The sequence below is a fragment of the Chionomys nivalis genome, chromosome 19, assembly GCF_950005125.1.
Source record: "Chionomys nivalis chromosome 19, mChiNiv1.1, whole genome shotgun sequence".
In the NCBI taxonomy this organism is placed as follows: domain Eukaryota; kingdom Metazoa; phylum Chordata; class Mammalia; order Rodentia; family Cricetidae; genus Chionomys; species Chionomys nivalis.
The window spans coordinates 8,772,746-9,061,103 of NC_080104.1; the positions used below are offsets into that span (position 1 = coordinate 8,772,746).

The 288,358-nt window shown below is 47.6% G+C and overlaps 1 protein-coding gene across 1 annotated transcript; it reads right to left on the minus strand.

The window, feature by feature from the left end:
- Positions 1 to 57,712: 57,712 nt before the first annotated feature.
- Positions 57,713 to 233,494, minus strand: Lrfn2 (leucine rich repeat and fibronectin type III domain containing 2). The gene is made up of 3 exons (XM_057751134.1): positions 232,976 to 233,494; positions 84,235 to 85,652; positions 57,713 to 59,040 (listed from the first exon to the last, which is right to left on the minus strand). The coding sequence occupies exons 2-3, from the start codon at positions 85,626 to 85,628 to the stop codon at positions 58,074 to 58,076; spliced, it is 2,361 nt and encodes a 786-aa protein (XP_057607117.1). The 5' UTR covers positions 85,629 to 85,652; positions 232,976 to 233,494; the 3' UTR covers positions 57,713 to 58,073.
- Positions 233,495 to 288,358: the final 54,864 nt, after the last annotated feature.

A 288,358-nucleotide genomic window follows, 5' to 3' on the forward strand; every position in this document is an offset into this window, starting at 1 on the left:
CGCTAGAGTGGGTGTATTGTGTAAAACCTAATCCTCCACAGTGGGAGGGTCCAGAAGACAGGCCTTCAATAGCCCTAGAAGACACAAAATGATGAGAGGGGCACCAGCACATTTGAGGAGTTTCGTTGCCACACTGTTTCTTGAGCTGGATCTTACGATTGGAGACGCTGCTGCTCAGTGGAATGAATTAAAGGCAGTGGGTTTAATTGGCCTCCAAGATAGCAAGGACCAAGAAAGGCAAAGTGATCGTAATTATCTTAATGGGCAGCGCAGAGAAGTAATGCCCGTAATGGCCCTAACCCATAGTGGTTAGCACAGCAAAGTGAATTTTATGGCAGCATAGCTTATATGGACGTTCAGTGCTGGCTAATCAATCACGGTGTTTCAAATTTTTGTTTCATCTGTGTAAGTGGAAAAATTCTCAAACACATGAAAGAAAGGCCCTGGTTTCAGGTAGTATTCTGAGAATCACAGTGGTCATGGCCCACCAAAGCCTGCAGAGTCACGGACACCAGGAATTACTAGAGAACGATAAAAAATAAATGACTCCTCTTATGAGCTTGATGAAAGCTGAATCACAGATTTGCACGCACAAGAGATAAGTACAGAGTTGGCGCAGGCTACATGACTGGAAGGATTGGGAACAGATCCTTCAAAATCCTGTCAAAGTCTGGCAAATAAAACCAGCGGTTACGGGTCCTTGGCATGTCATCACCATGACAAAAGTTGTCGGGCGGAGAGTAATGGTAGGCTAGGGTTAAGTGTGGTTGGGACATCAACCCTCCATCTTCCCTTCCCATCATTTTAGGGCCTTCCCGTTCTTCCCTGTTCCTCGCAAAGAGAGCCCTGATGGCACCCACCACTTTGCCTCCCCACAGCACCAGCTGCGGCCAATCCCTCTTCTGAATTTAGAAAGCATTGGGACTGAAAAGTCAGCGGATGGTGTTGGAGCAACCTGAGAGTTAAAGCTTAGACTTAAAGCAAAGGAAAAAAAGATGTTTGTAAGAAAAAGGTGCAGTTAGAGCCTGCTGGGCCAGAAGGGAGAGGGGGAGCCCTTGCTCTCTGCCTTACCTCCTTGCCTGCTTTGCCTAGGTCAGAGGTGGGGCAGGGCAGGAGGGGACTTGAGGAGCTGCAGTGGGCTCAAAGCAGAGGTCTGAGCATATCACATGTGCTCTCAAGGTGGCCCGGAATGCATCCACCCTGTTTAGGTCAGCAGAACAAGCGCTTAGACCCCTGGCTTTAAGACAGGCAGATGGGGTTCAAGTCTCAGTCATTCTGCTCCATCCTGAGGAGACATGTTCCTTTCTTGGACAGTTCTTCATCTGTAACGCAGGCATGATAGGACGTTAGGGTGATGATAACTCCTGAGAGGGACTGATCTGGATAGGGCCACAGCCCTCATCAGCCAAACATACCTCTGCCAATAGTCAAGGGCCAAAACAGCCCAGCTCACACCTGGTTCCATTGCTCTGAATCGCCTCAGTCTCTTTCTTAAATAAATAAATATATTTATACGTGTGTGTATGCATGCATATGTACCTGAATGTACAGTTGTCCTATAGGTGCCTGTGTGGGGGTCAACATCAAGAGTGTCCCTATATTCTACATTACCTTATTTTCCTTTACCTTTCTAAGACGGGGTCCTACTGAATCTGGAGCTTGATGTCCCCACCAGCCTGGCTGGCCAGCGTGCTCTGAGGATCAGATTCAGTTCCTTCAAACCTAAGATGACAGATGCTCGACCACACCCAGCATTTGTGTAGGTGTTGCAGAGTTGAACTCAGGTCCTCATGCTTACACAGCAAGCACCCTAGCCACTGAGCCATCTCTCTGGCCACCAACACTTCTTAACATTGCTATTCTAACTCATGGGTGTCTGACTAGGTAGCCTCAGCTCCTCCTTGCTTTGTATGCAGATATTGGTGGGCCTGCATTCCAGGACCAGGCATGGGACCTCCTCTGACCAGGCATGAGACCTCTCTGAGCCTTCTTGGTTGGAGTTGGTGGGTGGCCACAGCTTCTGGCCTTCAAGGTGAAGAGTGTGGACTGGTAGAGATGGTCTTGTGAATTCTAGACAGTCAAGGGCAGTTTCCCCATGAAGTATCCCATCTTGGCAGTCTCAATGTGTTTCCACAGCTCATGTTCCCTCCTTGAATGGCTGACCCTCCTTACCATTTCCTCCCACCTTCTGCAGGACCTCAGCCCGAGGCTTCTGAGCAAGGACCGTGAGTAACCTTCACAGGGAGGTGTGATGCCCACCAGGCCCTCCTTCGACATCTATGTTGGGTCACTGAGGCCTGGTTGGAGGTCAGTCTCAGAGAATTGGGGGCTCTCTGATTCTGCACACACCTTAAGCTCATGGTTCAAAAATCACATTGGGCTCAGCATCTTTCTTAAGCTCTGAGTCCAGTATGGTACCCACCTGTCTAATATGGCAATCAGCATTTCTGTCTCAGTCAGAAGGGACAAGAGCAACGGGGTTCTTCTGTGATCAGGGGACTAAACACATGGGTGCTGGAGACCAGTGCTAGGCTTTGAGCTTCAGCCATATCTCCGTAGCTGTGAGCCTGAGGCTAGGTGGCAGCAGCTGTCCCCACTAGTCCTCCTTGCAGCACCCATCTGTCATACGCCAGTAAGTGGGTGGCAAGGCCGTGGGTATACCAGTTGCTGTATTACCACCCCAGCTGAAACCTTCCCCCATACGATTCCTTCATAAAAGCATATCTCCCCACCATCTTCCTGTGCTCCCAGAATGCCTCTGGGTGGTAAAAACAATCACAGCCTGAAACCCAAGCAGCGATGGACTCTGGGAAGTACTAATTTCTCCTTTAAGCTCTGTGGCTGTGTGTATATGGGGTATGGAAACAGACACAGGCACAGGCACAGCCAGACCAGCCCTACCAGGCCCGTGCTCTCAGCCCAGGGCAAGTCCCTCTGGGCCTCACTGCTCAGGTCCATGGCCTCTGCTACCTGGGCCGCAGGACCATCTGCCTTCAGCCAGAGCGGGAGAATATGCCTGCCCCAGCACTGACCCTCCAGTCGCTCACTCAGCTGAGGTTCTCCCAGCCCAAAGGCAGCTCTGCCCGTTTTCCAAAGCTCCTTGACATGAGCCTGCTCTGAAGACAAAAGGCTGTCCCTGGAGAGGCTTGGCCCTGGAGTGCTGCTGACTTGAAAAGCCTTTAGCTGATGTGGGGGTGATCCCACAGAACCTTGTTCCCAGGCACGGTCTTTGAATTAGTTATGTAACCAAGGATGACCTTAAATTTCTGATCCTCCTGCCTCCACCTCTCAATACTTAAAGGTATGCCTCACTAAGCCTGGTTCCCACAGTACTGGGGATTGTTTCCAGGGCCTAATGTATGCTAGGCAGACACTCTGTAGACGAGGCCACTTTTTCAGACTGAGTGCTGAGGTTTTCTAAATGTCTTGTACACAAAATGGACATGCTGCATACATGCATGCACACATACTCACACACATGCACACACATACACACTCACTCACACTTGCACAGACACAGATATTCTTCACCCAGAGAGGGATTCCAGAGGAACTTGACACATCACACAGCTTTATTAAGTCAACCCAAAGTCATTGGCCTACTCTGTCACTCAGGAAGGGAGGGCAGAGGCAGAGAAAGGTGCTGGGGGAGGGGGTGAAGCTGACTGATGCAGAAGGCAGCCAGGCCAAGGTCTGCTCCTACCAGAGACATACAGCTCTGGAGGTCACAGAGCCCAGAGGAACTGAGAAAGTCTGCTTCAGGTGGCTCGGGGGAGACAGAGACAGGTGGGAGACAGAGAAGTACAGGAGCCGGCACTTGACCTCCACAGAAGGAAAAGCTACCTTCTGAGCTGACTGGACTTTAGAGTCGGGATCCCAGCAGTACCGTGCGGTTTCCTTCTCTACGGGACACCTTCTAGGGCAGTGGAATGCACAGCCACGTCAATGACCTTGAAGCTGTGCTTCATCCACAGCGGCAGCAGAGTGAGGGCCTGACTGTCACTAAGGGATATTTATATCTTGCCTGCCAGGTCCCACTACCTGGCAGTCACCTAGAAACTAGGCCACAGGAGCCATGGAAGAGGCAATCCCACCCCCTGCCCTGCACCAGTCAGAGCCTGGTCCAGAGCAGTCTCTGCAATACACCCAGACGTATGCATCTCCCTGTGTCTGCTGCATCTTAGGCCACAGATGCTCATGAGAATCCCAGTGTGTGTGGGATGTTATTCCAGGAATGAACATCCAAGGCCCTCCTCTGCCTGGTGCAGGCTCCATGGCTCTCCATGTGACCAAGTGATAGCATGTGACCTTCCTTTGTCTCAGTTTCGTTATCTGTGCAGTGTGGTTAGTGATAAAGAATCCATGTCTAAAAGGCTCAGGGCAGTGTCTGAAATATAATAGACGTGGGTGGCAGCTTGGACAACAAGGGAAAATGGCTAATGACAAAGAGCCAGAGCCAGGGTGTTCAAATCCTGCTGTAGGATCCTCTGCCCATTTTTTAACCTCTCTGGACCTCAGAGTCACCTCTCACAGCTGAGGAGTGTGAGTGCCCACACTGTGGGGTTGGTGTGGGGATTGAAGAGAGTGATGACCAGGAACGGCACCTGACACGTAGTAGATGTCTGTGCTGTGTTAGCTTTATTGATGGTTCTAAAAGACCCTCCCGGCCAGGCTGACTGTCTTCACACCAGCCTTCCCTTCCAACCCTCTTTCTTCTTTCCTTCTTGTGAGGCCCTCTTCTCCTGTGCAGTCTTTCCTGATCATTTTGGGGTCACTGCCCCCTTCTCCATAAACCCTTAGTCTTGAGGATAAGGAAATGAAGGCCGGACCTAGACCAAACCTCTGCCTGCCTTGCCAGGGTGAAGCAGCCAGGTCACTAGTTTCCTGGGTCAGCCGTGGCCTTACAGTGTTCATCTCTTTCTCCAAGCAGAGCTCTAGAATTCAGCAATGTGGGAGTGGGTACACTTAGCCATCAACAGGTGTGCAATATGCTCACAGACACACATACACACACATAAGAACAAATGCACATATGTGAATACACACATACATCCGCATGTACACATACACACAAATGAGCATACATGCACACATGCATGTGCACACATGTCTACACACATACATAGAATATGGCAGCATACATGAACATGCATGCGTTCAAGCACACACACATGTATGTGAGTCACATAAATATACACGACACACAATTCATGCAAACACATATGCATATATTCATACCAATGTATATAAGAATTCACACACAGGTACACATGACTATTTGTATATACAAACAGACACATGCATATATACCTACATATATACATATATATATGTTTCTATTTACATTTATACATAGATGCAGACACACACATGAACATGCACACATATAGTTGCACATACACACACACACACACACATATATATATACAAACTTACATATAGATGGAGACACAAATACACACATGTACACATACAGTTGCACACATACACACCACACACATTGTCTTAGTATTCTGTTGGTGGGAAGAGACACCATGACCACAGCAGCTCTTTTAGAAGACAATAGTTAACTGGGGCTGGCTTACAGTTTCAGAGGTTGAGTCCATTATCATCATGGAAGGGAGCATGAAGTAGCTGAGAGTTCTATATCCAGATCTGTAGGTCTGGATATAGAAAAGAGAGTGGTGATGCTGGGCTTGGCTTTTGAGGCCTCAAAACCCACCCCCAGTACAAGCTTCCTCCAACAAGGTCCTATCTGCTCCAACAAGGCCACACCTCCTAACTCTTCTTAAGCAGTGCCACTCCTTGATGATATATGACCCTAAGGGGGCCGTTCTTATTAAAGCCACCACCTATGTCATCTAAACAGCAGAGTTAGTCCTCAGAAACAACACTAAAACCACACTCATTACAACCTACACTCAGTGCATCAAGTTCATATACTTCCCAGGTTTTCAGTTTCCTGAGAGAACCAGACCAGCATCCTGCAAGGGAGGGGGAGCTTTCCTGAGCCAAGCCAGGCTCTGTTTGAGGAATGAACCTGAGACTTTCCCCTCCTAGACAAGGACTGTCAGGACGGGTCTCATGTGGGCACAAGACTCACTGTGGGACTCAAGAGAGAGCTGACCAGTTGAAGCCACACAGCTGCTTCCCGCTGTGGAAGGGCTCCTGGGCCACCGTTTCTCCATTGAGCCGACAGACAGCAGGTCAACCTTTCTGTCTGCAGACACTGTTAACACCTGGTGTACTTCCTATCTCTGAACCCAGGATCTCACGACTCCAGGGGCCACCTGTTCCTATGTTGGCCTCTCCCCATACCCCGCAGACATCAAGTCGCTGCCACTCTCTCGGGGACACTGGGGATAGTGGGACATCTCTGATCTCACTGAGCATATCTGATTTTTGCCTAAGCTGGGGGAGGGGTGAGCAAACAGGGAAGGCCAGGGCTCCATCGGCTGGTGTGGGCTCCTTTACATTTGTGACCTTTCCTGGAGGAAGGAAGACCACCAAGACTGAGTGTTGGGACCACATATGGATGGGGTGTGTGACCGTGTTTTTGAGTGTGAGGTGTCCCCAAGGATAAGGTAAGAAATGTTGGCCCTAGATGGTAGCAGTGCTGTTTGGGGAGGGGGAGAAAGCTTAGGAGGCAGGGTCTTGCTGGAGGAGGAAGGCCCCTTTCTGACTTTGTCCACCGAGCAGATTTGTTTTACCACACGGTCCCACCATCTTGCTCTGCCTCACCTCAGGTCCACAGGCATGTAACCAGCCATGCATGGACCCAAATCCCTGAAGCCATGAGCTCAAACCAATCCTCCCTCCTTTAAAACTGCTTCAGGCCTCTGTCACAGTGATGTGAAAGTGACATGGACAGGAAGAGGCCCCTTCTGTAGCCCTGGGAAACCCCTGAGCTCCTGCCTGATAAATAACCGTACCAGTCTTTAAAACTGGTACCTGACAGATCACCCCACGTTTTCTTCTGATGTCATCCCTCATGACACTGTCCCAAAGGGAAGCATGCCTCTTGGCGGGATCCCAGGCCAGCAACAGCTAGAGGTGGTAACCTTGTAATTAAACACACTGCCAAGCTGGTTTGTGGGCTCACGTATGAGGTCCATGCCACGGAGATAAAGACAGCGATATCGGAGGTGAGAGTCGAGAGATGCTCACCACAGCCTCTGGACTGCGCACGCTTCTGCACCACCCAGGATGTAGGCAAGCGGTTTGTGGAGTCTGAGAACGGCCACAAAACTCATCCTCCTGCCCTTTCGAAGGGGCATCAGCGGGCTGTGTATCTCCCATCCAGGTCTTCCTAGCTGGATACCACCCTGGCCTGCTCAGAGTTGTCTACCAATGTCCCAGAACCTCCTCATAGTGGCTGCTCTGTGAACAACCTGGCCTGATACGTACTGTGGGCCCATGAACCCAGCAAAAGTGTTGATGGGACAGTAGAACCAGGTCCTCGATTCCTCTGGTGTTCAGTATCTCTGAGAGGTGGTGGAGTCTGGACCTCTCCTGCAGCAGCATCTTCGATGAGGTTCTTTGGCTCACCCTATCCCTCCAGCCTCTTTTCCAGATTCTTTGACTACTCCTCCTCAGTAAAGCCCAGTAGAACACTAGCTGAGACCAAATGGTTAGAATGCAGAGTTTCATGTTCCAAACCCGCATGCTTGAGAGAGGGTTCCTGGGGTCCTGTGGGTGTCTCTGTGTGTTGAGAGCCTGGCTTCCTGCCAGAGCCAGAGCCCTACTTCCTCTCAGGGGAGAAGGTATGCTTGTCACTTTCCTGGGAATGAGAGGGTTGACGCTAATGGGGAGCCGGCACCTCCCACACACCACGGAAGGATCCTATCTCCCATGGGGGTGTGACAGCCAACACATGACTCATGTGTGTCCCCATGATTCTCAGAGGGCCTCCAGATCCCATCCAGAGCCTTGGCTTGTTAAGCAACCCAGATGGTAATTAACAGTATGCTGTAATAATTTCCTGGCCTTAATTATTTGGGGACAAGGCCAGGGAGCATTAATAAATGATGAAAAATAATCTTCACAGAAGTTTCTTGGCTGGCCTCTCTGTGGTAGCTTGAAGGCCTGGGAGGAGAGGGACCCATGTCTATGTAGGGTTCAGAGGTGTGGGAGGTAAGGAAAGAAAACACTGCCCTGGGAGGGGATGTGTATTTTCCAGGGAATTCTAGCCAGTTCTTCAACAGACAACTCTTAGGACAAAGTCCTTCTCCTCCAGGCAAGCAGAAAACAAACAGTGATGGTTCTCAGAGTTCACTGATAAATAATTGATTGACGAGTACAGTCTCTAAAGTTGTTCCCAGGGAATTCCCGCCATTCTCTCGGCTTCCAGGAGAGTTCCTTCCCTTCTCACAGCACCCTCCTACCTGCCCCCACTTCTGGTGACAATCCAAATGGCAGGTAGAGTCTCCATTTGTCCCAAGTGGTTAAGCTTCTTCTGGGTCCCCTGGAGGTGGCCCCAAGGCAACATCCCTGGGGGTGACAGTGAGACCATGAGGAACTTGCTCAGATAGAGACCTGAAACACCCTCACGCGGCTCTGAACTGTGTCTTCCCAGTCAAACAACAGAATAAAGCCTGGGAGAGAGGGAGGGAGGGAGGGAGGGAGGGAGGGAGGGAGGGAGGGAGGGAGGGAGGGAGGGAGGGAGGGAGATAAGACATGTTTGTGATGAATTTTATAGTGCACACAGAGAGACAGGGATTCCATATCAACACACACACACACACACACGGATTTACAAAAAATTCTCTTTAATAAATCAAGTGTAGAAAAAATAAAATTTGACCTATCAAAAAAAGTGATCTCTGTAAACTCCCAGCAGCCTGAGCACTGTAGTGGGTGTCGATGCACATGTGTGTGCATGTGTGTAATCATGTGTGTGCATGTGTGTGTATGTGCATATGCATGTGTGTATACATGTATGTGCATGTGTGCCTGTGTGTGTGCGCGTACGCGCGTGTGCGCGCGCGTGCGCGTAACACCCAGAGGCTCCTGGGAAGCCCTCATGGGGCAGAGGTTGAGTGTGTGGCCAGCTTTAGAGTCCTTCCTATGGCAGGAGCGTGGAGAACTCTCCTTGGCCTAAGATCCCTGTTTAATAAATAAAAAAAAAAAAAATCCCGGTTTCCATGAGGCAATTTCTGAGTTCCTGTGCTGGATGTCAGAGCCCGGGTCTGAATCATCATGCCAGCCCAGGTATACATAAGACTCTTTCATTTCTAGAAGGTACCAACATTTCCCACAGTCTGTGTCTGGCCTCTTCCCTCGACTCAGGAAGCCTTGAATGGAATGCAGGATGCTGAAGCTACAATTCTCCTGACCAGAGAGCATCATGAACACTCTGGCCTGGCTGCCACACCCCATGCAGACCTTGTCCTATCAAGGAAATTAAAGGCAACCTCTTCGGAGCACCATTGTGAGAGGAATGTGAGCAGGGACAGCAGGGCAGCCAGCACAGTAAATAACCAGACAGCAAAGTGGGCATCCGAACACTATTCTGACTTCCTTTCCTCGTGGGGACTCTGGAGGTGTGTCCCCTAGGCAAGAGTATGGTGGGTTAACGCATTACAGTGTGTGTGTGTGTGTGTGTGTGTGTGTGTCTGTCTGTCTGTGTAGGTCAGAGGACAACTTGCAGACATAGATTCTCTCCTACTACCCTATGGGTTTCAGGTATCAAACTCAAGTTGTCAGACTTGGCCACAAGTGCCTTTTACCCACTGAGCCATCTTGCCAGCCTACAGTGACCACTTTTATTGTTTTATTAATCAATAATGCTCAGGAGTGATATTAGGGTATAAACCTGATAGATCCACAGAGCGATGGAAAAACGATCAGCTGACCCTCCTCTCCACCTTCCCAGGTCCAAAATGCCCCAGAATCTTTTTCAAGCCCCTGCATATTCTTCCTGGTGTCTCTATCCTCATCTGGGTTCACAAAACACTCTATGGTTTATTCCAGCCACTGTGGACTCCGCCCCCTAAATCAAGGCTTCACTCGATTGGCAACTGCAGAGCAACAGTGTGAACAAATCTCCTGCTACTCCAGCCACAGGTGGGATTTATGTGGTAGGTTTACATGTGCATATGCTTACATGTGTATACGTGCGTGCGTGCGTGCGTGCGTGCGTGTGTGTGTGTGTGTGTGTGTGTGTGAGGACCTGAAGCCCATGTTGACTGTCTTTTGGCTTATTCTTCACTTACTTTTTGAGTCTGGGCTTTCAGTGGAACTCAAGCCTCACTGCTTGGGCTATTCTAGCTAGCCAACTTGTCCTAGCTGTCCCTTCTCAGCCTTCCAGGGGCTGGAACTACAGGGAGGGAGTCAGCCTCCCTGGAACTAGGGGGTTCGGGAGTCTAAACTCTGGTCATCACACTTGCATGGCCAGCACCTTACTTTCTAAGCAGACTCCCCGGCCCCAGATGTGTCTTATGATTTCACTGGTTCATGTACACCAGGACACCTGCCTTCCTCACCCCAGTGTCCTGTAAAACTCTCATCATGTTCCCAGGTTGGCATGAATCTCCTTTTCCACAAAAAGCACCCATGCATACAGAGTGCTTTCCCTTCACACAGCTATTCTTGGTGAGTTCCTTGTCTGTCTCCACAGCTGGGCCCCTGTGGACTAGGCTGCAATACAACCCGGAGACAGACATCTCTCGACCCTGATTTTCATTCTTTCCCGCACACCTTCCGAAGTGATAGGGCTGGCTTGTGCTCCGCTGAGGTATCTGAGATGATCAAATACACAGAAGCAGAGGGTGGCATGGTGACTGCCAGGAGACAGGGGACTGTAGGCAGAGGGCACAGCGGGGGACATGGGGGACAGGTGGATGGCTGTTGGAGGCGTGAAACTAAGCTCTCCTCTATCAGTTGAGAACCCTTAAAAGTGTTAAGTGGGTTAACACAATATGTGTGTGTGTGAGAGAGAGAGAGACAGACAGACAGACAGACAGACAGACAGACAGAGTCTCATCACACCCCTGTGGCTGTGCCAGGGTGATGAATTCACTGCCCGGCTTGGGAACAGCTGAATGGATTGTGCCTGCTATGCATAGTGCAGCTGTCTGGATGGCTGTGTCTGCTGCCCCGTCTTTATTTAGATTGTCTCCTCGTTAGGTTGTGTGTGTGTGCACACACACCACGTGCCTGTGCACGTGCACACAAGCACACATGTACATGGGGAAGCCTGACACTGATGTTGGATGTCTTTCTTGATCCTCTCCACTGATTCATTGCCGCAGGCTCTCTCACTTGAACTCAGAACCAAGGCCAGAGGTTGAATCAGACGAGAGACATCTGCCCTTACATAGTTGAACGGGAGAAAAGCTTCACTGTTTATCAGCTTCCAGGAGTATCCACCCACCGCACCACCTGGCCCTGCCCTGCTCTGGGCCCACTTTGCTGTCTTCTTGCAGGTCTCTGCTTGCAGGACCCCGGCCCCTTTGTTCCTGCTCAGAGAAGGAGTTGGTGTACCCTCAAGAAAAGCCCAGCTTCCTTCTTACCAAGATGAGGTTTTCAGGATTGCTTGGAGAGAAGAGCAGCCCACTCCCATGTTTTCCTTCCTTTCCTAGTTCTGCTTGCATCCACAAAGAGAAAAAGACTCTCACCTGGCCTGGGCTCATACCTCACCCAAATATCCCGGCACAGTGCAGTTTACTGTGAGGCTGATAGAAAACACTGCTTCGCCCAGGATCCATGGGGCCGGCCCATCCACGCTGTTGGAGACACTGCTTCCTCTTTAGTGGGATGAGTGGACAGGGGTCTTTAACTGAGTGTTTATACACTTTTCCTTACAGGTTAAGGATATGCTTGGGGTGAAGGCTTGGGTCTACTTTTTGCATTTTGTCCTGTTGTAGGATATTCATGCAGTATAAAATTGTATTGTTATGATTGGTGTAATAAAAAGCTGGACGGCAATAGTTAGACAGGAGTTAAAGGTGGGATTTCTGGGCAGAGAAAGGAAGAGGAGGAGGGATCTAGGTGTGCGGGAGATACCAGGAGACACGGAGAGGAAACAGGAGGTGCAAGACACAAGAGAGGTAACGCCGTGTGATAGAACATAGATAAATGGGTTATCTATAGATAGAACACAGATAAATGGGTTAATTTAAGTTATAAGAGCCCAAGCCCAAGCTAAGGTCAAGCTCTCATAATTAATAGGAAGTCTCAGTGTCGTTATTTGTGAGCTGGCGGCCCTAAGACAGATCCAAGTACACTGTCCCAACCAGAGAGACTGAATTTGAACAGGGAGAATTAAGGGGAAAGGAGGCCTCCCCGCTGCCCCTCCGATGGTGATGGCCTCCAGTCCCCAGGCACAGAGCTGTGGCAAACTCAATTATCTTCCTATCTTTGCATATTTGTGTTTTGTGGAGAAGGAGTGGCACCTTCACCCCTGGTGGCATCTTGGGCAAGGCTAGAGAGAGACAAGGCTATTCATTGGTGTGACTTCTTCATATGTCAGGAATGGCAGAATGGGCCGGCGACAGCTAGGAGACATATGGCAGGGCCACAGCTCAGTTACCCATGAGCGGGAGTGTGGTCTGCTGGAAATCAGGCTCTGACTTGGTTAACTCGACAGAGATCCTGGATTCGTGAGACCATTTAGTTCATCCTAGGATGAGAAGTCTAGTTCCTTCTGGGTGTGCCTGGGGTACACCACTGCTAATTGTCCCCTTTGGAAATTTTCCAGTCACACCATGATGTGCTCTTGGGTCACAGAGGGGAAGAGAGAAACAGCAGAGAGTTTGCTCGGAAGTGGGTAAAGAGGGAATCAGGGAGGGGCTGCTTAGAGGTCGGGGCGGGGAGCCCCCTGAGTCCATGGATGAACTCTGAAAGTCAACATATTCAACATTACCCCTCGGCAAAAGTCCTGAATGCTGAACTTTGGTATCAGAGGAGCCTGGGAGACTGGCCTTTGAGTTACTTACTGGGCCAGCGATTCTAAATCCAGTATACCCGACATTGTCATGGCTGTCCTATAACTAATGACAATGTGCTCTATGTCACATGCAATTGATACAAACGATACTGTCCACAGCTCCATGCTCTGGTCCTATGTGCCCCTTGTGGGCCTACCAGGCACTTCTCAGCGTACACACCCACAACCCCGCAGACACATTCTTTTACTGCTGATGTGTACGTTAGAACCCAAAGCCATGGAATAAACCTCGATACCCCTCAGTCAGCTCCCCAGATTTGAACTGAGGAAGGAGGCTCTTCTCCCTATCTATGTCATTTGTCAACACAACTGCATCCCTCACAGGCCAGAGCAGGACTTAATCAACCCCCTGAGCCCGCCTCTCTTCAGCAACAGCAGTGAGTCAGCTTAAAAGGTCCTTGCCCCTTGCTGTGGAATCCTCCCTTCCTTTGTAAGGCCTTGGTAGTTTTCTTTCTCTTCCTCCTCTTTCATTTTGCATTTTAAAAAATCACTAATGCTATAGCTAGGTCCCTTCTGTGTCCTTGGAACATTCTGGAAGGCCCAGACTCAGAGTGATTCATCTGTTCCCCTCTCTTAAGATGAACCCCAACTAAACTGAATTCTGGCTTAGCCTTACCTGGATCAAAGGCAGTGTGACTGACACACAAAACATAGAAGCATAGCAGCAGGAATTGTGTGTGTGTGTGCGTGCGTGTGTGTGTTTGTGCGTGTGTGTGTTGTTTGTGCTTGTGTGTTTGTGTACATCTGTATGCATGTGGGTGGGTATAGGTGGGCCCACTATTCACACTGCACTTTGAAGAATCCCACAAAAACACTAAACTGGAAGCCATAATCTATATTCAAAGGATCTGTGCAAACCCGCACAGGCCCTGGGCATGCTGCTTCAGTCTCTGTGGGTTCATAGGCGCTTTGATCGTGTTGATTTAGAGGGCCTTGTGTCCTCCATCCCCTCTGGCTCTTACACACTTTCTGCCTTCTCTTCCCCAGGGTTTCCTGAGCCCTGAGGGGATGGATTTGATAGAGACAACCTATTTAGAGCAGAGTGCTCCGTGGTCTCTCACTCTGCCTGTCAGTCTGTGGTCTCTGTATTTGTTCCCATCTGCTGCAGGAGGAAGCGCCTCTGATGACGGCTGGGCAGCAAGATATTGATCTATGGGCAGAGCGGAATGCCATGCCGTTAGGAGTCATTTCATTGCTACATATTTCATTCTTTCTTTTTATTTTCCTTTCTTTTTTTAAGGACAGCATTATTTGGTTTTATAGAACTCTGGGCTACCTAATTCAGTCTCAGGTTCTTGGACACCAAAGCAGTGTCTGGTATGACTTTTATCTCATGGAGCAAGCCTTAAGTCAGGTCAGGTATTGGTTGGTTACTCCTACAAGCTTTCCGTCACCATTGTCCTAGCATATCCTTTAGAAAGGACATTATTATAGACCAAAGGGTTTGTGGCTGGCTTAAGTTCCTTTCTCTTTTTGGTAGTATTCAGAGTGCCTTCCTGTACCAAAGATGCTAGGGATATAGGTTCTCTGTAGGTACCAGCTCAACTTCTCCATGTTCACTGAGTTCTCTGTTGTCTTCAGCAATGGGACCTTGCTGTCAATTTGTGGAGAGGAAACTATTGACTTGGCACAGCCTGGGTTGTTTGGGGGTTCCCATGGACCCCTTAGGCCAAAAATCCAATTTAATACAAACCAATCCTAGTACTGGAAGCTTCATTTGGTGATTTGTTGGCAAGAGATGGCCTGTTGGAGCTCATTTTATTTGGCAATTTCACTTAGATCACCTTAGCATATGTTTGAATTTTAGGAAGTTTCGACTGTATTTAGTTTCTGTACTACCTCTTAAATGGCCCTTAATTTTGGATGTCTCTCCCCATACTCCCTTCCTCATCTCCCTTCCCTCCTCACACTTGATCCTCCCATTCCAGTCCCTTCACAATCCATAATTATCTATTCTATTTCCATTTCCACAGGAGATGTATCTGTTCCCTTACTTTATACCTACCCTCTGTGGTTGTACAGACTGTAGCTTGGTTATCATTGACTTATCAGCTAATATCCACATATTAACAAACACATGCCATATTTGTCTTCCTGGCTCTGGGTTACCTCATTCAGGGTGATCTTTTCTAGTTCCATCCATTTACATGCAAATTTAATGATTTTACATTTTTTAAATGGCTGAGTAATACTCCACCTTGTAAATGTACCACATTTCCTTTATTTATTCATCTTTCAAAGGACATCTAGGTTGTTTTTAATTTTTGGTTAATATGAATAGAGCAGCAATGAACATGGTAGGATAGAGTATCCTTTGGGTAACGCTCAAGAGTGGTATAGTTGGGTCTGAGGTACATCAACCCCATCCTCCGAAGAAACCAGTTATTTCTATAATAACTGTACAAGTTTGAACCTCCACCATCAATGGAGGAATGTTTCCCTTACTCCATATTCTCACCAGCATGAGCTGTCACTTGTCTTTTATTGATCTTAACCATTCTGACAGGTGTAAGATGGAATCTCAAAGTCATTTTGATTTGCATTTCCTAATAATTAAGGACATTGAACATTTTGAAGTATTTCTCATCTATTTGAGTTCCCTCTTTTGAGAATTCTATTTAGGTCTGTACCCCAGTTTTTATTTTATATTATTTATTTATTTATTTTTATATTTGTTTATTATGTATACAATATTCTGTCTGTGTGTGTTTGCAGACCAGAAGAGGGCAGCAGACCTCGTTACAGATGGTTGTGAGCCACCATGTGGTTGTCAGGAATTGAACTCATGACCTTTGGAAGAGTAGGCAATGCTCTTAACCACTGAGCCATCTCTCCAGCCCTGTGCCCCAGTTTTAATTGAATTATATGTTCTCTTGATATCTAGTTTTTGAGTTCTTTGTATATTTTGGATACTAGCCCTTTATTGGATGTGTAGTTGGTGAATTTTTTTTCCCAATCTGTAGGCTGTTGCTTTGTCTGAAGTACGATGTCCCTTGCCTTGCCAAAGCTCCTTAATGAGTTCCCATCTATTAACTGCTGATCTTAGTGTCTGTGCTAGTGGTGTTCTGTTCATGAAGTCTTTTCCTGAGCCAACAAATTTAAGCCATTTGTTTCTTTTACTTTCTGTTCTATCAGGTTCAGTGTAGCTGGCCTCATGTTGAGGTCTTTGATCCATTTGGAGCTGGGTTTTGTGTAGAGTGATAAGTCTGGATCTATTTACAATTGTCTACATGCAGCTGTCCAGTTGATCAGCACCATTTGTTGAAGATACTGTCTTTTTTCCAGCAAGTATTCTTGACTTTTTATTAAAATCAAAGATTAGATGTCCATATGTGTGTGAATTTATATCTGGGTCTTCAATTTTATTACGTTGACTAACAAGTCTGTTTTTGTGCTAATACCATGATATTTTTATTACTCTAGGTTTGTAGTACAACTTGAAATTGGGAATGGTAGGACCTCCAGCAATTCTTTTGTGGTTCAGGTTTATTTTAGCTATCCTGGGGATTTTGTGTTTCCATGTGAAGCTGAGAATTGTTCTTTCAAGATCTTTGAAGAATTGTATTGGACTTTTGATGGGAATTGAATTTAATATGCAGATCTCTTTTGGTAGGATGACCATGTTGCTACTTACTATGTTAATTCTGCTGATTGCTAAGCATGGGGGATTTTCCATCTTCTGATATCTTCTTCAATTTATTTCTTCAAAGACTTGAAGTTTTTCTCATACAAGTCTTTCACTTGCTTGGTTAATTACCCTGAAATATTTCATATTATTTGAGGCTATTGTGAAAGGTGTTGTTTCTCAATCTGTTAGACATATGGGTATATTAGGACCTTTTTCTTTGACTTCTTTTCCAGTTTATATCCCCCTTGATCTCCATCAGTTTTCTTATTGCTTGCTCTAAGACTTCAAGTACTATATTGAATAGGTACGGAGAGAGTGGACAACCTTGTCTTGTTACTGATTTTAATGGAGTTGCTTTGAGTTTCTCTCTATTTGATTTGATGTTGTTTTACATGAACTGCCTTTCTTATGGTGAGGTATGTCCCTTGTATCCCTCAAACTCTCAAGAACTTTTATCATGAAGGGGTGTTGGATTTTTGTCGAAGTCCTCTTCTGCATCTACTGAGATGATCATGTGGTTTTTTTCTTCAGTTTGTTTATATGGTGAGTTACATTTACTGATTTTCAAATATTGAACCATTCCTGTATTTCTGACTTGATCGTGGTGGGTGATCTTTTTAATGGGTTCTTGGATTTAGTTTGTGAGTATTTCATTGAGAGTTTTGCATCTATGTCCATAAAAGAAATCAGTTTGTAATTGTATTTCTTTGCAGGATCTTTGGGTGGTTTGGGTATCAGGGTAATTTGCCTCATAAAATGACTTGGGAAATGTTCCTTCTGTTTATATTTTGTGAAATAACTTGAGGAATATTGACATTAATTCTTCGTTGAAAACCTGGTAGAATTCTGCACTAAAACCATCTGGCCCTGGACTTTTTTGGTAGGGAGACATATAATGACTGCTTCTATTTTACCAGGAGTTATTGGTCTGTTTTAGTTACTTATCTAATTTTGATTTATTTGGTAAAATGATAAATAGAAAATTATTAATTTCTTCTGTATTTTCAAGTTTGGTAGAGTTTAGATTATTAAAACTTGTCCTTTTGGTTCTCTGGATTTCCTTAGTGTCTCTGATGTCCCCATTTTAATTTCTAAATTTGTTAATTTTGATCTTCTTTCTCAGCCTTTTAGTTAATTTAGATATGGGCTTGTCAATCTTATTGATGTTCTTAAAGAACTAACTATTTCATTGATTCTCTGTATTTTTATTTCTATTTATTGATTTCAATCCCGTTTGATTATTTCTTCCTGTCTGCTCCTTCTTCAGTGTGACTGCTTCCTTTAGTTCTAAAGCTTTCAGGTGCTCTGTTCAGTTACTAGTATGAGATTTTTCCATTTTTTAATGACATAACCTAGTGCTATGAACTTGCATATTAGAACCACCTTCACTGTGTCCCATCAGTGTAGGTATATTGTGTGTCCATTTTTATTCAGTTCTAGAAAGTCTTTAATCCTTTTCTTTTTTTCTATTTTGACCCATTTTTTCATTCAGTAGTGAGTTGTTCAGTTTCCATGGGTTTTGTAAGCTTGCTATTGTTTATGTTATTGATATCTAGCTTTAATCCATGGTGGTCATGGATTATTATTTTAATTTTCTTATATCTGCTGAGACTAGCTTTGTGTCTGAGTTTGTGGTCAATTTTTAAGAAAGTTCTATGAGGTGCTGAGAAGACGGTATATTCTTCTATGTTTTTGGTAAAATGTTCTATAAATATATGTTGTGTCAATTTAGCTCATAATGTCAGTTGGCACCAGTACTTCTCTATTGGGCTTTTGTCTGGATGATCTGTCTATCTGGAAGAGTCAAATATTGAAGACTCTGTCAGTGTATGGGGGTCCATGCGTAGTTTAAGCTGTAGTTGTGTTTCTTTTATGAACTTGGGTCTCTTGTGTTTAGTGCATAGATGTTAAGAATTGCAATGTTCTCTTTATGGCTATTTCCTTTGGTGAGTATGTAGTGTCTTTTCCTATCCCTCTTCTGATGAGTTCTGGTTTGAAGTCTATTTTGTTAGATATTAAAATGCCTACACCAGCTTCCTTTGTAGGTCCATTTGCTTGGAATATCTTTTTCATCCTTTTTACCCTGAGGCAATGTCTGTTTTGATGTTAAGGTATGTTTCTTGGTTGTATCAGAAGGATGGATCCTGTTTTCACATCCATTCTGTTAATTTATGCCTTTTTATGATAGAGGAAGGTCATTGGTTAATTAATAAAGAAACTGCTTGGCCCTCATAGGTTAGAACATAGGTGAGTGGAGTAAACAGAACAGAATGCTGGGAGGAAGAGGAAGTGAGCTCAAATGCAGGGCAGCTCCTCTCAGAGCCAGACGCGATGCAGCCAGCTGCCAGGTCAGACATGCTGAATCTTTCCCAGTAAGCGCATCTAGTGGTGCTACTCAGATTATTAGAAATGGGCTAAATTAATACATGCAAATTAGCCTAGAAGAGGCTAGATATAATGGACCAAGCAGTGTTTATATGAATACAGTTTGTGTGTTGTTATTTCGGGGCATAAGCTAGCCAGGCGGCCGGGAGCTGGGTGGAAGGAACGCAGCCTGCAGCTCCTTTAACATTTTTATTAGAGAGTTGATGTCATTGATGTTGAGCAATATCAATGATTAGTGGGCTCTAGTGGCTGCTAGTGACTGTTTTCAGGCTTGCATCTAGGCATCTTGTTTTGGGAAGATGTAGTTCTAATTACTGCTATCTCATCCTGCCTTTGTTGGGTGGTGTTTTGTTTCTTGGTTTCTGTTGCCCTCTCAGGTTCGTAAGAGAGCGTGGGGGCTGTATGTTGCCTTGTAAGACATTCTTCTGGGATCCTGATAGGTGTGGCCACTGTGTTTCTAATACTGGGATCTGACATTTAGGAATGGGGATGGCCTAGGAAAGGGGTTAATGGAGGGGGTTAAAAGAAGGAAGAAAAACTTTGTGTTTCACCAGGATCCCTGGGAATGGAGGCAGAGAGTGAGGAGCAGTCATAACAGGTGGTCCACCGCAGAGCTGGGACGAGACTGGAGTATTACACTTAGAGGAGCAGTGAAGACCTGAAGTGAGCTACCTGTTGTGCTGGCTGACGTGGCCTGCAGAGTCCAGGGCTTTCCTGCTGGAGTTGAGGCCTGGGATAAAGCAATGAATGCCCAAGGAGCCTTGGAAGGAAAAATCTGTGTGATGAACTGGAGACAAGGGCAAGAGGGGTGAGAGAGTCTAGGAGGTGGTCTGTGGCAGAGCTAGGGATGTTACTGGGGGTAGAATTTGGGGGAGGGAAGGGATAAGCAAAGATCTGCGGGTAGCCTGTTTCCTTGGCCAGTCTCTTTCTTTCTTTTTCTCTTTCTTTCTTCCTTTCTTTTTTCTTTTTCTTTTGTTTTTTCTTTTCTTTCCTTTTTGAGACAGAGTCTCTCAAGGAATCTGAAGCTCATTGATTGAGTGGTTCTCAACCTTCCTAATGCTGCGACCCTTTAATACAGTTCCTCATGCTGTAGTGACCCCAACCATAAAATTATTTCATTGCTAATTCATAAGTGTGATTTTAATACAGTTATAAATCTTAATAAAATCTGATATGCAGGGTATTTGATATTTGACCCTTGTGGGGTTCAAGACCCACAGGTTGAGAACTAAGGGTCTAGATTGTCTGACCAGGGCATCCCTGGAATCCTTCTGTCTCTGCCTCCCAGCATTGGAGTTACAGGCAAATGACACCATGCAGGCTTTCTATGTAGGATGTGGGGGTGTGGGGTGCTCTTCTGTATGCTGTGAATATGTTTTTATTATCATTAGTTAATAAAGAATCTGATTTGGCCAATAGCCAGGCAGAATAGAGCCAGGTGGGAAATCCAAGGAAAGATAGAGGGAAGAAGAAGACAGAGTCTGGGAGATGTCAGTAGTCATCAGGGAAGCAAGATGTGAGGCAAACGCCTTGTGGCAAGATATGGAATAATATAAATAGCTTAACTAAAGTTGTAAGAGTTAGTTAATCATATGCCTGAGCTAATAGGCCAAACAGTTTGCAGTTAATGTTAAGCCTGGTGAGCAGGAGAGAACCTCCAGTTACAATCTGGGGATTTGAACTGTGTCACCATGCAGGCTTTCCATGTGGGGGCTGAGGATTTGAACTGACACTGGCTTTCTGTGTAGGCCCTGGGGATTTGAACTGTGACACTGTGCATACTTTCCATGTGGGGGCTGAGGATTTGAACTGTGGTCCTTGTGTTTGTGTGACAAATACATTGTGTATTGAGCCATCTCCCTCTAAACAGAAAAAGGAAAAAAAGATGCCCTGTTTATTTTTCCATGGTCCTATAATCGCCAGAAGAGCACAGTTACTGATTCATTTAACAAGTATCTATTTAACAACTATGTCTTAAGCTAGACATTACAATAAAAAAGGACAACACCACTGTCAGACATAGCAGGCAGAACACAAACAAATAATTAAGCACCTAATGTGTGGGTGATAGGTACGACTGAGAAAATAAGATATAAAGATGGGAATGGTTTTATCAAGGTGAATAGGCAGAGCCTCTCTGAGAAAGGGGGAATTTTTCAGGCACCAGAGGAAGAGGCATTTCGAGGTAGATAATTGTCATGGCCTTTGTGATGGTCAGATTTAACTGTCAACCTGCCACAATCTAGAGTCACCTGGGGAGGAACTTTCAGTGAGAAACCGGCTTGACCTATGGGGCTATGTGTCAGGGATTATGTGAAAGCGAGCCCAGCCCTTGCATGCAGACATTGATCCACTGTTCTCTTCTCTTGACCGTGAAGGTGATGAAACCAGTTCCCTCAAGCTCTGGCTGCTGTTGACTTCCCTGCTATGCTGGTTTGTGACCTTGTGGGCTAAAATAAATCCTGTCTTCCTCAAGTTGCTTTTCCAGGGAGAACCGGCAACTGGAAACCACAGTGACAGGAGAGAAACTAAGACAGCATTGGAGGGAGTAGAGAGCATGGCGGCCCGCTCTGACCAGCGGGGAGTTTGGGGACAGGAGAAACACAGCAGAGGATGGAGACTATGCTTGGTAGGGGTGATGGCACATCACTGTGGCCATGGAGGCCATGATTAGGGGGCTTTGGCTTTGAAATGGGGCATCAGGATGGAATCTGAAACAGAACGATAGAATTTGACTTGCCACTCAATGGGGTAATCTCTTATTGAAAGTAGACTTGAGAAAGTTAACAGGAGGTGAAAAAATAGTAGAGAAGTCACCTAGACGGCCATGGAAAGAACTCAGGGGACGAGAGAGGCTCAATGGAAGATGCTACAAGGATTGGGTTGCTGATAGAGTTTGACACGTGTAAGAAGGTATCTGGGTGTTGCCATGGAGACAATCTAGCATGCTGGCCAATGGACTTTCCTACCCAGTGCCTCCTACAGCATGACAGCTCTAACTAGCTTCTGCATGAATGACCCCTGAGCAGAGCACTCTTTCTCTGACACCAGTTTCCTCTGCCCCAAGCCTTCTTTGCGATGGTCACTCATTCCATGTCCCCGTCTCTTTCCCATGGCTCACTAACCAGTGCAGCCTCCCACAGGATGGCCCTCTAGACCCCTGATACACACGCTCCCAAGATTCCCCCTGAGCCAAGCCTCTCCCACATCATGTCTGTGCTTCCTCTCTGGGATAGCTTCAGTCTCTTTTGAGGGAACACTATCTCCTGGGCATGATGCGACCATTGCTCCCTCGAAACAGAAGCAGTGGTGATTATCCAAAGGTGACCTGCGCAAGCTCAGGCTCATTAGCTTCCACCATGGAGGCCTTGCCTCTCTCCAAGAATTAATAGAGAGTGGTTAGTAGAGGGGAGGGCTCACTAGGTCCCTCCCCCTCCTCAACACGAATAAGCAGTTAATGGTTGTTTTAGAGAGGAACTCACAAGGCCATGCACCTCCCCAAGGATACATAGAGAATCCACAGCTATTGGAGCCACAGAGAGAATTTTCTCCTCAGTGATATAAAAGTCAATGGTCCATCAAGCTACCTTCCCACAGAATCCTTCCTGTGTCTGATGTTGGGTCCCAGTCTAGTTTTGCTTCCGTTGCTATGAGAAAATACCCCAAAACAGCAACCTAGGGGAGAATGTGTTGATTTGACCCACAATTCCAGGCTATCATGGAGGTAAAGAAAAAACAGGAACTCATGCAGGTGGCCAGATCACATCCAAAGACAAGAGAGAGAAATGCATGGCTCCTGGCTTGCTGGCTTCACTTACTACTCAGCCAGCTTTGCTACTCTCCACATCACAGGGCACAGCTCACCAGTTACTGCTGCCCACACTCAAGCCAAGTCTTCTATGTCAGCCAATCAAGACAAGGCCCCTCAGATATGCACACAATCCAGCCTGATCTAGACAGTGGCTCACGGAGATGTTCTTCCCAGATGAGTCTAGGTTGTGGCGAGTTGACAGATAAACTCCTAACCAGCACAGTGCCCTATGGAATGAGCAGAGGCTCCTTCACGTCTCAGGAACAGTGTTCCTCAATCCTGCACTGGAGACACCAGGAGGAAGCTGCTCTGGGCCTTGTCTGGCAACAGACTCACCGCCCTTGAGCTCCTTCAGAAAGTCACCCATAGACGCCACTCACTGTCGTGTTCTGACCAGAAATTTGAATTTGTTAAATGAACACTGTCTATCCTGAGAGGATATTCCACAAGAGAGGAAACAGACAGCTGAATTAGTTAGCTTATCTCCGAGAAAGCCAAAGCTCCAGGAGAGTCCTCAACATTCCTGTCCCTGTTCCCTTGTCAACATCTACACCTATTCTCATTGCCTGCCTGCTTTGGAGAGGGAGCACCTGTATTCTGTGTAAAAGCCCCTCCTCCACTGCACTCCATCACCTCTTTTTACATAGTTAAGAGACTGTAGCTCCTGAACATTAGAGGGGACTGTGGGTAAGGTTAGCACTGGAGGGGACTGTGGATAAGGTTAGCACTGGAGGGGACTGTGGGTAAGGTTAGCATTGGAGGGAAGTGTGGGTAAGGCTAGCACTGGAGGGGACTGTGGGTAAGGTTAGCATTGGAGGGGACTGTGGATAAGGTTAGCACTGGAGGGGACTGTGGGTAAGGTTAGCACTGGAGGGGACTGTGGGTAAGGTTAGCATTGGAGGGGACTGTGGGTAAGGTTAACCCTGGAGAGAACTGAAGGATAAAGTTAGCATTTTTTTTTTTAATTAATGGAAACAAGAATTAGCTCAGCAGTGAAAAGAGCATGCTGCTCCTGCAGGGGACCCAACTTTGGTTCCTAGCACCTACAAATGGCAGCTCACAACCACTTGTAACTCCAGCTTCAGGGAACCCAACAGCCTCTGTTGACCTCTGGGGCCAATGCACTCATGTGAACATGTCTACACACAGACAGATGCTTGTACATACAATCAAAATTATTTTTTTTTAAATTAAGGCGTGAATCCTTTATAAAGATACTAAGAAAACCTACATTACTATAAGGCCACGGTATCTTGATAAACTGATTGATAAGAATCAATTCTGAGTCACTTCCTATGAGACTACTAGATGCTAAAGACAGAGAAATGGCATGCAAGTCCCAAACCCAAGACCCCATACTATTGCCCTACAAGGGACAGAAAGGACACTGGAGTCAGGTGTGCCCTGCAAAGCTAGGTGAGGAGACAGCATTCTTTGCAAACAACCAAAGGAAAACAAATAAATCATAAGCCAAGGACTTCATATGCAGCAAAGCTATTGTTCTATTATCAAGGCTGTAAAAAGACAACTTTTACATCCAAGGAGCTGGGAAGCTTAGTTCACATGATTCCTTCTTGAATAATCTGTTCAAGGATGACTGGGGGGGGGGGACTTTGACAGAAGAATGATGTGAATACACAATTTTTTTCTCTGATGCTCTATGATTCAAACAGGGACCAAGGGCCAGGATGGGAAAGAAATTATAAATGTCATATGTCCCAGTGGAGGAATGCAGCTTAAATTCAGAACCTGAAGATCACAGAAACTCAGAACCGTAGCCGTCTCACCCAGGGTCGGCTTCCATCCGAGTGTGTTTTTCTAATGACCTCCATATTTATTTCTATTTTAAAATACCTATTTGTTTTAATTTTATGTGTGTGAGTGTTTTGCCTATATGTCTGTCTGTATATCACAAATGTCCCCGATGCCCACAGAGGCCAAAAGAGAGTGCTGTGTCCTGTGGTGATATTTTGTTTGTGATCTAACAAGTAAAAGTTACCTGAAGATCAGAGTACTGAACTAGTTACTAGTTAGCCATAGAGGCCAGCCGGTGGTGGAACACCTTTAATCCCAGCACTCAGCAGGCAGAGGCAGACGAATCTCTCCAAGTTCAAGGCCACCCTGGGCTATGAGACTGATACACTCTCAAGGAGAAACAGCCAAGCAGTGGGGCTCACACCTTTAATCCCAGTACTTGGGAGTCATTTGCCTTTAATTCCAATACTAGGGAGGTGGAGACAGGAAGAGATAGGGCTGGGCAGAGGGAGGAATATAAGTCAGGAGGAAACAGGTGTTCAGGCATTGAATCTGAGGACTTGTAGAGACAGGATACCCCATTCAGTCTGAGGATTTCGTAAAGGTAAGAATAGTGGCTGGCTGCTCTGCTTCTTTATGTGACTTCAGGTTTTCATTAAGATCAATTTAGGATCCATGCTACAGTGTCCTCTGGAACTAGAGTTACCGATGACTGTGGCTACCATGCGATGCTGGGAACCCAACCTGGGTCCTCTGGAAGAACAACAAGTGCTTTGAACCACCGAGCCACTTCTCTTTGATTTTTAAGACAGGTCTTTCACTGAACCTGGACTCACCATTTTGTTTATGCTAGCAAGCCAGTATTCTTGACTCTGTTCTCCACCAATGTTGGCCTCCATATGTGCACAAGCACATAAGGCAAGGACACACATGCACACATAATGGACAGACATGAACACATATCATACATAGACGCATACACACAAACACATATCACACACACACGAACACATATACCACAGCTAAACACACACACACACACAAACACATATACCACAGTTATGCACAGATTTTTGGAACTGAGAAGAAACAAAAATGAAGATAGCACATTGGAGGTAATATGCAGGTACTAAAGTATACTGACTCGGAATTAAGGGGCCACTGAGTGGGAAGAGGGAATAAACATATTTGAACAAGAGTCAACACTGGGGTAGTGACTAAAGCAGGAATGTACACTTTTGCAAATATCAAAGAAATCCTTTTTAAAAGAGCAAAGAACACATTCCGTATAGAGTAAGAAACACACTAAGCATAACATGGAATAGTTACACGATAAATTGACATAAGGCATTGGCAGGCAATATGTTAGTCAGATCAGCAAATATGAACAAGCTTAAGTTGTCCCGAAAAAGAAATTATTCTCAGGATATCTGATAAAGCAATAGGGCTCTAGTCAATGGCATACACAGTAGAGACATTTAAGATGAGGTTACTAAGAATCTTTTATCTGGGGCAGTAAGATGGTTCAGCGGGTAAAGGGGCTCGCTGCCCAGCATGATGACCTGAGTTCAGTCTCCGGGACTTGCATAGAGGAAGGAGAGAACTGGCTCTCACGTCTCTGTGCTCTGACCACCACTCACACGCCATGGCATCCATGCATGTGTGGAAAAATGAATGAATAAACATAATAAAAAGGTTTTAAGTTCCTTTATTTGAGAAAAAAGAGGACAGGAAAGATTATAGCAGCTAAGTGTGGACAATACTAAATGCTGGGCAGCAGCGGCAGTGATGCCAGAGAGTGCAGGACTTAGGATAGATGCTTTGACAAAATAAAGGGCGGATTACAAGGCAATAACATATATATATCGGTCATAAATAGCCTTTTGCAGATTCTGCCTGGGAAGAAGAAGTGAATAAGAAAAATACTGAGAAGAAAGCTTTGCACACGAGTGAGGAGCAGCCACGGAGAGAGCATTCGTCGACACGGTGATCAGCCCTGCATGTTTTCATAAAGAATACACGTTCTCCTCAAGCAGACGTGGAGCTCCACTGAACTTGCGTTGGAACAGGAAGGTGACACAGGTAAGTTCCACGGGAGGAATGTCAGCAACAGAATGTTCTGTCCACAGTGTAGGAAAGTTAGACACCAAAGGCTTAGAGCCTTTCTCGGGAGCTGACGAGACAGCTCAGGTGGTAAAGACACTTGCTGTCAGGCCCTATGACCTGAGTTTAATCCCTGGGACCTACATGGTGGAAGGGTAGAACCAAGTCCTGCAAACTGTCCTCTGACCTCCATCCATGCACCTTACATGTATGTGTACACAGATATGTGTGCAATAGACAGAGAGGCAGGCGAGTACACAATAGACAGATGAATAATTAAAAATATTTCCCAAAGAAGAAGGCGAGGGGAGTGAGTGATGCTACTCTCACACCTAAAACAGAAACCTTTGCGCACAGTCTAAGAAGTAGTGATTTAAAAGATACTGGACATAAAAACAGAAGGATAAACAATCCCAAAGAAGCAGGGATCAGATGATTTCTACAGTTTTGCCATCTTTCTGTCTTGAGGGGATTCCCAGGCCTTAGAGAAGATGACGGAAACTGGGCAGAAGTCAGTGGCCTCGAACTGAGAGTCGGGGATGATTGGAGCTGGCAGGATACTGTCCAACGTCCCTCTTAGCAATGACTTAAAGAACCACCCCACACTGTGAAGAGAAAGATGCGCCGAGGGGTGGGTCAGGCGAAAGGATTGCTGTGCAAGCAGGAAGACATGAGTTTGGATTCCAGCATTCATGTGAGAAGCTGGGCCTGGTGGAACTCTGTTATCTCAGCACCAGGGAGATGGAGAAGGTGGATCTCCAGGGCTCACCAGATAGCCAGTTTAGCATAATTGGTAAGGTCCTAGTGAGAGCATCTGTCTCAGAAATGTGGTAGATAGTGGGTGGGTGGAGCAGTAACTTTCAGTTAAGAGCACCTACTGCTCTTGCAACACTCACATGGTAGCTCACTTGCACCTGCAACTCCAGTTCCTCTTCTGACCTTCATGAGCTCTGGCATGCACGTGATACACATACGTATATTAAACTAAACACACATATATGTGAAATAAATATTTAAAAATGAGGCACACAACTCCTGAACAATTATATAGGAGGTTGACCTCTGTACTCTACACACAAACACATACATGTGCAAGTGTACTCTCATGCACACATATACATAAATACACACATACACACACACAGACACACACACAGACACACACACAGAATCCTTTTGAATTAGGAAAATGGTGCAACATTTTCCTAATTCACAAAAGGCTAAGTATCTGCCCCAAATGACTGGACTGGAAAAATCTCAAAAGTTGTGTAGAACTACATGGAGTGTTTAGAAGGATCTTACTTCAAAACACTCCAGACTAAATCCTGCTCCGCTTCCATCCAACAAATCTGCATAGCAGGACATGAAAGGATTAACTGTCTCCCAGTGACTTGACAACCTTCCAGAGTGAACCTCAAGTGTATTTATATCAAGTGTATAAATACCCAACACCCAACATGCTAAAATGCATGGTGTCTGGCATCCAATGGAAAAGTACCAGGCATGCAAAGAAGCGAGAAAACACAGCCTATAATGAGGAGAAAATCAATTAACACCAACCAGAGCTGGACCCACACATTACAGTCAGCAGACAAGGACATGGAAGGAGTTATATTTATAACTCAAGCTTAAGAGAGCTGATACCAAGACATATAAGATTCATATATGATCCAAGCTGAATGTCAAGAGAAGAAAGCTACAGTGGTTTGTGTGAAAATGCACTGGGTGTTATTAATAGTGGGAGGAATGTAATGATGAGTAAATTTAAAGACTGTGAAAGCATCAGTCTAAAATGACGCTCAGAGGGGATCACTAATGGCGAACACTGTGAAAGATGAAATGAGCCGTTAGAAAGAAGGCTTAGTGGATAAGAGCACATACTGCTCTTCCAGAATCACAGTTCCCGGGAACCATGTGGTGTCACAGCTGCCTGTGAGGCTGGCTCCAGGGGCTCTGGGGCACTCTGATGGTCTCTGTGGGCACTGTCCTCGTGCACATACACGCAGACACATGCACAGATATAATTAAAAATAAATAAGCCTTACAAAAATAAGAGTGGGCGGATCATTACATATGTGGAAAAAAACAAGGAAAATGTTTTGAACAATTTTATAATAATTAATTTGATGATTTATATAGAATGGTTGAAATATACACATTCTGAAATCCTACACAAGGGCAGATAATCTAAGTAGTCCTGTTTCTGTGAATGAAATGTAAGCGTGATGAGAAACCTCCAGTAAATTAAATCTGCAGACCCACAAACCACAGTGAAATCTGTTCAATATTCAAGGAAGAAATAGTGTCAACTCAGCACCAACTTTTTCACAAAGTTCAAAGAAGAGAGTGGACCTCCCCCAGCACTTTATGATGCGGGCATACTTCTGCTGTCGCACCCAGGTAGAGCCTGGATGGGAACTCAGGGGGTAGAAGCACTTTCCATGCAACTGGAGACCTGCATCTCATCCCCAGAACATCCACTGAAAGACAGGCATGGCAGTGACATGCTGTAATCCCCGTGCTCTACCAAGAGATGGAAGTGGAGATGGGAGACTCACCCGGAAGTTGTGGGCCAGCTAGCCCAGAGATTCAGCACAGTGGCAGAAACAACGAAGAGATCGTGCCTCAAAACAAGGTGGTAAGGGAAAGAAGGCTGCTAAAAATTGCCCTTCACCCTTCTACATGTGCACTGTAACGATTGTGCCTGCATGCGTGTGTGCGCCCGTGCACACACACACTCAATTCATTAAAAAAAAACAGACAAAAGTAAAGATAAAAAACCAATAACCTTTGTAATGTTTGTGCAAAAGTTCTTAAATTTTTATAACTCAAATACAACAAAATGTGAAAAGAAAATATTTATTATATTTCACAGATGGGATTTACTCCTGGGAATTTAAGGGTTAGCATTTTGCAAATCATCTCAATATAAGCTACCATGCTAAGAAACAAGCCACGTGTTTGGGCTGGAGACATGATGGGGAGTTAGAGCACCTGCTGTTCTTGCAGAGAACACAGGTTCTATTCCCAACACGTACATGTAGCTCACAACCATCTGAAGCTGCAGTTCCAGGGGACTGGACACCTACTTCTGGCCTCCACAGATACCGGGGTGCATGTAGTACACATGTATACATGTGGACAAGACTGTACTACACACAATTTTTAAAAGTAAAGAGGGGAAAATAGAATCAAATGACTGCATTAAGGCATGTCGTCCAGTTGGTAGAGTGCTTGCCCAGCATTCACAAGGCCTTGGGTTTGCTGTCTAGCACCCCACAAACTGGGCATGGTGGTACATGCCAGCAATCCTAGTATTCAGGGTGGAGAGACAGAAGGATCAGAAGCCCAAGATTATTCCTTATCATATAGAAAGTTGGAAGTAAACTTTCGATATATGTGATACTCAGTATCAAAAACAAAACAAAGCAAAACCCATGTGATCACATCTGTAGACTCAGCAGTGTCTGAAGGGTGGAACTCAGCGGACTAGGAATGGAAGGATGCTTTCCGACCTAACAAATTCTTTTGAAAACTCTACAGTGCACACTGTATTTTGTACTCCTCCTCTACAAGAAGAACTAAGGAGACCTGCACCTGCCCTTTTATGAACCATTTCCTGCAGGTCCCAGATGAAGCAACGGAACACGGAATGAAGCGACAAGCATCCAGACTGGGAGAAGGAAAAGCTGTCTTCTCCATTGTGGTAATTTGTGTAGAACACACTAGAAAAGTGTGACTAGATTTTATCTGTTTTGTGTAATGAAACACCAGCTATGAACATACCTGGAAAGAAGAAATCCTGACTGAGGGGTTGCCTCTATCAGACTGGCCTGTGGGTCTGTCTATGGGGCATTTTGATTGCTGATTGATACAGGAGAGCCTAGCTCACTGTGGGCAGTGCCATCCCTGGGCAGCTGTTGAGCAAAGCAATGCACCATCCAGGGTTCTCTGTGCTCTTGCCTCTGCTTCTGCTTGAGTTCCTGCCCTGGCTTCCCTCAGTGATGGACTGTGATCCAGATGTGTAAACTGAGCAACCCCTTTTCTCCTCAACTTGTTTTTCGTCCACTTTAGTAGAGCAGCAGGAAGTAGAGTTGAACACCAGCCCACAGGGACCAACCATCTTTCTCTATGTAATTAATGAATGGTAGGAAACCGAAATGAAATAAAAGTCATTTATAATTTTCATCAGAAACATGATGAACTATTTGGGAATAAATCTTACACAAACCACTGAAGGAATTTAGCATGGACACAGAGAAGTGGAAATGTTCCACAGTCATAAGTAAAAGTATCACAACTATAATGACGCATCTCACACAAACACACACACACATGCACACGCACACACACACACATTTTCAAATGGATGAATTCATTTGAAGTGTTGGGAAGTGGTTTGGAAGAAATGTTGCATTATAATCCTGCTGCTGATACAAAATGTACAATTACTTTAACAAACAGCTTCTCCAGCTCCTTACACTTAGACATGTCCCGATTCTACTACACAATCATTCAAACCATGAGCACTTATCAGAAGAATAAAAGCAGGTGTCTATACAGATGTACCACATGTTCCTAGCATTTTTATCTGAATTAGCCAGAGACTAGAAACAGTCAAGTGTGGTGATGCATTCCTAAAATTCTCAGCATTTCAGTTCTAATACAGGAGGATGTGCGAAGCTTAGACTAGCCTGGGTTACAAAACATGACTGTGTCTTGAAAAAGCAAAGCAAACACCACCACTAAAGAAAAACCTGTAAGTCACAAATGTCATCAGGTAGACAATCAGTAAGTTGTTGGGCCTCCAAACGATGACAGATTTCGCTCAGAAATAAAAATAAATGAAGGATAAAACATGAGTGAATCTCAAATTAATTTCTCTGTGTCAAAGAAATTACGCACAAAAAGGATATATGCTGTGGGATTCCATCATGTTAAAGTCTAAGGAACGAAAGCTGACCGGCCATGACGAAGCAGGTGGGCATCCCCTTAGTGATGTGGATCCAAGAGGTCCTGAAAGGATCCATTCTCATGCCTGGTCAGTGTATTCACTGTCTTGATTGTGGTGCCATTATCATTGGTGTTCATAAAAGTCAACACTTGTCAAATTGTGCATCTTAAACACATACAGTTTGTTGCTTACTGATTATATTTTAATGAGATTATTAATAAAAGACTTCCATATAATTATTTTTGAGACAAGGTCTTCTGTGTTATTCAGATGCCCTCAACTTGCCATCCTCCTACTTCAGCCTCTGAATAATAAGATTACCATCAAGTGCTATGGTATCTGACTTCAAATCTACCTATCTACCTGTTTATACACTCTCTCTGAGAGAGACAGACAGACAGACAGAGAGACAGAGAGATAGAGAGGCTGAGATTCATTGAGTTTAGTTTGCTTGGCCTGAAATTCTGTGTTCTAGATCAAACTCTGACTTGCAGCAACCTTCCTGCCTCTGCCTTCTGAGTGCTGAGATTATAGGCATTGTGCCACCATGCCTGGATTCCAAAATAGTTTTAATAATGCTGTTCCAACGGGGATTTTAAAGCATCTTGTCATTAAACAACTATGGAAAGATAATTAAAATGTAAAGGGAATTAGAGGATTTTGATAAACTCAGATAATGAAACCACTAACTATTTTATTTATAAAACACATTTAAAGTTATAATTAGAAAACAATTCACGGCTCCAAACACTATGCCTACAAACACTGAAGAATCAAAATAGCTTACTTCAAAAATATATAATGCTTCTCCCAAAAATACAATAAAGGAAATCATTAATCTAAATAGATGAATGGTTGAGATGGAGATCAGGAAAGCAGTCAATCAAAAAATCCAGGTTTACGACCTGGAGAGATGACTCAGTATTTCAGCCGACATGAGTTCAGTTCCATGCTGGGCAGTCCACAACTGCCTCTAACTCCAGCTCCAGGGGATTCAATGCTCTCTTCTTTCTCCTACAGGTACTGCACTGAACTGTGCACACCTACACACAGGTGCACACATACACATAAATAAAAATTAATACAATAAAATTGGTTTAGAAATACACATTTAAACATAACATAAATAAAGTAAGGGTTCATATAATAGTGTTGGTGTGCATGTGTGCATGTGTGTGTAGTTATTGGCAAGGCAGAAACAGCTACTAATCTAGGAAGAGCCTACTTTGCACACATTTATCCAAATACATGAGCTGAAAATAGTGAGGGGTGGAAGTTCACTGACTATAAGTTTGTATATGTTTTGACATTTCGAATCATGTTAGCCTTTTACATATTCAAAGGATAAAGTAGAGCAACCCGAGAGAACGAATGTAAATATCATCCTTAAGTACTCTTCAAAAAAAGTACTGATTAATTAAAAAAAAAAAAACAAAAGTGAATGCTAGCTCAAAATATCTTAATAAAAGGATAAAAAATATTAGTAGAGAATAAACACATGGTATAGCCCCCATTAAGTACTTGAGTCACAAACCAAACTGCTTAGGTGCTGTTTCTGTCAAGACTGGGTTAAATGAAGCTCAGTAGGTCATGGCAGGTGCTGTGGGAGTCCCCTCTGAATGCTGTGAATATGTTTCATTGCCATTGGTTAATAAAGAAGATGCTTTGGCCTATGGCAGGGCAGAATATAGCCAGGTGGGAAATCCGAACAGAGATATAGAGAAAGAGTAAGCAGAGCCAAGGAGACAGCATGTAGCTGCCAAAGGAGACAGATGCCAGAACCTTGCTGGCAGGCCAAAGCCTCATGGTTAATAGAAATGGGTTAATTTAAGGTGTAAGAGCTAGCAGGAATACAAGTAAGTTATTTTTTGGCCAAACAGTGCTGCAATTAATAAAGCTTTTGTGTGAATATTCAGGTCTAGGCAGATGGGAAACAAATGTGCAGTCTCCAAATACAGACAGGTGCTATGCAAGCCTGGGGATCTGGGTTCAAATCTTCAGTGCCCATATTAAAACTCAACATGACCACATGCACACCTGCAATTCTAGTGCTGCAGGGAGTAGAAACAAGAGAACGGCTGAGGCCTGTGGGCTCTTAGCCCAGCTCCACGTTCCGTGAGAGATCCTGTCTCAGAGGAATAGGGTAGAAAGTGACAGAATAGGAGAAATGGTGTTCTCCTACGGCTTCGGCACTCATCACTTCTCTACTGCTGAGATGAAACAGCCTCAGAAAAGCTAGCTAGGAGGGAGAGGACTTGTTTTGGCTTATAGTTAGATCACACAGGGGAAGGCACAGTGGCAGAAACATGAGTCCTGATCACATTTGATTCACACACAGGAGAGAGAGAGACGTGGGGATGGCAGCAGGCTACAAGAACTCAAAATCCAACCCCCAGCGACGTATTTGCTCCATTAAGCCTCCACCTCTTAAAAGTGCTATAACCTTTACAGTTATCACTAGTGAGTGGGAACCAAGTATTCAGACAAAGATGTCTGTCTATAGGAGATTTTCCTTATTCAAAGCACAACTGTTTCAGTGTGTGCACCCAAGAACACACACACACACACAATACATTTATGCACACACACAATCAGTCAATAAATAAACCTTTTTTAAAAGTGCGTTACGTGATTGTCACCTACAAGAGACATTAGATCAATCCAGACTGTGGGAGATCATAAAGGATAACAGGTTTGGAGTATTCTAAGATGCCGATGGCGTGCAGAACACAGAAAATGCCAACGGCAAGCAGAACTCAGGAAGAGTGCGAAGACTGCTCCAGACTGAAGAGGAATGATATTAGAAAACAGAGTTGTTATAAAGGGCGCTAGCGGGATAATAGATGAAATTAAAACATAAACAACTGATTAGATAGGAGAATTACACAATGTTTGCTCTCCTGTTTGACAGCTGCCCTGTGCGTATGTGATAGAATGTCTTCAGAAATAATTAGGAGGGACTGAACAATCATGACAAGTTGCATCTCAGTATCAAACAAAGGAGGGGGATTTGGCAGACTATTGCCTGTAAGAAGGCTTGAGCAAATATACTTGGAAGTTCAAGCATTGTTTATGAAGTTGTTTAAGAATAATTGGGCAACTATGGCAAAACAAATCTTAAAAATTTACACCCCCCCACACACAATAGTCCTAGTGTTCAAAATGTATGTATTCTGGTTTGAATGTGACCCCCTGCCCTGCCCAGCCATCATGGGGCTCACTTGTTTGAGCACTTGGCCCCCAGCTGATACTGCTGTTCTGAAAGGTACAGTTTTGCCAGTGGGCCCAGTGGCTGTTCCTCCTATCAATCCATCTTCTACATTTCTACATGACATTTTTATAAAATAATGTTTTCTTCATCATTTTTTATAGTAAATTTATTTTTTTTTTATTTTGTGCACATTGGTGTTTTGCCTGTACTTATATGTCTGTGTGATGGTGTCCAGTCCCTTTGGTCCCAAAGCCTCACTTCCTGTGCCCCTCTCTGCCTCGCTACTGCTGACAGTTTGAGAAATTAGCGCACTGGTTCACTTCCTGCACCGCATCTTCTCCACCATGGTGTGGGGGTAGGGGATGGCTCTCTTCCCTTGCACTATGTACCCAAATAATCCTGCCCTTCCTTAAGTTGCTTCTTGTCACAGGTAGATGGCGGTGCTGAGAAAAAAGTAAATGTATTGCCCTAGTTTTTATAGCCCGCAATGCTTCCCAGTCCCTGTGCTTAATTATTAATCTTTCTCTGGAAAATCTTCAGTTATTGCGGACAGGAATCTTTGCTATTTCACAATCAAATAGTCATTAATTTCTAGGCCCAACGAGACAAAAATGCTTTTTGAAATTTTTATTTCATTTTTATTTATGTGGATGTATGTGCTTTTGTGTGTGGGCGTGCACACGGGAGTGCAGGTACCCAGGAGGTCAGAGATGGCTGATCCTTGGATACTAACCTTACAGATGGTTGGGAGGCACCTGATACAGGTGCTGGGAAACAATCTGAGGTCCTCTATATGCTCTTAATTGTGGGGTCATCTCTTCAGCCCCATAAACAGTCTTGAGAGAGTGAATGAATGAATGAATGAATAATGAATGAGTAGGTTGCAGAGTCAAACCTCCTGTGTCCAGGTCCTTGGTCTTCTTTCTTTGGGCAAGTGTCTAAAGTTCTGTGGAACTCAGCTCCTAAAGAATACTTATTTCTATCAGTCCCAGTCCAGCTGGCCTTGGTGAGCTCCCATTAGATCAGCCCCCTCTCGGTCCTGACTTCCTCGCTCATGTTCTCCCTCCTTCTGCTCCTCATTTGGACCTTGGCAGCTCAGTCCAGTGCTCCAATGTGGGTCTCTATCTCTATCTCCATTCATCGCCAGATGAAGGTTCTATGGTGATATGCAAGATATTCAACAGTGTGGCTATAGGATAGAACCAGTTCAGGTGCCCTCTCTTCAGCTGCCCAAGGAACAAGCTGTGAACATCTCTCTGGACACCGGGGAACCCATCTAGAGTCAAGGCCAGCTGGACTGGGACTGATGGAGCATGTGATCAAACCGGACTCTCTGAATGTGGCTGACAATGAGGGCTGACCGAAAAGCCAAGGACAATGGCACTGGGTTTTGATTCTACTGCATGTACTGGCTTTGTGGGAGCCTAGTTTGTTTGGATGCTCACCTTCCTAGACCTGGATGGAGGGGGGAGGACCTTGGACTTTCTATAGGGCAGGGAACCCTGACTGTTCTTTGGATTGGAGTAGGAGGGAGAGGGGGAGTGGGGGAAGGGGAGGGAAATGGGAGGAAGGGAAAATTTTTAATAAAAATAAAAAATATAAAAAATAAAAAAGAATATTATTTCTAGCCAGGCAGTGGTGGCACACGCCTTTAATCCCAGCACTCGTGAGGTAGAGGCAGGTGGATCTTTGTGAGTTCAAGGCCAGCCTGGTCTACAAGAGCAAGTTTCAGGACAGGCTCCAAAGCTACAGAACAAAACAAAAACAAAACCAAAAACCCTTATTTCTTGGCTTATGTTTTGTTGATGGTGGTAGTAATGCATGTTTCTTTGTGTGTGTGTGTGTGTTTGTGTGTTTCTTTTCTTCGTGTTTTCTGGTGTGAAATTATTTATTGCTTGTATTTTTGTGGTGTAGTTAGCTTCCTGGAGTTGGAGTTTTTCTTTTAGAACCTTCTGTAGGACTGGATTTGTGGATAGATGTTTAAATTTCACTTTGTCGTGAAATATCTTGTTTTCTCCATCTATGGTGGTTGACAGTTTTGCTGGGTATAGTAGTCGGGGCTATCATCTGTGGTCTCTTAGAGTCTTCAAGACATCAGTCCATTTTGGGGTTAGATAAAAACCTGGTGCAAGGAAATCTCTCAGGAAGACAGAGCCTGAACTTGTCATCTCCTGTGCCCAGATTGATGCCTAGCCCAGTTGTCATCAGAGAGGCACCATCCAGCAGCTGATGGAAACAGATGCAGACCCACAGCCAAACATTAGGTGGAATTTGGGGAATCCTGCAAAAGAGGAGGAGAAAGGACTGCAGTAGCCAGAGGGGTCAAGGACACCATGTGAAACCTCACAGAATCAAACTAATCTTGGCTCTTAGGGACTCACAGTGACTGATCTGACAGCCAAGGAGCCTGCACAGGACTGACCTAGGCCCTCTCCATATATGTTACAGTTGTATGGCATGGTCCTCTTGTAGTCTCCTAACAGCAGGAACAGGGGCTGTCTCCAACTTTTTTACTGACTTTTGGGACCCTACTCCTCACAAGGGGTAACCCTGCCCAGCCTTAATACATGGGGAGGTGCTTAGTCTTAAGGCAACTTGATATGTCATGTCTTGTTGATCCTCGTGGGAGACCGCCCTTTCCTGAACAGAAACAGAGTGGACTGAAGGGTGGGACCAGAGGGGGGATTGGGGAGGGACTTGAGGAGGAGGAACACAGCTGGGATGTAAAATAAACAGGCAAACAAATAAATACATTTACTTATTTTTTTCTTTGGTTTTTTGAGACAGGGTTTCTCTGTGGTTTTGGAGCCTGTCCTGGAACTAGCTCTTGTAGACCAGGCTGGTCTCCATCTCACAGAGATCCGCTTTAGGCCGGGCGGTGGTGGTGCACGCCTTTAATCCCAGCACTCGGGAGGCAGAGGCAGGCGGATCTCTGTGAGATGGAGATCAGCCTGGTCTACAAGAGCTAGTTCCAGGACAGGCTCCAAAACCACAGAGAAACCCTGTCTCGAAAAACCAAAAAAAAAAAAAAAAAAAAAAAAAAAAAAGAGAGAGAGAGAGAGAGAGAGAGAGAGAGAGAGAGTACTTATTTCAGGGACTGGAGAGCAGACTCAGCAGTTAGGACCAAGTGCTGTGCTTCTGTGACTCTGTATCAGTTGGGTGTCGCAGAGCACTAAACTGCTCACTGCACTTGTGGGTCTCATTAGAGAATGGGGGAGGGGCGATGAGTTCCAAATTGAGACATTATAAAACTCAAAAGAACCAGTTTCAACAGTAAATTATGAGAAATGCAAAGAAATAAAGTATGAGTCATAAATTGGGCAAAAGGGGATGAAAAGAAATCATTCCTAGAGGATTCCAGATACTGAGAGCTTAGATTGACTGTTTTCAATATACCCCGAATTATAAACAAATCCCTGAATATAACATTAAAGGAAACCATGAGGCTGGAGAAATAGTATATATACAAGCTTGGAAATACACACACCCACACATGTGTGCAATGACACACACACGATGAAGATGTAGAACTTATTAAAAAAGAATCGATTAGAAGTTCTGTAGTTGAAATGCATCTTGCAAATTTCACTCAAGAAATGTGGATGAATAAAGAGAAAATAACTGACTGTGAAGATAAAGTCAACTGAGATTCCATAGACTGAAAAAGAGAAGAAGAATAATGAGGAAAACTGAACAGAGCTGAAGAGACCCTTGAAGCATGTCTGGACACATGCACACGGAAAACCCCAGAAGAAAGACATGAATGAATACTCAGAGGAACAATAAATAAATAACAAACTCAAACATACTCTTGCCAAGATTTATCATGTTCAAATGTTTGAAGTACAAAGACAGTTTTGAGAGTAGCAAGGCAGAAGACTGTTGTTGTGTACAAGATTAAGACTCAATTTTTCACCAGGAACTAAACAAACAAGAGCACAGTGGATTCAGATACTGAAGGTGCTAAATTGGGGGCAGATGTTAACCAAAAATTCTATATCTTGTAAAACTGTCCTTAAAATATGAGGCAAAAATGGAGATATTGAAAGAATTTGCCATAGGTAATTCTCTATGAGAAACACTAACAGGAACCCTCCAATTTGATGTGAAAGCACAAGATGATAACAGAAATCCTCATGAAGAAAGCAAACACAAGCCAAGTTAGCAAAATGATGGATACAAGTACCACTTTTCTCTGTAACTCCCTTTTTTGACGGATTAGAGAGAACTTCATAAAGTTAATTATGAATCTATCCTGATTGGTGCACAATGTATAGAAATTGTTTTGTGGCGCTGTCATGGAGAGACGGAGTGCTATGGACCATGGTTTGTGATACTTTGAAGCTCATCATGTTGGTATGAATTAAGATGCCACTTGCATTCTTCAGGGCAAACCATAAGAAAATAGCATTAAAATGCACTTCGAGGAAGTATTCAAAATGACATATTAGAAAATATACATTAAAGACAAATAAGGAAGACAAGTAGAAACTAAGAAAAATACGGCAAAAAATAAAGAACAAAGTGACTGTTTCTTCATTATGAAGAGATTAAGCCAGGTCTACTATGGAATATTCAACATATTCTAAAATTCAACAACAAAAACACAATCTATTTTTTTTTTTTTTTTGGTTTTTCAGGACAGGTTTTCTCTGTAGCTTTGAAACCTGTCCTGAAACTAACTCTTGTAGACCAGGCTGGCCTCGAACTCACAGAGATCCGCCTGTCTCTGTCTCTCGAGTACTGGGATTAAAGGCATGCACCACCACTGCCCGGCTACAATCTATTTTTTAATGGACAAAATACACAAATAGCCATTTCCCCTGCAGAAAAAGGAAAAAAAAAAAAAGAAAAAGAAAGATAATCGTTGATGTCTCTAATAAACACATGAAAAAAATGTTCAAAGTCTTTAATCATCAAAGAGGCACAAATCAAAACCATTACAAGAGGCCATTTCACACACATTAGGATAGCTATAATTAAAAAGAAAAAAGAAAGAAAAGTCAACAGGGATTTGGGAACGCTGGAAGATTTAGATGGGCCTGTGATGGATGTCAAAATGGGATAGCAAGTATGGAAAGCATTTGCACAGGTCTTTAAACTAAAGATGGAGCTACCACGCCCAGGTTTGTGTCTGTAGTGACGTGAACGAGAACATCTCCTGTAAGTTCAGGCATCTGGATGCTGGGTACTGTTTGTGGAGGTCTAGGAAGTATGTATGTGCGATCTTGCTGGAGGAAGCTTGCTGGAGTAGACTTTGACTGTTAAAAGCTCGAGCAACTTCCACTTCAGTTTCTCTGCTTCATGCTTGCGGGGTGAAGGCCTGAGTTCTCAGCTTCCTACTCCTGCCTCCGTCCTTGCTGCTTGGCTGCCTACTGCCTGCTACCATGTTCTCTCTGCCACGATGGACATCACTCTAGAATTGTAAGGCCAAATAGACCCTTTCTTCTCTAAGTTGCCTTGGTCATGGTGTTTATTACAGCACAGAATTCTAACCGATACAGTATTCAAAAGAACGGAAACTACATCCAAACAAAAATATCTCTACATAAACCCCTAGCAATGTCAATAAGATGAACAGCTCAGGGGCTCATGAAGTGATACACAGATAAACATAGATTGCCTAGTGTTTCTAGAGGTGAAGAAGGGACGAATCCTTGTACATACACTGGAGCAAAGAAGCCAACAGCACAAGGTTACCTGGTCACCTCCACAAAAAGAAAACAAGGGATTTCAAACAGAAAACCATTTAGAAGTTACCAGAAGCTGAGTGGAAAGGAGACTGAACACTTGATGTGAATACGGTTTCATCTGAGGATAATGGAAAATTCTGCAATCAGTGTTGAGGATAGAACAATCTGTGGATGTTAAAAAGCCTCTGATTTCATATGTGTGTGTGTGTATGTATGTATATATTGCTATCTGCATTTTATTTTATTTTTAAAGAAATAAAAGGGCTCCAATGCAATGGTGCATGTGAACACTTGTGGACACAACCTTTCCTAAACCAGAAATGAGCACTAATATTAGCTTGTGAGTGTCCTCCAACGGCCATTTTGAAAACTTCTCCTTGGGCAAAGACACACCTCTACTCAGCAGCCACCTTCCATTGGCTGGATTCTTAATGCTGAGCCTCTAGAAGAGATGTCTTGCAGGCACTACGTCAGGTGCAGGAAGAAGAGGGTCTGCTGTGCAGGAGATGACTGGCACATCTGTCTAGTGAAAGGCCTGTGGTTAGCATCGGTCCGTGCCAGCTCAGGGAGAGCCTGTCTTGCATCAGTGTCCTCAACTTGGCAGTGACCTCAGGAAGCATGCATTTTGTTTTCTGGGTAGAGCGGAAGTGGGGCCCCTGGGATCACTAGTGCCCACGACAGACAGAGACTTTCAAGGGGTCTGTGCCTTCTGAAGCCAATCCAGACAGCCGTACATTTTGGAAGGCTTCTTCTCCTTTTGTGGTCCCACATGTCAGTTTTCTTGTGGTCAGATGTTTGTTTCCCAGGCCCCAGGATGGAAGTCTCTGGAACATTCTACAAGTCCAGAGTGGACAGGGAGTAACAGACCTCTGATTGGAGGAACCTCTCTGATGGGCGTGGCCAAGGGCTTGACTAACGGCCAGAGGAAAGCAGTTGGCAGTTATTTTGCTGGAGTCTTTTCTCGGGGATGAAGGCGTGCTGGCCTCTAGCTGATCAGCTGGTTGGCGAGGACTCTACAGGAAGACATGGACCATTGTGAAGATGGAAGAATGCCCACAAGGTCCAGGTTGAGACCCGGAAGCCCTACCAGGAAGTAACTCAGTCTATGGAGTTGTGCTTACCCCACATGTTGGGGCAACCCCCTGGCAGATCTCCACCATGCCCCTTTGCCTTTGGAGTTCTTCTATCCTACCCAGAATCCTCCTCCTGTTTGTGGAGAGCTGTGACCAGATGCCCTTGGGACCAACAGACTTTATTGAAGACTCTCAAGACCTGTATCTCGAATGTGGGCAAGTGCTTTCCTCCTCCCTCTTCAGCCCCCTTAACTCTGCTCCCTTCTTTCTGAAATGGCTGGGTGGGTGGGGCGGGCAGAAGAGCTGCTGAGTTCTCCGAGGGCTTCCCTGGAAGCCTGAGTGTGCAGGGGTAGTGATGTTTGTGGGACACACACTTCCGGTTTATCGTTTGCTTTTCCTACGCTTTTCCATGTGTGGGCTCATGGACTTTTCTTTCCCAGGTCAGCGCTCACCACCAGTCCAGCTATAACAAAGAGCATGGAGGTGGTCCTCAGACCTGCAGTGCGACTTTCTAGGAGCTGAGAGGCCTACCTCAAGGGATCACTCACCTCCACTCTGTTCTGAGTTGATGTTGTCCCAGAGAGCCCCAGCTAACCAAAAGAAGATCTGCTAGGATGATCATAACTTTGGTTCCTCCCATTCACCTGCTTTGCTCTTTCTGAGTTCTCTGCCTTAGACAGCAAGGTAGAAGAAAGCACAGCCCTGGGAGGGTGGAGCCTTTGGGAGGACTGACAAGCTAGCTCTCCCCAGTCCCTAGCAGGAAGTGGGGGGTAGTGGGAATACCGTCCCTGGCCCTTTGGCCAGAGTTCAGCTTTGCCACAGAGGTTTTTCCACTTACCATCAACGTTGAAACTTGCCTCTTCGCTTTGTCACATTCTCCCTGTTTTGTGCATTATTTGTTCCTCCAAGATGCTCTCCCTGTGAAGGCCTGCGGGATGCAGGGAGCCTGGCCAGCCACCCAGGCCCTTCTCAGGGGCCTCATGCCTCAGAATGGAGGAGGAGACAAACTTAATAAAGGCTTTGGAAAATGCTTTTCTATTCTGACTTGGTTGCTGAACTCACCAAGAAGGGTTTCATTTCTATTCCTACACTAACTGGGTCAAGGGGTGTCCCTGGCTCTTCAAGTCTCTTTGAATGAGCCTTGTGTTCAGTAAGGATGCAATCCTGGCCGGCTTGCTGGACATCTGGCCTGGTTTTCTCTACACATCTAATTTGTGGTAGGAAAGACCCAATGAAGCATTTTTCCCACCAGAATGTCAGATGGTTGGGGAGGATGTGGGAGGATGGAAGCAGTGATTCATGTGGAAGTCCCTGTGATCTTACAAGATATATATATATATATATATATATATATATATATATATATATATATATATGTTCTAGTGAAGATGGAGCTAGTGTCCAAGTCCTCTGAATCTTTACTTGATAGAGAGTATGGCATGATTGGACTGGGGAGATAGCTCACCCCAACATACAAGCCTGAGGACCCGAGTTCAGATCCCCAGGACCCATATAAAAAGCTGGGCCCAGGAGCCTAAGAAGGTGGTTCAGTGTGTAAAGCACATGAGAAGTCAATGTGAGGACCAGAGTTCACATCCCTGGATGTCATATAAAGATGTATGGAAACAAGAAAATCCCTGGAAGCTCATGGGCCAGTAGGTCTGGGGATATGTAGCAGCAATGGGAGCCTGTCTCCATGGGGAAGGTAAGGACCATCAAGGGATGTTGTCCTTGGACTTCCATACATGCAGTGGCACACACATGCCCACACACCACACACTGGACACAGATTATAAGATGGTTGCATGTATTGGTAACCCAAGCACTAGGCTGATGGAGGCAGGAGGATGGCTGGCACTCACTAGGCAGCTAACCTTGCTAAATTGGTAAGCTCTAGTTTCAGCGACAGGCCTGTTTCAATAAAGTGGGACAATATTTAACATAGGGAAGAAGAAAGACACCTACCGTTGACTTCTGCCTTCTACACATGTGTACACACATGATCATGTCTTCATATGCATACATAAGAACACGTGTGCATGTTACAAGGGCATGAAACACCCCAAGAGCCTCTGAACTGCTTAGTGGCTTCCCTCTTTCCCCTTTTATGTCATGGAAACTAGAACTGATTTCAGAGATGACAAGCCATCCCTAGCCTTCTCAGCAGGGGCCTTGGTGGCTTTCTTCCCCAGTGCTGACCCTGAGAGAGCCTGGCACCTTGCTTCTCTATCAACTCTGGAGCTTTTAAGGAACATGAGTGGTGGAGCCTGCCCACATTGTACGCACACAGAGCAGAGTGTGAGAGACATTCTAATGTGTTCTTTTCTTTGCAGAAATTGTGGTTTAAAACATGGAATCCCATTGGGAAAAACATGTTACAGTTAAGATAATGCCAGCTGACAGGGACATCGATGGGCAGACCAGCATTTGGAGACTTTTGATCTTTTCTAGCCCTGAGAGCCTAGCCTAATACACATATAATGATCATTAATGTCCTGTAATTTATAAGTGTTATCATTGATCCATTACATTCATCGTCTCAAGTTGGTGACACCTCAAATCCAACTGCTTGTTTGTGCTCCACATAGAGATCTATGATCTACAGTACAGTGGTCCTTTGAGATACCTAGGGACAACAGACACTGCACATGTGGGGATTCCAGATACATAGGGACCACAGCCATTGCACATGTGGGGATTCCAGATACATAGGGACCACAGCCATTGTACATGTGTGGATTCTAGAAACTGGGGAAGACTGGAGTTCTTTGAAGAAGGATGTGTATGAGTTGTCCTGCCTGGAGAGAAAAACCATATATCCTCTGCAGGGTCTTCTATCTTGTGCTTCTTCTTAATCTAGTCCTCGCACTCTGTGCATGTGTGCACACAAGCATATGTGTTTGTACGTGTGTGGGCATGTGTGTGCATGTGCATGCATGTGTGTGTGTGTGTGTGTGTGCATGCATGTGTGTGTGTGAATGTGGGCCTGTGTGAGGACAGTACTCACGAAGTTCAGACAAGGGCTTTGTAAGTGGCTGTAAGATGCACAATGTGGGTACTGAGAACTGAACTCTGACCCCTCTGCTCTTAACTGCTGAACTACCCCTCCAGCACTCCTCTAAAACACAGTGGCTCGGAAGGTAGCTAGAGCTTTCAGGGAGAGTTTGAAGGAATTCCCCACTCTGCTGCCAAGCATAGCTTCTGAGACCCCGGACTTACACAGCTGTTGCACAATGGGCTTCTACATGGCTTCATGTTTTCACATCAGGTTCACTGCCCACATGACTCTGGAGGTTCACTGAAATCCTGACATCCTTGGCTGTGTCTTAGGTGACTCTGATTCCCAGCCTCCTTGGTTACTAGCACAAGCTGAGTAACCAATGTGTGTCTTCTCAGATGTAAAATGAATCCTCTGTGCCCATGTCATGGGGAAGATGAACGTTTTGAGGAATAAATAACACATTAAAACAAGACGTCAACTTCACAAAATTTGGAATTGCCCAGGAGACACACCCAGAGGTGTGTCTGTGAAGGTGTTTCCAGAAAGGTCTAAGGTGGGGAGGGAAGACCCACCCTGAATGTGGGTGGTAACATTGCCTGGGCTGGATCTCTGAACTGGATGAAAAGGCCAAAGCACGTTAAGCACTGGTTATTCTCTCTCTGCGCTTTGACTGGGGGGCAGCAGCTTCAGCGCGTCCAGATCCCGTGATGGGGCTGGCCCTTCCCGTCCTTAAGCTGCTTTTCCTGGGATTTTGTCACAGTAATGAGAAACTAGGACACATGAGGTGATCACTGGGTTTGGTGAGTCCTGACTCTCCCTTCCTGGCTGCCAAAGCTCAATCCAGACCCCACATTCCCTAAACAGCCCCACCCTTCTGTATAGCAACCTTCCTCCCCAAATACTGGGGAGAGCACTCTGGAGGGTTCTGAAAGGCTGGAGCTCACCATGGCAGCCATCTCTACCAAATTCTCTGCACTTAGTCTCCACCCATTCTGCACAGAGACCTGAAGGCACAAATGGTTTTCATGCATGGGCTCTGCCTCAGGGGATCCAAGACTCAAGTAAAGCTGTAGAGAACCATTCTCCCTCCCCTGGGGCTTTGTCCATAGGTGTAACTCAGTGGTGTTTTCTGATGGAGGAAGGTCATTGGCTAATAAAGAAACTGCTTTGGCCCATTTGATAGGCCAGCCTTTAGGTGGGTGGAGTAAACAGAACAGAATGCTGGGAGGAAGAGGAAGTGAGCTCAGATGCAGGGCAGCTCCTCTCAGAGCCAGACGCGATGAAGCAAGCTGCCAGGTCAGACATGCTGAATCTTTCCTGGTAAGACTGATGCTACACAGATTATTAGAGATGGGTTGATTGGGATATGAGAATTAGCCAGTAAGGGCTAGAGCTAATGGGCCAAGCAGTGTTTAAAAGAATACAGTTTGTGTGTTATTATTTCGGGTATAAAGCTAACCGTGCGGGAGCCGGGCTGTGGGAAGAGGCCCACAGCTCCCACTACAGTTTTCCTAGAAAGTCTCTGTGTGGTGGGGGAGGAAAGTCTGCCTTCCCGTGGGAGGAGTCAGCAGAGCCTCCAAGCAGACAGGACAAACACATCCTGAGAAAGACTCCTGGGTGGACCTTCCGTGCCTCCAGACCCCTCTACAGAGAAGCCCACAGGATCACCAAACAAGACTACTCCTCCAGCTCTACGCCCCTTCCCTTTTGTCTGATTGTGAACATGGGTGTGCTAGGCCTGGATCCTGAACCTGACTATGACCCCTGCTTCAGTCCTTCTCCTGACCTGGGCCCCTTCTTTTCTGCTCAGCCCATGATGGACAGTGATCTCGGCTGCTCACTACAGCCATATTGGCTCCGGAGCATGAAGGGAGCCTTGTGTCTGGGGAGAATTTGGCACACCATCCAGTTTAGCCCCATCTCAACTCCTCAGGGTCCATGGCCCTTTATTTGTCCTTTTGGGTCCACCTCTCCAGCCTGTGGGGATGATGCCTTCTCCAGCTCCTGGATATCCTCTCGGCCTCATCTTTATCCTCTCCCTCCCCTCACTAAGACATCAGATCCTCTGGATCTAGAGTTACAGGTGGTTCTGGGGCACCTGCCATGGTTGCTGGGAACTAACCCCAGGGAAGAACAGCAAATACACTTAACGGACTAGCCATCTCTCTGGCCCCGGGCACTGTGGAAAGCAGTAAGGTTCAAGCTGGAGTTGGGGACAAGGAATAGAAGGAGTGATACGGAAGAATGTCCTAGAATGCAACGAGTCTGGTTCGATTTTCATACCTCTGCATAGCAATGTCTCTAGCCAAGTTTCTTCCCCATAAGGCTGAATGCGGACAGTGAGGGAACATGGCTGGCCTCCCTGATAACAGGTGCTTTGCCAGAGGCTCATTTCTTTATTTTGAGGTAGAAAGCAAAAGTGCTATCCCCCCTCCTGTTTCCAAACGTTGTTCCAAATTCCCATTTTTCTTATGATCAGGAAGGATGGAAGACTCTACACTTGGAGGTTAAAACTCTAGCAAGGTTTAGTCCCCGTGTCCTTTACAGATCAAGAGGTCAAAGGTCATGGCTGGACATGGACACCAAACTTTGCAGGAGTCTTCAGAAGTGAGAATCTCAACAGGGCTCTTAAAAGTGTGGAGACTTGGCAAGGTGGTAGTGGTGCATGCCTTTAATCCCAGCACTCGGGAGGCAGAGACAGGCAGGTCTCTGTGAGTTCGAGGTCAGCCTGGTCTACAGAGTGAGTTTCAGGACAGTCAAAGACACACAGAGAAACCAGACTTGAAACAAACAAACAAACCAAAGTGTGGAGACCTTGGGGTGGGGACACAGATCGCTGAGTAAAGCACTTTTTCATGAGTGTGAAAACTGGAGTTCGGATCGCTAGGACTGGATGCAACAGGTGCATTTCAACCCAGGGCTACTCTTGGAAGATGTGAGCAGAGACAGTAGAACGCTAGACCTGCTGGTCTGGCACAGGCAGAGGTGAGCCACAAGAAACCTGCTTCAAACAAGGTGGAAGGCAAGGACCAATCCTTGAAGCTGCCCTCTGACCTTCACATGAGCACCATGAGATGTACACACACACGCACACACACACACACACACACACACACACAGTTTTTAAATGTGAAACCTCTATAACAGTTGTGTCCTCTGCATTGCTTCTGTTGAGGTCCCCTCACCCCTCTCTGGACCTTGGGCATTTTGGTTCGAGGAGGCCATAGGCAGGGAAAGCTGGCTAATGAGCTGACTGGACCCCAGAGGCCGCACTACTTCAAATAAAGGCCTCTATGCCACTGTCAAGCTCCTGAGCAGGGCCGGGCTCTCACAGGGAGTCTTCTCTGGTTGAAGCTCCCATCCTAGAAAATTCATTCAAGAAGATACAAGAAGGAAAGCCAGGGGAAGGCTGATGGGCACGTCTCTGTCCTCCAGAGCCCTAGTTGTTCCATGTTGGCTTTTACATTGCGCCAGCACTGGGGGTAAAGAGTGAGAACTGGAGCCCCCATAGTCCTTCCATGACAGCAGTGAGGGCTGCAGTTTCTCTGGCCCCTCTAGATGCTCTCGGGACTGTGACTCTAAGAACATAAAGGGGTCTGGAGAAATTATCCCATCCTCTCTACTCCTTCTCTGGTGTGGGAGGCCCTTCTGTCTATGTGTTGCTTTTATTGGTCAATGAATATAGAACTGTTTTAAGCCTATAGCAGAGAACAAAAGAACTAAGTGGGGAAAGTTAGGCTGTATGCTAGGAGAAAGAAGGAGGAGTCAGAGAGAAGCCATGTAGCCTCCTGGCGACAGAAACTGGGAACTTTACCTGGTAAGCTACAGCTATGTGGTGATAAACAGATTAATGGAGATAGGTTAAATTAATATGTAAGAGTTAGCCAATAAAAAGCTAGAGCTAATGGGCCAAGCAGTGATTTAATTAATATAGTTTCTGTGTGATTATTTTGAGTCTAAGCTAGCCAGGCAGCCGGGAACCAACAAGTAACCTTTCTCCAACACTTCTCTGCCTCTTTCCTTGTCTCAGCATCCTGGGAGACCAGTGGTGATTTTGCAAGGGTCCAGCAGTCTCTAAAACTTCCCTTCCCAGGCCCTGGTTCTCCTCTCTTTCTCTTTCTCTCTCTCTCTATCTCTTTACCTTTTCCCCTTCTTTCTTTCTCTCTTTCTTCCTTTTTGCTTGGCCCTCTCTCTCTCTCTCTCTCTCTCTCTCTCTCTCTCTCTCTCTCTCTCTCTCTCTCTCTCTCTCTCTTCTCACATAGCTCAGGCTGGCCTTGAACTCACTACGTAGTCATGGATGACCTTGGCATCCTGAACCTCCTCTTTCCACCTCCCTAGTGATGGCATTGCAGGCAGGCCTCACCATTCCTGTGCTATGGATAAAGCCTAGGTCCCAGGTATGTTCCTGAGCTACAACCCCAGTCCTGTCTACCTGTTTTCCAATAGTATTTAGAAGTCACTGGAATCTGCCTTCTGGCTGGGCTCTGGCTTTCCCTCAGGTGGGATGCAGGCTTTACCTGGAGGGCTCAGCTTGAGCATGGAATGTGGCGCCAAGGCCCCTCCCTGCCCTGGGCTAGGCCTAACATTCATCATACACAGCTTTGCTGCTAATAAGACTAATAAGAATATTCATGGATATTGAGCAGGGAACTCTAATACTTAGAGAGGGAGGCTGGGGAGGATGACTTCTTTTGCCAACCCTGAGACTCTGACATACTTGAAATGACTATGCTATAATTACAATACTGATTTCAATCTTGCGTGTCATTAATATTAATGGTTGCTGTCATTCTCCCTTTCCTGACTTGGTGAGAGCTATGTGAGGCCATATAGGTACAGGGTGCTCCACAGTGGACTTACTGAACTCAATACTGAGAGTTTCCAGAAAAGGAAACCGAGTCCAAGAAACAGGATCCCCACTGGGTTCTGCTGCTGAGCAGCCCCTTGCCTAGGAGCAGCCGTCTCTGTCTGGGGCTACTCAAGACCCTCCAGGTCTTTGCAGCTATCCTTCTTTCTGTCACCGCCACCTTCCACACCTGTGGTATCTAGAGCTGCCTCCTCCAGCTTGTTTGTCCTGGTATGAGCATCTAATCACACCATGACCATGCTTGACTCAAAGCCAACCATTTCCTCATTCCTGGTCTTAATTCCCCTTCGGTAGGATGTGTCAAGATTTTAGGACTTAAAATGTGATGCAGGGTGCTGAAGTCCTTGGTTAAGAATGTGTGTTGATAAAAAAAAAAAAAAAAAAAAAAAAAAAAAAAAGAATGTGTGTTGATCTTCTGATTGGTTCCCAGAACCCATAGTGGGTGTGACTCACAACTTCCTGTCACAGCAGCTCCTGAGGGATCTGAAGCTCACCTGTGGCTCCTAAAGGACCCATACACACATAGCATGCACACAGAAACAAAAATATCAAACATCTTTTTAGAACACATTCTTCCAATGAGAGGGTCCATCTTGGACTGTGGGGTTCTTATTTGCCTCCACACTGGGCCTTGTACTAGTGCTCAGATCTTCAGAAGCAGGCTGAATGAGTCCCTCTGAGCTTCTTCATGTCTCTCTTTCTCTGCAGAGCCCAGTCTCCTGGAACACAAGGGTCCCACACCTTGTGACATGAGGCACAGGTGACATTGTGTTTCTGATCCCCCTGAAGTTCTGTTGTCTACTTCAGAGCAAATCCGGTCACCCAGTGTTTGAGTTGATTGCTAGGGGGCTGAGTGGAGGCAAGTTTGGCTGTTCCTGCCTTCTCCCGAAGGTTGTGCTGAACTGAGGTAACTCATCTAAAGCTCCTCGGAAGCCCGTGGCCTACAGGAAAGTCTTGATAAATGTCAGCTGTAATTATCAGCTTAACTTTGCAGTTTGATATGAACATATCAGCTTTTATCTGCCTATAAAAGGTTTAAGGAACTTCCGATAGCTGGTCTGAGTAGGTAAACAACCAGACTATCTTTGATGGAGACGCAAACGGTGTCCTAAAGTGCTTCCCATCTTCCCCCGGAATAGCTGATGAGGCAAACATGTCAGAGGACGGGGTTGGAGTGAGACTTCAGGGATTAAGGTGTGTGTGTGTGTGTGTTTGTGTGTGTGTGTGTGTGAGAGAGAGAGACAGAGACAGAGACAGACAGAGAGACAGAGAGAGATAGACAGAGAGACAGAGAGAGATAGACAGAGACAGAGAAATACAGAACGTAGCACGCGCATGTGTGCGAATGGATGGGTACCCACAGAAGGGCATGTGGAGGGCAGAGGAAGATGCTGGGTGGCCTGCTCTATCATTCTTCTTGTTCCTTTGAAACAAGATCCCTCACTGAATCTGGAGTTTGGTGTTTTTCAGCTGAGCTGGAAGGCCAGTGAGTTCTAGTGAACCCTTCTGTCTCCCAACCACTCCGCTAGGGTTACAGACCTTCACCACCATGCTTGACTTTACACGGGTGCTAAGGATTAGAACTCAGAGCCTTCAGCTGCCATGGTAAACAGTCTTATCCACTGAGCTGTCTCTCTTCTGGCAGCATTCCTTCTCGAATAGCGAGATGTGTGGAATCCCTGCCAGGGGGAACAGGTGTGGGGGTCTGAAGCCTCCTAGAACAAGAAAGCCATGCTTCCCTGAGGCATCAGGCAGGCTAGCTAACACAGGGAACCATGGACTGGAATGGGCTGGCGGAAAGGAAACATCTTGGAAGTTGTCTGTGGCATTCAAAGAAAACTAACCATTGCAAAATCTATACATGTTAATAGTCACTATGATGTGCTCCAGAGAACGTAAATAGACAGATTACAGAGGAAGTAAAAAGTCAGACAGGGTGTGTTCTCCTCTATTCTCCAGATGGACAGCCTGAATGGAGAGTCAGTGGGCTGGACGACTAAGGACCAGATAGGCAAAGGGAATTCTATGGAGATGGTGGCAGCCCAGATTCCCTGCCGTCATCAGGAGAGTCAGCATGTCACTGTGGGATCCACTGGTGGCTCCAAGATCAGGTGTTGCGATCCTCCTACTCTAGTGCCAGATGTCACCAGTGTGAGATGGTAGACAAGAAGGCTGGCTCTGATCAGTCAATAGCACATCTGGCTGGTGATTAAAGGAACTGTAACATCAACAATCTCATCAAAAACAGAAGCAAAAGCAAAGAAGAGCCTATAGCTTGGCTCCACTTCCCCTGAGACATGATCAGGAGAGAGTTGCCAGATGTCACATAGATTGAGGATGGAGACAATGACATCAAGGTATCAGGTGATGTACCATGGCAATGATGAGGACTCAGAAACACAGCTGTTATGGTTAATACTGAAGGTTGATTTGATGGGGTATAGAATCACCTAGGCAATATGTCAGTAACAAGAAACTGCACTAACATGGAGGCAGAGGCTGAGCCTCTCTTGGGTCTGGGGGAACATGGTGTTTTCTTCAGTGGGATGCTGCCCAGAAGGAACCCCAAGAGCTTTGTTGTACAAGTCACCTGGTGAGGAAACAGAGAGGCACCCTAAGGGCTGGAAGCTGAGAGTCTACAATGTGAAGCTTTGATATTTTTAAACTGTGAAGGGACATTGTTCCTGCAGATGTCAGGAAACATCTGGGATGGGTCTGGTTCTGTTCTGCAGAGACTGGGGAAGCTCAGGTGTTTACCTGTGAAATGCTGTCTTCTCACAACAAACTCTTGCCTCTGCCAGGTGTGTGGGATAGAAAGTCTGGGTGTGGAATCTAGGTGTGATATTTCAAGCATGTTCAGGTTTTACTGCTGCCTGCCTGCCATCTTTCTTTGGAATAAGCCAGTTTGTACCTCCAGCTGCAGCTTGTAGAATTCTCAAGGGATCAGGAAGAAGACAGAGGGGGCCCACTCAGACCTACAGATGCCCTGAGACTTGAACAGAAAGCGCATAGAGATGGATCTTACTGTGGAAAACTCCGTACCCCAGACTTTCGATGTAAGAATGGGGAGCCTGACATCTTGACATTTTCAACTACTTAACTAAAAATGACATCCTTTGAGAAAAACGTGTCTCTTGGAATTTCAATATTTACAATGGGGAAATGAGAAACATTCCCTTTTGGGGAAACCCAAGGATGTATCAATACCAGGAAAGTGAAGAAGTGGGGTTAGTCCTTTGCCAAAAAGTTTGGCAATCGGCTGGGGTTATGCTATTTCAGCCATATCACATCTAGCAAAGATGCCTGACCAAAAGGCTAGCCATGGGACTTCCTGAAAGTTCCCCCAGGGGAGAAGGGGTGATGGCAGGAAAAGCTGGGCAGCACAGTCTAGTTTATAGATATCTCCTGGCCAGTGAAAGGCAGGTGCTGTGTGTACAGGAAGGTCCGTGTGGTAGCTTGAACAAAAGTGGCCCCCATCTTACTACTTCCCAGTGTCTCTGTTGACTTCCTGTTGCCTGCAAGATGTAGGACTCTTAGCTGCTACTCCAGTACCACATCTGCCTCCATACTCCCTGCCATGATGCTAATGGACTAAGCCTCTGAAACTGTAAGTGAGCCTCACCAATGAAATGTTTTACTTTGTAAGAGTTACCATGGTCATGATGGCTCCTGACAGCAGTAGAAACTCGACTAAGACAGAAAGCCCAAAGTGAGGTCAGCACGAACATTGAACTGTGACTTTGAGCCTAGAGTCAATGCCTCAGAGTCTGTCAGAACTGAGACCAAATCAAGGACTCCAAAAAGAAGTTGTTGTGTTGTTGTTCAATGTCGCCTGTACCTGGCTGGAAGGAGGAGAACTCTATGGGGTGGGAGGCAGGGATGTGTGATGAAAAGAGCTCAGGCTTTGCAGTCAGACTTCTCACGTGACCTTCGACAGATTCCTTAACCCCTCTAAGCACTGAGGGCTACATTATGCTCTCGTCTACCGTGAGAACATAGAGATGACATAGTGAGACATTAGGGTGACACGTGAGGCGCTGAACCTGGAAATTGTAGGATCCCACAGGAATTCAGCAGACATTTCTCTCGTCCTCCAGAAGTTGCGCCTCTAAGCCCTCTATATGTCTAGAATGACACTGCCCAATATGCCCGTCTGAACTAGCCACAACTAGGACTCAGGTCCTTTAAAAGTGGCCAGTCCAAAATGAGATTGAAAGTACAAGCAAAATATACACACCAGATTATATATGTGTGTGTGTGTACAGTATAGTATCTTCCCTAATTTTATAGTGACTGCTTGCTGTAAGAGCGTTTTAGATATATAGATTTGAATAAAGCATCTTAGTAATATTAATTTTACCTGTTCATACTTAGTTTATTGTGGCTACAAGAAAATCCAGAATTATAGCGGGCCTCCTGTTTTGTTCTGTTGGGTGGCCCTGCTCTAGACAGTGCATGAAGACAGGCTCAGGCTGTGTGCTCGGGATACATGCATTTTCCACCTTGCATTTGGTTACCAGCAAGGCATTAAAAATGTGTGTGTGTCTGTCTGTCTGTCTGTGTGAGTGTCTGCCACCAGTGTGTGAGTGTCCACGGAGGCCAGAAGAAGCGTGTTGGATTTCCCCGGAGCTGGAGTTGTAGGTGGTTGTGAGCTGCCTGCTATGGGTGCTGGGAAACAAGCTTACAAGAACAGCAAATACACTTAATTGCTAAGTCACCCCTCCAGCTCCCACTCCTTATTTTAAAGCTGGGTCTCACATAGCTCAGACTGGCTTACAATTCACTGTGTAGACAAGGTTCACTTGAACTCCTGGCCACCTTGCCCCTACTATTAGTGCTAATGAATACAGACTGGCTTTTGATAAATAGAGTTATCTGCTTTTCAGTCAAAATGTTGGGAAGGCACCTATGTCCCCATGGCCCTGTAAGGCAGCAACCACAACCCTGGAAATAAAAATGGCTGGGCCAGGCTGGTAGAGTTAGTTCATATGGCCAGAAGTGGCTAGAGGGACATGAGGGAAGGTTGAGGACAGACCTCTCCCGTCTTGGGTGTCACAGGGGGACAGGCCCTCTCTGCACGTCAGAAGATGCTCGCACCTTGTACACGAACTTGGCAGGAAGCAAACTCTCGTCAGACACTCACAAACACAGGTGCAAGGGGAAAATGGCACTTCAGAGTCATCTTAAGGAAACCAAGAGCTTCCAGAGAAACGAAGAGCAGACATCCACAGACACGAGATGTTGTAATAAGAGCGGCAGGGCTGAGTCCCCGGCACCCAGCCGCCCGCATGGCTAGCTTATGCCCCGAAATAATTACATGGAAACTGTATTTTTTTAAACACTGCTTGGCCCATTAGCTCTAGCCTCTTACTGGCTAGCTCTCATATCTAGATTAACCCATTTTTAATAATCTGTGTAGTACCACAAGCTGGCTTACCAGGAGAGATCTTAACCTGCGTCTGTCTGGAGTGGGAGAAACATGGCGACTCACAACTCGGCTTCTTTCTCCCAGCATTCTGTTCTGTCTACTCCGCTCATATTACAACAACGAGATTCCTTTTCCTCCCCTCCAGGCAATGTGGTGTGGCTGCTTTTTTTGTTTTGTTTTGGTTTTTGGTTTTTTGAGACAGGGTTTCTCTGTGGCTTTGGAGCCTGTCCTGGAACTAGCTCTTGTAGACCAGGCTGGTCTCGAACTCACAGAGATCCACCTGCCTCTGCCTCCCAAGTGCTGGGATTAAAGGCGTGTGCCACCACCGCCCGGCTGTGTGGCTGCTTTTTAAAAGTGTGCATTTTACCTGACTTTTTAAAAAAAAGATGATATGTACATTTACATTCTGACCCTGGGGGCATTGCTTCCCCATCCATGTTAGAAACACGAGGACACAAAAGCAGCTACATAGCATGCCACCATGGCCCTGAGGTGTTGACCAAGAGAGACAGCGGGTTGTCCAAAGGTGAGAAAGAAGGTGGTCTTTGGGTCCACTTCCTCTTTGGATCACTCTAACAGGATAGGTGGGACGTGTGCAGTGGGAAATTGGAGCAGGAAAGTAGGAGGTAAGGAAGGATGAGAGGTTTCCTTTGGAGAAGATTTGTTTTGTTTTGAAGCAGGGTCTTGTATAGCCCAGACTGGCCTCAAACTCATCATGTAGCAAAGAATGACCTCAAACTTGAGATTCTCCTGCATCCACCTCCCAAGTGCTGGATTATAGGCATGCACCCCCACAGCCAGTTCACACAGTGCTGAGGGTCAAACCCAGGGCCATGTGCATGCTAGGCAGGCACTCTGCCAGCTGACCTATAGCCTGGCCCTAGAAATATCCTTCCAATGGGTTAGTGTGACAGAGAAGCGACATTCTAGAGCCCTGGAGCCTAGACTAGTGTGGAAAATGGTTTTGGGTTTCTGGAGACAATAGTCTGGTGTTCGTTTGACTTTATCAGAACTGGAAAATGATTTGGGGAAAGGCAGCAGGCAGAGAATGGAACAGCAACAACAGGGGTGAGAAGGCAAAGGGAGAAGGGAAGGATACAAGTATGGAATGGAAGGCTCCCTGGCTAGAGCCACGGGGTCATCTGCAGAGACAGTGTCATCTCTGTGTGTTGTGCTCTTGGATGGGGCTCTGAGTTCATCAGACACTGAAGCATGCTCTCACTGGCAGGCTCTGCAGGTTGTATGCCTGTAGTGAAGGCTAGACCGAATGGTGAGGTTAGGAAGACAGGAAGGAGGGAGAGGTAGTACGCAGGCTCTGGGGAGAGAGCTGGAGGGCAGGAGAAGAGCCCAGACATGGCAGAGGCAGGCTCTCTCTCTAAAGCAGCTCGTCCCCAGGTGTGTGGGAGTGGAGTAGGGGCGGGGTGGGTTCATGCCCAGATGGACATGAGCCAAGACCCCCTTCTGCTCCTATTCCATTTCCTCCGTTTACAGATACTCCGCAGGAAGCCATGAGAAGGCACCCCTTATTCCACCATGGGCACCCTGAACATGATCTTAAGGAACAGGCAAGACACTGACTCTGCCCTGATCCACCCTGGTTGGGGGGAAGACAGGATAGTGGAGGCGAAAAACCTCCCCAGGAGGCAGGCAGCCTTGGCCTCTGCTCTGGCTTGGTCTCTTTAGGTAAGCTTCATGCTCTGGAGAGAGGGAGGACAGTTTAAACACAGGTTGATTACAGATCCCTCCCGAGCTCTCTGAAAGAATGTTTTAAAGAAGTTCAGCTTCTGCTACAAGCTTCTAGCATGTTCCCACTGTGCCATGGGAGGGTCAGGATTGACCCAGTGCTCGTGCTACACTCACGTGATCACCTAGAGTTGGGAAGACCTACTTCACCTTTGGAAGCCTAGGACCTTCCGAGGGCTTTGCCAGGAGAGACACTGAGGTCCAAAGAGAGAATAGGTCTTTCCCATGTCATTCAGTGTTCTCTTCTCATGGCTCCAGAGACCAGACTTGGGATCCAAAGTGCCCCCTAATGCCTCATCTCCTTCACATAGAGTCCTTTTGATCAGCACAGATCATCATTCCCAGGAGAAGAGGAGGTACCCTCAAGGTACGATCCCTTCTGCCCCACATCACAAACCCTCTCCCAGGCCCACCTGCAGCTTAGGGTCAGCTCTCTACTTAGTTCGTTTTGCTGGGTGTGGGCTTCATGTCTGGTAACAAAAGGAAACTGGGTCATTCACATATCCCAAAGCAGGCTATAGGACTGTCCAGGGGCTCTGGGGTCTCTGGGCAGGGCTTATGGCGTCTCTGGGCAGGGCATATGGGGCACTATGCAGGGGTTATGGGGTCTCTGGGAAGGGGTTATGGGGTCCCTGGGCAGGGATTATTGGGTCTCTGGGCAGGGGTCATGGGGGCTATAGGCAGGGCTTATGGGGGTTATGGGGCACTGTGCAGGGGTTATGGGGTCTCTGGGAAGGGATTATGGGGTCTCTGACCAGTGGTTATGGGGTCTCTGGGTAGGGCTTATGGGGTCTCTGGGCAGGGTTTATGGGGTCTCTGGGCAGGGTTTATGGGGTCTCTGGACAGTGGTTATGGGGTCTCTGGGCAGGGCTTATGGGGTCTCTGGGCAAGGGTTATGGGGTCTCTGGGCAGGGTTTATGGGGTCTCTGGACAGGGGTTATGGGGTCTCTGGACAGGGGTTATGGGGTTTCTGGACAGGGGTTCAACAGAATATCCAGAATCTTGCTAACTCCCACCCACCCTCGCCTCATCCCACCAGGCTTCTGGGAACACACTTTCACACGTAGAGAACACTCTCGATTTTCCAGAAGAATGAAGAGGAGTCTGGGAAATGGAAAAATAAATTAAGAAATCAAAACAACACTGGATCCATAAGCAATCCGAAGCCGCTTGCTTGTCGCTACATCTGTGAGTAGAAAGGCAGTCCCCTGCCTCTCCAAACACTCAGGGCTCAGTCTGACACTTGAGTGAGTCCCATTCCCTGAGCACACCCCGCTGGGTGGTGGGGACAGGCATGGGAAGGTGACATGGGAAAAGGGGTGTAGCTGGGCAGGACATGAGGCTGTTGACAGGGAGACAAGACTGTCCCTGGATGTAAACATCACCATGGAAACTCCACAAACACTTGCCAGTGCTGACTCTGTCCCCTTGCTCTCCCACCGAGAGTGGGAGGAAGGGTGCGCCTACCCCAGCTACACAGTACTTTCCATTACCCACTCTGAGCTGCCAAATGTCCCCCGGGCTCCCACCAGGTCACTTTCCTCAAAGGGCAAGAGCATGCCATTGACAGACAGGCTGCGCTTCGTCCAGATGTTTGAGACCCGCCTAGGGGGGCTGTAGCCACCAGGAGCAGCTGCAGCTGCAGCTGCGAAGTCTCCCATGTCAAAAGAGTGGCTTCTTTTGGCTTTGCCCTCCAGGGGCAAAGGGAGAAGGCTCCTGGCACGGGTGGCCGGGGGCCCCAGCAGTGGCTCTCGGTCTGAGTGGTGGCCCCTGGCTGATGTCCCTGCCCCTCTGCCTGCTGGAGTCCTGGAGTCTAGAAGTTCTTCTTTCCTTTGACTCTTGAGGTCCAGGGAGGCAAAGGCTCCCATCAAGCGGTCAAGGCTGGGCTTGGGGCGAGGAGCAGGGGGTGGGAGCCTCCAGGGACCCCGGCTCAGGCCTGCAGCTTCCCCGCTGCCCAGAGAGCTGGACGAAGAAGAGTCACAGGCCCTGGCCAGGCTTGTACTGAAGTCCATCAACTCATTCCGCACCACAACCTTGGGTGGTGCCTGAGGAAGCTGCCCAACAGGGATCCCGCCCAGAGGTGGAGGCTGGGCCCCATTGGTCTGTGAGTACACATTGCTGACAGTGGCTGCCGCCATCTTGCCCGGGGTGTCGTGGTTGCAAACTTTATACCGGACCATGAGGATGATGATGAAGACCAGCAGTGTGGTCACAATGATACCCCCGATGATCAGAATCATGGTGCCCCCCAGGACCTGACTGTGCATAGATTGGCATTGTGGGTAGTCAGCCTTGGTGAAGAACTGGGCGCAGCCCACAATGTTGGTGGCCGTGAGCGTCGTGGCTGTGTCGTCCCACATGGCTAGCACACACAAGTCGTAGCCCGTCCCGGACACCAGGTTGTTGACCACGAAGGCCTTGTTGGAGGCTGGGATCATCCTGGGGAGGGAGGCAGACACAGAGAGTAAGAAAGGGTGGGGTGATGGGGTGCAGCCACAGGCAGACACGGAGCAACAGAGACACATGCAGGCCCACTGAGAGGACGGCAGAGACCAGAAGAGGTAGAAATGGTGGATAAACGGTGACCAGAAGGGAGAGAGGAAGGAAACAGGGAGGGGCAAGAATTACGGGTGTGGCATAGAAAATGGTAAAACCATGACAGATGTGATCTGGAAGGATGCAGGGGACAGCTGGGGTGAATGCAAAGACGAGAGAAAAATGTTTGGGATGGAGTGTCAGAGAAAAGGAAGGAGACAGACATTCTTTCCAGGTCTGACTAATAAGTGCCCAATAGTAAGGCAATGAATTCAAAGGTGAAGGAAATAAAATGATAGTTGAAAGTATGGGTGAGGAGAGGCATCTAGACATGGGACAGAGGTGGAGGTGGGGCCAGGGGGTGGGCAATAGAGAAGTGCAAAGGCACCTGGGAGGGACAAGGAAGGTTCAGGAATTAGTGGGGTGATTGCCCCACCCCACATCTGTTGCTAACATCCTTCCACCCATCCCCTAACACTAGAGGTCCTCAGGGGTCCTGGAGACCTCTCTGGGCCTTTGCTTTGGGAATCAAAGGTCCTACCCTGAGCCTGAACCCAGCACCTCTCTCCTGCAAGGGAGCTCCTGATGCAAAGGGATCCGTTCCTGTTGCAGGCTGCTGGTGTTAACAAGAGAGAGCAGGTGACAAAGACTGAACATGCCGCTCAGAGGGGGAGACAGTGACCCACCGAAGCCCAGGAGGTCACCCTGACTCCCACGGAGCTGCAACGTTCTGTCAGCAAACTGGCTCATCCCAGAGACCTGTAGCAGAGTTAGTTCCTAGGCTAGGAAGGCCTTGCCTGGTCCTGCCATCTTTGACAAAGGATCGATAGGAATCGGTGTCTCCTCATGGGGCCTTGTCCATGGTAGCCTGTAGCCTGCGCTGTCCTGGGGAAACCTTCTGGAATCTTGGAAACAAGCTGACCGCTAAGACCTTTGCGATGGCATCCAGTCTGTTCTGCCCAGAGATGGGGTCTGGGCCATTCCCATAGGCAATCCTGCAGAGAGGTCAGCCTCAGAATAAAGACACCCCCTGAAGCTTTCCTATACCCCCTTTCCTATCTCTAAAGCCTTCCACCCTTGAGAACACAATGCCTCCATCAACTCCCATCCATCCTCTCAAACTCAGAGCCAAGCAAAATGATTAAGATATCAAATACGAAATAGCAGCGCCTGAAGACTTCCACCTGAGGACCTGCTGGGAGGACGAAGCTGACAGCGATTGACAGCCCATCAATCCCTGGGGTGTCTGTCCTGGCCCAGTCTGCTTGGGAGTTCTCTTAAAGGAGATTGATTCTCCAAGCCCCACCTGTACCCCTGCCCGACAGGGCATGGAGTGGAAGAAGCTAGCAGCGGTGGCCAGCTAAGTCCTGCAGACCAGCATCTTAGGTCTCTCTGGGACTTTTCTCTTTATCCAGACTCTATGACTATTCAGAGTGACAATGGTGCTCTTGTTTCAGAGTACAGAGAAATGTCTGAGGCTCAGAGAAGTTAGATGGTTTGCCCAAGATCACACAGCTAGGACTAACTTCTCAGTCCTTGACAGATATAGAAATAGGTTTTCTCCTTTTATTTAAAATTTTTTTTATTGGGGGGGTGTCAGGATGGCTCAGTGGATACAACCCTGGAACCCTGAAAAGATGGACATAGAGAGTCAGCTCTATAAAATTGTCTTCCATGCATGCACCATCGCATATGTGCACACACACTAATAACAATTTTGAAAGGAATTCTGCTTTCTACTGCATTTTATATATTTATTTTTTGTGTGGAGGGGTGGGGAGGCATGCATGCCATGCCGTGTGTGTGGAAGGGTGAGGGGATGCATGCATGCCATGTCGTGTTGTGGAGGGGTGGAGAGGCATACATGCCATGCCGTGTGTGTGGAGGCCAGAGTCTGTTCTCTCTTCTACCGTAAGGGACCCGGGAAGTGAACTTAGGTTTTCAGGCTTCATAGCAAGTGTCTTCACCCTCCAAGCCATCTTGCCAGGCTATAAATAAAGGGTTTTGCTGTTGTTGTTGTTGTTGTTGTTTTAAGTCCTCACTGCCCTGGAACTTATCACACACCCATTTCCCCAGAGCACAGTATCCTATGTGGCTCATGACCACCTACAAGTTTCTTAGCCTGGGCAGGATCCAAGAAAGGGCCCTGGTGTGGCCAGTGCCGCAGGGCTGCAAGGAGACACTGAGGTTCACCAGTTCCTTCTCCTGGTGTCTTGAGGTGCCGACTGGAGCGGCAGGACCTAATGCCAGTAAGGACAGAGCCTGCTGGCAGCTGTAGGCTCAGCAGTCTGACATGCTCCTTGTTTGTTGTCTGTGCTCTAAGCTTGGCAGGGTTGGCTCTCGCGATCCTCACTTTGAAGACAGAGAAGTGGAGCCAGACCCTAGCCAGGTAGTGCAGCTATTGATCTGGGTCAAGCCCAGCACGGTCTCACTGGCTTGTGGGAAATGCAAGAGTACAGCCCTGAGAGAGGAGACTGCATCCCTGTGCCTGGAGCACCTGCTCTGAACACACTTCCACACTTAATGTGTCTAGCCCTAACAGCCCTAGAACACGGATCATGAGCCCGGAAGTCAGCTTGAGGTTAGCTGTGCTTTCTAGGGAATCAGAAAACGCTCTGCTCGTGGTATAAACAGTCGGAGAAGAGAAAAGGGCTTGACTCAGTGGTAAAGAGAACTCGCTGCTCCTGTAGAGGACCTGAGTTCAGGTCCCAGCATATCCATGTCAGGTAGCTCATAACTGCCTGTTGTAGTCAGCTCCAGGGATCTCCGACACCTTCTTCTGGCCAACTTAGATACATGGAAGCGCTCATGTGTGCGCACACATGTGCGTGCACACACACACAGAGAGAGAGAGAGAGCTAAACCTTTCTAGTCTAGCTGGGGCAGAATCAAGTTTGCTTTTTCTAGTAGTAGCTGCCAGTTTTTACTGGGCCTTTCTGTGAGCACATGGTTTCATTTAACCTCCTGACACCTTGAAGGCAGTCATGACTGCTCTTCCCTTCAGAGAAGTGACATAGCTAGAACCAAGTGCCATCCATGGGGATCTTACCTCTGTGGGTGTGTGTATACATGTGTGTAGTGGAAGCCAGATGTAAGCCATAGGTACTGTTCCTAAGATGGCTTCTCCACCTTGACTTTTTGAAGTAATGCTCTCATTAACTGGGAGTGCATTGACTAAGCGAGGTTGGCCGGTCAGTAAGCCCCAGGGATTCTGTTCTCACTGTTCTTCCGCTGAGCTTTTCATGTAGTGTCTGTGGCCTGAACCGGGGGTTTCTACAACTGAAGAACCTGCCCCAATCCCAGGACTGCTCTTTTTAATACACAGCATCCAGTAATTTCTAGGTACCAGAGAACCACGTGAAGTGGGTGCTAGTCAGAATCTAAGGCTTGAATGGAGCTCATCTACTACCTGTGAGTTCTTACACACCCCATCACACCCGCCTTAAGAAAGCTACCCAGTAATTCTTGAAGCAGGTCCAGAATTCTGTGTTCCTCCTACATTCCTGCCCATCAGTCGGTAGCTATACCAGCTAAACAACCATCCCCAACTCCATACTTGGATATTTCACTTTGGAACCTGGGTGTAAAATGACATAGCTCCTAAGTCATTTGCCAAGGGTCTGAGACTCACAAGTGGCCACCAAAGTTTCTTATTAGAAATTCCAACCTAGACCACTGCTTATATTCAACCCCGCCCCAACACCCTCTAACTTTCCCTGCTCAGGTAAGAGCATCACAAGCCAGTCAGGCCTGGCCTGGGGAGGCTGAAGGCAAAATCTAGAGTCTAGATTTCAGCTGAGAGCTCAGAACCAGGGAGATTTCTCAGCTTGTGTAGAGGATCTGAGTTCAATTCCAGTTCCCACATGGGATGGCTCACAGCAGACTCTATCTCCAGGGGATCCAATGCCCTCTTCTGAACTTCACAGGCGATACATTCATGTGTACGTAGTAACACACACACACACACACGCACACACACATACTTAAAAAAATTGTTATTGATTTTTTAAACTTCATGTCATGACCACCTTATAGGACCATTTAACATATAACTGCCATAACTGTAATGAACATTTCAGCAACACCTGAACATTTCTGAGAACACAATAGCCCCAAATTAATACAAAGTCAAATTCACAATACATCCAATATGCTTCTGGAAGCATTCACCCATACTGCAACCCGTGGCACTGAAGCCTTGATTCTGAGTGTGAAGTGTGTACACACTACACTGCCTGCAGCTTGTGACACTGTAGCCTTGATTCTGAGCATGCAGTGTGTACACATCACACTGTCTGCACCCCGTGAAACTGAAGCCTTGATTCTGAGCGTGCAGTGTGTACACATCACACTGTCTGCATCCCGTGACACTGTAGCCTTGATTCTGAGCATGCAGTGTGTACACATCACACTGTCTGCAGCCTGTGACACTGTAGCCTTGATTCTGAGTGTGCAGTATGTACACATCACACTGTCTGCACCCCGTGAAACTGAAGCCTTGATTCTGAGCGTGCAGTGTGTACACACTACACTGCCTGCAGCCTGTGACACTGTAGCCTTGATTCTGAGCGTGCAGTGTGTACACACTACACTGCCTGCATCCCGTGACACTATAGCCTTGATTCTGAGCGTGCAGTGTGTACACATCACACTGTCTGCATCCCGTGACACTGTAGCCTTGATTCTGAGCGTGCAGTGTGTACACATCACACTGTCTGCATCCCGTGACACTGTAGCCTTGATTCTGAGTGTGCAGTGTGTACACATCACACTGTCTGCATCCCTTGACACTGTAGCCTTGATTCTGAGTGTGCAGTGTGTACACATCACACTGTCTGCAGCCTGTGACACTGTAGCCTTGATTCTGAGTGTGCAGTGTGTACACATCGCACTGTCACTGTTGTCACACCAAGCACAGCCAACAAACTCTGCCTGGAACACCTCAGACCAGGCTATTGCATATCTTAGTGTTTTTACTCTATATACAGAGATTTCTGCTCTATTGAAACATATTGGCTTAATTATAAAAAGCAAAATTTTACTATTTTTTTCCATTCTTGCCCAGCATGTAAGTATCAAATTATATATCTTTGGATTGTATTGCGTTTGATTTTAAAAACTGTTGTTTGAGTTGCTGGCTTGAGTTGCATGAAAACTCAAATTAAATGATTTTTTGGCTTGGGATTAGGACAGAATTTCTGTCAATGTTTTTTGAAATGGCCATAAATATCCTTCTGCCATTTTATATTATGTATTTATGCAAAGTGGCATTCTCAGTATTGCAGATTACAAAATCAAAATATCAATCAACTCTCAAAAATGTTGAAGATACTCCACATTCTCCAGTACCAAATATTCAGCCAGGATTTAATTCTTCATTTAAAAATAAACAAGCATATCCATCTCATTAGTATGCAAATTTGCTTTGCTCTTCAACACATGGTAAAATTGTATGTATACCAAGGAATTGTTCAAAAATCAATTTCTTGATGGGCTGTTATCAATAAATGTTTGATCTAATATGCATTTCACAGACCTGCATACCTGGAATCATGACAGGAGAAATAGTCTAAGCAGACATGTGTACGGGAGAACAGAAACTGTACAAAGGACCTCATTGCAAAGAGGTGGTCAGCGCATAGAGGACTAAAATCGAGTAACCCTAACTGTGACCATGCCAGCTGAGCTGTCACATCCCTGCTGCTTCATGGAGGAGAGAGAATCATGTAAGTACGATACACAAATGGATGCTGGCCTACAAACCGTCTGTCCCTGACCAATGATCAGAGAATACAGAAGACAGGGATAAGTGCCCATGTTTTGTAGAGATCTAGCACTGGTTGTCACATACAAACACGTGATAGGTTTTCTGAGAATTTATTCCAATTATGTTCTTCTAAAATTCTTGCCGTACCACAAATTAAGAAGAAAGTGAGGCTTTCTGAGGGAGTGCCCTGAGAGGCTCTAGTCTAGAAGGTGGTTTCTTAACCGTTTTCAACACTGTCGATCCCTGGCTCTGCACTGCCTTAGCTCTTATCAAAAACAGAACAGGTCTTAATGGTTGCTTCAATCTCCCTGCCTCTCCCCCTTCCTCTCATAGTGATCTCTAAGATCCTGGATGTGCCTGAGAGCTTTCCAGAGAGGTACTTTCCTTTCCTTAGGAATTAATACTTGGGAATCTGAAGACATTTTATGGTTACAAAATATGGACTTGATATGTATAAGCATATGTGTATTTAAAAATTATTTGTGAGAGAAAAATTATGTATATGGGGGGTTGTGACTCTGTCTGAGAAGTATCATTGTGATTATGTGTATGTGTGTATGTATTTGTATATCTCTCTAACTCTGTGTATGTGTGTGTGTTTATGTACATATGGTACAAAAAGCTCTGGTAACTATCAATATCAGTCAATACTCTGCCCCTTCTCCCCCTAGAACCCCCATCCTCTGATATTCTGAAGGGACCTCCTCTGTGACCTCCAACAGACAATGGCAGATTAGATCTACTAATTCCTAATAGCACAGTTTTCCCAAGAATAGACATGCTGGTCCTAAAGGTCAAGTCTTTAGACTAAGCACCAGAACCCATTCTCTGGTTCCATGATTTAAGGGTTAACATCCAATGTCAGCAGGATTTAGAGTCACCTAGGAGACACTCTGTGTCTGGAGGAAGTTTTCCTAGAAGACTAACTGAAAAAGGAAAACCTGTCTTGCATATGGGTAGCACAGGCCCATATGTTTGAGTCCCAGACTGAAAAAGGAGGAGGAAAAGATGAAGCCAGTTAGCACCAGTTCATCTTTCTCTCTGCTTTCTGACTCAGACATGGCATGACCAGCTACTTTATCATCCTGCCACCTTCCCTGAGGGCCTATACCTTCAGACTGTGAGTCAGAATAAACCCTTACTTCCTAAAGCCTTTTTGGAGGTATCTTGCCACTGTAAACAAGCCAAGGAACTAACCCACAAGGTCTCCCATCTCTATCCATATTTGCCAGAATCCCTTGCAGCTAAATCCAAGTGGTACATTTTGGCAAATGGGTGGAAGGAAGTCGTGTGTGGTGGACCTTCAAGAGCAGGAATGCATCCCCAAACATGTTCCTTCTGTTCTACATTAGCCCGGGTGGAGATTTGATCTTGCCTATCTAGAGGACAAGAAGGCCTCAGTATCCTTGAGGCAAGTATCCTCACTAGTGTAATAGATGACAACAGGTGGTAGAACGCACACTGGATTAAATCTATTGCACTGTTCTGCCAAAACAGCGAGGCTTCCCTGCCTCATGCAGTTCCTCTGGTGAGATGAGGAGACTGGAGTGACCAAAACAAGGGTAAACATATAGATTTGTATTAGAAAAAGTGACTGATCTATACCTAAAGAAAACCCTTTGGCTTGTTTTATGTTATCAATGAACACTTCCTCTTTTCTCTTCATTGTTCCTCCAGTCCCAGCCCCATCAGCGCCCCAGAACAAGCCACTCCAGAGGCTCTGTCTCCATTCCCTCTGTCAGACACACCACAGTGGCCTACTGAGCTGTGGCACTCATGTAGCGAGTTCCTGTCAAACTGCTGGCTTTACTTCCTGTTTTTGCGTCCTTATTACCCATCTTCACAGCCCCACAACTGCCACCCACTCTGGCTAGCCTCCACATGTTAAACCCACAAGAAATTGTCTCGTTAAACAAAGGCAGACACCCTGCTTTTGAGCTTCACCCAGGCCCATGAGCCCCAAAGGGGGTTGTTTCTCCCCAACATCAATAGCCAAGGAAGAAAGGAGATGTGACTGGTTCAGAAGCACACATATGTACTCACATCAAGTTCTTACCCTGTGAAAGCTACACACAGGTTGTATCAGGCACTATCTTTATTCTATGCAGTGACAATCATAGCTGGAGAAAGCCTCAAGTAGACAGACTGCCATCTTAACCCCCATTCAGTCGAAAGTGACTGGGCCAGTGTGACAAGTCCCTCAGCCCTCTGCATCTGCAGGCTCTTTGTTTCCAAATTCAACATGTGGTGCCCAATGTGTTCAAAAGAATTTGAACAAAACTTTCTAAATATTGATTGATGTGTGTGTGCGTGCGTGTGTGTGTGTGCAATATGTGTGTGCACATGAGTGCAAGGTGCCTGTGGAGGTGAGAGCAAGGTGTCAGATATTAGGTGTCTTTTTTTATTATTCTCTGCTTCTTCTGAGACATAGTTTCTTCACTGAACCTCAAGCCTAGCAGTTGCCTAGGGCAACCTGGCTACTCAGAAGAATTGGGGGGTCCCTTGTCTTTGTCCTGCTAGTGCTGGGGTTGCAAACACTGCTGTACCCGGCCTTTTTCATGGATTATGGGGATCCAAACTCAGGGCTCCGTGCTTGCAAGACAAACCCCTTGTCCACTGAACTCTCACCTCAGATCCTGGCTGTTTTTTCCTGGTCACTATCCCTGAAATAAAAGCTCTCCCACTATTTAGGCAGTGTTGACATAGTAGTCAGTACTGGAAGATACATGGATGGGGCTGAGCTGTAGCATACCAAGGCATTGTGTTGGGTTACATGCCTACAGTGAGCTTGAATGTGAACTTTGGTGTATTTGGGAAGTGCTCTGTAATAAATTGTCATCAGACACCAAGGAACAAGAGCACGGTGCTGCCCTGAACATCAGTATGCAGAATTAAAGCCTGCCAGGAAACACATTTTAGTATCAAGGTTGACTGTTTGACAATAATCCATAAAGAAAAACATATGTGTGATGGTCCTGATGGACATTTATTAATGCTTACTAGTGTCAAACTATTCTGAATATTTTGCACATGTTAATTTAATCCTTTTACCAACCCTATTTGTGTGGGTGGGTGCGGGGACTATCATTCCTACGAACAAATGAGAAAATCAGAAGTTGAGGTTCATTGAAGAGAGAACCCTTGCCCAAAGCCTCACAGAAAGCTGGGTTCAGCAAGATCTGAAAGCCTGAGTTCCGTTCTCAGAACAGATCATATAAAATAAAATAAAATAAAATAAAATAAAATAAAATAAAATAAAATAAAAATCTGGGCATGGGCTTGCTGATCAGCCAGTAAAGGCAAAGTGGCAAACTCCAGACCAAGCAGAGACCCCTTTTCAAACATAAAAAAAAGAGGGTCTGGAGAGATGGCTCAGTGGTTAAGAGTGCTTGCTGCTCTTTCAGAGGAGCCAAGTTTGGTTCCCACCTCCCTTGCTAAGTAATTCACAACCACATGTAACTCCAGATCTCGGGGATCCAATGCCTCCTTCTGGCCTCCATGGGCACCAAGCATACATGTAGCCTACACACATACAGCTATACATACTCATACACAGACAAAAATAATCTTTAAAAAAAAAGAAAAGTGAAGGGTGCTCTTGAGAAAGGATATCTGGAGTCTACTTCTGGCCTTCATGCACACAAGTGCATGCACATTGGAACACATATGTGCACTTATACATGCATACACTTATACACACAAACCCACAAACATGCACAACCCTCCCCAAAGAATACATACTTCAAATCAGTCATGATGCCATCTGGAGACTATCTGAAGATTAAGTTCAGACCCTGAATTGTGGTCTGCTGGCTCTTATGGCCTGGACAGATGGATGTTGACAAGGACTGCAGAAGCTCTGGGGAAGCCTGCTCTGGTTCCAGCTTCCGTTCACATAGCACTCACATGAGACTGCTCAGAAATACAAGCTGTCGTTCACAAAAGGGTAGTGAGCGTGGATGAGGGGTGGGGCACTGACTGACAGTGCTATGGGGATACTAGGCTTTGTGGCATCTGGCCCTCCCTGTGCCTCATCCTGTAGTGAAATTTCATTTATATTTTAATAAATAAAGCTTGCCTGTAGATCAGAATACAAAACAGCCACACTCATCAGCCATACAGGCCAGGCAGCAGTGGTGCATGCCCTTCATCCCAGCACTAGAGAGGAATGTAAAGTGGGAGGAGATAGGAACTCATTCTCTTTCAGTCTGAAGATTTCATAGAGGTAAGAACTCTCCAGTGGTTGACTGCTTTGCTTTTCTGACCTTCAGCTTGAACCCCAATATCTGTCTCTGGGTTTTTATTATTTGAGCTACATTACCCCTCAGAGAGAGGGAGAGATGTTTTTCCTCCTGGTGGGACAGAGAAATTCACTCAACACTTGTCCCTGCTGTGTTTCTGCTGATCCTCCTAGACACCCCAGCCACTATAAACAGGCTGGCCGAGGCAGAGTAAGGTTAGAGACAAAAGACTTGGGAAGGAGGCATCTCTGTCCCACCCAGGGGAGGTCCTAGAGAGCTTATGGGAGGAGGCTGGAGTATGAGCATCCTTTGGCCCCACTCACCATACACCCTATGTTCAGACCCAGCCAGGAAGGCTCTGTCTACCCTGCTTGTGAGACTGGTGTGTGACTTGGGGCAAATCACCTTAACTCTCTATGCCTCACCCACTTCTGCCATTCTAGAATTCGGCAAGCCTATCGCCAGAGGAACTGCTAGCAGGGTACGGAGGCCTGAGGGCTATGCCGTAGTTCACCAACTCCAAATAGCAGCCACAGCACTCAACACTCAGCCATCTGAGTTCTGCACTGAAATCCTCTACAACTCAGGGGCTAGATGTTTCCTGTTACTTCATTTCCCAGAGTTTCAGCCTTCCTGTTTGTAAAATAGCTTACATGATGTGTGTGTGTGTGTTCACACACCTGGCTGTCCGGGTTACTAGGTATAGTAGTTTGATTGTAATTGGCCCCCACAATCCCATAATCTCATGGGGAGTGGCACTATTAGGAAGTGTGGCTTTGTTGGAGAGGGTGTGGCCTTATTGGAGGAAGTGTGTCACTGTGGGGACTGGCTTTGAGGTTTTATAGACTCAGAGTACTGCCTGGTGTGCCAGTTGATTTCCTGTTGCCTGCCAAGATGTCGCAGTCTCAGCTCCAGCATCCCCTTTGCCTGCATGCTGCCATGCTCCCTGCCATGACCATAATTGGCGCAACCTCTGAAACTGTAAGTAAAGCCTCTCAATTAAATGTTTTCTTTATAAGAGTAGGTCATGGTGTCTCTTCACAGCCATAGTAAACCTAACTAAGGCACTAGGCAAAGGAAAGCTGCTGAGGCTGTGGTCAGCCATAAGGAGCCCATAGCGAGGGGTGAACCATGTCCTCCTTACAGGGAGCTGCCCAGGGTAGCGAGGTCGATAACCGGTCTGTCCATCTACTGTACCCTGTTCTTCTCTGCTTCTGCTCCCTCCTGACCTCTCAGTAGATGCCCTGCCCACAGGCAACTTATCCAGGTGTCCACAGCAGACAGACAGAGTAGTATGGAGTGGAGACATAAATGTCCATGAAGCTCACTGACCAGCTGTCTAGACAACTGATGAGCTTTAGGTTTAATGGGAGACTGTCTCAAAGAGCAAGATGGAAAGCAACAGAGGAAGACACCAGCATCGACCTCTAGAGAGGATCATGTCTCTGGGAGGCAGGTGGGGCTGCGGGTGTTACCTCCTGAGGCCCTCTGCAGCACCACCAAAGCCCAGAGCCAGTCTTGCTTGGAGTCCCCAGGAGCCCTCACCTTCTTACCCTCCCGGTCTGCCCGTAGGATGCCCACCACAGGCTGGAAGACGAAGCAGCAGCTCCTGGCAGTGGCTGATTTACGGACGTCTTTATCCACACTCTGATATTTCATGGCTCCCAGGGCTTTGGTGGAGCAAATATGACCTTTTATTCTTTGCTTTGTTTAAGACTCAAGGTCAACAGTCCAGCTGTGATCTATCAGCGGCTCCCTCTGCCAGATACCCTGCGTCAGAAACTCACAGCAGAGATTCATGATGCCAACCTCAGCCTTCTTTGCCTGCCTGGCCCTTGACGCCAGCACAGAAAAGCCATGACCACGTGGCCATTGCTCTTCACCCTCCACACCAAGCCTGCCTGTCCTTAGGGTCTAGTCATGGCCTGGTTTATTCAGTGTGCCCAGCAGCCGCATTGTAGCTGTGACTCAAACAGTAAGCTATGCATGAGAACACCCGAGGGCTTGACCATCAGTTCCCTCGGCATGGAGAAGGCATGCATCTGCCTGACTCTGATGGATTTTCTGGGACCTCTAAGCCACTTCTACTCTCAATTCAAAGCTCTGTTCCTCTAATAACACTAACTCTGCCTGGAAAGTCCTTCCACTTGTCTAACTGCGACTCCTCTGAAGTGAGGGGATGGCAGGAGAGTCAGCTGGGTCCATGTATCTTGCTTTCCCACTACATCTCCCCTGACAATAATTCTGGGGGTGCCTAGGAGGAAGAGATGGGGAGTGGGGTAGTGAAAAGGTGATGGAGACACTGCCTTGACTTAGGCTTGTCATCTGTACCCCACTGCCAACGTCCTTCCCATCTCTCTTGTCCTGGAAATGAAGTGTACAGACACTCTCTGTAGAGTGTGGCAGGCCTGGGTTCAAATTCTCTTTCTTGGGAGATCAGAGACTAAGAGGTGAGTTGTAGGGTGCGTGCCAGGTCCCATGCTGCATCTGGGAACCTCCACAAGAAACCTCATCAGATCTCCCTACGTGAAGTTGTCCTTAGGCCTGGTTCTGGGCACTCATCTTCATATAGGAACCATCATGGCAATAGGAGTAGTGGGGGGGGCCGGGGTGGATAGAGGGTGTGGGGGTAAGGGAGAAGGCTGGGGTGGATAGAGGGTGTGGGGGTAAGGGAGAAGGCTGGGGTGGATAGAGGATGTGGGGGTAAGGGAGAAGGCTGGGGTGGATAGTGGGGGGTAAAAGAGAAGACTGGGGAGGATAGTTGGGGGGAGGAGAAGGCTGGGCGAATAGTGGGGGGAAAAGAGAAGGCTGGGGCAGATATCTTTAACTGCCCCATTCTTACTCTGGTTGTTTTTCCAGGCTATAAAATTTGCAACAAGTCCCATTTTAAAGTCAGAAGAAACAAATTCAAGATGGCTGCATCAATCGAGGAGCAGGATTGAAGCCAAGGACCTTGGCTTTTTCCTTCTCCCCACCCCGTGCTCTCTCAAGCCTTTGGCCACATGTCCAGGAAGGGTATCTGGTCTTGGAGGTTGTCTTGCCACCTCTCCTGATGGTTTCTGCCTCCTGTAGCTTCTAAGGCTCCCACTGTGCCCTCCAGAACATCAGCTTCCTCTACTGTTCATTCCGAAAGGAAACCACCCCAGCCTCTCCCAGACTTCTGCCCGTTACAGGTGCAAAGACATGCATCTCTAACACAGAATGCCAGGTCCTTTGATCTGGTGGCGTGGGGCGGGGTCCTCTGAGGTTTCTCACAGGCAAGGTGAGGAGTGCAGGATGAGTCTCAGCCACAGCCCACAGCCTGGAAAATTCCCCGGTCCCTGTCTGGAGGGGGAGACTTGCTGACTCCCAGCCACACCCACATGGAGTTTTCCAAGCTTTTCCACTCAGACCTTCTTGGCAACAGTCGAAGTCGGGGGAGGAGATGAGCGCAGACTGGGAGCAGCCTTGGCACCGGCTCAGTGAGCACGAGGTGGCATTTTGATGGGTGGTAAAAATATCTCCCTGGCGTTCAGGGCCAGCTGCCACCTCATCACCATCGTAATTTGTAACTTTCAGATCCTGTCCCCATGCCCAGAACCTCAAAAGCCCACTCTGTCCATATGTCCTGCGGGATAGAACAGGTCACCAAGCCCCTGACCCCAGGCCACCTTCAGACCCTGTAATGGCTGTCTCTGTCATCACAGCCAGATGCTAGCCCAAAGGCCTTCAGCTTCTGGGGAAAGGGAAGGGCTGTCAGGAGGCTGTGGCCTGCCTAATGAGCTTATTAAACAGTATCATAAATAATGATGAGCGGGCTGCTGAGGATGTGGCTCAGTGAGCAGAGTGGTTGCTTATCACACACGAGGCCCTGGGGGTCCATCCCTAGCACCACAAAAACCAGGTGTGGCCATACGTGCCTTTAATCCCAGCATTTGGGAGGTAGAATCAGAAGAACCAGAATTTGAAAGTCGTCCTTAGCCACATAGAGTGTTGGATGCCAGCCTGGGTTACTTGAGACCCTATAAAAAGATCTGTCATCAGAGTGGGAAGAAATCGGAGGAGAGAATAGTGGGGAGGGGGACACACAGCCAGAGGACCTGGGTCAGCAATGCAGAGGAGGCTCAGCTACATAACGGGAAGCAATAGTGCTTTGTTCCCACTGGGAGCCTTTCAGGAGCCTCCACAAGGTTCCCAGCACAGACAGACATAGCCAGGCGTCTGCCAGGAGACTCAGCATGGCCTTGTCTGGAGGCATCTGCTTCACTTCCACAACATACACCAGTGGCCTTTGCATATATGTGGATGTTGAGGGAAAGGGGCTCTCTGAACATGGCAGGTCCCTTGTCCCTAAGAACTGATCTATCCCATCTATCTTCTCCTAGCAGACTATAGCCACCATCCTTCATTAGAGCATGCCCTGCCCTGCTTTCAAATCCCCAGTGACTCCTGCCTCCTGCAGTATAAAGCTCAAGCCTTGCTCTGGCCTCTGAAGTCCCTACCAGATTGTCCTGCCCCACCTCAACTCCCTCCCTGCCACTCTGTTTCAGATACCTCGGAGTCCTAGCTGCCTCTCCAGCAGGACAGGCATGTTGTTCTACCCAGGCCTTTGCATGCACTGCCTTCTCTGCCAGGCCATTTCTGTCCCTTTAGATCTCTGCTCCAGTGCCACTCCTGAGAGGTCACCCCTGATCACTCACATAGAAATGGCCCAAGGCTGTCTTTTGCTTTGTTTTTCCCAGCGCAATTTTTTTCATATTTTATTTTATTTTATTTTATTTTATTTATTTATTAAAGATTTCTGCCTCCTCCCCGCCATCGCCTCCCATTTTCCTCACCCTCCCCCGATCAAGTCCCCCTCCCTCGTCAGCCCAAAGAGCAGTCAGGGTTTCCTGCCCTGTGGGAAGTCCAAGGACCACCCACCTCCATCCAGGTCTAGTAAGGTGAGCATCCAAACTGCCTAGGCTCCCACAAAGCCAGTACGTGCAGTAGGATCAAAAACCCATTGCCATTGTTCTTGAGTTCTCAGTAGTCCTCATTGTCCGCTATGTTCAACGAGTCTGGTGCAGAAGGAGAGAGAGCACGAGCAAGGAACTCAGGATCGCGAGGGGTGCACCCACACACTGAGACATGGGGATGTTCTATCGGGAACACAACAAGGCCAGCTGGCCCGGGTCTGAAAAAGCATGGGATAAAACCGGACTCGCTGAACATAGCGGACAATGAGGACTACTGAGAACCCAGTGCAATTTAAAATAAAAATAAAAAAATGTATCTTGTATGTATATGTACATGTGAGTGCAGTGCCTGTGGAAACCAAAAGAGGGCGGCAGATCTTCCGTAACTGGAGTTAAAGACCACTGTGATCCTCCATGACTGACTGTCGGAAACCAAGCTTAAGTCTGGAAAGGCTAGTGCTTGCTTTTAGCCTCTGAGCCTCTCTCCAGTCCCTAAAATATTTGTTTTAATTTTAAGACAAAGTCTTATGTAGCCCAGAATGACTGAACTCAATAGAGAGTTGAGGGTGATCTTGAACTCCCAATCCTCCTGCCTCCACCTCCTGAGTGCTGGGATTAGAGGCATACACGTCCACATTCAGTTTTTGTGATGCTGGGGGTTGAAGCCTGAGTTTTGTGCATGCTAGGCAGGTACTCTATCAACTGAGCTACATCCATGACCCCATGTTTTAAATTCTTTCCCTCCCTTCCTGCTTCCTCAAAAGCCTGAAGGCTTCTTCAAGACCAGGATTTGACTATTTTGTTGCAACCAGCTGTCTTAACTATTTGCTGCCTTGACTTCTCTGCAATGGGGGACTGTATCCTGACATTGTAATCACAATAAACCTTTCTCCCTTGTAGTTGCCTTTTCCAGGTAAGTTTATCAGAGAAACAGAAATAAAACTAGAGCAAGAAGGAAGGAGTGGAGAGTAGAGCCCTGCCCCTATCCTTGTGCTGGCTGCTCACACTCTGCCAGGGGTGGGGGTGGGGAGTAAGATAAGGAAGGCTGCTCTGCATCGTGTCTTTCTTTCCACAAGCTCCTCATACTGTCTCCTTTTTGAGAGTTTGCTTTCTGGTCCCAGAGCCAGAGATGAGAAATCCATGGTAGAATGAGGCTGGACCAGAAGCTCTGGGCATCTTCTCTCTCCAGAAAATAGGGGCCCACCCAGAGGTGGATTGCCAAATGTTCTGTAGGCCAATACAGAGCCAAACCCTGATGTCCTGGTATCATAACACCATAACATGATGCTGTGATCCCAGCCTTAGAGGCGAGGACATCAGATGCCAGCCTGACCCAACTCAGTAGATGGTAGCGGATGTCTCAGCAACCAAGGGGTCCTGAGATAGGCCGAGGGTAGATGCAGAGAGGACCTCAGGCAGAGGGCTATGTGCCTGGACCCTGTGCCTCCCTGACTCCTGCATGTGCCAGCTGTCTCAAAGAAGTCGGGGCCTGTGAACACCTGGGAAAGGCTAGTCTTCAGGAAGTATTTGGTGTTTGGTACGGCTTTGATGGTTGAAGCTACCAGACTGTCCCGAAGTCCCTGATGCTCCTCCAGGCTTAACCACCTTCATAGAGTAAAACATGCATGGGTACCATAGGACCCATTCTCTGAGTTACTCTTACTGGGGGAGAGAGGATGCATTTCAGGAGAGATTCAAGCTGAGTCACTCCAAACTACGGCGATGTCCCCATCCGACCTCATCCTAACCCTAACCCAGAAGTTCTTCTAGAGTATGGGGAATGACAAGCAGAGAAATTGGTTTCAGGAAAACATATTTGACCGGGCAAACATATACCTTATTCCCTGATCCCTCATCAAATCAATTTTCCCTTGTATAGCTGTCTTGGTCCAGAAAAATGGAGACACAAGAGTTAGCCTGGCAAACAGACGTAAGGGGAAGTCGGGCAGGCTCCTCAATAGAGGTACTCTCTAGCATTCTTGACTTCAGTACTTCCTGTTTTTTAGTACTCCTTGGCCCCAGTACTCTCTAGTCCCAGTACTTCTTTGTTTCAATACTTCCTGGTTCCAGTATATTTGGTCCTGGTATTTCTCCTTGGTCCTAGAACTACTCCTTGATCTCGATAGTTGCTGGTTTCAGTGCTTTCTTGTTCCAGTACTCACTGGTCTCAGTATTTCTTGCTCTAGTGTGTCCTGGTCTCAATACTTCTCAGTTGATGATGAAGGATTCTCATTCAAACTCTTGATTTAATTCCTCCTCCACCCCAGATTATAAAACACACAAGAAAGAATCTATTCCCATTTTACAGAGGAACCGAGTAAGACTGAGGGCAGTCACATGCTTTGCTTTTGGCCACAGAATTAGCAAATGTGTCTTGGTAAAAGTCAAAGGCTTTGGGAGAGCTAGTCACCTCTGGGTCTTCTCTATTTTGGAAGGTGCACTGCACCCAGCTTTGCAGATGTGTACCCATACCCATACAATGTAAGTGGACGTTAATGGTTGGGCCTACAGGCAAATCTCACACTTTGCTCTCTTTATCTTGCTTTCTGTTGTTCCCTAAGGGGGAGGTGTGGCAGCTTGCACCCCTGCAGACATTTTGTCTAGGAAGAGACCTTAAAGGCAAAACCCAAGCTGAAGATGGAAGCAGAGAATAATAGAAGGGGACGGGGTCTTTAGTGACTAGGCAACTCGGAAAGGCAGAACCTTTCTTCTGGACTTCTCTTAAATAAGGGGTGCATGGGTGAGTCCCCTGTCCATCCCTTTCTTCTGCTGCTGTGGGGAGGCCTCTGCTCACTTGCTCTCTTTGCTATTATAATCGCTTGGTACACTTTGGATTTTAGAGTGCTGCATCCTGCCCGTGTTTTCTGCTAAGTGGCCCCGGGTGGCTGTTTTGGGGCAGAACCAAGGCTCGGTTGGCACCCATGTTCCCTCCTTATGCCAACATTTCTGGCACTTAAAATTGTGGAGAAGTGACACCGAGCAGAAAAGTCCCTAGGTCATCCCCAAAATGGGCTGCAGTGAATGCCTGGCCATGCCCCAGACTTGTGGGGGCATTAATAAGATGGCCCGCAGGGTGGGGGCTGGGGTGAGTGGAGCTGAGGCCCCAGCTTACCATCCTTATCCCTTCTACTTGTTGATACCCTGGTTCGGTAGGAAGAAACCCCAGGAAGGCTGACTTTGATGCGACCTCTCCCAGCAATACTCTCTGTGCCTCTCCAGCTTCCAGTGTTGCAGACTTCTGTTCTCCCACCCGTGGGTGTCCAGTCACCCCTTTAGGGGAAGCCAGCCTGCCTAGGGACACAGGCAGAGGACCCTACACCTCACATGTCCCTCTCCCTTCATGGAACAGATCTGCCCTTGTTGCCAAAGTCATGAGAGCAGAGCTCCCTGCAAGATGGCCAGACAGGACCCTGGCGGTGTAGACTTCACCTTTGTATCCTCTCCCTGGGTGAGGAGCAGAGCAACAATAATAGGCATCAAAGTTAGTACTGAGTGTCAGCTTGACAAGATCTAGAACCATCTAGGAGACAGATCTCTGGATACTCACCCTGTGAGGGGATTTCTGGGTTGTTCTAAATGAAGAAGCTACAGGAAGATCTACATTAAATGTAGGCAGCACCGTTCAGTGGGCTGGGGTCCTAGGCTTAATAAAAAAAGAGAAGGGCGCAAGAGGAGCACCAGCATCCATCTCTCTCGGCTTCCTGACTGTGGGTACAATCCGATCGGCTGCCTCCCCCACCCCGACATTCAACCTGTAAAAATAAATGCTTCCTTAAATCATTTTGGTGAGTTGAGCAACACAGCAGATCTGCCCTGAGCCCCGAGCAGCTCAGCTCCATAGTCCAGTGTCTGCAGATGTGGTGTCTGATGGCCTAGAACTCATGGAGTAGGAAGGGCTTCTGTGGTTGTCCCCCAACCCACCTTCAAGGACCCTCTTGTCCCAGCGTTGAGATACTGGCCACATCACACACAGGCAAGCCTGGAGACTGGCTGATCCCTCTGTGCTTTAGGTAGCAAGTTGGCTGCTCCCTGGCCCTCCTGGGGACTGTTCCAGCATCTCATCTGCTGACAGATGCTCCCGACAGCTCTTAGGGGCAAGTGTTTGTGAATGTCACTTGGGCCAATAATAACACGTAGGGCTCTTAACTTTCCCATGTCCTTCCTACCAGAGATGAGGCTTAGCTGAGATGGGGTGTTGCTCTTTCCCGGTGGGGAGGGGCTGTTCCTTCCCTCTGGGGGGGGGCATTGATGTTATTCTTTTCCTGAAAGGTATGGTCCTGGTAATGAGACATGTAACTGTCAATCTTTCTCAGTCACACAGGAAGGAAGCCAGATACCACTTGAGGACTGAAGGAGCCCAGAGTGTCCCAGGCCTGCCTGTAGGGCTTGGCTGTGTATCTGTGGAGAGAAGCACCTGGGGAGTATCAACAGCATCTGATAACAAGAGCACTTATGTGACAGAAGTTTTCCTTGGTCACCCAGGATTAGCCTGGTCTTCGCATTAATTCTGGAATGTGGCCTACCACCTCATGCATTAGACATTGCTCATAGCGACCTTGTGGTTTGGTGGAATCTTGGGGAGCCTTTGGGTACCTGTGAGTGACATGGGTGCAGGTGAGGCTAGATGCTCTGAGCCTCCACCATGCTCAGTGGCTCTGACCTCAGGCTCTGGAGCAGAGATGCCAGAGAGGGGCTAACATCAGGCCACAGGGCCCTGCACCAGGCAATGGAAGCCATGCTGTCCTGCTTAAGAAGAGACACAGGCTGTGAAGATGGTGTCCCCTTAGTCAGGAATCCCTACTCCTGCCCCTCCAGCATCCCTGGGAGGGACTTAGCTGTATCCTCCTGGAGTCCCAGAAGATCATGGTGGCTGGTGGTAAGGTTGCCACAGGGCAGCTCTGAGGCCTCTTTCCCTTCTGTCGATCAAGTCTGGAATCTGTAGCCTGTATGGATCAGACTCAATAGTGACCATGGGTGGGGAAGTGAGTACAGATGCTGGAGGAGAAAAGAGAGGCAAAGCCGGCTCCTCCACAGCCAGGGAGGCCGTGAGTGCAGGGTAGAGCTGGCGGGATTTTACTCTTGTGATAGGCTTGTGCCTGCTTCTCTTTGTGTGGGAGTGTGTGTGCACATATGCTTACATGTGTACCTATGTATGTGTGCTCTCTGTGTGGGAGTGTGTGTGCACATATGCTTACATGTATACCTATGTATGTGTGTTCTCTCTGTGTGGGAGTGTGTATATGCATATGCTTACATGTGTACCTATGTATGTGTGTTCTCTCTGTGTTGGAGTGTGTGTACATATGCTTACATGTGTACCTATGTATGTGTGTTCTCTCTGTGTGGGAGTGCGTGTGCACATATGCTTACATGTGTACCTATGTATGTGTGTTCTCTCTGTGTGGGAGTGTGTGTTTACATATGCTTACATGTGTATCTATGTATGTGTGTTCTCTCTGTGTGGTAGTGTGTATATGCATATGCTTACATGTGTATCTTTGTATGTGTGTTCTCTCTGTGTGGGAGTGTGTGAGCACATATGCTTATATGTGTACCTGTGTATGCTCCTCTCTTCTACTCAAAAATTCTTTAAGTAGATCAGAGGAGCTGGAATTTCTTTCGAAGTCCTTTCATCTTCAGGGTCAGTTTCACCTTATCTCACACGAGCTTCTAGAATCTCATTTCTATGCTGAGCCATCCTGGATTGAGCACAGTACAGCTGTGGTCTGGCCAGCCTGACTAGCTCCATAGAATCACAACCTCTCCTAGCCTGAGCAGTGTTTCTCTGACACAGAAGAGAGCTATGGATTTTGCTAACACCCTGTCATTACATGGCTACGATGTCTTTGTGAGCAACAACTTTAATTCCTAGCAAGCCCAGTCTCCTCACCTTGGATTTGTGTGGCTGTAAGTATAATGCACTCCTTGAAACAGATACATGATCAAGACCGATGATAGGCAGAGAGACAATGATAGATAACTGTAGGCAGACAATGATAGATGATAGGTGGGTTGGTAGATAATAACAGACGGTACATGTTATCTCTCTCTAGATGGTAGATAACAGGTAGATTAATGACAGACAGGTGACAGGTAGATTCTTTCTGGAGACTGCACTGCTCATGATTTTCGTTGATGCTTCTAGTCCAGTCCAGGTCTCCTGACACTGCCTTGCGTCTATTCTTGTTGAGATATGAACACAGCAGAGTCACCCTGTAACCCACTGCTGTTTCTTCCTTTTCAGGGGGAAGATGCATTTTTTTCAAAAAGTTCAGGGTCTCTCTTGGGATCTTCCTCGGTTCCTACAGACTTCAGTACACCCACAAAGGCCAAGCATGGGAACTGTAGGCAAGAGCTGGGATTCAAATTATAGCATATCACTGCAGCTTCTTGTGGTAGTGAAGAAACGTCTAAAGAGAATACTGCTATAAAGAAAATGGGTTTCCCAGGGTTCATGGTCTGGAGATTTAGGTCTAAGATTGGATGGTCCCTCTGCTTAGGACTTCTTCTAGTGGGTTAGGTGGCAATGACAGGAAACCAATGAAAGCAAGTGTTTCACATGTTTGCTAGATAGATGATAGAGAGAGATAGGTAGGTAGGTAGATAGATAGATAGATAGATAGATAGATAGAGATAGATAGATAGATAGATAGATAGATAGATAGATAGATAGATATAGATAGATAGATAGACAGACAGACAGACAGACAGACAGACAGAGACAGAACCTGGAGCTCCTCAACAGGACTGAGCTGTTTAGCCTACGCTCCAGGGATCACTCTAGCTCTAAATCCTAGTGCTGAGTTACGCTGAGTTACAGACAGGAGCCATCATGCATGGCTTTTACATGAATTTTGGAGATCCAAACTCAGGTCCTCCTTTTTGTGAAGCAAGCACCTTACCAACAGACCTGTTTCTTTAGATTCTTTATGAAACATTTTTCTCATGGTATCCAATTTAGTCTTCATGAACAGTCTTAAGGGGTTACCCTTGACCACTGCAGTTGTGAATTTTTAAAATTTCTGATGAGTCCTTTTTAGTGTAGTATTTTAGTGTGTGTTTTGTTTTATTTGTTTTTGTTTTTTGAAACAGGGTTTTACTAAGCAGCCTAGCGTGGTGGTTTGTATAGGAATTGTCCCCCATAGGCTCATATATTTAAGAGCATAGTCATTAGGGCATGGTACTACTTGAGAAGGGTTAGGAGGTGTAACCTTCTGGAGTACGTAAGACCTTGTTGGAGGAAGTGTGCCTCTAGTGGTGGGCTTGAGGTTTCAAAAGTTCAAGCCAGGTCCAGTCTCCCTTCCTCTTCCTGCTCTCTGCCAGTCTGGTTAGAGAACTCTCAGCTCCTTCTCCAGCGTCATGTCTGCCTGCAAGCCTCTGTGCCCACAGTGCTGATCATGGACTAACTCTCTGAAACTGGAAGCCAGCCCCAGTTAAATGCTTTCTCTTAGAAGAGTTGCCATGGCCATGGTGTCTCTTTACAGCAATAAAACACTAAGACACTTAGACAGACCTAGGCCTCACTGCGTACAGCAGACTGGCCTTCCACTCCCAGAGAGCTGCCCTAACCCGCCTTCCGAGGCACTAGCGTTGAAGTCCCACACGACCATCCCTGGCTAGATGCTTTCATTCTATTTTTACTCTCCAGATTCCCAGTCAACCTAGAAAATAAACCTGATTTTTCCCTTGAGAAAAAACAGGAGCTCAGCCCCAAGCCCTGGTGTCCCTCCAGGTATTTATGAGACCCTGGTGAGGGTAGGAGATGACAACTTTTAACAGTGATGTGGCCATTCTGCCGCCTGTGTGCCCAGCTTGTCTCTACACCCCCTCTGTCATGTCTTCCATTGACCCATGCCCAAGACAGGTGGAGACTTTTATTTATTTGTTTTATCAAAGTCAAAGCCACATGACAAGTCCAGGAGTAAAGAGCGTACACTTGTTTTCCAAAGGTCTAAGGTCAGCCTCACAAGCTAGGGAGGAGACATAAGTAAACAAGGTCTGCCCTCGACCTCGGCAACTGACAAAGGGAAGAAGGCATTGCACACTCAGGATTGGGAGAACTGTGACCAAGAGGGACGTTGTCACGTGCCACCTATGAGAGGAGATAAATATTCAAATACAGCAAGCCACCCTTGTAAATGATTTGTTAAAGCAATAATTCAACCCTGAGGAGAATCTGCTGAGGGAATCATTGGCATTTCACCAAATGTATTTTTATTTTGGTACAAAAAAATATCCATCATAGTGTTACTTTTATTACTGAAAAATGAGAAGCTACCAAAAATTCCAGTGATTGAAAGCTAACTGTTAGACCCACAAAAGAAGTTTTAGTGCCATGGGAACTAAGGCAGTCAAGCAGCTCAGCTCCTGAGTGGAAAGGATGAAGATGAAATGATGGCATAGATGACCAGTCGTAGTCTGGTCTGATATAAAACAGGGTGCTGGCAGAGCTGCATGGTGGGGATACGGTGATCTTACTGCCCTCTCCACAGCTTCCTCACCTGATATTCTACAATGACTGCATTCCATTTAGTAGGAACACCACACCATACACATACACACATACACACACATACACACAAGTGCACACACCAGGTAAGGGTGTTCTCATCTCTGTTGTGATTTCCATTGTATAATAGCCGTCAAAGACACACTGGCTTCTTCCATCTAGCAATTGGTCAACCTGGAGTCCTCTGTGACGGGCCTAAGGTTCTTAGCTGTGGTCTCTGGAGTCATCTGATGAGGCTGTGACTCCATCTCAAGCTCCACTGTGTGAGCACAAAGTGAGCCAGGATTTCATAGAGCACCACACTGTCCCTGAGCAGTAGGGGTCATGTCGCATCCCTCCATCTCACTGAAACTGAGGCCAGTATGGAAACAGTTCCTCTGAGACCATCCATGCGGGTTCTGGTGCTGGTCTTTGGCTTGTGTGATATACAATTTCTTTTTGTTGCTGTGTGCTTTTTTGAGACAGGGTCTTGTTATGAAGCTTTGACTGGCCTGGAACTCATCATGTAGCCCAGCTGGCCTAGGACTTGTGAGCTTCCTGCCTTTGCTTCCAGATTGCTGAGGTTACACCTATTTTGTTTATCATTACATCAATATGACTGGTTGAGATATATAATTGAATTGCCTTGTATTGTTGGCCTCCCTTTCTACCAGGCCTAGGCATGACCCTTGACCTTCTTAGCCTCTTTACAAAGTCTGCATCCTTGATGCTTTTTCCATAAGGAGGTTGGTGTCCAGAGGGATGGTAGACAGGATGAGACTCTGGAAGACCTGGACAGACCCTATGAGCCAGTTTCAGGGAACCGGAACTGGGCCAGCAAGAGGAGCTCTTTTCTCTCTAGGACTGCAAAGAAAAATGGCAGAGATCTCTAGAGGAAAGAGTTAACCTGAGGCAGGACCCAAGCCAGAGGAAAACATAATTTAAGGAAGAAACCGAACATATGGGGCATTTATGGGGGCTTTAATCCAGCTCAGCCTGTATTAAGTTCTCAATGATTTGAGGTAGCCCCACCACTCTCACACACATTTCTCCCTCTCTCTCCCCACGCCTCTCTATCACACACACACACACGCACTCATGCATGCACACACGCATGCACTCACGCATGCACACATACACACACACATGCACTCATGCATGCACACGTGCATGCACTCACGCACGCACACATACACACACGCACACACACATACACACTGACTTTCTTTGAATAAACTACTTGCTACCAAAAGCTTTTATCAACTTGGGTAGATTAGGCCCATGTCACAGTCGAGGAAACTGAGGCCAGCCAGGAGAAGTGAAGAGTCCTGGAGAGCCAGGCCACTAGCAACTCTTTCTGGTCTCACAGTTTTCTGCCGTGACTGCTAGGAGTCAGATTCTTCAGCTACTGGACTTCTCAGTGGCTCAGCTCTTGCCCTGCTCTCCTGGCAAAGAGTTCAGAGTGTCTAGCCATATAACTAACATAGAGACATAGAAACCTAGTCCATCCAGGTGGGAGCCCCTTACCTGTATCAGAGGCACAGGTGACCCAGGATCCCCCACAGGCTGGAGAGAAGGAAAACGGAAGCAGGTGTACACGGTGCACCCACCCCTGTCCCCACCATGCTCCTGTCCCACCTGGCCACACTGTGGCCACTGGCTCACCTGTAAATCAGTACCTCGTCGTCGGAGCAGTTGTACTGCAGCTGATACATCTTCACTCGGGGAGCTGACTTGCTGACGGACCACTTGACCAAGGCAGATGTGGTGGTCACATCCGACACAAGAACAGCCCTCTCCTGGGTGCTTTTGGGAGGTTCCCCACTGCCTCCCCCTCCCCGGCTGGTCTTGCTGGAACCTGTGATGTCTGAAAGGCGAGACTTGGGGGGTGCCATCCGGCTAGTGCTGTTGCTGAGGTGTGGGAGCTGGACAATGGAGACCTCCACTGTGGCGGTGGCCTCTCCTGCAGCATTAGCTGCAATGCAGGTGAAGGCTCCGCTGTCCTGAGAGGTGGTAATAAGAATGTCCAGGGTGCCGTTGTCATATACCGCAGTCCTGGAGGAGTTTCCCACAAGGCGGTCATCTGGGGCCACCCAGTGGATCAAGGGGCTAGGGTCCCCAATGGCCTTGCACTTGAGAGTGGCTGCCTGGCCCTCCAGAACCAGAAGCTTGTGTGTGTGTTGCGTGATGAGAGGTGGCTCACACACAAACTCCTCCTCACGAATATGCCAAAAATAGCGTCCCTTGAGGCCTCCAGGGGAACCACAGGTCTCCAGGTCGTCATCCCTCTCCAGCCTCCGCAACCAGAGAAGCTCACAATTACAGTGCAGTGGGTTTCCCCCAAAACTAAAGGACAGGGGTGGGGCAAAGGGCGTGGCAGTCAGCAAGGAGGCCTGGGAGCGAGCGAAGATGGGATCCGGGGGCAGCTTCTGCAGCCGATTGGACGTGAGGTCCAGGCGGGCCAGTTTTTGAAGGTCTGCAAAGGTACCCTCAGCAATGTGGTCCAGCAGATTGTGGTCCAGGCTCAGCTGATGGAGGTTGACCATGCGCCTTACAGAATCCCACGGCAGTCCGTGGAGGTTGTTGTAGGATAGGTCCAGATCTTCTAATGTCAGCAGGAAGTCCTCAAAGGCATCATCAGCGATGCCACCCAGCTGGTTATTGTTCACGATAAGGTGCTGCAGGTTGACCAGGCCCCGGAGTGTGTCCTCCCCAAGGCTGGGCAGCCGGTTGCTGTCAAGGTGCAAGGATCGGAGACTCTCGAGGTCCAGGAAGGAGAAGGGCTGGATGTGGCTAATGGTGTTCCTAGACAAGGTCAGATCCACCAATCCCGTCATATTGGCAAAGTCCTGGCGGCCAATATGGATGATGAAATTGCCACCCAGGCGCAGCTCCACCGTCCTCCGGTCAATGTCAGGGGGCACAAAGAGGAGCCCCTTGGAGGGACACAGCGTCCCCAGTGACTCAGACAGGTTCTGGCAGACACAGTACTTGGGGCAGGCATCGACCACAGCAAACGCCATGCCAAAAGCCAGCAGCCCACCAAGCAGAGTCTCCATGGTCTGGTCACTCAGCCTCGGCACCTAGGAGGGACACAGCGTCAAGATCAGCAGATGATTTCCCTTACCAAGAACTTCCTGCCCCCAAGGAATGCCACACGGCCTCAGGGAACAGCAGAGACAGACTGGGCCCAGGCAAACACTCATCCTTTTCCATTTAACTCTTCTAAAGCACATCTACTTTATCTTTTTCACCTTAGCTGCTATCATCTCTTAAGGACTTGATTCACCGTCTTTGTGTTTACAGATTGTTTCCTATATAACACATGCCACATGAGTTCCATGATAGCAGACATTTCATCTGTTTATGAACTGCCTTGTCCCACACAGTGCCCAGACACCTGGAACACCCTGCATCCTCAGCTGGAATTTGAGTTGGTGGATGGACAGATTAACAGTTGTTAGATTTTAGCTGGGTAAGCAAGAGGACAGATGGAGGAAAGAGAGATGGATGGGTAAGTGGCTGAATGAATAGATTTGGTAGATATGTCTATAGATAAAAAAAATGGGCAAGTGGATGGAGGGAAGGACAGATGGGTAGATGCGTAGGAGTGTGGATGGATGGGTGGCCAGGTGGATGGATGGATAGGTAGATGGATAGGTGGGAAGGTGGGTGGGCAGATGGATAGGTGGGTGGATGGGTTAGTGGATGAGTGAGTGGATAGGTGGAGAGATGGATGGGTGGATGGGAAGGTGAGTGGATGGGTAGGTGGCTAGGTAGATGGGAGTATGTAAGGATGGGTGGGTAGACGGATGATGGGTTGAATGGGTAGATGTACAGATGGGTTCATGAATGCATGAGTTCAACCATGAAGTGCATGCTGCGGTTGTCTTGTGAAGAACAGTGTTAATTAGTTCAGGGAAAGCATGGATGAAAGTGACTAGCGTTCCTAAGGAGAAAGAAGTAGCCAGGAGAAAATAGACCCTGCGAGCAGCCAGGGTTGGTGCGGAATTGGTTCTGATGGTTCTTCAATGAGGACAAATCACTCAGCTGCTAGCTCAGGCTCAGGAAAGGGAAGATGGAAAAGGAATGCGCTTTTGAGAACTTGACTGGTGCTCGTCCACCCCCTGGACAATGCCACCCATACTGTTCCATGGGCTTCAGAGGCGCCTGTTACAAGCGAATTGGTGAGGAGGAAACCTACTAGAATCACTGTTCAAAAGTCACCTTCTCATTGAGGTCTCTCCTGATATTCCGTTCCAATGACACCCTCACACACACACACTCACACACACACACGCACACACACTCACACACACACACACTCACGCACACTCATGCACACACATGCATTCTTCCTCTCCGGGCATACTTTCTCATCTCAGGGTGCTCAGAGCCTTTCTCATTGTCCAGCATTAGTAGGTATTTTTCTTGAGTGGACATGTAGGGTAGGAAAAAGGAATTTTCTGGGGGTTTTGCCCCTCCCAATTCTACAATTTTCACCGTATCCCATGCAGTAACAATTATGTGCTTTTTTGTGTCGTTCTAAAACCAAGCCATTGGTTGGACTGTGAGAACCCCCTGTGTGCTGGTTGTAGTTTCCTAAAGACCAGCGTTTCTCAAATTGGCTTCTCCGAGTGCTAATTAGGTTCCAGGGAAGTGGCTTCAGAGGCCAATAAGCCAGGATGTGCTGCCCACTGGCTCACCCTAATGAACGCTCTGTGCGTGTTAACACGTTCAGAAGAACTGGGATGTTCTGCAGTGGGGAAGATGCTGGATTTAAGGTTGGCTTCGTGGCGCTTAATGTTTTTTGTTTGTTTGTTTGCTTTGTGCATGTGTGTGCATTTGCGTGTGTTCAGGCACCCATGTGTGTGTGTGTGTGTGTGCGCGTGTGCGTGTGTGTATGTAGGCACTCCTCTGTGTGTGTGTGAGTGTAGGTACCCGTATATATGTATGGAGGCACTTGTGTGTTCAAGTGCCCATGTATGTGTGTGTTCGGGCACGTGTGTGTGTGTGTGTGTAGGCACTCATGTGTGTGAAAGCACCATGTGTTTGTTCAGTCACCCGTGTAGTGTGTTCAGGGACCCGTGTGTGTGTGTGTGTTCAGGCACCCGTGTGTGTGTGTTCAGGCACCCATGTAGTGTGTTCAGGCACCCATGTGTGTGTTCAGGCACCCATGTAGTGTGTTTAGGCACCTGTATATGTCTGTTCAGGCACCCATGTAGTGTGTTTAGGCACCTGTGTGTGTTCAGGCACCCATGTAGTGTGTTCAGGCACCTGTGTGTGTGTGTTCAGGCACCCATGTAGTGTGTTTAGGCACCCGTATATGTGTGTTCAGGCATCCGTGTAGTGTGTTCAGGCACCCATGTAGTGTGTTTAGGCACCCGTGTAGCGTGTTCAGGCACCCGTGTAGTGTGTTCAGGCACCCGTGTAGTGTGTTCAGGCACCCATGTAGTGTGTTTAGGCACCCGTGTAGTGTGTTCAGGCATCCGTGTAGTGTGTTCAGGCACCCGTGTAGTGTGTTTAGGCACCCGTGTAGTGTGTTCAGACACCCGTGTTCTCGAGTGGAGGCTAGAGGTCGACAATGAGTATCCTGCTCAATTGCTCTCCATCTTGTTTTTTTATAACAGTGTCTCCCACTGGACCAGGAGCCAGGGCTAGCCAGTGAGCTTCATCTTCTTCAGTATCCACCTCCCAGAGCAGGGAGGGTAAGAACACATTTGCCAGGACTTCACATGGGTGCTGGGGGTCTAAATGTCGTCCTTCCTGCTTATATAGCAAGCTCTTTACCAACGGAGTCATTACTCAAGCCCTGTTTTTTTTTTTTTAACAAGTTATTAATATTTAAAGGAAGTAGGATTTTTTTTTTTTCGAGACAGGGTTTCTCTGTGGCTTTTGGAGCCTGTCCCGGAACTAGCTCTTGTAGACCAGGCTGGTCTTGAACTCACAGAGATCCACCTGCCTCTGCCTCCCAAGTGCTGGGATTAAAGGCGTGCGCCACCACCGCCCAGCTTGAAAGTGGGATTTTATAGGTCTTGGTTTGAGTACCACAGACACAGAGGAAGCTCCCAGCAGGTGGTTTACATGCACACCACTTGATGGTTTGAATGAGATGTCCCCCATAGTCTTGGGCATTTGAACACTTAGTTCCCAATTGATGGTGTCCTTATAGGCATAGGAGGTATGGCCTTGTTGGAAGAAGTATGTCACTGGAGGCATCATTTGTAGCTGACTGCTTGATTTGTGCTCATGGTTCAAGACGTGAGCCCTCGGCTTCTGCCCCTGTGGGCAGGCTTTCACCCTGCCATCAGGGATTGCCAACCCTCCGGAATATACGCTCAAAATAAACTCTTCTATGTGTTGCCTTGCTCATGGTGATTTCGCATAGCAATAGAGACATGACTAATACATACTATATACACATACCATGTATGTTCTAACCATATGTTTGGTTATGCAGATTCCAACTTTTTTTCTAGCGCCTGTTAAGGCAAATCCTTTGGAGACCCTTTAAGAAGCAGAAGCTTTCCCACATTTCACCTGTAGATGGCGCTGTGCTGAGACCAGCTCTGTCCAACAGAAACTCAGTAGGCGTCAAATGCAATTTTAGACTTTCCAGTAAATTAGAGGAAGTTCATTTTAGGAGCGTATTACACTGCACCCACACTATATCTCAATGTCATCGATGTGACTATCGATGAGACGTTCTTTATTTGTATAAAGACTGAAATCTGGTGTGTATTTCACACTTACCAGTAGATTCCCAAATGATCCTCCTCCATATTAGGGTTCCCTTAATAATCAAGCGTGTGAACTACTGCTGTCTGCTGTCTGGTTTTGTAAATAAAATTTTATTAGCACATGGCCCACTCATTCCTTTGTATCTCGCTTGGCCCGTCTTCCACAACTGTGTGGCAGAGGTGAGTGATGGAAGCAAAGAGCACTGGCCCAGCAGAAGTCAGGTTTGCTGGTCCCTCCGGAAATTTCCCAGCGGACTTCACATCTTTTCACCGTCTTCACTGCGACTGTCCCTGTTAAATCTGCCACATGTCTGACTCCTTACAGGGCTGCTCCAGGCCCCTTGGGAGCATCCGTAGCCCAGCCAGTACCTATTCACCAAACTCCCTGCAGAGGCAAAACAGTCACCCTGCCCCAGGTCCCACCCGGGGTCTACATCTCTGGCTGTCAATCACAGGAGGACTCTACCTTTCTGAGTGCTCAGAGCAGTTCTTCCAGGTCCACACTTGGCAGGGCCTGGTCAAAGCTGCAGGTCAACTTCACGATCAGCCTTTGTCAGGAACCCTGGAGCCAGTCCCAAGGCTGTCTACCTACTCATTGCTCATAGAGCAGCTTCTGCTTGGCCCTCCAGATCCCTCTCAGTCAGCCCTGCCAGTTCTGTGCTGGGAGGCTGCATGTGCAGCCCACCTCAGTGGAGCATGGATAGCCGTCTGCCTACATAGCTTTTGGGTCCCTTCATCCTTACTCTTTCCACCTGTTTCTGCCACACAACTGAGATGGTAAGGGAAGCAAGAGAGGTGGGCTATGCATCCGGAAGCCAGAAAAACCCAATCAATCCTTCAAACAGTTTCATCCTACCGAATGATGCTAAGCAAACCACAATTTAAAAAATAAGTTTGTTGAAGATTAGCAAATGTCTAATGAATTCAAATGGGTGACATAATAGAACTGGGTAAATATATTTTAAGTAATCAGCACGGAAGATTACTGACAGACAAGTGACTATTGAATCTTAATTAAAATTGTATTCTGAGAATTGTCACTTAGCCTATTACTCCAGCAGCCAAACAAAAGGCTGCTTCACCCCCAGTTTTGGAGAGGGGGAGTTTTAAGGAAATGGATAAATTTGCCTGACTCAGGCAGATGAGATGGGGGAGGTGCTTCCTCCTTGAATTAGGAATTTGAACAAAGGCTGGGAGAAGAGACTGGCCAGGGTACCTTCAAGCTTTTCTGAGTGGTGTGGGTGACAGAAGGGACCAGAGCTAGGAGACCGGGGCTTGCCCAGGGAGAGAGAGCCATGAAAAGCGAACAGGCAGGTTTCAGTAGTGCTGGCAGGCAATGCCAACAGTGGTAAGCTGAGAGCAGAGGCTATGAAAGGGACACTGCTATCAAATGTCACAATCAGCCTGTGGAGGAGTCAGCGCCTGGCAGAGAAGGCGGGGCTGTCCATGAGGAGAGATAAGAAACAGTCTTGGAGGAGAGGGCGGTGGAGAGACGGAACTGGCAGAGTACGGCAAGATTCTTAGAGCCCACAGTGCCTTAAAGTTAGCTAAGACTTGGGCGCTCTTCCAGGGTGGAAATGGTACCGCCTCTTCTGCCACTGGACTTCTGCACGTGGTACTCACAATTCTGCAAGGTCACAGCTGGCAATGGTAAGGTTGTGTGGTAAGAAAGAGATGCCCCCATAGGGCTTTTGCAGAGCAGGCTAACTGAGCAGTCTTGCGCAGTGAGTAGCCTACCTCACCATTATCTTGTGGCTCTGTGATCCACGTTTAAGCTACTGGGCAATGAGATACAAAGACCCAACTGAACACTCTTCCCCACTGCGGAAAGAATTACTACTTACTCAGGATTGCCTGGCTCCAGGCCATACTCCAAGCAAAGGAGGCCCCTCCTGAGGCAACCATGTGCCTGGGTGTACCCAGAACTGGCAGCTTTTGCTATGGATTGCTTAGGAACTGGAGATAACCCAGCTGTTCACTACATTTGAGCGCTTGTGCTTTCTGCTCAGAGAGAGGTTTGGAAGGAAGGGTGGGGTTCTCAGAAGCTGGGGGCTCACTGGCTCTGAAAGGCCCCCTGATGCCGGTGACCATACACACATATGCATATACACACGCATACATGCACAAACACACACATATATGTACACAGAGAGATATACTGGCGATAAACACAGAATTGTGAAACCAGGCTGTTAGTTTATTATCAGTGCCTCTAGAGATTTTTTTAAAATTATTTTTCAGTGTGTGTGTGTGTATGTGGGTGTGTGTGTTAAAAATGGATATAAGCACAAGAGTGCAGATACCCTAGAGTTGGAGTTAAGGTGATTGTGGGCCATGGGATGTGAGTGCTGGAAATGGAGTTCTGGATTCTATGGAAGAGCGGTAAGGGCTCTTAATTGCTGAGCCATCTTTCCAGCTCCAGCAGATGGGAATTTTATACTTAAAACAATGGGGAGGGAGTAAAGTGCAGAGCGGAGAGCAGCAGACTGGGGGCAGAAGAGGAAACTTCCTTCCTTTGTTAGTCCTAAGACCCAGACATTCTCCCTCTTAGACCCTCCCTTCCTTTGCAGCCCACCCCCCCACCTCTCTGTCTGAACCACAAGGAGCTGCTTCCAACAGAAGTGGCAACATTTAGCAGATGGCTGGCTAGATATATGTGCTGTCTCTCCACCCTGATTTCCATTTAAAAGATACCTTAGCAACCAGCCTGAACCCCCACCCGCCCCTGAAGCCTGTAAATCAATTGAGATACTTTGTCTCCTGCTTCAGGTAAAAAGGAATAAGCCCCCTCCAGGGTGCTCCAGGTAGGAGGGTGGGAGGGGCTGCAGCCTGCCACCTGTAGGGAGGTAGCAGCCTGTGCCTCCTTTTCCCTAGATGTCCCTATTCAGGGTTCACTGCGCCCTATACATCACCCTGATCAAGCACAGGAATCTGGGAGGCTGTGTTCTGTCTACAGTGGGAGCAGAAACCAACTTCCTTCCAGCTGAGCTAGGAACACAGGTTTCAGAAGCTAGAGGCCAGGCCTCCATTTCAGGGTAAGAAGATTGAGTTCCACCTGGAAACTGGTTTCCCAAGCATTCTTCCTGACTGGCCCTGCTCACCCAGGAAGGGACCTTCTGTAACCCTTCTGGCAGGAGCTGAACATCTTCTAAACAGACACTGTGCCCTCCCTCCCTCCCTCCCTCCCTCCCTCCCTCCCTCCCTCCCTCCCTCCCGCTATCAGATTATTGAGACAATGGACTCTAAGAAATTGCAGTTTTTCAGGAGTTCCAGGAAAGGCTGAGGTGAGCACAGGGGGAGCCCCAGAAACCATGAGACTGGCACAGTGGGAGCCCCAGAAACCATGAGACTGGGGTGAGCACAGGAGAAGCCCCAGAAACCATGAGGCTGAGGTGAGCACAGGGGCGCTCACCCCGAGGAGAGGAAGAGGTTCACGGTTCTGACAATCTATCAGGAGAGGCTGCAGCTGAGGCATGACTAGAGGACAGCGTCTCGACTAGGACTACTCCCCTCTGCATCCTTCTGTATGCTAGTTACTGCTAGACCTCAGGAGCCCGACATAGATCTGGGAGCCATGCTGTTCTCTTCCTAAAGTGGCCACACTGACTAGATCCCCCTTCTCTACTTTTCACTGCACCTTCTCTCTCTAACTGTCCTGTTGGGGATGGCTGAATGAGCCGTAGATGCCAGGATCCACACTCAGACCCTGACTAACTCTGGCAACACTTCCAGCACAGAGGGGAATAGCTCTCTGTATGTTAGAGACAGAGAGAGCTCCTGTAGGAAGCGGGAAGTTCAGCCTTTGACACAGGATGCTGGAGTCAGCACAGGAGGGAGGGAAAGGAAGAAGAGGTGAAGGAGGATGGGGCAGAGCAGAGGAATGTCCCTAGGAGAGGATGGCAGTCCCTCTTGCAAGGGTTCTCTCTAGGCAGCTGCAGGAACACATACTATGGAAACCAACAACTCTCCCTATGCTGCCACACAAAACCACAGAGACAGGATGGATCCTGCACATCAGCCAGGAGGGCAAAGTGGTGTCTTGGGCTTGGGCTTCTAAGAGCAGCGGGAGCCCCTCAGGGCTGTTTGAAAGACTCCTGTGTGAGACAAGCGGTCCTTATTGGCAGTCAGCTGTTAGGTCAGAGATACTTCCTCGTTGGAAGACCATATTATGCCTCTGTGTTATCACATCCATGATAGATTTTATCGTGTAATTATGTTTGCCTGCCTGTCACTCCCATTCACCTGGGGACCTTGGCAAGAACTGTTCTTCCTTCAGCCCTGATCCCTGGTAACACACCTCGTCCACGGACCTGAAGAGGAACAGGGGCTGAGAGAATTAATGAGTCAGTGAGTGAATAACTTGTGCTCTAGCAGGAGGGACGAGTCATAGTCCCTGGCACCTCTCACAGCTGCACCCTCCAACCTGATAGAAGAGCTTGTTCCTGTGGGGCAGGCAGGGAATGCTGGGGGATGACTCGCCCAGGGACCCGTCTCTGTCAAGAGCTGTGGGACCTCAGCCTTCTCATATTCCACATGCCCAGGGGTACCCAGTACCTCAGTCTCATTTCACTGACTGCAGCCTGTTCCTTAATTCAGCCTCTCTCCGACTCCTCCCTGCCTCGTTTCCCCACTCTCTTCCCATGTTTCCAAATCTACAGCCTCAGTGAACCACTTACACTTACACGGAAGCCCTTGTTCAAACCATTGCTCCTTTTCTGAAGCCTTGAGGACACAGTCAAGCTTCATAGTAATAACTGGTGCTGTGTTATATAAACTTCCAGCAGTCTAGACCCTTGGTATTCATGTGACATATGGGGATTTTTTTTCTTTTTTAATGCATGAAAACCAATAACTGTATCAATGACCAATAAAACCCAGAAAGATATGTGGTGGGAGAACATCAGTTCCCATGCAAAGGAGAGGTAGGAATATTCAGGATGGAAAGAACCGCGGATATAGTTTGATTGGTAAAGAGCTTGCTTAGTATAAACAAAGGCCTGGGTTCCATACCCACAGCATGAAACGGGCGCGGCAGTCTGTAATGTCAGAACTAAGAAAGTGGAGCCAGCAAGTTCCTTTGTAAGTCATCTTCAGTTACATAATGAGTTTAAGGCTAACCTGGTCTACAATGAGACCTTATCTGAAAATTAACAACAATAAAATATCAGTAGAAGCATCTGCCTCAGTCCCGACTGGGTCTAGGAAGCAGTGGAGATGCTCAGATTCCTGTGTGAATGAATCTTTGGGGTTAATGAAGGGAGGCCCACATTCATTCATTCATTCATTCATCCATTCATCCACTCATGGTGGGTATGAAAGGGATCAAGAACAAGGAGGTTGGAATGTGAATGGAGGTGGGGTGGGGGCTGGGGATGTGTGATGTGTGACAGCCTGCGTGTGACTGAGCAAGCTCCTGAGGGTGGATGAGGGGGTGTCACATGAATGGAGGTGAGTGAGCAAGGGAACAGGTGGGTTCCTATGACAGACTGCTGTGTGGGCGAAGGGAGCCTTACACATCCCTACACACGTCTTGGGTGGGAGGGAGGCTGTGGAGAAGGGGCAAGGAGCAGAGCTTGCTTGCTTGCTTGCCTTTGACGGAGACGAATGCCAGGTTGTGTGCTGTCACCTTCAAATGCATTAATCTCCATATAGTTTATGATCTGCCCTTGTTGGGGACGCAGAAGGTCCATGGCTGGCAGCTCTCTGCATCAGTCTCAGTCCCCAGCTTCCTTGTTCCCACCTGTCAGTTTCCACCTGTGCTGAGATATGGGGACTCTTGGGTCATACATCGAGACAAGAGTTCTGATTCACTCTTGACTCTTAAGATTCTGCCTCCAAATTCCCCTGCACTGAAGGGGTCCCTGTAGTCTCCAGCCAGCAGCGAGCTCTAGACACCTCAGGGGACCACTCCCTTCCCACCTCAGAGAGCAAGGGTGGAGGACATGGACACACAGGAACTCATTTTCCATCACAAGGGTTCTTCTCCCTCACTAAGGTCTTCTCAGTAGATCCAAACCCTAGGATCCATCCCTTGCCTTCTATCTTTGTCTCAAAGATGGTATTCAGTCCCGCCGACTCTTCAGTGCCCTCCCAGTGCACTCAGGCCTTCCTCTAGTGCCCCCCTAAATGGGAAGCTTCCAGACTGGTCCATGTCCACTCCACGACTGAGCTAAGGGAGGGAGCAGTGGGGCGGATAATTGGAAGCAGCAGATAATCCAAAACTCATTTCCATTTGGCTGGGGAATGTTCTGTCTATGATTTAGTCTCCTCATTATGTTTGGCTCGGGCAAAATTAAAATTGGCTTTTCTTATTTAAGCCACCCAGGCTACAGGACAGGCACGGGCTAAATGGCGTTAAAGTTCACTGTGGCTACAGAGCGTAATTAAGTGGGAGCATCTGAGCAAGAGGTCATACTTGAAGGTCGGTTGAGAGAGAAATTGCATTTCTCTCAGCAGACCTGAGATTGCTGAAGGCTAGGCTGTGACCTCCTCAGACTGGATCTCTCAGGACAGTGTTTGTGTCCCTCCGACTCAGGACCCCTGAGCTCACGGTGTCTCCCTGAGACTGGGTTCCCTTCATATAAGTTACATTTCTATTGCTGACAACATAAAGAAAGGAGGACTTATTTGGGGTTTACAGTCCCAGAGGGTGACAGCCCACATGACTGCAGGAACAGCCGAGAACTCACTTCTTGAACCCAAGCAGGAAGCAGAGAGAATACATTCACTATGGTAAAAGGCTTTTGAAATCTCAAAGCATCCCCCCACCCCCACCCCCGTGACATATTTCCTCTAACAAGGTCACACCTTCTAATCCTTCCCAAATAGCCACTCACTGGGGACCAAATGTCTGAGCCTTACTGGATATCTCATTCAAACCACTAAACCCTGACTATGGATCCCCAAAACAGGGATACATCAATTTTTATATCTCAAGTATCAATCTTAAAATAATAATGTCTCCTAGATCTGAAGCTGATATTCTTCATGCCAGGGTCCCGGGTGAGGCCTGGACCTTCCTAGGTACTTCTTGGGCCTGCATCACTGACCTCATCAGGAGCATAGAGCGTTCTGGTCACTCAAAGGCTCGTGGTACTGAGGACACACGCGAGCTAGAGTTACCGTCTTGCTCGGTTATTATGTGTTTGGTGTGATATCAAACACAGTGTATTTAATCTTGGCTCCAAATAACACAATTAATAAAACAAAAATAACTTAGAATGTCAAAAGAGCTTCTCGATGAGTTTATTTGTAAGTTTCAACTTCGCCTGTTTGTGAGGCGGCAGGGAAGCTGCCGCAGCAATGGGGCAGCAGGAACAAGAAATTCTGCATGTATTCCTCTGCAGAGTCTATTGGAAGGGCAGCTAGAGACAACAGTCTATGCTGCTGTTCAACCTGGACTGTGGGTCACCCAGATCAACAAAAGCAAGACGATTTTATAGTGGCAACCACCTGATAAGCTCTCTCTACAGGTACAAGTCACAGAAACCCATATGAGGGATTGCTGTCTGTGGAGTCCCACAGCAGGCTACCCTGCCTCCCATGCCCTGGTCAGCTCTGGGTTGTTTCCAGGCATCCAGCAGGGGGCACCATATCCAGGGCCTTCAAGGACAAAGGGGTGCCAGGGCATTGTGCCATCTCTACCTCCTGTGCGCTTGGGCAATACCATCCCAACAGCTGTGTATGTCATGACTCTCCTCATCTTTGCTTCTGCTTTGACACAGACCACTAGCAGCTGGAGGACGACTCAGTCAGTAAGGATTGTCATGCAGGCATGAGGATCCAAATTCAGACCCCTAGCACCCACGTTAAATCCAGGTTATATGTCTAGAACCCCTGCTGTGGAGTACAGTAGAGACAGGAGGATCTCTAGGGCTCTCTGGCAAGCTAGCCCACCTGAATCAGCTTTGGGTACAGTGAGATATACTGTGTCAAAAAAAAAAAAGGTAGATGAACTGAAGATATGGATGGCTTAGCAGTTAAGAACACTTGCTGCGCTTCCAGAGGACCCCAGCACGAGTCCTAGCACCCGCATGACAGCTCACAACTGCCTGTAACCCCAGTTCCAAGGGATCTGACAACCTCTGTGGCCTGTAAGGGTACGAGGCAAACACAAATTATATGTTCATACACACAAGCAAAACACTCATGCATCTAAAATCCAACAAATAAATTTAAAATAAGGTGGAGAGTTACCTAAGGAGACATCTGTGCCAATTGATTTCTAGTCTCTGCACATCATAGATACATGTATACACGCGCCTGCTCACAAACACACACAGCAGGGCATTTGGTCCAGGTTCATAAACCTGGGGCTGGGCAGTCAGAGACAAGTGGTTCTTTGGGGCTCACTGGCCAGCCAGTCTAGCTTAATTCAGTTTCAGGTCAATGAGGTACCCTCAAAACTCAAGGAGGACAGCACCTGAGAAAAGGCAGCCTAAGTTCTCTGGCCTCTACATGATCACACACACACACACACACATGCACACGGACAAATGGACAGACCGGTTGACGGACAGACAGATGGACAGGGAGGATCCTGGGGAGGTGGGTAGCAAAGGACAGAATCAAAAGGAAGTTTCAGGAAGAGATGGTTGACCCTGTAAGCAGGTCTAGAGGAAGCCTAGAGGTACAGCATCCAGGATCTGACAGAAGAGGGAAGCCTCACCCTGTCACTGCTAGACAGAGGGACAAAGTGGACCCAGCCAGGATAGGCTTGAACAAAGAGCTTTCAGCAAGTAGACAGACACAAGCCCTGGTGGTCCTCCCCTAGGGAGGGGGACAGTCAACGAAGTGACTTCCTTCAGATGCCTCTCAGTGGCCAAACCTCACCAAGGATCAGAGGTCAGGGAGATCACTTGGCTGTCCATGAGGTGTGGCTTCCATGCCACAGGGCATGGTGAATGGGGGTATAGAGATGACTTGGAGAAAGAAACAAAAGCCAACCAAGAGGGAGTGCCCCTCTTCTCTCCTAATTCTCCCCAGGAGTTCCCAGGCCATAAAGCCACCTGAAGTATAAGACAAAAGGAGGGGGAGTCGAGAAAAGGAGGGAAGGGAGAAGGAGAAAAGAAAGATTAATCCACTGGAAACAAGAAAGCCCACAGACTAAAGGGCAGTAAATATGAATTCAATTTGGTTTTGCCATTTACAGTATCCAGCCTTCTAAGGCTCTGACAGGCTGATCAGATAAAAAGCGCTGTTGCAGCCCCGATGGCACATTTAAATTTTTATTGCAAACACCAGGCTCCATTACCCAAGGTTTGCTCTCTGCATTCCTAATCGTTTCTGTCTTCATGTTGGGGTGTACTGGTCTCTTGCCTGATGGACAGCAGAGGGGTGGGACACAACCAGTTCTGTGAGTTCCCAGAGGCTCTATCCTGACCCTCCCTTAGGCTTAGAGAGAGATGATAGGCTGTCTCCCACTCCAGCCTGGTCTACGTGTTTTTATTTATTATACATGCGGGGGTGGTGCACACAGCACAGGATGCATGTATAGAGGACGGCATGTATCAGCTGACTCTCTCCAACCATCTTCTACCAGGGTCCTGGGTGTGGGCCTCAGCTCTTCCTCAGGCTTGCCCAGCAAAGTCCTTTACCCACAGAGTCACCCTGCTCCGGCTCAGAGTCTTAATGGGGCCTCTCCGTTTCCATCTGTGTCCAACTTCATCTTTTTTCTCCTCCTTCTTCCTTTGGTTTCCTTCCTGGAGACTCTGTGGATTCAAGATCTAGAAGCCTGCAGTAGGCTCCCCTCTTTCCTCGCTGACACAGTAGCCTGCTCTACCCAGTGGCGTGGGTTCATTCAGTCAGACTTCCATGGAACACGTGCTCAAGTAGGGACATAGGGACACAGGGACAGGTCCTCTTCCCAGATGCCTTCTTCTTATGGATGGTGTTCTGATGGCAGATGCTATCCAGGGCCTTCCAAAGGGAGGGTACCAGATCAATATGTCATTTCCAAACTCTATGCTTATAGGCAAATAAAACCCAAAGACCAAATATGCCATGACACCCTATCCTTGATTAATTTTTACCAAAACAAAACAAAATAAAACAAACACGAAAAACAAAACCCCACAGGTGGCTGGGAGAGGGTTAAGTCAGTAGAGTGACAGTCATGCAGCATGGGGACCTGAGTTCAGATCCCCAGGACCCACCGTCCTCTTTTGGAGACAGCCACCCTCCAGGTAAGAGAGAAGGAGCTATGAGTCGTGTGTTAGCACTTTATACCTGTTCTTCCATTCAAAACGCTTCTTTATTCTTCCATTCAACACTATCTGTCCATTTTACAGGAGAAGGAGGCTCAGGAAACTGATGATATATGCCCAGCAGAACAGAGGCAGAACTGAAATTCCAAACCAGTTGTGCCCTACCATCTCGTATAGCGTTTCTCTCGGGACACAGAGACAAGAAAATCACACTGTGTGGAGGGCTTCTGGAGACACCTGCCCATCTGCTAGAACAAGGAAACACACTTCTCAGAAGAGGTAGGTAGCATTGCCACTTGTCACTTGAATGACAGGTGGCACAGTTCCATAAGTAGAGTGAGAAGTCAAAGAGAATATTCTAAAAGGTAAACAAAGACGCCAAGTATATTGGTCGCAGAAAGCTGGGCATTACAGATGCAATTCATTTATTTATTTGAGTTTTTTTGAGACAGGGACTCACTATGTAGGCTGATCTGGAGCTCTGTGCGGATCAGGCTGGCCTCCAGTTCAAAGAGACCCGACTGCCTCTGCCTTGAGTGCAGGACTTACAGACGTCTTTTAAAGGAAGCCCCATGCTTGACATGGAGACCGGGTACACTAACACAGGCACAGCTCAGCCACTAAGATGCCCAGGATGGCCCTGAACTTGAACCCTGACTTTCCTCCTTCTGATTATGGGACCTTGGTCAGCTTGCTGGCTCTAAATTTTCCTCCACTGTAAAACGAACTCTTTGTCTGGATGACCAGAGTCAATGGTGCAAGACATGTTAGCACATTGTGAAACCTCACAGCTGCAGCACCCACTTCAATTTCCAAACTGTGGACTGTCCTTCTTTGGCAATTGGCTGGTGTCAAAGGGACCAGTAAGAGAACGATTTCCCACTGCCACAGAAGCAGGACGCTAAACTATGAAGCATATTCATAGAACTCTCAGACTCTCAGGAGACCTGGGCTGTTAGCTGAAATAAACTGGCACCCTGCATGGGAGAAGTCAACCAAACCAAACTGTGCTCCCGGGCAGGACTGAATCCTCCTCCACTTGCCCATCTCAAGCTTGGGGGCAGTCAGGGACAGGATGCCTCATGACCCTAAGGAAAGGCAAGCAGAGGTGAAGAGCAGCTGTTTTAGTGAAGGAAGAAACTTGCCGGGGTAAGAGCATCGTGACCCTATAGGAGTTCCTGACATCCCTGATCTGTGGCAACAGGGGCCACGGAAGAGAGGGGCCTGGGTCTCCGCGCTGGTTGCCTCTGGCCTTCCAGCAACTCCTTCCCCATTGGTTTACCACCAGATTTCTGTCAGTGATATTCTGCATATTTACTGAGCTAAGTCATTTGAAACTATAAATATTTATAGAGCAATTGATGTGCTGGGCTCCATACAATCTGAACAAACAGTTCCTCTATTTCCTCAAGGAGACTAATCCATGACAGGAGGGTAGAGAAGCTCGTGGAGGGATGACAAACTAGCTAGCTTCTCCACACGCAGGAAGAGGATGGGTGGCAAAGAAAAAGCTACTCAATCCCCCTTTAAACTTACAGGTCCAGAGGGCCTGAAGACAGTCACTCCCTATCTAGGGCTCTGCAGGACAGTTCCCTTGACTTAAGGTCCTAAAGACAGGCCATGCCTCATCTGATTGAAGATCCCTAAGAACAGGCCCTGCCTTTCAGACAATGGCTCCTTTAAGATAGACCATGTTTCCTCAGAGAAAGACCCTCTTAAGACTAGCCATGTTTTCTCAGACAGGGGATCCCTGAGGAGAGACTATCTCTCTTAAAAGGGTTTCCTGAAGACAAGACTTCTCTCTGACTGAAGCTGGCTGTTCATAGGTCCTGTTTCCTTTCAGACTGGGGTTCCCTGAGGACAGGTCGGGCTCCCTTTTAAAGATGAGTCATATCTTCTTATCAGGCTGCGTCTTCTTCAGACTAGGGATTTCTGATGACAGACATCTCTCAGACTAGTGTTATGGAATAGTCTTTTTGTATACTGTGAAGATGTGTTGCTCTCATTGGTTTAATAAAGAGAAAAATGGCCAATAGCTAGTCAGGAAGAGCTTGGGTGGGACTTGTGGCTGGGGAGAGAACTCGGGGATGAAGAAGGGCAGAGTCACCAGGAGATATGGGGAGAAGCAAGATAAACATGCCCTGTTAAATGTAGTGATATTTGTTTGTGTTTTAACAAATGAAACTTGCCTGGGGATCAGAGTGCAGAGCTAAGCCACTAGAGGCCAGGGACTGGTGGCACACACCTTTAATCTCAGGACTCTGGAGACAGAGGCAGAGGGAGCTCTGTTAGTTCAAGGTCACACTGGATTACCCAAGATTAGAGCTGTCTAAAAGAGAAGCAGAGATCACACACAAAGGTGATCCCAGAACTTGGGATCACACGGTTTCAATTCCAGCACTAGGGAGGTGGAGAAAAGAGTGATATGGCTGGACAGAGAGAGGAACATAAGGCTGGAGGAGACAGGAGCTCAGTGTAGTCTGAGGTTTGGTGGAGACAGATGTAGTAGGAAGATGAAGTCTGAGGACAGGGTCACCCCTTTAGTCTGAGGTAAAAGAACTCTGGTGGTTAGCCACTCCGCTTCTCTGATCTTCAGCATTAACCCCTATATTTGGCTCACAGTTTTTATTATTAATACCAATTAGAATTCATGCTGCAGTTAAAGAAATGTCCTGAACCACATGGTAGAGCATAAGAAATATGGGTCACAGACAAGCTTTCGTTCACTATAAATGGAGAAAACAAAATTTTCCAGGATAAAAACAAATTTAAACAATACGTAGCCACAAATCCAGCCTTACAGAAAGTAATAGAAGGAAAATCACAAACCAAGGAATCCAACAATGCCCACAATAACTCAGACATCTAATGACCCTTCACCAGCACAACTTGAAGAAGGGAAACACACAAACTCTACTACCAAAAGAAAGAAAGAAAGAAAGGAAAAATGACCGGAGTTAACAACCACTGGTCATTAATATCACTTAATATCAATGGACTCAACTCACCTATAAAGAGGCACAGGCTAAGAGATTGGATACGAAAACAGGATCCAACATTCTGCTGCTTACAAGAAACACACCTCAACCACAAAGACAGACATCTACTCAGAGTAAAGGGCTGGGAAAAGGTTTATCAAGCAAACGGACCTAAGAAACAAGCAGGTGTGGCCATACTAATTTCTAAGAAAGTTGACTTCAAACTAAAATCAATCAAAAGAGATGGAGAGGGACATTTTTTACTCATAACAGGAACAATTCACCAGGATAAAGTCTCAACCCTGAATATATATGCCCCTAATATAAAAGCACCCACTTATGTAAAAGAAATGTTACTAAAACTCAAGGCAGTCATCAAACCACACACACTAATAGTAGGAGATTTCAACACTCCTCTCTCACCAATGGACAGGTCAATCAGACAGAAACCTAACAGAGAAATAAGAGGATTAAGGGAGGTAATGAATCAAATGGACTTAACAGACATCTATAGAACATTCCACTCAAATAAGAAAGAATATACCTTCTTCTTTGCAGCTCATGGAACCTTCTCAAAAATAGACCACATACTCGGTAACAAAGCAAACTTACACAGCTACAAAAAAATATCGGTAACCACCTGTGTCTTATCAGATCACCATGGATTAAAGTTAGAATTCAACAACAATGCTATCCCCAGAAAGCCTATGAACTCATGGAAACTGGACAGTCAACTACTGAACCACACCTGGATCAAGGAAGAAATAAAGAAAGAAATTAAAGTCTTTCTTGAATTCAATGAAAACGAAGACTCAACATACTCAAACCTATGGGACACTATGAAAGCAGTGCTAAGAGGAAAGTTCATAGCATTAAGTGCCCACTTAAAGAAAACGGAGAAAGCACACATTGGAGACTTAATAGCCCACCTGAAAGCTTTAGAAAAAAAAAGAAGCAGACTCACCTAGGAGAAGTAGAAGACTGGAAATAATCAAATTGAGGGCTGAAATCAACAAAATAGAAACACAGAAAACAATCCAAAGAATGAATGAAACAAAAAGCTGGTTCTTGGAGAAAATCAATAAGATTGATAAACCCCTCTCCAAACTAATCAAACGGCAGAGAGAGAATACGCAAATTAACAAAATCAGAAATGAAAAGGGAGACATAACCACAGACACAGAGGAAATTCAGAGAATCATTAGATCTTACTACAAAAACCTGTATGCCACAAAATTGGAAAATGTAAAAGAAATGGACACTTTTTTAGATAAGTACCATATACCAAAGTTAAACCAGGACCAGGTGAACAATCTAAATAGACCTGTTAGTCGCGAAGAATTAGAAGTTGTTATAAAAAACCTCCCCACCAAAAAAAGCCCAAGTCCAGACGGCTTCAATGAAGAATTCTACCAGAACTTCCAAGAAGACCTAATACCTATACTCCTTAATGTATTTCACAATATAGAAACAGAGAAGTCATTGCCAAATTCCTTTTATGAAGCTGAAGTTACTCTGATACCAAAACCACACAAAGACACAACCAAGAAAGAGAACTACAGGCCAATCTCACTCATGAACATCGACGCAAAAATATTCAATAAAATACTGGCAAACCGTATCCAAGAACACATTAGAAAAATTATCTATTATGATCAAGTAGGCTTTATCCCAGGGATGCAGGGCTGGTTCAACATACGAAAATCTATCAATGTAATCCATCATATAAATAAACTGAAAGAAAAAAACATACGATCATTTCATTAGATGCTGAAAAAGCATTTGACAAAATTCAACATCCCTTTATGATAAAGGTCTTAGAGAGATTAGGAATACAAGGGTCGTACCTAAGTATAATAAAAGCTATTTATAGCAAGCCGTCAGCTAACATCAAATTAAATGGAGAGAAACTCAAAGCTATTCCACTAAAATCAGGAACACGACAAGGTTGTCCACTCTCTCCATACCTCTTTAATATAGTGCTTGAAATTCTAGCAATAGCAGTAAGACAACATAAAGGGATCAAAGGGATTCAAATTGGAAAGGAAGAAGTTAAACTTTCATTATTTGCAGATGATATGATAGTGTACATAAGCGACCCCAAAAACTCTAGCAAAGAACTCCTTCAGCTGATAAACACCTTTAGTAGCGTTGCAGGATACAAGATCAATTCCAAAAAATCAGTTGCCCTCCTATACACAAAGGATAAGGAAGCAGAGATGGAAATCAGAGAAGCATCACCCTTCACGATAGCCACAAATAGCATAAAATATCTTGGGGTAACTCTAACCAAGGAAGTGAAGGATCTATTTGACAAGAACTTTAAGTCTATGAAGAAAGAAATTGAGGAGGATACCAGAAAATGGAAGGATCTCCCTTGCTCTTGGATTGGGAGGATCAACATAGTAAAAATGGCAATTCTACCAAGGGCAATTTATAGATTCAATGCAATCCCCATTAAAATCCCATCAAAATCCTTCACAGATCTTGAGAAGACAATAATCAACTTTATATGGAGAAACAAAAAACCCAGGATAGCCAAAACAATCTTATATAATAAAGGATCGTCTGGAGGCATTACCATCCCTGACCTCAAGCTCTATTATAGAGCCTCAGTATTGAAAACAGCTTGGTATTGGCATAAAAACAGAGAAGTCGATCAATGGAACCGAGTAGAAGACCCTGATTTTAACCCACAAACATATGAACACCTAATTTTTGATAAAGGAGCTAAAAGTATTCAATGGAAAAAAGAGAGCATCTTCAACAAATGGTGCTGGCAGAACTGGTTGTCAACCTGTAGAAGAATAAAAATAGATCCATATCTATCACCATGCACAAAACTCAAGTCCAAATGGATTAAAGACCTCAATATTAGTCTGAACACACTGAACCTGATAGAAGAAAAAGTGGGAAGTACTCTACAACATATGGGTACAGGAGATCACTTCCTACGTTTATCCCCAGCAGCACAGACATTAAGGACAACATTGAATAAATGGGACCTCCTGAAACTGAGTAGCTTCTGTAAAGCAAAGGACACTGTCACTAAGACAAAAAGGCAACCCACTGACTGGGAGAAGATCTTCACCAACCCTGCAACAGACAAAGGTCTGATCTCCAAAATATATAAAGAACTCAAGAAACTAGACTTTAAAATGCTAATTAACCCAATAAAAAAATGGGGTACTGAATTGAACAGAGAATTCTCAACAGAAGAAATTCAAATGGCCAAAAGACACTTAAGGTCATGCTCAACCTCCTTAGCGATAAGGGAAACGCAAATTAAAACAACTTTGAGATACCATCTTACACCTGTCAGAATGGCTAAAATCAAAAACACCAATAATAGCCTTTGCTGGAGAGGTTATGGAGAAAGGGGCACACTCATTCATTGCTGGTGGGAATGCAAACTTGTGCAATACTTTGGAAATCAGTGTGGCGATTTCTCAGGAAATTTGGGATCAACCTACCCCAAGATCCAGTAATACCACCATTGGGAATATACCCAAGAGATGCCCCATCAAATGACAAAAGTATCTGTTCAACTATGTTCATAGCAGCATTGTTTGTAATAGCCAAAACCTGGAAACAACCTAGATGCCCTTCAATGGAGGAATGGATGAAGAAAGTGTGGAATATATACATATTAGAGTACTACTCAGCGGTAAAAAACAATGACTTCTCGAATTTTGCGTGCAAATGGATGGAAATAGAAAACACTATCCTGAGTGAGGTATCCCAGACCCAAAAAGAGGAACATGGGATGTACTCACTCATAATCGGTTTCTAGCCATAAATAAAGGACATTGAGCATATAATTTGTGATCCTAGAGAAGCTAAATAAGAAAGTGAACCCAAAGAAAATCATATAGTCATCCGCCTGGAGAGGGGAAGTAGACAAGATTGCAGGGCAAAAACTGGGAACTTGAGAGTGAGGTGGCATGGGGCAAAGGGGAAATGGGATGAGAAACATGAGAAGGGGAGGATGGGAAGAGCTCGGGGGATTGGGATGGTTGGGATATAGGAAGGGTGGATACGGGAGCAGCGAAGTATATATCCTAACTAAGGGAGCCATCTTAGGGTTGGCAAGAGACTTGACTCTAGAGGGGCTCGCAGGTGTCCAGGGAGATGTCCCCAGCTGGTACCTTGGGCAACTGAGGAGAGGGAACCTGAAATGACCCTATCCTATGCTGATGAATATCTTACATATCACCTTAGAACCTTCATCTGGCAATGGATCGAGGTAGAGACAGAGACTCAATTTGGAGCAACGGTCTGAGCTCTTAAGGTCCAAATGAGGAGCAGAAGGAGGGAGAACATGAGCAAGGAAATCAGGACCACGAGGGATGCACCCACCCACTGTGATAGTGGATCTGATTTATTGGGAGCCCACCAAGGCCAGCTCGTCTGGGAATGAATAAGCAGGGGTTGAAACTGGACTCTCTGAGCATGGCGGACAATGAAGGCTGATGAGAAGCCAAGGACAATGGCACTAGGTTTCGATCCTAATACATGAACTGGCTTTGTGGGAGCTTAGCCTGTTTAGACGCTCACCTTCCTGGACATAGATAGAAGACCTTCGTCTTCCCGCAGGGCAGAGAATTTGGACTGCTCTTCAGTATCGAGAGGGAGGGGGAATGGTGTGGAAGAGGAGTGGGGATAGGGGGAGGGGAGTGGGGGAAGGGGCAATATTTGGGAGGAGGGGAGGGAAATGGGAAACGGGGAGCAGGTGGAAATATTAAGTAAAAAAGAATAAAAAAAAGAAAAAAAAAGAAATATGGGTCAATTTAAGTTGTAGAGCTAGTTAGTAATAAACTAAGCTATTGCCAAGCACTTATAATTCATAATTAGTCTCTGTGTGGTTATTTGGGAGCTGACTGGAGGGACAGAGAAATTGCATCTACAGATGAGGGGTTCCCGAGGATAACAATGTTTCCCTTAGACTGGGGCCCTCATGGGGGTCCCCTCAGTCTGGGGCTGCATGGTGCCATGGTACCATCCTTGGTGTGACAGTATTTCTCTGTACAAGACAAACAACTTGTGCAGGCCTCTTTGATGTCAGGCCAAGTATTTCCTTAAAGTTTGCCTCAGTCTCTTCCATATAAAAGTAGAAAGATGTTTGAAGACAAGAAAATTCTGAGTGTACTTTGACCCTCCCCCCTCCACACACACCTTTTATGTTCCATCACTTGCTACAGTTTTCCGAAGAATCAAATAAACGGGCACCTTGACTCCTAATGGCTAGTTTGCTAAATGAGAATTCTGCAGTGCCTTAATTGAACGACTGAGCTCCTAATGATTTTAGGACTAGCACCTTGTCTGTGGATGTGGAACTTGGAAACAGTTCAAGGAGGGGGAGTCTCAGTGGTCCTCGCAAGCCATACTCCATGGATGCTTCCTGCCGGCTGACACAAGGCAAGCCAAGGAAGCCGGTACCTTTGGCTTAGTGTCCATCTGCGGAGCCACAGAAACGAGATGGGTGGTCTGCAGAGCAGTAAAAGTGGAGTGGCCTCGTGGGCTGAAGAAAGGACACCTAGCAGCTTCCTGCTGTAGTTGAAGGGATCAAGGGCCAAGGAGTGACTGTGCAGAGGCTCCTGTCCATCTCCTAATGTCCACTCTGTACACCCTGGCCAGAACCCCCAAGTCAGCATGGTAAATACAGTTAATAACAGAGTACTGCATGTTTAAAACTTGTTAAGAGTTCACTTCAAATGCTCTCACCATAAACATATCAAGTGTTTGGTGTCATTTCATATTCATCATTGCAGTCGCAATCATACCATCAACTTACAGTCCCTAAGTATATGCAGTTACACATTATAAAGTTACAAGAAAAAATGCAGTACAGTGGAGGAAGAGAAGGGAGAGCAAGAGGAAGACAGAGAAAGAGGAGGAGGAAGGGGGGAAAGGAAAGAGCAGGGTGGACAAATAGGAAAAGGAAGGGAGGAGAGGAAGGAGAAGAGAAAAATTCATGGAGGAAAAGACGGCTGCTGTTATAATTCTGAAATGTTACTTTGCCATAAGGTCATATCAGAAAAGACTACATTTCCCAACCTCCCTTGTGCCTAAGAGCCTCAGGGTTACTACTGCTGGGATGAAACACCGTGACCAAAACAACAGGGCTGATTTCGCTCACAATTCTATGCAACAGTTCATCCAAAGCAGTGAGGGCAAAACTCTAGCAGGGCAGGATCCTGGAGGCAGGAGCTGGTGCAGAGGCCATGGAGGTGTGCTGCATGGTGGCTTGTTCTCTGTGGCTTTCTCAGTCTGCTTTCTTACAGAACCCAGGACCGCTGGCCCGAGCACAGTACCACCCACAGTGCACTGGCCCTCCCCCATCGATCTCTAATTAAGGAAACACCCCTGCAGCTGAACCTTCTGGGGGTATTTTCTCAACTGAATCCCTTCATTTCAGATGACTCCAGTTTGTGTCAAGATGATGGAAAATTCCCCAGTTCACTAAGTGTGGTCATGAAATTAAGTTAAAGCCCCAAAGTTATAAGTGATTAAATACTGTGTGTCCTTATAAAAGACACTCTTCCTCGCTTGCTGCTTCCTGACGACTGGGTGTAAATGGCTGAGTTAGTCATTTTGATTCATCAGGCGGTAGCCATGTTTGAACCATGTGTATGTAGTTAAGTGGAAGGAACTTAGGTCCTGTTAACTGTGGCATTACCACTCTGAACTTCCTACATATTCTTAAATTATAGTTTTAATTGCTAAATAGCTTAAGACTCATGAGCAGTTATAGAGATAGTGTAAGGGGTTTCCAAATACCTTTTCCTCCCCAGCAGTGTGTGTTGTGGGTATTGATAAGGGTCTATTTGCTCAAAGACAGACCGTGCCCCTGGACTTGTCACAAGGGTGATGAAATCTTATCTCTGGCCATTAATGACTCATTTGGGTGGGCTTTTTTTTTTTTTTTTTGGTTTGTTTGTTTTTTTAGTCACTCACAAGACAACATGAGTACAATTTCCAAACAGTATGCATTGGCATCCCAACTTCAAGTGTAAGAAATGCACCCAGTAAACTAAGGGAGATTCAGAGGAACGAGGACCAAGAATCTCTCTGGGGAACAGGATCCTTTAGAATAGAGAGACATGGGAAAATGGAGCATTCCTCATGATGAGAACATCTCCAGGGCACGGGCTTCTCTAGAATAGAGAGACGTGGGGAAATGGAGCATTCTTCGTGACGAGAAGATCTCCAGGGCACCGGGTCCTCTAGAATAGAGAGGTGTGTGGAAATGGAGCATTCCTCATGGTGGAGTTAGTGGACTGTCCCTCCCACCCCTTCTCCCATCTTTGCCACATTCTTGAAGAGCTTTCTTTAATTCTACCCTCACCCCACTTCTTGGCTTGAATCACGTGCACACCCAACCCCCTTCTTTTCTACTGAATCCTGCATCTCCGGCTGATGCAGAGGGACCTGAGGTACTTAGTGTAGCATCTCATGGGACATGTCAGGAGAAGGCAATGAAAGTGGGTGACATTTGTTGGTATTTTCAAACACAAGTGAAAACAAATTAAACTGGACTTAAATGTCAAAGTTTCTTAACATAGCATTGAGAAGGGAGGGAAGATCACCTCTTTGGGACAGTCTGGTTCAGCCCACAAGGATTGGCCAATGTCTAGATTTATGCTACCTAAGGCAGACACACCCAACACTAAAGTGTGGGCATCTATTTAGTATCCACCCATTTGTACTAACAGTGTCTACTCTGCATGGACTATGCATGAAAGACCCTAGAGCAGGTACTGAGGGGACTCCTATGATAACAAACATGGCTGGTCCCTACCACAGGGTAGACCTTCAGAGAGGTCCTCCGCCCCTCGGACATGAGCATGGTCCAAGAACAAGAGGATTGCCGCCAGTAGTTGTAGAGAGTTCTTTGTCTGCTCAGACAAGGGTGAGGAAGGGGGGATAAAGGCATTCGAAAGATTTGCAGTGAGGCCCGAAGGATGGTCATTCAGATGGGCGTGGGTATGGGATGTGTGTGGCACTCAGCTCAAAGGCAGCTTAAGAGAATAACCATTACTTCAACTCACTGTGCTGGCAATAGCCCCAGCCTCAGGTGACAGGCATTATGGGAGCTAGACATGTGTGACGTAACTTAGAAGAGGAGTTTCAATTTGTTTGTTTATCTACATAGTTCGTGGAGAACTTCCTGGGGCTCATGGACTGTGACAACTGAACGGGGAATTTTAAGTGACCGTTCACTTTTCTGGGAAGGGTATCTAAGACTTGATTACGTTTTCCGTGGTGGAAATAGTTTCTTCCATCTGTGTCTTAGTTTCTTTTCCCATTCGTATAATGAAATACTCTAACAAAAGCAACAGCCAGGAGGGAAAGTTTCTTCTGGCTCACAGCTCTAGGGCTCAAGGCTCTAGGGCTCAAGGCCACACTCTGTAGGGGAAGTCAAGGCGCCCAAGAACGAGAAGCAGCTGGTCACGTGACATCCACAATGAGGAAGCAGAAAGGGATGGGTGCCAGCGGTTGCTTCCTTTCTTCACCTACTCAGTCCAGTATCTCAACCAGGGAATGGTGAGACCCACAGTGGACAGGCCATTCCAGCTTAATTAAAACAAGATAGCCCCTCAGAGAGATGCCTAGAGTCCTGTCTTCCAGGTGGTTCTAGATTCTGTCAAGCTGGCAGTTAACACTGCCACTGCAGTACTTAGCTCTTCTAGAAGTCGGCAGGTAGACCCTAGAAGTAAGACCTCAGTCCGTTACTTGTCCCACTTAACTCCCATGTGAAAAGATGTGCCACCTTTTAACTGACCTTTAACCCCTGAGGCCCAGGTTCCATGCCCAATTGCTGGAGTCTCTCAATTAGCCCTGGCTCGAGAGAAAGGTGGGGGAAATGACAAGGCAGTCTTTGCTCCAGCAGAAACCACATTGTCTACTCATGTCTGGCCTGCGTGATTGAATTATCAGACCTTTCTCTTACTGAGCATCTCTCTGAGCTGGCCACGAAGCCTGTGACGGGCAGAGTTGACATTTCATTACCAGGATTCGGTAGGGCCGTGCTGACCTTAGTTTGCTGACAATTAGGCCCAGGGACTGGAGGGCCAGCAGCCTCCTGTGTGAGTCTCACCCTTGGTAGGAGCAGACCCTCTCTTTCCCCTCCATGTCATGTGTGTAGCTTTATGTGGCCAGAGTCAGCAAGAAATTTCTGGTAGGTGACACTGAGGATGTTCTGTGTGCGCAGTCTTTGGGCCCAAGGAAGGTGAGAAGAACCATAATGGTTTCCTACTAGATTAGGAATGAGCTCCAGCTCATTTGAGAACCTTCCAGAGCCTCCCTCCTTGTCACTTCCAAGGGAGCCCATTACAGAAATCATACTCTGGATGTACCAGGTCGCTGTTATCTAAATCACGATTATCTTCCTCCTGCACAAAGAGAACTAGAGGAGCCCAAAGGCCAGGGAGCCTCGGAAGATTCCGGGATGAACTCTAAACAGCCATTCTTACTCTTCCAGCAAAAGCCTTCTGCGCATGGGAAGAGAGCAGAGATTGAGATTGTTGTGCAGGTTACACTGACGATGCGTACCACAGCCACCCTAGATCACCTCAGGTGACTGCTTGCAAGACCAGGGTCATGACTGGTCAATATTTGAAAGTTCAAGGTCAGCCACAGCCTGGACCAAACAATGAGAGCTTGTTTCTGGGACACTGCTTATGTCCCCAGCTAACCATGATCCAAAATGAACAACCCCAATTGGCAAAGTCACAGAGACTGTGGTGTCACCAGCTAAGGTTAAGACATAGCCATGCTGGCTACTGTTGCTTGGCAGAATTCTCACACAGAACAGTGTGATGTTGGGAAGAGAAAAAAAGCTGAGGTCTGTGAAATGGGAACCAACTTTTCCTAAACTCTTCATGTTGGAAGCTACTGCTGAGGGACTTAACTGTGCTACCAAGTCAGAAAGTCTTAGAAATGAGTTCAAAAGCATTCAGAAGAAATCATTGACATGAGGCTGCCAAGTACTTGGGCATTAAGGTGTTTTAATTTTCTCTTATCACTTCCCTAATACATTATCAACACACACACAGAGACAGAAACAGAGAGAGAGAGAGAGAGAGAGAGAGAGAGAGAGAGAGAGAGAGAGAGAGAGAGAGAGAGAGAGAGAGAAATTTCATTAAGCCTTAAGCCTTCTGGTAACTTTTGTAAAATACGAGTGACCCCTTGTTTGATGTAGGAGGTGAGGCTCATCACTGGCTGCATGGACAGAGATGATGAGAAGGCCCCTCTGGGAATAGTCTTTGGCTGCTTCAGGACAGGGAGGGCACCTATAAGTGACTTGTCAGAAACTCAGCCTGGAATGACATGGGCGGTGAGGACTAGAGAGCTGGAGAACAGTAAGAGCAGCACTGAGGGGAAAGGAGAAAGCAGAGGGACCATGGTTGTCTGACACTACGCTCTCCCCGTGGTGTTGAAATAAACACAGTGGTGGGAAAGGGGGATACTGGCTGCTTGAGCTCTGTGTCTACGGCTTTGGTCGGGAATGTGGCTCAACTGGTTGAATGCTCACATACCTTGAAGGAAGCCTAGGGCTTGATTCCCAATACTGTATCAAAGCAGACATGGTAGGAACTGGAAGCAGGAGGGAGGATATAAGCAGTTCAAGGCTAGGCAGGACTGCATGCGACCCTGCCTCTGATGATGGTGGTGGTGGTGGTGGAGGGTGGGTGGGTGGGTGGGGTGGTAGCGGTGATAATTCTGACTACTCCCTGTCACTTATAGGTGCCACCACCCTTCTCAGTGTCATATTTGCTGGCATGTCTGAGTGTCTTGAGAGGCATGCACCCCCCTTTTTGAGTTGGTTTCCAGGCGAGCAGTCTCTGTGGGTTATAAACCTCTCCTTTTTTCCCAAAGGGGTGACATAGTACTTGGTGGAATGCTCAGTTCAAACTAGAGAAATCCTTTCTATCAGTTCTGCGGTCTTGAGAACCACTCCTTGCACTGACCAACAAAGTTATTGATATGAAGATTCAATTGCATCATTGTCTGTAATAGCCAAACATGTGTATGACATAAATGGCCACTTCCAGCCCACCCATTTGTGCAATACCGGGTTGTAAAGCTAGTGTAATAGGATCTTATTAGTATTAGTAAAATACACGCACACATACACATATATACACACATACACATATATACACACATACACATATATACACACATACGCATATATACACACATACGCATATATACACACATACGCATATATACACACATACACATATATGCACACATACGCATATATACACACATACGCATATAAACACACATACGCATATAAACACACATACGCATATATGCACATATAGACTCACTATCATTACTTCGTCCATCCATTTATCTATCTATCTATCATCCAGTCTCTGTCATTGCTTCAGTAGTCAGAAAGGAAACCCGAAGTTTCACAAGGACCAGGTGTCTAGTATGCACACTTTTCCATTGTCATTTTTAATCTAAATGCATTTTCCTTATAGAAGTTGTCAGAAAACAAATAATAAATAAATAAATGTTTTAATTCTTTCCCTCCTCTTTCTGCCTTGGTGCTGATTTTTAGCTTTTTGATGTTTTTGTTTGTTGTTTGTTGTTTTTTTGGTCTCTGTCAGCAGTGCTCTGTGGAGGCTGCTTGCCATTCCTTCAACGAACAAATCATGTCTATCTGCCTCATGCAGACTGTGGGTCACTTGCCTCTTCTGTGACATCTTGTTCCATGTGGGTCTAGACTAGGACTCCACACCCAGAACACAGAACCCCTCCTGAGAAGGGGAACCGCGTGTGAATGGAGCATTGCTCACTCCCTAGGGGATGTTGCTGAGGGGACACAGCAGACACAGGAACTGTGGTTTGAACATGAACCATCTCCACAGGCTCATGTGAGGAAACCAGGTCCCCAGCTGGGCGTGCTATTGGGAGCCATGGAAACTGGTAGGAGGGGTCCAGTTCAAGGAAGTTGATCACGGAGTGCAACCCTGAGGGCTATACCCGCCCCATCTCCACCCTCTTTCCTTCTGGACCTTGTGTGTGAGAGGTGTGTATGAGTAGGCGTGTACATGCCACGGTGTGTATGCAAAGGTCAGAGGACAACATGTGGAAGTCAGTTCTCTTCTTCCACATGGGTAAAAAGGACACACACACACACATACACATATATGCAGGTTAGCTTGTTAGCAGGTGCCTGGGCCTACTCAGCCATCTCATCAGGGCCATCTTTCTCTCTTGGCCACCTCACGTTGTCCCACCAGGGTATAACTCTGGAACTGTGAGTCAAAATCTAACTATCCATCATGAAATTGTCTGTGTCGGGCACTTCGTCACTGCAAGAAAAGGTGTGATTAACACAAGAGCACCTCAGGGAGACAGGCTCCAGCAAGCGGCTTCCTTCCAATATTTGGGTTTTCCAGACCCCCTAACCCAAATTCAGCTTGACTGTGAAGATTCACCCGATAAAGGACTTGTACTGCCTTCTCGTGGCTTGTCACCAGGTAGAGACCAGCACAGTGAATGTCACCCTGGGTGGATTCCCATTCTTTTCTGCCTTCCTTCCCTCACCTTCATCCTTCTGACCTAAAAATGTACCTCAAAATATATTAGCACACAACCCCTACGCCAGGCCCTGTGTTCTAAGAGGCAGAGCTTGGCTGGAGGAAGCAGACCACTGTGGGCATGACTCTGAAAATTAGACCTTGTTTTGAGTCTATTCTTCTCCCAGTTTGCTCTCCTCCATTGAGGTGAACAGCCTTCTGTATACACTCCTACAGCCATGATGGGTCACGATGGTTCTTCTCTTTAGGTTGTCCTCTCAGGAATTTTGGCCACAGCAATACAAAGTTAATTAATAAGGTTGGACTGAAGTGCTGACTCATCTGAGAGAACCAAAATGTAGGCCTCTGGAATGTTAGGCAGATTTCCCAGAGGGCCTCCAAGCTTCCTACTCTATGGACAGTCCTGTTCTCTTTCCTGTATGGGGACAGATGACTGCATTCAGGCAACACCCCTGTGACTCAATTATACTATAGAGACCAAACTTCTACTGGAGGTCTCTCATCAACTGACTACTAAATCAAAACAGAAACTACAGGTAGGCGTGACCTTATCAGCCGCTTGCCCCCGCCCTTCCTCAGGCTGAGAAAATAGAAAATGTGAGCGGAAAGTCTCCTGTTGGTGGTGAAGAGGCCATCTGGCATGCCAGGGAGATGACTGTACAGCAGGGGATTATGGGTCGTCTCAAAAAGTTAAGAAACTAGAGAAACTAATCTTAAGGAACTAAACCCCCACAGTATTCTGGGAAAATCAGAACTGGGTACTCTCTGGCCAAGCTTCCAAATGAGAAGCCGCGTTTCAGCCTTGAGGTCCTGAGTAAACCAGAGGCTCCACAGTAACCCCAGGGTAGTCAGTCTGCACTGCTCTCAGGTGTTAGGTTTGTGGGATTTGTTACGCAGCAGTGAAAACCCAACAGAGACCTCCAGCTGCATGAACTCATTTTCAGACTCAAAGGAAAAAGCTGTTGCCTGCCAGGAAGTCAGAAGTAGCTTAGGCTGCACCAGCAGAAAGGGACCCGTGGAGAAACTTGGAACCAGGTGAAACTGGTTCCTAGATGGGAACTAGCTTCATTCTGGTGCTTTTCTGAGAACTTCCAGCTGCTGATAATTTTGTCCCTTGTGCTCACATGGTGGGATGAAGGCACAAAACAGCCAAGACAATGATGGGAATGACACATGTAGCCCTTTGTGCTTGAGGCCCTTTGGAGTTATCAAAGCTGATGCATTTGTTGGTTTGCTTAATTCTCCTCCAGCCCTGAGGGAACAGTTAATATTTTCTATTCATTTCACAACTAAACAAAATAAAAACAGATCATTGAGGGCTCTCCATGGTTACACAGTTATTAAAAGCTGTGTGAGAACCAGACCTAAGGCTCGTGGCTTCCTCCAAGGAGGAGCAGAGGAGAGAAAGATTAAAAAAAAGAAGAAGAACAAAAGCGGTCTCTCTTGTGTCCTTATGGCTTGAATCTAAAATGTCCCACACAGGCTCGTGTCAAGCACCTGGATAGAGGAAGGCCGACACTTGAGGTGAGTCTCAGACAGTTACACTTGATCCTGGCGTCTACTCCCTTCTCTGCTTCCCGTCAGTTACCTTATGATCCAACCACTGACCCTGCGTGGAGCCCACCAAGAGGGGTCCGAACCCCTTGGGTATGGTGAGCCACAATAAACCTCCTTCTTCAGGGCATGTCTGTCATACATGTTGGTCACAGCAATGCAAAAGTAACACATGGTCACCAAAATATGCCACATAGGTGACCAGCTCAGAGTCATTCTAGCTCTGCAAACCCATACAAGCTGAGCTCCAAGCAGGAACAGGTGAACTGTGTGGCTCTTTGAATGCTTTCTGAAGGATGGAGCTATTGTCACCCAAAGCCTCCACCATAAGCTACCCCCTACACACCCCTCTTCCCCATCTTCCCCTTCTTCTGCCTCCCTACTGAAACCTACCTGCTCATGCTTACCCCTCAACAGCCCCCGCCCTGTCTGTGCTCACTGAGTGACATCACCATACAGAACTGTGAACGGACAGTGACAGTTGTACATTCTTATCTCCTAGTCAGGGGAGTATGTGTATTTGCAGAGGGTTTTCTCAGAGTCCTAATCCAAAGGAGGCATCCCAATTATGCGGCTCCGAGCCTTTGAAATATAGGTAGGCTGTCTACTCTGGAAAACAGCCCAGCATCCACAGGGAGGTTCTGCATCTAGGATTAACCTTTCTCCTCCAAACAACTGTCAAGCCAGTCACATATGTAAATAGGAGAATGTTACTGCAAGGAGAAGTGAGGGGGGAGCTCTGCCCTCTCATGGGCCTTGGGCTAGAACAGAGATGAGAACATTCATCAGAGAAGTTTAAGGTGTCCTGAGTAGCCACTGGTTGTGTTAACTGCCTGTGCTGGCACGCACCTGTCGCCAGCTCTTCTCACCCTACAGTGTTCCCAGCCCTCGTGCAGGCTTTATGACTACCTATGAGAATATCTGTCATGGTCACCTGTCAAAGTCCAGATTCTCCACTACCCAGCTATGAGTGCCGTGGGGATCATGCCCACCAGAAATTGCAGTCACGGGAAAATGCAGCCATTGTGAGTATGGGTGTTTGAGGACCACATGGAGGATCGAAGCCCTGTTTAGCCTCACTCAGGTAGATGAGGTGTTCTTATTATTATAAATAATAAGACTGGGGGATGCTGATTGCTTGCTATTGTGTAGTTTTGCTTATTAAAAACTTCAGACTTATTTTATTTGTGGATGAGAGAGCACACACACACAGAGGTCATTGGGCAACCTGGGGAAGTCAGTGCTCTCCTTCCAGCATGTAGGTCACAGGGATGGAACTCAGGTCTCCAGGCTTGGCAGCAAGTGCCTTTCCTGGCTGAACCCTCTCACCAGCCCCAAGTTCATCATAGTAACTCCTCCCCCTGTTCACATCATTGAGCCCATTCCATTTTTATAACATACGGAGAGAACCTAACTACCCTCATCTTCGTGTAGATACATGGGATGCACTAGAGAAAACAGCTTTGTAAGTTCAGATGTGCAAATGGTGTCAGGTCAGGTGGGGGCTGGGGACTTGCCCCGCTGGAGAGTTCCTAGCCACAAGGCCTTCATCTGAGGGGCAGGGGGAGCGGAAGTACGGACCTGCTCACAGAAGAGGCCTTACTCAGGAGAGGCAAACACTTCAGACCTTGGGAAAGAGCGGTGTGCCTGCCTTGGTGTGCTCTGCAGAACTTTGCACAGTAGTGTGCACACATTGAGCTTTTGGTCCTAGCCACAGAGGAGAGTGGTGGCTCAGAGTAGCCGGAGGCAAACCTCAGCTGCCTTCTGCAAAGGTGAGTGGAAGCTGCCAGGGCAAGTGCGGTTAGTCTCTGCATCCCTTGCTTCTCACTCCAGTTCTTGTGAGTGGAATGGCAGCAATGGTACCAGCAACCCAGCTCCAAATATGCAGATGACACAATGCCTACCCACAGGTATAGAAGAGCCACAAGACAGAAGGGACCTGGGCCTGGGTGACTATATGCAAATGACACAATACCTACCCACAGGTATAGCAGAGCCACAAGTCAGAAGAGGCCTGGGCCTGGATGACTATGTGGAGCTAAATAGATAAATAACTTGCAGCATTTGGTTCTCTCTTCCCAGCTCTTCCAGGAATCGAACTCATGTCTTCAGGCTTGGGGCCAAGTGCTTTTACCCACTGAGTCCCAACAATTGACACTTGCTGCCTCACAGGGGTTGGTGAAGAGTCACCATGGAGAATGACAGTTCTGGAAAGAGGAACTTGAAATGAGAACAGCAATGGTTGCCCTAGTATTGTTAAGGTCCTCAGGTCATCACCTCATCTGGTCTTTAAGTCAGCTCGTCACTGTCCTGCAGTGAGAAGGGCTGAAGGACTCAAATGTTTGCATACTTGGTGACTCTGCTTTGGGAGAGTGTGGGACTTTGGGAAGTGCTAGCCAGATGACAGAAGCAGGTCACCGAGGATGGATCATGATTCCCATCTAAATCAGCTTCCTGGTCAGCAGTGATACACTCCAGCTGATACCTCAGGAACTGGTGCACACAGGCAACACGATGGACCTAATCTCTGAAACCATCAAATAGAGTACCTGATATTCTATCCCAGTGGCCAGGAAAACAGTGTGGTTTCTGCACTAACAACCAGTAGAGAAGACATCCAGACCTAGCAAACCCAAGCCAAGAGCCAACATTTATAAGTGCTGTGTGTGGCTGTGTGTGGCTGTGTGTGGCTGCCTGTGTGCACCAGAGGGACGACGGGTTTCAAGGGATGTGTTTACACCAGAGAAGGTGAGTTCAAAAGGGAGACACCACGAGTGTTAAAGCCCCTGTGTGGGCTGGCGCGTGGCGTCTCAAAGAGGCTCCTGCACTGAGGCTCACCAACACAGGCCTAGGCTTTGAGCCGCTCAGCTGAGACGGCGGAAATGCTTCTGTCAATTAAGCCAAACATCTGGTTAATGTAGCGAAAAATCAGTCACCAGAGGCTGGCCACTGCCCCAGGCCTCCTGCCCAGGCCCAGGAACGGAGGAGATACCTGTCTGCATCCCAGGCCCTGATTTGCATACCCACCTCCGATTGGTGGGTGAGACTGGCCCTGCTGTCAGGCCCTCCTTGAGCTCAGGACAGGCAAATCTGTGGGTTCTGAATTGTATGAGGGAATGGCAGCTGGATGGATTCCCAAACCGGGTGGCAGGTTCCTCGGAAGCACAAATTGCCATAATAAATGCTGATTGTCCCAATTACCTCTAATTGTCTAGCTTCATAGCGGGTGTATTACCGTAGGAGAGGCCTGTGCAGGAGAGGATCTTTTTGGAAGGATAACCCCATCCAGGGAGCTTGGGTGACAGAGGAAGTGAGTGAGCTGGCCAGAGAATGTCTCCCTGCAAGACCCCTCTGATGGATGAATGCATAAAAACGAGGGGCTTCGCAACCCCCAGCTGCCGAGGGACAGTGTCGACACTGACATCTTCATGTGACAGTCGCTAAATGCTCTTGATAAAACTAGCCATGTGCTAAAGAGATGAAGGCAGAGAATAGCTGTCTGGTCTCCGATCTTCTAGCCAGCTGGCTCGGGGAAAGCTGGGGTGGGGGTGGCTACTGAAGGAAAGAATGAATGGCTAATTGTTTTCATCACTGTAACGTAGCGTTTACTTCATCTGTTCATTGTATCTACCAGCTGAAGTGTGCAGAGGAGGCATTGCATACAAAGCCCCTGGAAACACAGAATTTACATACCCTAAAGATAAAAATCATATACGCCTGGTGTGTGTGTGTGTGCCAGAGAATCTTATTCATTTCTTCCTTTGGTAAATAATTCCTAAAATTTCTGTCACATCCAAGCAGCGTTGAAAACTTTCTAGATAAATCTGCGAATAAAATAAACCATCTACCGCACTAATAAAACTGGAGCTTCCAGTCCAGGGCAAGAGAAAGTCGGCAACAGTGCCTCAGAAGGCAACAAGAGCCAAAGATGACGCTGGGGAGATGGCTTGGTGGTAAGGAGCACCGACTATTTTTGCAGAGGACCCAGCTTTGCTTCCCAGACCCCAATTCAGGTGCCTCACATCTGCCTGTGACTTGAGCTCCAGGAGGTCTAATGACCTCTTCTGGATTCCATGAGGTAAGCACACACAGTGCACACACACACACACACACAAAACAAAGGTAATGGAAATGAGTCTTAAACAAGCCAACAGAACAGATGGTGGCCATGACTAAGATCTAAAGCTGGGATGAACGAAAGCCAGAACTTCCCAGTAGCATCAAGGATAGTGGGGCATCCTCCATTAACACACTCCGCTGGGCACCTCCTCGAAGGCAGAGAAGGTGGGGTAGGAAAACTGGCTACACTGCAAAAAGACCCAGGCTTCAGTCCTGCTGGAACACATTAGTGGAGGCCCCATCTGTAGGCATGCAGGTTAGTCTTTAATAGCTCGAGTCTTGCTGGAACCTCTTAATTCTGTTACGGTATTGATTACGGCAGAGAAAATGCAAAGTTGTGGTTTATGCATGCCCTGGTGAAATTAAAACCTCGCCATTTATTGAAAGAGCAATAATTACTCTAAAGAACTCGGGGCACCCCAGGGTAAGATAGAGGTGTGATGCCTCTCTTTGCTATTGGAGAGAGAAAAAGCAAAAAGGAAGATTCTGGAAAGGGCTGACCTGTGTACCCATGTTAAATTGGGCTTGGCCCCAGGACTGAAACCTACACAATGCTCAGAATGGCAAAAGAGAGGGCAGTGGACAGCTAAGGCTGACCCTCCATGTTGTCCTGCAGTGTTGCAGGGAGACATCTCCTGCAGAGGCACTGGGGGTGGGAGGAGCTTGTGCACCTCATGGCAATTTGTTTCCTCATGTGCAGATTTTACCTAAGCCCCATGAAACACTCCTGGCTTGTTGGCAGGTGACAGAGAGCACAGTAGGAGAGCCGGGAGCATTACAAATTGTCTCCCCACTGATCCCTCACATCAACCCTACGTCTGTTCTCACAGATGAGGGCAAGGAGCCTCGGAGAAGGCGCAGGTTCTCTCTGCTTCCTGAACATTGGCTGGAGTGTGGACCTGACGGGTAGAGCTGAAGTATCTTGGATGCTGGTGTGAGTTTGGAGATGCAGGACCTGTTCACTGGGCAATAAGAGAGAAGCCTGAGCTTCTCTGGGCTCTTATTTAAGACGAAAGCAAATGCCTGCTGTCCAACTTGGATCTTCTGTCCCTTCAAGTCGCACTTTCTTCCTTTTTTTTTTTTTTTTTTTTTTTTTTGGTTTTTCGAGACAGGGTTTCTCTGTAGCTAGGGAGCCTGTCCTGGAACTAGCTCTTGAAGACCAGGCTGGCCTCCAACTCACAAAGATCCGCCTGTCTCTGCCTCCCGAGTGCTGGGATTAAAGGCGTGCGCCACCACCGCCCGGCCAAGTCGCACTTTCTTACAGATGCTATGATGGCATTGAATCTGGTTGAGTCTGGAGGTGGCTCTGGGATACAGAGAGATGTGTCTACAGCTACAAGCAGGATCCTCTCCCAGGCCACTGCAATGGTCTCTTAATGACGTTTTACACTGCCATTTCTTGCTGCTTCAAGCCCATGGTACACACTGTAGACAGAGACCCCAGTCATCAAGGTGGAACTGGCTCGGACCTCCAGTGGCTCTCATGGGATGTATGATGGTTTGGGCATCTTCCTGTAGGTACTGGTGTCCCTGGACAATGTCCCTACCTGGCTCCGGTCACACAGACAGCGCACCCCATTCCATGTTCCTGATTGTTCTGTGATCTCTTACCCAGGTCTCTCTGGTGCCGTCCCCTCCACCTGGAGCAATGGTCCACGTTTGCTTCATGGCCGTTCTTAGATGCTCTGCTTTATATTGAGATGTCGAAGTTAATATGAGATATTTTGAATCAACAAGAAAGGAAAGGTTATGGTTTACTAGTAATATGTTGGTTCATTGAATTGACAAGGGGCCGATTGTCCTGATGTGTTTGACACAGAGTTATTTGGGGAAAGGGAACTTCAATTGAAAACATGCCCCTACCAGATTGACCCCTGGAACATTCTCTTGATTAATGATTGACGTGGGGGACCCAGCCTGTTGTGGACAGTACTGTACCAGGGCAGGTGGTCCTGATGTGTCTAAGAATGCAAATTGAGCATATCAGACAGAACAAGCCAGCACAGTGCTCCCTGCCCTCTGCACCAGTCTCTGCCTCCTGTCCTTAAGTTCCTGTCCTGGCTTCCCTGGATCACTTGGACTACAAGCTGAAAGATGAAACAGACACTTTCCTCTCAAAATTGTTTTCAGTCATGGTGTTTTAGCACAGAAGTAGATACCCTAACTAAGACAGGTCTTCAGTGCCCACTCTTGCTTCCTTCATGGCAGTGGTCTTCAGTGCCCACTCTTGCTTCCCTCACGGCAGTGGTCTTCAGTGCCCACTCTTGCTTCCCTCAAGACAGAGGTCCTCAGTGCCCACTCTCGTTTCCCTCACAACAGTGGTCCTTGGTACCCACTCTTGTTTTCCTCACAAAATTCTTTGTCTCTTCTCATCTGGCTCCATATTATTTTACTCTAAAGGACTGAGAAGTTATTCAGGTGAGGACGGACCTCTCCTACTATGCTGGAAGAGACTTAGTTCCTGCTATCTGCAGCTCCTGATCTGATGGAGAAGGACAGTCATGGACACTCAACCTCTGACCTCCAGATCCTAACCTCAGAAACTCCAGTGTGAGGGAGTAGTGCACCCTTGGTCCCTGTCACAAGCCAGTGGTGTGTCATGTGTCAATGAAGCAAGATAAAGTAGATTCACCCTAGAATAGTCCTCTGTCTCTCAAGACCCTTCCTCACCCAAGTCTACTGGAGCAGGATGCTTCTTATTGCCTCCCAAAACCCTCTGTTATAAACTCTGTTTATGAAAACACTCTGTTTCAGGCAGAGGGGCTCAGAGATGTAGTGTATGAATCTGTCTCTATACCTCAAAATTTCCAGTTCCTCACCAGAAGCAGACAGCACCATGTTCTCATTGATACCTACTGTCCTTCCTCGTTTTCCCAATCCTGGGGAGGGCCCTAGCTGTTTGGGATTGCCTAGACTACACATGAGACCTGTAGCCAGCCCAGCAGCTAGGATCCTTGAGAGAGTAGCAACTGCTTTTGGGACAGAGTTAAAAGCACAGCCTCAGTTCACAATTGTTGAGTGAGCCACGTGCCTTTATATCCCCTCTAAAGAAGGACAGACACAACCAAAGAGTGGCACTAGCTGGTATTATATGACAGCCAACAGATGCCATGTATGAATGGAGGCTGCACCCTGAGGTCTGCACAATTCTACAGTGGGCAGGACAACCGGGAGGAGGTTACTTCCCTTCTCTCTCCTAGGCTCTCCTCGTCTGTGCCCCAGCCAGCTTCTCTCTTCCTCTCTGTAGCACCTTTGGCTTCTTTTCTTAGTCTCCTCCCAAGGGTGGGCTGGGTGTCTCTAGGTCAAAACAGCCAATTACATCAATGCAGTGCCACACTGGGCGATGTTTTGCACAACTGGGGACCTGCAGATCTCAACATAAGAACGCACACTGCTTGTTTGAACTTGCTGAATCTCTGCAGGCAGACTGTGTGTCTCAAGTCTCTGAACTGAGAGCCACAGAAGTGGCACAGCAGAAGTGGGGGACATAGAGGGTAGAGGAAACAGAAGGACCCCTGCTGTCACTTCCAGCCTGAAAACGAGAGGTTAAGGGGATAGATTTGTCTGTAAAGTGCCATCTACATGACCTCAGGACTTGAGTTCAATCCTCAGAACCAATTTAAGAAACCAGGCATTGTGATGGTCCTGCCCACTCCTATTGCCATCACCAGGGAGGCAGAGACTGGTATATCCCTGGGGTTCAGTGGCTAGCCAGCTTAGGATACTTGGAGAGCCCCAAGTCAGTGAGAACTCTCTATCAAAAGGCAGGCGTGAGTTGGGAAGTTGCTCAGTTGGTAAAGCGTTTGCAGTACATGCACAAGGACCTGAATTCAAATCCCCAGCACCTGTGGGAAGCCAGGTTTGGCTGCATGTCCCTGTAAATACATCACTGTGATACTATCTTAAAGGGAGAACTATAGAGCAGGACACTTAGTGTCCTTTGCAAGCTTCAGACACACACACACACACACACCACACACACACCACACCACACACACACACCACCACACACACATCACACACACACACACACACACACACCACGAACACTAAAACAAGGCGGACAGAACTTGAGGTATGACAACCAAGTTTGGTCTTTCTACTCTACACACACAAAATGATCTTTGGAAATATCTTCTTATATATCCACTGTGTACCTCTAACAGTACCTGATCCACCATCAGAAAGCAGCAGGGCCATCCTTCCTCCTCCCAATGTAGGTGTGTGTCACAATCCTTAGCGTCATCTGATACACTGTTCTCAACTCTTTTCCCCCTCCAGCCTCCGTCAGGCCGCCATCCCCACCTCCACTGAGGCCCCTCATCCCCACCTCTACTGAGGCCCCCATCCCCACCCTCACTGAGCCTCCCATCCCCACCACCACTGAGGCCCCCATCCCCACCTCCACTGAGGCCCCATCCCCACCTCCACTGAGGCCCCCTATCCCCACCTCCACTGAGCCCCCTATCCCCACCTCCACTGAGACCCCCATCCTCACCTCCACTGAGACCCCCATCCCCACCTCCAGACACCTTAGCAGACTGACAGGTCTGAACTGTGTTTCTCGGGCAGCTCATTTTCACTGGCTCGAAGCTTTCCATGAATGTGGTGTTTGTCTTGGACTCTGCCGAATCTCCCGCCTGGGCATTCACACCCTTCCTTCACTTTGTGCTGCAAGCCAGCAGCTCCTTCTGCACCTGTTTCTCTGGCTGTTCTGGAAATGAGTCTCCCAGAGTGAGAGGCTGGGACGGAGGGCCTCCCTCTGCTGTCGGAGACACACAGGACACATCTGCTCATCCTTGCCCCTGGAGTCCAGCTTGGATTCTGTTTTCTAAGAACCACGCCTCTGGTCTACGTGCCCAACTTCTCTCTCCCAGCAGAAGAAAACCTGTGCTCCAGCCAGGTTTTAGGGCCCACTCTCCACTGGGAAATGGCCAGAGTGATGGCGATAAACTGACAGGCAGCCCCAGCCACATGCCGAGGCCAGATGGCCCCCAAACCATCCCCGATTCACCTATGCTCCCGCCTGACTTAGATGCCCTGTGTCCCCAGGAAGCTCCTAAAATGGAGGGGTGTGTGTCAGATATCAACGTAATAGAGCCCAGTTTCAACTCCAGCCCAGCCATCTGAACCATGACAGAGGAGTGGCGGGGCACACATGTTCCTTGCATGGGAGCCACAACAGACAGTGCTCACAGAATACTAGGCTCAGCTCGCAGGGCATCTTCGGTGTGATTCCATGCAAGTCCTACCGTACCGCAGAGTGTGAACACTGATAAAACCCCCGCCTACTTGACCAGTGGGGAAACCAAGGCACCAGTGGTTCTGGTCACCTGGCCTGGGTGAAGAGTGGCCATGCGGATTGGTCACATCCAGGCTGCCCTAGAGCGCTGCCTCTCACACTTGCCCTCTTCACTCAATTCCCCAGGATGTAAGAACCCAGTTTTGCCCTACTTTCAGTGAGTACAGCATAGATGCAGGGGAGGTTTGAGTCTCTGGCTGTTTTAGACACAGTTTAGACTCAAGCAGGTAGAGCAAAGGATTTAGTATGTGGAGCAGGAAACACTCCTTGAGTGCCTTCTGAGAGGCAGGAGCCAGGAACCTTCTCTGATGGTGATGGCAGCTGGGTACATTGTTCCAGATCATCATCTTCATTCTCCCCTTCTAAATCTCTCTCACTCTTCTCTCTCTGTCTCTTTCTCTGTCTCTCTCTCTGTCTCTCTCTCTGTCTCTCTCTGTCTCTCTCTGTCTCTGTCTGTCTGTCTGTCTGTCTGTCTGTCTCTCTCTCTCTCTCTCTCTCTCTCTCTCTCTCTCTCTCGTGAACTTAAAGACTGACATACTTCCCAACCCTAGCTCTCTCTCTTAGAAGGCTACTCTCACCTTAATGACCTACGTCGATCCAGAACGATGTCATCTCAAGGTCCTATTCTAAATGAGGCTGTGCTCTGAGAGTATGGGATGAGCTTCACTTAAAGGTCGTTGCTTAGTAACTACCAGAAACCCTACCTTCTGTTTATTAAAGAGGAAGATAATGCTGGAGTCCTTGCCTATGGTCTTCCAGATATTGGAGATGGGAATGTCCCACTTCACCTGTCCTACATAAGCTACCATGTCCTGAGGGGACAGCATGGTGCATCCTGACCATAGAGAAGGAGCTGGTAGGAGTCATAGTAACCCCAAGGGGCTGGGCAAGGTTGGTGGTCACTCTTTCTCAGTTGCAGGCTGAGTATCAGCCTTAGAGCAGAAGGGCCAAGTCAGAGCTTCCCTGGCATACAGCTGGAAGATGGCAACTGGACCCTGGAGTGTTATGCGGAACCGGTGAGATCTGGGACCAAGGGAGGAAGCCTGGAAGCAAAGTGGCGAAGCAAAGACGTAGGAAGGTGCTGCTGAGGTGGGGAGCAGGAGGGAGTTCCACTGAGCACCAGAGGAAGGTGCCTGACACCTTGCACAGAGCACATACTGACTCCACCAGGATGCTACCGCTGTACAAGAAAGGCTGAAGACAGGCACAGGGGGCGGGGCCTGGGGCACAGGGACAGATGCTCTTACAGGCTGAGACCACAGAGGCTCCCAGGGTGCCTGCTGGAGCTTGTTCCTTCAGGAAGACAGGCTGGGAGGAACAGGAAGTGGGATGAGGGGGCAAAGCCAGGACCCCATCTTTCTGAAGACCTCTGTACTGATATTGGTCCTGCCTTTGTAGCACCTTCCCAACCTTCCTCAAGGCTCCTGCTTCCCCAAGCTCATGGCTGCTGCAACTTTCTCTGCCATTCCAGGATGTCTTGCCTACCATGCTCCCAGTCACCAGCCTGGGAGATGGGTTTATTTCGTCCAGGTCCCCAGAAGGGCAAGCTGATCACCAAAGAGTTCGCGATGGCCCGGGGGGCACACAACTGATTAAAACAGACTTGTAGGGACAGCATCTAAGCCAGGGTTCAGTCTGAAAACACCAGTGTGAGTTCACTGGGCCCCAGACACTTGCCTCCCTGTGGCTCCTTTCTCCATAAAAACATATTAAAATGATATTTTATAATTTCATTTGTAGAAGGGTAAATACAATCCAGACTCGACTGAAACGTGAATGTTTTCTTCATCCCTGAGATGTGTTTTGGGTGTCGCTGCAGAGGTGCCTGTTGCTCAGCCACTTCACCTGTAGCTTGATTAGGCTGGGTCCCCCTGACCTCCTGTACTCAAGTCACACGCATAGACATACATACAGACTCTCTGTCCCCATGCACACTGTTTCTAGGGTGCCATGGGCCTCCCACAGGCTCTCTATTCTCTGAACACATTTCCCCCAAGATATTCTTTTGGTAACCCAGGTCTCTTGAAGCTTCCCTTTGGGTGGAGCCTGTGTCTACCTAATCTCCCCATTGTCTCAGGGGTGGGCCCTGACTTTCAGATGTGTATGCACCATCTCCCAACTACACCAACATCTGGCTTATGTCTGGGGCCTTCGGGAGCCCTGTAAACATTGGTTTACTTAGTGGGCGCAGCCCCTAGACCACTTTCTGTTTTAGTCCTGGCAAGATTGTCTACACACTTCAAAATGTCAGCTCAAACCTTCCAGGGCTTCTAAAGCAGCCCTCTTGTCCATCTCTCTCTAGTATGGCCACCTTCTACACCATGGTCTTGGACATCACTTGTGCTTGGCTGATTCCCGACACCCTGGCCGGACCCGGCCCATACCAGCCAGGGCCTTGGGAAGTCAGAGTCTTGGGCCAGCCCTGTGTACTCCCCAGGAAGCACATGACAGACAGCTTTCTCTTTCTTTTCTACCCTGGCTGCACCCCTGGGGATGTCTCAGCCTTGATACAAAATGGCCCAGGCAGCTTCCCAAGAAGCACTTCTGCCTTCTTTGTTAATTAAGGTCATGCATGCTGTTTGATTATGGGGACGGACTGACAGGCCAGCAGCCTTCAAGCCTTGCTGAGCATATGTCTGTGGAATTCCAATGCATGACTGGAGCATGAAGTCGTCAGCTTCTGAGAAAGAGCTTGCACATTCCGAGTACCTTCTCAAATAGACGTCTTCTAATCAGAAGGGCGAGGTGTTTGCTAATTAAAAGCGGCTCCCTTTCTCTCTCCCCGTGGTTTTGTTTTGACTTCCTCTGTGAGTCAAGGGACCTCTTGGGAGGCTGAGAAGAGGCTCAGGGGCTCTAGAACTGACTGCAATCTCTGAGGACAGTGTGACCTGGCTGCCTGCCTCCAGCAAGGTCATCTCTATATTCCTGGTTCTGGAAGACCAGAGAGGTTAGGTGTGCCCCGCAAAGTCACACAGCCAAAGGAAGATGTTCTGAGATATGTGGCGGCTTACTTCAGTAAAGAGATACAGGCTAGCGTGGACGGCCTGTCACTACGGTCAGATTCATTTTGGGAATGATTGGAAGTGTTTCCCCAGCATCTTAAGCTTTCCCATGGAAGGCTGTTGAAGCAGCCCTAACTATCTCAATAACCAGGCCCGAGGATGGCCAAGCTACCAGATGAAGCTTGTCACCTCATCCCATACAGGAGAGCCCTGTACCCTGTAACCATTCCACCCCACTCAGGACCCCTGCAACCTGTATTCATCCCACCTCCACACAGAACAGCCCCCCTGCAGGATGTATCCACCCCACCCCACCCAGGACAACCCCCGCCCCTGCAGCCTGTATCCATCCCACCCAGGACAGCCCACCCCCCTCAGCCTGTATCCACCTCATCCCATCCAGGACAGTCCTCCCTGCAGCCTGTATCCACCCCACCCAGGACAGCCCCCCCCCCCGCAACCTGTATCCACCCCCACCCAGGACAGCCCCCTCCCTGCAGCTTGTATCCACCCCACCCAAGACAGCCCTTCCCCCTGCAGCCTGTATCCCATTCCACCTCCACCCAGGACAGCTTCTTCTGCAGCCTGTATCCACCCCACCCCACCCCACCCAGGACAGTCTTCCCCTGCAGCCTGTATCCACCCCACCCAGGACAGTCCTCCCCCCCTACAGCCTGTATCCACCCCACCCCACCCAGGACAACCCCCCCCCAGCAGCCTGTATCCACCTCACCCAGGACAGCCCTCCCTGCAGCCTGTATCCATCTCCCTCCATCCACCACAGCCCTCTCTCCTCTCCTGGCTCCAGGCTCGCAGCAGCCACAGCAGTGACTCGCTGGACCTCTTTTCCTTTGGGACCCAATGTATCTCCACACCCAGCGAAGGGACATTGGCACAGTTGCTGTTTACAGGGTGTGGCATACTCAGGTGAAGCCCTGGACGCCTTTTCCTTCCTGCAGGGATTAGAGAGAATTTAGGTTTCATGTGCAAAGTCACAGGAGAATGTGGGGCCCATGTGCAAAGTTACAGGAGAGGATCAGGTGTGTGGGGTCCTCAGGCCCCCTGCAGAGTTCTGTGGGGGCCAGCGAGGGCCTCCAGCCTCAGCCCGCTGCACGGAGCACCACGTGTGTCCGGGTGGGTGGCATTTTCCTTCTGCCCACCACTAGGATGAGGTCTGAGCCACTCTGTGCTGACCTCTTCTTTAGTTCTCAGAAATTCTAGGAGGTAAATGGTGACAGTTCTCACTGCTGCTGTGCCACACAGCCACCATGCAGATGTGTGTCTGTTGACTTACTCTGCTGGTGGTGGTAGAACTCATTTATACCTCTGCCAGAGCCTCAAGAGTCCGTGTCATCATAACCTACTTTACAAGCCGGGAAACAGGAGCAGAGAGGTTGAGCCACTTGCCCGTGATCACACAGCTAGACAGCATCACAGAGGAGAAATCCATCATTTGCTCTGCTCACTCAGCCATCTTTCTGGCCCACACTGGCTCTTTTCAATGAACCCATCATTGTGGTAGCTCTCTAGGGAATCACATTGTAGGTGCTCACAAACAGACTAAGGGAGTTAGACGGATGTCAGGACCATAGCCTCCCATCCCCACTCCCCCACCGCCTACCCCTCGGAGGGTCCCTCTCCCAAAACTGACATGAGAAAGGAGTGCTGGTCTCATGCCCTGAACTGTAGCATCTGCAAACTTCAGGGCCATTAAGTCAAGACCCAGGGGCCCTAGTCCCAACGCTGACTTGGTTGTATCACGTTCTTTCCTACTCCTCGGTGCTGCCGTCTGTAAAATGGGGAGTTCGTGATGTGACTTCTAACATCCCTGGCATCTCTCCCTTGCCTCTCTCTTCTCTGCACCTGTCTGGTTGCAGGGTTCTCAGGGAACTTGTGGGTGTGTGGGGCATACACTCAAATTTGGCTCTCCACAGCCATTTGGAGCAAGACACTAAATTTCTGGGGACAGAGATAAAACTCAGCTCAGAGCGGGACCAAAGCCAGCTCGTAGGAGGCGAGCCTCTAGTTCTCCTTTCTCAGCTAGTGTCCACCTTGGACGCTGTGGGCTGTACCAGGGCCACACTCTCCTGGAGGGTGGAACTTGAACTGTGTTCCTTCTCTCTCCACCGTGGGCAGCTTGCCAGCCCCACGAATTCGTGCTGTGGCAGAATCCAATTTGGCATACAACTTGACTTTTATTTTAGAGACTGTTTCTAGGAAAATTTCAAGGCCTCCTGAGAAGCTGACAATCTAGATGCGGGCACACTTCCCTCTCCGTGCAGTTTTTGTATGGTAACCTCCTGGCCTGGGTGAAAGCCGAAATCAACATCGATTTCATGCCTGCTGTATTGCACGCATGCCTGGCGTTTCCCCCAGCCCTACCTGTCAGGAACAGTGCGCGCATTTTTTCCTTTTTAATTTTCTTTCTTTCTTTTTAAATAGGGGCTGAAAGGATGAGCTCACACAGCAAGGCCCTGGCGATTAAGGGTCGAGCCCCAGGTCAGGAGCTAGCGCTGAGGGTCTGTCAAGGACCATGCTTTACAGTTCCTTGGTCCTGTATTTGAATCCCAGTTCCTTAATCTGCCTGTTCTGTGACCTTGGATGAGTTCGTTGCCTTCTCTGGGCCTCCCCTTTCAATGTCCTCTGCAGAGCTGTGTTTAGGAATTATGGACAACACAGCTGTTACATGGGAGCCTGCTGGGACAAGAAGCAGGCTATGGGAGTTACTGCTTGTGATAGAACGGGCTGACTGGGCACTTAGCTCTAAAATCTAACCACCCTGAAATCCTCAGTGATAAGACAGAGCCTAAGACAATATCTCTATGGATGGTTCCAAAGGTGTTGGATGAGGCACCCATCCCTGCAGACACACCCCACTCTGGGAACTGAAACCCCTTGGCTGCGCCACCATCTGTTTTGCAAACAGAGACCCAGGGACTCTGGTATGCATGCAGGGCCCGAGACCCACAGAGGTAGACCTTGGGAGAACGTGTCCTTCCATCTACCCAACTCTCTGGTGACAAATGAGGCTCCCTAGTGACAGCAAGCAAAGGGTTGCAGGTGCCCAGTTGGTAGATGGAGACAGGAATGGCAGCTAGGTTCACACAGCCTGCCCCCAAACCCTGTGATCTACTCACAGCTGCATACCCGAGGTCTGCGCATGCCCAGAGCATCAGCACAGCCATAGAAAAACTGGGCATTGCGATTATTCTCCAATTGCTGGACACTTAAAACATGAGGCTGCTATCCAGATTGCCCAAGCCTAGAAGCTTGTGGAGTGCTAAAGCCAGACAGTGTGATTTGGGGTGTCTGCACTTGTCTGCCACCATTCCCCAGTATGAGCATCTCTTGATGTGTAGAGACACAGGACATCTTGGACCTGAAAGTTTTGGTCTGGGGAATTTGGCAGGACCCGCCTAGAATCAAGCCTAGACGACCCAGGTCCTCACAGCAGGATCTGGGAGGCACTGTGTGGGTAGACAGCACCAGGAGAGGCGGGGCTACACGCACAGTCATCCCCAGCCCTGCAGGTTGATTCATAGTCTCTCTATGGGGTCCACCGGCACCGACTGCCCAACCTCCAGCGCCTCCGGGCCCCCACTTCCCTTCCTGGTGAAGAGTGTAAAGACAGCTAATAAAATCGTCAAACTTGTTCTTTTTCTTTTTCAAAGATGTCCCCGTTCTGCAGTTGCCATGGTGACACCTGCCAGCTTTTCTGAATTCAGAACTCAAAGCCCTCCAGTGGCCTCAGTAGCCTGCCCCCACTTCTTTCCACCTACCTAGCTCAGGCCCCACCAACCCCAGGCCATGCCTATCCAACTCCATCACTGGTAGCCCCAACCCACTTCATCCCTGCCCAGGCCCTACCCACTGTAATCTACTCCCCGAGCAGGCCCCGCCCACTCCAGCTCCACACCCTTCCCATGCTCTCCCTGTTCCTACCAGTTCCACCCCTCCCCACATCTCATCCATTCCTGCCCCACCCTTGTCCTGTTCAGCATTGCAGGCTTCACTTTCTATCCTGGTCCTTTTCCCTGCTCCTCAGGCTCTGAAAGAAATAGCTCTGACTAGGTAAAGCAGGACTTCAGAAGAGCCCGGAAGTCCAGGCAGATAAGTGACAGTAATGAGCTCCCGTGTGGCACAGGTCTGCCAGGGGCACAGAGAAACGACTAGGCTGCCAAAGGGCTACTCCGCCCGCCATCTCCCTGTCTCCACTGCAGCTGCTCTCCGGGATGTTTCCCTGGTCTCTCTTCCGGCCTTTGGAATTTTGTCTTTTTCTACCGAGGCCCAGAGGGCACTAGATAGGCTGAGAGAATAAAGATCAGCGAAGCAGGCCCTGCTTCTGAGCCCGACCCTGGGCACGCTGCTTCTGAGATCGACCCTGGGCACGCTGCTTCTGCTCCCGACCCTGGGCACGCTGCTTCTGCTCCCGACCCTGGGCACACTGCTTCTGCTCCCGACCCTGGGCACGCTGCCTCTGTCTGCTTTTTGCTGTTGCAATCGTTTTTTTCTTTCTTTTCTTCTTTTTTTTTTTTTTGTTTGTTTTGTTTTTTGAGACATGATTTCTCTGTGTAGCCGTGGGTGTCCTGAAGCTTGCTTTGTAGGCCAGGCTGGCCTCAGAAATCCATCTGCCTCTGCCTTCTGAGTGCTGGGATTAAAGGTGTGTGCTCTGCCCGCTTTCGATGCTTCTAACAGGCAAAAAGGAGGAGGCCTACATTCACAGGGGTTTCTTGCCTACTTCTGCCTGCTCTGGAGCCTGGCTAGCCCATTGCCACTTCTTAGCAAAGGGTGTCATGAACACCCCTCCCCAACCACACACACACACACACACACGCGCACACTGTATAGGCCACATATCAGAATGGAAGGTTTCAAGAGCCAGATGGTGGCCCTGGCAGAGACAGAGATGAAGTCTACTGAAGCCTCCCTCCTCCAGGCAGGCCCCTGACCCTCCAGGAGAACAACTCATTTACCATCTGCCACCTCCCCCTACTCTTTGTTGCTCTTCTTTAGCTGAGGCAGCAGCTCCTCTCACTGGACCCATCCACGTCCCCAGCAGGACCTCCCTGCAGCCTCTCCGTGTACAGGCCAGCACCTGGAACACTTCAGTGCACACACAAATCACCTGTGAAACTACTCGCTCTGGAGGCGCAGGCCCTAAGGGTGGCCCGCCTGTGCTCTCTCCAGGTAATATAGGTCTCGCTGTCCTATGCCACCCTCCCAGGAGCCGGCTTGGGAAGAACTCAGTCATGGCCTCCACTCCTCTCCTGAGACCTTCTGGACGCTCTTCCTCAGGATCCAGACAAAGCCCACGAGTTACAATGCGCAACACTGGGTCCCCTGCAGGAGAGAGCTTTGTCTCATTTACAAGGTGCGAGAATTGTAAGAGTTGCTGGAATAAGATCCTCCCTGCACAGTCACCCCTGGATCTGATTGGACAGAAGCAGGTGGGGGTGGAGCCATGAGAGAACTGGAGGGAAAGGGAACCAGCATGAGATGCTGGCGACTGTAAGCACCCTCAGTAGAGGACCCGAGGGTGCTAGGGAATGACACAGAAGACACCATCAGAGGGAAATCAGAACTCTGCATCTGCCCCCCGCAGACTCCACCCGACACCCCTCTGTGTAAGGAGCAGCTCCCAGGAAGGCTGCAGCATGCAAAAATGCCTCAACTGTCTGGCCCAGGTCTGTGTGCACTCAGTCAAGATGACACCATGAAGTCACTTGGAAGGAGGGACCTCCCCTGAACATCACAGAGGGGAAGAACCCCTTCCCTCCCACAGTGTGCAGCTCTGGATTTGATTAAATCTCAAGATTAATTTTTCCCTGTGACAGAGTGGCCAGCCTGGAAGCCATAATCCCTTCAGGCATTGAGCATGTTTATCATGGTGAGAGGGCGCTTAGTGTCGCCATTAAAATGTTGAGCTGAGCCATCAGTTCTTTGTGAATTTACTCAATATGTTTGCTCTCCGCAGCTGGCCCCGTTCCTCCAGAAGGAGATGAATCAGTGCATGATAATGCCAGCCACAAGAAATGTTCCTGCCTCATGACAGCAGGGTCCTGACAGAGGAGAAGCCTCTGTCCCAAGTCCTCGAGGTGGTGGGCTAGGCCAGGCTGCTGGCCAGAGCTGGGAGAACTAGGGTGGGGGCTTTTCTGGGAGCTCGACTTCAAGCCTTTGAGAGGACTCAGGATAAATCCAGGGATCTGGGCTGCAAGGGCACTCGGCTATGGTAGGCCACCAGGACAGGGTTTCAGGGTAAGTGGCCCCAGAACAGCCTGAGAGAAGTGTTCAACAGCACACGTCCAGAAGGCTACCCCTGAACATTGCTGGAGAGAGAGCAGAAGGGAGGTGGGAAAGAAAAAGTGAAACAGGTTTATACCACAGCGGTGGCAGCCAGAGGCTCTGGGAGCATCTGGAAGGCGGTGTAATGCTAGGCGTAGCACAAGAAAAAGCACTATCCACCCATCCCCTCCTGTGTGGGCAGAAGGACCATGATGGTAATCCCAGTTAGTCACATTTGAGGACTGCCCCGAGAACATGAACAAAAGCAAGATGTGCTGGCCTATTGATTCAGCTGCACCCACTTCCTTCCCAGGGGTCAAGCGGAGCCCGTGGGCCATGAGTGCCACCCCTGACTTTACATGAACTCATGTGTCTAAGGTCTGGTGGAATCCTGTGCAGGGAGGAGCTCAGCAGGTGACAATGTCCTGGGGCAGAGTCCTGCAGGCTGCAGAGGACCTCTAGGACAGGAGAGGATGGCGCCTGGGACTCTTCCTAGACTGGAGAGGGGTGGAGGACCAGGTGGTCTTCTAGACTGTTCTCTTGGTGCAGACTACCCCCAGCTATGGCCTGTGTCTACACTGCAGGTTTATAGAGGAGGGAGCTGTGCAAACAGAGACAAATGAATGGGGTTGGGATGGAAAGTTAAACCAATGTGGAAATGCAATAGAGTCCCACAGGGAATTCGCAAGGAGGTGGAAGGGTAAACAATGAGGCCTGGTGTGGACAGGATAACAGGGTATATTTAATAACATGTCTTGGGCTGGGAAAGTGAATCGGCTGGTGAAGGGCTTGCAGAGGCAACATGAGAATTCAAGTTCAGATCCCCGGTATCCACATACAATGCCAGGTACCTGAAGTCTATCAGAGGCGGGGCAGAGGCAGGTAGATTCCCCAGAAATCACTACTCAGACATAGGACCTCTGGTCTCTACAGACACATGCATGCACACACAAACACATATACCACATGCATGGAAAATAACTAAAAATAAAAGCAAAGACAAGTCTCAACCACTCCAGGACTTCCTTTTGGAGATGGTACAAGCCATGGGGTTATGTGGAAGAGAAGGAAGGATGGGGGTGTGGCCATCAGGGAATGGAACATCTTCTATGTGATGATATCCTAAGTCAACCAATGGCGGAGGAGGGAGTCAGGTTGCTGAGACGAGAGCTGGTCCCCTGTTTGGGGAAGCACACAAGGTTCCATGAACGAGAATGAAAAACTCGAGGCTGGAAGATCTCATCAGTTGGCCGAAGAGTAGGGCAGGGCAAGGCCATGGTCAGAGAACATCCTTGGAATGTGTGAAGACATGTCGGAACAAGGCGGAAGAGCGCCCCAAGTCTGCCTGCAACTGCCACGCACATCCCTCTTGGTTCCTGGGCTCTGAGGTCCCCCTGGCCCTGAGTAGTTGTCCCGACATCAGCTGTTCCATCCACTTACTGCAGAATGTCTCCACTGCCCAGTTCTTTCCTTCCCTGTTCCTCAGCTCTTCCCCCAGGAGGTGAATCCACATTTCTTCCAAGGCCCTCTTTCCCATGATCCTTGAGAGTGGTCAGAATCTATCACTCTTCTGCAGCCTTCATCCTTATCCTAACTTTTAAAAGCTTGACATGGGGATCCACCCATTTGGCTGGTGTCGGGGTTCAGCTCAGAGGGTCCCGGGGCAGGTCCTCCCTCTTGCAAAGCCTTTTACCAACTGAGCTATCTCCACAGTCCACATGTTTTACTTGTGAAAAAAAAACTGTGGAGCCGAGCAAGAGGTCCTACAGAGCTGCTCCATCCTGTCTGCCTGTCTGTCTGTCCATCTGCCTTCATTCACGTTCCTTCTGTCCCTCATCTGCCCCCACACTCCATGCCATGTGTAGATGGACTCATCCCCTGGCTCTACTTGCCCCCTTCATCTCTGATGTCTCCACATGCTGTCCCCCAAGGACACTCCACATAACCTCGCACGGCCTCCTCCCCCATCCAGCCTGGCCTTCCCTCCACCAGGACCTCTTGTCCCCATCCTGAGCACTACGTGTCAGTCTTGGGTCCTCTCACTGGACTCTGAGAAAGGGACCAGAAACTGCTGCTTCCAGCCAGCTGGGGACATCAGGCCCCAGGGAAGCAAACATCTTGCCAGGCTTTCTCAGAGACCAGGAAGGAAGTGGGTTCAATTAATTCACATTTGCCTCCCCAGATTGGAGTACAAGTGGGGAGATGGGGAAATTAACCTTTTCAAAAATGCAATTTCATAAAATCATTGCACTTGGAACAGACTCTCTCATTATTGCTATTATTTATGGCCTGTCCATGCCTTAGGCTACCAGCCATGTGCAGAGATGGAGGAGGAACAGGCACTGCCTGCTTCATGGAGGAAGAGGAGCTGATTGAAGAAGCCCTGGTGTTGTGGTCAGTCACATAACACAAACCCAGTGAACTCCGTAGGGCACCTGCAACTTTTTGATAGAACAGTCCCCACTGGGCACGCATGTTAGGATCATTGTAGAGACCGTCACAGAGAAAGCCATTGCTGTCCACTCCTTCTCAGTCCTGCCAACTGCGCTTGGCCACCAATGTCCTTCCACCTTCCATGGCTACCACAGGCCACAACTGTGAGATCAGTCTGATGTCCAGTCTGGAGCGCTCATATCCTAAGCTCCATCTTGCCAGGGCTGGGGCATCAGAGGATCCCAATGCCACCACTTGCTCTACAAACATCTCTAGGCTCCCTCTGCCACCCGCGGCCTGGGCTGTGGCGATTCCTGCCTTCCTGAACTCTGCTATTCCCTGCCCAAATGCAGCTTCCTAGCTGAGTCCTCTTAATCAGTGGGCCTCAGCTATAAAGTGGGCATGGCTGCCTAGACAGCCGTAACAGCACAGAGAGCTGAATTCGGGGGCTGTTGGGGTAGATGTGGGCCATGTAAGGCTTCAGAGGGAACAATAGAGTTTACTCTGAGGAGACCTGGAGCCATGGTAGGGAGGAAAGGCAATGAGGTACTTCCTGTTTCCAAAATCCGTGCTCACATGCTCTCCAGGGCCTCAAGCTCTGTCCCCCACTCCGCCCTCCTGCGACCCAAGAAGCCAACTCTAACCCCAACTTTATATTCTGTGCCCATCTTAATAATGTGTGTCTCCAGGGTGTGGGAACGAAATGTCTACAGACCCAGCCAAGGCCACCACCATACAAGATACCCTTCAGTATCACAGAAAGCATGGAGGAGTCTGAAGGCCTGGCTCAGTCCCTCTGCGACTGTTTCTGCTGTGTGATATTGATAGATAAGTAGCACCACTTCTGTTTTCTTCTCTGGAAGACCAAAAGTCTGGGTTTTGTGGTTTATGGTCACCTCCAGGGACAGGACACTCCTCTGTCCCTGGGACACAGGGAGGAGATTTAGGCTGTGGAAATCACTGGGCAGAATCTCCCACTGGGGAGATGGGACTTCCCCTGGGCCCTGAAGTTGGGTGAAGCTTCAAGGTGAGGTCCCCTCCTTCCTGCCCAGCCTCACCTCCACTCCATTTCTAAAAACAAGCAGGATGCACATGGAACCTTCCAGGTTAGGTCAGTGTACACAGCCATTTTACTAGACATAGACCTGGCTATGCAGGTGGTTTTAAATAGAGGTTTCTCAGAGCTGTTTGTTTCGCTTGGAATGAAAAACAATTGATTATCTTTAGACCCACTTACTGAGGCTGGTGAGTCTCCATATGAGCCGGGCTGGGCTTTGCAGAGGTCCAGCTGATCCGTGCCCTGGGCAGGCCACAGACTGATCCCAAGCCGGGCAGTGTCTGCTACTCAGTCTTCCTTTGTAGATATTAGGGAGAGCGAAGTCCAGGAGGGACAGCGTAGGACCTCTGTCACTAGCAGAGGCAGCGCCCCTGCAGAGCATGGAAGAACAGGAGAGTCCTGCCCATCTCCCAAGCACTTGTTCTAAGATCCTAGGAGACTGCTGTCCTCAGTGTGTGTCCTTCCATCCTAATGGTGGCTGAGCAGCAGCAACTTAATATTTGATGATGTCAAGTCGTAACAAGGGTGTCCACAGACATAAAGCAAGCCTTGTAGGAGGGGACATTCCAATGAGACAGCACTCATAGCAAGTGACCGTAATAGAGTCCTGGACAGTGGGACCCGAACCAAGGCTGAGGGTTAGGGATAGAAGTATGTATGTCTGTGACTATGTTCCCTGACGTCACCAGTCCATCTGGTTCTCTTAGTTTCTCTTCCTGACACTTAGTTCCCTTCCGGATACTCACTTGTAGTTGATTTTGACTTGAAACCTGACTTATGTGAAGGATTGATACTAGTTTAATGGTTCCTGACCCTTTTCAGAGGCACAGTGCTAGTTCTACAAGTAAGGTCAGGCCAACTGTGCACAGAATACATGCAGGATGCCAGGCTGGCTTAGAACCCAGCTCTGCCTTCACACACACCCCCCCCCGTGGGCTTCACTTGTTATAATGGGTCCATGACCCACCCAGAACATGTCCTGCCTTTTCTTGACTGTGAGTGGGGCCTGAGGGTACCCCCTGCTTTCTCCAGTGGCCCCAGGATCCCTGAACTGCTTTCTGTCCTTACGACCCTCCCTCATTTGGCGTCTTTTACTCAAGGCCTTTTGCCTCATATTCGCGTCTTCCTCACTAGACTGAGCCTGGACAAGAAGCAGCCACCTGGTGTCCAGTCCAATGCCGATTTGCCTCACCCCATTCTGCCAGCACCAGAGCTCTATCGTGGACATGTTCCAGGCTTCAGAGAGTGTCTGCCTCCAGTCCCCCAAGGACAGACCACGTGATTCAGCCAGGCACTTAGCAACATAATCATGCCATTCACTGGAGACCAGCCTGCTTCTGTGGTAGACCAGAGACATACACCATGGTTCTGGGAAAGGACCAGCAGGTGGATGGATCCCTTAGGGATAGGCAGCAGGGGAGCTGCCAACTAGAGTTGTGGCTGGTCACATGTTTACAAGCCAAACTAGTCAGGGATCTAAGGGGAGCCGAGCATAGTGGGAGAAAGGGCTTGGTGGAGTCTGTCTTGGGTACAGGGTGGACTCAAGCCCCATTCCTGGCTTTGTCCCTAACATCCAGGGTGACCTTGGTTCATTTAAGTTCCTCAAGGGAATCAAGGGCTGATTATCAGACAGCAGACTGAGCTCTCTTTTCTCCATCTCTCATTATCAAATTCCCATCTAGTAAGTAAGTCACTGTGTCGTACGGAATAAACAGTGGCATCGTGTCTATGGAAGGAAGGAAAGAGAGCTGTCACAGCAGGCCAGGGTAGAAGAGGAAAGGAACTGGGTACCCACATGCCTCAGTTTCCACTTCTACGTGGAGGAAGTTTTATGTGACAATGCCCTATTTTTCCAGAATTCCACACTGTCTTCCCTCAAATGGATGCCTGGCCTTTACAAATGGTCTTGTGCTCCCCCGGAAGCAAGGATGATGAAAAAAACCACAAAATCTTGTCACCAACAGCCGCCACACAGGGCACTGTTAAAAAGCCACAGAAATGCCACCTCCCCAGTCTGGACCCCCACAGCCATTTATCACCCTTATGGTTGGGGATAGCCTCGAGAGGAAACTGACCTTGAGGAGGGAAAGGCTTCCCTCAGCGGTGCTGAGGGAAACAGAGGCACTGGAGGAGGACATGTGGGACAAGGAGGGACAATGACTTCATGAATCCACAAGCTGGGCACACCCGAGAGTCCTGGTCACCTCTAGGAAAGCCTGACAGAAACCCAGCGGAGGAAGGTGTCCCTGTGCATACAGTCTCCTTAACAGTGGAGTCTCAGCTTCATCCACGGCTGAAGAAGACTGTGAGGCTGAAATCCACACAAACAAGGACCATTGGCAGAGAAACCAAAGCCCATGGCTGGGGACCTTGATAAACACATGAAGGTCTAGATAATTCCTTCATCATGCTTCCACTTCCATCATCTACCCCGAGGCTGCCATTTCATCCCATGGCAAATGAACATTTATGCACATTTGCTCCCAGGTACGCTCACCATTATAGGCACAAAGAAACACAAAGGTGCCTGTAGACACTGCTCACCCTTGCCCAGGTACAAATGTGCCAGCATACTCACTAGAATCGGCCCTGGCGTAAGACAGAATGGACTCAACCAAGGCCTGTGCTCCGCGGAGCTCGCATTCTATGCGTCGGCTGCAGAGTCACGCAAAGACACATCCCTCAGACCCCTGCATGCATGCATCACCTTAATAGTGACCCCACACAAATACTCAAACAGTCTCCAGACAGAGTGCCTGCTACGTGCATCCCAGAAAGTGTGGCTAGCCCTGGAGATCCACAGGTAAGAGAGACAGTGTGACCACCCTGGTCACAAACACCCAGCACAAAATATCCACGCCCAGCCTCAACCACGTCAGGCTCACCAGGCATGCACATGCACATCATGAATTTAAGCTCAATTCACTAGTCAAGGCATTTGCATGGCATCCAAGAAAACAGCTCATTTCGACCCAGGGCCCTTCCCAAGTTCAGGGCAGACCTGCGAGTGTTGCTCTCTCCTTTCACTTAGAACCTTCTGCATCCCTCCCCATCAGCTCCCTGGCTTTATCAAAATGCCACAGGCATCCTGCCTGCATCCTGCAGTGTGTCTGATTCCACCCAGTACCACTCCAGATGTCCCCCAGACTCCCCTCAGTCAGCACAGGGGCCAAGTGCAGGCCCAGACGCCTGGGGTTTTTGCTGAGACATTATATTGCAACACAGTCCGTTTCTTTCAGACTGTGTTTTTTTTTTTTTTTTTTTTTTTTTTTTTTGCTTTTGCTTTTAAAGAATCAGAAATAACTTGGCTGTAAAACTGTGCTTTGGGCAGAAAGCAGACTCTCAGGGTCAGAGCCCAGGAGAAGATTTTTTGCTATACAGTTTCAGGGAAAATAGCAGGCACTCAGCAATTTTGATTCTTCAATTGGAGTGGATTCGGGGCTGCACAGAACTCCTCTCCAGACCAAGGCCCACATGCTGGAGATCTTGACAGTGGGCAGAGGGGGCAGAGGGGGCCAAGCAGAGGTGGGGGGCTGGATTTGCTCTGGATTTGTTGGATTGGTTCTACATAGAAGACCCACACACCAGAAGCCCCAGGAAGAAAGTTGTTCAGGGTAGTGGTTTTGGATCTTGGCCCTCAGTTTGTAGCCGGTCTCTGCTGTCTACGCAACTGCCATGTGTGGGAGAGGTCCCGTGACTTCCAGGGCAAAAGAGGGGTTCTGAGATAGCGTGGGATCCATCCATGTGATAGCTGTGTAACCTCGGGAAAGGTAAGTTGCCCTTTCATCCACAGACTTGCGATATCTTGGCCTGTGCTAAAACCTATCTCCTGCCAACACTCTAACCCTGGGGAAGCCGCCGCTGTGCTAGGAGAGAAATGGGCCTGGAAAGAAGCTGTCCTAACTGCCAATCATGATGGGAGTGGAAGCAGGTGTCAGGAAAGGTCCTGTGTTGGAGTCCTCTTGAATCCAGGGGCACCTTCCCACAGAAAGCCAGGGGAGCCAATGATAGCAAAGGTAGGCGGAGCCATCTGGAATTGTGGGCCTGAGCTGTGAAAGCGGATGTGGAGTGCATGTGTGTATGCCAGGCCACACTTCTGCTGTCCCAGTCAGTTGGGCCTCAGTCCCTTCACACCTCCTTGCAGGGCCACCTCTGCAAAGGAGTATCGTCATGGGCCGGGTGGTCACCGCTGGTTCCCTCAATCCTTTTCAGGACATGTGACCTCAAGATGGAAGGAGAAGACAGCCATCCCGTGTGACATGAAGCCCGGCCACTGACCCCACTGAGCAGGGCTTCTCCCCCAGCCACCACCCTGGTGGCCCAGAGTCCCAAACCAGGCCGAATCAGCATCCTGCCAGTCAAGGCCCGAGGGGAGGAGTTAGCTTCATTTTCCACCTCCCACTCAGGCGACGGGGAGCCTGGAGTACTGTGACTACTAACTTCACATTTTAATTTTCGAAAAGGAAATAGATTCTTTGCAGCCTTTGCTGTAATTGACTCTGGGGCTGCGACTTTATCTCGCAAATGGTTATTTGTGGACTTTCGGAAACCTGCGTCATGGAGGGAAATTACATACTTAGAGATCTGCAGAACCGTGGATTAGGGTCCCAGCAGATTCTAATGATTCTCTGGGTGCCATTAGGGGATAACGTGAAAATGCATATTTAGAGGGTGATTAAGAAGCAAGCAAGCACACAAGGCAAAATTCCTCCAGGAAAATGGTGATTACTCTCAGCAGGAGGTGATTTCTCCTGTTAGAGATCTCAGGGACTGCCTTGTTATATCCCCCAAACTCCGGGGAGGGGAGGATCCTGCAACAGATCATAAGCAATCCGAAACTTCACCAACTGAGAAAGCCACACTGAACCTCTTGGTCACTCTGTTATCAGGCTGTTATTTAAAAACTCAGGCCTGGGACTGGTGGGAAGGCATAACTCAGTCAGCCAAGTGCTTGCTGATCAAGTGTGAAGACCCCCAGTTCAACCCCCAGAACTAACTGTAAGGAATAAATAAATAAAGCCAGCTCTGGTGTCTGGAGAGATGGCTCAGGGGTGAAGAACCCTCATTCATTTCACAGCGCCCACATTGCGCCATTCACAGCTGCCTTTTACTCTGTCTCCAGGGGATCTAACGCCTCAGGCCACTTTGATCATCAGAAATCATGTGTGAACACCCTCACCCCCCCCCCCATCCTTATACCCATACATCATTAAAAATAAATCTTTAAAAGATGCCAGACCTGATGGCACACATTTGTCATTCAGTTCTGAAAGATGGAGGCAGGTAGGTCCCTGGGGCTTGCTGCTCAGTCTGTTGAGACCCTGTCTCAAAAATCAGGGTGGACGGCACCAAGAAAGGACATCTGAATTTGTCTTCTGGTCTCCATATGGTTGTCTATACACACACAGTATATTTCCCAAGCACAACATTGCACTCAAGCTAAACTTGTATCATACATGTTCTAGAACCACATTCTGGCATGTATAGGACCCAAACTGTTCTCCATGCTTCTCTGACAATGTATTTAGCTGCTATTGAAGTCATGGGTAAGGTTTACCTCATCTCTATGCAAGTGGAAGGTTTCACCTCACTGTGAGTCCCCCAGGTCTCTCCCTGTACACCTTAGAACCCACAGCAGGGTCCTTCACCTTCATGGCTGAAATTCACCATTTCATGCCTGTTCAAAGGCTTTTACTTCAACACGCCACTGTCCCCCAAATTGTAATAAGCCATGGCTCTTTGTGGGGAGGAGCCTGGGGTGGGGTCAGTGGGATTCTTTGCTGAGGACTTCAGCCCCCATGCTTCCGGTACCCAGGCTTCTCTCAACTTCTGCTTTCAAAGCTTTGCTAACCTGGGGCAAATTTGCAAGAAAAAGATCCCACAGCTATGAGGTCTAACCCTGACAAAAGGTGACACTTGTGTCACTGTTTGAGACAGGGTCTCATCTAGCCTAGGTTAGCCTCAAACTTATTCTGTAGCTATGGATGGCACTGAACTCCCCACCCTTCTGTCTCCACCTCCCAAATACTGGGACTGGTGTGTGCCACCATACCTGGTGGTGGTGGGCACTCCAGAAAACCTGGCAACAATAACCCAGGGAACAGCGTTTTGGAGGTATCCATCTTGCTTCTGCTTCCCGTAGGATGTGACACCCTCATTCCTGCATCCGGAGGCAGGGAACAGACCCTGGCTGCCTCCCCCACTTAGCACAGCATCACTGCTCATCACTACTAGACCATTAGAGTTGTGACTCGCTAGACATGTGGCAGGTTCTTAAGAACCAAAACCATCTGCTAACATGTTAGGTCAGCCTTGCCCTGACTCAGACTAATAGTGTCTTGTTTTAATTTTTAATCTAAAAAGGGTTTTCTCCCTATGTTTCTGGCATTCTAACAAAACGCATACAGGACTCCGATGATGGCCGTTTATTGAATTATTGCTCCATGCCAGATGTACACTAAGCCCTGAACTCATCTTGGAGAGAGCTTTGGGAAGGTCAGATCCCCAGGCCCTACAGAGAGGCACAGAGACAGAAGTTGAGTGAGCAGGCTGCCAGAATGGAGCCAAATGCTATCCAGGGAGCTCCAAGGCTTTGCTCTTGACCTTGGTGCGGAATATACTGAAGCTGAGCAGCGAATAGTCAGCGAGAAGGAAAGACAGACAGGGGGCTGAAAGACGTAAGACACAGGAGGGCTTACCTGGAGGAAACCTGCAGACCAATCCATGCTGCTTAGTGTTTTATCAGCTTGACACAGACTAGCATCATCTAGGAAGAGGGGACTTCACTTAGGAGATGCCGGCATCAGATTGGCCCACAGGCAAGTCTGTGGAGCATTTTCTTGATCAATTATTAATGTAGGAGGCCCTAAAGCACCTGGGTAGGTGGACCTGTGGAAAAAAGCAGGCCAAGCAAACTGTAGGGAGTCAGCCAGTGAGCAGTGCCCCTTTATAGTTTCTGTTTCAGCTTCTGTCAACATGGTATAAGCTATAAGATGAAACAAACCCTTTTTTCCCCATGTTGGATTTGGTCAATGATTTATCTTAGCAACAGAAAACCAGACTAACAGAGGATGTCAGTAAGAATCAGAGCCCATGTCAATCTTCAAATTGTAGCAGCTATAGGGTAGGTGTGGAAGTGGGATGGAGGGTGCAAAGTTCCCTTTGGAACCCCACAGTTGGCCATTTCTGGGGGTATCCATGAGTGGTCAGTTAAGAATGTTCAGTGATAGCGGTCAGTAAACATCTTTTCCGGCTAGCCATTACTTTGGGTCTGTAGGGGAGGGCAATAAAAAATTCGGAGATACAAGTTCATTTTCATCTAGAAACCAAAGTAATGTAGTAAATAGTTTACAGAGGAAAGAAATCTGGAATGAGACGCTCCTAAGGCACTGTTTGGGCTGTGCTTAGTGCCAAGAAAGACATGTGGTTTTTGAACCATGCCTCTATTAGATTCTTAATAATCAGGGCCATGCATGAGCAGGCCCAGATTAAGCTTCAAGTCAATGCTTGAGGTCATATTCTGGCTATGACACCTCTAGGATAGTAAGATGTGCAAGTAAGGACAAAGAGACAAGAGCATTTGGAGACAGACTATATGCTCACAACAGCCCTCAAAGGAGTCTCTCTGCCATGGAAAGGAGAGGAAACTATGGATGGGGTGGCCATTGGCCTCCAACACTGCATAGCACTACACAGCACAATACAGCACAGCAGTGCACAGCACTGCACAGCACTGCACAACACAGTACTGCAAACACAACGCAGCATTGCACAGCACAACACAGTACTGCACAGCACTGCACAACACAGCACTGCACAGCACAGCACTGCATAGCACAGCACTGCACAACACAGCACTGCACAACACAGCACTGCACAGCACAGTACTGTACATCAAAGCACAGCACTGCACAACACAGCACAGCACAGCAGGGGAGGCAGGGTGAGATGTGTATCAGGTTCTTTTCTGTTCTGATGAGCAATGACCCTGAGGGAAAGGAGCTTATTTTGGTTTACAATTCCAGAGGGGGTGAGTTAAATCATCCTGGGGTCAGGGTTCGAGGTGAAAGGGAGGCAGCAGACAGAGAAAGCATGGCAGCAGGAGTTGGAAGCTGGATGATCACATTGTATCCATACTTAGGAAACAGAGAACAGGAAGTAGGGTCAGACTACAAACCTGAAAGTCCTCCTCCAACTAAAGGTTGTAGTACCTTCCTAAACAGCGCCACCATCTGGGAACAAACATGAGGCTGTAGGGAATAACTCATATTCAAACAAGGTGGTCCTCCACTAGCTGTCACCCTGGGCCAGTCAACTACACCCAGAGCCCCACATCTCCCTAGATGCACATCTGGTGACCTGTGCAGAGAGCCAGGCACATGGTACTTGGGAATAGTAAAGCACTTGTTTTCCTGCCCAGTGGAGAACATATACCAACACCACTGTCAGAGCGAGAAAGCAGTTCTAGCCAGTATCCCCCACACAATGTGACAATAACCTGTCTGGCAGGTGACAGAGGAAGACACAAGCCTTTGTAGACTGGGGAAGTCAGATGGCCATGAAGGAGTCACTCTCCCAGCCCCCAGCTCATTCAGGATGCAAGCTGGATGACATGATTACAGAAATTCAAGAAGCTGGGGAGAAGGTCCAGTGGATAAAGCTGTCTGCACCATACTTGAAGACGGGTTTGGATCCCTAGAACCCACGAAAATGGTGAGTGGACATCGTGGCCTGCCTATGGGTGCTTAAAATGTGGATGGGATTCTCCAGGGCAAGCTGGCCAGCTAGGGTAATGGGTGAGCTCCGAGTTCGACTGGCAGAATAAATGAATGAAGTGGAGAGCAGCTAAGGAAGATTCCCTGTGTCAACCTATGACTTCCACATACATAGACACACACCTTCATCTGCCCACTGAAACATACATACCCACAGGCATGCCCTTCAAACACATAGGCACAGATTGAAAAAAACCGAAAGGATGTTTATAATAGAGGTATTTGTTCAGCATATCCTTGATCAAGAGCTTCTCAACTCTTAGCTGTAGAGATGGGGGATGGAACAAGGACCCATGCCATGTGTTCGGGAGGCAAGATATGTCAGCCATTGTTTATTAATGAGCTCAGTATTCAGTAATCAGTCACTTAAGGGACTAGAACAGAAAAGCTGATGAAGGCATTACCCAAAGTCTCATTTAACAAGGCTTTTATTTTGTTTTTCTTTTAGACACAGGACCTCAAGAAGCCAAGGCTGGGCTCTAACTCACTGCGTAGCTGAGGGTGACTCCTACCTCTACCACCTGAGGGTTGTGATCACACGTGTGTGTCAGCATTACTCATTATGTTGTTCTGGGACCTTATACATGCCAGGTGAGCGCTCTACCAACCCAGCCCCATCCTCAGTGGTCTAAATAAGGAATTTTTTGAGTCTTCTGTGCACTAGGTGTTGTGAACAGGGAAGAGGGAAATGATCGATGCCCTTGTGGGCAGAGCATTCTGGCACCAGGAGACAGAGTGTAAACACACACAGGACAAGTGGCTGTTAGCTCATCTGTGCAGAGGTGAAAAGAGCAGAGAAAATTCCACAAGAGTGAGGGGCAGGAGGCTGAGTGGGAGAGGAGATGCTGTAAGGGGCCTAGAGGTCTTACTAAGGCGGTGATGGGAACAAAGGAAACTTGTTCAAAGTGATATCCAGACTGGGTTCTCAGGAAAATGAACAAGCTCGGAGAGTGGATGGCAGAAGGGAGGGTAGTATGTCAGAGAGCCAGAGTACCGAAAGCTCAAGGTGACCCTGAGCAGCTACCAGGAAGAGAAGCCTGGCCAGAGTGGGCACAGGTGGGAGCAGGGGTATGCATGCGGAAGAGGCCTTGTCACAAAGCCTAGTGTGACAGGCTGAAGTCTGAGTGCCATTCAACAACCTTAGGGAGCTGCTTTCCATTTTGATTTGTTTTTGAGAGGAAGATCTCCTGTAGCCCAGGCTGGTCTTGGGCTTGAACTCACCATGTAACTGAGGCTGTTTTGAACTCCTGATGCTCCTGTATCTACCTCCCAACTGGTGGTGGGATTATAGTTAGTCATCAGCACACACAGCTTTGCTTTGCTCTTGACTTTTAAGACAGGGTCTCCCTATACAGCCCTGGCTAGTGTAGAATGCACTGTGCAGACCAGGTTACCCCCCAACCTTTACTGAGGCTTCTACCATGATCTCCCAAGTGCTAGGGTTATAGGTAGTCACCACCACATCTGGAAAGTTTGAGAAGATTTAATCTGGAGACATGAGATAGTCTTGTTTTAACAGAATCTGTTGGAACTGCGTAAGAGAAAATGCTAGAAAAATTTTCTGAGTGTCAGTTCCAAGGGATGGTTCACAGAACTAGATTGGGAAGAAATGAGTCCATGAGTCAAATGGAGGGGTGGGAAAAAAATACCAACAACACATATTTATATACATACATACAAAGTGGATATTTATACCACATATGGTACATTATATATTCCTATGCAAATCAGCATTGCTGTGTGACGAAAAGAAAATTACATATGTATGTACTTTTACATGAATATACATGCCACGAAGGTAAAGGATCTGAGAAGGTCTGCAGTAGGTTTGCTTTCCCACCTTTGGAAAATGCTTGATGTTGCAGCAGCAACATTTTCAAGCTAGCCCTGCCTCAGTCCTTTCCTTTCTCCCCTACCCTTATACCCCGAATAACTTCCTAGAGGATCCCCCAGTGTGGGGAAACTGAGAGTAGTTCCCATTCCCTATGCCCTGTCTGATTTCCCTTAAGCCCTTGGACGTGCCTCAGAGCTGGCAAGATGGCTAAGCAGGCAAAAGCACTTACTGCCAAGCTTGAAGACCTGAATGAGGAATGAACTCATGAAAGTTGTCCTCCGACCTCCACCTGCATGGAGAACACACACACACACACACACACACACACGTAAACAAACTAAGGAAAAGCATAATAATAAGTTTGCTTCTTTCTTTAAAATCCTGAGTTGAGAGCCACCACAGTGGGTTCAAATTGAGTGTGGCAGGGATCCCTGATGTCCCCAACTCCTTCACCTCTTCATGACACTGTGTGGCTCCCAGCAGCCAGCAAATGCACTTTTCTTCTTGGAGGTTTCTTGCACTTTAGAGCCACATGGCTGGACAATGGGTCCAAAGTGGCAGGGAGTTAGTCCTCCCCACAACTCGGGACGTCCTCAGCCATTGAAGCCAGCAGGACACAAACACCCCTGCCTACTCAGCCCTTAAGGGCTATAATTTGAGGCTCATTGCTTGCTGGCTGCTAGCGTGCCCTGTGAGATTAAGGAATCCCAGATGCTCCCAGGGGTGGGTGCCTGGCAAGCTCCCTCATCCCCTGCTTTCCTGCTACCTCATCTCCCATCTGTTTCTTGAGAAATCCTTCCAAATAAGAACACACATCCCAACTACAGTCTTGAGGAAGGCACACTGTGACAGGTGACATCGCCACTTCCTGTGAGGTCATCTGGGAACAGACTGAACCATGCCTCCATCTTCTCAGGAGCCTCTAACTCTTGGTTCTGCCAAGGGTCTTAAATGTCCCAACTCGCCTTTTGTTACCATTGACACCAAAACCACTGAGACCAAGTCAGGCGCTAAAGGGTCACCAGGTTTTTGGTTTTCCAGGGACCAAAATACCCATAAGGAAGCAGGAAAATACTGAATCAGAGAAGCTCTGACTCCAAGCACCACTTGAGAGGGCAAGGAGAGGTCACCTAATTTCACTTGCACCGGCTCTGCCTGATTCCACCTATTTTGCTCATTAGAAAATCACCTGCCTAAAAGGGCTCTCTCCCCGGAGTCCACCCATCCCCTAGATGTTAGCCAGCTTGGCTGCTCTTTCCTCCCACTGTCAACTCCTCACCCACTCGCTCACTTTGGTTTCTGATAAGATCATGGAGTCTGTGCTGGGAAGATAGCCAACCTCCCAAGCACAAGGAGCAGCATGGTGGAGGGATCCTTAATCCCAGAGCTGGGGAGGTAGCCACCTTCCTGGGATTTGCCTGTCCCAGACCAGTGAGAGACCCTGTCCCCAAAGAGGAACAGCAACGAGTCTGTCTTCTGGCCTGCACACATATGTGTACACACATGCACATGTATGCTCACACAAATAAAGATGAAGATCATGGAATGACCAGAGATGGGACAGTTCCCAAATCTAGGCTTGATTTGCTGTGCTATCTTGAAGAAACACTTGGGCTTCTTGGGAGCTGATGCCCTGACCCAGTCAGTAGGGCATAGAGCAGAGCGGGGACCTTGGTGCTGGGCTCACCTCTTAGGCCAAGTGTTCTGGGCGCCTCTCATCATGATTATCGATGCTTACTGGGCCCTGCCCCAGGCACTTTGGATATACTGACTACACTGGAGAGGGGTCCCATCACCAATGGCTTGTCCTCCTCTGAGGATCAATAGTGGCTGCAGGATGGTCTGGCACTGGGACATCTGCTGCGCTGATGGCAGAAGAAGCTGAGTTCTCCTTGCCCCCATTACATGGTCTGCTATATCCACCAAAAACTGCCAAGTGTATGAAATCCATGTCTAAGTCTGTTGCATTGTGTAAATACTTGGTCTCTAAAAGGCTTGAGTCCCAGGCTGAGGTGGAGGTGGGGTCACAGGAGGAGAGGGGCAGGCTGAGGTGGAGGTGGGGGGGTCACAGGAGGGGAGGGGCAGGCTGAGGTGGAGGTGGGGGGGTCACAGGAGGGGAGGGGCAGGCTGAGGTGGAGGTGGGGTCACAGGAAGGGGGGCAGGCTGAGGTGGAGGGGGGTCACAGGAGGGGAGGGGCAGGCTGAGGTGGAGGTGGGGGGGTCACAGGAGGGGAGGGGCAGGCTGAGGTGGAGGTGGGGTCACAGGAAGGGGGGCAGGCTGAGGTGGAGGTGGGGTCACAAGAGGGGAGGGGCAGGCTGAGGTGGAGGTGGGGTCACAGCAAGGGAGATGCAGGCTGAGGTGGAGAGATGGGGTTAGAGGAGGTGAGGGGCAAGGTGAAGGTGGTATAAGGGGAGGGAAGTGGGGTCCCTGAGGGGAAAGGTGAGGACATTAACAGTCCTGCCTGCCGCACAGGAGAGAGGAAGATGAGATGAGATCTCACCTGATCTGGGAAAGAAATCTCTGGGTGAGAAAGCAAACCACGCCCCCAGTTTATACCCTTGGAGTGAGTTTGATGCTGGCTTCCTTAGGGAACATCACTAGGTCCTGGAAAGGTGTTGTCCTACAGTCTGATGTGGGTTCTGAACATAAACAGGCGAAGTTCTTACATGCGCTGCCCATGCAGCTGCCTCTCCTGTGGCTCGTGCACACACCTGCTAGTCTCAAACACTTTCACCCACTGCCTTCACCTGTGCAGGGGCACCGCAGAAGACACCCTCATTTGGCATAGTCTGTATCACCCCTTAGCACAGGCAGGCATAGGTGATAGTCGCTGTGTTGGGGGAGCTGGGAAGACGATGGGGATTATCTCTGCTTGGACAATTGGGTGACAACAGCAGAAAGTGAATCTCTGAGAGCAGCATGGACCATCAAGCTGATCTTCCCCTACCACCAACCTCCGTCCCTCTCCAAAGAGCAGCGGGCAGTGGCGCACTGGAATCCTTGAGGCCTGTTGGGACACCAGTTACTTGGCTGTGACTCCCAGGCCTGTGGCCGCCTGCCGCCTGACCGAAGTGTCATCTCGTTCTCTCGGACCTTGGCTTGGTTTATATCTTTATGTATCTATAAAATGAAATGATACATTCGCATCAGCTGGGAACAAGAACTGAGAACATGTCCACCGCGTGTGGCCTGGATGCTGTGCTAAGCATCTTTGTGGCATTCCTTATCTCTGCTAGGCTAATTGTATTTCATCCTCTGTATTGTCTCTGATGCCTGGCACCTAGTTGGCAACTAACATTTGTTCAACATCCCTATGAAGTCAGTACTACTAGAATCCCTAGAAAGGGAAGCAACAGTCCCCCAAACCCAGTGAGTTGTGCAACACATGGAGGTTGGTGCCCAGTGGATATTGGGCTTGTGATAGGGAACCTGCCTCCAAGGCTGCTCCCCTCACAGGGAGACCTATGGGGTGCAGTGACAAGCAGGGACTCCTCATCTCCTCCCAGAACCCAGCCATACACAGACACCCAGGAAGCACTCAGTGAAAGCCAGCAGGTGTCATTTTCCAGCATCCCTGCAGGGATGGTCCTCATATGAGATGAGATGATCTGGGATACACTCAATCATGCATATATCTGATGTTTACTGTAGTCCAGGCACCAAGGGCTAATAAGCGAGATGTGGCTCTTACCTCGGGTTCACATACACTAATGAAGTATGCCTAACATGTCCCAAGAGAGCCTGAGGCAGGTGAAAAGTGGGTAGATTGGGGCAGGTGATGGACAGGAGTGAGGAGCAGGGGCTTCCCTGGCAGTGCAGAGGTATGTGGAGGGGTATATGGATTTGCCTGGCCAAGGGAAACCCTGAGGGCACTAACAGGAGAACTGGAAAGAGAGAGGGGGCAGAGGCCAAGTTCTGCCATCTCCACAACTACCGCCATTAGAACACTGTTTGAACACATAGTAGGTGCCTGTACTCTGAATGAATGAATGAATGAATGAATGAGTGAAGTGGTCACATCTGCAGTGGTTAGAACAGTGTTTGATACGCTATAGGTGCTTATTCTGAATGAAGTGAATATTCAACTCTCCAAAATGTTTAATGAATTGAAACTGAAATGACTTTGTTGATAGAAAAAGGACTAAGAGGACCCCCTCCCCCCTCTCTCATACACACATGAGAGAGACAGAGACAGAGAGAAGTAGTAACTCCAGGGTATGCTGGGGGAGGGGTTCCCGGGAAGATCTGGGGAATGGTGACTCCCCATTTGAGATTCATCATTCAGTCAACAAATACTCTGCAGAGACCATAAGCCAAGCATAATTGTAGACACTAGAATGCATTTACCCTTGAATGTATAGAAGCAGAAGTGTAGAGGAGGGTATTCCAAGTAGCATGGTCCTCGGCACAACCTGGCCAACCTGTGTGTAAAGGCTGGGTGCTATAGAACTAGGGGAGTAAGGGGGAGTCACTTGGGCTCTACAGGAGCAGAGACCCAGAATGGACTCAAAGCAATATATCCATGGAGTTTAGTTAGAACCTTCTGGCAGCCACAGGAGACCCTCCTGACTAGCAAGAAGCAGGGCACAGGAAGTCCCGCTGATGCTGTGGTTCTAACCTGCAGCTGTTGTGGAGTAGCAGAGACAGGCTGAGGGCACAGCAAGCAGAGTGAAGATGTGGGCTAGACAGGGAGGGGCTGGAGGTGTCACGGGACAGCAAGAATGCCAGGAGGGTCTTCTGGCAACTGAGGGAGACGCTCTGGGAAAATAGAGGGTCTACTGTGAGATCCTCCAGGGGTGCAGGGGAAGAAGGGGAAATTCCAGGTTTGCATCCTAGCCCTCCTTTGCAGATCTGGCACCTGCCCTACCACTCAGCCATCTGCCATACCCTGTCCTTTCCTTAACGATCCACCCCACAGAAAAGTCCATCTCATGGTCACTCTGGTGCTTCACAACCTCAGAGAGGGCCGGGCAGCTGGTTTTGTGCTGGCAACAGCTCGAGCAAGGGCAGAGGTCTCTGACGGCCTGGGGGTCATCAGCAGGAGGAGGGGCTGGCAGCTGGCAGCCAGAGCTCACCTCCTACTCTGCACTCCTGGTCTCAATGGCAGAGGCTTACCAAGGTTGTGACTAGGGAAACTGTGGGACCTGCCCTTAACTCACCAGAGTGCACTCAAGGGGGCAGGATGCTTCTCCTTTCTAACCTGGGAAGATGAGGGCAGTGCAAACCCGGCCCGGCCTGCAGAGGGAAGTGCAGAAACAGAGCAAACAGACAGCAGGCCCGGAGAAGTTGCTAGAAGGGGAGTGAAAACCAGAGTGAGGAAGAGAGAGTCCATCAAAAATGACGAGCTGCTTGACTGGGCATTGGTGGTGCACACCTGTAATCTCAGCACTTGGAAGGCAGAGGCAGGCAGATCTCTGTGAGTTCTAGGCCAGCCTGGTCTACAAAGCGAGTTCCAGGAAAGGCCCTAAAGCTACAGAGAGAAACCCTGACTTGAACCCTCCCTCCTCAAAAAAATACTGGGAGCCCTTGCTAACAGAGAGAGGACCCAGGAGTCAAAGGGAGACTGGGCAGTCACCGGGAGTGTGTGTGTGTGTGTGTGTGTGTGTGTGTGTGTTGAACAGAGGGAGGAGAAAGGATGGATGACGGGAAAGCTGAGTTTCTTACATCAGTCTGCCAGCAGCTGAGATCTTGGTGGCCTCTATAGACAGGAAAGGAGTAAGGGGTGCTTAGAACTGCTGCTAAGACCCCTTTTCCAGAAGGCGCTCAGTCCTCAGCAGAGCCCAGGACACTAGGAATGGGGGCTTCTTTGACAATTTGAAAGGAAGTGGGCACAGCGTTCTAATACTAACAGCCTGTTATTAAAATCAAGTGCTATTTTGCAAAATGCATTTGCCAGGGAATCGCTAATTACAGGCAAAGCGCATCTCCGTGTGTTGGTGCCGATTAATCCTGAACGGTTTAAGCAATCGAATTTTATACATATAATTATCATCCAAGATTCACAAAAACAGTAACAAGATGCTCTGAGCTCTGCCCTTAAGCACTTGGGTGGCAAGGATGAGGACAGCAGAAGGGTGTCCGAAAAGGGGGGTCTGACCCAGGTTGGGCTGTTCAAAATCGTGTGGGAGCATTTCACCTTGACCCCCCCCCCTTAGCGATCTCTTCTCTTCCTAAGGCAGAAGGAGACTGACAGAGAGGGGCAGGAGGGAAGCAGAGCAGTCCCTGAAGTCACCCCTTCACAAGATGGCCCCACGCTGAGACAAAACTGGCCATGGTCTTTGATATAAAGATTGTGTTCCCTTCTCCTGTGGCCTTTATTTTGCATCTGTAAAACGGACAGGCTGGAGGGATTCTCTGCGGATGATGGCCGTGACTCAAGTAAGGAAGGGAGGCATGTTTGCTCCTGTGCTGCCCAGCCGATGGCAGTTCCCAGGCGATGGCGGTGCCGGAAAGTCAGGCGTCTCTGGAAGGAAGGTTTCTTGTGGTATGCACATGTGGAAGAAGGCAGCATTTTGACACAGTCTGAAGAGTCTAGAGTGGGGAATTATCTGGGTCAGGTTAGCCTGTAGGAATGTGGATGGGGGCGGGGTTGATTGTTAGCTGAACCAGTCCACTGTGGGCAATGCCTTTCTGCAGGCTGGGTCCTGAACTGACAGCAAGCCAGCAAGGGTTCATTGTGCCTCCTCTCCCATCTTGACTGTGAGTGTGGCCAGCAGCTGTAAGTCCTTGCCTTGACTTCCCCACAAGCATGAACTGTAACCTGCAGTTATGAGCTAAGTCGGTCTTTCCTACTCTAAGCCCCTTTAGGTCAGGACATTTTACCAGTGCAACAGAAACGAAACTAGCACAGCCATCTTCTCGGCTACCCTCTACCGCATGTGTCCTGCACGTGATGGGCTAGACACACCTACCAGGGTGCTCAGGAAGACCTGGTGTCTTAGGGTTTTGTTGCTGCGAAGAAACATCATGGCCACAGCAACTCTTATGAAGAAAAACATTTAATTGAGACTGGGCTTACAGTTTCAGAGGTTCAGTCCATCATCATCATGGCAGGGATCATGGCAGCATGCAGGAAGACATGGTGCTGGTTATGTCTCGATCAGAAGGCAACAGGAAGTGGACTCATATACTTAGCAGTATCTTGAGCATAGATGAGAGTTCAAAACCCGCTTCCACAGTGACACACTTCCTCCAACAAGGCCACGCCTACTAAGAGCACCATTCCCTTTGGGGGCCATTTTATTTCAAGCTACCATATCTGCTGTGGGGTTCTGGGCAATAGTCAAGAGAATGAGGTGCTTGGGTGGCACCCACAGGGCCAGAAGATTCTAAATATTCACCTGATGAGAGTCCTGAACCCCCACACAGAGTGGGGGACACAGGCCACATCTGAACAGAACACCTGCCATCCCCTCATATCCTACCTGGAACTCTTCTGGGAGCTGGGAGAGAATCAGGCAGGCTGGAGCTAGCAAGGGACCATGTGAAGACCACCAGGACTCCCAAATCCCTGGCCTAGACATCACCACAGGGTTCTGTGGGTGGGGTTTGTGCAGGAATCCCAGGAGAGCCAGGGATCCTGAGTCACTGACTTAGACCTGAAAACAGCCTCTCTGTGAGATCATGGACAGTTTCAAAATAAAAAGGACAAACTCAGGGGCCTTGATGATTTCCTTGCGTCCTGCCACTGTGTGAGGGGCCAGAAACCAGACCGCAGGCAGAGTATCAGGTATGGGCCCATGGAGAGGGGGCAGGTTGTAAGGGGAAGGCAGGCTCCCAGCAGGGAACCTGGTAACTAGGTTTTCTTCTGCGGTCTTTGGCATTTGTCTCCATGGGTATGAGTTGGTCTTTGTCACTTCAGAACCTCACAGGCCATCTGAATCCAGATGAACAAGACTTTGTCATTGGGTCCAGTGTGAGACCTAAGAAGGTACCTGGTACACAGTAGGTGCTCAATAAGTACTCCTTATAGGGAAGATGTGAAACTTCATCCTCTGTGGAAGGCTGTGGCTTCTGGTTCTACCCTTTGGATACCCGTGGATACATCATTTATAGACCACACACACACACACACACACACACACACACACACACTGCCAGCAATTTCCCACAGATCCAGCCCTGGGCCCAGTGGACTGGCCAATACCTAGCCACAAAATCAAACTCTTTCTGCCTTGCCCCTTCAAAGGTTTAGACCCTCTAGCCCTTCAGATGTTTTATCATCAATCACCCTTTGAAGCAGACTTCATGGGGCTTTCTTTTCCCAGGGGTGCAATTATTATGAGCACCAACTGTATACAGGCCTGACCCAGCATTGGCAAGTGTGACCTCGCATGGGCCAAGTTCCATAAAGGCTGAGGGAGACAACCTAGGCAGAGCTGTAAGCATGCACAGCCCCTCCAGCAGCAGGGCGGGGGTGCCAGACTTGGTCAGTGACGAACACCTGCCTCTATGACGGCCAGGAAAGGTGAGCTTTGGGGTCCAAAGTCAGACTCAAACCGAGGCTCAGATTTGGGTCTTGCATGGCCTGTACTCTGTCTACTGCTGGCCAGCTACTGGGTTTTTGAGCAGAAGGATGAGAAGAAGGCCTGGAGAGAGAGCCCAGACTGTGGGTCACTTCTGTACAGTCCCAAGAAAGTCACCCATAGATGTTCCCTTACCTGTGACCCATAGTGACACAGACAGCCTGGGGACAATGTTCCCATCAGCCTTGTTTTCTTGGCACCTAAGAGGGGGGAGTTGTTTGTTAATAGGCAGGGTCTCATGGAGCCCAGGTTGGTCTCAAACTCAGTGTGGTGCCAAAGATACCCTTGAATTTCTGGTCCTCGTGTCTGTACCTCCTAAATGCTGGGGCTACAGGGATATGCCATGTGCCACCATGCCCAGTTTTTGAGAAATTCTGAAAAACTGAAACTACCCAAAAACTTCTTTATCATGCCCGTCCCCAAACATGCAGATTTTAAAACACAGGGGAAAGAAATCAAGGCCAACAGCTCTCTTCACTGCCCCAGTTTCAGAAGTCACCCAGAGAACACAGGGGCGGCCTGCTACAGGCTGCCTCGCTAAGCAAATTATAGCCTCTCAGGGGTGCGGATGACAAATGACAGTTAAATGGCTTGCTTTGCGTATGCAAATGAAGCTTCCTTATTTACATTCATTTGAGCCTGATGGGTGTCTGAAATGGATAGATTTGATTTGTGCTTGATCTGTAAGTGTCTAATTTATTAATCAATAAAACGTCGTGTACAGGAAAGGATCCGTGGGTCCAGCCAGCCTCCATATATGTATGTAAATAACACAATCTCTCAGTCTACTTGTTAGGTAAATGTTTATATAAAACTGACAGAGATCCACAGCTGTATAAGTTCACGAGCCTGAGAGCTGGGATTTACACATATTCCCTGCCCACGGTTTGCCTCGCCCTAGACCTGGCTTCACCTGCTCCTCACCCCGTGCCTCCCTGTGAAGTTCCTCATCTCCTCCAGGAAGTCCACCTACTCTTCACCCCGCTCACCTGCCAGGCCTCCTGGGCATGGAACTCTGCCCCCAAGCCCACCCTTAACACAGTCTTCTCAAGTTTTCTCCTCTCCAGCTTTGGGTTGAAGTTTACCCTTCTCCAGGGACCCATCGGTTAAATGCTGCCATCGTTAACACCTGGTTGGTGTGTGTGTTCAGGAGCAGTGACACTCCAAAAGGAGAGATTGAAAGGTCCTTGTCAGTGCTGTGCTCAAACCTGTCAAACTCGGAGGGGTGGAGGGCAGACTCCTCAAACCCTCCCCTCTGGCACCCTAGCTGGCTTCTGTCCTACCAGCCTCTCTGCCCAGAGGATCTTGCGGGGCTTCAGCTGCAGCCATCTGCAGCTCCATCCCGTCTTCTTTCTATAAACAGGAGCATTAAGTAATGCCTTCTCCAGGAGTGGGGGCACCCAGAGTCAGGGTGAGCAGGACTGGATGAAGCCCTCCAGGAGTAGGGACACCCAGAGTCAGGGTGAGCAGGACTGGATGAAGCCCTCCAGGAGTGGGGACACCCAGAGTCAGGGTGAGCAGGACTGGATGAGGCCCTCCAGGAGTGGGGGCACCCAGAGTCAGGGTGAGCAGGACTGGATGAAGCCCTCCAGGAGTGGGGGCACCCAGAGTCAGGGTGAGCAGGATTGGATGAAGCCCTTTCATCTCCATGGCACAGAAAGTCACACCTTCATCCAACAGTTTTGATGACAAGGCTTCACAGTAGATATAAACTTGGACTTGTCAGTGGGAGTTGACAAGACAAAGGGATACCAAGGGGACCTGAGGAAGACTCTCCCACAGTGGGGTGGGTGAGGTATTGCCCAATGGGATTCCTGATAGTTCCTTGGAGGATGGGAAATCACACATTTAAAAGTTAGACAAGGTTTCATGTAACTTTTTTGTGTTATTTATTCCTCCCTCTACTCCCCTCTACCATGCCCTTCCACCCCACCCCAATTTAACCCTCCCCATCCCACTATTCCCCCTTTAGACCTTTAGACCACTGTGCTCTATCTCCCTTCTCTTGAGATTCCCCCTCTCCTTACCAATTTCCTGAGCTCCATGGGTGTTCCATATGAAACACACATATCTGAAGATTCAAAGCTAATAAGACTGCAGAATGACCAACTCTAAATGAGACATCTACATCACATACCGTTCTCCAAAGCACAGGGATCTTTCTGGAAGCATGGGCATAAATATCTCAAAAGCCAGAGGTGGCGGATGACTGAGAAAAAACTGTTTTCTGGACACAGATGGATAGTAACTGCACATAGAACCCACAGTGGTTGTGGCAGTATGCCCAAGACCTGTGCAAAGCTCAAACCAGACAAAATCTCAGCATGGAGAGGAGAGATGGGCTTGAAGTCCCACCCCCAGCTGAGGAGCTGTTGGCAACTGGCAGCTGGTAGGAGTGGGGAAGGTCAGTTTTCTCTGCATGTAACCCTTGGTAGGTCAGTCTCACTCCAGTAAAGAGACCACACATCAAAGAGTACATGGGCAGCACAGGCTAGACATGGCGGGCAGCACAGACTGGACATGGTGGGCAGCACAGGCTGGACATGGAGAGCAGTACAGGCTGGACACAGCACGCAGAACAGGCTGGGCATGTGGGTTAAGAAGGAGAAAGAAGAAGACACAGAGTTGGGAGAGGTATGAGAGGATGGGGGAGGGGCAAATATGGTCATTAGAGAGAGAGAGAGAGAGAGAGAGAGAGAGAGAGAGAGAGAGGTTGCAGGAGCTCCTTCCATTCCTTCAGCCAATAGCCGCTGAGATACCAGCCCACTGGGGTGTGGTCTCTCTCCCTTTAAAAAAGTGGCCACTTCCCTCTCCTCTCTCTCTTGCTTCCTGCTCCACTTCAGGCCACTAGACTCCCTTCCTGATTGCGCAGAGGGCTGTTGTCTGGGACGGTGATCTGTAAGTTTTTTCCCCTTTAAATAAATAACCATTCTATTAATCATAATTCCAAACTGGCGTGGGATTGTTTGTGACTTACGCCTTCTCCTTCAGAGAGAGAGAGAGAGAGAGAGAGAGAGAGAGAGAGAGAGAGAGAGAGAGAGAGATTAGGCCGAGACTGAGAACTGAGCTCCACAAGAAAACATTTATCTAGCATATACAGGACCTCCATTTCTAAGATGCTCCTGCTGCTGCTGCTGCTGCTGCTGATGATGATGATGATGATGATAGGAGATGAATGGGAAACCTTTCTCTAGAAGCTTCCAGGGGAGGGCTGGAGCTGTGATAACACAGCATCCTCATCCCTGTGCTTCTCAGCAAGCGTGTGGGCAGCCAAAGGACACCAGAGGTCCACTCAGAGTGGCCAAGAGTTTTGCTTAGAATCACACAGCTAGAAGAGTCAGAACTTGAACTTAGGCCTGTCTGACCCTCTTTACTTCATCAAGTCTTCAACACAAAAGGTCCTCTGTAGATGATAAAAGTACAAGGGAAGAACTATATTCCAGATTATTCATCAGGAGAGCTAAGCAAGCCTGACTAAAGATGGGTGACTAAGGAAGGCTGAGGGGAGGCCACTCCACTAACAATCATAGGACATAAATTATCTCACCCATTAATGATCATTTAATGATGCCATTTTAAAGCTAATTAGAAAAATGCACCTTAAGGCCTTTCTTGAAAGTGGCATGGTTACACTGAAGGTTTGGGTCCAAGTTCAACAAGTTGATTGGGCTACACAAGGCAAACCCAGGAATTTCCTGTCACCAGCTACAGTGGAAATCACGCCCCACACAGTAGATCTTAGTGCTTTAAACTCAAAGCCTCAGCTGCTCCTACAAACTGGCTGTTCCCACTCTCATTCACAAAACCAGAAACCTCTTTGGGTCTGAGCATGAGTCTGGGTCCTCTGAGGGAGTAAGCCTGGCCTAGGTCCTCTGCTGGTCTGGGTGCACTGGACCTGGGAACCCCAAGGGAGTAGACCAAAGCCAGAGTTTTTTACAGGACCAACCCCAAGCTAGGGACCTCTCCAGGAATGCATCCATACCAGGGGCATTTACAGGTCTGAGCCAACAGTCTAGGCTAGAGTAAGCCTGAGACTGGGCTCCAAGGGAGTGGAACAAAGTCCTGGAGCACTAAGTGACCTCCAGGAACATGGAGGGACCAACAGGGTAACTAGAACTGTGGCACTGACTGTACCATGGGGAACAACCATCTGAGCTTTGGATTCAGTGGCACCTAGAAGATTAACCAACAGAATCATAGACAGCCCCAACCACACCTATTAGAGGACAAGATGAGTAGAAAAATAAGAACACATGCAACATCGCAAAGAGCAACATGACACCAGTAAAACCTAAAGACCCTACAAAAGCAAGACTGAACAACCAAATATTGATGAAGCAGATGAAAATGACCTAAAAATAACTTCAGGAGAATGTTTGAAACTCTTAAAGAGGAAATGAAAAATTCCCTCAGAGAAATGAAAGAAAAGACAAATAACAGGAAGACATCAGCAAATCCCTTAAAGAAAACCAAGAAAAAGCAATCAAACATATGAAAGAAACTATTCAAGACTTGAAAACTGGAATAGACACAATAAAGAAAACACAAGCTGAGGGAATTATAGAAACAGAAAACATGAGAAAATGATCAGGAACCACAAACACAAGTGTGAACAGCAGAATACAAGAGATGGAAGAGAGAATCTCAAGCACTAAAGATACAATAGAGGAATAGACTCATCAGTCAAAGAAAGCATTAAATCTAACAAAAGCTTACCCCAAAATATCCAAGAAATATGGGACACAATGAAAAGACCAAACCTAAGAATAATAGGTATAGAAGAAGAAGTTCAACTCAAAAGCACAGAAAATATAATTAACAAAAGATAGAAGAAAACTTTCCCAACCTAAAGAAAGATATGCCTATGAAGATACAAGAAGCTTACAGAACACCAAACATATTGGATCAAAAAAAAAAAGTTCCCTTGCCACATAATAATCAAAACACTAAACATACAGGGTAAAGAAAGAATACTAGGAGCTGCAAAGGAAAAAAGGCCAAGTAACATATAAAGGCCTATCAGAATTACACCTGACTTCTCATTGGAGACAACGAAAGCCAGAAGGTACCAGTCAAGCCTTATGCAGACATTAAGAGACGACAGATGCCAGCCTAGACTACTATAGCCAGCAAAACTGTCAATCACCATAGAAGGACAAAACAAGATATTCCATGACAAAACCAGATTTAACCAATGCCTAGCCACAAACCCAGACCTACACAAAATACTGGAAGGAAAACTCCAACCCAATGAAGTTGGCTTCATCCACAAAAACACAGTCTATTGATGGTCTCATAGCAGCAAATCCCAAAGAAGGGGGGAAAATGTACAAATTAAGATCACCAACAATGAAAACTACATTAATAGGAGATAGCAATAACTGGTCATTAATATCCCTTAATATAAATGGACTCAACTCACCTATAAAGAAGCACAGACTAACAGACTGGATACAAAACCAGAATCCATCCTTCTGCATTCAAGAAACACACCTCAACCTCAAAAACAGACATTGCCTCAGAGTAAAGAGTTGGGAAAAAATATTCCAATCAAATGGACCTAAGAAACAAGCTGGTATAGCTATCCTAATATCTAACAAAATAGACTTCAAACTAAAATCAATCAAAAGAGACAAAGAAAGACATTTCATATTAGTCACAGGAAAAATCCATCAAGAGGAAATCTCAACATTGAACATCTATGCCCCAAATACAAGGGTGTCCTCATATGTAAAAGAAATACTTCTAAAACTTAAACCACACATTAAACCCCACACACTAATAGGGGGAGACTTCAACACTCCACTCTTACCACTGGACAGGTCAGTCAAACAAAAAAAAAAATAACAGAGAAATAAGGGAACTAACAGATGTTATGACTCAAATGAACTTAACAGACATCTATAGAATATTCCATCCAAATATAAAAGAATATACCTTCTTCTCAGAACCTCATAGAACCTTCTCAAAAATTGACCACATACTCGGTAACAAAACAAACATCAACAAATAAAAAAAAATATGGAATAACCCCATGTATTTTATTAGATCATCATGGTTTAAAACTAGAAGTCAACATCAATACTAATTCAAGAAAGCCCATAAACACATGGACATTAAACAATGCTCACCTGAATCATCAATGGGTCAAAGAAGAAAGAAAGGGAGAAATTAAAGACTTCCTAAAATTCAATGAAAACGACCACACAACATATCCAAATTTATGGGACACAATAAAAGCAGTATTTAGAGGAAAGATCATAGCACTAATGCCTACATAAAGAAGCTGGAAAAATCCCACGCTAGTGAATTAACAGAACATTTAAAACTTTAGAACAAGAAGAAGCAAACTCACCGAAGAGAACTAGACAGCAGGAAATAATAAAACTGAGAGCTGAAATCAAAAAACAGAAACAAAGAAAACAATATAAAGAATTGATGGGACAAAGAGTTGGTTATTTGAGAACATCAACAAAATAGACAAACATTTATCCAAACTAACCAAAAGGCAGAGAGAGAATATCCAAATTAACAAAATCAGAAATGAAAAGGGGGACATAACAACAGACACAGAGAAAATACAGAGAATCATCAGGCCCTATTTTGAAAACCTGTAATCCACAAAATTGGAAAACTTAAAGGAAATGGACAACTTTCTGGATAAATATCACTTGCCAAAATTAAATCAAGACCAGATAAGCAAGTTAAACAGACCTAAAACTGCTAAAGAAATAAAACAGTCATGAAAAGTCTCCCAAAAAAAAAAAAAAAAAAAGCTCAGGTGGTTTCAGCTCAGAATTCTACAAGATTTTCAAAGAAGAACTAATACCAATACTCCTCAAATTGTTTCACACAGAAGGAACAATGCCAAACTCTTTTTATGAGGATACAATTACACTGACATTCAAGCCACACAAAGACATTACTAAGAAAGAGAATTACAGACCAATCTCACTCATGACCATTAAGTAAAATACTGGCAAATCAAATCCAAAAACACATCAGAACCATCATCCACCATAATCAAGTCAGCTTCAACCCACAGATGCAGGGATGGTTCAACGTATAAAAATCTGTCAGCATAATCCACCGTATAAACAAGCTGAAAAATAAAACCCACACGATCGTCTCATTAGATGCCAAAAAGTTTTCAACAAAATGCAACATCCCTTCATGATAAAAGTCTTGGAGAGAGCAGGAATACAAGGAACATACCTAAACATAATAAAGGCAATATACAACAAGCCAACAGCCAACATCAAACTAAATGGAGAGAAACTCCCAGTGATCCCACTGAAAACAGGAACAATACAAGGTTGTCCACTCTCTCCGTATCTATTTAATTTAGTTCTTGTGGTCCTAGCTAGAGCAATAAGACACTAAAAGTAGTTCAAGGGGACACAAACCGGAATAGAAGAAGCCAAACTCTATTTGCTGATGGTATGATTGTTTACATAAGCCACCCCCAAAATTCTACCAAGGAACTTCTACAACTCATAAACACTTTCAGTAATGTAGCAGGATACAAGATTAACCCTGTAGGGGAGTCCCAGCCAATCACCTTGCTGGTAGGGCAGGGTCCCTGAAGATATTTTTTACTTATAAAGATTGCGGGCACGCTCCCTGCCACCCCTTCTGCTTTCCTGTTCTCTGCTGGAACCATGCGTTCTGTGAGTTTTTCCCTAATTAAAGCTGAAAATGTTTTTATAATTTCTGTCTGCCTTCATTTTACGCCGATACACTATGGTGCCGAAAACGAAGAAGGAAGCTCCTGCCCCTCCCAAAGCTGAAGCTAAAGCGAAGGCCTTGAAAGCCAAGAAGGCAGTGCTGAAAGGTGTCCACAGCCACAAAAAGAAGAAGATCAAGACACCGCCCACCTTTCAGCGGCCCAATACCCTGAGGCTACGAAGGCAGCCTAAATATCCCCGGAAGAGCGCGCCCAGGAGGAACAAGCTTGACCACTGTGCCATCATCAAATTCCCCCTGACTACCGAGTCAGCCATGAAGAAGATAGAAGACAACAATACACTTGTGTTCATTGTGGACATCAAGGCCAACAAGCACCAGTGATTCACAATACACAGAAAGAGTTATTTTACATATTGAAACTGCTGAATTTATACCTGATGATACAGAACTAACCTCATTGTTTATCCAGGTACAAGATATGATCAGGAACAGGCTTTGCCCTATGTATATAACACACATCCGATCCCATATGGGTCTGCCAGGTCCTCTAGCACAAGGTAATGCAGAAATTGATCAATTATTGATTGGTAGTGTGATACAAGCCTCTGAATTTCATAAAAAAGAACATCATGTTAATAGCAAAGGCTTGAAGAAAGAGTTTTCTATTACATGGCAACAAGCTAAGGAGATTGTAAAGAAATGCCCTACTTGCTCTTTCTATAATCAAACACCACTGCCTGCAGGAGCTAATCCAAAGGGCACTCAAAGGAATGAAATTTGGCAGATGGATGTGTTCCACTTTGCAGAATTTGGCAAATTAAAATATGTTCATCACACCATTGACACTTATTCAGGCTTTCAATGGGCAACTGCTTTAAGTTCAGAAAAAGCTCATTCAGTAATCACTCATTTATTAGAAGTCATGGCTATCATGGGTATACCTACACAAATAAAGACGGATAATGGTCCTGTTTATGTCTCTAGGAAAATGAAACGGTTTTTTGATTATTACAATATCAAGCATGTTACAGGTATACCATACAATCCTACAGGTCAAGCAGTCATAGAAAGATAAAATCGAACTATAAAGGATATGTTGAACAAACAGAAAGGGGTGGAAAACACCCCCAGAAATAGGTTACATAATGCTTTGCTAACCTTGAATTTTCTCAACGCTAATGAGAAGGGAACAACGGCTGCAGAAAGACATTGGATAATGGAAAAGTCTACTGAACTAAATCAACCAGTTTATTTCAAGGATGTGCTGACCTCAAATGGAAGCCAGGAGATGTGCTGCGTTGGGGAAGGGGTTTTGCTCTTGTCTCCACAGGTGGGGAAAAATTGTGGATACCATCAAAATTAATAAAGGTTCGGTTTGAAGAAGAGAAGCCACTTGGAAAAGATAAATAACAATTCATTCACAAGGATGGCAATCATACTGATGGTAAGAGCTACAGACAGGTTGGGGGCAGGGTTCTTTTCTTATCTCCACAGCAAAATACTCATCTTCAAAGAATTTAAGGGACCCTGAATATTTAATTACTGATGGATGGAAACTAGTTACGACCCACTAAGGATCAACAATAAAACTATATGTGTTCTGTAAGTATTAATTTTTTATATGTCTTATTAAACATTTCTTTACAAATATGTAGAGCTGGTTTTGGAGTTGGACTATGGCTCAGTCCCTCTTCAATTCCAAGCCTGTTGATAAGAGATATCTCAGAGTTTCTGTCTCAGGTCAGGAGCCATGAAATGGGACAGAATAAGAATAATTATATACTTGATAAACTTTCTTTGCCTTTCCTCATATCTGTGTCTTTCTTTATATGTCAGTATATGTCTTTGTTGTTAATGTTAAAATTTCCCATAACAAACAACAAATTTTCCTACAGTAATCTTTGAAGTTTCCAGGATGAAGATGGGGCCCCATGACATCAACTCAATCTGGTTTTTATGACGTCATGAATTTTTTTTAAGCGCTAAAATTAGACCCGTTTTTTGGTACCAACTGCATGAGACAATTTTGAATGGTGCACATTTTTGACAACACTCTAGCCGGACCTTCTCAAAACACTCAGAGGCTAGTTACAATTTTCTTAGATCAAAGGTTAATTTGGGAATATTACCATCATTTGCTTTCACAGGACCCCTTAAGAAGAACGTTGCCCCCATGTCAGCTAGAAGCAATCTTAGAGGACGATGTCCCCTCTCCCAACAGAGTTTGCCCTCAGGGTTAGGGACATCATTTAGTGGTTGGTTTAAGGTTAAGGGGATGGGGGAGATATTTTATGGAATTAGGGGTATTTTCAAAAAAAAGGGGGGATTAACTGGTTTGATGGGATGATTGGTATTTGTGAATTACTCTTTTTAGAAAATTGTATTGGTACTGTTTCTTGTATAATGATATATTGAATATTGAATGTGAGTGTTCCTACCTCTATTTTTGTATAAGAGTATGCTTATAACTTTGTCTATATTATATTGATACATTTACCATATTACAATGTACATTTCTACCTCTGATATTATTTATATAATAACATTGTTTACATTTGATATGTAATGACATTGTTTACAGTTGAAAATCATTGTCTTCAAATATTGCACAGTTGTTTATTCTCTTAGTCTTCAAGAGATAGGTATTGAGAATTATATGTTTGTCATATTTATTTTTAGGTTAATCAGGTTTTTTAGATACATAGAGATTATATTTAGTATAGATAGTATAATCTTCATCCTCTTCGAAGAACTGTAGAAAATGGCCTTTAATCTAACCTAGAATTCTGTGCCAACGAGACACAATCACTCCTGGCAACACCACTCTACTCCCGAGAGAATGTTGAGCACCAAAGACACTCCACTGGGAGCTTGTCTTCTTGGCAGAATTGGCCTTTGGGTTAAGAAAAACCCATACCTCAACTACTGACAAAGATACAGAATATCCATAAGTGGATGAAACAGGATTGTCTTATCTTGCCAAGACAGGGTAGGATAGTTCAAAGAAAGTTCCTTGCCTTTAATAATGGTATGTCAGTTATGTTAGGCCTTAGCCAAAGTTGGTTGACTCAACATTGCAAACAAGACTTTGGGTGATTGCCCAGGTAGTCAGTTGTCTCTGTCATTTGTTGCACATTTTGGATATCTCTTGTTTGTTAAGTAATATTAGTTCCCTTCTCAGATCTTTGACAGAGTTGAAGATTAGATAATTGTAGTTACTCTTTACATTATTTAGACTCCTTGGAATAAAATGTTTAGTATATTTATTATTTGTTCCTATTGTATATAGTTGTATTTGGTTTGGCTCTATCTTATTTAGACAAAATGGAGAGATGTAGGGGAGACCCAGCCAATCACCTTGCTGGTAGGGCGGGGTCCCCCAAGGACAATTTTTACTTATAAAGATTGCGGGCGCACTCCCCGCCGCCCCTTCTGCTTTCCTGTTCTCCGCTGGAACCATGCGTTCTGTGAGTTTTTCCCTAATTAAAGCTGAAAATATTTTTATAATTTCTTTCTGCCTTCATTTTATTCCGATACATAACCCCCCCCCAAAAAATCAGTGACCCTCCTGTACACAGATGATAAAAGGGCTTAGAAAAAAATCAGAGAAACATCACCCTTCACAATAGACACAAATAGCATAAAATATCTCAGAGGTAACCCACATCCAGAAAAACAATTATCACATGTACTCACTCATAAGTGGCTTTTAAACATAAAGCAAAGAAAACCAGCCCACAAATCACAATTCCAGAGAACCTAGACAACAATAAGAACCCTAAAAGAGACATACATAGATCTAATCTACATGGGTAGTAGAAAAAGATAAGATCTCCTGACCAAATTGGGGAGCATGGGGACCTTAAAAGAAGGTTGAAGGGGAGGGAAGAAACAGGGAGGGAAACAACAAAAATGTAGAGCTCAACAAAAATCATTTTTTAAAAAAGAGGGAAAAATAAAAAAAAATAAAAATTTTTTCTAAGGATAGAAAAAAAAGAATCACACACTCTCACACACACACACACATGCACCACTTAGAGAGGGTCAGTTACCTGTCTAAGATCATACAGCCACTAAGCACAGAGCTAAGATATGAACTAGGTTTTCTCTGAGCTCAGATAATTAATTTTCTACCTCCTTGAAGGTTAATTTTGATTGTCAACTCAACTAAATTAAGGAATGAACAAGGCATGAAGCATGACTCTGAGTGTGTCAGTTCGGGATGAGGGTTAGTACCTGTGGACTCATCTCATTATGGCCTCATTGATGGAAGTTCCGTTCAGTTGTTCCTCTCAGCCAGTTTATCTGGCCACAGACAGGAGCAAGAAAGACATCCTGCAGGATTGTTCTACTATGTGTTAAAGGAGTCTGGGGGTGGAGTGAGGACTCTGTGGTCCAGGGCACTGGCTGTCCTTGCAGAGGACAGTTCATTCTCAGCCCCCACACCAGGCTGCTCGAAGGACATATAACTCCAGCTACAGGGGATTCAGCACCCTCTTCTGGCTCCGTGGACACTGCACTCATGTGGTACTCACACATTTCTGTAATACCCCATGTCTAACTTTAAACCCTAACATGGTTGGGACCACAGATCTCAAGTCCTGCTCCTTCTGCCCCAGCAGCCTAAAGAGATGGGGGAGACCACGTTAAACCTGAAACACCCGCATACCAGACACTCAGGGACAGCCTCAGGGTAACCAAGTGAGGTGGCACCCTGTCACTTGAGGAGGAGTTGGGTGGCTGGGCGACACTCAGGCTGTCAGCATCCAAGTCCTGCTGCCTCCTGCCTACCTGATGCTGCTCCCTTGGGGACCCAAGGCAGACACAAGTGGTCAATCCTGGGGAGGCTGTCCTAGTTTTCTCTCCGTTGCTGTGATGAAAACACTGACCAACAGCAACATAGGGAGGAAAGGGTTAATTTGAGTTATGCTTCCAGGCCACAGCCCATTAGGAAGGGAGACAGGGAAGGAATTCCAGGCAGAAACCTGGAGGCAGGAACCATGTAGGACTATTGTTTGCTTGCTCATTCACAGGCTCACGTTTAGCTAGCTTTCTTATTTACACAGCACAGGACCATCTGCCTAGGGAATGGATGCTGCCCACAGTGGGCTGGATCCTCCTGTATCCATTAACAACCCAGACAATTTCCCCACAGATATATCTGCAGGTCAGTTGAGTTTAGACAATTTAGCTGAGGTATCCCCTCTCAGATGACTGCAGGCAGTTTCAAGTTGACAATTGAGTCTAAGCAGGAGACGCTTGGAGACGCTAAGGAAGATTCCAAACCTCTGTGGGCTCCATTTCCCAAGTCATGGAGTCAGGGTTGCGGGGGAGTCCCAACTGCACCTGATGGTTCTCTTGGCTTTGGGCTCAAGACTCCACAAGTCTCAGTGAGCTCAGCAGCAGCCACTCCTCTGGCCCTAATTTGAAGGCTTATTTTTGCTCCTGCTGTTTTAACCTCTTTGATATCTCAGACACAAGGAGTAGAAGCTCCAGTCCACAATGAGAAGTCCCAAGAGGGGCCTCTGGGTGGAGAAACAGTTGGTGTGCACACTGTAAGCCCGCAGAAGCTGCAGGTCCAAGGCCAGTGGACAGAGAAGGCATGGAAGCCAAGATAAGGTTCAGGTTTGAGGCCTCGAGATCACTTGAACTCCTTCCTCCCCACAGACAGCTTGGTGCGGGTGGTGGTCTAGCTCTACTGGGGTCATCAGCTCCACAGATGGCTTGGACAGACTTGTAACTCACCACAGCTCATATCTTCCTTTTGTGAAAATGTAATGTACCCAGTGACTGGTCACACACTGACACCCACTACCTTTTTACCTCTGTTCAACAAATTCCATTTACAAGATAGTATTGAATGCTTCATTTCTTAATGTAAAAGCCCTATGATACCTGTACCTATTCTCATTTCATAGATGAAGAGATGGATTCAGAGAGGTTAAATCACTTGCCTAAGATACACAGCTAGGAAGTAGTCCAGCGAGAACCTAACTCCAAGTGATGCAATACAACAGCCTTCTCTGGCACTGCCCCTGCCTTCCCCACACCTGAGAAAGCTTGTGCCTCCTCCCGGTAGCAGCTGTGAGTGGCCCCCTCAGCACTTTGGGGACCTCAGTTGAAATCCATTCATTTCTCCTCTGTCATTTTAACTTTCACCATACTGATCCTGATCATTGCAGGAAGAGACTATTCTAATCCCTGTTGACATGCCTGCCCCTCCCACTGTGGGCGGAGCTATAAGGGTGGAGTCCTGTCCCTTCTGAACCCAAGATGAAAATAACAACTGCCAGGGGATGGGGAAGGTCTCCAGCACTTAGGTTTAATCAAGCCCCCTTGTCTCTATCACCAGACACCCGAAAAGGCCTGCTGGCTGTGGAGAATTTGCAGCAAGCATTTAGAGGGCCAGCTGGTCTGGACTCCGTGGGTGAGGTCTCTCTCTGGGGTCCTGGGGTGTCTCGAGGAACAATGCTTTGTGTGTCTTTTTCTGTTCCCTCTCTCTGCCTCTTCCTCTCTCTCCTCTTCTCATCTCTTTTGTCCTGACTTTTCTTTCCCTTAGCTGGATAAAATACAGAACCAAAATATATTTTCCTATTACTTGATGTACAGTTCGCATTTTTAAAAATCTGTTCCCAGCTCTAAAAAGTATATGAGTGGGATGTTTTTGACTTTACTTCTGTCTTGCTCAAACACACACACACACACACACACACACACACACACACGCAAGGAGAAGTGATCAAATTATTCTACTTCTTGCATGACTCTCAAGCCATCTTTTTATTGATTGTTGGCTATTGATAGGAGAAAATAAGGTTCTGCTTATAACCCTGGGATTCTTCAAAAGTGAGGTGTGACTCATCAGGCCAGGCATCCTGCCCCAGATGATGGGAAGCAGCGGCCAGAAAGGGCAGAGTAAGCCTGGCACCCAGAGAAAAGTGGCACCGCAGCACAGCCCACGTGAACAGCATGTTGGAGGAAGCGGGCACAGGGCCTTCAAGTTATTAGGAAACAGAATCAGGAGAAAGGTCTGCACATTCAGTATAGATACCATTTAAACTTGTTATTATACTTCATTTATTTATTTTGTGGGTTGAAGAGTATGTGTGTAGTCAGAGGAGAGCTTGGGGAACTGGTTCTTTCCTTCTACCATGTGCCTCTCGGAACCGAACTCAGGCTGCGGGCTTCACATCAGGCAGGTTCACCCTCTGAGCAGAGGACAAAAGGGATGCACCCAAGCTATATGGCAATGATCCTCGGTTTGTTATTTTGGGGGTGGAGCATGTGTGAACTTAGTACCTGTGAGGACTATGGAGCCAGTCCCTCCTGGATGCCCAGTGGAGTATGCCCTTCAGTCCCAGTGCATGGAAAATCACCTGAAGCTCAAAGGCACAAGGCAACCTGCTCCAGGAGCACACAGAGCCTCAGATCTGGATTCCACAGAGCCCCGGATTTGAGTTTCCATCATGACTGGTCAGCTCCTTCCCTCAGGCAGCTGTGCCTTGGGTATCAGAGTCACAGTTGAAAGCAAGAAGTCCCCAGGGAAGGCTTCCTTTAGCATCAAGACCTTGTGTGCAATGTGATCACAATGACCTCTGATCCTCTGAATCTTAGCGGCTCTGCCTGTTAGTCACGTGAGCAGATGAGATGGTGCCCCATAGGAGGCACCCTGGGCATTAACAGGCAGACTGCCTGGCGATTATTATCACCATCACCATGACAGCTCTGATTGCTCATCCCAGTTAGGAGGCTGCAGCTGTGCTCCAAATGCCTGGGTGTATATGAGGGCGCCCTGAAACCTGAACTGTGACCTGGACCCGAGTTCAGAAGGGCAGAGAGAAGCAAGACCTGGGTTGTCTTTGTCAGCGCCCTGGTAGCCCCAGAGTGTGACCAGGGACTGTCTGAGGTCAGAAGACCTCTCCATAGCAGCCTATCAAGGAAAGATTGTGCTGTGACCCCATTAGCCACCAGAGCCTGTCACCCCTTATCCAAACACCTCCTTTGCAGGGCGGGAGGACAGGAAGGAAGGAGTGTTCCCTGGCCCTACAGCCTGCTGCAGACTCCCCTGAGAGCTGTGACAGGCTCAGCTGCTGCCGGAGGAGTGAGAGCAGGAGGAAAGAGGGCAGGAAGGAATAAGGGCCACACTTTGCTGATTGTGCAGGCTCAGAGCGGGGCCAGTGACGCTGCCTCTGACATGCACAATGCAAAGAAGGAAAAAAAGAAACCCAATTCGATTAGGGAGAGGGGATGAGAAAGACAAGGAGACAGAGGTGACCTGGTTTTGCAGCTGGCTCAGCAGCCATGCAGATGCAGATGGGTCTGGCCAGAATTGCAAGGCTAGGATACTGCACCGGCCCAGGCTGCAGTCAGGTGAGAGGAGGGAAAGAAAGGAGTTTGACCAGGCACACAGGGGCATCTATTCCAGCACAGGCACAGAAGAAAGAGCCTGGGAAGGCTCACAGGGCTCTGCAGCAGGGGGTGAGCAGAGAAAGAGCAGGACCTCAAAGCCGCAATCTAAGGGAGACATGGCCTGTCCTCAGGGAGCCTTGGTCTGAGGGAGACATGACCTGTGTCCTCTGTGTCCTCAGGGATCCTTGGTCTGAGGAAGACATGGTCAGTCCTCAGGGAACCTTGGTCTGAGGGAGACATGGCCTGTGTCCTCAGGGATCCTTGGTCTGAGGAAGACATAGCCTGTGTCCTCAGGGATCCTTGGTCTGAGGGAGACATGGCCTTCCTTAGGGAGCCTCAGTATGAGGAAGACATGGTCTGTCCTCAAGGAGCCTCTTCTGAGGGGAAAACTAAGTCCTACTTTTAGGTATCTTAGGCTGAGCAAACAGCATCACAAACATCCCTAAAAAGACTTGCATGTACACGGGTCCTTTTTCACACAGATGCCACACGGTCTTCTGTAGGTTCAGGACTCAGTGCAGTGACCAAATAAGTAGATGAATTTGTGAGGGGGTGGTGGCATACACCATTAATCCCAGTATTCAGGAGGCAGAGACAGGCATATTTCTGTGATTTTGAGGCCAGCCTGGTCTAAAGAGTGAGTTCCAGGACTGACTCCATAACTCCTGAGAAACCCTGTCTTGAAAACCAAAAAAAAAAAAAAGAAAAAAAAAAGCGGGGGGGGGGGAATGAATTCTCATCATCATTGTTGAATTAGAAAAATGGATGACAAGAATCAACATGTCTAGGGTGAGGGGCTGGGCTACCTTGGTGACAAAGAAAGGGTCAGAGAAAATTCTTTGGAATCTGTACTTGGCTGGGAATTAGCAGAGGTGGCACTAGGAAGCTGGAGATCTATCTGGGGGACAGGAGGACTGATGTAGAGTAGCCTGTTCAACTCAAGCTGCCGCTCTCACTGACGACCTAGACACCAAGAGGAGAGCCATGTTTTGGTGACTTTTCTATTGATATGAGGAGACACCATGACCAGGGAAATTTATAGGCAAAAGGTTTTGGGGGGCTTACAGCTCCAGAAGATTAGAGTTCATGATCATGGCAGGGAGCAAGGCAGAAGGCAGGCAGTATGGTTCAGAAGCAGTAGTTGAGAGCTTATGTCTTTACTCATAAGCAGGAGGCAGAAAGAACACACGGGGAACGGTGTGGACTTTTGAATCCTCAGTGCCCACCCCCCAGTGACACACTTCCTCCAACAAGACCACACCTCCTAATCCTTCTCAAACAGTTTCACTAACTGGGGACCAAGTACTCAAGTATATGAACTTACGGGAACTATTCTCATCTAAACCTACACAATCTGCAGTGCAGAAGGCCACCAAGAACCAGGTGAGATTGGGTGTTACCTCCAAGGTTTTGATATCATCCCCTGTCCCAAGGGAAGGAGTCCCCTAGAAAATCAGGGTATCACTGAGACTATGATCCCACAAGTGGCATTTGCTGAGTGCTTAAAAACCCTTTCACAGGTTTCCTGGGAGAATCTTCTGTAGACTTCACACTACCGGGTAGGTCCAACTATCCTTTGATATCTGGGGAAGTTGGTTCCAAGATCCTCAAACACCTTATATAAAATGGTACAGTGTGGGCTGGCAAGGTGGCTCAGTGGGTGAAAGCACTTGCTACAAAACTTGGTGACCTTAGTCCTATCCCTAAGACCCAAATAGTGGAAAGAGGAAACCTCTGTCAAGCTGTCCTCTTGACTTCCATGTATACCATGGCACACATGCAATGAAGTACACACAAGCACACACACACACACACACAGAGGCATGCACATATAAGTTGTCCAATGCCTTCCATGCATGCCATGACACACAGATGCTCGAGTAAATACACATGCATATACACACACTCACACACACAGCATACACAAGTTTTCTCTGATCTCCATGCATATCATGACACACATTCAAGTACACACACACATCCATGCTCTCATACACACTTCAAAGTTATAATACTTGACACAAATAAGCAACTTCAGGGTGAAAGACTTCTTTTAGTTTCCAGGTTCTGAGAGTTCAGTTTCTATGTCTTGGCCCCATGTGTCAAGGCATGGCATGGTAGAAGGATAGTGTGATTAGTAACTTCTTTACCTCAAGGAAGACAGGAAACAGAGGATGGGGGACTAGGAGACTGCACAGCTCTCCCCAAATACATTCTCTGATAACCTACTTCCTCCAGCTGTGCCCCACTTTTGAAAGCTTCCAGAACCTCCAAAATTAGCTCCATCAGTTGGGGACCAAACAGCCAACACAAGAGTCTACTGGGAAGAAGGATTCATACCCAGACCAGCAAACACAACACTCACGGCTCACACACTTCTCTCCAGACCAGCAAACACAACACTCACGGCTCATTCACTTCCCTCCAGACCAGCAAACACAACACTCATGGCTCATTCACTTCCCTCCAGACCAACATAAGCAACACTCACAGATCACACACTTCCCTCCAGACTAAAATACACAACACTCATGGCTCACATGCTTCCCTCAGGACTAAAATACACAACACTTACAGTTCACACACTTCCTTCCACATACTTCTGAGCATGTCTAGACTACTTCCTATAGCTCATAAATGACATGTAAACAGGTACTGACTGTACTCTACTGTATCAAACTTATGCTTTCATTGTAATCACTTTCCCAGCTGAGCCATCTCCCTAACCACTAAGATCCGAACGGTTTCAAGTTCGGTGTTAGATATGGTGTCAGGTTTTCAGATGTTGGGGACAGGATGCTCAGCCTATGTTATCACTTCTAATTCCTCCACTGCACAGACCCCAAAGCACATGGAGCTGGAGAGATAGCTTGGTAGTTAAGAGCACTCACTGCTTTTGCAGAGGATCCAGACTTGGTTCCTAGAACCCATGTGACCACCAACAGCCAAGGGATCTGATGCCCTCTTCTGACCTCCACAGTCTTCTCCATACATGATAGCATAAATTAAGCTGGCCCACACAGGTTCACATAAATAAGAAAAAAATCTTAAGAAACAAACAAACCCAAGACACAAAAAGCGTGGGTAATGTGTCAAAGGTATGGAGCCCGCTGCCGCAGAGCTAGCTTCTCACTCAAGCCTTCTGTTATACTGGATGTCTACTCTTTATTTGATTACTACCAGAGCCTAGGAGCTCACTACTCCACAGGAGGCCCAGGCACTCCTAGCACAGCTTGGAGCACTGGGCAGAGACATCTCACCTGGGTGTGTGATGCCTAGGAGCCAACAACTACACAAATTCTTCAGTACAACGATGACAGTTTCCTGATGAAGACTGCGTCTCCCAGCTTCTCTAGCAGGTTACAGAATTCATTTCCACCCCTTTAAGGAACGGCATCCCATCTTCCTCTGTAGGCATTTTGGTCACCTGACATGTGGTTGATAAAATGCTCTCTCACAGTGAGTAAACATGGTCCCACCCAAGGTCAGACCAAGCCTCTCATTCTCTCCACCTTCTGTCTCTCTACAGCTGCCTTTAAATGACCAACCAACATAAGTGAAACCTGGCGTGGCACCTGGAGCCCCTCCCCCCAACAGCCAGTTCCACACCTTTGTTCTAGGACCTAAGTGAAGGGTCCTTCTCTCTCCAGAAGCCTTTCTTTTTCTTCTCTGTCTCTGCCCCTTTTCAGTCACCTTATTGTCTCCTACTTACACAGTCTGGCATACATGGGAAGCTACCCTGCAGTCAACCAAAAAAGAATGCAACACAGCAAAATGCCGGAACAAGGTAAGCCATTGGCCCTAACTGGGAGGTGCCCTAGCTAGGTTTGGGAGCTCACTGAAACTTTCTTATGTAAGACCCACTTAATGGAAGGGACTGGAGATTTTTCAATGGCTGCAAGAACCACTTGGTCAGCCAAAAGGTCTGGGAACCCTCCACCTGCCCTGCAGTAATAGTTGGAATTGTAATAGTTGGGGACACCCTTGTATGTTCCAGCTGTGTTTGGTCTTTTCAAGTCTCTAAGCAACTGAACATTGACCTCTGTTCTTGTGTCTGTCCTTCATCTAATCCCAATTTCTAGAGAGATTCACTCAGTAGAAGATTCCAAGAGTTTTCCACTGACAAAGACTGGCAGAGAATTCCTGCAATTCTCCACTGGTCCACAGCTAAAATCTCTGAATTCTATAGGACCTGTGATCTTAGGTCCGGGATTCACTGGAGCTCCGTAATTAAAATAGTCACTGCTGGGTCAAACTCGGAACTTTTAATATCGAAACTGATATAAATGACTCCATAGACAGAATGATAGGATGGTCTAAAACTCACGTTTACTTTAATCTTGCTCAAAGGCATGGCTTTCAGCCATGCTCAGAATGAGAATACCCACTGTTCCTTCTGCTTTTCAGACTTGCGTCTTTATGTTACAGTCCTTCCTAACTGAGCCAGCCTGGAACTCCTTTGCCTTCTGCTTTTGCTTTTGGCCTACTTGTGTTTCTGCCTCTCCAAGTCTGAAAAATCGTGTTTGTCTCTGTAACAGATAAGAGATAAAAGTTTTCCGGTTGTCTGCCCCATCTGAGGACCCACCACACCAACTGGTTATGGATAAGTAGATCACTGGGTTCAGTCTTAGAGATTCAAATGTCTTACGGTATGGATAATATCAAAAGAGATGGCCCAGGAGATGACAGCACATGCCTTTAATCTTTTTTCTTTTGTTTTTATTGATTTTTATTGAGCTGTACATTTTTCTCTGCTCTCCTCCCTGCCTCTCCTCTCTCTTTCAACCCTCTCCCAAGGTCCCCGTGCTCCCAATTTACTCAGGAAATCTTGTCATGCCTTTAATCTTTGATTCCAGCACTTGGGAGGCAGAGACAGGCTGATCCCTAAATTAGAGGCTAATCTGGTCTACAGAGTGAAATTACAAAGTGAAACTGGGAGTGAAATTACAGAGAGAAACCCTGTCTTAAGGAAGGAAGAAAGAAAAAAAGAAAGAGAGAGGGAGGGAGGGAGGGAGGGAGGGAGGGAGGGAGGGAGGGAGGGAGGGAGGGAGGGAGGAAGGAGAAAAGAAAAAAAATTTGTTCCTTGCTGTTCTACTCTACCGGCTGCTCTGGAGCTCAATTTGGCCCATCTGCTCCAAGCCCAAGCATGTGTGTTTAAGTTTCCTCCAAAGCCTTTGTCTGGGTCAGGGGAGTCACCTGGCTCTGTGACAGGGAGGAAGAGAGAATGGCAGAACAACCCAGAAAAGATACTTTGCTGTTGAGAATAATTAAGAAGTGAGTTATTTTCTATAGAGCCCACTAACAGCAGGCATTCAGCTCTCGGAACCCCTCCCTTTTCCCTTGGTCTTGCTTACTGTTTTAAAGCTTTTGTTGAAACTTTCTGTAGTTTAGGATCTGGAAATTCATTGAGTGTGATTTAAAACGAATGTATAGATAATCTTCGTTTGCTATAATATACCATGTTAGTAACTGGAATTCAACTCTTGGTTAGGAAAACAGTATGTGCCAGATGGGCTCACCTTGGACTACCATGTGGCTTGCTGCCATCTTGACTGGTGGCCTCATCAGACTAGAAGCACGCCGTATGATTTTACCATCATCTTGGTTAAGGTGATCACATGGCGTCCTTCTACTTATAACCTTGCTCCTTCCTTTAGACCAAGGAGGCAACACCAACCTCCAAGACGACTGGTTTTAAAACTATATGATTCAAAAACGTGGTATTTTTACTATCTTTATTAAGCTTTAGGTATTTGGAGAAATTGAGTCATTACAATGCTGGCATTTTGTAAAAGTACACTAAGAAAAGTTCAGTCTCTCTGGAGACTGTTTTTTTTTTTTCTGGTTTAAACTTTATTTTGGTAGTAAAGGATCTTTAAGAATTATATCTTTTTAAGGCTCAATCTTAACAGGAATAAAAATTTAAAATCCTAATCTTATAAAAGATACCAACTTATTTTAAATTGTTAAAGGTAATTAAGATATACAAGTTAATGGTCAGTTGTGTTAAGTATAAATGTAATTTATTTACAGAGACAAGATTGGAGGGAGAGACTTAATTTTTAATCGCCCGTATAATAAGTCAGTTATCACCTATCATATAGAATCTCATATATACTGTGAATGTAAAGCCTGAAACAAGTAAGCCAAAACAAGTTTCAAGTTAGCTTAATGTTTTAATATAAAATAATATTCAAAATCAGATCTATAAAAATTTGTTATAAAAGATTAAATGTTTGCATAAAATGGGTTAAGTTTATAATACTCATGTATGGCAGGAAACTCCCAGGCTCTAGCAGTTCCTTTGGATGGAGCACCATCCCACCAGAGCCTTTGGATGGAGCACCATCCCACCAGAGCCTTTGGATGGAGCACCATCCCACCAGGACAAGGATGCATGGGACGTAAGACCTGTCATAAGTCTGCTGTTTCAGCCTCCAGCTGTGTAGATCTGACCAGATCTAGTCAAATGGACCTGATCCAAAAAAAAAAGTCCCCTTCTTATCTAGAGATGAATTACTCCTCATGACTCACATGGCAAGAAGTGGACCCTGTTGCCCAGGGGAGGATCTCAGAGTTGGCATCCACATCCTACATGGCTTAAACAGCAGAGGCGGATAGCAACTACTCACCCTCAGTGTCTCTAGAACTGACATAAGAAGCTGTGGGGACCTTGTACCTAAGTTACTACCAACTGGCATGGGCCCTGCATGCTGTTTCACTTGGTTATATTCTTCACCCTGTCTTCCAGTTCTTCTTAGCGAAAGTTAATTTCAGGGTTCATCCCCTAACCACCGTCTCCTCATTAAAGGAGGAAGCAATCAAACTCACAGCTTGGAAAATTATTCAGACTATTCAACAGCCAGTACTGTATCTGTAGAGTTAGCAGATGATTCTATTAAGTGATATCCTAAGCCAGTGGTTCTCATCTTGTGGGTCACAACCCCCTTTGGGTTGAACAACCCTTTCACGAGAGTCACCTAAGACCATTCTGCATACCAGATATTTACATTATAATTCATAACAGAGGCAAATTACAGTTATGGAGTAGCAATGAACTAACTTTCTGGCTGGGGTCAGCACAGCATGAGGAACTGTATTAAAGGGTCGCAGCATCAGAAAGGTTGAGAACCACTGACTTAGATGGAGATTCTCTCTAACCTAGGTTCGCCTGTGGTACTTTTAGATTCTAGTCTCTACCCAGATAGTGAGCTCCAGGGCTTCCACCTGCACCCTCATTTTGAGGCCAACAAAGAGCACATAGGTTTTGGTAGGAACACTTGTAGATGTTTTCTAAAAAATTTCAAAAGCCAATATTTGTTAAGGCTCATTAAATTTAGTTATCTTGTTTTCCAAATTATACTCCTAAACAACCAATGATGTTAAAAAATATGCTTACTGTTGTCAGAATGTGACTGCCTAAAGATTTGTTCATCAGCAGAAGGGCTGAAGAGTTCGCTTCCTGGTTAACTCAGTCTGTGTTTCATGTAAATTATTTATTACAAGTTTGACTGCCTGCTTTCATATTTCATCTGTTGGTTGAGCTATGGGATGAAAATGCAGGGATTTTTAAGAGGCTCTGTCAATAGGGTTAATTTTATGAAACTTTGCAAAGTGAATCATTTACTCTGGATAAGGAGATCACTGTCTCTGGGAGTATAGATTTTAAATTGAAAACTGGGAAATCATTTATTTTGGCTCAATACAACTTAGAATTAAATTGTCTCTTTTTGTAGACCAATAATATAAAACATATTTATTATATAATCTTGAACTTGAACAATCTGATGTTAACAAAAATTTGCCTTGTCATGTTTTCCAACACTAGATACAGACATTTAAGGGAATAATCTCCAGTTTTGAAAGTTTTTCTTGTCAAATTATTACTAACCAGAAGTCTAGTTTTCCTTGCGTACTCTGTTGTTGCTCATGAAATAATAGCTGTTGTTGTTAATATTTGAAACAAGTATACAAAGTTTATCGGATGTGAAAGCAAGGAGTAGCACTGAGCCACGTTCTGTCAGGTTTGTCCTTAGACGCTGACATTAGCTGACTTCTTTACAAAGCTTCAGGAGCTCGTTCCGCATGCAGGCGTCTGACGTAACGAACAGCTAACTACAGCCACCTCATCCTTCCACAGAACACGGTCCTGCCGGGTGTCCAGTTACACTGTGCTCCTGTGAGTGTTCTCGGTGTGAGAGTTTTCCTCTTCGTCTCTCAACCTTCCACACTAAGCTGTAGTCATTCCCGCCCGGCTTCTGTTCTGCATCTTTGACAACTATTCGGTTTCATCGCGGCCCGAGGACGGACCCTCCTCTGAGCACTCCAACTGCTGCTCTCCTAATTACCCTGTCAACCTCAAAACGGTCACCGAGAGACCAACACCCCTAAGCCCCTAAAAGCATTCGGGTGGCCTCTAACGGGGCTAATGGCCCAGGGGCCGTCTAACTCATCCGTCTTCTTGCCATTCTGAACATCATTTCAGGGATGCAGAACTGAAACAGCTGGACCGGAGCCTCCTTTGCATCAATGCAGCTCTCTGGCTCACAGGCTCAGATGAGCTTGGCATCCTTCAGGACCAGCTGGACCCCATGATGGCCGCAGCACTGCCCTCCTTGCTCCTCATTCTCCTCATACTTATGTTTATGCCCCATTTAAAGATGTTTCACTTCTAGAACTTCTATACCCAAACAAAATGTCCCACGCAAGCTCTCCCAATGCTCTCACCTACAACAGCTCCGTGTGTTCTCAATACATCTGCAGAAAGGCCTTTTCGAGGCTGTGGAGAAACGGGCTAAAGGGACTTCATTCCTTTCCCCTGAGCCGGATACAGTTCTTTATATTAGTCCTCTACTTTCTCCTGTCTCCTTCCTTTCATGCTCTGTAGCTCCCATTAACTTCTGCTAGCTCGTTTTGGTCCAACAGTCCAGGCAATGGGACTAGTCACTGTCACCCTGAATCAACTCTATGTCAAAATCCTCTCGCCTCTGTTCCTCCCCATCCCTCAACCTTCCCGGGAAATCTCTTGGTTTTGGTCTGCAACCAAACCAGCTGCTTACAGCCCTCTAATAATTATTTTCCAGATCTCCCCAGGAATGTAAGATGGCAATCACCTGATCCATCAAAGCCAATCAAGTTAAGACTCCCCCCCCCTTCCAATGGACCCAGGACTACCCCCTCTAACAAAGACCCTCCTCAGCAGAAACAGCTATAATGTCCCTGCCCTGTGTTTTTTACATCCTCTCAGAGTTAGGAGTGATAGTTTCCTGCTGAAAGACTGCACTTCCCAGCTTCTCTTTCATACTGTGGAATTCATTTCCATCGCTATAAGGGGCTGCATCCCAGCTTCCTCTGTAGGTCTTTTGGTCATCCACATGTGGGTGACAATATGCCACCTTGTTGGGAGTAAACATGGCCCCATTAAGGTCAGATCAAGTTTCTCCTTTCTGCCTCCTGTCTCTCTAGCTGCCCTTAAATGTCAATACCCCAGGTATAGATATCCTTACATCTGGAGCCACAACAATGCCACATCAAAGTGCAGGCGGGGCCAGGTGCCATTACCAAAACTGAAGCCAAGAAGTTTCCTAAGAGCATGTGTCAGGAGAGATGAGGGGATCCACCATGGGAGAGGTCTGGTGCCCCTTCCTCCAGGAAGCCTCCCTGGATGCCCCTTCCCTTATTAGATTGCTACCATCCTTACCTTCCTGCAGACCACAAGCTCCACTGTGGGGCAGAGACTCCATGCCAGGCTGCCCTCCAGGCTCCAGAACAGTGGCACCCAGTGAGGAGTGCTGAGCCCTCCTTTCCCCATCAAAGAGGGGGCCCAGTCACATGACCAACCCTAGGTGGCCCCTTCACATCTCCACCTGCCATTATGGAATCCAGGGTCCCCCAGAGGTCACAGAAACACATGGCCTCATGAAGCTCATCTCTTGGGCTCCATCACAGCCTCTGTGCCTTGCTCAATTTGCTCAGGTCTTAGGTCTGTGTGGGAAGGACCTATGTAGGAGGGACCTGTGCAGAAGGTGACCTGAAGGGTCACCGCCCCTGCTGTCTGCTCCCCCTGGGTCTTTTCTTGCTATTCTGAGGAATGACACAAGAGGAACCCGGGTTCATTCAGCACTGTGAGGAGGTATGTTCAGAAGACAGGTATTCAGGGGGAAAGGTAGGCGCTGCTGGCCACCTGTGAAGGGGAAAGAGGACGGGGTTGCATTGTGATGGGAACTGAATTCAGCAGCATAGTCCTCTCTTTCAAGGCCTCCCTGTCTTCAGCATTCCCTGCCCCCATCTCCCCATCCCTGTCAACCCCCAGCCCTCTTCCTTCTGACAGCCCCTTCTAGAGGAGGAAGCAGCCCCAGCCCAGGATTCCTGTATCAGACACGAATTATCATAAACACAATAGTTTCAATTAGGAGACTGGTTGCCTAGGAAGAGCAATCCGTGCTCCCAGACTCCTTGCCCACCTTGCTGCAGCAGTGTGCAGACTGACCACTACTTCCTCTGGAGACAGCCTCTCACCTCAAACCCCAGGCGCCAGAAATCCTGGCCACTTATCTCTCCCTAATCACAGCCTCATGGCATTTCCCAAGGGACTTGTGGTCCCATCCTATCTCAAGCCGCCCGTATCTTACCCTTCACACAATCCAGAGCTTCCTCTGAGGATAGCTGTTCATCCTTTTTCATGCTTAGAGACCCTTATTCTGTGTCAGAAGGGTGGAGACTAAGGGGAGGAACCAGGCCAGTTCTGGAAGTTTCCTAGGTGTCTGGATCAGTGTCCTTCATCATCATCTATATTTTCAGCGATGTTTCATGATCAGGGCTTGAGTGATGGCTCAGTTTGTAACATGATTACCATATAAGCACAAAGACCTGAGTGCCAATCCCAGAATCCACATAAAATAACCCTGTGGCAGCTTCTTGTAAACTCAGTACTGAGGAGGCAGAGGCAGAAGGATCCCCTGGCCTGCTTAGTGAGTTCTAGGCCTATAAGCCATCCTGTCTCAACAATGTGTAAGGTAGCTGAGGAATGACACCCAAGACTGTCCTGCAGTTTCCACATGCATGTATATACCTGTGCAACATGCATGTATATACAGGTGTAAAATGTACCCTCCACATGCATGTATATACATGTGCAATATGAATCCCCCACATATACCTAACCTCCCTATGCATGTACATGACTATTGAATGAATGGATTATTTCTCCTGATGGTGCCTATAACGTTTGTTTGTTAGAAAGATTTATTTATTGCTTTTAATAGTGCGTGTGTCCATGTGCCCAGGGAGGATATGTCAATGTGAGCCGCCTGACATGGGTGCTGGGACACGGGCTCTGGTCCTCGATAGTCGCAGTGTGTACACCTGACTGCCAAGCATCTCCGCAGTCCCTGCGCCTCTTACGTTTTGGGGGTCTCTTTCCTTCCAGCTCCTTCTCCTCCCAGGCTCTTGAGTTTCTAATGACACAAGGCGTCTGATAGCCCACTACTCAGCCCAGCATCAACTTGTCCCAGCCCCAAGTGCCCACTTCTGCTGTGCCATCCGCTCCCAAGCCAGACCCCTGAAGGCAGAGAATGAGAACCAGCTGCCTACTGTCCACATCCAGAGCCTTTCTAAGCAGAGCTAGAGATCGCCTCCCGCTTCAGCGGTCATGGACCCCGTTCCTGCCAACACTGCCCCACAGGCACCATTTTCCCAACTTTAATCATCTTGATGCTTCTTCCCTGACAGTTACTGACAAGGGGTCACTGTAAGCCAATACTAACTGTTGGGGGAACAGGAGGAAACAAGACAGGAAGATGAGAAAATGGCCTCTCTCAGCAGCCTCCAGGGAAGGCTTCTTCTCATCTCTTCACTTACTAACCCCTGAGCACCCACTGCAGGCCAGACACACTCCTAGGGAGCATAGCTGAAACAGAGGGCAAGACAGCATCCCACTCTCAGGAGCATCCTCACAAGTGGTCCAGGCTCCAAGTCATCCAGGATCCAAGTCGCCCACTTCAGCAATGAAGCATCCAAGCCCCTAGAGCGCTGGCCTGATCACCTGTCACCATGCATGCCTTTGTGTTTTGAGCAGAGAACCCATGGAGACCTGGACTTTTATGTAGGATAAGGACGGTTTAGACTTAGACTCAACAGTTAAGAGCACTGATTGTTGTTTTGAAGGACTAAGGTTTGATTCCCAGCAGCACATACAGGATAGCTCACAACCATCTGTAAATCCAGTGGACCAGACACCCTCTCTATGTGGGCAGTAGGCACTTACAAGGTATGTATACATACATACAGGCAAAACACCTATACATATAAAATAAAATAATAATTTTTAAAAAAGATTTTAAAGAGGTCTTTGGTGGGGAAGGGTGAAGTCTTAGTTTGAGCCTAGGATCTTTGGTGTGGGAGGTCCTTCTGTCTATGTGTTGCTTTTATTGGTTAATGAATAAAGAAACTGTCTTGGCCTGTGATAGGGCAAAAGAAAAGAGCTAGGTAGGGAAAACTAAAGTGAATGCTGGGAGAAAAAAGGCAGAGTCAGAGAGAGGCCATGTAGCCCTGCCAGAGACAGACACGGGAACTTTATCTGGTAAGCCACAGCCTCATGGCAATACACAGATTAATGGAGATGGGTTAAATTCATATGTAAGATGTATCCAACAAAAAGCTAGAGCTAAAGTGATTTAAATAATATAGTTTCTGTGTGATTATTTCAGGGCTGAGAGGTCTGGAACGAACAAACGGCCTCCTCCTACAGCTCTTCTCTATGTCTCATGGGACAATGAAAAGACCCATCAATATGTAGATTTCTGGCTACTTTCTTCCTATGTGACCAAGAGAGTAGACACGGAGTGTGGAGAGACTTTACTGCCCTCACCCAGATACTGTGAGTGACTGGATGGGGTCAGATGGTGCAGGGTCCTGGTCCTGCTGTGGCTGTGGATACACCCACTGAAGGACTGTTTGACATGGGCCTCACTGCTATCTAGCTCGGCCACCAGCTACCTATGTGAACATGAAGAAGCTCTTTAATATTCCATGCCTTGGTTTCTTTATTAGATTTGTGGGGAAATACTACACTTGACAGTACTGTTACTAATGTAACATCCCAGGGCTAAGGAAGTAGTTCATAGAGTATTCACCTCGTGTACGTGAGGCCCTAGGTTCAATCTCAAAGACTATAAATTAGACACAGCAATGCATATCTGTAACCTTAGTGCTTGGGAAGTAGAGGCCAGGAGGATCCGAAGTTCAATGTCATCCCTGGCTACATAGTCAGAGCTACATAAGTCCTTGACATTCAACAAACCCTCTGGACTTTATGAGTGCTGCTTTTTCAAAGAACAGGTTGGATCTACACCTTCACATGGGGGTGGTATCTTCTACAACTCAGGTTTCATCCTTTTGGGCCCTAGATCTTCAGGATTCCCCAGCTCCGCATTAGCACTGGGGGCCTGGGCATTGCCCCACCAGAGGCCTGAGCCGGGGAGGAGGAAGTAGTAGGAGAGCTTTTAGAGCCCATGGATTTCTATCTGTGTGAGTCTGCTGTGCATGGTGATGAGGGAGAGGGACATGCGATGTCGCCTGGAGGGGCTGCCAGCTGCCACTGCCGCACAGTCGTGTTGGAGGCAGAGAGCATAATGAACACAATGGTATTTTCATTCTGAGAGTGAACTGTGAGACTGCCCCTTCTCCTAAGCCTCTTGTGCTGGGTTTCCCTCCCTTTAAGTCTTCTTCCTTGCTGCAGGGGTCCAATTGTTCTCAGAGGCCAGAGGGGAAGAGCAGAGGCCATAGGTGCCCAGGGATGCAAGTTTCTATAATGGAAGAATTCTATCATATTATAATTCTATAATCTGGGAAATGAATATCTTATCCCAACTCCATGGTGGACCAGGGTGGGGAGGCCGCCAGGTTGCAGGAGGCCACTAGGGTCAGAAAGGAAGAGGTCTGTCCAGGGAAAGATCAGGGCTGTGAGGCTGAGTCCGGGCCTAGGCAGGGTCCTAGGTGCTAGTTCCTCCCTCCATGCTGAGGCAGAAGGATGGCTGTGTTCCCAGAGTGCAGTTCAGAAACTGTGGGTACCTTTACTCTGCCACAGATCCAACCATCAGACTCCAGCCTTCCCCTTAAGGAATCCAGTCTAAAGCCACCAAAGCCCGCTCCTGCGGCACAGACTGTACCTCCAGTATTCTCCTGCTCGTGCAGGGTGTCACATCCCAGGGCACGTGTGCCAGAATGCCTAGAACACCAGAAAACTCCCCCCTCTCCATCAAGTCACCAGAGACCATCTGTGCCAGACACAGAGAAGGAAAACTGCCTGACCACCCCCATCGCAGGTGGGCCAGATTGGCTCTGCCCCATGGTCATGCCTCTGAGTGCCTGGTTGTTCTGGAATCTTCCCAGAAAGGAATCTCTATTGTGGATATTGGTGAGATACTGGCTGGAACATGGTAGACATTGAGAGGGGTGCAGAAGCAAGTATCAGGATACCAGAGGCAAAACCCCCAGAACCTCGTCTCTAAACTTAAGAATAAAGGTGCTGGCAAGACAGCTCAATAAGTAAACTGTTTGCCTTCTAAACATGAGGACCTGCGTTCAACCCCTAGAACCTATTTAAAAAAGAAAAGTCAGGGGTGGTGGCAAAGTCTTGTAATCCCAGCACTGGGGACATAGACATAGGTGAATCTCTGGGGCTCACTGGCTGAGCAATCTAATCAGAGAGCTTAGGTCCCCATGAGAGAACTTGTCCCCCCAAATAAGGACTGTGCCTGAAGAGCCACATTAGATGCTGTCCTCTTGCCTCTCTATGCATGTGCATACACATGTATGTGTGTATACCTACCTACACACACACACACACAGAATGAAGATGATGGAGAGCAGGCCTGGGGCATTGGATAAAGCCCAAAGGGACACAAAGATCACCGGCAAGGTCTCAGACGTGCTGACCACAGGCACAGGTGGTCTCAGCAGCCCTAAGTGGACAGACAATGCTGAGAAACATGGCTGAACTAAACAGGAACTTCTGCCTGAGCAGAGGTGTCTAAATCCAGCACACCCCCTCTCTGAGAGACTGGTGCCAAACAGTGGGCTTCCAGGCCGCAGAGAGGCTCTCTGAGTTCTTCAAGCAGATGCATCATCAGACACCATGACAGCTTACTGTCAGACACCCAGAGGCACACTCAGCCTGTCCACAGAGCCCACACATCTATAGACTCATACAAGCATGCACTCATGATCTATCTCCGGGGGAGAGGGGAGAGGGCGGGGCTGTCTGTAGGCACGTGCCTGTCAATTCTATGTGAAAACCAGGACAGTGCCTCTGCAAGGAGCTTTGTAGGCTCCTGGTGACTGCCTCTCAAAAGCAGGCTTGCAGCCTGTGAGCTTTTCCAATTAGGAAAGCTGGGCCCCTAGAGTTGACAGAAGCAGCGGGGAATCATTAGGAATGCAGCCCAGGCACTGCTGTGTTGGGGCCAGGGGAAGGAGAAAGGGGAGAAGGGAATGAGGAGGAGGGGGGAGAAAAGGGGGGACTTGACTATAAAGAGAAAGGGGTGGGGTGATGAAGAAGAGGAGAAGAAAGAGTAGGAAAATCAGGGGACAAGGAAGGAAAAGAGGAAGCGGAAATGAGGAGAAGGGAGGCCTACAGTAAGGCCATGGTGATGGGTGAATGGGTGGATGGGAAGCTCACAGTGGACCGGTCTCATCATAGACATCTGCCGAATGCTGAGTCTCCAGCGCCAGAAGCCCTCCCTCAGGCTACCAGAGGGGCACTTCTGCCTTGGTCTCTGACTGAGGCTATGAAAAGAGTTAAGATACGAGAAGACCTTCTATGGCCCTCTCTTCCCATCCCAGCGTTGCTCAAACTTTACTCGGAGCCAGTGGAACTGACCCAGTACCATTGCTTCTCCCGTGCTCCCGTTGGAAAGTGGGCCCCTCAGGCTGCCTCCTTGACACTTGGCCCTCTCTGTTGTTCTCGCTGGGAGGAGAACCCTAGGCATCTGAAGAGGCAGTGGGAAAGTGTGACTATCTGGAGCTGCATGTCCCCATTTATCCAAAGGCATCTAATGCAAAACATCCCATATGCAGAGGGACGGATTAGGGCAAAGGGTGTGACTATGAAAGAACAGGCTGCAGATTCCCAGTGTTCTGCTCTTTCACACAATGGACAGTCCAAAGTGAGTGACAAAGTCTGAGGGCCTGCTGAGTCTGCACCAGCTTGGAGACTCACAATCTGATTAATGTTGCATGGTGGACCTTCTAACACGATCAGTCACTAGCATGTCTAGCATGCCTCTCTTTGTGATACAGAAATACCGCTTCAGCTTGACCAGACCTTCCCTCCTCAGCAAGGGTACCAGAGGGACAATCAGCTCTGTCCTCCTGGCTCCACGGCTTACATGAGCTCTATGAATCCTCTCCAGATAAATCCTGGGCCGTGTTAATGGCACATACACTGCGATGTGTAGGTACCTGCTTCTTTGCCAACAGAGGCTGTTTTGGCAGGGCTTTCGTCAGCCTCTCCGCATCCTTGGCTTACTCAGCTTCTGGCCCATGGACACCCTGGGTTCCTTACACATCTGTGTCCTCCCCACTCTGACTTGACTCCTGTCACCAAGCTGCCTCTGCCAGCCTCCCTCCCCACGGCCACACAGAGAGGAAAATGAACCGAAGAAAAACAAGCCTGTGATTTTTTTCCACTGTTTATAAATCTCTTAAGCTTGATATGGTGCTGTTTTTCAGCTCCAAGTCTAGCAGGAATGCTGCTGCTGCACAGAGAAAAAAAATCAAAGAAAAGGGATAATAATTATGGGTCGGGTCCCAGGCAAGAAGCCACTGCCAGCAATGGGGCTTCCCTGGTTTGGACATCTTTTGTATCAGCAGAGTCAGGCATCCTGGCAGCATGCTGAAAAGAAAGCCAACCTGCGCGCTTGTCTTCACTTACTCTCTCTATTCCCTGCCCTCACGAACGCAGGTTCCCTTGTCCTCAGTGTGGCAAACGCCTACAGCCAGTTCTAAATGCCTGGCTTGTAGGCTTGTGGGACCTGGGCCTGGCAGAGTCATCACATCCTGGGGAATTCCTGCCAGTCTCCAGCTTTGTGGGGGCTGGTGTAAGTACAGAAGTCAGGATAAGAGAGTTGTTAGTCTCTCTCTCTCTCTCTCTCTCTCTCTCTCTCTCTCTCTCTCTCTCTCTCTCTCTCTCTCTCCCATGCAAAGCTGAAGAGGCACTGAAGAAGTCTGAGAGAGTCTGATCATGTTGGAAGGTCCAGGTCCATTAAGGCTGAACACGGTCTGCATTTTTATAGTATAGTGGTGCTGACCAGAAAGAGGAAGTCCCGCCTCAGTGGCTGGTTCCATGGGTGGCCCCACATGCTGTCTTCTTTCTTTGGATTTCCTAAACCTGTATCTTCAAACGATGGGATTTTAATTGTGTGTGTGTGTGTGTGCATGAGCATTAACGCGTGCAGACACGTGTACAAGCGCACATTCATGTATGTGCATGCATACACTTGGGTCTTCTGCAAGAACGGTATGTGCTCTTGAACCTCGGAGCCACCCCTCCAGCCTCCCTGAACCTGCACCTACAAGGAGTCAGAGTAGATGGTGGGGCCTTTTAGAGCGGGAATGCCTGGGATAAAGCCCACTGGGCATTTCAACCTTCCACTTGATCAGCACCCGTCCCTCTCTCTCACACCGGGATACAAATAGCCAGTGACCCCTCAAGCCCAGCTGAGATGGAGGAAGGGACATAGTAGCCCCAGGTCTGGGTTCAAATTCTCTATCCCAGCCTGGCCTGCAAGATGACTGACTTCCTAACCCCTACACAAACAGGCTTCTGTGTGTCTCTAGCAGCTTAGCCTACAATAGTAGCCTGAATGTCTCACCTGGGGCTGAGTTGTTTAGGCCTGTTCTGGCCTTTCATTTTATTCATCTCAAACTTCCAGTGTCAATAGGAAGCTGTGATAAAAGCCAGCCTTTGTTGCCCCGAGCCCCAGACCGGGGATTCCTGTGGCTAAGCCTTTCTGACAGGATTGGCGTCAACAGCTCTGGGTTACTCAGTTCCCCTGGGGCCCTGACTGGATGCCTAAGTGGCCCATATACCCATGTCTCCCAAAGACATATGAGCCCAGGCCGCTTCCACCTATACCAAAGATTCAGATCTGGAAAATCAGGAGTTCCAATGGCCTCCTGTAACCAAGAAGTGAGAAAACAGGTTCATAGTCCCAAGAATCAAACGCCTGCTCCCATTCCCAAGTCCAGTCTAAGTGTCGAGTTTCAGAGGGCATGTCACCCATCTCCTCAGCCAATGGGGGTGAGGGCACCCTGCATTTTGCACTGCAGAAGTATTTCTGGCCAGAAAAGAAAGTCCTAACTCAACAACCAGTTCTCTAGATGATCCTATGCAATAAATTTGCCTTCCTCTTTAGAGCCCAAATCTTCATTTTTTTTTTTTTTTAATGATTAGAGGGATGAAGGGCTGGGAAGATGGCTCCATGAGTAAAATGCTTGCTTTGTAAGCATGAGGACTTGAGTTTGAATCCAGGATCCATGTTTTCAAAAGCTCAGTGTGGTGACAGACATTTATAATCCCATCCCTGGGGAGGCAGAGACAGACAGTCCTGGGGTGAGCTGGTCAGCCAGCCTAGCCCACTTGGGGGCACACACACACACACACACACACACACACACACAATGGACTCTGGGTGAGTCACTTCTCCTCGCTGAGCCAGAGTTTCTGCTCTGTAAACCAGGGGTAATCAGACTGTCCACCTCAGAGATCAGCTGAGCTAGCTCATGAATGCACTTGATAATACACTCAGACATTGTACACTATGACTCTCTCCCTGTGGAGATGAAGCTGATAGCAATGAACCATATTTCCAAGCTGGAGAACCAAACAGTGACAGACGCCTTGTGAAGCCTGGGGACTGACCCCTGGTACACGCTGAAGGTGGGATGGATATTCAGAGCAGGGTGCTGGAGTCCCTGTCCCCTTACACGGTCACCAAAAGCCAGCATGTATATACTCTGTTGAGCTGTTGGTTACAAAGGAGAAGAAAGCTAAAAGTACTCCCATCTTATATCATGTAGTTACTGCCTAATTTGCGTCCCCTATCTCTAGGACTGGAGCACCAAGCCAGCTCCACCTCTAGAACTCTGGACCTCCTGCCTACTAGGCAAATACTCCACACAGAGCTAGTCCTGCAGCCATAACTTTGGGGTGGTTTGTGAGGGTCACAGCTCAGCTGGGGACAGAGGGTGAGGGAGGTAAAGAACTGAATTGGCAGCGGGGTGGATGGTTCTGGCTACAGGCAGCACTGGGGGGTTGGTGCAGGGAGTGGAGTACCTGGGCACAGCAGAGGATGAGGCTTTTTGGTGTCTGCTTGATCTTCATGTCTGGCACATTCCAGATGGCTGTGCCAAATCTTTGCATCAGAGGCTAAGAGCTCATCCTTGCTTAGGCAGAAGGCTGTGTTAATCCCAGTGACCTGCTGATCTGACCCCGGGTCCCCAGCCGCCACCTGAAATCTAGACTCACGTTCATCAGGGTCTGTTTTGAACAGGAGCAGGCGGATGCCAAAGCCTGGTCTTACCCTCTTGGAAACTGTTTTATTTTCGAGCCTTGCTTCTTTTCACCTATCAAAGGAGACCCCAGACAGTGGCCTACAATCGATAGGACAATTTAAAGTCACACATAGGAGAGTCACAGTTAACAAGCACCACATTTGACTTGCTTAAGAATATCTTTTGGCTTAACTGGCTGAGGTGATGGAGTCCTGAACCCAAAAGCTTCAGAAGTAAAGGTAGAAAGATTGCTGGGACAAGGCCAGCTTGGGTTAGTGAAATCTGTCACATGGTCAGACAGTGACGAATCCTGGGGCCTCAAGGGGAAACAGTGACCCCCAGCACGCTCTGCTGAGGCACATTGTGCCACAGTGTCTGCCTTGTTTCCTCTAATTGAAGTCCCACCATTAGACTGGAGGGAAGGCACCATGCTCCCTCCCTACTCACCAGACCTAGTACCACCCTCAGAAAGGGTTGGCTGAAGAGTGGCTGTATACATGTATGAAGGGACAAATGGACTGTAACTATTCAAAAAGTTACATGAACAAATGTCATAAATAAAATAATAAAACAAGCAAAACAATAAACAACTATTAAATAAAACAACAAATAAAGTAAATGATTAACAAACAATTAAGTAAAAATAAACAATGTACTATTGTTGTAAAAAGTGGCAATAAAGTAGATCTTGAATAAAGTCCTAAGTGATACCCCTGGTGCTGTTCCTGCTCCTACATTCTCCCTTGCTACATCAAAGTCCCCTGAACCCTAGTTTCTCATGCTGGTATCCCTTGTTTACACTTCCTGACCCTCCAATCACCCTTCTCCAACTGACCACTGTCCAGGAGGCTGTTTGGTGAGCTTCACATCAGTGACCACTGTACTTCTCTCTCCACCTATTGGGAGAATGGGAGCAATCTGGAGGGAGCAGGAGGCACGCTGACTTGCTGGTGGGACACTTTCCGGGTACTGTCCACACTATGGGCGACCAGCCTCCCTCCTCCCCTCTTACTTTAGGGGAGGAAAAGTCTTCCCTGGGTTACTGGCCCCAGGGAGCATCACTATTCCCATGGCTTCCCTACGTCACACCCACATCCTTTCAAAATAACTTGCTGGCTTGTTTGCCATCTGTCTCCCACTGAGACCCTGAGGAAAGCACCACTTCAGGCAGCTGAGATCCTAAAGCCTTGTTTTCATGGGCTTTGACAGACTCTGGGCCATATTTCCACTCTGATATTTACCAGTCATGTTCCTTATGTAAAAGCCTCAGTTTTTCTATTTTCAACAGGAGTAAAATTAGTACCTCCCTGTAGTTACAGGTTATTCTGGGCACTCAAGACACAGAGAAGCCGTCCATAAATGACAGCCATCAGCAGCTTAGCATCATCCTTCCATCAGGAGAATGTGTGGCTATCTTCCCACCAGCTCTGTTTTCAGCCTAGGGAGCTACCTGGTTCTGAAACATTCACTCTGCTCTGGCCCAATGCCACACATTTCATGCCAGAGGTCACAGTGACTGGTTAAGTGTTGCACATGTGTCCCACAGAAGGTTCAATCAGCGTGGAGTCAGCAGTTCTCCTGATGCTGTTGGGGGAACGTGTCATAGCTGCTTTATAAGCTGATCGATGGATATGCACAGCCTACATCTCACTATCGGGGGAGAAGGCTGCTCTGAGGATAAAGTCAATACACAGGAAGCAAGGAGCCAAACACCGAGGAATCCACCGGGAGTCCACATCTATCACAAGCAAATAGATCTCATTGTATAAAGTTAGGTCAGGGGCAGTAGAGGTGGCTCAGTGGTTAAGAGTGCATACTGCTTGGGCAAGAGGACCCGAGTTCAGTCCCCAGCACCAGCATGGGATGACTCCCAGCTGCCTGTAACTCCCAGCTCCAGGGGATCTGGCACTTCTTCTGAACTTCATGAGCACCTGCACTCACATCCTTACACCTACTCCCTGCCAGGCAAATAGGTATAAATAAAAAATTAAAAAATGACAAAGACGCCAGAAAGTGGAATAATCTCTCATGCTCTTGGGTAGGCAGAATTAACATAGTAATAATGGCAATCTTACCAAAAGCAATCTACAGATTCAAAATCCCAGAAAAATTCTTCACAGAAAGAACAATACTCAACTTCAAATTCATATGGAAAAGCAAAAAAAAAAAAAACAAACAGCATACCCAAAACAATCCTGTACAATAAACTTCTTGAGGCATCACAATCCCTGACTTCAAACTCTACTACAAATCTATAGTGCTGAAAACAGTCTGGTATTGCCATAAAAATAGACAGGAGGACCAATGGAATTGAATCGAAGACCTGGATATCAATTCACACACCTATGAACACCTGATTTTTGACAAAGAAGCTAAAAATATAAAATAGAAAAAAGAAAGCATATTCAACAAATGGTGCTAGCATAACTGGATATCAACATGTAGAAGAATAAAAGTAAATCCATATCTATTGCCATGAACAAAACTCAAGTCCAAATAGATCAAACTCAACATAAAACCAACCACACTGAACCTCATAGTAGAGAAAGTGGAAAGTATACTTGAACGCATTGGCACAGGAGACCACTTCCTAAATCTAACCCCAGTAGCACAGACACTGAGAGAAACAATTAATAAATGGGACCTCCTGAAACTGAAAAGCTTCTGTAAAGCAAAGGACATGGTCAACAAGACAAATGACAGCCTACAGAATGGGAAAAGATCTTCACTAACCCCACATCAGACAGAGGACTAATCCCCAAAATATACAAAGAACTCAAGAAACTTGTCATCAAAAGAAAAAAAAGTAATCCAATAAAAAATGGGGTACAGACCTAAACAGAGAATGCTCAACAGAGGAATCTAAAATGGCTGAAAGACATTTAAGAAAATGCTCAACATCCTTAGCCATCAGAGAAATGCAAATCAAAACAACTCTGAGATTCTATCTCGTATCTGTAAGAATGGCAAAGATAAAAAAAAACATTGATAATAGTTTATTCTGGAGAGGATTGGGGTAAGAGGAACACTCTAACTTTGCTGGTGGGAGTGAAAACTTGTATAACTGCTTTGGATATCAGTACCAGAAAAGTAGGAAACAATCTATCCCAAGACCCAGTAATACCACTTTTGGGTATATACTCAAAGGGTGCTCAATTGTAAAACAAGGACATGTGCTCAGCTTTACTCATAGAAGCGTTATTCATAATAGCCAGAACCTGAAAACAACCTAGATGACCCCAACAGAAGAATGGATAAAGAAAATGTACTATATTTACATTTACACAATGGAGTATTACTCAGGGGTAAAAATAATAACATCTTGAAATTTGCAGGCAAATGCATGAATCTAGAAAAAAGAGTGAGGTAACCCAGACCAAGAAAGTCAAATATAATATGTACTCACTCCTAAGTGGCTTTTATATATAAAGCAAAGAAAAATCAGCCTATAATCCACAACCCCAGCGAACCAAGACAACAAAGAGAGACATGCATGAATCTACACAGGAAGGAGAAAAAGACAAGATGTCCTTAGTAAATTTGGAGCATGGGGATCATGGGAGAGAGGGGAGGAAGAGAGGGGAGTGGAGAAAAATGTATAGTGCTATAAAACAATAAAAGGTTATTTAAAGCTTTAAAACATCAAATCAAATTGGGCTTCCAGCTACTCATCAACAAAGACACAAAGCAGGTTGGGAACTTTGTGTTCAAAGCGGGGTGCTGACATCCTTGACCCTGAAATCTTGAGTAGGGCTGCAATGATTTCTACAACCAAGCCAAAGGATTGGGGTGAGCAAGAAGAGAAGGCTTGCCTGTTCAGGGCTGCTGGGTCCTGTGCATTGAATAACTCTAAGCTATTTTCCGACAGCACGGTCATTACAGAGTTGCGTATTTACAAGACAGTTTCTCAGCAAATGGCAGCAGAGCGTTTTGAGAAGGGAAGTCCGCTCCCATCTGCACAGAGATGTCAACAAGGCTGGTGGCAGAGCTGTCACTCCTCCAGCCCTGCAAGAGCAAGGACCCTGGGACTAAATTAAAGCCTCATTTCCTCTTTGTGTCAGGCCTGGTGTCTCAGAAGGCTAAAAGCAGGTGTAGTAGTTTCCTTCAGTTGCTGTGCTAAGCACCCTGACTAGAGCAAGTGGGTGAAGGGGGCGTGCTTAACAGGTCTGGATTACAATCCATCACTGGGGGAAGTCAAGCCAGGAACCTGGCGGCAGGAACTGAAACAGAAGCCACAGAGGAAACTGCTTGCTGGCTTGTTCCCCAGGCTTACTGAGCCTGCTTTCGAGTGCTGCCCAGGACCACCTTCTCAGCAGTGACCATGGCTGCAATGAGCTGCATCCTCTCTTGTCAATCATCAATAACCAATCAAGAAAATGTCCCAGACTTGTCTACGGGCCAAACTGATGGAAGCTTTCTCAACTGAGATTTTCTTTTCCCAGATGACTCCAGGTTTGTGTCAAGTTGACAAAAATGAACCAGCGCAGCAGGTAAGGAAAACACACTTGAGATATTAAAATAAATTGACAGCTTTCTGGCTTTCATTAAAAAAATAATAAGGTTTACCATAAAAGACTTTAGTTTGGTTCACGCCAGCCCACAGAGAGGAGAGAGAGGGAAATGAGAAAGAACAGCTTTGGGAGGAGGCCCTGCTGACAGTGTGGCCCAAAACCTGTGTTTCCCAAGATCACGATAGTCTGAGACCTGGTGGGGATGGAAAAGAGATGGTGTTGTGTGGAAACAAAGCCAAATGTGGGAGCTGCTAAGGGACATACGAGAAGAATCAGTAGACGCATGTGTCCATGCAGACGTCTGTTGCAATGGAGCATCTTCTGGCAGTGAGGAAAATTGCTCGCCTTATGAGGATGGAGCTGGGGTCTGGCCAGCAGCAAAGCACAGAGCTGTGAGGCCTCCCTGAGACCCTACAACTCCCTAAGGAGGCAGAGGCTGTGAAACTAAAAGCCAAGGAAATAAACAGAGTGAGGAAGCCTGTTGCTAGGAGATGCTGTTCAGACTTAAGACTGACTCAGCAATATCTTGTGGTCACATTTATTGGCACATGGTATTGACTTGGGAAGTAAACAGACTGGAAATTTAAAGCCCTTAGAGAGAATTAGATTGTCAAGCCCGGCTGTCAATGGTCTTTGATGGCGCAAACCTTTAGACAAACCCCAGTTTCCCAACATCCTCCAACATGTGGCATCTGTAGAGATGGATGGTCCTCTCAATATCCATTTCAGGGGTTCAGAGAAGATGAAGGGCAGGGAGGACCTCCTACCTAAGCACAGACGGCATCCACTGCTGAGAGAGTCTAGGGACACGGGACAGTGGCCAGGGTGTGGCTTTCCTTTGCTGTTGTCCAAGTCTCACATTCTCCCTCCACTCATCCATGCTAGGCATGAAGAAGTTGAGGATGACCGATTCACCAGTTTGTATCTGAATCATCAGTGACAACTGAGTAGAAGAACACACAACCCTGGAAGATGCCAGATGGAGGGCAGGAGCGGTAAATGAGTGACATTTCAGGGTCTCCATCAGGGTGCACCAAGTGTTTTTCACGTGCAAGTGTATGTGGATACGAGAGTTTGCGTTGGCAGCTAAGAGGACGTATACAGGAGAAGTCGGGGCTGGCTTCCAAAGGTCAGACATGAAATCCACAACATCCATGAAGCACCTTTGTGAATCTGAAGAAGCTGACTCTATTTCCACCTCCAGTATGGAATCCGTGGATGACACTAAGCTGATAGGTGATGGTCCAGGACATTCAGAGGAATGTGGGGTCCAAGTCTGTCCACTTACAGTGACTCTTACAAACAAAGCATCTAGTCACAGTTTGTTCTTTCAGGTTTCTTTATATGGAGTGTATGTGTTTGCGTGCATACACATACATGTGTATTCATGTGTGTGCAGTGCCTGCAGTGGCCAGCAGAGGGTGTCAGATCCCTGCAATTGGCAATCCAGGCTGTTGTAAGCCTCCCCCCTCTCATGTGGGTGCTGGGAACTGAACTCAGGTCCTTTGGAGAAGCATCCAGTACTCTCAACTGCTGAGCCATCTCTCCAGCCCCAGGAACAGAGTTTGCAGACCACTAACTGTGTTCCAGGGATGGTTCTAACCAGTGGCTGATGCTGTAGCAGAGATAGAATTTCTGCCCTCTGGGAATGCACACTCTTAAAGAAAGTAGGGTGTACAGGACTAGGATGGACATCAGCCTCAGGAGGACACAAGAAGCATGCAGAGAGGACAGCAGGACTCAGACTCAATAGGAAATGGAGCCCAGGGCTGTTCAAGATGCTCTATATCTGAGCTTTTTAGGTACAAGAGCCAAGAAGTGTGTGCCATCATCTCTCCATGTTCAAGGAGTTTGTGGTGGCATTTCTCTCTTGAACTTAATTCATTTCTTTGGATTCCGTCATAGTATCTGGCCCACTGGTAGGCAGGAACACAGTCAGCCATTGGTTACTAAGAACATCACGTGTCTACTAGGAGGCTCTTGAGGATGGATCCCAGGATGCAGCTATTCAACTCATGATGTCAAGGTGGTCCATGACATAGTGCTGTAGCGTGAGGGATTGCCAGAGCATGCCAGTAAGAACAGTGGGGAAAGAGTTATTCTCCTTCCGTTTTGACTTATGTATGCAATGAGGTCAGATGTTAAGAAGGTGAGGGATGTCATTCAAAAAATGGCTTAGTCAGTGAAGTCCTTTCTGGGCAAGCATAAGGACAAGTTCAGATCCCCAGCAGCTATTAAAAGCTGATTGGGATAGCATGTGTCTGTAACACTGGGGTTCCCTGGAGCTCATTGGTAGCCAGCCCAGCTGAATCGGTAGACTCCTGCTTCAGTGAGAGATTGCGTCTCACAATAAATAGAAAGAGCTGGGCAGTGGTGGCGCACGCCTTTAATCCCAGCACTCGGGAGGCAGAGGCAGGCAGATCTCTGGGAGTTCGAGGCCAGCCTGGTCTACAAGAGCTAGTTCCGGGACAGGCACCAAAGCTACAGAGAAACCCTGTCTCGAAAAAAACCAATAAATAAATAAATAGAAAGGACCTGTAAAGATGGCTCAGTGGTTAAAAGCACCTACTGCCCTTACAGAGGAGCCAAGGGCAATTTCCAGCACCCACACTGGGCAGCTCATAACTGCCTGTAACTCCAGCTCCAGGGGTGTTGGCACCTCTTGCCATTATATGTACCTACATTTGTGTCCACATACCACATGAATAAAGAATGTGGGGAGTGAAGAAGAAAGCACCTGACATCAATCTCTGTGCATCCACACACAGACACAGAGAGACAGACAGACACACACACACACATGCACATGCATGTACACATATATGCATGCACGCACTCATGCATGCACAGGCACACAGCAAGATGAACATGTGCATATATAACTGCACCCCCCTCAACACACACTATTAGAAAACAAAACAGGAAAGAAAAGATGTGGAGAGAACTAACACGTAAGCCTACCAAGCCCAACTCCTTCACTTTTCTGAAGCCCAAAGGAAGAGCCACCCACCTAAGTCAGACCATCTGCTGACAAGGGGAGGGCACTCCACTCCCACATTTTACCCACACCGTGTTAGGGAGCAGGTGTTTCTCTCTTATTCTCTGAGCAGTGGTTTCCAGCCTGTGGCCTCCAGCAGCTTGTCAACACTTTGAAATCTGTTGGAAAAGGATTCTTGGTTCCCTGTCCAGGCCCATCCCTCCAGGTGATGTGGTACACACTAGGTTTCTGCAAGTCGGTCTTTTCCATCAGTGGTCTGGGGTTGTTAAGGTCGGAATGTGAGCTAACTACCTCTGGGCTCGCGTGTTTTAACACATGAGCCCAGCTGGTGTGCAGTTGGGGAGGTTCGTGGGACTTTTAAGAAGTAGAATCTTGTGAGGGGAAGTGAGTCACTGTGGGGCAGGCTTTGAGCCCCACCCCTTCCTGTTCATCCTGTGCTCCCAACAGACGCAGCTGTGTGACCAGACAGCTTCTGGGGCTCTGCTGTCCCCACCATGATGGGCTGTATCCTCTCAAACTGTGAGTCATGATAAACTCTTCTCTCTTAAGCACCTTCCCGTTGGGGATTTGGGCACACTGGAGACAAACATAACTAAGATGGGGAGGAGGGTTGGGGAGGAAGGCTGAAATGTGTGTTTCTTTCTAACTCCCAGCTGGTGGCAGTGCTGTTGGCCGAAGGTCAACACTGGATAATTGATTTCTGTGTTAAGACAGTTTTCTATCCACTTTTGTCATCTGCAGAAACTGAAGCAGCCACAGCTGCATGGGCTTTACATGTGTTATCCCCAGGTTAAGTATACTACCGTGGACAAGAGATGCGTTCATGCCAAGTCACACCTACAGCAAAGAACACCAGATCATTAAAATACAAAGCCTAAGTTGGTAAAGTCCACAAATCATTTGAGCTCTTCTTTCTTACTTAGAACTATTTCTTATGCTAGCATGGTGGCTCAGATAGTAAAGACTTTAGTGACCGAGGCCAAGTTTGATCACTAGACTCACAGGGTAAAAAGAACTGACCCAAGTCCTCTGACCTCCATATACATGCAAACGCGCGCACACACACACACACACACACACAAACACACACACACACACACACAGAGAGAGAGAGAGAGAGATTTAATTAAAATTAATTTTTAAGGGTAAGAAAAGCACACTCTAGCCTATCATTAGCTGCTATTATTTGCACATTCTTTGCTGTCTTTCTTTGTAGTATCCTTTAAAACAGACAGACAGAGTTCCTGCTGTGGGTCTTCCTTGACTAGAATACTTCTGCACTCCATTCTTGTTCGTCTTCACCAGTGACACTTCCATCCTTAAATCATGCAGCTAACCCCTCAGCCATCCAACAAGTAAAGGCTCTTCAGTGCTGGCTGATGCTTCCCTGGTTCTCAGGAGCGGGACACACCCCTCTGCTCACACACTCTGCCCAGAGCAGAGTCTCCTCCTCCATATCTGCCCTCCTTTTCAGTCTCTTGTCTGGTGGGCAGAGACCCCAGGTTGCTTGCCTCTGACATTACCGGTTTCTAATTAACCTGCACCCCTAGGACAAGGATGCTTCTTGTGGCTAAGTCTGTCTCCGCCACCTGACTATTTCAGGAAGTTTAGCCATGGTAGCTCTCAGCCAGGCTAGACTGGATTTCTAAAGTAAAGAAGGGGGCGTATCAGCACAGCCAGTTTTCTTCTAATAATCAACAAATATACACGAGAGAAAATACATATAACAATAGTCAAAGGGCTTAAAGCGGTGATGGAAACAGTCACATCAAATGAAAACCTAAAACTGATGACAGAAGTGTTTCACACAAGGGGCAGCTTGGGGGATGGGAACCTAGTGAGGCTGTGTAGCAAGAGAGGAATGGACCCTCTGGGTCCTGGACAGGAAACCCTCTGAAGGCAAGGCTGTTATACAGTGTGTTTATTTAAAGTTTCATTTATTTTTATTTTATGTGTACGTGTGTGCATCTGTGTGTGGGTATGTACATCACAAGCATGCAGATGCCTTCAGAAACCAGAAGAAGGCATCAGAGCCTGTAACCGGGGTTACAGGAAGCTGTGGAACACACAGCCTGTGGAGTTAAGCTTAACTCTGTAGATGATTGGGATGTGGTACTTTCTGTTAGGAAGCAGGAGCCAAGCAGGTTAGAGCTCTAGTTTTATGCTTCTTGCTCCTGTTTTTTCCAGAGTTCAATGGACAGACACTCTTCTACCCTTGGGTACTAGTGGTTCCCTTCCCTCAGTGACTTCAGGCAGAAATTCCCTCTTCCAGGTTTTCAGAGGAACAACCATCTTCAGCCTCCATCTCCCAACTACACACCAGGCCTTTCTATAGACTGGCCCATTGCTATCACTTGGGAATGACACCCCTGCTTCTTCCTCCCAGGTGCCTGCAGAAAGGGAGACCATGATCTGTGACATACCAAAGCAAAAGGGAAAGTCTACCCAGGAAAAGGTATATTAAGCAAACTCTGGACTTGGCTCTGATGCTGCCTCAGTCCTGGAGGTCTCTGCCCAGTGAACTAAGTTGGTACTGGCACTGAGGGGCTCTTTTTTTTAACCTTCTGAGAAGCTGGCATCCCTGTCTTGGTTCTGCCTAAGAGCAAGCCAGAAGTGGAAAGATGGTGAGATGCACAGATGAGTGGGTGATGAATGTGGTAGACGAGGAGATGGGGGATGAGTAGGGTTGGTGGATGGGTGAGTGGAGCCACATGGGAAGATGGAGTAGTTGGTAGAAGGGTGGTGTGGTAGATGGATGCCAGGGTAGATGAACGGGGTAGATGGATGAATGGATTGATGATGAGGAGGTGGATGGATGGATGGATAAAGGAATGGATGGATGGATGGATGGATGGATGGATGGATGGATGGGGAGGTGGATGGATGGATGGATGTGGATGGATGGGTGGATGGGGAGGTGGATGAATGGATGGATGTGGATGGATGGATGGATAGATGGATGGGTGGATGGGGAGGTGGATGGATGGATGGTTGTGGATGGATGGATGGATGGATGGATGGATGGATGGATGGATGGATAGATGGATGGGTGGATGGGGAGGTGGATGGATGGATGTGGATGGATGGATGGATGGATGGATGGATGGATGGATAGATGGATGGGTGGATGGGGAGGTGGATGGATGGATGTGGATGGATGGATGTGGATGGATGGATGGATGGATGGATGGATGGATGGATGGGGAGGTGGATGGATGGATGGAATGGGGAGGTGGATGAATAGGTGTGGGGAGCTATAAACAGAGAGCTACGAAGATAGCTAGGTCAGAAGACAAAGTGGCAGGATTCTTCCTGATGGACAAAGTGACACACATGGGGAGCAGAAAGAAACAGGTTCCTTTTGTTTGTTTGCTTTTCCGCCTTGTTTCTTAAGAGCAGCCATTAAGTCAAGGGGACATGAACTTCATAACTCCTTGGTCCTCCACGTCATGACTTGGCATTCTGACTGCTGCATTCTGGGGAGCCCCGCCTTGCACAAATGAACAAACTGATGTCCCAGGTCAGAAGAGGGGCCAAAGCCCCAAACCCTACCTGGTCTCCACCCTCCCTTCTCCCCCTCCTCTTCTACTCCGCAGATCCCTCTTGTCCTCACTGTGACCTAATGGTGCTTCCATCTCTCTCCATTCTCCACCGCAACCAGTTTCTTGTTTAAAGCCACCCCACAATACAACAGCCCACGAGCTCAATGGTCTCCACAGCCAAAGCGGGCGGTAAGGGCTGCCTTCTGTGTCTAACGAAACCACTTCATGGAATGTGTAATTAACTATACTTGTAATTTTTTAAAAAAGAAACCCTTTGCCTTGCATGGTTCTTAAAGTTCCCTCTGACATCTCCCGTAACTCAATCCCCCCTCCACACTTGAAGAAATCATTTCCCCTGAATTCCCCTTTTCCTGGGACTATAACTCATTGTCCCTGCCAGCATTAAAGAAGGCAAGTATAATTAAAAGCACTCTAAGTACTCTGCTGGGGGCCCCTGCTGCCTGCTCCCCAACATTCCTCCAAGGGCAAGCAGAAGAGAGAGTGGCTGCACTTCAGCTGGCTCACCCTCCACCTCTCCAGAAAGAAAGAAGCCAGGGAAATGAGGTCACTCTGAGGAGAGCTGGAGGCTGGACCTGGAGGGGGCAGGAGAGGGGGGAGGTGCTCATAGCCTGCTCTCTTCTCAGGAGATGACCTCAGCAGGGTAAGGGGAAGGAGCTCCTGCCCCCATCAGTCCCTACACATGTGAGACAAACTGGCAGGATGTAAGAAATTTCGCTCAGAAATATTGATCCGGAGGGGCGGGTGGCTACCACTCATGAGCTGTCTCTGCCCCATCCGGAGGGATCACAGTCACACACAGACAGAGTGAACAAGTTCCTGCTGTTGTTCAAGGTTCAGGAAGCACTGTTAGCGGACTCAGAAGTCATCTTTAGGCTCAGCTACAGGACCCTGAGCTCACCAAACGGCACCAGCTTTACCTTCCTCAAGCCTGAGATCTCTACTACAGAGGAAGCCTTCTGCATGGAGCAGACAGCTCAGGGAGAGGCTGGTCCCGCCCGTCCCAAACATGCTTTGACCTTGTCCCTTCAGAGTCTGACCTACTTACTGACAAGCACCTTACACTGTAAATCATATTTCATGTGTGTGTGTGTGTGCTAATTTTCTAAGTCAGCAAGCATCCAAAGAAGAGGCCTACCAAAGACCAGGATAGTTCTCTGGACAGCAGTAAGCGAGTATGGGTCCTGTCCCAGACACACCTGCCACGTTCTGGCTTCTTTGACCTGCACTATCAACTACTTACTCTTTTCAAACGCCAAACACCACCTACCCTACCCACCAAAGCTTCCTGGAAAGCCAATCACCCTCCTGATGGTGCCTCTAGAGTTTACCCCATAGTTATAAACTCGGAAGCTCTAAACTGGGCTACGCAGCAGCAGGGAGGAGCCAGGAGCATCAGATGGGCCTCCCGGGGGGCTCCCTCCTACTTGGGGATTACCCAGCAGAAGTAGTCCTTGGGACAAGTCTTTGCTTGGAGCTCCGAAACCCTACAGGCCTTCAAATACCAAGGAGAATGTGATACGAAGCTAAGTTAGGGTGGCAGAGTGGTAAGGGTTGGGCTGTGATGCCTTCTCCCCCCCCCCCCAAAAAAAGAGGGCAGAAGCAGGGAGGCTGGGGGCTCAAGGATTTCAAGGATGCTTCTATACCTTGAGCAAGTGTGCCAGTCTAGACTGTCGTGCAGCTTTGGGCAAAGTTCCCTGACCTTTCTCTACCTCTTCTTTCAAATGAGGCTTTTTAATGCAGCACCAGGGATTGAACCCAGGTCTTTGTGCATGCAAGGCAAGCGTTATGCCTCTGAGCTACACCCCACTACGTGGGGTTGTCAGTATCATCTGATTCCTAAGAACTTTCGAGGTAAGAACATTAACATTTTTCTAAAGAATGAAGGGCAAGGCTTGGTGCTGTTAGGCCTGAGTCGACAATGCTGATGATTCATTGGTGGCCAGGCTGCCTCATTGCATGGAGGACATTTCCAGCAGAATCCCCGAGAGTTTCGTTTTTATGTCATTTCTGAATTTGGGACAAGAATTTATTTGTTCAGCTACCTAAACAAAGAAGCATCCAGCCATGAGTGAGGAAGTCCTGCAATGGAGGGTCTCTGGATACTCCATGACTGCTCATGGAGAGGTACAAAGGGGCCTCCTCCTTGGGAGCGGTTTGATGCCACACCTGAGGTTTCTGGGGTACCAGTTGTGGTGGGGTACCAGTTGTCAGCATGATGCAACCTGGACTCACTAGGGAAGAGAGCTCATGAGGGATTATCTAGAAGGTGTGCACATGTCCCGAAGGGGTCGTCTTCACGGTATTAGGTGGAAAGGCCTGTCTGTCATGGGCAGCAGCACTCCCTAAGAGAGTCTGAGCTGTACAGTGGTGGATAAAGCAAGATGACACGCAATCACTATTTCCTGCTCTTGACGTGGATATGATGCAGCCCAGTTGTTTGTGTTCCTACCACCTTGATGACCTCGGTGACAGACTGTAATCTAGAATTATGTGCCAAATAAACCCTTTCTCCCTTGCTTTTGTCCCAGCACCAAGGAAACTGACACCAGGGGAACTTCCGGGCAGTGTCCTCCAGCCCAGGTTGCCCTCCCTGGGGAACTAAGCAATTGCAGCCATATCCCGTGTGCTCCCAGAGTAGACAGGACACCAGGCCTTAGGACTGCATGCAACTTTGTGGTTGGTGAAGGAGCCATATGGGCTTCCTTCCTGGATTGTGGGGGTCTTCATCACTGTGCAAAAAGCTTCAGGCTTGAGAAAGGACCTGACGCACTGCTGCTGCTCCCCACCTGCTGACCGAGATCTCAGTTGAGAGGGGAGGAGTAGCTGGGGTCACCCCATTCTCTAGGATGTCCAGTCAGCAAACTGAGGGTGGGGGAGGGTGCATGGTCAGAGGAAGATGGAGGAGGGCCCAGAGAGGCCTGGGACTTGTGGAATTGGGAGCCTGGTAGAGGAAGAAAGGGCTGGCTTGACTTTAGGATCACTAAACAGTTGTAAAATTCTGTCCTTTAATGTCCCTAAAAGTCGTTGGTGGGTGACATGGAACCCAGGCACACAGGAATGTTGCCTTTTCAACAGATCAGGTCTGGGGGGAGGGTCCTGGAAAGTAGGGTGAAACTCGGACTGGGGTGGGGGGGTGCAGAGGTGCTATGGTGTTTTCCGCATTTTTCTAGTGCAGAAGGAGCAGTTGCCTTGGTGGGGAGGGGTCAGCCTATAAGTGCTCTCCAGCAAAGAACCAGGCTGGAGGCTTCCTGAAGACTCCATAAATCAGGGCTCCTAAGTGAAGCCATTACAGGGCCGCAGCTCTCAGCTCGTAGCCAGATGCCACTGCTTGAGACATTATTCCGAGTTTAGTTTATCACTCCTGCAGCTGTAAATTCTGTCTAGGTGGGGTCTGGGTGGGGAATGTGACGCCCTGCCACTTGGAGTCCCCAGCCACTGGGCCTTTTCAGACCTGATCCCAAGGCCACAATAGTCGGTGGAGAAGTTGGGTTGCAGCTTAATGTTGGGGAGGTTCCTACTGGGCCCTGGGGCTAATACCCAGATAATCCCCTGATAATACCTAACTGGCTTTCCACCCTGAGTTGTTGTACAGCCTTGGAGATCAGTGAAAGAGCAAAGGTCCCAGAAAGGGTATTAGGGCTGTGTGCGTGCATACCTGTGTGTGTGTGTGCGCATGTGTGTGTGCGTGCATGTATGTGCCTGTCTGTCTGTCTCTTCCTCCCTCTCTGTGTCTGTCTGTCTCTGTCTGTCTCTCCTTCTTCCTCCCCTCTGTGTATGTGTGTGTCTGTCTGTTTCTCTGTCTCTCTGTATGTTTGTCTGTCTGTCTGTCTCCCCCTTTTCCTCCCCTCTGTGTATGTGTGTATATGTGTGTCTGTCTGTTTCTCTGTCTCTCTGTATTTTTGTCTCTTTCTCCCATGTCTTTCTGTCTGTCTGTCTCTCCCTCTTCCTCCCCTCTGTGTGTGTGTGTGTTTTGTTTGTTTTCTCTGTCTATCTGTATGTTTGTCTCTTTCCCCTTGTGTCTTTCTGTCTGTCTGTCTCTCCCTCTTCCTCCCCTCTGTGTGTGTGTGTGTTTTGTTTGTTTTCTCTGTCTATCTGTATGTTTGTCTCTTTCCCCCTTGTGTCTTTCTGTCTGTCTGTGTCTCCCTCTTCCTCCCCTCTGTGTGTGTGTGTGTGTGTGTGTGTGTGTGTGTGTGTGTGTGTGTAAAACCAAACCTGTCCTTTCACACATGCCTGCCTCTTCCCTCCCTTGGTTGTTTGAACCCACTTTGTCCACACCATTCCTCAGATCGAGCAGTGTTTAACCTGCTCTTCTGACACTGTAGATTCCCAGTTCCTACCCCGCAAGACTTCCCTGGAGTTAACACAAATCGATCCTCTAGTATTGTCCTTCCCAATGCTGCATATGCAAGCAGCTGTGTGGAAGGGCCACCTTCATCCTCTCTATCTGGTGGGCCCTCCGTGGAATCCTCCAAAGGCCATGAAGCAGAGCTTTACCGTATGTCCACACTATTACTCTCCCCCAGACTACCAGCTCTTAGAGAACAGGAACCTCATCCCCTTCCCTGCATTGCCCTGGAAAATCTCCTCAGGGGAAACTCAGTCAACATTAGCCTGTGGCCACATTCTGTGATGTTAGCATTCCTCACAACACAGGACACACTGAAGGTGCTAAATAAGTCTCGGAGTTGAAGAAACAGCAGTCTGGGCATTCTCTGCCCCCACAAGTCCCCAGCATCTGAACCCTCAGAGGTGCTGCTCTAGCCAGTCGCCTAAGCCACTGTTGCTGCTCATCCTTTAAGAGATCCAGTGCTTTAAGTCCTATGGGCTCTTCCTAGGAGGGAGCCCAGAGTCTTCTAGGCTAGAGTCATCATCCCTGGGAGAGGGGTCAGGTGTGACGTAAGAAGCCCAGAGCCATATAGAAATAGGGGGCAGCAGTATCAAGGAAACTGGGGGCAGGAATAGTCAGTGCTCTTCTTCCATGGACAGAGGCTCTGCATCAGCAACACTGCACAAACCTAACTGAAGATGCACCCAGGGAAGGAAAATCTCCTGACTCAAGTTGGAAGAGACAGGGTCTCCCACACTCAATCCCCGGATCTGTCTCATATCTTGAAGCAAAGCTTATCACACCATGGCCTATGATCCATTTTAATGGTTATGAGATTGATTCAGTGCGTTGTGACCAGCATGCTGAAAGGACAGGACAGGCAGTAGATCCCAGAACAAAGATACTATACTCAGCAAGGATCCTGCTCGCAGACTCTTGTTTCCATTAACAGGCCTTAGGAATTTGTACATATTATATGTATGGTTTGAGGTTTCGTGTGTATATCTGTGCATATGTGTTCTTGAATGTGTGGTATATATGCGTAGGTAGATGCCTGTACATACGCATGCGTGTATATGTGGAGGCCAGAGACCTGAGTGTTCTTCCTTAGGTACCATCCTGCCACCATCTCCACACTCTTCTGAGACAGAACATCTAACTGGCATGGAAACTCTCTTCAGTTAGGCTAGAATTGCTGGCTGCTAAGCCTCAGGGATCTTCCTGCCTCCACCTCCCCACTCTGAGATTACAAACCTGAACCACCATAACTGGCTTTTTCCCTCTGTGGGATCTTGGGGATCAAATTCATGTCTTCATGTTTGCAAGGGAAGCCCTTTACCAACTGAGTAAATTCCAGGGATTTTCAGTGGGCTCCCAGTCAAACACGAAGACCCCTAACTGACATTGGAGACCTAAACCACACCTAAATCTACACTCTCATTGACCATGACTTCACACAGTCAATATTGTTTGTCTGCATCTATAGCTGATGCTCTGGGCATCTCAGACAGTAGGCTGCAGGACTGGCCAGGTGAACAGGACAAGGGTGGGCAAGAGCAGAGTGAGAGACAAGAAGGGAGACAAAAGTGTATTACTAATTCATATGGTCTCCACATGGTGGGGAGGGCCTCTTTACCAGCATCCTGGGGTCCCAGCCAGGGTCAGAGATTTATAGGAGTCTCCTGTGTTCCTCTTGAGACCCGGAGAACCCATGGTCACTGGAGAAGCAGCAGGCACAAGACCTGTGGTTGTGCCAGCATGCTCATAGTAACCAGCTAGGGAAGCCTGGAAAAACACTCAGGTCTATTTCTGTCACTGCTTGAAGATAGAGGCTTCCCTAGAGACCAACTCAAAAGTCTCCATTGTGCATGCCAAGGTATGTACACACACATACACACACATACACACTCCAGTAATCCCAAGAGGCCTGGTGTGGATTTGCCCCGGTTGTGTCCTCCCAGAAGCGCAGGTGCGTTTGAGACTGTCCATCCTGTGTGTGTGTGTATGTGTGTGTATGTGTATGTGTGTGTGTGTATGTGTGTGTGTATGTGTGTGTGTATGTGTGTGTGTGTATGTGTGTGTGTGTATGTGTGTGTGTGTGTAGGAGGAGGCCATAGGGACATCTCATTAAGATATACTTGCAGGTTTTCCTGAAGTGCTGCCTGTCCACTGTCTGTCTTCTGACCCCCGTGTCCTCTGGGAGTTGCCTTTAGCTGGCAGGTGGGCTCACCTAGATAACAGCTTCCTCCCTGTATGCCTGCGGATACCCACTGAGGTATGCCAGGCTCATCCCTCTGTTTGGTGTTCTGTCTCTTTCTGTGTCTCTTGTTCTCCCAGATTCACAAGAACATAAGTAGGGGCAGACCCCGAGCCCAGGAGATCTTGGAGGGTTTCCCACTAGGGTTCTTGCTTCTCCTCACAGAGAGGAAGCTCAGAAAGCCAGAGCTGCCAAGGTGTCCTGTCAATTCACAGTTATTTATCATGATGCCAAGCCTTTGGGGGATCAGTGGTTTAGGGGGTCCCATTCTACCTGTTGCTTGTAAATCCCCCATTGTGTCTAAATTGGTTCTGAGCAGAGGCAAAGGCTGTGGTGGAAGCAGCAGAGTCCCACATGGCAGCCACCCCCTCTGGGCACAAGGCATCTGCCATGAGCCTGGAACCATGTCACAGGCTGCCTCGTCTCCCAGAACATCAAGAAACAAGAATAGAAATCAGGGGCAACAATCCCCACATAATCTCCAGCCTTGTCCTCAAAGCTTTCCCTGCCCTCACCATCCCTGTGGTTACCATGGACACCACCTGCCAGCTCATGCCATTACCTGGTTACTCCAAAGACACAGACCATGCACTGTGACCACATAGCAAGCTCCACCATTAGTGCCAACAGAACCCCACCCTGACCCATGACAATACAGCTATCCCTACCATCCATGCACTTAGAAGCTGCTGTCCCCACTGTCATTTCCTGAATCACCGCAACCAGAGCCGTAATCTAACTATAGCCACAACAGCCATCTTATCATCAATATGATCGGAATACCACCGTACTAGGACAGCTGTCTTCACCCTCATGCAATCAGAATTCCACCCTATGCCATGATAACAACAGCTATCTGTGCCCTGCAAGCAGAAACCCAGCCTGTTCCCTATCAGTGCAATTAGAGCCTTGCTATACACCATAACCACTACAGCCATCCCCTCCATCAGCACAGTTGGTACCCTAGGCTACACCTTGACCCCTACAGCCATCCCCATCATCAGCACAGTTGGTACCCTGGGCAACACCATGACCATAACAGTCATCTGCTCCATCAATGAAACACAACCCTACCCTGTTATGATCAGAACAATAATCTTCACCACCATACACCAATACATGGCAATTACCTCTGCCACCGGTACCACCAGAACTGCACTACATACCATGTTCTCAATGACCATCTCTGTGACAGGATGTGTACAGGAGCCTACACCACAGCATGACTACCACAGGCCTCTTGACTCTAGGATAACCTGGAGATGACCTTGACGGCGCTCTCCACCATCAATGCCACACGGTGTCATGCCATCTCAGTGTCTGGAGCACTCCCTCCACATGTATGACTTTCTGATGGCACTGGGTAGACCTGGGTCAAAGCTCTGTTGGAAACAGAAACATAATCTGGCATCTGTGTATCCAAAGAGAAGCCCCAAGATACTGAACTGAAGTTTCGCAGTTTCTTTTAGCTCTAAGACAAAGCCTCGACCTGTAGTTGGAGGGAATACCACACTCTTCCCACAAGAGCCAGAAAGATGGCTCATGGAGCAAAGGTCCCAGCTCCAAGGTATGTTGATTGGAGTTCCATTCCAGAACCCATATGGTGGAAACAAAGAGCAACACCCTCAAGCTATCCTCTGATATCCACACCCATGCCCTGGCATGTGTGCTCTCGCACATGCATGTACATATGTGCACACATGAAGAGAAATATGAAAAATGTAACCTAAAATAATAAGCTGCATAATAGCTTGCCGCAGTGATCTAGTGGAAGGTGGGAAGTCAAGGCCAACCGCTGGGGCCCCTCAGCAATACCTCCCTCAACAATACACCTTGGCGTTTATTATGTCACTGCCCAAAGAGAAAAAAAAAATGTGCATTTGAAGGAGGGCTCGAACATCAGGCCAATTTAACATCCCAGACTCTATGACCTGGGAGCTCCTGTTTCATATGTACTGAAGGTAAGATATGAGATGGGGGTCAGAGAGGGAAAGACAAGCTCCTAGATCAGCCAGGATGTATGGTCTGCCTCTGAGACTCCTGGGAACGAAGGAAGAGCAGGGAATTGTGATCACGCTCTTATCCTTTAGTTCTATGAGGAAAGGAAGAGATGTTCTTCCCTTGGCTTTTCCATCATCCACAAAGGTTGAGAGGAAAACCAACATGGTGGTCTCTATCTGTTACCCACTGGCAGGATGCAATGAGAAGGTAGGGCCTTCTGATGCTCTTTCAGCTAAAAGAGGGGGCAGAAAGAAAACTACTTCCTTGTTTAAAAACCCTTTGTAAACCTTGGATCTTTGCTTCCTTTTGTTCCTGTTCTGAATTCCAGCTCCAGAGGAGATGAGGGGAACGTGGGCAAGACCTGGAGAGAAGGAGCACCCTGGGAGAGGCGGATTTACACCCTCTGCTCAGTCCACACAATATGAGGACGTGCATTCTTTGCAGAGACTTCTTTCGTGGTCCTCTGCAGTCCCACCTGAGCAGGTATGGAGCATGAACCTGCAGACATGACCAAGTCATGTGGAGCTGCTTCAGAGGCAGCAGGAGGGAGGCAGCTTCAGCAGGCATTCCCGGGAAGTGAATCCATGAATGAAAATCCACAATGACAAGGAGAAGGCCTGCTGAAGAACAGCAGTGTCTGGGCGGGTGCCACGAGAGGTGTTGGGGACTTGCCTTGTCCCTCACCTAGGAACACCGTTCTCTTTCTCCATTGCCAGCATTTCCCTCCATTTTCACCTCACTCATGAATATGTTTCTGTTTTGTTTTTTTTTGTTTGTTTGTTTTTGCCATTAACTACAGGGACTGTAGTTCAGTTGGCCAAGTACTTGCCTAGCATGCATCAGGCCTCACGTTCAATCCCCAGTCCTACATAAACTTGGTGTGGTGACATTCTTCTCTAACTCTAGCACTTGTGAAGTGGAGGCAGGAGGATCAAAACTTCAAAGTCATCCTTGGCTGCATACAGAGGTGATGTCAGCCTGGAACGCACAATACCTCATGCATAAAACAAATAATACAGATAAAACCTCCAGGCTGCAGACTCCCACCCCAGAGAAATGTGGCCAGAGAGCACTGTCAGTCAAATCTCAGCCGTGGCCATGGTCTTGGGAAAGCAGCCGACACACCCTCCCGCACAGTCCAGTTAGGACACAAGGATTGTGACTCTGCGATATGAGTCTCCTCTCTGGGCATCTGCCTGGAAATGGGCGTTGGCCTGCGTCCACAGGTCCTGCAGCCTTTCTGTGCCAGTAGGCTTATCCACAGCAGCTTCCATACCCTGCGAGTGTGGGGGCCAAATGATCTGAGCCTCTACCTCCACTCCCACGGATAAAAAACGTCCTATTTCCATTTCTGCTGCTGTGGTAAAAAAAAAAAAAAAAACTGACAAAAAGAATCTTAGAAGAGAAAGAGTCCTAGTTCAGCGTGCAGTTCCAGGTTACAGCCCGGCACAACATGCTTTAACCAGCTAGACATTGACTCTTGAGAGCAGAGGCCAACGCATTTGCTCTCCTGGCTTGTTTGCACGTGCACAGCTCTATTTCTCCACTATGATACCAGTCAGGACCCCTGCCTAGGGAATGGTGACACTCACGGTGGGCTGAATCTTCCTCCTTCCCTTAGCTTAATTAAGGCATTCTGCACACATCAGCCCAATGTAAACAGTCTTCCACTGAGATTATCTGCCACCGTGATTCTAGTCTGTCTCAAGCTGACAAAGCTAACCATGGCAGGGACTAAGGCACGGGAGGTTAAATGATGCCCAAAGTCACCCAGCAAGTAAGCAGCCGGGTTGGGCTGAATATCCACTCCATGGGATGTTTTAGTTACGTAGTCACTGTGATCTGATGTTTGGTAAGAAACTACTAAGAGGGAAGCAATTTGACTAGGGGATTGAGGGGATGCAGTTCTCACAGTAGGGAAAGTGCCCAGGAAGGATGCCTAGAGGCTGGCAGCAGGAAAGTGTGTTCCGCTGTCTGCTCACATCTGGGCGGATCAGGAAGAAGATCCAGAACAAAAATGGGGTGGGACTGTGAACCTCAAAGCTGTCAGACCCCTCCTCAGAAAGGGTCCACAGCTTCTCAAAGCAGCGCCACCTGTGGAGGGCCGAGGGTTGAACCACATGGGCCTGTGAGAAGTGTTTCATGTTGAAACTACAGCAGGCCGCCTCCAAGGGCTGGCAGGCAGCATACTTCAGCAGGGAAGACAGGGGTCACTTTGTTGAGAGTCACTCTGCCAGTCGGAGGCAGCTCTGATACATTCTTGGTAGCCAGGAATTGTGGTTCAGCAAGTGTGAGCAACATCCAGGACTAGCTGACAGAGATTAGGGAAATATACAAACTGATGCTGAAATAGATGTCTCCAGATGTCATGTAAGCTACAAACTTTACCAGTTTGGAGGCAGGGAAAAGCAGACCTACAAAAGGTTCTTAGACCTCAGGGTTAGGAGAGCATGGTGAATTTAGGAAAGAAAGTGAGCCTGGAAGGGTTTCTGTTGGTCACTCAGAATTAGGAGATCGAGGACCCAGAATTCACCTACGTTCACTTGGGAGTTTGGTTTGGCTTGGAGCTCAAAGAGTAAATATAGCCTTCCAGTGTCCGGTACCTGAAATGGGTTTCCACCAGCCCAGAGTGACATACTCTGAGTTTAAGTTTGATTGTGTCTAAGAACAGTGGTGGCCTGGCTTCATATACACCACCACTCCCCCTGCCCCCACACACACCAGTCTAGTCTGGAATTGCTGTCACAGCGTGGACCATCTTCGCACCCTGACCCCTAGTGCCTACAAGTCATACAAAGAGCTCAGTAGAGATGGCAGTGGGCAGCAGAGAAGGATGTTAGGTTGGGACGAGCAGGGTTGCATTGCCAGCGGGAAACTGTCCTGCTGTGTGTGGAGGATGCCGTGAGTCCTAATGTCAGACCCTGACTGTCTGACAGGCTGTCACTTAGCCCGTTGTTATGGCCATTCACCGGGACCTCACTTTCCACTCTCCCTGCCCCCAGCTCTGCTTTCTTCCAGAAAAGCTTTCTGGTGCACTATGTCCTTAGGACATGGGCCCCTGCTGGTCTTCCTGTGTCTGTAGTTCCCAATGCTAGCATTGGAATTCCAAAGAGATTCTAAAGTTTCAACAGGTAAAACACCCAGCCTGATGAAGCTTACCCTCTGGGGGCAGAACGTAGGGCCCGGGGATTTCTCAAGCCGTGGGTGGTTCCAGCCACTGCTCTCCCTCTTACCAACCTTATTCCGATCCTTTCAAGATTCAGCCCCAGGTGTCTCAACCAATCATCAAATATTTATTGAGTCAGGCACTATTCTAAGCACTGGATATAAAAATAATAACGATAGCTAATGTTTGTTGAGAACCTGCCATATACCAGACACTGTTTTAAGTGCTTTCCATATATTAACTCATTTAACCCAAACCACAGCTCTATGGGAGGACTAGGATCCTCCCTACAGTGCCCATGAAGAAATGAGAAACAGAGAGAGCCACATAGAGTCTGGGTTTGCATTTATTTAGACTGAGTCACCGAGTTTGTGCCTGGACACTCTGGGCTTCCCTGGTCCTTCCCCTTGCATGGTTTCCAGGCTGCAGAGGTTCAATGAACAGGGGAGCTAATATGGAGACTGTGCAAAGTGCTATGGGGAGCTGCCCTGAGAGTACAAGCAAGCGACCTTAGATGGACATCAGCATCTAGAAGCTGACACCTGAAGGATGGGGAAAAAGAAGAGGGCCAAGCGGAAGGCAGAGAAATGGAACTCCAGGCAAAGGGCCCAGGGAGCACACAGGCCCAAAGATAGCAAAGGGCATGTTGCAAGGTGTATTCTAGGAAGCAGCAAGCCCTGGATGGAGGAGGGAGAGAGGGCACAGAGCAGGTAAGGAAGCAGGAGCGAAGTCATCTGGGTGACAGTGTTTGTTCTGTCCAAGGGCTGCTTGGTGCCTGTGATAAGGCATGCAGTGTTTGTGTACAGGAGTTAGAGGGACAGGAACGGGGAGGTAGGGCATGCGAGAGGTTCCTACATTGACCCGTGAAGCTAGGAATGAATCACTTCCTCCTGGAAGGGAAGCCTTCCGGGTTTCTCAGTGCATGTCTCTAACTCCATCATTGTGCATGGTAGGCGATTACCTGTCCATCTCTCTGCCTTCCCATCAGCCCTAGAGCACCTTGAGGGTGATTCCCATCAACCCTAGCGCACCTTGAGGGCGAGATCCCGTAGACGTGGCCTCTGTCCCCGACAAGGAGCAATGCCAGGAACTCAGAGAACACCTTCCATCCACATGTAAGTGAGGGGTGCTGAGATGAAGGACCTCTTCCTCACACACCTTGCAATGACCCTCCCACCCTCAGCAGAGCCCCTTTGCTTCTCCCTGATGGCTGAACCTCCACTCTACTCCCCTCTGATGGGACAGCCCTGCTGAGCTGCAGATGAACTGCCAGACCAAACCTCACTTAACAGGGATAGAGGGCGCCAGGGTGCAGTCTGTCAGAAACAGCAGATTCCCAGGATTCTGGTTTTTCAGTGGATGGTTCCAGCAGCCCTGCTGCCCAGTGGGCACTCTGGTCATTGTATTCATCCTGCCTCTAACAGGGTGCTTAGGGTCAGGGGCCAGTACTGGAGACTTGGTATATGTAGTAGACCAGGTGGCCTGGAAGCCATGGGGTGCCCGCTGCACCCCCTCCCCAAGCCACATCAGAGGAAGGCAAAGCCAAGTAGAAGGTTCTAAGGAGGACAGCAGTCACATGCCAGTGGAGTCTGAGCAGAGTTGAGCCTCCTGGTGCTAGACTCCTGTCCTGATCCTCTTTATGTGGCACTACTTGAAGACTCTACCTGCTCTGCTTGCTCCTGCATGCCTGCCTGTCCTTGGAAGTGATGAAGCTGCAGGCCACAGAGAGCCAGACAGGGAAGAGGCAGTTACAGCCCCACCTCTAGGGCAGCAGCTTCCTTTCCCTGCCATGGAGCATTAATTCCACACTTTTTTGTTTAAATTTAAATTTTCGAACATTTCATACATTAGTGCTATCTTTACAACACTTCCACCCCTCCAACTCCTCCTGTGTCTCCCACCCCATCTTAAGTTTTTATCTCTTTTTCTATTATTATTTTTGTATATCTATCTATCTAATAATATATATACACATACACCTTTGGAGTTCACTTAATGTTACCATATAGACATGTGTCTAGGGCTGGACAAAGGCTTGGAATGGGAAACCTTTCAGGGGGCTTTATCCCTAGAGAAATCTGGCTTTTCCTCCTCTAATGACCACTAACTGCCTACAGTTTTTCATTTGGGGTGGTCTTCTGAAAATTTCCCCCATGTTGGCATGTTGGCTAGTGTGGTCTTATTCAAGTCTTGTGAGAGAAACCACGCTATTGTGATTTCATGGGTTATAGCAATCCTGTGGCACCCAGAAGATAGCATCACCTAGCTGTCCTCAGATTCTCCAATCCTCCACTGTTTCTGGCCACTCTTAAACCAATTCCCTGAGCCTTCTGTATAGCGTTTGTGTTTCAAATGTCCTGATTAGTCATGTTGCCCACATGGTTTGTTAACATCACAGGGTCAAAGCCTAGCTTAGCTGTGTGATCTTGAGGGGTTCCCTAGACTCCTTCTTGCCAGTTTCCTCACTATGTACTCTAACAACCGGGATAGCAACAAAAGGGTTGTCTCATGGAGGAACAGAGGACCAAATGAGCCCCAAGTGTAGTGTGCTCAGAACAGGGTCCATCACAAGTACCTACCTAACAGTTACATCGGTGAGAGCTTCCTGGAACATCAAGGAACCAGGGCTACTGTCCAAATCACAGACCCACTCTGCGCCTTAGTTTCCCTACCTGTTCAGTGGGGTATGGTCCAGACTTATGAATGACCCCAAGAACACCATGTCCTGCTAAGGATTATGAGAATGTTTAGAAGTTAGAGAGAGAAAAAAATTCTCTTGCAAGGAATTGCAGAAGATGGGTCCATTAATCACCTTGACTAGGAGGCTATATGGGTTTTATGGGTCCTAGGGCCCAGGCCACTCTTCTGAACATCATTCAGAATTTATAGACTCTTGTCATTGTCCTAGAAGCAAGCCTGGCATTAACAGTCTTTGCTGTCTGATCAGGAAAATGCAGTTAGCCCTGCTTGCAGCCCCAGCTGGGGTAGGAGGGAGCCATGTCCATAGAGAAGCTGGTTTGGAGCCCACTGGGTTTCTCTCATCAGCAGATGTGCAGCCAGCAGGAGGGCTGGCATGCCTCCTCTCCCTGCTGGGGAAGAATCAGACAGTGACAGCTCCATCAGATGAAATGCAGGAGCCAAGGTCCCCGCCTTGCCCATCTGGCCTGCCCTCTGTGTATCTGGCCTGGGAAGACTGAGGCCCTCCACCTGCACAGACAGGAGGTAATGGGCCTGGCCTGGTTATCATATCAGACAACGGGAGCAGAAGCCCAGATGAGAACCCAGATGACACTGGATGCCCTGCTTCTCACTTACTTGCAAACCGTGTGACGTTAGCAGAAGCACTGGACCTTTCTGAGCTTTTTCTTATTTTTCCTCTGATGTGGATAAAAGTCCCCGTGGATCCTGACTACCCAACACTGGGATGAAGACTGTGGGCAGACACACGCTGAAGGAGGGAAGTGTGCAGAGGGATCTGGAGAATGTGTCACTGTGGTCAGGACTTGGGCTCCAAGCCCACTGCAGCAGCTGCTGAGTGACACCAGCATGGGCCCTCACCTCCTTGTGTTTCAGCTCCTTCATTCTTACCATTTGGGTAAGATTTCCTAATCCACAGCTGCTGTGGGATCAAGGCACAGTGACGTCTCTAAAGCTGACCAGGGCTCCACACACACAAGCACTAGGAGAGGCAATGTCCCCACAGTTCATCCTGAAAGATCTGGAGACACCAAGGAGACAGCATTGGGGATATCTGTGAGGGGGTTTCTAGATGGGGTTAACTGGGGTGAGAAAACCCACAACAAATAAATAATAAAGCCCACCTGCAATAAACGGGTCGGGGTGCTGGAAGGAAGGAAAAGAAGTAGGGCAAGCACTAGCTTCTCTCTCTCTGCTTCCTGCTGCGGAGCAATGGGACCAGCAGCCTCACCTTCCTGCCACCATGCCTTTCTCACCACAGTGGACTGCACCCCTCAAACTGTGAGCCGACACCACCCCTTCTTCCTTCATGTTGCTTCCCGACAAATATTTATTGGACGGTAAGTGACATAGGGCTCAGGTCCCGGCTCTATTGCATGCTTGCTATGTCGTGATCACCTGGTGACCCCCGTTTCTCCTAATTTTAAAACTGCAAGTCTTGCTGCCAGGAATTCCCAAGTACAACAGACTGTGACAGTTGCCACAATGCTGAGTACGCCTCGAGCCTCAGTTTCCACATCTGCACGCCAGTCATGTCTCTTGCAAAGGAAGGAATGTGGCAAATGATGGTACCCACATGTGTTCCGGGACCTGCAGGCTGCAGTAACTCTTCACTCATTCAGTAGTCAGGACAGTTCCCGGGATTTAGGACAAAGGGAAACAGGCTCAGGGAGAGATGCCCAAGACCAGAGCTCTTAGATGGAACTGCTGAGCTTGGCATCTAAGCTCCACATAATCCCATTCTTCTGGTCCTGGAATCCAAATGAGCAAAGACCTGATGTCCCTAGTCCATCTTAGAATCACAACCTGGGAGAACAGTGGTTGAGAGTGTGGGTACAGAAACAGATTCTTGGGGTCATCTTACTCACTGTGTGACCTTAAACCACCTAACTGCTCTAGCTGCCCCACCCTCATCAGTGAAACAAGCTGGCAGGACTCACCCATAGAACCAATGAGAGTGGAGCGTTAGGGTCGGGGAGAAGACCCACTCGGTAAAGCACTTGCCCTGCAAGCATGAGGACCAGAGTTTGACCCCTACAATAAAACAAAACAAGCATGGTGGTGCTCTTGCAGCCTCAGTAGCAGGGAGGCAGAGGCAGGTGGACTCCAGGAGCTGGCTGGCCAGACAGTCCCGCCAGCTTGGTGAGCTCCAGGAAAGCAAGAGTCACCAGTCCAAAAACTAAGTAACTGGCAGCTGAAAAGTGAATGACACTTGAGGGCTTCCTTTGCCCTACACACACACACACACACACACACACACACGCACACACGCACATACGCACGAGCGCGCGCGCACGTGCATGAGGAGAAAAGAGAGGCAGAGAGTTGGGGCGGGGCAGAGATAGCTTGTATTGCAGTTCTGGGCTCACACAGAGAGCTCTGATGACCAGAAGCCACTATTATGACATAGTATAATCCAAGCATGACCTGGTCACTCCATTAGCCTCTCTGAGCGCCCATTTCTTCACATTTAAATGGAGACGATGCCATACTTCCTCCCTTTCGTGGGGTGCAGAGATTAGTCAAACCACACGCAAAGGGGCTTTACACAGCGATAGGAGAGGGTGTAATTTCTGTGCTAATAAACACGGTGATATAAACACGGACAACAGGTAGCAGGATATAATGGAGAGAACACCCTACATTAAAAGCCGAATTGAGAGAGGCAAGACAGAGAAAGAATGGCAATGCAGGGGAAGGCTGAGAGAGGGGGGCACAGGGAGTGAAGACTGAACGAAAAGGGGGATCGATGTGGTACTGCAATTTAAAAAACCAATATACAGTAAATACTGGCCTGACTGCCGAATGACAGAGCAGCAGGGTGGCCTGGCCTGAGATAACTCACCTCCCCAAGAGCTGGGTCCCCACAAATGTCCCAGCCTCCCTGCAATGTGAGCCGCAGCTTTCTCCCCATCTGGGTGTTATTCCAGGGAACTGGCTCTTCTGATCTGCATGCTCAATGACTGAGATTTATGGATGGGCTTGTCAGAGAGACTCGAAAGCTCAAAATGGACTCAGGGCCTAGACTTCCACAGGAGAGGGAACCTGGGCTGGGCTTCAGTCACATGGCCTGACTGCAGACTGTACAGGCAGTCTCCTCTCCTCTCAGACTCCTGCTGATACCCCATTCAGACCTCCATGTCCCCAGGTTCCCCCTGTTCTCTCCAGGTGTCACACACACAGTCCTCACTATCCCTAGTCCCCCCAGGACACTGATACCCTGATTTCTTCCTGTCCCTTCCCTACTCCCACAGTTCCATAAACTCCAGGCCGTGGGCTTCCTGTTCTAGTGTGCTTTCTTCAGCTATGATACCATGACCAAAAGCCATGTGGGGAGGAGAGGGTTTATTTTAACTTACACTTCTGGTACAGCTCATCACTAAGAGAAGTGAAGGCAGTGACTCAAAGCAGGAACTGGAAGAGGGGACTAAACAGAGGCCACGGGGGAGTGCTGTAACTGGCTTCCTTTCCTGGCTTACTCAGTTTGTTTTCTTATACAGTGCAGGGCTACTTGCCCAGAGGTGGCTCTGCCCACAGTGGGCTGGGCCCTCCCACGTCAATCATTAATCAAGACAATGTCACACACACATGCCTAGAGGCCAGTTTGGTGGAGGCAGTTCCTCAGATGAGATCCCTCTAACCAGATGACTCCTATTTGTCTCAAACTGGCAAAAATTACCCAGCACAGTCTCCTCCTACAAGGCTCTTCAGCCTTCTTCTGGGCGGTGCAAGGCCGAAGGCATCTCCTTGTTCTCGAAACTTTCCCAGTTCCTTCACCTCTAAAGCTCAGGAGTCCTTTTCACCCATCAACAGGGTTATCCCCCTGGAGAGGGCACTGGAGATGTTACCATTCAGGATATGGGTCTTTCTGGTCTACCTCTATACAGGGAGTTCAAGTCAAAGGTTTCACATCTCCACAGAGGATCCCCATCTTGTCTCTACTCAATGCCACATAATCTCCTTCCCTCATGGCCCACATTTGTCCTCTAAAGGGATGGAGACCATTTTTGAACTCCATGCTGGAGCAAAATTTCCAAATACCCCATATGTGTCCGGATTTGCTATTAATGCCCAACCCTTCAGCACGCTATGCCCTGTAGACACAGCATGTCTGCAGCTCCTCTACCACACTATACAGACCTGCTCAGGCATGCAGGTAGAGCCAGGAATGTGGGGGAGAGCTTCCTCCCACACTGGAGGCAGTGCGAACCCATCTGCCATCCTTGCCCCATGCCTCTGCTCCTATCGCCCCCCACCACCACTGAACACACCGTGGAAAAGCCTCAGTGGAGAGGAGTCCCTCCACAGCGTCCTCATCTTGATTTCCTCTCACGTTGATGGCTTCACAGTTGTTATAGAATGTATGCACTCATACCCAGAAGGCTTGGAATCACTTGGAAAATATCATAAACTCCCCAACAGTAATGCACACTTTAAGGGGTGGTCACTAGGATAGAATGTTTTGCAAGTGAGTGCACGGTGGTCCCTCTTCACACTTGGGAAACTACCATACCTACAACTCTGTCCCAGCTAGTTAACTAGGCCCCATAGTGCCCGACATTGATCCAAGTTCTTTCCGTATAGTAACTCATTTCATTGTGGAATCCTAAGAAGTAGATGCTAGTATTATTTGTATTATTTCCCGTTCATAAATAAAGAATCCAAGGCACAGTAATATGCTAAAATTTACACAACCAGGAAACAGAACCCTGCAGAAGCCCTAGCAATGTAGACGTACATATACACATACACATATCCCATAAGATGCCATGTTCATAATTTTCGTGTCTAGACCCTTAACAATATGTCATATTCATCTACACCAATCCTCATCATGGTCTAGACTTTATAAGGACAAGGGACTGGCCTTGTCTTACCAGATGAAGACTTCTCAAGTATAAGGGGTCTGCCTGCCCCCTTGCAACCACTCTAACTACAGACACAGTCCCTGGCCAGCAATCTCACATCCAGATTCTTGTCTCTCTAGAGACTAGGCACTGTCCTCCAGGTGTGAACGGCCCACATTTATCATGTGCTTAGAAGCTATAACTCTGGACAGAGGCTCCAGAGTTCATTCCAGGGTCATTCCCCTCAGTTCTCCTCAGTCCAATCCAGATGACGCAAATACTCAGGCCTCAAGGAAGCTTAAATGACTCCTTTAGGGTCAACTGTCCCTAAATTAAGACCATGCCCCCAATCTCTTTATCTCACTGATTTCTACTTGGGTAAGACGGTAAGGTCTCAGTTTAGAGTCAGGCTGAAGCGGGATCTGGGAAGCAGCCTGGGGGTTGTTTCTGAGGCTGTAGCTCCACCCATCACACCATCTGCATCACTGTCATAGACTGTCATCTCACTGCCACCAGCTCCATTCGGTCATCATTATCATCATCAACGCCACCACGGCAGCTTCACTGCCTCATCACTCTACCGCCTCTACTCCGCCATCATCATCTTTGTCATTCCATCTTCTTCATCATTACTGTCACTTCAGCACCACCATTACCAACATCCTTGCAGCCATCATCATCACCACCTTCAGCAGCAGCAGCACCACCACAGCTTCTACTCCATCTTCATCATTCTATTATCATTACCCTCCTCGTTGGCATCACCTCAACTCCATCAGCACCATCAGCACCACAGCCTCTACCCCATCAACATTGTCATCTCATCACCCTATCAGCATCATCACCATCATCACCATTACCACCAGTGGTCATCATTACAACCACTATTACCTCCTTACCGTTATCACTACCAACACACAGTCACCATCAAACTCACCACTACCATTATCAGTTTTACCTCATGCAATTAATCATAAGTGACTTTGACTGAATCCTAAGAATACACACAAGAGTGGGCGGGTGTGCACGCACACACACACACACACATGCACACTCACACATACACAGAGATGAAGAAGAGCCTCAGAAGCCAATCAGGGCTGAGGATCCCCAACTCCACCAAGGCCTAACTGGACTACTGAAAACAGGCTAAGCCAAGTGGGCACTGAGACTGTCCGAACTGGAGGTGACTACCTTTGCAACATCTAGACAGCTGGGTGGCACAAGGAAGACATTCAGTAAGTACCGGGGAAACTCACTGGAACAGGGGAGGACAAGGTACCATAATAACATGGCAAATATGAACAAAGGAGGTTAGGCTGCACAATCAAACAATCAAGCTCCCTAGAGTCTTAAGGCTTGAAGTGGCGGAGCAGGGAAGCACCTCAGAATAAGCAAAAGGATGGCTCGCTCACATGGCGCAGGAAAGAAGAGACTCATGTCCTCAGGAGGGAGCATGGAGCCTGCTCACATTGTGGCTCACATTTATAATTCCAGCACTTTGGGGAGGGGGGCTGAGGCAGGAGGATTTCCTTGAGTTCAAGGCTTGTCTAGGTTACATAGTGAATTTCAGGTTAGCCTACCGTCAAGAGTAAGATTTTATCTCAAAAACAAAAACAAGGAAAGAGGTTGTGTGTGCTGAGACCATGAAAACAGAAACAGATCTGCTGCTGAGGAGCAAAGTTTTTTGGATGAAAATGAGAAGGCTTGCCCCGGCGCACCCCCACATGCACAAAGTTTCCTGGACGATGATGAGAAGGCTTGTCCCGCCGCACCCCCCCCACACACACACATACACAAAGTGTCCTGGATGAAGATGAGAAGGCTTTCCCTGCACCCCAACCCCCCATGACAAAGTTTCCTGGATGACAGAAGAAGGCTTGCCCCGCCCCCCGACACCTACTGCAGTTCTTTCTCCTTTCTGCCTAAGGTAGAGGTGGTGCAGACCAACAGCCAAGAAGGAACAATGGCCGCCAACCATGGGAGGAAACATACGTTCTGCACCACAAGGAGGAGACCTCCAGGGCCAGAACTGCCACCCAGTGAGATCTCGCTGGTCCCAGTTTCCCTTCCCATCATTTGCCCAGGAATAGAATACAAGCTCCCTGCTTCTCTGGGTAGGTTCACAGGGGAACATGCGCTGTGACACTCCGCAGTGAGGAGAAATGCGCATGCCTGTGTGCACTCTGCTGCCTGCTTCCCCTGCTTCCATTTCTTCCAGTTCCCTCATCAGTGCCGAGTGTGGCCGCTTCCTCCAGCCTGAAGTGTGAGTGTGGGCTGTGGGAACCACAAGGCTGTTCTTTGAGCAGTGGTGGTGCTCTCAGAACATTAGAATATAGGAGTATGCCTGTGTGTGCCAGTGTGTACAGGGGTGTGTGGGAGTATGCGCTTGTGTATGCGTGTTACAAGATGGGAGTGTTTATATGCGTACCTGGGCATGCAGATGTGTCTGTACATCTGTAGGTGGGTGTATTTCAGTGTGAGTGTGTGACTGTGTGTACTCGAGTCAACAAGAAAGGAGATGCTCTCCTTCAGCTTCAGCCCTAGATCCTGGACCTTTAAGGGGAACTCTGTCAGAGGAGGGCACCAAGCCAAGAGAAGCATTTGACCAGTGCTGTCTGGCAGAAGAGGATGAGAAAGAGGTCACAGGCCCCAGCTCCATCACTCTGGGATTGAAATGGGTCAGCAGAGGAACCTTGACTCTCAAGCAGCAGTTCATGAACTTATAAATCAAATTGAGCAGATTGAGTGTGGTGGCCCACGCCTTTAATCCCAGCACTCGGGAGGCAGAGGCAGGCGGACCTCTGGGTTTGAGGCCGGCCTGGTCTACAGAGTGAGTTTTAAGACAGTCAGATATTGATACCTTGTCTCAGAAACAGACAGACAAAGAAGATAAGTGATCTGATCCAGGAGGATCTTGGGAGAACAGCCAGACCCCATTTTGTAGGTGAGGGCAAGAAGGTAAAGAAATGGCCCAGGTCCCTCAGCAAGTGGGCAGAGAGCTCACTCCCAGCTTTGCCAACCCCAGAAAGTTCTCAATAACCAACCCTCCAGTCATTATCCTGTAGAAGACCTTTAACCTTTCTTTCCTCCATGACCTCAGGTCACCACCCACTTCTTGTCCTGCTGCCCCCAGACCCTCCTGGGTGTTCTAGTTGATTCCTTACAGGGGATCATAGTAAGGGGTCACCTTTGTTCCCCTAGGTCTCCAGGATCTTTCAAGGCTTGCCGTTAGCCCTTGCTGGGCATTTTCAGGGGTCTATGAAAGTTCTGAAGGTCAGACATGCTTTCTGCACATCCTCTGTAACTCGTCTGCTCTGTGAGGCTGCCTGCAAAAGGCCTGGTCCATGTTTACAGGGACAACCAGGATCAGGCGAGAATGCACAACTTCTGAACTTCCAAAGCAGAGTCTTTCGGGGCTCAGCGCACTTGTTGTTAGGGTGACCTGCAGTCGTCACCCACTGGAGCTGCACCTCTGCAAATGTACCCAGGTTTGCTCTCTCTCTCTCTCTCTCTCTCTCTCTCTCCTCTCTCCCCCTCTTTCTCTGCCTCTCTTTCATATAGAGTACTGGATTTAAGTCCATGCCTCAAGTTTCTACAAACACGGCAGATGTCTGAGGGACCACATGCTCTGTTGGGGACCAGAGCATGGCACAATGCTGCCTCGTTTTAGCTGTTCTGAAGCAAGACCCTCTACAGGGTGCACTTCTGTCCCCCAGTCTTTAGCAGCTACTGAACATGGAGGGGTGTCTGGGAGGAACACTGTGGGCTCTGGAGAATAAGAATAGGAAACGAGCCCCAGAAAATAGGAGAGAGATCAGAAGATAGTGCATTCTGAGAGTGTCACGTAGCCCAGGCTAGACTTGACCCCATAGTGCATTCCCAGGGTGTCACGTAGCCCAGGCTAGCAATGACCTCATAGTGCATTCCCAGGGTGTCATGTAGCCCAGGCAGGCCTTGACTTCATAGTGCATTCTCAGGGTGTCATGTAGCCCAGGCTGAATTTGATCTCAGTACATAACCAACAACTTCTGATCCTCCTGCCTCCACTTCTGAGTGCTACAATGGCAGCAGTGTGCAATCAAACCTGCTTAGTGGGTGTTAGAGAGGAACGCTGGGCTTTGAGAATGCTGGGCAAGCACTCCACCAACCGAGCTACACCCCTCGTCCTTCACAGGGTTTTTATTAGAGATATAATCTAGGGCAAGAAGGAGATATTGATCCCCAGGGAAGAGGAAAAGAGAGAGGAAGATGAGGTCCAGGAGGAAACTGCAGAGGAAGAGGTATCCAGAGGGATGCCCAGGTCCCTGCTACCACCGTCGTGCCTTGGGTACAGCTGCATTGGGCAGATCGTGAATGGCTATAGAATAATGAACAGTAACGTGCTGAGCCCTCCTGCTCCTGGCTGTCATTGTAAATACGGGACAGTCATTAGTAATTAGTCATTACTGCAGACAATGCACAGAGGGGTAAATTACAGGCACACAGGCTTGCTTCTCATTCTATGACTCAGTTTACTTCCTGAGTCCTTGGCTTGTGAGGATATTCCAAATGGCAGGACTGAGCTCTATCCAATGAGTGACATCCTGGCTTTCTTAGGCTCAGAAGCCAGGCCACAGCCTTGTGTCTCCTCTGCAGCTTTCTCAGGCCTTCTTCTGTTCGGTCTTACCACGCAAGGAGAGGGAAAGCACAGACATGGAGCCACAGAGCACAGCCTGAGAGGAGGCTCCTTAAGCCACTCACACTTCTGGCCTCGGTGTTGCAACAAGCTAGGAATGGGATGTTCCTATCTCTGACATTTGGCTTCTGAACTTGTCTTCTGACTACTGCTCAAAAGACTTGTGCTGTAGGGCAGAGCATCCTAGCCCACTTTCCATCTCCATCTGAGACTCCTACTGTGTGGGGGATGGGGCTTTGATGGTTGAGAAGCTCCCAGTGACTCTCTGGGTACCAGGAACCTGTCCTCTAGCACCTTCTGGCTCTTCCTGCCCTTGGATCTATGAATCCACATCCCTTGCTTCTGCCTGTGAACTCCTGCCCCTAAATATATGATTCCACATCCCTTGCTTCTGTCTGTGACCCCTAAGACACGCAGACTCCGTGGAGACAATATCGCCCTCAAGAGGGGAAACGACTTCGTGACTTCTTGGTTGGAGAGGCAACAAACAAGAAATAAACACAACCCCTCCTCTTGTGATTTATAAACCCCAGTATGTGCCCAGTGTAGAAGGAAAACTGTACACCTGTAGGATTTAAATCACATGGGACAAATGACAAGGGGAGTTTCAAAAAAGTGTCCTTTCAGGGGTGACAGCAGAAGAAGACAGAGAAGCAGTGGCCACCCCCGTGTCCATCTCTAGTGACTGCCATCTGGACCAGATGGCTCCCCTTAGCAACCTTGACTTTTCTGTCCCCCAAAAGCCCAGTGGTCACCGCAAGGCCTGATGCCTGATGGTAAGGGCAGGCCCATAAGAACCTAATTCAGAGAAGTCCACCTTCAATGCACAGCCTTGGGTCTGACCTTTGGCCTTTTGCTGACATAGGAGTCAACTTTCAGAGGGAGTCCTGACATCAGAAAACAGGCCTTGGGAAACAAGGGTTGGCCTCCTTACACAGCATACAGGAGACAGAGCAAGGAAGGGCCTCTGACTGGAACCAGGCACTCATCCCACTGCCCCCCACAGGCATCCTGCCAACAGTTTGGGGGCTGTCCTCACTGTCTAGTGTCTGTTTCTAGTTATGCAGGCCCGATTCACCTCCAGAGGCAGGACTGAGCTTTAGGGTGCATGCTCTAATGTCACTTTACCGCCAGGTGCACACCGGGGATCCAGCACTTGGAAAACTAAAGCATAAGGAACATAAGTAGGAAGCTTACCTGAGCTACATAACAAGAGTGTCTCAAAGGGGAGAAACATGAGGTGTGGTGGTGAACACATGGAATACACAGAGGATGGACAAGTTGGAGCAGGAGGCAGTGCCAGTAGAGAGCAGGGACTGGAGGGAGGAGGGGGCAGGGGCTGGAGGGAGGAGAGTGCATAGGCTGAAGGGAGGAGGGTGCACAGGCTGGAGGAAGGAGGGTGCAGGGCCTGCAGGAAGGAGGGTGTAGGGGGTGGAGGGAGGAGGGTGCAGGGCCTGCAAGGAGGCAGATGCAGGGCCTGCAGGGAGGAGAGTTCATGTTTCACACTAGAGCCTCAGGCAGGCAAGGGTAAGGAATGAAACCTACAAACCACAGAGCCTAGCTTTCTGAACGAATGCCCATGACCCGAAGATGGAGAAAGAGAAACAGGTGCAGGGCTCCAGAGGGGAAAATGATGTCTTTAAATCCATTCCTAAAGTTTTCTGGAGAACTTCATGAGTGCAGAGGGAAGCAGAGACACTGTCCTCCTATCCCCCAAGTCTCTGAAGGTCTCTCCCTGTCCCACTCTTTCCCCTATGGATGGAGTAGTCCCCAGAATCTAAGAAAGGGATAGAGCTTGCCAGGAAAACATGGGTCAGCACACATTTGCCTGATGTATGAGATTATTTCATTTCATGGGGGTGGGAGTATTAGTCTCGTGTGATTAACAAAGTTGTGGCAGAGTCAGGATTTGAACCCAGTCTGCCCACATTTAATTTGTATCCCAGTATGTGACAAAACTCTGCCTCTCCTTCCTTTGCCCAAAGAAATGCACAAGGGCCTCTGCTCAGAGTCCAGCTCTCTCTCTCTCTCTCTCTCCCTCTCTCTCTCTCTCTCTCTCTCTCTCTCTCTCTCTCTCTCTCTCTCTCTCTCTCTCTCTCTCGCTCTCTCTCTCTCTCTCTCTCTCCTCTCTCACCTCTCCCACTAGAGTGTAACTCCTGGAGGGCCGCCGGTCCTTGTGCTCACCCTTGCTTCAGGCCAGGGGATTCTACTTTTAACATTGACTCCCAATTGTCCCTGTGTAGATGCCCCCACCCCAGTCTGGGAGCTTGGAAGTTTCTACACCACCCCCTAAACAACAAGGAGAGGAAGATAAAAAGCACAGACTTGCTCCACCCTTCATGCCAGCAGCTGGAAGCCAGAATCCCCGAGTCTTGATTTTACTTTGAAGCAGGAGAAAGTATAAGAAAATAGACTCTCTCTTGAGCCAAATCAGGGCCATAGGCTCTTAGAGGATCCCCACCACCGTCTACAGCCCTTGTTCCCAGCCTGCACCTCCTCAACCTGGCCTCTCAATGTTCCCTGCTGGCATTGCTGGGCCTTCAAAGAAAGACAGGATCCCAGCCAGCATCCTTCTGATCATGGCAGACCCTATCCTGCCCCCGGAGCTGCCACCGGGAGCTCTCCTCCTGAAGAGCATCACTAGAGACTGCACCAGAAATGCTCTGTTTGCTGCTTGTGTTTCCTGGGTTGAGGGCAAGAAGGTGAGGAATTGCCTTCCTTCCGAGGCAGAAATTAGACCAGCAACTAAGCAGGAAGGCTAGGAAGGAGGGCTTTCAGCAGAGCACGGGAGGAGGCCTGGAGGAGAGAGAGTGGCCACGGAACTCTAACCTCTGCCCAAGGTAGGGGAGCAGATGTGACACAGTCGACAGGAGGGCAGGAGCAGGGCTGGATCAGCGAGGCTGGACACTTCAAGCCCAGGTCTTCCTCGCCCAACCTCTCCCTTTTCAGCTTCTGATGCCCCCTCCCCCCGCAGGTCCCCTCCACCAGGCTGCATGGATTGGCTGTTAAAACTCCCTCTGAACCCAAGACATGGTCCACAACCCCAGTTTTTTTTTTCTCCTATTTTGCCTACATCCCCAATGCACAAGCACCAGTTCCCATTAGGCCCCCACCCAAGTGCAACAGCCCACTTTAAACCTCTGTGCTGGAGCCTGGAACTCCACAGCCTGGAGGTACTTTCTTCCCTACCCCAGCTTCTCAAGACATACATACACACACACACACACACACACACACACACACTCGCACGCACTGATTTAACCAGGATAGAAGGATCTACAATGATGCTCGGAACTCTAGGTTCGAGGACAGACTAACAGGCCCTCTCCTTGCAGGTGTCTGTCTGTCTGTCTGCAGCTGTTTCTGAGTGCACTTGGCATGAGTGGTGCTTAGTTCCTCTGCAGACTCTGTCTGATTCTCTCTCTCTCTCTCTCTCTCTCTCTCTCTCTCTCTCTCTCTCTCCTCCCCCCCTCCTCCCTCCCTCTCTCATTTCTCTGTCTCTCCAGCTCTGACTGTCTGGTCTCCTCTCCCTGGAACCCAATGCTTCTGTCTTTTGTGCACTCCGTGAGGAAGAGAGGAAGCAAGGCACTGCTCTCCTCCCGGGAGCTGTCTGTGGTTCTCAGTCCTCCTTGCTCAGGCCAGCGTCAGAAGCAGGGCAGGGCAGGGTGGGAGACAGAGATCTACCAACCTGGGCATGGCTAATGCTAGCTTACATATTGCTTCATCATGGCATTCTATTGCCCCAAGCCTTGCAGGCATACACAGTCCTCCTTATCTTGGTAAGACCTGCCTGAGGCCAGGATAGGGTCCCTGCTCCTGTCCTGACTGCCTCCTCAAATGGCAACCATGTCTCCCTCCCCTCCATGGCACTGCATCAACCCCTCGCTTATCTCCACCCAACCCCGGTCAGGCATTAAGCTCTGGAACACCCCAGCGCCTTTACCCAGAACCAAGCAACATCCTAGCCAGGCCTGGCATGTGCTAAGATGCAACAGAGTGGTCTGGCGGCAAAGTTCTGCATTCAGGGGTTGCCTTTGTAGGAAGCTGGAGTCTCTTCCTCTGACTTCCAAGCCTCACTGGGACTGAAGCCTCACCCAGACTCACTCTCCCCGGTCCCCATCAGTTTCACCCCTTCGCCACACACACACATAATCAAAACACCAGAAAGGAGAATGGCTGAAAGAGAGAAGTCTTCCACACCAGTACCCAGGATGGAGGAAGTCCTCAAGTGAGGCAGGAAAAGAGGCAAAGTTCCCCTCTTTCTCGGGGTGCGCACATCCCTTCGCCCATCTCCCGCGGTCAACCCAGCATTGCCAAGACGCAGCAGTGACAGCCACTCACCTGGGCAAGGCGGCATCTACCCGCGGCTGGGAGGCTCCGAGGCCGGCTCCGCAGGGCGCCCGGGCTCCCTGACTCGGCCACGCATCCTTCCTGGCCCGAGACAGTCTCACGCTAAGCTCTCCACTCCAGCGATCCAGCGAAAGCAGGCAGATGGTGGCCTCGGACCATCCAAACGGGGAGAGCCCTGAGCAGCTTATTCAGTTATATCCATGGCATTTAGCAAGAAGAGGCGGGAGGGGGAGTACAACTTGTGCTTTCCTCTTCCAGATTAAAAAAATAATAATAATAAAGGGGGGAAAAGGAAAGAAAAGATAATCCCTTCTAGGAAGATGAGGTTAAGATTTTCCTGATTGAAGAAACCCCGGCATCCCCAGGAACCTGCAGCCTCTTGGAATGTGGAATGTCTTCAAGTTCAGATGAGCCTGCCCTCTGTGTGTGTGTGTGTGTGTGTGTGTGTGTGTGTGTGTGTCAGAAAGAGGGAGCCGGGCACTCACACCCACACGCACACACACAAACACACTCCCCCGCACTCTCCGCATGCACACTGCCCCCCCCACGCGTGCGCGCGCACAATCTCTCTCTCTCTCTCTCTCTCTCTCTCTCTCTCTCTCTCTCTCTCTCTCTCTCACACACACACACACACACACACACACACACACACACACACACACACGCAGTGATTGCACGCACGAATCGGGGAGGATGCTGCGAGGGCTGTGCAGGCAGCTGCAGCCAGCGGTGCAGACAGGCTTAGAGACCCAAGGCGCCCCAGGACCCGGCGGTAGAGCGCACTGTCCCTGCCGGGTTCTCCGGCACTGCAGCCCCCAGTGGCCGCCTGCGGAGCTGCAGCAGCTCCAGACCCCAGCACCTGCTTCAGCACGGACCCACACCCGGGGAATCCGTGGTTCCCACGGCGTTGGTGCGGGGTAAATGGGCTGGAGCTTCAGTCTAGCAGGGCCACAAGCCCCAGGAACTCGGAGTACCAGCTTGATCCGCGGCGCAGTGACACCGAAGCCTCTGCGCAAGGCTATCTCCGCGGACAATTCGAGCCCATGCTGCCGCCTCTCCTGAGGAGAGCGCCTAGCACACAGCCGCCAGCCTGCCGCCTGCCGGAGGAAAACCCGAACATGCTGGCCTGGGGCTGCGGGTGGGGGTGGCGATGGGAGGATCGCGCCCACCCGGCCCCGAACCCAGCTAGGATCCTGCAGTTTAGTCAGGGACCCATGGCAACACGCACACACACAACAGACTTTCCTCGAACATTTTAAGATTGTGTCCAGGCGAATGGTACCTGGAAGTGCTTGTTGGACCCACCAGCACATTCTCCTCCTTCACCACCCCACACACGTGACATATCAAGAACCCGAGGCCCCAGATTCAAATGGAATATCTAAGGCACGTGGTAGGTAGTGGAGTCTTCACTCTGGATCGGCTGTAGGCTTAGAATCACAAGGCTGGTGCAGCAGAGTCTCAGTGGGCTTTGGGCTATCAGTGGCTAGTTCCTAGGAACGAGAAGACTGGGAGATGGCCATCTGGGCTCTGAAGAGGAGTGCCACCTGTGTCTTTCCCTGTGGAGGAAGTGAACTGGGGAGTTCCACTGTTGCTCCAGCTGCTAATGCCAAGGGCAAAGAGCATCTCTGCACTCCTGATGGCTCACTTGTTCCGTGCACCTGTCCCACTTACCCACAGGGAGGCACATGTGGCATGTGGATGGCTCTGTGGTCCAGAATTGGCTCAAATGGACATAGCTGTATGAAAGATCCAGTCTCTTGCCTGTCTGGGTACCCAGCTGGGTGCATACCTACCGAGGTGCAAGCGGCCAGGTAGGTCTCATGTGCAGGGCGTTCTCCGAGGTGCACCCAAGGATACTGCCAGATTGGCAAGTCACAGAGTTCCTTGAAGACAAGCCCTTCCCTGGAAAGATTCTGGGATGCCCGATCGAGAAAGGGCATGGCTAGGATGCAGCTCCAGGGTGTAAGAGGTGGACTGGCCCTGGAGAGACACAGTTGACTCCTGAAAAGAGGCAGGAGGAGCAGGGAGAGAGGAAGGGAAGCAGAGGAAGGGGAGGTGTAGGAACAGAGTGTGAATAAAGAAGGGGCAGGCAGAAAGTGAGCTGCAGAGAGCCTTCTTTGTTTACCTGCTTTGCGGTGTCATAATTAGTAAATACATTATAATGAGCATAATAATTTAAAAAGTGAGATTAGATAGACTAATTTTTTGTTTGTTATTTTGTCTTGGCTTTTTCAGAGTTTCTCTGTAACAGCCCTAGCTGTTCTAAAACTAGCTCTGGTAGATCAGGCTGCCTTGAACTCAGCGAGTGTGGGGATTAAAGACACGCTCCACCACCTCCCAGCTTTAATAGACAATTTTTAAAGTGGCTAGAGTGCAAAGAGGACTTACACCCTGATCTAACCTCTGAATTCCACCGAGGAGGTGGGGCCAAAGGCTAGGCTGCTTGTAACTGGGCCGTCCATGAAAGGATAAGGGTGGAAGAGTGAGCAAAGGTAGGACCAGACCAGAACGACACAGAGACAGAGTCGGGGGTGTGGAAGAAAATAATAAAGGAAGAAGGTGTGTGTGGGGCAGGCAGGGCACAGCTAGGCGGACCTCATCCCTGGTGTGTGTGGGGGGGCACAGGGCACAGCTAGGCGGACCTCATTCCTGGCGGGAAGTTTTCCCCACTTAGCCAACACAGCAATGCGGTTTCTCTAACAGAGACAGGACCTGGATGGCGATTCATTTAGAGAATAACTCAGGTGTGCTTGCCTCAGCATAAAGTGAGTTCAGGGATTGGACTTGGGTGCCCTGTAAGTTTATTGTGGCTTTGTGAGGAGTAATGGGCACAGCAAATCTCTTCCCTTAAAGGAGCTTCAACATTCATGTGTTGAAGAGATGTGTCGCATCCTTGGAAGATGGGTGAGGCCCTGTAAGCATGTGGGGAAATGAGGAGATAACCTCTGCAGCCACCTTTGTCCATGGAAAACTCAGCAGGAGGTAATCCGAAGGGATCATGAAAAGCCCAATGAAGGTTTCTTGGCTCATTGGGCAAGCCCAGAAAGTTACATAAAAGCAGCTGCCTGGCTACTGACCACAGATGTTAGTCAGGGGTAACCAAAGGTCACTCCATCACTGTGTGTGCCTGGGGGAGGGGATTGCATATAAGCCACCTGACAATGGATTCCTCTCCACCCCCACTCAGTCTTCTCCCGTTTTCCTGTTCCTTTGCCCAGGCTGGACCCCCTGGCCTGGAATCACTGTGCTAAACGTATCAATATGATTCAGCCCCTTTGTAAGTGCTTGATGATTTCAGAGCTAAGATACTGAAATGCAGACCTGGTGGGGGAGAATTGTCTGTAGTCTGTCAATCATGCTTTAAGTAAATGTTGATTGGCCAGGCAGGAAGTGTAGGCGGGTCAACCAGACAGGAAGTAAAGGTGAGGCAAGGAGAACAGGAGTATTCTGGGAAGAAAGAAGCCCATTCCCCTCATTCCTGCCCAGACCACCGAGAGGCAAGATGTATCCTGCCTGGCTGAGAAAGGTACTGAGCCATGTGGCTAGCATAGATAAGAATAATGGGTTAATATAAGCTACAAGAGCTAATAAGTAGCCTGAGCTAATGGAACAATCAGTTTTATAACTTATGGAGATTTCTGTGTGATTTTTCTCTGGGACTTGTTGGCTGTGGGGTGCCGGGTGGGACAGAAACCCCAACAAGCAGGCCCCTCTTGTTACACAGACCCATAAATGGATGCCCAGAGATCCAAAAGGTGCCTTTTGATGTGTGCAAGCACGCCTCTACATTTCTGTGCTTCCTGATGGATGTTGAAGCTGCCCTTCATTCCTTAGTATGACCGCAAGCCCAATGAGGAGAAGCTTTAGGCTCATTCTCACTCCCAGCAGCCACCTGCTCTTCCGGGGGCTCCTCCTTGTCTTGTCCTATTGTCTGCATCCCTTGGCTCTTGGGCTGGGCTGTAAGCTGTAAGCACAGTTCCCCAGACTGACACTGCAGGACTTCAATTGCTGATCCAAAGAAAGAGACCCTAGTCCTTTCTCTGAACCAGGGAGAAGTGTGACATTCTGAACTGACCAGAATGTCCCCTATAGGTGGCTATCTAAATGTGACCTCAGAAGCCCCAAATCCCATGACTTTACTGCATACCAGGGTATTTCCTAATCAAGAACAAGGATCTACCATTGCCCCTTTTGTGAGAGTCAGTCCAAACTAACTTGTCAATCACCTGGAAGTAAAACACCCCTCAGGAAAAGCTATTTTGTTACAGGGACTTTAGAAATAATGTAAAGACCTCCTAAAATGTACAGCAACACCATGGCCTGGCAGGCACACTCACCACTGAGAGCATCCGTTCCTCCACTCTACAGTAACGGCTGTCATCTACACAGTACTTTCTGGTCTGTATTCTTTCAGAGAGGTTCAGGTTAGCTGGAAGGACAGATGCCCGGGCTTATGGGATCACAGGGTGGAGACTGTTTGCTTTAATATGCCCTGTGAGGAAAGAGTGAAGCCTGGAATCCTAGAGGCTGCTGAGGCTCCTCCTGAGTTTCCCTCAGCCCACAGGACTGAAGATTAACTGTGGGCCGGGGAGCAGGAGGCCTTCTGGGACACGGGGGTTGGAAAGAGGACTCAGTCAGTAAGGTATTATGAGAAACCAAAGTCAGTCCACAGAAACCACATTTATAAAGCTAAGCATGATGGCCTACATTTGTGATCCCAGTGTTGGGGAGCTGGAGATGGGCGGATCCCTGGGGTTCACTGGCCACCTAACCCAGGCTACGAGAAGAGTAACAGACCAATGACAGACTCTGTCTGGTGAAGAAGAAGCAGAGCAAGAGGAGGAAGAGGGGGAGAAAAGGAAGGAAGGAAGGAAGGAAGGAAGGAAAGAAGGAAGGAAAGAAGGAAAAAAGAAGGGAAGAAAAGAAAGAAGGAGGGAGGGAGGAATGAGCAAAAGAGGGAGGGAGGGAAGGAGGGAAGGAAAGAAGGAAGGAAGGAGGGAGGCAAGGAGAGAGGAAGGAAGGAAGGAAGGAAAAAAGGAAGGAAGGAAGGAAAAGAAGAAGGAAGGGAGGGAGAGAGAGAGGAAGAAAGGAGCGAAAGAGGGAGGGAGAGAAGGAAAGAAGGAAGGAAGAAAGGAAGGGAGAAAGGAAGAAAGGAAAGAGTTTCTGAAGAAAGCTACCAAGGTAGTCCTCTGATCACTATGCACATAGGCATACATATTAGGCACACCTGTGTATAAATGTGCACCACACCCAGGTCTCAGAACCCAGTTACAGGTTCCGGGGTCTCCTTCCATAGTCCATGGACTGGGAGTTGGAATCTGGTCCTTCATTCTTAGTACCCCATTCAGGCAGCAAACCCTGTTTAGCCCACGGGCCTGTGGGAAATTTTGTGTCTTTATGAGCTGAGGCCCAGGGCTCAGTTTTCCGGACATTATCCTGCTTGCTGAATATCTTTTATCCTTTCTCCCTTTCCCCATGTGTAGTGAGAAGCAGCCAGAATAAATTCTGATTAGTATGCATATGTATTCCTCAATTCCATAACAGAATGACTAACACCACCTACAGCCATTAGCTTGAGTTTGTTTTCTAAATCCAGTTTGCTTTTTTACTTGCAGCTCTCTGTTTACCCCTTCCATCTCAGGCCCAGTGATCTCCCTCTGCTGCTTCGGTCCCCAGTCCTGAGTCTGAGCTAACGGAGTCTTGGACCATGCTGGAGCATCATGAGCAAGTAGCAGATGCGTGCGTCTTCACTGAGCTTGGTCTTCGTACTACTGAGCCCTTTGTTCAATTGTGTGGAGGAGAGAAGGAAAGAGAAGGCGATGTTTCCTCCTGGAGAAAAAGAACCCACACCAAGACTGAATCTTCTGTTTGCCATTTACCAAGACATCTCATCATGCTCCTGTCACCAGTCTGGCATAACTGTCCCCTGAAATAGATCGCTATCTCCATTTTGTACAGAAAGACACCGAAGGCCAGATAAGTAACATACTGGCATTGAGAGATTAGAGCTTTTAACCAATGAGTTCTATTTTCTTTTAAAACAACATTTATTTTATTTTATGTATATGAGTTTTGCATATATGTATATACATCATGTGTGTGCAATACCCACAGAGGCAAGAAAAAGGTATTAGGTCCCCAGGTTCCCTAAAACTATGATAATAGAAAGTTGCAATACCCTAGCACTAACATTGGAAAGAAAGTTAGTGGCCCCAGAACCTTCTTTCTGCTGTGACCTTGGACAACTGTTCTCTCTCAAATTCAGTTTCTTCATCTCTAAGATGACAGTCTCTAAGAAATAGCATTCTAAAGCTGTGGAGATGGCTCAGCTGGTCACATGCTTGCTGTTTAAGCTGGAGGATCTGAGTTTGGTATTAAAAATTTGCATGGTAGCATGTGTTTGTAATCCCAGTGCTGGGGAAGTGAATACAGACCTGAAGCTTACTGACCAACCACCCTAGCCTGCACACACACACACACACACACACACACACTGAACAGACATTCAAAACAGAACTGGAGACCACAGACTCCATCTACTTCCATGGCCCCATGGTACACTCTGGTAATACTGACCAGCCAGGTACGTGGAGGACCAGTCTCCTCCCAGGGAGTACTCAACCATGGAGACACAGCAGTAAAGGGTATGGCCTATGGTGAGTGATAAGCACATCCAGAGAGAATCTCAGGTCACTGCTGTGCCTGGGACACTCTCCATCATCGCCCCAGAGCTTCTTTAGATTCCCCTGTCGCTCCCTCCCTTCCTCACCATGAGACACCCAATAGTAAAGAGCACTAGGCCAAAGCCAAAATCATTCTCCACCCCAGATAACAATCACTCTGGATTTCAGTAAGAACGAAACAGGCACTGTCATCTGCATCTCATAGAGATAGAGAAAAGACACACGGAGGCTGAGTAGGTGGCTTGATCAGTGGCGGGGAGCAAAGCCTCAATTCTAACATTTCTGGTTTTGGTGTGTGTGTGCGCGTGCGTTCATGTGTGTGTGATGCAGGTGTGTGTGTAGGTCAGTAAACATCTTTGTTTGTTTGTAGGTTCTCTACTTCTACCTTCCACCAAGGATTGAACTCAGGTCTCCAGGACTGTGTGACAAGTTCCATACCCATGAAACTATATTGTTAATCCTAAAATTATGGTCTCAATACTCTGTATATGTGTTGCCGAAGCAAGCACTGGTCTCAATACTCTGGAGCCTACACTAGGTCTGCCTTCCTCTGGAATGCATTCGTTGAAGGAGAATTACTAGGAAAAAAATTTACTAATTCAGACTCCAAAGTGGACAGAGCAAATCCCCCTCCCTCAGTTCCTGTTCCTCGTTTGCGTCTCTCTGCTTTCTTTTATGGCTTGTTTGGAGCATATAGTCATAAGTGTGTGGTTTGTTTTATAATCCAGTCAACTGTGGAAGCACAGCCATTGTCATTTATGTCCCTGCCTCAGCATCGTTCACCCAGGAGATTTATAGCCCTAGGAACTGTGACTGGCTACAAGACTCTTTCCATTCCTTAATCAAGCCCTTGGTTTTTCTTTCAAAGGAACTTGGAGAACTGAGTAGAAGCCAGGCTCTTTCTGGTCCCAAGTGGGACAATAATTCAATTTAATCTAATACAACAGCCTTGGCGTTTCTGAAATGGGAAAGACGCGAGGAAGGGAAATACAGGCTGTGGCCCCATCATACGCTCCACAGTGCTGACCAGCCCTGGATCTGAATTACTGCAGCACAAGGCTAGTATGTCTGGCAGAAGAAATTTTTTATTTCCAATGTAGAAAACACCATCACGCAGAGGAGTCAGATAAAATCTCCAGGGAAGGAGCTGGACAGTTGGCTCTGCCATCAAGAGCACTCGTTGCTCTCACAGACGACCTGGGTTCAATTCCCCAGCATCCACAATATAGCTCACAACCACCTGTAACTTTAGTTCTGGGACATCCAATGTCTTCTTCTGACTTCTGTAGGAATGTGTGGCGCATCTTCCCGAACCAACCCTGGCAAAGCAGTCATACACATGAGATAAATCTGAATGGATAATTTCAAGGGAATGGTAGCAAGTGAATTTTTGAAGCACTTGCATTTTAATAAGGAGGTAATAAGAGAACTGGAAGTCCAGGGGGGTAGAAGTCAAGGAGGGAGGTGGGGTAAGCAGGGAGATGCAGCAGTGTCAGGCTATGTCCAGGTCACAGAGCAGAAGATGTGGTGGTGAAGAGCCTGAATTCTGGAAACAGATTCTCTGTGCTTCAATTCAAGAGCTCAGTCTCCCACCTATGAAGGAAGGCATCTATGTGGGTTGAAGAACCTCCCCAAGTCCCTGTGTCTTCAACCATGAACGGGCTAATAAGTGTGGACATGTTGTGGAGTGGATGAGAGGATTGAATGGCACAAACGCCTTCAGAATGTGTTACCCTGTTTGGGCTGGCCAGTACAAGTGAAGCAGCAGCAAAGGAGATGCATTAGAACCGCTAATGTGATATGGTGCACATATAAACTGGGCCAAGTGATGATCCACACCTATAATTTTGGCACTTGAGAGATGGCGGCAGTGGCATCCTTGGCTATACAGGGAGTTCAAGCCCAGCCTGAGCTACATGAAACCAGTCTCAAAAAATACAAAACCTAATGTCTGGTATAGTATAGACACCAGGCACCGAGTATACAAACACCCTGACACCCCAAGTGTCTTCCTTGCCATTGTTACCCATCAAGGAGGTCCATCTGGGGGTCCAAGAATAAGGCTTTGGGCAAGTAAGCAGCAGAAAGAAGCACAGGGACACCCGGACAGTGGCAGAAAGCTGTTTCTCGATTCTAGTTACCTACAGTTCTGACTGATACATGGGAGCCCAGCCTGTCTCCCATCTGCAGCATATGCATGAGCTGCAGTTCACCAGCTCAGCTGCTGGCTTGGAGCATGGCCAACAGCAAATGTGGAGCCAGGGAGATAGATCAGCAAGTGCTGTATCTGATGTGCAAGCCTGGGCCCGGGCTCCACAACATCTCCCTAACAACCAGGCGATGTGTGTGCATCTATTAGCATCGCTCTGGGAGGGCAGAAGCAGGTAGGTCTCTAGTGCTCACTAGCCATCCAGTCTAGCCAGCTGCTGAGCTTTCTACCCAGGAGTAATCCAGTCTCCAAAAGTAATGCGGGGAGGGAGAGAGCGCAACATGGCCAAGCCTCCACATACAGCTCTGATGTTTCATGAGCAATTTTCATACACACGTGTACACATACACTACTCACAAAGCACTTCCGGATTAAAAATAAACAAATGAAAATAAGACAAAAAAGCAATGAACATGGCCGTGAAGAGCAGGTCTTGGAGGAGGGGGACTGGATAGGGTGAACTGCGGTGTTTGGCCAGTTGGAGGTCAACAGTGGCCTTTAAGAGAGCCCATTTCTGCTATTGTATGGGTACGGGAAGCAGATTGCTAGTGGTTGGAACTTTGTGGGAGGTGAGGAAGCAGAGGCGGTGGGTGTGTAATCCTTTTTTTGGGAAGTTTAGCTGTGAACAGAGGATGGAAGGTGGGATGGGAGCTCAAGAGAATTGAATGACGACTTTCCCGGGGCGGGGAGCTCTCAGGACTCAGCTGGAGTAAAGCAACCAGTGTAGAAAGACCAAGACCGAGACCCTCGTGAGTAACCCGAGTGTAGAAGGAAGAAGGGGTCATTTTCCCCAGCCATCAGCAGAAATGGCAGAGCATAAGAAGACACCAAGTGGGGATCTGGAGGTGGAGGGATGGAAAGCTGTGTGGGTCTTCTAAGGTGAGAAGAATAGAGGAAGTGGAGTTTTAAGCAAGGGGGGGGTAGTCCCTGGGGAGGACGTGAGGTTGGCAGCCTGCCAGGGGGTTGGGGGTGGCACGTGACTCAGGAAGACTGGGAGCTTGTCATTTGTATTTTCTGGCAAGGGAAACTCTGAGAAGTCATGGTACCTGTCCTGTTTTTCAATCCTGGCACATTAGGAAGAACCAACATACATGCTTTAGGATTTGCCATTATTCAGTGGTTTCATTCTTAAGGCATCATAGGGGTTCAGGATATGGCGACAGCGAGATGGGAAAGGATATTTTGCAACCAGAGAGACCAGGGAGAGGACTCGATAAAGCAAAGCGCTTGCTGTGCAAGCATGGGGACCTCAGTTCAGTCCTCAGCACCCCAATAAAACTGCAGGTGTGGTGTTCTGTGCTCTAATCACAGTGCTGGGGACAGGGAGCAGAAAGACCCCTGGCGCTCACTGACTAACCAGCCTAGCCTGCTTGGCCCACTCTAGCCCAGTAAGAGAGACCGCGTGAATGGTTCCTGAGGGATACCCCAGGCTGACCTCTGCTCTACACACACACACACGCACGCACACACACGCATGCACACACACAAACACATACACACACGCGCGCGCATGCACACACACACACACACACATCAAAATAATTTTACTTGGGCCAGAGCAAAAGAAAGCTCAGAGGCCAGGTTTTGTTGATATGGCGAATGTTGAATACAGGGGAGACTCATTCCTGCTCTATCGTGTTCCCCCACCCCCATTCCTCACGGCTTGGGCAGCTGGAAACCTCCCTTCCAAGACTCCTTTCCAGCTGGACTCTCATCATTTTCATTGAGTCGCATATATTTATAGGGCGCAGTGCAATGAACTCAACACATGTATGCTGTGTAAAATAGAGAAATCAGGGCGGTTAGCATTTTCATGTCCTTATGTTTCTGTCAATTCCTCGTGTTGCCTTTGAACTCCTGTCTTTACACAATAAGTGACTTCAGAACAGTGAACTCCCTTCCCCAGCCCTTTGGAGCCCATCTTGAACTCCTAACGGGTATTGCTTACTTGAGAGCAGAAGGCATAAAGGAAGTGCTGCCCACTCCCGTGCTTCAGCTACCAGGGTCAGCTCCTGAGTTTCACCCCAGCTTTCCCAGTGAGATCACCCATGTCAGGGAGCATGGAATCCTGGGATATCAATGGCCACACTTCTCTGTTGACTTTGCCACTCTTAGTGGAGTCCAGAAGCTTCCACCCCCTGGGTGACAACTGATAACCAGTCATTTTGTATCATTGCCAGTTTATAAAGCTCCTCCATTTTGGTTCACTGTGACAGTTCCCAAAGTCACAGTCATTTGTTTTGTAGAGCTAAAGCAATTTTCTTTTCTAGATTCTTCTTATGCCTCTAACCTGATCACAGCTAATTCCCAAATCTGAAAATGTTTCCCACCATCCAATTTTAAAACTTCACACATTTTATGTGAGTTCCCTGTTAGATTGCCATCTGAAATAGGTAGAGTGGTTTCTGCTTTCTAGAAGAGAGGACTTCAGCATACAGCAGAGCCCAGGATGGGACTGAACTCCTGGGTGGGTGGAGATAGGATGAAGGCCCAGGACAGGTCACTGATGGCATTACAGGCAAGTGAAAGGCTCCAAGGATGGCACTCTGACGGGGCTCAAGAAGAACTGTCAAGCCCCTGCAGGAGTCTCCTGGGGTGTACAGCTGTTCTCTCAAGCCTCTCTCCCTGTCCCTTCCTCTGTCTCTCTGTCCCTCTGTTCCTTTCTCCCTCCACCACTCCCTTCCTCTCCCATTCCTTTGGTCTGTGTTCTGGTGCACTGATGTTAGATGTTCCTGTCTGTCACTATCCACCATCCCCTTGAGATTCTGTCTCCCATCTAACCCTGGAATCCTACAAGCACAAGTGTTCTTTGTCTCTGTTCCCTGTAGTGCTGGGGTACAGGTATACACATCATCACTCTCTGTTCCCTGTAGAACTGGGGTACAGGTATACATGTCATCACTCTCAGCATTTACATGAGTTCTGGTCCTCATGCCTGCTCAACAAGTGTTCTTACCCCACAGATCTAAATCCCAATCCCTCATAGTTGACACCTCCTCGCAGATGTCAGTTGTTGGCCCTAAGCTACTTCAGATTCTTCCAAACATGTTTTACAGAGGAATGTGAGCACACTGATTTTATTTGGGAGGTGACCTAGAGCAGTGTGTCACTAGGGTAGTGGAAAGTGAAAGGGATGAAAAAGAGGAATTCAATGCTGGGGTGTTATCTAGAAGGCATTTTCAGATCGAATGTCCTCCCACTGGAGACTCCTGGGACACAGGGTTGCATGCTCCAAGTTGTTCTTTTGAGAAAACCCAGAAGTGATCAGCCACCTACTTGCTATCTGTCATTGACAGAAGACTTCCAGGGACATTAACTTTCCAACAAAATTGTCTCTGTAAGCAGGGAGACACCCTCAGGCATGAAGTATCCATGTTCTTAGCAGAAGCATAGACCTTCAAAGGTAATCCTTCAACCGATCATGGCAAGGCAATTATGGTGACTGCCACAGGCTAACCTGAAACCACCCCCCTCCCCTGTCTGTGCCCAGTTAACTCTTTTGTTGCCTCTGTGTGATGAGTTACCAAGCACTGCAATGCATTGTGGGCATTCACACATGCTTGTCATTCCATAGAAGCTATTGATTAAACTGTTCGTTTTCTTATTTATTTACTTATTTCGGGTACATGTGTGTCCATGCATGTGGAGGCTAGAGGTCTGCCTCGGCTGTCTTCCTCAAAAAACTTGCCATCTTACTTTTAAAAAAGTTACTTTTTTTTGTTTTATATGTAGGGGTATGCTTCTTGGGGTGCCCTGCAGAGATCTGGAGGCAGCTTGTGGTAGTTGGTCCTTTCCTTTTAGGGGTCTTGAAGGTCAGACTCAAGATGACTTTGGCAGCCATCACCTTTACCCTATGAGTCATCTGGCTGGCCCTCACCCTCTCATTTTGAGAAGTGATCTCACTGAACCTGGAGCTCACTGGATTGGCTAGGCTGGCAGTGCCTGAGCCCCAGAGATCTCCTCTCCATATCCCCAGAACTCAGAGTTCAGCTGCATGTAGTCACACCTGTCTCATCACCTGGGTTCTATGGGATCGAACTCGGGTCCTTGAGCCTTTGCAGCATGCACTCTACTAACTGAGCCGCTTCCCAAACCCAAGACTGGATGCTTTTTGAAGGGAGAACTCGTCCAGTCCCTCATCCATTCTGTATCTTGATCTGACACAGAAGCTGATAACATACTAAGCACATCCATTATGTGTCTGTAATGAATGAACTATTCACAGAGTGGCAGTTTGGGAGGTTTCTGATGACCCACTCCATCAGTCAGGTGGCACAATCAGGCATTCTGCACACATGGCAAGAGATTTATGTTCCTTCCTGTATTTGTGGCAGGTGCCTTTATCATACAGCGTGTATGATTCCTGAGCCACTTTCCAAGGAATTCATGTTTCAATATGATAATCTCCAAAGTCGGGGTATTAGAAATTCAATTTTGAAAAGGAGCTGTTTAGGGTGTCAGCAGCATGCTATGATAATTTTCTGGGGACCCCTCCCAAACTGCACCCCTAAGCTCATTTCCTCCTCAATACAAAGAATGGGAAGAAGAAGACTATTTGTGTCTGTGGAATTCACCCATCCCCGCCGACACCCCCATCTCCCTTCCCCATCTTGCCAACACATGGGGAGCTGCTCTGCTCTCCAGAGCATACGCCTGAATAAGCCTGATTGCTTTCCTGTATTTCTTTATAAAACTTTAAATATTCATCACGCTATCAAATTAAATGAGATTCTTTGACTGTCCTTCTTTTAAACACGCTGGATTCTCTTCTCTGATACCTATCCTTGCACATTTGAAGCCTCTGCATACTGATATTTAACTTGCAACCATTCCCCATAAGATTGGATCTCAGTCAATGAGAGAGACAGTCATGAAAACAGGGAAGTGGGTGGGGCTTGCTGCTGAGACCAGGGAATCTGCAGGGGTTGGGGTAGGGGTGGCCGGGGCAGAAGAGAAAGGCAGCTGTTTCTTCCAGCTGGAAGGAGGAGATTTGAAGATGAAAGGCCAAGTGAGGAGATCAAAGATGAAATGAAAACACCTCAACAGTCTCCACTAACCTTCCTTCTCGCTTCTCCATTCAGCTTAAGGGCAGAGAAATTAGCCAGCCCCATAGAATTTTGCTATTCTTGAGCCAGACACAGGCAGCTGGATCAGACGGTATATTGAAGGCGTTCTAACCCTTCAAGCCATTAAATGCCTTTGTACACCAGTGATAAATGCTTAGCTGTTATGATATACTGGGAAACTCTAGAAGAAACTAGGAGGGAGGGGGAGAATGCAAATATGTAGATATGCTGAATATTCTATAGTGTGGTATTAAATTTCAATGCAATACATTATATTTTAATCTACTCCTCTGCCTTTGAGGTCTCTTAGCACAGGAATTGATCAGTGAGCACAAGACTAAATGCCAGGCAAGGGGGTCACCATCTCTTAAGGTAGTCATTTGTAATCAGCCTGGAAGTAGGATAATACTCTGTAGGAGATAGCCCAGAGCGGAGGAGGAGGTGGGACCATGAGATTGAGGTTCAGGTCGCAGGCAGAGAGGCCTCTGCAGTGGTTGAAGTCCAAGTCCGCACTGCGGACCTCCCAATCCTCCCAGTTCATTGCAATGCTGGAAGTTCACTTGGCTGCCTTAGCACCACGCGGTTCTGGACAAAGCACCATGTTCACTAGCATGTGCTCTGAGGTTCACTTCATCTGGGTGCCATGCAGACAGCCTAGGCAATGTTGTCCCAGCCCGAGTACCAGCTGCAGAGTGTCTCTGTGTAAGGCCCATCCCTCAGGGACTCTGATATTTCCGTCTTCAAGGGTTTTGTTCCAGAGGTTCCAGAAGGACTCTTAGCATCCTGCTCGCCTAGAAATAAGGTACTCCTGAAACAGTAGCTGCCTGGAGGCTTTCTTCAGCCCCAGTTCTCAGATCTGGCTTGCCATCAGAACCACTGTGGCTTTGATAAGGGTAGGGTGGGGTTAGAGGAGTGTGTGTCTTAGCTGTAATCCTCCTTGTCTTTTCGACACCACCCAGAAAAGATGAGTTTGAGAAATGTGGTATTGGAACATATCTCTGTCATGATATTTCTTTTATATCTTCCCCAGCAAGACTTCCCTGCCTTCACACCCTCACCCGCACATCTGTCTCTCGCACTTGTGCACTGCCTCACAGTTTTGCCCAGCATCCCTATGCACAAATGGCTCCTGCATTCCCTGAACTTGTAAAGAATCCATACGTTCCAGACTCACCTTTAGCTTTTCCAGATATAAACAATATGTGAGTCTGGGATATGGCCTAGCTGCTAAGGTGCTTGTGTGACAGACATGAAGCCCTGGGTTCAATCCGCAGAACCACATAAAACTTGGCATGGTGGCACATGCTTGCACTTCCATTACTGGAGGAGGTAGAGGCAGGAATATCAGAATCTCAAGGTCCTCTTCAGCACCACAAAGAGCTTAAGGTCAGTCTGGGTTACACGAGACCCTGATACCCTCAAAATACCCCTTCAAATTACAAATATAGACAATATATAAGACTCTACTGTAAAAGAGACCCTGCTCTCCCAGGGAAGAGAGATAGGATGATTCATGGCCAAGTAGAGGGTATAATTGAGGACTAGGAAAGTCGGGTAGGTTCCTGGGTTGTGCATACACTGTGGGGCAGATGACCGCCACCCTCGGGGATTGTGTCACCTTTCAGAGATACTTAGATCATTCATGCACAATTTCCTTGATTTCTCAGAAAACATTCGTCTGTGTGGCACATAGCACATCACCACAGAGCCTTCTTCATTGTGCCCATCCATCACAAAACCTCAAGGGACACCTGACTTGTTGACAAATTCCCTCCATTTCCTTGTCTGCTTGTAACTCTTTTATTTCTTTCTCCTCCTTGTTTCTTTCCCCAAGATTGTCTCTGTTTATCACTGTACCTCTTTTCCTTGATGAGTCTTCTATCCTAACATCCCTCTTTCTGTGTCCCTAACTGCATGATGCCATGTGAGGTTTGTGTCATTTGGGTTGCTGTTGATACCCCTCAAGAGACAGAGATGGCAAGTTTACCAAGAGGCAAGGCTGTCCTCTAAGAGGGAAGCACCAGGTACGGACTCAAAGAATCAGCAAGGCAGGTACCAAGTAGCCACCATTGGTTGTGGTTCTCTCCTAAGAGGTTACCCATACAATCCCTCATTTCACAAGTAGAGTCTGCCCATCATCCAACCCCATGGCTTGGCCTTGTTCTCTCCCCTCACCACTCACAACTTGGTATACCATTCTGTTCTTCTCTGAATCCATCCCCTTTGCCAGTAGTGGGCTCTCTGACCTTTCATCCTGAGGTCACCCCGATGGAGAATCTCTTTTATGCCTGTCCATGTAAACTCTTGAATACTCGAGCTTTATTCTAATCCATGTGTGTGAGTTCAAGGCAAAAGAATCCTTTCATCAGAAAAGCTGATTGTGCCCTCCCTCGCATGAGTCTAATTCCAAACCACAAGAGCGCTTTATCAAGGCAGCGGTGACTATGACATTTCCATTTCCATCAGGTAAAGTTTGAATGGATGTTTTGGCTGTTGGAATTGTTTCTGTCAGCACCACATGCATCCATCCCATCAGGGTCCCTTCCCTGGGCCATGTCTAACTTTTGGGTCCCCTACTGGGACTATCATGGAACATAATTTTCAGATTTGGTGGATCCTTCCTCCTAAGTTTAGGTCTTATTGCTACATCAGTCTATTAGGTTTGACATCTGATGGTTTAAACAAGGTATCAGCATGTGCAGCCAAGTCTCTCTCCCAAGGATTTGGGCACCCCACTACCACGCTTATCTCTGTTGAGGGGCACCCCACTACCACACTTATCCTTGTTGAGGGGCACCCCACTACCACATTTATCCCTGTTGAGGGGCACCCCACTACCACATTTATTCTTGTTGAGGGGCACCCCACTACCACACTTATCCCTGTTGAGGGGCACCCCACTACCACACTTATCCCTGTTGAGGGGCACCCCACTACCACACTTATCTCTGTTGAGTCACTATTATATGGTGTCTTCTTTAGATGCATGGACTGGACTGACATAAAGCCAGATCCCTGTTTCCATTCCTATGCTGTGACCTGGACCAGTGGGGAATCTACTGGGGGACTCAGACCTGCCACCATCAGCGGCTCCCATCCCTTCAAAGCCTGGCTCTTCCTTCCTGTTTCTGGCTCTTTACCCACTATCTTTAGTTACTGTGACAGCTATTCAAGCTACAAGTGGGATCCCCTCTTTGCAGATGTGGAAGTTAATAGCCACAGATATGGGATCGCTGCTTCACAGTAACTAGAGCTCTAAGACTATAATAAAAGTGCTCTGCTTTCATAATCCAGGAAGAATATTCAGCACACAGGAAGTTCTGGCTTTAAGAGAAGAGAATGTTCTGGTGTCTGAAGGGAAAAGGGCTCTTCCCTTACTGCGCCTTCCTAGGTGGATGGTTCATGTTTCTCCTTCTTTGGCCATAGGAAGCTATCCCATCTAGAGGATGTTAAATATGCATGGCAGCGCTGCCCACATCCCTTCAGTGCTCAACAGTTTTGAGTTTGCTGTGCGCCTCTTATGGCATGCACCTGCATTTCTCTGCCCGAGGGCCTTCCCTAGTGGTGAGGATGTGCTTGGCTCTCATGCCAAAGTTGCTGTAGTGCTAGGGTTTAGCACCAGAGACATGGTCCCAATCAATAATGAATGGAAGCTGCATGATTGATGATCTTGTAATGATCCCTAAAGTGGGATTATTCTGGAACACATGTCCCATGCCATCTCTCAGTTTTTCACGGCAGCAAACTGCTCATCTACAGGCATGTGTCAGCTTCTTTTCATTGTTCAGTCCATAATTCTTCATGGAGACTTGCCATACTCACCATCGTTTGTGTGTGTGTGTGTGTGTGCTTGTAACAGTGTAACAGGCCTAACACCGACCTTCGGCCTGTTACACACACCTTACTTTGTGCTTTGTGAGAAAGGTCTCTCACTCAATCTGGAACTGATGATTCTAACCGACTGGCCAGCCAGAAGCCCTGGGAGCCCTGTCTCCGTATCCCCAGCCCTGGGATTGAAGGCACACACCACTGCATCTGGAGTTTTCCTCAGATGCTGAGGAGTGAACTCATGCCCTGTTGCTTTCGCAATGGATACTCTGCAATGGAGCCATTTCCCTGCCCACCCCAACCCAGCCCACCCCAACCCGACTCACCCCTTGCATTTGATCCCACACCTCGTTCTGCTTCTTAGAGAATCCAGTCTATTATCATCTGTGTAAGGCCTTGGAGATCACCTGACTCAAATGCCTCTTGAATAAATCAAGTCCCAAAGACAAAAGTGATACCTGGCGGAAGCCACCTGTAGCCATGCATGTCTGCACTCTCTGCCAGTTCCCTTCTTTCCTGGGATCCCCTCATGCAGCTCCAGCTTCCAGTACATGGCTGAAAATGGAGTATTCGAAACTGAGTGAATTGTTAGTGAGCTAAGAAGGTCCGGCAAAGAGAATCAGCAGGAGAGCCCATGCTTCATAAACCTCATTGAAATTCCCCCTTTGCTTTTGCTGTCAAGAATTTCATAGCACTGTGCCTATATTGCCAGTTATGGGAAGCAGGGCTATGCAGCCCTGACCCAGGCAAATTGCACAGTTCTCTGGAGACCCTTGGAACTAGAGAGGTTAAAATAACTTCTTCCTGTCCAGAAAACCAGGTGCCCTTTTCCAAGCAGTTGCCTACGCTGGTGGGTACTGGCCTTGGTGCTGAAACCTGTGCGCCTGTGGCCCGTGGATGGGTTAGGGTTGAGCTAGATGGGTTTTGCCAGAGTTTAATGTTTCAAAACACCATCAGAGGTGGCCAGAAATTTTAAAACCACCCACTTTACCCACTCATGGTAATGGTAGGGGATAGAGGCCCACAGGGTGAATAGAGCTGCTCAGCTGATGTGATTATACCTGCTATTTAAGATCAAATATAGCTTGTCTTTGATTGCCTGTGTCAATGGAAGGGAAGAAGAAGCTTGCAGAATTCTAAACAGTATATGCAATACTAAATAATTTCTATTTTGAGTGTAGCTAGAATTTGAAACCATTTGGTGGGAGGAAAAGGGTTGCAGGTGTACCTTTGTAATCAGGTAGAGCCCTTCTAAGTGAGAGGAGAAAGGATGATGGAGATGGTAGAGAGGAAAGCAAAGAAGTAGCCAGCACCACATTAAGGATACCCTGTGGACCATATTCACAGAGCAAGCTGTAAGCACTCTACCTGTTTCTGTCATTCAGCCCTCACAACTTTTCTCCTTCCCCTTCCTTTTCCTGTTTCCCCTGCCTTTGTCTCCCTCTCCCTCCCATCTCTGTTTTTCATGCCTTTAAATTCTAGCTCCAGGAATCATCATGCTCACTGCCTTCTTATAGAGTGGCCACCATCCTCTTCTCCTTACTAGTTCACATCCACTTGGAAAGTGCCCGCCCCAGGCCCACATACCTCTGCTGTTGAACAACCACATGAAGTTGGACCAGGGTTTGGACCTTAATCTATCTCCTACTGTGTCTGGTAGTGTGTATCTAATAAATCTTTGCTCCACTAGAATTAGGCTAATACTCAGCTTCCGTAAAGTCCATGGCACCTGCTTAACTTCAGCTTAGTAGACAGCATAATGCCCATGTCTACCACTGGGCATGGAACTACCTGCCCCACTGCACGGCAGTCCCTTCCAGCTCTCTGACACTAAGAAGGAGTAGTCCCAGGTTCTACACAAGCATAGCCCTTCTCTCCACGGTGTTGTCTCCATCCTGCCAGCTCTGTCACACACCCTCCTCCCCCAAACTTCCTCCCAATGATTCTCACCATCCAAACCTTCCTTAGGTTCCATTTCCCTGGGGTCTCCCCTGAGCAAACCATTTTCCTCTGTGGGCTGCATTCCTTAACAGACAGGGCCACACCCTGGCCACCCCTCCTCAGTCATCCTTCAACCCTCTTGTGAACCTATGGTGCCCAACTAACCAGGGACTCCATCTTCAGTAACTCCAGCACCACAATGCCCCTCCCAGGGTCCTTCTTCCACTTCACATTTTGAGTGTTTTAAAAACGATTATTCCTCCATGCTGGCCATGGCATGGCTCAAGCAGCCTGTGAAATGTTTGGCTTCCCCAGCACACTAGCAACTTCTTTTGTTTCTGTAACAAATGCCTGACAAGAAGCAGTAGCAGGAAGGACTGGTTTACTGTGGTTCGGCAACCGTCCATCATGGTGGGGCAAGGCATGGATGGCGGGAGTGTGAGGCAGCTGTCACAGTGCATCACAGTCAGGAAGCAGAGAGGGATAGCCCTGGATCTCAGCTCACTTTCTCCCCTTTATTCAGCCCAGAATCCCAATCCAAGGGACAGTGTCACTCAGAGTTAGGGGCATTCTTCCACTTCTGTTAACCCAAGTTAGACACTCTCCCACAAACATGCCCAGGGATTTGTCTCCTGGGTGACTCTAGACTTCATCAAGTTGACAGTCCTGGCTGGCCATCATGCCCACACCTGTCTTTGACCATCTTATCAGTCAATGTAGTCTGCATGTCTGGTCCCACTAGAGTTCATTGCTACAAAATGCAGGTCTCAGCTCAGCACTATTCTGAACAAGCAAGAATCAGGGGCTGGAGAGAAATCTCAGAGGTCAAGAGCACTGTCTGCTCTTGCAGAGGACTTGGATTTGGTTTGGTTTTCAGCAGCCACATGGCAGCTCATAACTGTTTGTGACTTACTCCAGGCGATTTGATGCTGTGTTCTGGCTTCCATAGGTACTATACACATATGACATACATATGTATACATAGGTAAACAAACACATGCTATATATATGTATTAAGGAATACCCAAAAGTCTTATGAAGATCCTCACTGATGTCCCTTGGTCAGACTCATCCATCTTTCATGGAAAGTGTCACCCTCCCACAAACCGGCTTTCACATTTTCTACAGCTGAGAACTCAGGGTACACTAAACACCACACTCTTCCCTCCCCTGCCTCCCTGTTCTTGTATATCTTGTATATCATTGGTTGTGCGTTCATAGTTGCCAATCTGGTGATCATTCAACATCTCTTTGTGTATATTTTGTTTCTTTTGACTGTTAGGCACTGTTGTGTGCATGTGTGTGTATGTATGTGCAAGCATGTGTGTATGAGTGCGTGGAATATGTGCTTCCATCAGATGATGTATTTTGTTCTTAGTAAAACACACTGCAAACAGGGAAAGTAAGTTATCTGCAGTCATTTAGACTTTAGTGTGAATCAGTGTCCCAATAAAAGAGCATGACAGGAGGTGTAAGGAAAAAGACAAAAACTTGAGATAGTAGTTAACTGGAGAACACAAAGCAGTCTTAGGCATAGAACCAAGCTGCTGGAGCACTCCAGTCAAACGCTGCCAGCTTCCTAATGTCCCCCAGCTTTGGCATGCAGTATTCATGAGCTTCAGATTGTAGGAAGTTTGTCTTTGCTTTATGTCTGTCTTGGAATTGACCCATCTGTGCCTGGTCCACAATCATCACCACAACTGGGGAGGACTGAAGATTCAAAATACAGTCGCCTGTTCTATAAATGTAACATCTATCTATCTCATCCATCTATCCATCTATCATATATATATATATATATATATATATATATATATATATATATATCCCACCTACCTATCTACCTATCTAACCTGTCTATCTATCTATCTATCTATCTATCTATCTATCTATCTATCTATCTATCTATCTATCTATCTATCTATCATCTATCTATCTATCTATCTATCTATCTATCTATCTATCTATCTACCTACCTACCTATCCTCTGCTATCTTGCTTACTTTTAGTTAGCTAGGAAGAATGTAATTATATTTGCATTAGGACAGAACTGATTTGTGAGAAAAGATTTGCTAATTTTGAGCCAACCAGAGGAAAGAAGAAGAAAAAAACCAAAACCTCAGCAAAACTTCAAAAAGACCAATAGTCATGTTATGATTGAAATTCTATCCTGCTCGTCTTATCCCTTCTCCTATTAACTCAGACACGAGCTGGATTTCTCTTGGGACCTAGACTCCTTGTATTTCAGAGATGGCCTAATGTGGCTGGTACATGCTGAGAGGCAGGCCCAAAGCATCCACCAACAAGATGGCGGGCCTCTAGCTCGAATAACAGAGTCTAAGAGATTAGGAAAAGGCTCGAGTAAGCAAGAGCCTGTTGGGTTAGAGACAGTGATGGGGGAGGATGGAGAGATGAGATGACATGCTTAGGACATAGAATCCTGGGAATCTGAGACTAGAACATATGAAGAAAAGGCAGATAGAGATTTAGAGTGGGTGAGGAGCTGACTCTGTTGGTAACAGGTCTGCTGCAGAAGCCTGAGGACTTATGTTTGAATCCCTGGTACCACATAAAAATCCAGGCACGACCTAAAATCCCAGGAATATGGGGGCAAAGACACACGATCCTTGGGACTCAGTGGCCAGACAGTCTAGATTATCAATAAGCTCCACACACAATGAGAGATCTTGTCTCAAAACTCAGAAAAGGGAGGAACAACTGAAGAGCATGCCCAACCTCCACATCTGGTCTCCATGCCTACAGAAATGCACACATGTCTTGGAGCTCGGCCACATGGGCATACATACATGAAGAGTCAAGAAGTCTTCAGGAAGCAGAAATTAAACCCAGAGATTCTTGAAGAGACAATAACCTCAAACAGTGTCTTTTCTATCATCCCGTTTCCATTTTGTGGGTGTGAAGACAGGCACAGGAAGGACCCCTACTATCCAAGGTCATCTAGTGATGTGGTATTTAACTCATCATTGAGACAGTGACACAGTAGGGTCTCTCCAGGAAGGAGACAATGTCCACATCCTGCCTGTAACTTGCAGAGTTGTGTCTGTAGTCTGTAACATGCATGCCACGGTTGAGCTGGACTCTGGCTCTTATCTGCTGTCTCTTCCCGGGCTTACTTAGGGATGTTCACTAATTGGAGGTTAAGATAGTCAGGAATGTGTCCTGCTCCCTCTCCCTCTACCCCTCCCCCCTCTGTGTGTGTGTGTGTGTGTGTGTGTGTGTGTGTGTGTGTATGTATGTATGTGTATGTACATATGTCATCCAAGAAGGATCCCAGGACCACCTCTCAAAACCTTTCAATACCACTGAGAAAGGACCTATAGGGTGTTTGTATTTTGAATACTGTGTTTCCCTTTATAGGCATGGCCATCTTTTCCCAACTCTCCTCCATGGGTGCATATGGATCCTGGAATGAAGGAATGATTCCAGCACTTCTGCAGACCTCCAGCATTCCCAATTAAACATGGAGATATTCTCCATATCATTGCTGATGGACATGTGCCTGTGTTGATTAGTGGATAATGGCTGAATAGATGATGGACAGGTGAGTTAATGGAGGCATGGATGGATAGATGGATGGATGGATGGATGGATGGATGGATGGATGGATAAATGATGAGGTAATGAGTGAAGAAAATGAAGTTAAGAAAGAGAAATCAAGGCCAGAGCTGTAGGTCAGTTCATAGTGTGCTTGTCTATCGTGCACATCACCCTGGGTTCAGTCTCCAGAACCACACACACTAGTGTGGTGGCACACACTTAGTGTCTCAGCGCTTTGAGGTAAAGACAAGAGGATTAGAATTTCAAGGTCATCTGTAGTCACATAGCAATTTGAAGACTCTCCCCAAAAGAACCAAAAAGCAAGCAGATAAGCAAGAAGGGGAAGGAGGAAAGAAAAAGAGGCAAGAGAAGTGAGATAGCCTACCAAAGTTCACAGCAATTCTTTGGGGACAGAGCTGAGCCTGAGCCCAGTGCTCTGAATGACTTCTATCTGAGCAAGGGCTTGAAAAGGACTCAGGATAGTCGAAGTCTGCGTGAGTTTCTTGGGGTAGCACCCTGGCTGACATCCCCTGGGGAACATCAAACCAAGAGTTCAAGGATCTAGGCCCTATTTCAATGCTGATGTCAGGTAGATCCCTGCACCCCTCCTCAAGCCCAGAGCCCTCATCTGCAGTACAGGTCAGCTTTGGCTATTCAGTATGCCAGGCTGCTGAGCCTGATTCTTTCCAAAGTCATCTTCCAATATGAAGACCCGGATCTCACTGATTCCTTTAGTCGATAAATAATCACAACAATAATTAAAATAATAATTCTGAATTTGGTGTTTTTTAACTGGAGGAATGATACACAGTAGAGAAATTCTTCTCTGATACTATTTGGGGAGTTCGGAGCTAAATATAACCAGTGTGACAAGCTTTCCAACAGCATCATCTTGAATTAGGAGACGTATTTACACTTCCTATCCACAGTCCCGCGGCAGACACTGAGGATGCTGCAGCCATACACGGAAACAGCTTCCTTCCACGAAAATAAACCCAGGTCCACCTCTGGGGAAAAGACTGTTCAGAGACCATGCTGAAGGAGCTGGGGAAGGCCAGGGGACACTTGAATATGTGAGGATTGGTCCTAGCCCTTAGGAAGTCTCATGTGGAACTACTTCTCTTTTTTGAGCAGCTACTGTGTGTTAGGGTCTGTACTAAGTGATTCATATACGAGACTTTGGGTCCCCATGGCAGCTTTGGAGAGGGACCTCTCAAGAGCATGGAACTCAGTAGCTGTCTACACCAACGGTCATAGGTGCGATTACCTCTCTGTGGCTCCTCCTTCCTCTTGTTTTGAAGGTGAGCCTTGTGTTCCCGACTCTGTGTCAAGAGTGGATAGGTAAACAAGACATATGCCTTTGCCTTTGTAGAACTCAGGCCAGTGCTCCACTAGTAATCCTCACTGTCGTGAGAACACATAGTGACAAACAGCAATAAAGATGAGCACATGGTGACAGGGAACATGGGCCAGGTGGCGTGGGTGACTTCAGAGAGGAAGCAGGCCTTGAGTCTAAGTGCACAGTGGCAAACGTAGGCCATGGAGACTTGAGAGGGATGTCTGGGGACTGTGACTAGAGTAGCAAAGGCAAGGTGCATCCTCAGCATGCCAGAGTGGGGACGGCCATTGGTGTCTTGTCCCTCTGAGTCACCTCATCTTCACTCCTGATGTATGGCAGTGGAGTTAGTGAGCCAAAAGGATATCCATTTGGAGGACTCCAAAGTCAAGAACAGCTTTACACGCTACTTCAAAGAGTGAGAAAAGCGTTGGGTGATTGGTCTCAGGGTGGTAACTTGGATCCAAGATACCTTGAAATAGCTTTTCCACCGGCCGCTACTCTACAGCTCAGCATTCACCTGCCTCTCCAGTCACACAGCACCTTCAGGGAGTGAATTTCTCCCACTGACACTGATGGCAGTCCCCGGCTCTTCAGGTCTTCACACTGGGAGAAGACCCAAGGGATATGAGGGCTAACATGTCACTGTGCTTCACTGTGTGTGACAACTGCTTATCAAATGCTCAGTAGTCACTTCCCCACTTCCTGCCCTCCTCTGCCCTCCACCTTCAGCAACCAGGTGACATCTTTGGTTCTGATGGTCACCAGGTCCCATGAACTCATTCCCTTTTTATCTTTTCTGCTCAACCCCCCCCCCACTTGTCTCCTCCATGTCTCCTCCATTCTTCCTTGTTCCCCCTTGGCACCTCTCTCTGTCTCTCTAACCTTTGCCTCAAGAAATGAGGAAATAAAAACAAGTCACTTTTAATGTTTTGTTTCTAACCCATAGACAGGAGAATGTTCCTCTCCTCTGAGAAGAGGAAGCAATAAGTTTGGCATTAGCAGGGTACACCTGTCACTCCTCGGCAATTTTGGTGAATCTTTGTGGGGTCACAACCATCCATGTGGCATGGCACATTCTTAGAGCTGCAGATGGGATGCGCACCTAGGAAACAGACCCAAAGGAGAGGAAATGGCAGTAGCCACACAGCCTGTGACCACTGACTCCGGATTCCCTCCTGTCTCACCTGTCCCTGACTCTAAGGAAGTGATGGAACCCACTTCACAAGGACCCAGGGCAGTCTCTATTGTCAAAAGGTCTCAGATAGGCTGTGCCCTGCTTGGGGGTGATTTGCAAATGGTGGTCTAGGTTAACCTTGTACCAGACTCCCCAGTTGGAGGGGTAGACAAAACTCTGAGTTTCAGGGGCTTCCTAAAGAACGAGATCATGAGTTCAGAAGCTCTGCCAGAGCTTCTGGTTTGCTGGGGTTCCTGTAACTCCACTCTCAGAGGAGTTCCCAATTTCTAAGCTGGCACAAAGTCACCTCCACACATGGATAACATTGGAAGTGGGGGACACCAATATGAGAGAGGGGACCGCATGTGAGCTGCAGGGCAGGAGGTCTTGCTGTTTGGAAACCAACCCTGTGTAGAACCTTTGCCAGCATCTACACATGCAAAGAGAAGTTCCTTCTCTGGTGACCCAGACAAGGAACAACTACTGCTTGTTTATCTCACCTGCTGGCAGGCTAATGGGACTTTCTCCTGTGACTCTTGGACTCTGTAGACATTTCTGCCATGCCCCACCCCCATCCATGCTACCCTCTGCTTTCAGATCCTCTCTAAGTAGTAAGAATTATGAAACTTAGACAATATCAGATGCATACTGGGTACTGTGTATGATTAAGAAAATAACTTATTAATAAAATTTCCATTTCCACCTCCTCCACCACCTGTACCACCATATCCATTTCTACTTTATATCAGTTAGGTTTTTTGTCACAGAGGAAGCCTCAGCTGAAGAATCTGCCTCCATAAAATCCACACCTGGCCTTGTCTGTGGGCATTTTCTTGATTGCTAATTAGTGTCGGAGGTCCCAGTCTTCTGTGGGTGGTGCCACCCCTAAGTAGGTGGTTCTGGATTGTATGGAAAGTTAGCTGAGCAAAGGCCAGAGAGCAGACAGGCCAGTAAGCAGCTTTCCTCTAAGTCCCACCTCTGCTTCTGTTGGAGGTCCTGTCTTGACTTCCCTCACTGATGGACTCAATGATAGACCATTGGTGGGAGAAAATAGTGTGAGGTGAAATTATCCCTTTATTCCCCAAGTTGGTTTTGGTCCATCTTTTAATGTAACTACAGAGAAGTAAACCAGAGCATACCTCCTCCTTTTCTGCACCTTATCTGTCTCTCCCACCTGTTCCTGCATCTCCACCTCTACCATTTCCACCCCATCTGCTTCTCCACCTCCTGCATCTCCATCTCTACCATCTCCACCCCATCTGCTTCTCCATCTCTACCAACTCCACATCCATCTACCTCTCCACCTCCTCCTGCATCTCCACCTCTACCGTCTCCAGCCCCATCTGCTTCTCCACCTCCTGCATCTCCATCTCTACCATCTTCACCCCCATCTGCCTCACCACCTCCTCCTCTACCTTCTCCGTTTTCATCTGTATCTCCATTGGTTTTCATATCTGTTGCCCTTCCTAGGTTGCTTGCCCAAGTGAAGTCCCACCTCTCTGCCCTTCTCTTGTCTGGCTCTGAGTGACTGCTTCTGTAGAGCTCTCCACTCCTGGATTATCAGCTGGATGCATGCCCATCACCAAGTGCTGTGCCTTGCAAACCTTCCCAGAGTCATCATCTGATGCAGTCACCGACAGAGCATTCTCGCACCTCAGTCTGGGGTTACCTTCCAATTTTGGTGTCCTTTATTAGAATACAAATCCATTTTCCACATAGTGTTGCGGGTCAAGGGGGAACCAGAGACACTAGCTCAGTGTCACTTGCTGCCCTGCACCAAGAAAGACAATATCTCTGAGGTGGTGGGAGAGGTGCTCATCTTGATGTGAAAGCCCAGAGGATACTCCCAGACAGACAGCAAAGCACATCTTAGTGAATCTACCCCCAGCTCCTTGGTCTTTGCTGCCAAGTCTACCAGCCATGTCTTGTAGCATTGATCCAGATCTCTGCAGTGGTCAGACCAGTAGCCCTGGAGGTAGGCCCAACACAGAGCTCACATGACATTCACACCCCTGCCAAGGATCCTAGAGATCCATGAGACTGGGTGCCAAGCAATTGGGACCTGACCTTTGAGGATGGTCAGGATACATGCCCAGAGCACAAAGTGGTCTAGGATTGGAAGGTACTGTAACATCTCAGATTTCTCTTCAGCATGGCTCATGAAGAGAGGGCAATGGGTATGTCTGCTTTTATTTATCCCTCAGCTTGAGGACATCTAGGGCAGAAGGAGGGAAGAAGACTGAGCTGGAGGCCTTGCCAGGGTTATATATTGTTCATTCCACAGTGAAGATGGGGGTGTGAAGAGGAATGGGTGGCAGGCTGGGAGCATACACTTGTGGGACCAGCAGTGTTGTGTGTTTGCTGCCTCCCCAATATCTCCCATCTTCTGTTGCTCCTCATGCTCTCTGGTTGTGATATTCACCACATTCATCAATTGTCCTATGCTGTTTAAGCTTGGCTAAAGTCGACTCTAAGAGCAAGGAGGCACTCCCATGTCTTAAACCTTATGCATGATCATGTCCCTTATCTCCCAGGTCCTTTCACCCTGGATCAGGAGCTCTGACCTGCCACCTCTGTGACAAGGCAAAGGGACAGCTGAGTGTTGAGAACAGCTGGGACACAAATCATCTCCAACAGAGGTTGCTGCTGTTTATCCACTGGTGTAAAATGCCTGTGATGAGAATGGAAAGCTGTGAGTTCACCCATAGAGTCGAGGCTCTCCACCATTCCAGCTGACAGTCCCAGCTTCCCCAGTCAGTTGCTACTGGATGTTTCAGGCCTTGATTTAATGACACCATGTTCCTTTTTCAGTGTAGCACAATTTAAACAATGGAACTTTTATTGAAGTGAAATGTCTACTTCCATTATTAGATCTCTGTCTCTCTGTCTCTGTCTCTGCCTCTCTCTCTGTGTGTGTTTGTGTGTGTGTGTGTCTGTCTGTCTGTCTGTCTGTCTCTCTCTCTCTCTGTCTCTTTTGGTTTATGTCTCTATCTATCTGTGTGTCTTTCTTTATCTCTTTGAGTGTGTGTGTGTGTGTCTCTCTCTCTCATGCCCCCCTGAATGTGTGTTAAATATATTTTGTTTTAATTTTAATTGTGCATGAAGAAACCAGGTCAGTAGTAGAAGACAGTTCCCAGACCTATCCTCCTGGGAAGAAAACAAACAGCTTAGAGGTTCTATATGTTTGGGAAGAAAAACAGAATAATTGGCTGACATTCATAAGAACCATAATTAACACATTTAGACTCCAGGTATTTCTTCCCCCAAGAGCAAGCATTTGTTTGTTTTAACTGAACAAATGGGTTGATTACAATGAACAGGCAAAGGAAATGTTGACTGAGCTTGGGCAGCAGCTGGAAGAACAGATGTGTAAAGATATGGGCACGTTATTCCAGATGCCTGAGAGAGACTCTAGGAGGAACATCAGCTGAAAAATTGCCTTCATCAGGTCAACCTGTGGCCATGTGTATGAAGACTTGTCTTGACTGATGGTTAAGATGAGAGAGCCCAGCTCACTGTGGGCAGCACCATCCCTAGACAGTCCTGGGCTGTGTCTGCTGGGGTTCTTTCCCTGACGTCCCGTAGGGATTGATTCTGGCCTGGAAGCAGAAGCCAGAGAAACTCTTTCCTCTTCTAAGTTGCCTTCAGTCATGGTGCTCTTTACGGTAGCACACCCAACTAGAACGCGCTCCTATGGAAGTTCTTTAGTTAATGTATGTTATCTGAGGCCTTTAGAAAGAGACACCCACTTCAGACCTGTTGCTTAAGAGCTAAATATGCCTGACTATTGCCGGAAAGCAACACTTTATTTCCCACCAATTATAGAATACACCCAGTAATATTTATCTTAGATTCTCCAACATCTTATTATGCAAACTTTCAAACCTATTGAGAAGATGAATGAATTCCTCACTGAGCATTCACACACATACATCCCATCTATATTCTGCAATTAATGTCTAAACATGTCTGCTTTGTGAATGTACCTAGCATCTAGCCTTGCTTCTACCAAGGCTCTCATGGATCTTGTTTCTAGAGAATTTCAAACGATATTATAGACGCCAGGGCAATTCACCTCAAAATACTTCAGCACACATGCCATTAACAGCACTTAAATAATTCAGCACAGTTCATTTCCAGGGGAAATTTACATCAAGTGACTGCATTAGTTTTAAAGCTGTCATTTGATGAATTTAGGCGAATATGTACATATCTCCATAACCCAAGTTCCTAGAAAACTACCACGGTTTCCTCTCTTCTCAGGCAGTCCCGTCACCACCCCCAAAAGTAGCTACTGTTTTCATTTTCTCCACCATAGACTTGATCAGCAGTTCTAAAATTTTAAATAAATAGAAGCAGGTAAGACTCTTCCAACTGATTGTGTTCCTGATTTCCTCCTGCCTTGTGCTGAGTCACTGGTGCATTCCTTTCCATGACTGAATGCCAGTTCATTGCAGGGGCGCATCATTGTTTGATTACCCATTCTTCTGCTGACGTCCCCTCGCTCATTTCTAGCCAGGGGCCACTGTGAACAACGCTGACGCAAATGCCCTGTACAATCCCAGAGTAACATTGCTAGATCACAGATGTGGTGGCCACACTTTGTTACCAACTGGATGCTCTTGGGAAGAAATGTCAGTTGAGGTACTGTTTCCATCAAACTGATCTGTGGGCATGTCTGCAGGGGAATTTTCTTGGTTGAAAATGAATGCAGGCGGGACCAGCCTACTGTGGGCAGTGCCTCTCCTAGGCACATGAGCCTGAGTTGTGTAAGAAAGGCAGCTGAGGAAGCCAGCAAGTACCATCCCCCATGGCATCTGCTTCAGTTTCTGCCCTGGTTTTCCTCGATGATGGACTGTAACCTGAAAGCCAAACGAACCCTTTCCTTCCCCATCACTTCTTCTCAGTGTATCACCACAGCAACAGAGAGAAAACTCAGACAATATATTAAGTGTTTGCTCCATTTTTATAACAAATGGCTAGAATTCTGCAAAGTGGTTGTACCATTTGACAGTCCCATGGGCAACATGTGAGCGGTCCAGTGTCACTTCTGAACTCTCACACACTGCCAAGAGCCACTTTGTTACATCAGTCATAAGGAGGGTGTAGCGCTCTATTATGCATGACTTTAAGTCACATTTACAATATTCATTTATTTAGTGTGTGTGTGTGTGTGTGTGTGTGTGCGTGTGTGAACTACATGTGTACTGTGGCATACATGAGGAGGTCAGAGGACAGCTTTGGGGAGTTGGTTCTTTTCTTGCACCTTGTGCCTTCCAGGTGTCAAGACTTGGCAGCAAGCACCTTGCAGTCTCAGCAGCCCTCAGGTAGATTTTCATTTTTTATTTTGTTATTTCCAGTCAGGCTCCTGCATAGCCCAGACTGGATGAAAACCCACTGTGTAGCTGAAGATGACCTTGAACTTCTGATCCTCCTGCCTCAACCTCACTTCCCAAGTGCCAGGATCGCAGGTGTGTGCCACCACACCCGGCTTTACCGTTATATTTTTAATGTACAGTTCTCTGATAAGGAGTGAGGTTGAACATCTGTTTTTCTCTATGTAATTATTGGCCATTCATTTATCTTCTTTTGCAAAATGTCTGTCGAAATCTTCTGCCTGCTTTAATTGGATAACTTGTCTCCTATTACTGAGTGACAAGGAGTGATATATTCATTCTGGATACTAGTCCTTTGTAAGAAATATGTTTTACAAACATTTTCTCGCTCTTTTGGCTGTCTATTCATTTTCTCACAATGCCATTGGCTGAACAGGATTTTTGAGGGTTTCATGAAGTTTGATTTAACCATCATTTATTTTGTAGGTGTCATCTTTATCCCTGTCTAAGAAGCCCTGGCTCCTCTGAAGACCTAGACACCATCTCTGTTTTGTTTTGTTTTTTCACGTCTTGTCACTATAGAGCAAGTCTTTGTGTGAGGACTGAGTTTCTCTCCGTGTTGGCGCACTGTTCTCAAGGACCATTTGCCACAGAGACTTTGTTTGCTCCACGGTGCTCACAAACACCTTGAGGCCCACGTCTGCTTTCTGGATGCTCTCCTGTTCTGTGGATCTATGTGTTTGATCATTATGCCAATCCACAGCACTCGATGAATGCAGCCCTTGTAGCTTGTCAACAGTGGCAATGGTCTCTTTTAAAAGATGCTTTGTTTATTTTGTTTTATTTTGCGTTTCCACTTACATTAAGATTTTGCACAAACATTTGCTTTTAAACTTTTCCTTAAGGGTATCTATTTGTGTGGGGTGGGGAGGGAGGGAGAGAGGATGTGTTCTCTCATTCCTGGAGAATCAGATTCAGGTTGTTCAGGCTTGTCAGCAAGTGTCTTCACCCACTGAGCCACCTCACTGGCCCGACCTCAATTTCTAGTTTAAAATATATATTTGGCTTATCATTGAGACTGTAGTCAAGTGGTGAGATTTGGGGGAGAGATCTGACATTTCCTAACTGGAGGAAATTCGATATCATCAAAATTTAAGTTTTCCAGAAAAAAAAAATGAGACTTTTCCAGCTGCTTGGACTTACTTTACTTTTACTTTTTCCTTTCTTTCTTTCTTTTTCCCCTGTCTTCCTTTCTTTCATGTTTTACTTTTTTTTCAAGACAGGGTTTCTCCATGTAACAACTCTGGCTGTCCTGGAACCCACTCTGTAGACCAGGCTGGCCTTGAACTCAGAGATCCAATTGCCTCTGCCTCCCGAGTGCTGTGATTAAAGGCATACGCCCCTGTGTCCAGCTATTTTACTTTTTCCAAAAAGTTATAAATTGGTTTTAGTCTTATATTTATTAACTTGATTTAGTTCTAGGAAATTTAATAACTTTTTGATGTAATAATTGAAATTTTAAAAGAGAGTTGACTCTTTGTCCTGGTATCCTTATGCCCCAGGCTCTTTCTGGGTTCACTTACTGGTTCTAATGCTTGTTCCATAGAGCAGGTCCTACACCACTGTCCTGTGTGTCATTCCTGTCACGAGTGCTCTCTGTCTGTACTGTTATGCTTCTTCTTTTCTGTTTTCTGTACTTTGCTTGCTTTATTGCATTGGCTGTGGAGTGCAGCATATTGTTGGATTATAGTCTTAAGAGCAAATGTCTCTTCCTTGCTCTCCATCGTTTTATGTATTTATTTATTTATTTATTCATTTTCAATTATGTGTGTCTGTGTAGGGTGTGTACATGAGTGTGTGTGTGTGACTGTGGAAGCCAGAGAGGGCATTAGATGCCTTAGTCCTGGAGTTACAGGAAGTTGTAAGGGGCCAGATGTGGGTACTGGTAATCCATCTCAGGTCCTCTGCAAGAGCAGCAAGTGCTCTTAACTCCTGAGTCATCTCTCCAGCCACCAGGTGGTCTTCATCTTAGGAATACGGAAAAATAATCCCCTATTGCTTGCTTACATTTTGGCAAGCATTTTTTCTTCTACTAGAAGAGTGCTGATCACCTGTTGTTCTGAGCTATTTTTAAAAGATCATTAGTTCATGCTAGAAAAATAGAGACAGTGGCTTCTGGAGAAGAGACCAGACCTGGTTTAGCTCTTAGACTAGGTCGGTCTTCTGGGGTGGGGGGTCCCTTAGCTGTGACACAAACCTACTTTGTATACATTGCCCAGTTAGCATGGTGTTAGCGTGGTGTTAGCGTGGTGTTAGTGTGCTGTTAGTGTGGTGTTAGTGTGGTGGGCCCTGATGGGTAATCAGTGAGAACACGGCTCATACTGTCTGCTATGCTCTGAGCAATTCTCTTATCTCTCACTGAAAGTCTTGAGTTTCCAGTCAGTACTTGTTATGGGCTGAACAATGGCCATAGTGAGATTCATGCACTGAGTCATAACTAAGATGATGATTGATACACTGAATCCATAATCCCTAATATAACTGCACTTGGACGAAGAACCCATAAGGATATAATCTGAAGTTAAATCAAGTCATGGGCCTGGTGTCCTCATGAGGAACATGTGGGAACACAGTCTCTCACACTCCCTCCCTCTTCTCCATTCTCTCATTCTCACCCCACATTATCCCTCTCCCCTACCTTGCCCCTCCTCCCTCTCTTCCTCTCCCTCCTCTCCTACGTCTCTTTTTCTCTCTCTGAGTTAGAGCAGAGGAACAGCCCTCTGAAGAACCTGTTCCCTGAAAGCCAAGGCAAGTGTCCTTATCAAGAAGTGAGCCCTTCTGGAGACTTGATCTAGGGTTTTCCAACTTCTAGAACTAGGAGTTCTGTGTATTGGCCAAATGATCTGTAGCACTTGTTGGAAACTTCCTTAATCTTGTTTTTTTTTTCAGCTTCCATACTATGAGAATTAGATTTCCACGTGCCATCCGTGTGATCTGTAGTACTTACAATGGCGTTCTGTGTAGGCCACATAAGGCAGTGGTAAGCTTGTTATCTTAAAACAGGCTGGAACCTCAGACCCTCTGCAGAACTTGACAAAAGAAATGGGATTAATTTCTCCATTCAGGGTAGTGTTTTCTGTGAGACTCTTACAGATGCTTTGAACTGAACTGAGGGACCTCCTTCCCATTATTAATTTCAGGGCTTTTGTGAAGGTCTGGCTTTGTGTTTTGATCCAACACTTTGTCTGCTTCTGCTGGGGTGATCATTTCCCCTCTTCATTCTCTTCTTTTGTAAATTATATTGATTGATTTTCAGTGTCAGGACAATCTGGCAATACCAAAGCAGCTGCAATGTGCCGCACACCGTGTGATACACGATATTATTAGGCTCACCTCACTCATTGCACTAACAGTTACTAGGAGTCTGCCTGTGCTTCTTTGCCATATTGTCTTGTCATTCTTTTAAATTTATTTCTTCGACTGGTTTTAGTCTTCAGGTGATACTGGCCTTGTAAAAGTGAGTTGAGAAGACATTCCCGCCTTCCTTATTCTTGAGATTGGGGTAGCCAGTTCATGTCTCCACCATAACCAAACACCACAGACTACATGACTGAAACTCTGGAATGGAACATCTCAGAATTCTGCATGGGGAAACTAGATCAGAAGGTTGAGTTCTGGGGATATTTCCCTGGTTGGCCATCTTTGCCGTGTGTCTACGTGACAGAGCATGGCACACAGTTCCCTGCTTCTTCACCATCTTGAAACTTTCTCTCCTGGTTTCTGGCCCGTCATAAAGTCTCTACCCACAAGGCCTCATTTGCAAGACTATCTCCAAAGACTATCGTGCTGTGTGTTAGGGTTTCCACATACAGACCCTGGAGAGACAGAGTGTCACCCTTAGTAGACCTGAACTAACTGGCATTATTCTGTCCTTGAAGGTTTGCTGAATTTATGGATGGAAACACCTGAGCCTGGGAAGGTTTTCATAATGGATTCAAGTTTCTTCACTCATGGGAACCTCTTGGGACTTTTCTGTTTGTTCTTAAATTTGACTTTTATTTATTTAGTAATGCTTGTACACGTGTGTGTGTGCATACGTGTGTGTGTGTGTGTGTGTGTATGCCACAGTATGCATGTGAAAGTCAGAGTTCTCTCCTCCCATCCTGTTGGGTCTTGGTCTCTCTTGCTTCCTGTGTACTCCAGGCTACCAGCTGACCAGCTGACCACCTGACCGCTGACCAGCTCACCACCTGATCTTGGAGCTTACCTCTTAGTCTCCTCCCACCACCTCCCATCTTGCCCCAGGAGTGTGGGATTACAGATGCAAGCATCGTTTTATGTGGTTCTGGGAACTGAACTCAGATCACCATGCTTGCATGGAGAGTTCTTTTCCCTACTGAGCCCTCTCCACAGCCTGTTCAGCACTGTACTGAGGTCCTTCTCTCAATCCTGACCTCGGTGACATGTGTTCTCCCTTTCTCTTGTTCAGTTTAGCTAGAGGATTGTCAACTTCTTGGTACCTTACAATAGGGGTTTTTCCCTATTGTTTATGTATCCTCAACTTCATTCAAGGGGCATTTTTAAGGTACTGGCTTTATGTATTTCTTCTTTCCTAATATAGCCACAAAAAGCTATGAGTTCTTGTCTAGCTTCCAGACTTCAATGTGTTATATGTCTTCTTAATCAAATGAATAACAAGAGACAATAAATTCTTGATTTATTTACAAGTCTGTTTTCAGATTAATATTATTTTTAATTATGCACATAAGTAATGTGTGTGTTTGTATGTGGTTATGTGCACAACAGTGCTTTGAGTCCAGAAGGAGGTGTCAGATCCATTGGAGCTGGAGTTAAAGGTAGCTTTGAGTTGCCCCATGAGGGTGCTGAGGGTGCTGGGAACTCAGCTTGGGTCTTCTGCAATCATACTACCTGCTCTTGACTGTCAAGTCATCTTTCCAGCCCCTAGACATATATATTTTTAGTTTTCTCTTTGATTCATAGTTACCTACATAAATGTTTAGTTTCCAAGTACTTGTGGTTTATAAATACGGTCCTATTATTGATGCCTAAATTTAACTTTAGAAAGCCTACTCTTCTTAATTCTAGTCATTTTTAACTTACCAAGCTTGGTCTTCTGGTTCGGCATCTGGTCTACCTTACAAAACATGCACATGCAGTTGAGAAGATCACGTGTGTTACAGTTATTGAATGTTTGGTCCTCAGCATTTGGTCTGTCTCACAAAACACGCATGTGCACTTGAAAAGAGCATATGTGTTACAGCTGTTGAATGCTTGGTCTTCAGTGTCTGATCTGTCTTACAAAGCGTGCATGTACACTTGAGAAAAGCATGTGTGTTACAGCTGTTGAATGCTTGGTCCTCAGCATTTGGTCTGTCTTACAAAGCATGCATGTGCACTTGAGAAGAGCATGTGTGTTACAGCTGTTGAATGCTTGGTCCTCAGCTTTTGGTCTGTCTTACAAAGCATGCATGTGCACTTGAGAAGAGCATGTGTGTTACAGCTGTTGAATGCTTGGTCCTCAGTATCTGATCTGTCTTACAAAGCACACATGTGCACTTGAGAAGAGCACATGTGTTACAGCTGTTGAATGCATTACTTTATAAATATCAATTAGGTCAAGGTGGTAGGTATTGTTATTCAGATCAAGACAGTGCAAGAATTTTGCTTCTAATTTCCTTGCTTACAGAAGATAATTGACAACAAAAGTAAAAGTGAGGTTCTGTGAACACTTAAAAAATATGCAAAGGAGCCTGGGAGTAGTCTACATGTGCCTTTAAACCTAGCACATGGGGGCCAGAGACAGAGGCAGTTGAATCCCTGTGAGTTCCAGGCCAGGTGGATATTCATAATGAAATTTTGTCTAAAATAAAAGTATGTAAAGGGCTGGGGAGAAGGCTCAGCTGGTAAAACCCTTACAGCACAAGCCTGGGTGGTATGAGAAGTCCTTCAGTCAAGTGTTGTTTTTATTGGTTAATGAGTAAAACTGTTTCTGCCAGTGACTTAGCAAAATAGGACAATGCTGGAATTCCAGACAGATAGAGAAGGAGAAAACAGGCAGAGTCAGGGAGAAGCCATGTAGCCACAGGATACAGATGCCAAACACTGGATGGAAAGTCGCCTGTAGGCCACAATCACATGGTAGTATGCAGATTAATAGAAATGGGTTAATTTAAGATGCAAGAGCTAGCTTGAAATATGCTTAAGCTATTGGCCAAACAATATTGCAATTAATATAGTTTCTGTATGTTTATTTTGGATCTGGGCATCCAGGAAACGAACGAACAGCCTCCACCAACACCTGGAGACTTTATCTCACATCTCCAGGATCTGTGTAAAAGCCAAGGACAGCAGCAGTCTGTAACCCCATCAGTAGAGAGTAGGGTGGGATGAGGCAGAGATAGGGGTTCCCTGGCTAGCAAGTGTAGCCAGAACAGTTTCAGGTTAGTCTGATGAGTCTTGCTGTGAAGTATCAAAAACAGAAAAGAGCTGGAGAGATGGCTCAGTGATAAATCATGTATAATCAGTCCTTCCAGAGAACCCAAATTCAATTCCCAACACCCCTGTTGGCCAGCTCACAGCCACCGATAATTCCAGTTCCAGGGGCTCTGGCTCCAATATCCTCTTTTGGTCCTTCTCAGGCACTGCCATTGCAAGCATATACCCCCCGCCAAATATACAAGACATAACTAATAATATAAAGAAAATTATTTTTTAAAAAGAACATTTGCATCGCTAGAAATGAACACAGGTTATTTTGACCTGTCTCGGAACATCTGATGTTTGAAGCTGAGAATCAAAGTACATCAGTCTTTGTAAATAACGAGTGCATTGTGAGGCTTTTTTGTTATAATAGGGTTATCTGGATTCTGACTGATTCTGAATCTTTTACAACACAGAGGCCCAGATAGCCTCTGCGTTTGAGTTGAGACCTAGTTACCATCTTGATTCAGACTTGTGTTTCCTACATGGGACATTGTCATCTCTACTAGACCATGACCACCACAGGCCCCCTTCCCCCAACAGTGCCCACCATGTCTCTCTGGGCATGGTTCAGCATGCTTCAGTTAAAATCCAGCTAACTCTCAGGAGATAATTGAAGTATGTAGGGAGAGATATCCAGACCTCCTGGATCTTCTGTTCAAAGCCCAGAGCTGAGCACCCATCAGTAGGGTGAGCAAAAAGTGCTTCCAAGAAGACTGCTAGGAGGGAATTGTGCACATTGGGAGCCTGGAGGAGAACACCTGCTGTGCTCTGGATATGGTTTGTGTCCCAATGCACAAATGTACTGAAGATTGGTCCCCAGTGTAGTGCCTAGCTTTAACTGTCAATTTAACACAACTTGGAATCACCTGGTAACAGAGTTTCAATGAGGGTTTGTCTACACTGAGTTAGCCCATGGGCAGGTCTGTGGGGGTCATCATATTTAAGTTAATTGGTGTAGGACAATCCAGCCCACTGTGAGTGGCATCTTTCTCCAGGCAGTGGCACTTGAACCACCTGTGTGAAGACATGGAGTTGAGCACAAGCTTGTTAGTAGCAAGGATGTATGCATTCGTTTCTCTCTGCTCTTAGCTGTGGACATGATATGAAACTCTCATTGAAGTTCCTACATTGACTTATACCAATGAGGGATTGTAACCTAGAATTATAAGCCAAACAAGCTTCTCCCCACTTAGTTGATTTTTCCAGGATTGTCTACCACAGCAAGAGAAATAAAACTAGAAATGCTCACTGTAGCAGTGTTGGAGTCATGAGACTTTGCAAGGTATGGCCTGGTGCAGAGTCATTTGGGCACTGACCTTGGAAGGCAGGGATGCTGGGCTCCAGAAATGAGATTTCATGAGAACACTTTGTTAGGGAAGGAGACCATCTCCCTCTCAGCTTGCCTCCTTCTCCGCATCTGGTTCCCTCCTGCATCTCCACCGCATTGTGAAACAGCAAGGGGAACCCTTGGTAGAGCAAAGGTACCATGTTCTTGGACCTCTAAAAGTGTAAGAAAAACAAACCTTTATTGTTTGTAAGTTACCAGTTACAAGACAGATTAAGGAAGCATCAAGAGGAAAAGCCATTAGGTCACAGGCATCTCTGATACTCTGCAACACAGGACATAAGCCAGACAGGCATGGTGGAGCTGACCCTGGCTCTCTGTCTCTGATGCTGAGTTCCTCTACCTTTGTTACATGTAGAATAATTAGGAAACAGTGAAATCTCTTTAGTGACACAGGCAGCAGAACAGTGTGTGGTCCCCAGGCAGTTCTAATGTGCACCCTTGTCTGAGCCTGTGAATGTCTGAGTAGCTCTACTACATGGGCTAAGTTACAGATTGACTACTATTCCCCCGACAGTGAAGTCAGAACCCTGAGCAAATGACTATGTCAATAGTGATGGTGAAGACAGTGGTGGTAGCATTGATCTATTAGCTATTGTTGAAGGTGGTGGTGGTTGTAGTGGTGGTGGTGATGATGGAGATGACGTGAATATGAGCTCATTTGGAAGCAAGCTCTTTGTGGCTGCAGCTAAGATGAGATAGTTCAAGCGTACCTTAGTCAAGTACCACTGGTGTCCCTACAAAAGGGAAAATCTGACGAACAGGTTGACCAAGAAGAACCCCATAGGAAGAGCAGGGTCATTCTACCTGGAGCCAAGAAGCTCCTAGATACTGGCAGAGATGCCCAACACTGGTGATTAACCAGTGCCTTTGGAGGGCTCTTCGTCCCACTCATTCCTCATTCTTGGACTCTCAGCCTTAGGATCTTTGAGCAACCAAAGTTCCTGTGTGTGTGCTGTGGTTTGTTATGCAGCTTCAGCTTCCTAATCAATACTCCACCTTAAAGGGGCTTTAGATGACTTTAGAGGAAACATGCAAACCTCAGGTATAATTTATACACTCAATACATGATGACAATAGCATTATTTTCCATCCTCAAGTCTCTATTTCTTTCTACAGTGCAACTGAGTGGCAGCAGACAAAGGACTTGCTGTCTGCCTGCCTCCATGTTCTTATCTGTATGACAGTGACAGGAGTATTTGCTGTATAAAATAGCTGTGAGGATTATCTAGGATCAAATGTAGAGGACACTTAGAGTAGAGCCTGGCATACAGTAAGTTCCCGGGAAATATGATGGTGGTGGTGATTCTGACAATGACTGCTGATGGTGATTGTGATGATGGTGATGGTGGCAGTGATTCTGACACGAGTGATGGTGATGACTACGGTGGTGATAGTGGTATTGGTGGTGGTGATCATGGTGACAATAATATTGGTGGTGATAAGGAGGAGGATGGAGATCAAATGGTGGTGATAATGATGGTGGTGTGGTATTGAATTAGGAATGATGGAGTGATTGTGATAATGACTGGTAATGATGAAGATAATTATGATAATGGTTGTGATTAAGATAACGGTGGTTATGACGTTGATGATCATGACAATATTTTTGATGATGGTGATGGAGGTGGTGTTGACAGTAGTGATGATGGTAGTGATTAAGGTGGTAGTTGTGTTGATGATAGCCATGAAATGGTGGTGATTCTGATGGTGATGCTGCTGATGGTGGTAATGAAGATGCTGCTGCTGATGATGATGATGGTAATGATGGTAGTGATGATGGTGGTGATGTAGATGATGGTAGTGATGATGGTGGTGATGCAGATGATGGCAGTGATGATGGTGGTGATGCTGCTGATGATAGTGATGATGGTGGTGATGCAGATGATGGCAGTGATGATGGTGGTGATGCAAATGATGGCAGTGATGATGGTGGTGATGCTGATGATGGTGATGCAGATGATAGTAGTGATGATGGTGGTGATGCTGATGGTGGCGGTGATGATGATAATGATGGTGATGCTGCTGCTGATGGTAGTGATGATGGTGGTGATGCTGATGATGGTGATGCAGATGATAGTAGTGATGATGGTGGTGATGCTAATGATGGTAGTACTGATGATGGTGATGATGACGGTGGTGGTGATGATGATGGAGGTGGCGGTGATTGATATTGATAGTTGTGGTGTTAAGGTTGATCACAATGATCATGGTGATGAAGATGATAGTAAAAATCGAGATGAAAAGATGAATCAATCCTTATAGAGAGATTTCTAAGTAGAAAAATAGTTTAACATCTGCTTTGTAAATGGTCACACAGTAGATCTGATGTTCCCAGAGGCTGGATGCAGAGCAGACAAGGAAGACCATGGATATTCCAGGAAAAGAGGGAAGAGTATATCAACTACATTCCAAAACCACTTTGACTTGCAGCTGATACCATTGCTGACCAAGGCCCAGAGCCAGTCCACCAGGACTCTGTAATTTCCTCACTTTCAGCATTGCCTGGAGTCTGTCCTTCAGGTCTCCTCATTCAGGGGACCACAGGGCACCAGATCATAGGCAGGTGGCCTGAAAAGGCTGCCAAGACAAATACCTAATGAATCTTCACAAAATGAGGTTCTAGAGAGCAATACAATTTAACAGCCACAAGACCCTCTGTGTCCCAGGTAAGACAAGAGGAGCAGAGTGCAGGTGGCACAATTTCCCTACCCATGGTGTTTAACAGCCCAGGCTGCAGGTGACAGTGCTGGTGACAGTGAAGGTGATGATGGCAATCTGTGGGTCTTGCTGTAATTTGAGGTAGATCCCAGCCCATGCCAAGCTCAGAAGCTGGGAGGATAAATCTGCCCTTTTTTATTGATGTCTCCAACACGTCCTCCCAGTGAAATCTGATTATCTGGGCTATGCTGGCAGACGTCAAAATGAAATGTTTGCTTCTAGGTTCCCACTTGGAGGGGAGGCTGGGGCTGGCTTCTGCCTTCCTGTCAACAAACCTTCATTAATCCTTCTCTTTTACAGTCGATATGTGAAGTCACTTTCCCTGCTTTATGTGGCTCAGTGACCTTCTCTTATTTTGCTCCTAATAAAGATGGTTCTTGTGAGTCTGGGGTTATGGAGAGCTCTTTAATTCAGGGGGTGTTCCATCACAGGGTGCCAGCAAGTAGCTCATGTGGTCAGCTAGCTGCATGGGGCTCAGTCCTCCATTCCTGCTAGTCATGGATTTCTGTGACTGGGTGTGGGCTATCTTTCATTTCTTCTGGCCAAGGATTTCTTATCTCCTTTTGACAAATGTGTCTATGAGAACTGTCTAGCTTAGCTGCAGCCCAAAGGCAATGTATAACCTGTGCTGCAGTCTGCAGTGATGGCTTCTTATAGATGCTGATGTATATAAAACCACACACACACACAACCACACATACCCTGGCTTCATCAACCCCGTATCCCTAATCACAAAACTCTGTGCCAAGATGGTTAAACCTCAAATATCTCAACCACAGTTGCATGTCATCACTGGGGGGATTTTTAAAAGAATGCAGACATTTGGAAAAGAACTTAGAGTGCACTCTCCAGAAAAGGCTGCCTAAATGGCCCGTAAACATGCCCAGGTGCTCGGCTTCACTAGTGATTAGGGAAATGCAGAATAAACCACTGTGTGGTTTCACTCTACACTCCACAGGCTCCTGAAATGAAAAGCACAGACAATACCCAGCCCTGGCTGGAGTGTGAAGTGACCAGACGCATGGGGACTGTGAGTGACAGGGAACAGTGCAGTTACATCAGAAAACAGTTTGGGGACATCTACATTGTGAGTAGACTTGCACTCCTGGACCTTACACTTTTCTATGTCAAATCCCCTGAAATGCATTTTTCATTTACCAAAAATGTTCCAGCACATGCGTAGTAGAGTGGAGGGGATGCTTCATTTGGTAAGGCGCCTCCCATGCAAGCATGAGGCTGTAAGTTTAGCCCCCGGTGACTATGTAAGAATCCAGGCACAGTGGCACATCCTATCCGTGCTGTGAGGAGAGAAAGTGAATCCCTGGGGCTCACTGGGCAAACTGGTGAGCTCCCGGGTCAGTGAGAAACCCTGTCTCAAAAATCAACGTAGAGAAAGACACTGACTTCTGTCTCCACATGTATGTGCACACATGTGTGAACATCGCAGGCCTGAGTGTACAGCATAAACATGTACCATGCATATACCACATGCACACAGTTATGGGGTAGGGAGCATTTACATAGCAGAACACAGAACTCAGTAACCCAAACAGGAAGTCCTCCATGTGTAGAACTGACAGAGAATGGGTGTAGAAATAAATGACTGATAAATATCCATGTATTTATCAGTTCTGGAGAGCAGTGGATCAGCAACCACAGCTACAGCCACAGCACTAAAACCTTCATGAATACAATGTTGGTCAGTAAGGCTATACACAAACTTGCATATGTTTTTGGTTCCACTTGTATAAGGTCAGAAACAAGTCAAACTAACCTAGCCACCAGCCGTCAAGAAGTGCATGGGAGGGGTACCAGGCCACTCTGGGTAATCTGTCACACTGTCTTTCTGGAAGTGGGTGGGACTCATGTGAGTGTGTTAGTTTGTGCAGGTTGTGAGTGTTTAGGATTTGCAAGCTGTCCTGGAAGAAATGTTAGGTTTCAATCTATTCTTACACGTGTGTGGATATAGACTCCACCTTCAGAGGTCAATTCAATTAGATTGATCATCTGCCCATGTGTGGATATTTTAATGCTTTTCTTGGTTCTAACATGTAGCCTGGTCTAAGAATCCTACTATGGAACAGAGGCCTAGAGTGAGCTAACTCAGGCTAGCTCTCCTGCAAACCTGCTTGCATGACCTCGGAATCTCTCTGGATCATTTTGTTTTGTCTTTGGTTTAGTGACAGAGACAGATGTTCTGTAACCACTACCAAGGACTATGGCAGAGCAAAGTCGGATTCATTGGTGTAACTGAGACAGGATCGTTGGTGAAAATGAGATGGAATTGTTGGTGTAAATGAGACAGGATTGTTGGTGTAAATGAGACAGGATCATTGGTGAAAATGAGATGGAATCATTTGTGTAAATGAGACAGGATCCCTGGTGAAAATGAGATTGAATCGTTGGTGTAAATGAGACGGGATCATTGGTGTAACTGAGACAGGATCATTGGTATGAATGAGATGGGATCATGGGTGTGAATAAGATAGGATCATGGGTGTGAATAAGATGGGATCATTGGTGTAAATGAGATGGGTCATGTGTGAAGTTCTCCCCACAGCTCCTGCAGCACAGGGAGCAAGCAGCCCAGGACAGCAGCAAGCTGTGCCATTCTCACCTCAATTTTAGCCAGCTGGAGGCTGTGAGCTCTGGACTAGGATAGAGAAACTCTGCCTTGCAAACCGAGATCCTGGGAACAGAGGCTGGCTTATGTCTGTGGTCTTATTGGTCCTCAGTGTATTCCCCTGCCCCCCCCCCCCCCCACACACACACACAGTAGCTCAAAGGGTTGAACAAGAGCTGCTCCAGGGCCGAAAGGTGCTTGCAGCTCTTCCAGAGAACCCAAGTTCAGGTCCCAGCACCCACATCGGTTGGCTAACAACCACCTGTAACTCAGTTCCACAGAACCTGGTGCCCTATTTTGGCTTCTGTCTACACACATGTGGTATACACATCCATACTCACACATACACACACCACACACCTAAATAACGAGGAGCTGATCCTCCCATCTCTGGTAGCTGGGAGTTGTCATTATTAGTTTTGAACAGCTGTCATAGATAACTGTAGCTGTGAGACCCATGAGCTTTAGTGTGTCACACACCTCCAGGGCTGTGTTGGTCATGATGCTCTAACATGGAGCCATCTTGGTTGACAAAATAGAATCTGTGTAGAGCCTTGGCATACTCCATGTTGTAGCAATGTCAGGTAGAACTTGGGTTTGAATACTACCAATATCAGCCACAGCCCCAATAGTCATTAGTGAGCCCTCAAGAGAAGAATGAGAAGAACCTGGAGTCACCTCTGTCCAGGGCCTTCCCAGCATTCTTGATTGGTTACCCCAGATTATAACCCAAAGACCTTCTTTTCCTGTTTGTTCTGCCTGCACTCATCACTCCTTCCGTCCCTCCCCAGGTGCAGGGGCTCTACTTGGGTGGGAAGCCTGGAACCACACAGCCTGAGCTGAAATGTTCTAGCCCAGTGAGGCAGGCTAAAATGGAATGAAGGAAAGATGGGTGCAGATGTTGCAAAGCTGTTCTGCCTTGAGAAAGTGTCATCCCCATAGTGGAGACAGAAATGGGGAAGGGGGCCAAGCTGTGTAGCCTGCAGCCCCCTCGGAGTTCACTGAGATTTCTCTTCCAGTGTTAGTCATCTGCATGTGTTAAGTAGACACCAGATTGGCTCCCAGATGGGGAAGTGGAGACAAATGGATGTGAGGGATGCCTGCCAGTCACACAACAGGGGACAGATGTAGGGGGGAGGTGAGTGCTTCCTCATTTACCTTTTACAGAAAATGTGGGCGGTGATGGGAGGTGTTAATATCCTCCCCCAGGCCTGGCTGTCGGGACTGGGCAAGGACCTGGGGGGTTAAAGAGGGAACCATTCCTAGTGACCACCTGGGGTTGCTTTCCAAAATCCTCACACAACTTCAGGCAAATGCATTCATACAGTTTGTTGAAGGAAAGGAAAATAGCATTGTGCCATTCCAGCCTCTACTAAATATTCAAGAGCATCTCTGAGAGAGAGAGAGGAGTCTGCCTTTTGTACTAGCCATCAAAGTCTGATGTTATCAATCTGGAGAAGAAGAGTCCACCCACCCCTAAAATCCATTTGTAGCTACCGCCCTCCAGACGTAATGTGTTTACACTGACAGGTTTGTGACGTAAAGAAGGATTTTAGGATTTCCAGAGACAAACATGTGCTCCCTGAAAGGATGCAAGTATTTGGCTCTTCTCCGCTGAGCATTCTATGTGTGAGAGAAAGAGACGAGGGAAATGAGGTTCAGAGATGTCACAGTGACCGTGTCTGTGAGGTTCCGGGAGGAGAGACACCTGGCAGAGACAGCACAATACTTCACGGCTACACAAGCAAGAAATCCCAAAGCTAAAGGCACAGAGCAGCAACCAGGCTGTGATTTGGTCATCTCCAGCTCAGCTCTGTAGAGCCCTGGCTGCACCCCTTTCAGGAGCCCCCTGTGTAGGGGTTCCTACACCACTGGACCCCCGAGACCTGACCCTGAAATACCCTTGATGAGCAGTTCTTCAGAACTCCATAGATGCTGAAGTCGTCTTGTTTGACTGACATTCGGGTTCCTTGCTGGAGGAATAGCTCTAAGCCTACTGGTGAAACGGGTCAGTTCCGAAAGGGCTGCAGAAGTGCCCTTATCAGAAGATCATGTTGGATCTGGAGACGCGACATTGCTGGAACACAGCCCTGTGGGTAGTGTCAGACAAGCACGTCCCGATGGGAGGTGGCCTATAAACACCTGGGGACTAGTTGCTGATGAGGGAGAAATCATTGCGTATGAACTGGCAGAAACAGAGAACCTGTTTTCCCCGCTTTGCAACACTAAGGTTCAGGGCAGAACCGTGTGCATGCTAGGTGTCTGGCTAGAATGTGCCGCCAGCTCGAGTCACCTGGAGGAGAGAACCTCGGTCAGAGGACTGCCCCATCACTAGGGCACCTTTTTGGATGATGATTGATGTGGGAGAGCCAAGCTCTCTGTGGGTGGTACCACTCCTGGAAATGTGGTTCTGAGTTGTATAAGAAAAGCAGGCTGTACTTTTCACAATCCCAGAGAATCTAGACAACAATGAGGACACTAAGAGAGACATACATGGATCTAATCTACATGAGAAATAGAAAAAGACAAGATCTCCTGAGTAAATTGGGAGCATGGGGACCATGGGAGGGTTGAAGGGGAGGAGAAAGAAAGGGAGGGAAGCAGAGAAAAAATGTATAGCTCAATAAAATCAGTAAAAAAAGTAAAAAGAAAAAAATAGGTTCTTTGCCAGTCCATACACAGCTGTGTCCCCAGCCCTTGCTGTTTGGGACAGGAGCTTGTTCATGGTCAGCCTTAAACTCATGACATCCAAAGGCTTGCACTACTGGTGTGCATGACGGTGTCCAACAAGAAATGTTTAGACTGAATCCATAACCGTGGTGGAAAACAGAACTAAAAATGTCTCTGTAGTGCCTAAAGTCACACATGTTTGTGGGACCTTTTAGCTGTTGAAACATCCGATCAAAACAAGGGTTATGTGTTCTTTTCGGAAATCGGTGGCCAACCATTTCAGAGCTGGTGATTAGCTGTTCTGGTCCCTAAGTTCAGTTCAACAAGAACAGTAAAAATATTTCAGAAATTGAGAAAAAAAAAGAGATGAGAAAATTGGGGGCTGAAGAGATGGTTCTGCAGTTGAGAGCAAAGATCATTCTAGCAGAGGACCCAAGCTCAGTTCCCAGAAATCACCTGCAAGTCCAGCTTCAGAGAATCTGTCACCCTCTTCTGGCCTCCACAGAAACCTGCATTCACAAACACACACACTGACAGGCAAACATATACATACACACATAATCTGAAGTAAAATAAATCTTTAAAATAGCATATGAAAATGAGTGACTACATAATGGACATCTGAGTTTGGGGTTGTTTTGTCACATAGCATTATTACTGCAACCATGGCTGACTGTTACATCTTTTAAAAGTTTGCCTTACTAATAACTAGCCACTACTGTGAACTTGTTTTTTTTCTGGAGGAAATACATCTCTAGAGAGATGATGTGACATCTCTGCCCCTAGGGTTGCTACTCCTCCCCAGGCTCTCATCTCCCCTACCCTTTCAGCCATCCCCTAGGCTAGAGTAGAGGCTGCCAAAGCCCCAGGCCTCACCTCCTGTTCTTCTTCATGTTGCAGCAGCTCTCCTATTGTGACCACTGATTTTAGACTCATACTGATGAAACTATAGCATCTGGATGGTGGCGGGTCCTCCCTTGGTTGTTTCCAAGCCTTACCTGCAGACCTATCTTGCCTGAGAGAATTTATAGTTATCTTTTTGTAAGCACAGGCTGCAGCAGCAGTCTCTCAAGTCAGGGCCAGCTCAACCCCAAATCTCACAGGCCAGCTGATTTGATGTGGCAATGAGACATTATCTCCTGCCTCTTTTCCAGGTGGCTTTGACACTTTGAATCTTCATCCATCAGCCTTCTTGGAATGGCTGTCCTCTTCTCCCTGCCCTAGCCTCTGCTCACAGGGTTATGTGCCTTCAGTCTCCTTCTTCCTATGTAGGGCACTCTTTTCTGCACCATCTCCTTGAATACCCTGCAGTCAATCAACATGCAAGCTGTATACACTCACTGGTGTCAGACACTTGATCTTAGAGCTCTGCAGAGTCCCAGGCCTCCCCTAGAGGTCTCTATGCACACTGAGAGTCCTCCATTAGGAACAGAATTAAAGAATAGCGAGACACTCAATTAGTGATATCCTTGTCTTGTAAGCATGACTTCAATTCCCTGGAAACCATGTTTAAAACAAACGGACAACAAACTCAAGCATACTGGCACATAGCTGTAACCCCAGCACAGGGGCAGGGCCTGAAGACCAAAGGATCCCTGGCACTTGCCTGCCAACCAATCTAACTAAATTCACAAGCTCTAGGTTCTGGAGAGGCCCTGCCTCACAGAATAAAGTGGTGGATCAGTGAGATGGCCAAACAAGTAGGATGGTGATGCCAAGCCTGAGAAACCGAGTTCAATTCCCAGGTCCCACAGGATGGAAGAAGAGACCTGAGACCTGCAAGTCTTCCCCCGCCTTTCCCCCTACCTCTAACTAATAAGTTCAGCATAAAAAGGTGGAGCACCCCTCATGAAGAAACCTGCTGTCGCCCTCTGCATTCCCTTGCACACATGTGTACAGACAAGTGCATAAGTGTGCAAATGAGGAAGGGGATGGACCACAAAGGTTTTCTGACAAAGGGGTCCCTCAGATCTGCACCAGACACTTTCTAAACACCTGCTGTGTGTAAGGCAACATGAGAGACACGGGAGTTACAGGGGTGCCCCAAACAGAATCCCTGGTGTGAGAGCTTGGGGTGGGCTTGGGACTGAAGCATTTTTCCCAGGGTTCCGTGGGATCCAGTGGAGAGAACTGCTTCCTGGAAGACAGGGGTTTCCAAAACATATGTGATCAATAGTCTTCCCATTCTGTGTCCCCGATTGTGCTGCTGGGGCCCCTTCTTCAGACCCGAGCCCAGGGCAGACCCAGAAGCCAGGAACAAAAGGCCCTGTAGCAATCAGTAGTGGGGGACGACGGTGGGTGATGCCCCAGTAGGGAACAGCCTGAAACCTGTGACCCAAGATGCCCAGGCCTGTGTCTACACGGTGGTGGTTTCACAAATTTGGGCCACAGTAACTTCCTTCTTCTCCCGCATTATCCCTCACTTCTGCTTTCAGGGTTCACCTCCCACGAGAGCCGCTGACTCAGTTCCCCGGCTCATAGTGGAAACCATTGCTCTGAAGAATAGGGTCACAAGGCAAACACTGTGGATCTGTGACATGACTTTCCATTCTTCAGTGTTTCTGTGAGACCGGAAGTGGAGTGTGCAATGACAGTGGACAAAGGAGGCAGGCGCTGGAAAGGAAGGAAGGACCTGAGGAACATCCGAGCCACCTCCGGACCCCACCGGTCTTGCCATCTCTTGTGAAAACCCGTCAGTTCCAAAGCCCAGGTATCCCGTCCTTCTTCCCCTCAGAGCTGGGAAGCTTCTGGAAGCCATTGTATCCTTACATGATTGTGCACCCATGTCAAGTGGTGAATTCTATGCTAGAGAGAGGACGGAGGCTGACTGTGCTCAGCTGGCTTCCCTAGCTCTGGTCAGGAGGGTTAGACATGGGTGAAGGGTGGGAACGTCTCCCCAGCTCATCTGTTCCCAGAGAGGTCACAGCACCAGAAGTCCTTCCCACCTAGCACTCTCATTCTCCAGTTCTCTTTTCACACGTGCTAGCCCTGTGACTTCGTTGTTTGCTTCCTTTTTGGATTAATTTTCCTGAGGATGGCACTTGCCAGAGATGGCCCATGCCTCTCAGCTTGGGCCTCCCTGAGTTTGAGATATGCTTTGAAGAGACCGGGGCCCTCTGAGGACAAACTATGTCTCCCTTTAGATTGGAGTTCTTCAAGAAAAGGACAGGTCTCCATCACACTGGGGCCTTCTGAGGACAGGCTGTCTCTCAGAGCAGGGCTCCCCAAGGACAAGGCAAGGTCTCCCTTTTCTACCAACTGTAGTTGTGTTCCTGGGTGTCAGACCCAATCTCAGGAGTTCCTACAGAAGACACATCTTTGAGTCAAGTGAAGCGGAATGTTAGAGGTTTGGGCCTGACCAGGACTGTGGGAGGCAGAGAGCCCCATGAACTGAGGATGTTAGTTAGAGACTCAAACCTCATCCAGACTGTGGGGGGCAGAGAGCCCTATGGACCGAAGATATTAGAGGTTTGGGCCTATCCCGGACTGTGGGGCAGAGAGTCCCATAGACTGAGGATGTCCTCATTCTGTTCTGGAACTCTCTACTTGACTTATTTATGCGTGTCCACACCAAGAGAGTTCACTGGCCTTGGCATCTCCCACTTTAGGGGTCTCTGTACAGGAAGGCCTTCAAGGAGGGAAGTTCAGAAGGCTCAGGGATCCCCAGACAACAGCAGAAAATGCAAGATCCATTGCAGCTCCTGACTTGCTAGAGAGAAAACACAGGAAGTCTCCCTGGGGAGGAAATGCACTTCTGCCTAGAGGCGCTGGCTGACCTGGATGTACTTCCGCCTGGCCCTCCTTCCTGAGGCGCCATTCTGCTTGGCCTCTTCTGTTTCTCCTGCTCTGAATATACCTGCCCTGTGTCTTGGAGTCTTGGGATCTCAGTCCTCAGGGACCTGTTTCAGGGAGGAGCCCCTTACTCTTCCATCCATCCCCCACTGATGCTAGTCCTCCTGGGGCTCCTTCCCCCTGCTCTGTCAGCTTCTTAGGTCAGGTGATATAGAGTCTTTACTTCCCGGCCCACCCCTGTCTGAAGGCATTTCCTTCAGTGCAGTGTGATGGGGAGGGACCAGTGCTACCAGAGGAGTGGCTTTACAGATGAGAATCCGGAGGCCTGTAGAGTGACAGTCACATGTTAATTTACTCATTAACAGCACACACTGCTTAAACCCAGATCATGAGCTTGGGATAGTGAGCAGGTCCCAGAGTGAGAGGACTTGGGGTCTCAACCTGAAGCCCACCCCGGCAGCCACACCAGCCTGCTTGGTTCCCTAGCAAGATCTAGGTGCTACCTAGATCATGGCCCTGGTGCTGTCTAGATCTTGGGACACTGCCAGGCATACAGGAGCCACTTGGCAGCTGCTTATGGAATCAGTGGAGAAATGACTTTGGGTCTGGCTACCCAAGTGCTGGCCTTCTCTGTTTAAACAGTCTCTCAGTCACAGCTATAAAGCCCCAGGCCTAATCTAAGAGGACTGTACATATGTGTGTGTGCACAGGTCTGCCTGTATATACTTATGAATACATACATGTGTCTGTCTGTGTACAAGAGTGCATGTGTCTCTCTGTGCATGCATGTTCACCTATATGTCTATGTGCTGATACATGTAAGTTCATGTGTCTATACCTAAATGTGCATGGTTGTGCATATAGATATGTATATATGTGTTTCTGTACATGTATATGTGTCTCTGTGTGTATTCCTGCAAGTGCTTGTGTGTGCATATGTCTGCCCGTGTGTGTACACATGCATATCTGTGCGTACATACATACAGGTACATGTGTGCTTATGTGTGCATGCATGTGTGCAGTTGCATGTATGTATAATGTCTCCTTTCATGTATGTGCTGGTGCATGTGTCTATCTCTGTGTATGTGTGCATATATATGCATGTGGCCTATGTGTATAATTCTGTCCGTGTATCTGTGTGTGCCACGTGAGTTGGCTGGAAGCATTGGCCAGGCTGTGAAGAGCCTAAATCTTGCCTCAGCTTAATTGCACCTGACAGACTGATTAGGGGAGAAAGTTGCTGCATCTCTATCACAGCAGACATGGTGAGGTGTCTCCACTTAACCTCTCCCGCATACAGGAGGCAGATGTTCAGGCTGCAAAAGATGACGAGAAAAGTATTGGGCATGGAGGAAACACAACAGGCCAGTGGAGAAACCGGAATACCTAGGGTGAGAGCAAGGAGAGACGGGACTGGGAGACAAGGGCACAAACCCAAACCTGTGGCTCAAGGAGCCCAGGTGCACAGCATTCTCGCCACATCCAGCACCCTCTCTAACACACACAGTAGCAGAGTTGCTCTTTGGAAAGTGCTATTTACAGACTTATTTCTCCTACCTCCACTATGCCCTCAAACTCAGATTCAGGGAGCAGGGAGGAGAGGGCACTGTTACAGTCCCACAGACATGTGCTTCCTGCCGCTTCCCCCACTGCCCACAGGATCCACCTGGACCCGGGAAGCCCACGACTGCCTCTAAAGAGCACTGCTCAACCCAGACACTGGATCACCACACACTGAAAGTCAGCTCACCTGTCCCACCTCCATCAGAGGTCTTCCCATATCCCACCCCTCCTCGCCAGCCTCTGACTGTACAGTTGGTGAATGTCCCCGACCTTGATCGCTGCCCAGTGCTGCTCAAAGCTCTGTGGGGCTTGCATTTCAGGATGAGTAGCTTTCGGTCCCCAAGAATGTTCCCCTGGCTGTGGTCCACTGCAAGCCACTGCCGTAGCTTTATTTCCTTTGTGATACGGGTGTGGCAGGATCTCCGCCTGCATGCACACAGATAACTATACATTGTCCAGGGCCCCTCCCAAATCTGTCTCAGGAAGTCTCCAGGACAGAGTTGGGATGGGGTGTGAATGTATACAGGTACAGATCTTAGTCTGGGGAGGGGACAGCCAATGGATTTTCAAGGTTGGTATGTCTATTTACACTTTGCTGTACAGAGGCCCATGGGGAGCTGCAGGGAAGGGGAGAGGGTGTTAACGGAGCTGCATTAGAGCTCACAGATGTACCAGGCTGGCCTTTCTGTGGCCCTGCTCCAAGAGGGCAAGAAGGGAGGGGCTCGGGCCAGGTAACCTTTCAAGGTCTGTTTTTATAACATCCACCTCTAAGTTCTTCTAAAAAGCAGGGGTTTTCCCCAGCATTATCCTTTGATCAAATGAAGACCAGGGAAAGCCAAGGGATTCGATCCTGTAGCAGGGGCCACCCAAACACTTGTCACTGGGGTCAGCACCTCCACCTCTGTCCTTACTCTCCTGCCCTGTGTTGAAGTCTTTAGGGTTGAACCTTTAGTCACATGCCACAAGACTGTTGTCTGCACAGAAGGGGAGAGTTGGAGCACACACGTGGATGTGTAGAGAGTAGATGGCTTGGAGAGATGGAGGAAGAAGTCACTGAGAAATGGCCAGGCAATGCTGTAACAAGCCAAGGACATGCTGGAGCAGGAATGGTGGAATTAGTGGAACATGCAGAAAAATATCTTTGTGTAACCACCAGAAGGTCCAAGGGAGCCCTGGCATTCAGCTTCCTACTTTTGGAACTGGGAAAGATATGTCTTTGTGGCTCCAAGATCCTGAGTTTGTAGCAATTTTTTATGGTGATTCCCGAGTAACAAAAAAAAACAGAACCAATCAAAACAAACAGAAAACATTAATATTGGAAAATTAGCATGATGTACAGTACCATGCTGTGCAATAACATTCGCCTGGACAAACATTCCTCATGAATACAAAGAGATTCAAAAGAAGCTGGTATTTCAGATACTAGTGTGGCAAGTGCATGTGATGGCTGGAAGGGTTGCAGCCATATTGTGAGCATGAGACACAAAGCTGATGGGATAATCTGAGGGAGGAACAGCATGGAAACAACCTGGTTTGTTTAATAAAATTGCATTGTTTTGTCTTTGTCACACACACACACACACCACATATAAATAAAATAAAATTTTATTTTATTTATTTATGTATTTATTTTTAGGTTTTTCAAGACAGAGTTTCTCTGAAGCTTTTGGAGACTGTCCTGGAACTAGCTCTTGTAGACCAGGCTGGCCTCGAACTCACAGAGATCCGCCTGCCTCTGCCTCCCTAGTGCTGGGATTAAAGGCATGCGTCACAAACCACCCAGACTTATCAATGAATTTTATTAGGGGAGCGTTTGCCCTCTAAGCATTAGACCTTGGGATATTTTGTTACATTGAATAATAAATTCACTTATTATTGAAGTTATTTGGAGTTTGCAATGGTTTCCTAAATTCAATGTAGTAACATGGTAATCAGTCAAAAGTATTCTGGTGTGAGACAAGTGAAGGCTCAGCTAAGAAGTGGCCGAACCTCAGTGGGCCAGTGTAAGGTCTGTCCTGCTCCAGAGAAATCCAAGAGGGTTCCTGGTGTTTCCATCTCCTCGGTCAGGCTGGAGTCTCTGGACAGAGCTTCAGTTGTGTACAGAAGTTCAGGAAGCACGATCCAGGGGGAGGGACAGGGCTCACTCCACTGTCAAAGCAGCTCTACCAACCTCGAGCAGCTGACGGGGTCACGGTCATTGCTGTAAAGAGCTGGACGAGATGGCCCATGTAACTGTGATCCTGGCTCCTGGAAGATGGAGGCATGAAGATCCCAACTCGAGGCCAATCTGGACTGCATAGTATGGCCTTAGCCCCAAAGACAAAACAAAGCAAAATAAATAAGCAATTTAAAGTCAACACTAGGAGCTGGTAAGATGGCTTAGTTGAGAAAGCACTGCTGAACTGGCAAGGCCCTGAGTTCAGATGGCCCACCTGCACATGACAATACAAGGGAGTAATCCCAGCCGTGGGAGGCAAGGAAAGAAGAAGTTCTGTGGTTTGCTAGACAGCCCCAAATCAGTGAACTCTGAGATTAGTGAAAGACTGGGTCTCAAAAATAAGGTGGCAAGTCATTAAGGGGTGTGCCTGAGATCCAATTCACTCACACACACACACACACACACACACACCACATATGCACACACACAAACACATATACCCATACATGCACACGAAAAATAAAAATAATATTGCTGAGAAGTCTTAGTCACTCTCAGTCTCTCTCATACTCCAGAAGCTGTGTAGCATGAGATAGCAAGGCGGACTGGATACAGAAATGGATAGGAGAATCCAGCTGTCTTGCTAAGCCAGATGTGGAAGAAAGCTCCATGGATGGGAAACAAGACCACAGTGCTTGCAACTTTATTTTGTCAAATGCAGTTGTTTCTATTAAAATGCCACTCATTTTAGAAAAAAATAATGTGGCAATTTCCCAGCAGATCCGAGCAGATGTATCTCATTGTGAGCAAAGGCTCTTCGACTAGAAAGTCATAGGACCACTAATGTAATGAGACAGTGGT

Coding starts and splice junctions, on each gene's coding strand:
- Lrfn2 (XM_057751134.1), bottom strand. CDS start 85,628: ATGGAGACTCTGCTTGGTGGGCTGCTGGCTTTTGGCATGGCGTTTGCT. Junction 59,041..84,234: donor GACGAGGTACTGATTTACAG/GTGAGCCAGTGG, acceptor CTCCCTCCCCAG/GATGATCCCAGCCTCCAACA.